Source organism: Eulemur rufifrons, chromosome 8 (genome assembly GCF_041146395.1).
Source record: "Eulemur rufifrons isolate Redbay chromosome 8, OSU_ERuf_1, whole genome shotgun sequence".
Classification (NCBI taxonomy): Eukaryota; Metazoa; Chordata; class Mammalia; order Primates; family Lemuridae; genus Eulemur; species Eulemur rufifrons.
In genome coordinates, this window is record NC_090990.1 from 30,321,066 (window position 1) to 30,544,535 (window position 223,470).

Genomic DNA, 223,470 nt, shown 5'->3' on the forward strand with positions numbered 1-223,470 from the left:
ATCGGTCTTCTACTCCCATCAATCACCGTCTTGACCATATTTCTCCGACACTCAGGATATGGTGTTTTAGGGAGCTTCCTCATTAGCATTCTCAACGAAGCACTTTGTAGAAAGTGAGATTGAACATTCTTTGACTTCAGTGGTCCTGCTTTATAACTGGGGCTTTCTACAAATTGCTTTGCCACTCTGAATTTATAGACCCTGCTTCAACCAATATCAGCTCCAGCAGCTTCTTGCACCTTTGCTGCCTTTGGCCTCAGCTGGAAATGCACTTCAATGAGCTAGTGGCCACACACTTTATTTCTTAAGCGTGCACTAGAATCTAACACCATGGACTTTCTTTTCAATGGACTCCGTTCACTTGTCATCTAGAAGCCAGTGGGTTTTTAACCATAGTAAGCTACTGGAAGATAATCATTCTTCCCCCTCCTCTACTGAAACTTTGTGTACTGCTTAGCTATAGGAGGTTTTCTTGTATGAGTTGGTGTTGTGGGTCTATTGGGTAGATAGAGCCATTGGAAACACACTCCAATCCCCTTGACATCCTACTTTTATCCAGGACCCAGAGACCTGTCCTTACCCACTTTTCCAAACTGGGGAGACTCAGGTATCAGGAATTACTCATTGCACATTTTGGGGGGGCTAATGTAGACATGACACCAAGTGCTTTTCATTTTAACTCTTCAAGCAGTAGATGAGATCCTTTCCTTGGGAGAAATATTAGAGATGGAGTTTTCCATTTCTGTTTATTTGAAGTATGACTGAAGATGAGCAAAGCTACCTTTTTAACCAAATACACTAGAACATATGCACTCAAGAGTTACCATAATTGGAATTACTTCCTTGGGAGACCATACTCTTGAGCTGTGATGTTGCATGTGCCAAGAACACTTAGAATTCTTCTTTGGAAATACCTTTGAAGCCATGCAAGGAAAGAGGCCTCACAACTTTATAGTTAGACCTCGTTTTATATCCACCCCTCACTAAGGTAGTCCCAAGCACCATTACCCATTTTATTTATCAGACTTATTTTCTAATGCTCTTTGGCTGTGGAAAAAAAAAAAAAAATCATTCTTCCAAAAATAGATCTGTCGTTAAAGGACAAAGATTTACCAACATTGAGGAAGCTTTACAAGTCAACAGTTTCCCAAGAGGGCTCTAGAAATGTTCTAAGTGAGGTCAACTTCTTTGGAATAAACATACATTTTCCCAAGGTGACTACTTTGAAGGCAACACCACCCATTTGGGTGCATAAATTCCTGTACTTATTCTGCTGTAAATGTAAAATGTGTATAAAGTTAAACTCCTACATTTTTTTCACAACACATTTAAATAGGATTGGCCTTTAAAATATTGTAGTTAAAACCAGAACTCACCAAGTAACAGTTGTACAATTAACAAACATTTGGTGCCATGTAATGGAGATGTCACACTACACAGTTGTAGTTTAAATGCAGTCCAACATAGGGTGCATGCCACTGAACTGTAACCCTAGCAATGTGTCTTGTACAGTTGAAAAATGATAGTACTTCACTTTTATATAGGTTAAGACATGTACCTTATCTTTACCACTCAGGGTGGCTTTAAAAGAAGGACGGTTTTAGGTTTGTCCTCGCTGAAATTGGTCAGATGCTTTCTGTGTAAACATCTGAACCAAGTGATGACCTTCTGGAAGCTGCATTCACTCATTTCTACTGTTTAGTGCAAGTGTAATCTTCCCACTTTATCTAAAAGGATGCTAGCAGGGTCCCTTCTGAGCAGAGCAGCTAGAGAGTGCTTCCAGATTCCTTTGCCAAACGAGGTCCATTTTCCAGCTGTTAGTGACATCTGTAGTCATTGGCATCATTGCCTGGAACCAGCCCTGTCTAGCAGCAGAGGAAGCTGGACCACAGTTGGACCATAGCCAGTCCCCCTCCAGGATTTCCCACACCGCAGCTGGCCGTTGGCTCTGAGCCCCGGCCAGGTGGCCAGGCTACACTGTCACAGTTGCCCACAAGGCCTGCTGGAAAGAACACAGAGTACAAAGCCAGAGCCTGATTCTGGCTCTCCCTTTAAACAGCTGATTGACCTTATGCAATCACAGGAACTCTGTACCTTCATTTTTTCATTTTTACATAGGGGAAATACCTACCTATTCTATTTATCTCTTGGGGTGCTTTGAGGTTAAAGTGAGTTAATAAATGAGACTGTGCATTGTGGAAGGTGGTAATATAGCACCTCTCACATCTGGTTTTATAACAGTTTCTCATCACTCCTCTAAGGGAGTTAAAAAAAAAAAAAAGGCCATTAATTCTTGGCATTAGCACACTAAACAGTGAAAGGGGCCCTGAAAAAGGAATGCGACATTGCAGAGGCCTTACTTCCAGCGAGGTAAACTTAAGACCTAAAAGAAGTATAAGTTCTCAGTGTATTCAAACAGCCTTCTGGATGTATCATATATAACCTGAAACCCTCAACTCTTGTATAGCAACTAACGAAGTCTTCCTTTGTAACATAGATTGCAGTGTCTGTATATGGTCTTCCCATTATATGATAGTAGCATCTTGAAACTGGTCAAAACTTGAATGCCAATAGCTCAGTCACTCAGAATACACATGATTCTGCACTTGGGAAAAATGTCTTCATGCTATCTGTCTGATTGGATATGGGATTGCCAGAATGAGGATTTGGGGTTTTAGATCTTTAGGATCGGAAAAGCAATATAAGTGGATCCTAAGCCATTAGTGTCACAATTGCAGGCTCACTGCTTCCAGATAAGAGGAGATTCCATTGACAGTGGGGACTGGGAATGGAGGAAAGGGAAGGAGAAAGGTCTGGGATACTTTCGAGAAAGAAACAAAAAATTGGTATCATTTGGAATTCTAGTGGGGAGGAGGAAAGAATGGCTCTCCTGTGGGATGTTTTAATGAAAGAATCATGAATATGTATTGATTAGCGGTAGATGTCTTTGAAGATATTCTGTATAAGGATAGCGAGATGCATGGATTTCCATCCACCCTGGAGAAGTTGGAGAGAGCTGCCTCATCCCTTCTTTAAATCTTGAGGACTGCTGCTCTTGAGAACACTCTGACTGTAAATCTTAGGGAGATCTAAGCAGCTAGCTGGGGGGTTCCAAAACCACCCAGGTAAAAGCTGACCCTCCCAGAAGTGAATGGACAGAACACTCTGCGTGTGCAAAGCCCAGAGCCACGGCGTTATGAGGTGAGTTTAGGGAATCATGTAAATCCAACATCAGTGAAACAAGTCACTTCAGCTTAATATTTTCCTTTGGACCTGGAAGTGAGGCTTCTGTTTGCCATTAGTCTGTGCAGATGTCCTGGGAAGAGCCCTGACAACAGCCACCTTTGTCACTGTCCCTGAAGTTCATGTTCTTACATCTGGGACTGTAGCCTAATGGAAAACCTGGGGCTGTTTTTGACTCTGCCTCTGAGTCTCAAGATCAGTACAGATTGTTGCTTTAGAGTGTTACCCGGAAAGCCATCCTTCTCAGGGATATGTTGTTACTCTTTTCCTAAAACTAGATTATGCCTCCATTCCAACCAGGGGTGGGGAACCTGCAGTCTCAAGGCCACATGTGGCCCCCCAGATCCCCAAGTGTGGCCCCCCAGATCCCCAAGTGTGGCCCCCCAGATCCCCAAGTGTGGCCCCCCAGATCCCCAAGTGTGGCCCCTTGGCAGAATCCAAACTTCACAGAAAAAAGTCCCTTTGTTAAAAGGATTTATTCTGTAAAATTTGGATTCAGTCAAAAGGCCACACTCAAGGATCCAGAAGGTTCCCCACCCCTGCCTGAGTTCCTTTAAGCCTTTCAGTTTCCTTCCCCAGGTGCAGTTCCTGTGCCAACATGCCGTGTCCCGAGCCCCGTGCCGGCATTCCAGTCCCATGCGGTAACTTCACTCTGAGGTCATGTTATCCGGGGCTCTGAGGCAACACTAAGGAAGTTACCTATAGAGCCAGATTTGAGGCCAGAGGAATAACAGTATCCAGTCCTCCCCGCCCACCGTTTTACAAATAAGTGGGGAATCTGAGTTTCAGAGGCCACAGTCACATAGCCGGTCACTTGCAAGGCTGGATCCAGGCACTCTGACTCCCCGTCCTGGTCAGCATGGCTCCCTTCCTCCACAGCGTCCAGCGCTGGCTGCCATCCTGGGCCCACCCTTTGCCATTCCGCTTCTGATGAGCCGCTGTTCTGGATCAACATGGTGATGTGCCAGCTGTCAGGGGCCCAGCACTTGGATGGCTTCTGGTGAGGGCCCCAAAGGCACCGGTGAGATTTCCATGATGCAGGCTGGCTCATGGCCGCACCATCTTTACACCAGCCAAGACCATTCACCCACCCCACACCCTCCGTGGTGGGAGGTGAGGGAGAGGGCCGTGCCCAGTGACCGGAGGCCTCTTTGGCCCCAGTTTGGCTGACGTTCCCTCACTGTGAATGTCCTGGAGGCCGAGGGTTTGCAGTCCCTGAACTTCTCGCATCAGGCACACCTAAGAAGGAACCCTGTTTGATGCACGTGCTCCAGTTGTGAGCAGCACCAAGGTCAAAAGTTTCCTCGCACTTTCTTTTCCACAGTGTGTCCCCCTTGCAGCCAGGAGGAGGCACAGATCCTCCCCTGTTGTAGCCCAAATGTGTGCTGAGAACTCCCCGCCCCTTGCCATCCAGGCAGGTCTGATAACTCTGACCTCCAGGTCTGAGCCTCTGGATTTCTGTGATTTCTAAGGGACTTACATTTTTGCAGCCACTGCTGACTCCAGAATTCTGCTACCTCATTTTAAGCAACGATGTTGTCTCATCCCTGCATTGCATCAGCTGAGACACGGAGCTCAGCTCCCTCCCCCAGTCCCACCCACAGCAAAATTCAAATGGGCGAGTGTGTGTGTGCACCTGTGTGCGTCTCAGTGCTGTGGGAGGGAATGGCAGATGCTGCAGCAACACACGCTCGCATCCCATTCATAGAATGCTCTCACGTACTGTTGAGTAACCCCCGCTGACCTTCCACTCCACGTGGTCCCTGCCTCCCCTTCTTGGGGCAAACCAAATCCACTTATGTTCTCATGTAGAGCATCAGTAGAGCTATTCTTTTTCTTAGTTTGATTCCTGCCAGCACTCTTACCTTCACGATTCCACCCTTTACCATGGGTGGCCTATTAAAGGCATTTTCCCCTCCTAAAGGGGGACTCTGGTGCCGTCTCTTAAGGTGATACATTTTTCATTCCCGCTACACAAGTCGGGCGTCACAACAACCACACGCACCGCTGGCTGTCAGGGGCACGCCTTGTGGAAGGCAATATGGACTAAGACGAATGGCACCAGTTTGAGTCAGAGCCTGCTCAAATCCTGACTGAGGTAACTTAAAGCTTGTGTGACCTGGGGACAGTCACTTCATCTTGCTAAACCTTAGTTTTGTCACCTGTCAATATAATAAATACAAGCTTGAACGTGTAGCCCTTAGCCGCATGCCTGGCATTCCGCGGGTCCCTTTCCTCTTGCTTCCCCAACTGTGAGCAATCACAGGCAGCGCCTTCCTGTGACCATGGCTCGGTGCCAAGGGATAAAAGCCAGCAGACAGCAGCTTTACAGCTGGGAAAGAGATGCTGGGGGCAGGGCTGGCGGCGGCTCAAGCATGCTGAGGTTCAGGCTTAATGACTGGAAAGTCCCCTCCATCCTTGGGATTCTGTGATGCTATAGTGCACGATACAGCGGATGTATTTGGCTTAGAAAAATCCTGGAGGAAAGGCTGCCTTGGACAAATGGGAGGCTGGAAAGCTGACGAGCCGTCTGACCTTGGATGATTTAGCACCTGGGTTTTTTGGCTCTTCTCGTATTAGGTTTGCTGGCTTTGCATCAGATGGAAGGAGAAAGTGCCAGGGACTTGAATTAAACCTGTCAAACAGAGGGTGAGGGGATTGCAGAAGGCTGGGGGGAGGGGGGCTGCGTGGGGAACTCTGAAAGTCCGACAGCACCATCTGGACTTGGCAGGGATGGCAGCCCTGAGAGAGGCGGAGCTAACCAGCTAAAATTCTGCTGTCCTGGTCCTGTCCCGAGTGGGACTCCCAGAACACTGGTCTCCTACAAGGGGAGAGCTTGGGCCCTGAATCACTCTACAGAGCTAATAAAGGTCTTTGTGGAGGCAGGACGAAGCAGGTACCTGGTTGGTTTCGCCCTACCTCGAGCTCCAGTGGTGTGCTGGAGCCGGCATGTACCAGCCCATGAGAACGGATTGTTAAATTTTCAGGAATTTTGTGAGCTGGTTGTTAAATACAGCCACCGTGATCATTATAGATTAAATTATATAAACCCACAATTAAATAAAGTATATTAAAAACAGGTAAAAATATGCAAAGCTCATCACTCGCTAATTATTTTACTATTATCTATGTTCTTGAGGCTACTGACATGTATTGTATCTGTGTGCTGGAATTATTATACAGTGGTGTGCATCTTCCCAAACCCACCATGCAATGACGTTACATTCGAAGCCTGGAATCAGCCGTGTAGGAGTATACACACCACAGAGATGGGCAAACACTCCATATCAAGTCGCCCCCCACCAGGTGGTGGTTAAACATTTATCAGCACACCACTGCCACTGGGTGATAGACAAAAGAAATTGATACACGTAAGCATGGAAACATCTCAGTTCCAGGGAGGTAGCATTTGTGATATATTTCTCAGAAGCAAGTATCCTAGTATAGCATGCACAGCTGACTTGGAGTAAAAGAAAAACACTTGCAAACACTGCTTCTCTGCTTGTTTTGTCTTGCCTTTGTGTTTTTCACGTGTGAGAAATCTGTTTACTTTGCCCCTAAACTGTGAGTGATTTGTGAGGTTCATTCTCACCTGTGGGCAGTAGTTCAGCTAAGTTCCCTCCAGGAAAGTGAATGGTAGTTTTTTCCTGCCTAACTGGCAAAATGAAAATGTGCTGAAAAGAATATATCTTAACTAGGCACCGAAATAGCTCATTTCCAAGTTGGTTTATACAGCAATAACAATGTTAACTTCTCCAACAGAGAGGAAAACATTTATAAATGATTGTTTTGCTCTTTTTGCTTTTTATTAAAATTATTACTGTGGAACAGAATGCTTTGTTTGCCTTTGTCCCCAAAACTCTGTGCCTTTTGGTTGTTCTTTGAAAGTGAGAATCACATGCTGAATCTACATTTTATTATTTTCATATCATAAAATGAGGAAAACGCTTCATAGAAACTTCCCCCTATTCACTTGCACACCAGCTGCATTCTGAAAAACCATAATTTTCCTTTCAAACGCAGAGTGCTGTCTGAATTGTAATCTTGCCAACTCTCAACTGTCAAGATGATGGAGGAAAATACTAATGCAGATGGCGTGAGCTTGTCACGGGCCTGCTCGGCGTGCTCTCCTGGGCTGACATTTGAATTAGGATTCAAATAGCAAGCGAGAGTTGAAAGCTGTTAAAAATGGCTGTGCGGAGCAGTAAGGGGTCCCAGGGGACTGGAAGAGTCTGCGTACCCACCCGAAGAACTCTGGAGGCCAGGCGAGGCCCTCAGGACTTGTGTTTGCCTGACATTTCAAGAGGCTTCCTGGGAGAAACAGTGGTAAGACCTTGGGGAACTAACTTATGATCAGCACAAGGCCCAATGCCCTTGAACCAAGGCTGTTCCCCAACTCGTGAGGTCAGTGAGCCCAGCCTGAGGTGAGAGGGTCACAGGGACGGTGCTTGATGGCTGTAGCCAGGGACGATTTGGGGTATGACGCTCTGTTGTACCCTTCACACTGTCCTTCAACCCAAACACTGGCAATGTGACCTGTATTTCTTTTTTCTTCTTTCATATGAAAATCTCCAAACTACACAAAAGTCGAGAGAATAGTTTGGTAAACTCCCCAGAAAAAGGACATTGCCTCATGCCTTTACCACATGTAACAAAATTAGCAATAATCCCTTGATACCATCTAATTGCCAGTCCGTATTCAAATTCCCTCAGCTGGCTCAAAAAGAACTGCCTTTAGCGCCAGTGCAGACCAGCACATTTGGTGGGGCAGGAAGTACTTTGAAGAGGGTGGTGATTTCTTCTGCTCTGGCAGAAACCACGCTGGAGGGGCACCAGTGTGTTCTCTAGGCTGGCGACAGACATCTTCACAAATTGTTGGATCTTGGGATTTCCTCTTCTCAAAGAATAAGCCTAGGAAATGTCCCCTTCTATTTCCCAGTGTCCCGCAGTCTTCCTCTGGGACTCTCCCGGCTTCATGCTGCTGGCACCCACCTGCTAGCTGCTGCTTTCACTGCAGGGATTTCCTAACTCAGGGAAGAGGCTTCTTTCAAGGATTACTGCTCTTCCACCAGTCTTAGGTCTACTGTACTCGGTGAATCACAGCTCCCAAAGGGCCTTAGCATCTTCTCTTTTGTTTTCTTTTTTTTTTTTAGAGACAAGGTCTCGCTCTGTCACCCAGGCTGGGGTGCAGTGGTGCGATCAGAGCTCACTGCAACCTCAAACTCCTGGGCTCAAGCAATCCCCCCTTCTCAACCTCCTGAAGTGCTGGGATTACAGGTGTGAGCCACCATGCCGGGCCAGCATCTTTTGTTAGAAAAATTTGGCTGAAATTCTCGTAAGTCCGAGAACATCTGAGTAGCAGCACTAGTGTTGCAGCTAAAGGCACTCCTCGGACTAAAGACGTGCTGCCACAGAATGCACCGCCCGCTCAGGCATTTTCTTTTGCTACACGGGACATTATTAAAACAACGGGTGGAATCTGATACGGTCTATACTGTATTGTCTGATAGTATCATATCACTGTTAATTTCCTGATTTTGGTGATTTTGCTGAAGAGAATACTTAAGAAAGTGTCCTTGGTTTTAGAAAATACACATTAGATATTGAGGGATAAAGAGATATCATGTCTGCAACTTACTTTCAAATGGCTCAGAAATTAATAGGTATTATAGAGAGAAAATAATAAAGCAAATGTGGCAAAATGTTAACATTTGGGAAATCTGAATGAAAAGTATTATGGGAATTCTTTGTATGAGTAGTCTGAGTGAGTCTGAAATTTTGTTAGCCTCCTGTGCTGGGCTACCTCTTCTCCATGAAATGTTCAGTCTCCTCGGGCATTTCCTTAGGCTCTCTTCTCTTCCTTATCTATATTTCATCCCTACGTGATCTCTATTTCCGTGGTATTAATTACCATCTACATGATACTCTCAAATTTATCTCTGAACCCAGGCTTCTCTTCTTCATGTCAGATTGCATATCAAGTTGCCTACCTTTCATCTCGCTTCGAATGTCTCAGTAAGTCTCTCAGGCTCGCCGTGTTCCAAACTGAATTCACGCTCTTCTCCCTCCCCGACAAACCTGCCCCTCTTCCAGGGCCTCCTCAATTAAGTGCACAATGCCAACCACTTGCTCAAACCAGAACAAAATATAAACCAAAATTCCAGGAGTCATTTGTGGCTGCTCTCCTCCTCAACCCCTACATCCAATTTTGTTTCTTGTGATAAAACTTGACTTAGGAAATATGAACCATCTTTTTTTATTGAAAAAACAATTTTTTTTTTTGGCCATGTTCATTAAAATGTTTTAGGAGAGCTACAATCCTGACAAAGGTTTGTAAGCAAGAGGCAATGCTTATAATATATAATCCTGGTTTTACATCCTGGTCTCAATAGTAACCTTATTTGTATGCTTTTAAACCGTGCTACCACTTATTTAAATATTTACTAGCTATTGAAACAATGTTTGTGTATGCATATACATGGAATAAAATATTTATCTCCCTCACATTGCCATCGATCTTGATGAATATTAGGAAAGACATACTTTTTCTGTTAAGTGAAAGGATGGCATGGTTCTGTCATCCAAATAATGCTTCACTATCTTTTCTGAAGCATTTTCTTTCCCAACTGTTTGTTTTGTGTGACTCACTGTGCTGGAGAGATGCTGTACTTCATAGAGTCATTGTGAATATAGAGACATCTCATTTGCACAGTGTGTATCTGTAGTGGGATATGGTGAGACTCCCTGGTGGTAGAGAAGTTTGCTTCTAATCTTGGTCATCCCGTGGCATGGCACAGGACCATAGCGTGCATAGTGAGAATGCAGAGCAACTACTCAAAGTGAATTTTTTTAAAATAAAAGTTCATAGACAATATGATATAATTTGCAACAGGGCATATATACTTGCTGGTAGAAAAATTTAATCAGGTCTTTCAGGGATGATCCTTCAGCCCCACCCCTGCAAATTCTGCTGAAGATGCTTAAGAAAGATGTGATCACCTAGTGGGAAGGTAAAGACACTCTGTGGGGGACCCAGGGCATCACCAGAACTCTTGGTTCTCTTCAACCTGCTTATACCCTTTGGGGTCAAGTAAACCACATTTTGCAGAGCTCTTTGGAACTGGGCTTATTGCTCCATCAGTATATCATACGTGAAAATGAAATAACATTTTCCTTGAGGAGTCAAAAGAATGAGGACAAAAAACCCTATTTTCAGATTAATGGAAGAAAGAAAATCTGATAATTTACCATTAGTAGACCCCCATTGTAGGAAATACTAAAAGATTTATTAGAAATTTGAGCCCAGATGGAAGATGTGAAAAACAAGAAGGAATATGATGACTTCATAATACTAATTATGACTTGTGAGTTTAAGATAGATTTGAAATAAGTCACAGTAATAATATATAAGTTTGGGGGAAGTAAATATAGTTAAAGGTTTCTAAAGACCTTGTTTTGTCCAGGATGAGAGTTTCCTGAATAACTTTAAATTCTGATAAGTTAGGAAGGAGTGCTTGAATTTCTGGGGCAATCATTAACAGAATAGAAACATGGGCTATAACCTACAAAGTAGCCAAGGGTGGGAGAAATGGAAGAAGAAAAAATATTTAATCAATCCAAAAGAAAGAAAGGGAAAAAACAGAACATGCAGAATAAATAGAAGGCACAAAATGAGATCATAGATTAACCCAAATAATTTTTAAGAACCAAATAATTTATTGTGTAAACAAAATGTAAATGGACTAAATGATTCTTTAAGAATTACAGATATAAAAACATTTCATTATATTATTTTTACCAGAAATGCATCTAAAAACATAAGGATACAGATTGTTTGAAAGTAAAAGGTTGCAAGAAGAAATATCAAGGGTTAAGTCAGGAAAACAGAAACCTCTCTAGGCATTCTGAATAAAGAGATTTATTTAATATAGGGAACTAAAGGCTTACACAATCTTTGAAACAGCTGGATGATAAAGATCAGGGAGCAAAGAGCAGCAAGCTGCTTTCACAGAAAATCTGGTTTCAAGAAACCAACAGTGGATGATTCTCAGGAAGTTTAATGGTTGCTCCTTATGTAGCTTCCAAATCTGGTGCAATTGGCCCTTATTGGCTGAATTTTGTCCAGAATCATACAAGGAGAAGGATACTGGGAACTATAGTTCTGAGGTTCCCCTTCAAGCAGAGGTAAAGGATGAAGGGAATGGTGATGATGCCTAGTTGATAAAAAGAATCCAGCCCCAAAGGAAATGGGTGTAGCTATATTAATATCAGACCAAAATAGACACTAAGGTCAAAAGCATTACTAGAGATAAAGAGAATCACTTCATAATACAAAAAGAATTCCATTTACCAGGAAAATATAATATTTAAATTTTTACATGCCTAATAACAAAACCTCAAAATATATAAAGCAAAATTGACAGGACTATAAGGAGAAATAGATAAATTTACAATGATATTAGATGGATTTTATGTATCTCTTTTGGAAATAAATAAAAATTTAGCAAAGACACACAAGAATTGAAAATTTTACAAACTTGCCTTAATGGGCACATACAGGACACTGCTCTCAACAACTCCATTCTTTTCTAGCACACACAGAACATTTATAAATATTGACCTTATCTTGGACCATAAAGCAAATCTTAACCAATTTCTAAAAATCAAAATTGTACCCAGCATATTCTACGACCTCAATAAAATTAAGCTAGAAATCAACAACAGAGAAGTAAAGTCATCTTATGTTAGAAATTAAGAATCATACTTCCCAATGACTCATGAGTCATAAAAAATTAAGAAATATTTAGAAAAATAAAATACCACATCTCAAAATATATGGGATCAGCTAAAGCAGCATATAAAGGAAAATTTATAGCCTTCAATATACATGTTAGAAAAGAAGAAAAACTTAAATTACTAGACATGAAACAACCAGAAAATTATGGCCTACAATCAAGAAGAAAATCAGTCAATAAAAACAATACAGCAATTTAAACAATAACTTTATAAACATATTCAATGCAGAAAGATTAATGAATAGGCATTCAGAGATGGGGAGAACAGAGAATAGATGGGAGGGAGGTGAAGAGAAAAGGGCCAATGAATTTGGTAAAAAAAAAACAGAGTTAGAGTTTAATGAAATGGACTTTTAATGATATTTTTATAATAGAGAAGTTCTAATATTTTCCTTTATATTATCTGCTGAAGAGTTGTTGATCCTCCTCCTTACCCTTCCAATCTTCATTAAGAGTCTATTTGAAAGAACTGACTCATATTTGGGGTTAGGGAGTGAGAATCAAGAAGGGCCCGTGTCCCTAAAAAGAAGAAATAGCTACACGATGCGGACTAGAGAATGAGAATTCAACTGAAGATGAAAACTGGATCAAGAGATGGCTCAAAGACAAGTCAGCCCCTGGGACTTCATAGGTATCTTGGAGAAGCATAAGAATGTCCAAAGGTATGGAATGGGGATTCCAGCTGATTTTACCTCGAGGAGCAGGGTGACCCATCTGACATATGTTTATTATATGTGTCTGAATGAGTTAACTTACAATGAGGAACATAAAACTCTCTGACAGGTTCTTGATCTGCATATCCTCTCCCTGGGTGCAGATCTACGCAGGAAGCAAAGTGCAGCTTGGCAAGTCTGGAGAGGAACTAAGCGAGAAAAAAAGGATATTCTCAATTACCTGAGCCATCAAGATGGGACAAGCTGATACAGCTGTGGCCACATCTGGCCCATTTACAATAATGAATGAGGCTCTGGGGAGATCAAGGCCACAGAGCAATTATGTGAGAGAGCTGGAGTTTGAACTCAGGCATGTCTGAGTCCAAGGCCTTCACTCTGCCCTCTGCATCACAGGGGCCCTTTCAGAGTGCCTCTCCCCTCGACAGCACAGATGGCTCACATCTGCTGCAAATTATCGTCTGAGATAAGAACGACACCAACCTGGAATGTTGTCTCAGCCGGTCCATACTGAAACTCCTTGAAAGGCAGGCCCAGGGGCGTTTTCTGGCATGTGAAGACCTTATGCATGATTTATGTCTGCATTTTGCCGTTTGTTTTCTATATGTCTCATGTCCCTTTTGTTCCTCTATTCTTCCTTTACTGCCGCCTTTTGCTTTAAGTGGATATTTTCTAGTATACCATTTTAATGCCTTTGATGATTTTTAACTATTTTTTATTTTCTTAGTGATTGCTCTAGGAATTACAATGGATATTTTTATCACATTCTACCTCAGATTAATGTAACTTAATTCCATTATGGTATTAAGAATAGAGAAATTTGTCTCCAATATAGCTCTATTCCCTACCCCATCCTTTGGCAAAGAGCCGTGAAACATACATTGCCATTGGGTGACTTCTGGGAACTACGACAAACTATTTGTAGTTTAATTACAATTACCATATTAGTGATCTGACTACACATTACTCAGTCATACAAAGTAATGATACAGCAAGGACAAAGGTCATGATAAAGAACAGTTTTACTGATTTCTGTGCCTAAAGCTCTATATTCCTTCACATATGCTGTGTAAGAACAAAATCACAGCTATGTGTTTAGTCCCAGGGGAAGAGGGTGGAAACTTCAGCAAGCCAGAGAACCTCAAAGCAATTGTGCAAGGCTGCTGTGTTAGACACTCAATATCCCCTGATGCAGAGCTCAAGGGTCACTAAGTAATGGGACGATCTTCAGCTGAGATGAGACGTAATAACTCTTGAATGGCGTTTTGCTCATGGACATCACGCAGTTGTTCTTCGGCTAGATTGAGGGCTCTCCTGGCATATTCCTGTGCCTGAAACAGATTTGTAGTGACAAAAGGAAGTTGTCACAGGAAAGCATAACATTGGGAAGCCCCATCTGTGCTCAACTCCAGAAACACGGGAGAGAACTCATCACCTTCTCACACCAGCCACTGAGCTCTTGTTGATAAACCTGTGAACACACACTGGGCCCCTACAGCTAGCCACCCGTGTGCTGGATGAAGCAAGGGCACCAGAAAAACCCACCTGATCTGACAAACTAAGTACACTGTCTTAGCAAAGTGAGATCTTCATAGGATCTTAATCAGGGCCCTATGGGCCAACATTGGGAGGCATAGAGGAGACAGCTACTACAACTAAATTACCATCCAGGGCAGTCCTGGGGGCCATGCAGCCTAAGTTTCGACTTGGACAGAGGCTCCCCTCACTCCCTGCCTTCCATCCTATAAATAGTTATTGAATGGCTGCTATGTTCCAGGTACTATGACCATAGCAGACACTCCTGTCCTCATGGAACTTACAGTACAGTAGGGGAGAGAGACAATAAGCAAGACAAATAAGTAAAGCACCATAGTTTCTGAAACAGTGATAAATGCTAAGGAAAGAAATACAGCAAGAAAGGGGGAGCTGAAGCAGGGGTGGCAGAAGGTTTCGCAGTTTTAGACAGGGAGACCAGGGAAACCTTCACGGAGAAAAGTAAAGACGTGAAGGAAGCGAGGGGCCAATCTTGAGGTCTAGATGTGTCCCTTTTGTCTTAGGGGGGCCTCTTCACACACCTTGGGGTAATGACTTCCTTGAGTACACAGTGGAATATTGGACCCTGTGCTGTAGAAAAGAGGTTTTGTCCAGTGTAAATTTGAAAATTCCATGGAAGTATTTCCCTATTTCCTGGCCATTCCTACCCCTATTCCAGGCAGGGTTACTGCCCCTCCTCTTGCTCCCACAGGGCTCTAAACTTTGCTCTCATATTCTGTTATAACACTCTGACTGTGAGCTCCTTCATGCCTTGGTATACAGTAGGTGCTTAGTAAAATTTTGCTGAAGAAAGGGAGGGAAGATGGGAGGGCGGAAGGAAGGTAGGGGGAACAGAATCTTAAATTTTCGCATGGCACCCGTACAGAAAGTACTTCTCCAATCAGCCTCTTCTTTCTCTCCCCCATTTTATTTTTCTTCATAGCATTTTTCACTTTCTGAAATTATCTTACACATTTATATGTTTACTCCCCCTCCTCCAAAAAAACACAAGTTCCATGGAGATAGGGAACATGTCTGGTTAGTCACCACGGTAGCCCCAGTCCCTAGAATAGTGCCTTGCAAGTGGTAGATACTCAGTAAATATCTGAAAGGGTGAATCAGTCAATCAGTAAATCAATAAACCTGAGCTATGCCACTTATTACCTGTAAGACATTCAGCAAATAATGGACCCTGTCAGTGCCTCAGTTTCCTCATCTGTACAGTGGCGATGATAAAACCCCTACCTCATAAGGTTGGTGTGGAGAGGCCTTAGACCAACGACTGGCATGTAGTAAGTACTCAAAACAGCAACCTTTTAAATCATCTCATGGCAATTCATTTCTGCCTGAATCCCTGCAGCAACAAGGAACTCAGGAACTGAGGACAGTTAGTGCTGCTGCCTCATTCTCCCAAGGTTTCCCAGCACAGCTCCAGACTCAGCTTACCTATGCAACCCTGGGAAGGCCCCCTTGAGGGAAGAAGACAATCCAGTTTCATTATGCAGGCTAGACTCAACAAATGAGAGATGTTATGAGCGTCTGAACTTTTTTAACACATTCACTGCCATGTGAGTTGTATTTAACTCATGCTAGTTTTGAGCCCAGGGCCTCGTGAAGCATATGTAACTCACACGTCTCTTTACCTGGGGAGCTGTGTGAACTATTTTTCAAGTTGCATATAACTCACGCACAGAAAACAATAAAAAAATAACACATTTTTCATTAAATTAGAAAGGATAGTTTTGTTTTTGAAGTTTTTATTCTGTTTTCATAATAAAACACCATGGCCCCAAGGAAAAACATTTTTTTTCTAGTGTGGCAGTCAATGTGTTAAAGCGAGGGCAAAAGCTCATGGAACTGGGCAAAACACAGCTGAATTCAACTAGACAAACTTCTCCTTTCATCTTAGACATGTTGCTCTTGTAGGGAAACTTGCCTTTGAATAATTCATCATCAGGTAGCAAAGCATGACCAGGGTTTTCAGAACAAAGATAGTTTTCTGGGGGGCTTTGTCAAATGTAGATTCTCGAATGTTCAAGATTGAAGTCAGGGTCCGAATGGCTTCTGCCTCCTGGGCTTCATCTGCATTGGAAGGGGAAGAAAGAAAAAATAGGCCCTTGGCAGCCACGTCTGCCACCATGATAAGCACTCAGCTCTTGGGGGCCTGGTCTGCTAACGCCTCCTCACAGGGGCACTGGCGGAAACCAGACAAATCTCCGCAAGTTCTCAAAGGGAGGACTGCTGCCACAAGCAGAGCAGGACGCGGGACAGTTTCAGGCCGTTCTCCAGCTTTGCTTAGCATGTCATGACCAGAGTAGCCTAAAACCATGCTCAAGACCACGGGCCCCAAAGTTGCTAAGGTTTCTCTCTTTCAGATTCCTGAACTCTGTACCTCTTGGGCTCCCAAATGCGGGGAATCTGTCACAGCTGGATCCCTTGGGTCCATGCAGCTTCCGCTCTATGGCTGAGAGGAGGGAGCTGGGCAGCTGCAGCAGCTTAATCCTTCTCCCCCCACTCCAAAGACCGGCAAGCAGTAGCCTTTCTGCTTCCTCGTGTCAGTCTGTTTACTATTTTCCCCAGCAGTTTTTGGTCCTACTTTAGACACCATTTATTGAGCAGTTACTGTGGGCCAATACTTATAGTTAAAAGCACTTATACTTAAATGCACTAAGCTTAGAAGAAAAAGACAAAAAGGACGTATGCCATAACGTGAAGGCTGGCTATCTTTGGATATCTGATTTCCAAGTTTTCTGTTGTAACATGAACCACTTTCACAACTGGAGAAAACCTGATAAAGTTATTACTCTTTTAAACCTTAGCTCAAAACCACTTCTCTGAAAAATCTTCCTTCTTCAACACCACCCAACTGTTCTCACCTCTTCATTCTGGGAGTCATCTTGTAATATAACTTGTGCTCCCAGAAATGTTCTTTTGTTGTTGCATATGGGTTCTATATCACCAACTGTCCTGTGTGTCTCCTTTGAGCGAACACTAGCTCCTCTGTTTCTTATTATTATCTCAGATGGCACGATGCTGTGCAGCGCTACTCACACTCAGCCTTTGCTGAACCTGGCAGTAGAGATTAATCAAACTTGGCCCTGCCACTGAGAAGCTCACTGCTAGTAAAGAGGAGGATAAGGTGCCAGAACAAATCAGCAATGCAACGTCTGCGTAGAGTCTACCTTGAATTTTGTGCCCTGGAGGCATAACATAAGAAATGGATGCTCCGCAGAAATCACAGGGGGCTCTGATGGGGTCTTTTTTCCTCTAAATCTGTCCCTTATTAACCCCCCGAAAGGCTGTGTGTGATTACAGGGATCTGAATTCTTCCCAGCACTGGTAAAATCTCTTTGATCCCCATGTCCCAGTTTTCTCCATCAGCAAAATGGGGAAGATGGCACTGATGTGCTCCAGGACAGGGACAGCTGCTTTCCCTCTGAGGGACAAGGCCTGTGTATTAGGTGGGATGAAGTCACTGCCCTGCCTCCTAGCGAAAACTGACACTTACCCAAGCCAGTGTCATTCTCAAATCGTTTGCCCAGTAAATCCATTTGTTGGACGCGAGCCTGTAAGAGGACTTGATAGTGATCGTTCAAATATTTATGCCAGATCTCAGTGACCTGTCGGGAAAGGAGATGGCAATCAGACAAGCAGATCAGCTCTGGCCACTGGACCAGCAAGGCGCAGAGAGCAGAGCATCTGGCCAGGTTTCCCGAAGGCTGGAGGCTCCCTCTCTTACTGTGCCTGGGGGCAGGGTGCCCTAGGGGCCCCAACAGGCCTGGCCAAAGTGCGTGTGACAGGTGAGGAGCTGCAAAGGGCATGTGGCAGGCCCGTCGGGGGCAGCCATGGTGGGGTCTAACAACAATGGCTAGCACTTGTGGGGGGCATGTGACACTAAACCTTTGTACCCTCACAATGCCCCAGTTGAGGTAATATTCTTATTATTCCCATTTTACACGGCAATAAACTGAGGCTCAGAGAAGTTAAGATCACACTTGACTTCTGGTAAGAGCTGTTAAGTGGCATAGCCAGGATTTAAACCCACGTCTGTCTGACTCCATAGCTCATTGCTTTTCAGCTACAGCAAAATGCTTCTTCCTAAGAAATGGGTCTAAAACATGAATCAACAGTCACAGCATGACAGCCTATATCACACACAGAAATGGTTGCTTGCTAAGTGAGGTGTTACTATGTGAACATAACCTACAGTTCAAAATCATGGACATGTAAAGATGAAAATTTTAAAGTGTTCTCATGTTCTTTGATCCCTTCACAGGACCTCACAGCAATAGATTTCCTTTGAAAACCTCTTCTCTGTCGCACACCTCAATATGCCCACATTAGCTTGTTCCTATGGGTAGGACAGAGCACAGGGTAGTCTGTTTGGAGAGGTTTGGCTCTTACAGACCATCGTTCATTATTTGTTAATCACCCTATGGATGCTGAGGATTAGTCTCTTTGGCTAGTAGAGAAACAGGAAGAAGGGAAATGGAGTATATCATGTATCAGGCTGTGCAACCTTAGGCAAGTGACTTCATCTCTCTGTGCCTCTCTTTATGGTGTGTTTCTCATGGATGGTCTGACACCAGCTGTAAGATACCAAGCCTCAGTGTCAAGACTCAGTTCCTACACGCCCCAGCTCACCTTGGTGTACAATGTGTCTGCCACGTCCAGCTTTTTAAGGTCATAGAATATATTAGCCAGGTGGAAGTAGCCTCCTGAGGTCCTGATGTCCTCTGTTCCAAATGCACAACTGGCAAAATAAATCTATAGCAGGAGGCAGAAAGAGAGTGCTTGAGTTCCCTTTGCAAATCATGTATCTGATAAAGGACTTGTATCCAGAATACACATAAAAAACCTTTTATAATAGCCCAATTTAAAATGCCTATCCAGGCTGGGCATGGTGGCTCAAGCCTGTAATCCTAGCACTCTGGGAGGCCAAGACGGGCGGATCGTTTGAGCTCAGGAGTTCGAGACCAGCCTGAGGAAGAATGAGACCCCGTCTCTACTAAAAAAATAGAAAGAAATTAGCTAGACAACTAAAAATATATAGAAAAAAATTAGCTGGGCATGGTGGCACATGCCTGTAGTCCCAGCGACTCGGGAGGCTGAGGCAGAAGGATTGCTTGAGCCCAGGTGTTTGAGGTTGCTGTGAGCTAAGCTGATGCCATGGCACTCTAGCCCGGGCAACAGAGTGAGACTCTGTCTTGAAAAAAAATTGATTAAAATGCCTATTCAGACATTTCTCCAAAAAGATATGCAAATGGCTAATAAGCACGTGAAAAGATGCTTGACATTGTTAGTCATTAGGGAAATCCAAAACGAAACCACAATGAGATACCACTTCATACCCACTAGGATGGCCAGAGCCAAAAAGATAGAAAATAACAAGTGTTGGCAATGACATGGAGAAAATAAAATTCTCATACTTGCCTGGTGGGAATGTAAAATGGTGCAACCTCTGTGCAAACAGTTTGGCCGTTCCTCAAAAAGGTAAACACAGAGTTACTATATGACCCCGCAATTCCTCTTCTAGGAATGAAAATGTGTCCACACAAAGACTTGTAAACAAATGTTCATAGCAATATTATTCAAAATAGACAAAAAGTGGAAACAACTGAAATGTCCATCAGTTGAGGAATGGATAGACAAAGTAGCATATCCAGATGATGGACTACTCAGCAATAAAAGGAATGAACTATTGACACATCCAACAACATGGATGAATCTCAAAATAACTACGCCAGGTAAAAGAGGTCAGATGCAAAAGACCGTATATTATTCTGTTTATATAAAATGTCCAGAGAAGGCAAATCTATAGGGACAGAAAGTGGTTGCCTGGGACTGCGGTGGAATGGGAAAGATTGCAAATGAATATGAGGGGTCTCTTTGGGGTAATGGAAAGGTTCTAAAATGTGATTGTGCTGATGGTTACACAACTTTGTAAGTTTACTAAAAATAATTGACTTGTACACTTAAAATGGGTCAATTTTATGGTATGTATCAATAAATTAGTGTTTCAAAAAAGCTAGACTAAGGAATCTGAGTTTGAGCTAATTCTTAACTGTGTGGCTCAGCTCAAGACACATGTGCCTCTGTTTAATTTGTTGGAGGATATAGACAGGAAACACGAATGAAGAATTGTATTAGTCAGAGTCCCAGGTGGAAATAGATGACACCCTCCAAAAGATTACCTGAACATAGTTTAAGGGAAGTATTTGACATGTGGAAGGGTTAAGGAACCAACAAGGGCTAGTGAAACACTAGAGACTACCAACAGCAAAAAACCTATCACCATCCCTACACCTGAAAAAGCAAGGGGAGAAAACAGGGTCACCAGGGCCCAGCAAGAGCCAGTGCTGCAGAGGAAGGCCACCTGACAGGAGCGGGCACTCCAGTGAGGAACGCTGCCTCTGCCAGGTCGGGGGCCGGGCAGAAAGGCAGCAGAGAGAATAAATGCCCCAACCTCTCTCTCCTCCCATCCTCCACTTCCCTGCTGTGCCTCCCACTCTCCAAACCCAACCAAGGCCAGACAGCAATGGAGTCCAGGTTGTACAGGGCATAGAGTAGGGCTGAGAATGGATTTGGGGTAGGCGGATATAGGGAATAACCAACATAAGGATGAATTTATGGGCACTGTGCAGTAGCTGGCAACCCGAGGGAGGGTTGCCCAGTGGAGAGACCAGTGGAGAGGCTGCAGGGAGAACCAACCTGCATGGAGACTGCAGTCTGACCCTACCCTAACCCAGATTTCAGGCTCAAAAATTCTCCTCTCTAGTAACCTTTTCCAATACTGAAATCCTGATAGAAACCTCATAAATTTGGGGAGAATAGCTCAATTATCATCTTTATCATTCTATCTAGCATTTGTATAGAGTTTTATACTACATAAGTGCTTTTTTTTATACATCTAGCTCATTTAAATTTAGTAACTACCTCTGAAGTAGAGATATTAATGTTAATTTTAAAAATAATAGCCGAAATACTATATATACATTGTCCTATTATTAATCTTTGCAATGACCCAATGAGGCAGAGACTATTTTATGATTTCTGTCTTACATGATGAAAGAGGTTAAATAATTTGTCCAAGACTACGTGGCCAGTGAAACAGCAGAGCTGGGACTAGAAGCAGAGCCCTTACCAGCATGCTGTTCTGCCTCCCTTTACTATCTTCAGAGCAACTGAGGCTTGAGGAAGATATGACCTGGCCAAGGTTGCATAGCCAGGAAGCAAAAATGGTTGAACTCAGGTAGTTAGAATTGTGTTTTTGCTAATATCCCATCAAACGGTCAGTTGTAAACAGAAAGTCTTAGAGAAATGCTCAGTTAAAAAAAAAAAAAAAAAAAAAGGGCTGTTTTCAAAAATACCCAAGTGTTATAATTTAGCTTGTTTACATCATTGGCCAGATGATAACGGGCTTCCTCGTAGTTTTTCTTAGCCATATAGAGAAGTCCCAGGTTCCGATGCAGTAAAGAGTGGGTGGCATTACTACAGTCAGTTGATTTGAGGACAGTCCACTGGGCTTGGAATAGATATTCTTCAGCCTGAACAATCTGGCCCAGACCTGCCCAAAAGCAGTAGAGAAGGTTAGAATTCATATCCTGTCCAAGAACACATGATGAAATATGAGTCATCACCCATTCACTCATTTAGTCAATGACTCAAGTATTTATTGACACACAAAAACTTGTACACGGCTGGGCGCGGTGGCTCACGCCTGTAATCCTAGCACTCTGGGAGGCCAAGGCGGGTGTATCCTTTGAGCTCAGGAGTTCGAGAACAGCCTGAGCAAGAGCGAGACCCCATCTCTACTAAAAATAGAAAGAAATTATATGGACAGCTAAAAATATATATAGAAAAAATTAGCCGGGCATGGTGGCGCATGCCTGTAGTCCCAGCTACTCGGGAGGCTGAGACAGGAGGATCCCCTGAGCTCAGGAGTTTGAGGTTGCTGTGAGCTAGGCTGACGCCACGGCACTCACTCTAGCCTGGGCAACAGGGTGAGACTCTGTCTCAAAAAAAAAACAAAAAAAAAACTTGTACACGAATGTTCATAGCAGCCTATTCATAAGAGCCAAAAAATAGAAACAACTTAAATGTCCATAAACTGAGGAGTGGATAAACAAAATGTGGTATATCCAGATCCATGAGCAGAATATTATTCAGTCATAAAAAGGAATGAAGTATTGAGACATACTACATCACTGACGAACCCTGAAAACATGATATTAAGCAAAAGAAGTCAGACACCAAAGGCCACGTATTGTATGATTCCATTTATATGAAATGTCTAGAATAGGCAAATCCATAGAAACAGAAAGTAGATTAGTGGTGGCCAGGGGCCCTTGGCATGGCGGGGGTGGCTAACTGGGAGTAAATGCTAACGGTTATAGGTTTTCTTTGAGGGGTGATGAAATGTTGTGGAATTAGACAGTAGCAATGGTTGCATAACCTTGTGAACATGCTAAAACCACTACATTGTCCTTTAAAGGGGTGAATTTTATGGTATGTAAATTATATCTCATTTAAAAATATAGGCTGGGCACAGTAGCTCATGTCTGTAATCCTAGCACTTTGGGAGACCCAGGCGGGAGGATTGCTTGAGACCAGGAGTCTGAGACCAGCTTGGGCAATAGTGAGAGACCCTATCTCTACAAAAAATAGAAAAATTAGCTGGGCACGGTGGCACATGCCTATAGTCCCAGCTACTTGGGAGGCTGAGGAAGGAAGACCACTTAAGCCCAGGAATTTGAGGTTACAGTGAGCTATGATGATGCCACTGCACACTAGCCATGGCAACAGAGCAAGACCCTGTCTCAAAAAAACATGTGTGTGTGTGTGTGTGTAGAGAGAGAGAGAGATGCATATTTAATACCTCTTAAGTGTCAATAGTATCTGAATATTAGGAATAAAGGTGACTTCTTTTCTCTTGTGTTCTACATCACTTAGTAGCCAGATGTTGTCGATTCTACCTTATAAGAATCAGACTTGATTCTGGTTCTCATCAGTGCTTGATTCCCAAGATGAATCAAAGTGCAACATGAAAACAAGTACATTTGTAATATAGTATAAGTGCAATGACAGAAACATAAGGTTTGGAAGTGACAGAGAATAGGAAATGTTTAATTCTATATGGATGGGGTGGAGAGGGACAGTGAAGTGGGCAGCAGAGTCTGAGATGGGTTTTGAAGATGAATAAGAGTTTTTCAGATAGATAAGTGCATCCCAGGCAGTGGTAAGAGCATATGCAATATCATGGAGATATGAAATAGTGTGCTATGTTTGAAGGACTATACACAGTCATTCCTCAGTATCCATGGGGGACTGATTCCAGGACCCCTCAAGGATACCAAAATCTGAGATGCTCAAGTCCCTGATATAAAATGGCATAGTATTTGCATGTAACCAATGCACATCCTCCCATATACTTTAAATCATCTCTTGATTGCTTGTAATACCTAATACAATGATACAATGCAAATGCTATGTAAATAGTTGTTATACTGTATTTTTTTGTTTGTATTTTTTTTTTTACTGTTGTGTTATTTTTTGTTTTTGTTTTTATTATCTTTGACCTGAGGTTGGTTTTATCCACAAATGCAGAACCTGCAGATGGATGACTACTGCACTGATCTGTGATGCCGGAGCGCAAAGTGTGAAGGACAGAGTGGCAGAAAATGACGCAAAAGAGGTGGGCAGGAGGAAGGTCACGGAGGGCTTTGTAAGTCACGCCAAAGAACTTGATGCATATGGATAAAAATTAGAGGATTTTCAGAAAGGAAGAGAGAATTGGATTTAAATTTCAAAAGATCTTCTGGAGCCAATGTGGAGGAGGGACCAGAGGGGAGGAAGAGAGGCAGAAGACCCACTAGAAGACTTTTGAAATGGTTCAGGCAAGCGCTGATAAGAGCCAGCACCAAGGCAGTGAATGGAGCTGGAGAAGGTAGGAGAGAGGCGTGTAGGAGGCAGCATGGATAACACCTGAACAACAACTAAGTGACGCAGCAGGCAAGAGAAAGGAAAGTCACCTTTATTTCTAATATTCAGATATTCTTGACACTTAAAACTTTGTCTGTAAAGATGGGCTGCCTGCCTACCTGCTTGCCTCCCAGGGAGGTTGTCGGAACTGACTAGAAAACCACCGTGCAGCCCGCAGCAGAGCAGGAGGCACGCTCTGGGGTGAAGCGTTCGTGTGACGGATGCTGCAGCAAAAATGGCACCAATGAAGGGCCAGGAGATGAGGACTAAACCCCTCATAAATCAATCTTTTGCTCTTCCTCGTCCTTCCTCTCAGGCCTAGTGCATATGTAAGCATTCTTTTATTCTAGTTGTAATCCTACATCACTGAATTAAAGGAGGACAGATAAAGAGGAAGCAGTCTATAAGAATCAAGTAACTTGGCTTGACTGAAGGTCAAAGTGCAAACAAAATGGGAAAATACTAAATTAGAAGGAAGAAGCTTCTCTCAAATCATGGCTCATGTGAACATGGCAAGTCACATCTTCCATCTAGGCTTTGTCTCTAAGTAGGAGGTTTAGACTGGCGTCCTCTCAAATTTGAAGAAGCAAATGACTTTTGGCTAAGATTGTTTAGATGGGGGGAAAAATGGTAGAGGGCATTGACAAATATTGGAAATTTAAATTTTTCACCATCTCTTTCTCACTCGAGGAGGCAATGCCATGGAAGGAAGGCCCCAGGGCCTAGCAGGACCAGTATTTAAATAAGCATCAGTCTCCAGAGGAAAGATCTTCTTAGGAGGATAAACTACAAAGCTGCAAATTCAGAGCAGGATGGGGTAAGGTGAGAAGAATGGGCAGCTACTAGCCCATTAGTTCTCAATCAGAACTAAGACTGTGCCCAGCCAGTGGGTAAGTTGAGGCCTGCCGCTTATACACAGAGCCTGCCTGCAGGGGCCTGTGGACGAAGTCGAGGTAGCCGAGATGTGAAGCTGCCGAAGGAAGGGAGGCTATCCCCTGGGTGACTTTAACAGTATATGGAATCGAGAAAAGACAGCCACTTAAGGATCAGTGGCACTTGTCTAAAGGGTGAGGTGACAGGCTTACACTGGGCTAGTGGCAGATCTGGGAGACTTTACGGGGGAAGATTTTGTGGCAGTTGGTGATGAAAGTAAAGGAACACAGAATGACAGCAGTCAGAGCTGAGTCAAGGGCTGTGGCTGTGAGGCGCCCAAAGGAAGAGGAAATCAGCATTTACTGAGGGCCTGCTGTTGGCCGTATCCTGTGCTAGTCTATTTGCCTCAGTAATTTCAAAGTCTCCTGGCATCCCTGCGAAATAATCGTCGGATGGTGAGTTTGCAGAGCAGGAAACTTCATCCATTCTTTCAACCATATGTGTACCTAACTGGGTCTCTAACACCGTGCTAGATGCGCAGTGCACACTGACACGTGATTCCTGACAAAGGAGCTTACAATCAAGGGAGGTAGGTATACATAAATAGCAAAGCATGAAGGGCTGTGAAGGAAATGAGCAGAACACAGGGACCAAGAAAAAGTGGGAAGAAACCTACTTTGGACCATTAGGGAAGGTGACATTTAAGCAGGCACCTGAAGGCTGAACAAAAGCCAGCCGTGTGTGGGGGAGAAAAGAGCATCCCAGGCAGAAGGAACAGTATGTGCGAGAGCCCCGAGGTAAGGAAGAGCTTGGTGCACAGGATCACCTACCTGGTAAAGAAAGAGCTGGGAAACTTGAACCCAGGTTCTCTTGCTTCCAACGTCCTGACAGCAGTGGGGGAGCTGAGGAGGGTGGCTCCCCTTCGAAGTGTTACTGAAAATGTCTTTCCTAATTGATTAAAATTCTAAAGTTTTACTTAAAAAAAAAAGAAAGAAAGAAAGAAAAAAGGCTGAGTATCTGATATTTTTCCACTCTAGTCTGCAGGAATCTCTAAGATGGGAAAGAAGCAAGTGCACAAGGGATGTGATTTATTTAGACTTTCAAGAAGGTTGGAAAGGTTTTAAATCAATGACTGTGGACTTATAGTGAAATCTTCCATTTAGACAGCACTTTCCGGCTTTCAAAGCACTTTCATGTTCGCGACTCACGAACTCATGCAGTCCTCAAAACCATGTGTGAAGAGGCCAGATTCAACAAATAGAGCTCATTAGGCGTCAGGGACTGTGAGATTATTCTTTGAGTACCTTCTCTGTGCTAAGTACTGTGCTGGGTGTGAAAACGTCTGTGATGAGTAAAAACAGGCGCCCATCCCGTTCTCCCTGAGCTTATGGTCTAGTGGAGGAAAGAGACATTAATCAAATAATCTCATCAATGAATACGTAATTATTAATGGAGTAAGTGCTCAGAACAAAGGAAGTGGTTTCTAAGTGAGTGCATAAAAAAAGAGACCCTACCTGATTTGAGGGCTTGGAAAAGGCTTCTAGACCAGGGAGTAGTAACCCCTGAGCTGAGGCCTGAAGGATGATCAGGAGTTAATTAGGTGAAGGGGAGGGGAAGTGGAGACAATGGCTAGGAAAAGCCTTCCAGAACAAAGAAGCATTGTCCTGCTTCTGAGGAGTTGAGAGAAGTCTGGTGTAACCGGAAGGGAGAGAGAAAAGAATTCTAGAGAGACAAGCAGATAGAATTGAGACGAGAGAATTTGCTAGGGGCTAGAACAAGCAAGGCCTCATAGGTTGCTTTAGGAATTTGGTGTTTATTTAGGAGGGTGATTTTTTTTTTCTTTTTGGAGACAGGGGAGATAGGGTCTTGCTCTGTTGCCTGGGCTAGCATGCAGTGGCATCATCATAGCTCACTGCAACCTCAAACTCCTGGGCTCTAGTGATCCTCCTGCCTCAGCCTCCCAAGTATCTGAGACTACAGGTGCTCGCCACCACGCCCGGCTAATTTTTCTATTTTTTGTAGAGACAGGGTCTCACTCTTGCTCAGGATGATATTAAATTCCTGGCCTCAAGCAATCCTCCTGCCTTGGCCCCGCAGAGTGCTGGGATTACAGGTGTGAGCCACCACACCTGGCCTAGGAGAGTGATTTGGTCATATTTTTATGTGGAGACCAGATTAGAGGGAAGCCAGAAAAGATGTGGGGAGACCAGTTAGCTGGCGGTGGTCCTGATGAAAGACGATGGGACTTAGGCTAGGCTGACTTTCCAAAATCTCACAGCTAGTCAGTGTCTGGGATAAATAGAACCTGGGCTGTATTTCTTTATCCAGTGCTCTTCCTGCTAGTTTGGAAGAATAACAGTCTGAAATGGGCTGTCAGAGCTGAGCGGGATGAGCAGGGCATTCCTGCAGGTGAATGGCCCGGTATGAGGAGTCAGAGCCCAAACAAGTGAGGAGAGATCCCCACAGAAGAGGCAGCCCAGATGGGGAGTCAGAGCCCATGGAGGGAGAGTAGGGAAAGGATAGGGATGGAGATGGGGATTGGTTCATACAGGGTAACTGATTAAAGATATAAATACATGAATAAAAATGGAAAATAAATTAATGTCAGAGAAGGGAGCTACAAATATGAAATGGGTGAAGATTAGACTGAATCCTGTGGTGCTGTACTGGATTTGGATAAACCTTTATAAACTCATGGTCATACATATATACATATATATATCTGTATATATATGTGTCTATATAAATAAATATGGACCTAATGTGTGTATACATACATGCATTATTATATTTACACTTATTCCCTAACTCTGTCCACTGAGAGGGTTCTATTAGTATATCTCTGAACTATGTGACTCTGACCCCTGGGAACAAATTTGTAACTGGAAATCAGATGCTAATTAGTTTCTATTACCTTGAGCCTCGAGGACACATACATTTAAGAACTGCATCTGACATGTCTTCTGCAGTGAGCACAGGGCAGAAAAATCTGGTCTGCAGAACGGGAAGATGAAGCTGATATGCAGAGAGAAGCAGGGATAAGGGACAGGCCCAAGAGAGAAAAACTGAGAGCACCAGCCGCGGTTCCTTACAGTATTCTAATTCTAGTCCCTTATGAAGCCTCAACCCCTTAGGGTACTCCAGCACCCTAATAAGTGTTCTCCTTTTGTGTAGGCCAGCTTGAGTGGATTTCTGTCCATTGCAGCCAAAAGTCTGTGACGTCTCATTCCCCACCTTATGCCAAATTTTATAGCAACTCTGCTCTTCCAAAAGAGGCATCTTGATGCCACCGTAAGGCTGGACTCCCTGGTCATTGGTATGATCCAACCTAGCACTTTTTAAAGGTTCCTGGGGGGCTGAAGTCAGTTTCACTCACCAAGGCTAGCCTCAGCCAGCAGCAAGTACGCAGGCACAAGCTCTACTGAACTCAGGCCATGCACGTTTATGCGGAAGCGAAGGGAATGCAGAGCTGCCGGGACAGCATCTTCATGCTTTCCTTCAAAGAGATATTTCTGGGCTACAGTGTAGCAGAATTCAATCAAATGCTTCTGTGGAAGAGAGAAATAGACCATCTGAGACAGTCTAAAGGTAAAAGGCAAAGGTAGATATAGATACATCTGGAGATAAGGCCAACACCTACATAGTGAGCTTGCCTGTATTAGGATAGACAAGAGACTCCCAAAATAGGTAACATAAAAAGGCAGACTCTAGACTATGAGTTCCTCAAGGTCCAGGAACTTTTCATCTTAGTTCAGTGCTTGACATATCTGAATGCTTAATATAAAGTTATTAGATGAATAAATGAGCATTATTCCTTGAGTTATAATAAAACTTTAGTTTAGCAAAGCTGTCATGTCTCAGGGTGACCTAAAACTTTCTGCCTTTCTATTTGAGTTAATTTTGAGAGAAACATCTCATTTTTCCTTTTGGAATTATTCTGCTTAGCTAATATGAGAAACAACTTTTAACTCTGCATTGTTCTAAGGCACTGTCAAAGTTTCAAAACACTAAAATTGATAAATTTGGTGTTTTGAGATGTATGGCTTGTAAGGGACACATTTTTTTAGATTAATTGAGATGCTATTAATACCATAGTAAGACAGGCGAGTTTTACTAATCTCCTTTATTTATTAACTAACATAGTCACAAATCATTTTTAAATCTCCTATTATGTGGCCGGGCTTTTATTACAGCACTTGGCATATGTGGATGTTATGGGCTGAATTGTGTCCCCCGCCAGATTCATGAGTTGAAGCCCTAGTCCCCGGTCCCTCAGAATGTCACTGTATTTGGAGATGGGGCCATTAAGGGGGTAAGTTAAAATGAGGCTGTTAGGCTGGACCCTAACCTGATGTGACTGGTGTCTTTATAAGCAGAGGAAACTGGACCCACAGGGAGATCCCAGGGATGCGCGCACAGGGGACCGCGTGAGGACACAGCAGGAAGGCAGACATCTGCAAGCCAGGAAGAGAGGCCTCAGAAGAAACCAAACCAGTGGACCCCTCGATCTGGGACTTTCCAGCCTCCAGGACTGTGAGGAAATAATTTTCTGTTGTTTGAGCCACTCTGTAGTATTTTGTTATGGCAGTCCTAGCAAACTAATACAGTGGGTATTCAGTAAATATGTGGCAAACAACTGAGAGAATGGTTATCAAAGACATAAAGACATAAAACAAAGTCTCCGCTCTCCACACGGTTACAATTTAGTGATCTCAACACAGTTCAACCCTTGTCCTGGGTAGTTTCAGGGCACCCGTGGTTAACTCTGGAACAGTCCCGCAGGCCTCACCTGCCGCTGCTGCAGCTGCTGCAGGCCATGCTGCCGTTCTTCCTCGGAATTGTAGAAGGGCATGGAAGTGCGCAGGGGAATCAGGAGCTGGCATATCTTCTCATGGATACTGCCCCAGTCAGCTTTTTGATGCACCGCACCACTGATAAGAAAACACGGACTTCGTCATCTTTATCTTTGGCCTGACCTGAGATTCTATTAACCCTTCTAGTGGCCTAGCCCTAGACTTTTACCAGCAAAGTAAGCCAAACGCAAACCAGGCAGGGAGCCCACAGCCATTTCTCAGACTCAAACCTCTTTTCTTTCATGTGGTTATTTGATGGTGTCAAAACCATGTTGGGATTGGGGAGGGGTGGTGGGAGGATGTCATTTCGGCAGGTGCATGTTCGCGTTCCAAAGTCACACAGGGATGCTGTGGCTATTGTGCTTAATTAATAACAACAAAGACAACTTCGACTACCTTGTTCTAAGGTCATTTTTGAGATGTCTGAACACCAAAGCTGACAGATTCGAGGGTCTTTTTCTTGGATAAGGAGAAGGAATTTACACCTGATGAGGTTCTAGGAGACTCTTTACACCATGTTGCATGGCTCCAAAGAGCACCACTAGTACTGTCTTCTGTGCTCCATGGGGACCATTCACATAGAAAGCACTGTGAATGCCCCCTAACCCCAGAGGTGCAGCAGGTGGTCTTGCAAGTAATTATTTAATTCTTTGAAAACAAGACAAAATTTGTTATTTCCATTTTAAAGGTAAGAGAGCATAGGTGTGGAGAGATTAAGGAGTTACTCTAAGCCTGTACTCCAAAGCCAGCATATTTTTAGCCCTCCATAAAGGGGCATTGTGACAGTTTGGTTCACTGCGAGTCTATCATACATGCATATTTAGTTTAGTTTCTTTGTTAGTTTTAAAGATGGGGTTTTGCTCTGTCACCCAGGCTGGAGTATACTGGTGAAATCATAGCTCACTGTAACATTTAACTCCCGGGCTCAAGCAATCCTCCCACCTCAGCCTCCCAAGTAACTAGGACTATAGGTGCATACCACTGCACCTGGCTAATTTTATTTATTTATTTATTTATTGCTTTAAGACAAGGCCCCACTCTGTCACCAAGGCTAGAGTGCAGTGGCATCATCATAGCTCACTACAACCTCAAACTCCTAGGCTCAAGTGATCCTCCTGCCTCAGCCTCCCAAATATCTGGGACTATGGGCATGCACCACCATGCCTGGCTAATTTTTTCTATTTTTTTTGGTAGAGACCGGGGTCTTGCTCTGGCTCCAGCTAGTCTTTTTTTTTTTTTTTTTTTTTTTTTTGACACAGAGTCTCGCTCTGTTGCCTGGGCTAGAGTGCCGTGGCGTCAGCCTAGCTCATAGCAAGCTCAAACTCCTGGGCTCAAGCAATCCTCCTGCCTCAGCCTCCTGAGTAGCTGGGACTACAGGCATGTGCCACCATGCCTGGCTAATTTTTTTTATATATATATTTTTAGCTGTCCAGGTCATTTCTTTCTACTTTTAGTAGAGACGGGGTCTTGCTCTTGCTCAGGCTGGTCTTGAATTCCTGACCTCGAGCGATCCTCCTGCCTCAGCCCCCCATCCAGCTAGTCTTGAACTCCTGAGCTCAAGCGATCCTCCTGCCTCAGCCTCTCAGAGAGCTAGGATTACAGGTGTGAGCCACCACATCCGGCCTCACTTTCTTAATAGTGTTCTCTGATTCACAAAGTTTTTAATTTTGATAGTGTCCAGCTAATTTGTTTTTTCTTTAGTTCTGTACAGAGCAAGGCCTCTGGCCCCCTAGAGATTTGCTGAAAAATCACTGACATTTGGCAGATGAGTTAATAGGAGAAATGACATATAAATTTATTTAATGTGTATACATGGGAGCCTTCAGAATGAAGACCAAAAGATACAGGGGAAATTGTCCATTTTTATGTTTAGGTTCAACCAAGTATGGAAAGCCATGTAGAAATGTGATTGGACAAAAAGGGTGTAATCTAATGCTAATAGATTGAATGGGGAAACCCAGTAAGGCCTGTCTGTCTAGATTCTTCTTGGTCTCTCTGAACACACATTAGTTCCTCCTGGATGTGGGGCAAGACCCTCTCTGGAATGGGGGTCTTATGACCTACAGTTAAACTACGTAGGTCAGATAATTTCTTTATGGCCAGTTTTTATATAAAACAGTTTTAGGTTTTATGGCTGGCTTTTGGGAAAAGGGTTCTGGCCTTTATGACCCACCTTAGGGAAGAGGGATTCTAGTTTCTATGGCTAGCCTCAGGGAAGAATGGGACTGAGAGGCAGGAGGACAGGAGAAGGTCAGAGAAAACCTTTTGCTTCTGAGGCCTTCATTTCGGGGTTTTGTTTCTGAGCCCTATAGAGGCTTGTGCTTTTGATGTCATATCTAAGAAACTTGTTGCCTAATCCAAGATCATGTGGATGTACAACTCTGTTTCCTTCTAAAAGTTTTATATATTTTAGCTCTTACATTTAGCTCTTTCTGTATAGGGTTAATTTTTGTATATGATGTAAGGTGGGGTCCAAATCCATTTTTTTTTTTTTGCATGTAGATATCCCATTATCTTGGCACTATTTGTTGAAGGGATTATTGTTTTCTCCATTGAATTGTCTTGGCACCCTTGGTGAAAATCAATTAACCATCGATGTATAAGCTTATTTCTGGACTCTGAATTCTATTCTGTTGACCTATATATCCATCCTTATGCCAGTATAACACCATGTTCGTAACTTTAGCTTTATAGAAAGTTTTGAAATTGAAAAGCATGAGTCCTCTGATTTTGTTCTTTTTCAAGATTGTTTTGGCTACTGTTGGTCCTTTTGCATTTCCATGAGTTTTAGGGACAGCATGTCCATTTCTGTAAAAATGGGGCAGTTGGAATTTTGACAGGGATTGCATTGCATCTGTAGATCAGTTTGGGAGAATGTTGCTATCTTAATATATCAAGTCTTCTAATCTATGAGTACAGAATATCTTTCCATTTATTTAGGTCATCTTTAATTTCTTTCAACAATGCTTTGTAGTTTTCAGTCTTATACTTTTTTGGTTAAATGAACTCCTAAGAATTTTTTTTTTCGCTACTATAAAGGGAATGGCTTTCTTAATTTCAGTTTCACATTGTTCATTGCCAGTATATAGAAAAACAACTGATTTTTGCATATTGATCCTGTACCCTACAACCTTACTGCATTCATTTACTAGCTCTAATAATATTTTTGTGGATGTCTTAGGGTTTTCTAATCCAAGTGTGTTAGTCAAGGTTGTCCAGAGAAACAGAAGCAATATTTATTTAGTTATAATGGGAATTGCCTCACACAATTAGGGAGGCTGGAAGTCTCACTATCTGCTGTCTGCCAGCTGGAGAAACAGGAAAGCCAGTGGTGTAATTCAGTGGAGTCTGAAGACCTGAGAACTTGGGTGGGATGTGGGAGAAGGTGCCTGTTAGTATAAGTCCCAGAGTCCAAAGAACCAGGAGTTCCAGTATCTGACAGTAGGAGAATATGGAGTACTAGCGCAAGAAGAGAGAGTGAATTTGCTCTTATTCATCTTTTTGTTCTATATGGGGGCCCTCAGTGGACTGGATGATGCCCACCCACATTGGTGAGGGTGATTTTCTTACTTAAACAATTCAAATGCTAATCTCTTCTAGAAATACTCATGCAGACACACTCAGAAATGATGTTTACCAGCTACCTGAGCATCCCTTAGCCCAGTCAAGTTGACACGTAAAATTAACTATCACATGGTCATGACATCTACACACAGAGGTAGTTTTACTCCTTACTTTCCAAGGTGGATGCCTTTTATTTCATTGTCTTGCCTAATTGCCCTGATTAGAACCTCTAGTACAATGTTGAATAGAAGTGGTGAAAGTGACATACTTGTGGCATTACTGTTCTTAGGGGGGAAGGCTTTCAGTTTTTGACCATTAACTATGATGTTAGATATGTGTTTCTCTATGGGTTTTTCATAGATGCCCTTTATCAAGTTACTGAAGTTCCCTTCTATTCTTAGTTTAAGTGTTTTACCATAAAGATTGTTGGATTTGGTCAAATGCTTTTTCTGTTTCTGTTGAGATGATCGTATGGTTTTTTGTCCTTTATTCTATATTACATTGATATTTATATGTTGAACTAACCTTGAATTCCTGGAATAAATCCCACTTTGTCATGACATATAATCCTTTCTATATGCTGCTGGATTTGGTTTGTTAGTATCTTGTTGAGGATTTTTGCATCAATATTCATAAGGGATAGTGGTCTGTAGTCTTCTTGTGATGTCTTTGGTTTTGCTATCAGGTTAATACTGGCCTTACAGAATGAGTTAGGAATTGTTCTCTTTTCTTCTGTTTTTTGAAAGAGTTTGTGAATAATTGGTATTAATCCTTCTTTAAACATTTGAAAGAACTCACCAGCAAATTCATCTGGTCCTGGGCTTTTCTTTGTCGGAAGTTGTTTGATTACTAGATAAATCTCTTTACTTATCATAGATCCATTCAGATATTCCCCTTCTTAGGTCAGTTTTGGTAGTTTGTGTCTTTTAGGAATAAGTCCATTTCATCTAAGTTATATAGTTTATTGGCACGCAATTGCTTAGTGTTCTCTTATAATCTTTTATTTCTTCAAAGTTTGTAGTAATTCTCCCACTTTAATTTCTGATTTTAGTAATTTGAATCTTCTTTTCTTTCTTAGCCAGTCTAGCTAAAGGTTTGTCAATTTTGTTGATTTTTTTAAGAAACAAACTTGGCTTTGTCGATTCTCAATGTAGTTTCTCTATTCTCTATTTTGTTTATCTTTGCTTTAATCTTTAATATTTCCTTTCTTTGGCTAGCTTGTGTCTACAACCACACAGGGCTGTGCATAAAGGAATTGATATATGTTTTAATTTACCCTTCTTTCTCTAGTTTCTTAAGATGGAATGCTAGGTTATTGATTTGAGAGTTTTTTTTAGAGGCGGGGTCTTACTATGTTGCCCACACTGGTCTTAAACTCCTGGCCTCAAGCAATACTCCCTCCTCAGCCTCCTGAGTAGCTGGGATTATAGGCAGGAGCCATGCCCAGTGAAATATTCTTTTTTTAATGTCTATGTTTACAGCTATAAATTCATATGAGTACTAAATTCATGTAGTACCCTCTGAGTACTGCTTTACCTGCATTTAAGTTTTAGTATTTTGTGTTTTCACTTTCATTAATCTCAAAGCATTTTTTTCAAAAAAATTCATTTATTTCAAAATGTTAATTAAGGGGTACAAGTGTTTTTGTTACATAGATATCTTGTATAATGCTTAAGTCAGGGCTTTTGGTGTACCTGTCATCAGAATAGTGTTAATTATACCCCATAGGTAAGTTTTTAATCCCATGACCACCCTCCCGCCCTCCCTCCTTCTTGGTTTCTCGTGTCCTTTATTTCTCTTTGTGCCCATGTGTACTAAACTATTAGCTCCCACTTATTAGTGAGAACATGCAGTGTTTGGTTTTCCATTCCTACAATACTTCACTTAAGATAATGGTCTCCAGTTCACTCCATGTTGCTGCAAATGACATTATTCATTCCTTTTTATGGCTGAGCAGTACTCCATGGTGTATATATACATTTTCTTTATCCACTCATGAACTGAAGGGCACTATCTCAAAGCATTTTCTAACTTCCCTTGTGATTTCTTCTTTGACCCATTGGTTGTTTAAGAGTGTGTTATTTCCATATATTTATAAATTTACCCAATTTCCTTCTGTTATTGATTACTAACTTCATTCCATGTGGTTGGAGAACATACTTTGTGTGATTTCAGCTCTTATAAATTTATTAAGATTTGTTTTATGGTCTACTCTGAAGAATGTTCTATATGCACTAGAGAAGAACATGTATTCTGCTGTTATTGAGTGATGTTCTATAGCTATGCTAGGTCTAGTTGGGTTATAGTGTGGTTCAAGTCTTATATTTCCTTGCTGATCTTCTGTCTAGTTGTTCTATTCATTACTGAAAGTGGGATATTGAAGTCTCCAACTGTTATTGAATTGTTTGTTTTCAACTTCAATTCTGTCAGTTTTGTCTTCATGTATTTTGAGGCTCTGTTGTTAGGTGTATGCAATCAAGGTTTTTGCATTTCTATTGCCTATTACACATTTTCACTTAAATATGAGTTAACCGATACCATGTATATGTATTTCAAAACAGGTAACAATAATCTAGGGGAGGGGTCAGCAAAGTTTTTCTGTAAAGGACCAGACAGTGAAAATTTTAGGCTTTGAGAGTTATATGTTCTCTGTTGTAACTGCTTATCTCTGCTGTTGCAGCACAAAAGCAGCCATAGACAATATGTAGCTGTTTTCAAGCAACTTCTCTCCTTCCTTTCTTCCAGGACAAAAGAAATGCAATAAAGTATAAAGTATTCTCTTTATAACCCTGACTGCTACCATAGAAATGACAGAAAGCATTTTTAAAAAAGTTTTTCTGGGGTAGAAAATTACTGTAAACAGATCAATAAAAGCACTTAGCCAAGATACAGAAATAGCCGAGTTCTGTGGGGAATTTATCAAGTAGGGGCTTGTTAAGTAATTGTGTGAGCAATGGAAATGTTAACTTACTTAACTGCCTAAACTTCTGCTCCACTGAGAGCCTATGACATATCTCACCTTTCTAAACAAAGTGAGCTCTATTTCTACATTGTGAGTTCCCTCCCTCCTTATTCATCTGTCTCACCCCTAATGCCCAACATAGGGCCCTGCATAAAGAAGGAGCTGATGAATATGTTTTCCATCAGGGCTCACAATTAAGTAGCTTGTGAACCAGGCAAGCTTTACTTGGCCATTATCATGTTTTATGTAAACTGAATTTGAATGTCTTTAGGCACACCTACAATTCACCAGAGATCCTATAGCTTTCTATTATTAAATATCACTTTATCATTTGTTTTCTCCTCCTGCCCAGTGAACACATTTAAATTTGTGCCCCATGTTAAATAAAAGGAAAAATTATGGCAAGAAAGTATTGCAAATTACAAAAAAAAAAAAACCTACAGTACTGAAGTCTCTTTTACCTGTCACTGATGTTTCTGTTTATACTTTCATGACATAACTATTTCTGAAATAGTAATTTCTATTACTATTTCAGAAATAGTAATTCTTAAATAGTTCCATTCCCTGGGAACATATTCACAAACCAATGTAGAATAATATGCACAAGATTACACATAGTATATAAAATAAATGTATTTAGAGAAAAAGAATAGAAGAAAATTCACAAAATGTCAAGTTATTAATCTCTGGGTTGTGGGATCATGGATCAGTTTTCTTGTTTATTTTTTATATTTTCTAGTGTTGGGACTCAAGAAAACAATACTCCAAAAAGAAGGCCTCAGAAGCAAAAGTTATTCTCTGACCTTCTCCTGCTCTCCTGTCTCTCACTGCCATTCTCCCCTGGGGCTAGACATAGAAACTAGGATCTCCATTCCCTGAGGCACCTTTGCCCCAAAGCCAGCCATAAAACCTAAAAATATTACTCTAATTTTCCCTTGACCTTCCTGTGTAAAAACTGGCTATCAAAAAATTATCTGACCTACCTTGTTTGACTGTTTATCATAAGACCCTGGTTCTAGAGAGGGTCCTGCCCCATAGGCGGAAGGAAGGAATGTATGCTCAGAGAGACCAAGAAGAATCTAGACAGACAGGCCTTGCTAGGTTTCCCCAGTTACTCTATTAGCTTTAGATCACACTCTTTTGTTCCAATCATATTTCTACACAGCTGTTCATATTTGGTTGAACCTAAACATAAAAATGGACAATTTCCCCTGTATCTTTGGGTCTTCATTATGAAGGCTCTCGTGTATACAGGTTAAATAAATTTGTATGCCTTTTCTCTAATCTGCCTTTTACGAGTTGATTTTTCAGCCAACCTTTAGACAAGTTGAAGAAAACGCAAGTTTTCTGCAATGAGCATGAATTGTACTTATACTCAGGAAAATAATTCTTTTGCAGAAAGAAACTTTCATGAATTCAAATTGACTGTCTTTCCTGTTCCTTAAATTTGGGGTGATGAAAAGAATATTTATTGCATGCCAATGTGGTCCCAGGCAGGGTACTAGATGCTGTACATTCAACCATCAAAATCTATAGAACAATTATCTCCATTTTGTTTTATTGAAAAATCTTGAATTCTCTAGGACACAAAGGCATAAAAATCTAGAGAAAAGAGGGGGGAGAAAAGAAAAGGAGAAGAACTTAAAGAGAATTAAAAGCATGTGAAAGAAGAGAGAGAAAAAAATGGAGGACGGGGCATAGAAAATGACAATCTATTCATGCATCCATCAAATATTAGTGCCAGCTATTTCAAGACACTGCTGGAGACCATGGGGCATACACAGACAGGTCAGACACAGATCAAAAGATAGCATACATATGACAGTCATTCTATACACATTCAATATAATATCCGGCATTAATGGACTGTAACAAAATTGAGATAACACACTTGCCAACAATTAAAACAAAGGAGGGAAACAAAAGTTATCTGAGAGGTACAGAGTAACTACAAAGTGAGTTGAGAGGAAGAAGGAATTACTTCTGGATGAAATAGGATGAAGAGGACAGGGTTGTTTAAGGAATAAGTGGGTACTGACACCAACCAAAGGGTTAAATCTCTTCCCTGAGTGCCAGGCCTGTACTTCCAGCTGTTTACTGTCCATCTCTCCCAAGGTGACCTGAAGTCTTGTCAAACTGTGTCCATAGCCAAATCTGTCACTCACCACCTCCTCATCCTGTGTTCCTTGCCCAAGTTAATAGATTTCTTATCCACTCAGAAGTTCATTTATTCAACAAATTTTCATTGAGTGTCTCGTATGTGTGGGCACTAGGTCTACTAAAAGGCACAGATGTTAAATAAGTAAATGCAGGAAAAGTTCACGAAAAAGGCCTGGTGCGGTGGTTCATGCCTGTAATCCCAGCACTTTGGGAGGCCAAGGCAGGAGGATCCCTTGAGGCCAGGAGTTTGAGACTAGCCTGGGCAACATAGTGAGACCCTGTCTCTATAAAAATAAAAAATAAAATACAGGAGAAGTGAAGAAAAGCAAGTATCTGTGAGAGAGAAAAGCATGAGAAGTGCGTTTAGATTGGGTTTAGGCCTCTTTCAAGAAATGACATTTAAACTGAGAACTGAAAGATGAAAGGGAGCCAGGAAGGTTTTTGGTTGAAGGGGAGGTTCACAGCAAGAACAGCCTGGGCAACGGAACTGAGGGAGGAAAGGGCTGAGCAAATTAGAACCTCAGTTCTCTATAACTATAAGAAGGAAAAGACGGGCTAAGTATGGTGGAAAATGAAGGTAGAGAGGTAACCAAGGCTTTGTAGTTTCAATTATATTCTAAATGCAATGAAGCCACCAAAGAGGAAACAGCAATAAAAATACAGGTGCCATCCCTGTCCTTATGGGGCATGCAGCCTAGTGAGGAAAACAGACAAACAACTGATTTTAGTCCACGTCCTAAGTGTTAGGATAGGGGACTTACCGAGTGTTGTGACAGCACTGAGGAGGGACACCTGGCTAGTATGAGAAAGGTATGTTCACTCTTCACTTGGAGCACTGCAGCAGCTCCCTAATCGATTATGCAGCCTTCAGTGTGTAAAAGAAAATAAAAATCTCAGGACCACCCCCGCCCTCCTAGCTCCTTACGCAAAAGAGGTAAAGGCGTCAGGCACCTGCAAAAGACTGGCCCCACAGATCATTCATAAGAAAATTCCTTGTTGCCTTCCCATAAACAAGGACGTACCAATTATAACCTTGGGTCAACAGGCTAACTCTAGCTCCTAAAAATAAAGTCTGTTCAATTCCACGCTAATAATGAATTACAAGTTTATCTTCCTAAGTGCAGAACAGAGACAAGATCAAACTCTTCCAACTAATGGGGACATCCTTCCTTCACTCCCCTTTTCTAACATTCATCTTATATAAAATGTAGATTTCTTGGGCCTCAGAAAAATGCAACCATTTTGCCTCACTGCCCACCTCGCTGCTCTTTTTCTTTCTCTCTGTATGCCCTATTCCCCTTAAACCTTGAAACTCCCAAATTCACCTTCAGAAAACACAGCCACAGATTTGTCTGCGGTTTGTGTTTTTCCTGGGCATGTCCTCAACTTTGGCTTAATAAACCTGCATTGATTGAGATCTTTGCCTCAGTCTCTTATTTTGGATTGTCAAGTGTTGACTTTCCACTCTATTTTCCACACCACTGCCCATCATCTTTCCTCAACACAAATGAAAGCATGTCAGCTCAAAACCATCCATGGCTTCCCAGGAAGTAAATTCCAAACTCTTTGATCTTTGATCCCATGTCACTGTCTGGCGTTAACCTTTATCTTCTTAGTTTAAATTCCTACTACCTATCACAATTATTTTCAAACTTATTTTGACTAAACCCATGGTAAGAAATACATTTTATCAGTACAAACACACATATCCACATAAAGTACTAAAACAAAAATTTGAAGAAACAGTTCAAGTAGATTTACTTTTGATACTTTCTGTTCTATGCTATTTTTTTTTCTTTAAATGTTGGCTGCACCTTATTCATGAACTGCTTATGGGTCCTGGCCTGCAGTTTGAAAATCACTGACTGCTACCTCCACTATTACCTTCTTCACTCAGCACTCACCAAACTCTTTTCTTTCACCATTTGCCCTAGCAGTCCTGGATGCCAGCAATGTCCTATCCCTCTTCACTGTTTCTGCACATAGTAAGTTCTTACTGATCTCTCAGGACACAGCTCAAAAGTTTCTTCCTCAGAGAAACCTTTCTAGGTACTGCCCCATTCACCATGCTTCCATCCTCAGAGGTCCCACGGCTTAGCACAGCCTGAGTGACAGTATTGGTCATGTAGGATGTAAAAACAGTCAGTCTGCTCTGGACTAGGTTTCTGGATGGGGGCAATCTAACTGATCTCAGGCCCAAAATAGGGTCTAATCTGAAACAAAGGTCAGGAGATATTATACTGAATACGTGAAAACTGACCTCATCTTGTACTACCCTCCCAGCACCCTCACCATCTTAGCTGTGCACCAGACCAACTACCCTTCTTTTTTTTTTTTTTTTTTTTTTTTGAGACAGAGTCTCGCTCTGTTGCCCCAGCTAGAGTGAGTGCCGTGGCGTCAGTCTAGCTCACAGCAACCTCAATCTCCTGGGCTTAAGCGATCCTACTGCCTCAGCCTCCCGAGTAGCTGGGACTACAGGCACGTGCCACCATGCCTGGCTAATTTTTTGTATATATATTTTAGTTGTCCATATAATTTCTTTCTATTTTTAGTAGAGATGGGGTCTCGCTCTTGCTCAGGCTGGTCTCGAACTCCTGACCTCGAGCGATCCACCCGCCTCGGCCTCCCAGAGTGCTAGGATTACAGGCGTGAGCCACCGCGCCCGGCCTACCCTTCTTTCTATTTCTCAAACACACCAATCTTTTCTCCCTCACAGCCTATCTGTGCCACTCTTCCTCCAGCCATTTCCAGGACCAAATATTCTTACTTTGACTTCAGATCAACAGTCTACTCTCAGGGACACTGCTCAATCTCCCATCACATTTCCTTTACTTGTCTTATGATATATATCACGCTCTGAAATTATGTTGTTTTCTGTTTGTTTTTTTACTTATTTGTCTCCTGTATTAGAATGGTAGATCTTTGAGGGAACTGATCTTCTGAGCTGCCCCAGTAACTTCACCTAGAATAGTGCATAACACATAGTAAACCCTCAAAAAACATCTGGTGACGATTAAGTAGAAGAGGAGACAGAAAAGGCCACAGGGGTCTCAAGGACCCCTCTTGAAGCCACTTTGAAGGGTCCTTAGCAGAGCCAGGGGCCACGGCCAACGTAGGGCACACAAACACCCAGACCCCTGACTGGGAGAGGGAGGGAGGTGCCCCAGGTGCCACGTCCCAGGGCCTACCAGTAATAAGTGACTGTGCAGGCCGCGCACACCCGCTTGGCAGGGGCTTCGCACACCTCGCAGCAGAGCCGGCGCCCCTTGGGCACCGCCAGTGGGTAGATCACGTTCATGTTGTAGTCAGCGGTGTCGGTGTCTAGGACGGTTGCTGGGCGAGGATAAACTGAACGCTGGAGTCACGTGAGGATCACGGGGCAGCTTCTCTCCCAGTATTTTAAGGTCAGGGGGCAGGGATGTGGCTCGACTGACAAGTGGGATCTATTTTTGAGGTTTAAAAAAAAAAAAAAATGCAGCACAAATCGCACAAGTCCCCTAAGATTAAATGGCCGGGCGGCTTCACGCCAATGAAATCCATGCACAAGAGGGTACGGCGGCCGGTGAGGGTCAAATACGGCCAGTTCTTTACCAAGGCTAAGAAAGTAACGTGAGGGAAATATGATCCTTCCGGATGCCCACCCAGCCGAGAAATCCCCACAGCGCAGTGTCATCTTCGCTGAGCTCTGGGGCAGAACTACCACGCACTTCCAGACCCAGCAAGATCCAGATCTAGTGCCAAAACTAAGGCAGTGACCCGCCCACCCACCACTGCGGCGCGTGGACGAGGTACTGGGAAAGGGGCGTGGCGCCGGCGGCCCGGAGCGTGCGCAGGCGCAGCGGCGCTGATGGCGGAAATGGAGATGGTTGCCGAGTTTCCCTCGCCTGCCGGTGCCGCGCGCTGGGCTGAGGTCATGGCTCGCTTCGCCGCCAGGCTGGGCGCGCAGGGCCGGCGGGTGGTGTTGGTCACGTCAGGCGGCACCAAGGTCCCACTGGAAGCGCGGCCAGTGCGCTTTCTGGACAACTTCAGCAGCGGGCGGCGAGGTGCAACCTCGGCCGAGGCCTTCCTGGCCGCCGGCTATGGGGTCCTGTTCTTGTACCGCGCTCGCTCTTCTTTCCCCTTTGCCCACCGCTTCCCACCCCAGACCTGGCTGTCGGCTCTGCGGCCTTCCGGCCCAGCCCATTCGGGCTTGCTGAGCCTTGAGGCCGAGGAGAATGCACTCCCCGGCTTCACTGCGGCTCTGCGGAGCTACCAGGAGGCTGCGGCTGCCGGCACCTTCATGGCGGTAGAATTCACCACTTTGGCAGACTATTTGCATTTGTTGCACGCTGCGGCCCAGGCGCTCAATCCGCTAGGTGCGTGCCCTAGGGGTACATCGGTTACCTGGAGGCAGAGCCTTTCTCCCCAGCTACTTATTCCCATACTTCTTGCTTACCCCACGGGTCTCACAGCTGAGAAACCCGACTTGATAATGAGCTGATCCCATTCCCCTCCCAGATTTGTTACACCTTGTCCTTCTCTTTGCAGGCTCTACTGCGATGTTTTACCTGGCTGCGGCCGTGTCAGATTTCTATGTTCCTGTTTCTGAAATGCCTGAGCACAAGATCCAGTCATCTGGGGGCCTACTGCAGGTGATGGGCGCTTCTCTTCCAGAGATCTGATCCCCTGTAACCAATCTTGGGTTAATTTTCTCTTGATCTGGAGATGGCCTTTCTGCATCTGTATGCGCTAGGCTCTGGGGATACAGAGATGAATAAGACACCGTCCTCCCTCATGGACCTCACAATCTAGTGAGGGAGCTGGACACAGACATAATTACAATACAGAGTGATAAATGCTCTAGTGGAGGTACGTACAAAGTGCAGTCAGATCATGGGGCGAGTGAATCTTGGGGGAGTCAATGAAGGCTTCCTGGAGGAGATGACTTGGACTGGGTTTTAAAAGATGAGCAGAGGGTATACCAGACAAAGTGGGGAAGGTCATTCTAGGTGGAATGTGCAGTTGAAGCTGGGAAATGGGAGTGGGCTGTGAACCGAAGTGTTCTGGTAAGGCTGGAGAGCAGACTGAAGATGGCTTTCTTCATAGAAGACTTTGTTTTACTTTTTAAGGGGCTTGGACATTATCTTGTAGAGCCAAGAGACACATAACTAGTAGAGAGAGAAAGTTTTTGTTTGAGAAGAACATTCTGGTATTACTATAAAAGGTGAAGTAGAGAGAGGGAAAGAGTCCAGTGGGTAGACTAGTTGGAGGTTATTGTTGTTTAAGAAAGAGATATGGGGAAAGCAGTGGTGTAGTTGAGATCTGGCTTCTTGGAACCTGAGAAAGTTTTTAGTCACTTATTGGGTGATAGAGTTTAAACAGAAGAAACTCTGCTTGTGAGGCCCTGGTAGAATAGTTCTTTTGTTCATTTCTTCAACAAATATTTATTGAGTACCTACCGTATGCCAGGCACTACTGTAGGACCTGGAGGTGGAAGCAGTGAAAAGAAACATACCATGCCCTTGTATTGCTTCCTCTTCAGGGAAGACGATAAATGAATCAAATACATACCATGTGTGGTAGTGATAAACGCTAAAGAGAAAAAGTATAAATTGGTATATGATCCCTATCACACTTTGTAACAGCTTTTTAAGGGGAAATCCTGATGATTAGTGATTTCTTTTCTTTTTTTTTTGGAGACAGTCTCACTCTGTTGCCCAGGCTAGAGTGAGTGCCATGGCGTCAGCCTAGCTCACAGCAACCTCAAACTCCTGAGCTCAAGCGATCCTCCTGTCTCAGCCTCCCAAGTAGCTGGGACTACAGGCATGCACCACCATGCCCGGCTAATTTTTTCTATATATATTTTTAGCTGTCCATATAATTTCTTACTATTTTTAGTAGAGATGGGGTCTCGCTCTTGCTCAGGCTGGTCTCAAACTCCTGAGCTCAAATGATCTGCCCACCTCGGCCTCCCAGAGTGCTAGGATTACAGGCGTGAGCCACCGCGCCCGGCCGATTAGTGATTTCAGACTTCTTAAACTCTGGAATCTTTAGTTTATCTCATATTTTTTAGTTCTTTTTTAATTTTTTTATTTGAGACAGAGTCTCACTCTGTCACCCTATGTAGAGTGCAGTGGTGTCATCGTAGCTCACTGCAACCTCAAACTCCTGGGCTCAAGTGATCCTCCTGCCTCTGCCTCCTGAGTAGGTGGGACTACAGACGTAGTGCCACTACACCCAGCTAATTTTTCTATTTTTGGCAGAGACAGGGTCTCACTTTTCCTCAGGCTGGTGTAGAACTCCTGAGCTCAAGCAATCCTCCCACCTCAGCCTATGAGGGTGCTAGGATTACAGGTGTGAGCCATGGTGCCTGGCCTAGTTCTATCTTGAAAGTAACAAAAACAACTCAACATTTCCCTTAGAAGGAATGGGAATGGAGTAATAGGAATTTTGATGAAGTGAAAATAAAATCATTTCACTTTCCTCACTGCTAAGTTGTATTACAAGTCACAATTTTTAAATGGAATCTAATAGCCATTTTACCAATGCAAGAAGTATTTTAGGCTGAGAGGTTTAAAATCCCAACTTTATTTGGGCTTCTGCCAAAGTAACATTTGCATGAACAGATTATTTGTGTTTCTTTATTTGAGGGTTTGGTTGAAAAAATAAAGGGGGATGCTTGAGGAAATGTAATATTGTTCTTTAGAGTTCTCTTAATGGGTGGTGAGGGTGACAGAGCAGGGCTGATACAGAAGTCATGGATTGCCCCAGAATATGTATGAAGCCTTGAATTTAGGCATCATTATGAACCCTATAGAGCCAAGGCTTTTTAAACTAAGCATTTAATTGAAAAGTTTGACAATGATAAATCCCACGTAAGTATATAATTTAAGTTTACTTTCCATAGTTTCCCATGACATTGACCTGGTAGGTAGTGACCATTGTTTGCTTATTAAGCTTTTCTTTTTCCAATACAGATAACAATGAAGATGGTGCCAAAAATGCTTTCTCCTTTGGTTAAAGATTGGGCTCCCAAAGCATTTATAATTTCCTTTAAGTTGGAGACTGACCCCTCCATCGTAATTAATCGTGCTCGGAACGCTTTGGAAATTTATCAACATCAAGTGGTGGTGGCTAATATCCTTGAGTCACGACAGTCCTGTGTGGTTATTGTAACCAAAGACTCAGAAACCAAGTTATTGCTATCAGAGGAAGAAGTAGGAAAAGGCATAGAGATAGAAGAGAAGATAGTGGATAATCTTCAATCTCGACACACAGCCTTTATATGTGAACAAAACTGAAGTAAAAGCCCTTATAGGGTCAAATATTATTCAGGGCTCTTACAGATGGTGAGAACTATAATAAATCCTTTGCTTTCATAAGGACAGAGAAAATGAAGGAAAGGGAAAAAGTGATGTGCAGGCAAATATAGTTTGGTATTTTGTCTTTTAATGACCAAACCACCTGACACACTCACCTGAATGTCATCTTGATTTTGAAATTGAACACTAGGGCTGTTTCTCACTTTAACAAAAGAGCTTATTGGGAATTATATATTCCTCAAAATCTACACGTGGGGGCCTGAATTTGAGCCTTCTTCATACTACAAAAAGAGGATTATGGATGCATGAGTGGTCATGCTTTGAAGATCAAATATTTGTTGAGTGCCTACTATGTGCCAGGTCCTATGCTGAGCCATAAGGATTAAAACAATGAATAAACATGTCTTGTTTGGGAAATGGATGTATAAACAAATACAATAAAGTGTGTGCCCAAAAGCTGCCACAATGGAAAGGATGTTGTTTTTTTTTTTTTGGAAATTTATCAAAGACAGGAGTAGGAGAGAAGGACACCTCCCTGAAGATACATTGTGGAAAGGTGAGCTTCTTACTACATTTACTTTTGGATTCTTTTTCTAGATTCACTCCATATTTGAGTAACAGTTTATCTTTCAAATATTTTAGGACTGCTCTTCAGATAAAGTTAACATGGCTTTCCACCTGGGACCAGGCAGGAGACATTTGGTGACCTCTGTCCTGAGGGAGGCATTATAGTGGTAAAGAGTATGGGCTTTGGAGTCAACTTAGCCATCTGTGGCACCTATTAGCTTTATGAATTTAGGTTATGTGACTTAATCTCAGTTTCCTCATCTATAAAATGGGGATAATAAGTCTCTTTGCAAATTAATGCCATTCATTGTGAGGATTAAATAAAACAGTAAACATAACAGTATCAGTGTGATGCCTGGCATGTAATTCACACTCAGTGAATGTTTGCAGTTGTTTTTCTCACTTAGCAAGGCCCTGCTCTGCCAGTGCCCCGCTTGATCTTAGAATCCTTGAGAAACTTTGAAAGCTCCTCTAACCATCCTGAGTTTTGGGTTGGGAGTGCACAGTAAATACTGCAAAAAATTTAAAATACAATTCATGATATTTGATGGAGTGAGTTGGGAAGGGTAGTTCAATGTGTCTGACTGTTAATAGAGGTACAGTAAATTTTATTTGAGAAGATTTGAACAGAACTGCCAAGATCCACTGAAATACTTCATTAAATCAGAAAGTATGACCTTGAGCGGAGGAAAAAACTGCAGTAGTCCCTTTGAACAGAGATTTTATATGAACTTCAGGTCTAGTGCGCAAAACCTCAAAAGCAGCAGGTTGTCAGCTGTGGCTGCAGTACTGATAGTGCAGGAAGTAAAAGATTCATTTTCTTCCCTAGTTCCATAGCTTAATTGGATGATGACTGTCATTATCAGTACAATGATAATGTACAATGGTGATAAGTGGAGTCAAAACTAGCAGTGATCTTAATGTTTGTTTTTGCCATAATTATTCCTTCTCTTAGGAACCATTTCATATCCTTTTTTGTTAATGCTTAAAAGCAGCAACCACTACTCTACATGGAATTATTTAAAGTGTTTTCCACTAAATAGAAATTTAGTTTCTATGTAGAGCACTTAAGAGTATTTACACAAAAGTAAAATTCCAAGAGTTTGTGTGTGTTGAAAGCAAATGGAAGTGTGTAAAGAAAGAAAGAAAAAAGGAATGTGAGTTGAGAGTAAGTAAGAAGGAACCTGATCTAGATTGGAGGACCAAGGGATGTTTCCCTGGATAGGCAATGCTTAAACTGACAAATAGGAGTTAAGTGGGCTGCAGGTAGTCGTTGTGCACATTTTAGATCAGAAAAAACACCTGTAAGAGGTCTGGTGCTGCGGGTGGGGTCGGGTGGGGTGGGGAGAGGTTGAAGCACTTATAGAAAGTAAAGAGTAAGATCCACCTGGATCATGCAAGTAAAACCAGCAAAAGTTTGGAAAGTATCCTCTTGGGGAACTAGAATAAGATCAAGAAATGTTAAGTAGTGTTTGGGAGCAAAGCAAGGGCTCCCCAAAGATGAGTAAAATCTAGTTTTGATAATTAGGATCTTGCAATAAGAGCATCTAAAAAGGTGACAAAAATTGACCCTAAGTTAAATTTTGTATCATTTAGAAAAAAATTTTTTTAGGCAGGGTCTTGCTCTCTTTTCCAGGCCGGAGTGCCGCGACATGATCATAGCTTACTGTATCCTCGAACTCCTGGGCTCAAGTGACCTCCGCCTCAGCCTCCTGAGTAGCTGAGACTACAGGCCCGTGCCACCAATCCCAGCTAATTATTACTTATTTTTTGTAGAGACAGGGGTCTCACTATGTTAACCCAGGCTGGTCTCAAACTCCTGGCCTTTACAGATCCTCCTGCTTCGGCCTCCCAAGTGCTAGGATTACAGGCGTGAGGCACTGCACCCAGCCTAGAAATTTTTACTTTGCATTACATAGGTGTGTGATATGGCTCAACTAAATCAAATTTCCAGTGCTTAGGACTTCTAAAGGGCTTCAGCCTTAACGACAATTCTGGCCAAGCCCAGTTTCTTCATTTTTCAATAAGCCCAGTGGGTCCAAAAGTGGTGTGATTTAAGTGCCCCACGTGGTTAGTGACAGATGTAGGCCTAAAATTCAGAACTCCTGACCTAGCACTTCCGCCACTTTAGCAATGAAGTAACTTCTAGAAAAATAAATATAAGCTTACTGGGCCATGGCTCTAGATAAGGCCTGACAGGAAGCGCTTTGAGAATGAGACCCACCGGTGACAAGTTGCGGCTTCTAAGTTGCAAATGCTCGCCTTACCGTTACCATGGCTACCACCATCTCCAAAGCCAATGGAATGAGCCGTAGGATCAATACTCCGAAACAACTCCGCCCTGCCACCCAAAGACCAATGGTATGAGCCTTAACAGTGGTCTCCATAGGAAGAACAGTCCCTGGAGCCAATGGCGTGCGTCGTATCTATGGTTCCCGCCGGAAGGACGCCGTGCGTCTCTGCGCCGAGCGCGGTTGCTATGACGCCCGGGTCTCGGTAGGCACCTGTCGTTCCTAGCACAGCGGCTAGGAGCCGAGCGACCTTGGGACCCTGGCCGCACCCTCCAAAAGAGGATTTCCAGCCTTGTTCCTAAGGTTTCTGCCTCAGCCCCAAGGAGGAAAGCACCCATTCTTCTCTCTTTTCCGCATTCCAGGTCTCTTCCTCTTCTCGCCACAGTATGGCCCGAAACCATAGGAGGAGAGCCCCTCCTGACCTGGCCGTTCTCGTCCCCGGCTGGAGTGATTCTGCCTGAAGAAGGATTCGCCCGTTTTCCCCGGACCCGGCTGCCACAGACCTTTAGTATTAGGGTGCTGCTCTTATTTACAGTGAGCTTGGAACACCCTCAGTGAGTTGGGTGGGCGTTCCTTTTCCAACTTTACAGGTGAGGAGAGGCACCCCTGGACACACTGCATCAGGTCCAGGACACTACAAAGTCCACGGAGGCACAGTTTTCCCCTGCTTGTAGACCCGCGAACAAAGAACTGCCGTTTTCTGCTTTTTTGGCCGATGTTCGTCATGCATAACCTTGAATTCCGATGAAGCTTTGGAGGCCTTTTGTTTCTCAACATCAGAGGTCATCAAGTCAGTTACTTTCTGCCTTTCAAGCTGTAACCTCATCCACTTCTGTCATCACTCTGAGCACCAGTTTGTTCCAAAGCCATTTTCACCCTTCGCTGTCCACGCTGCACATTATTAAATGTCCAGTAGTCTCTACCACCTCTGTTATCTGCAGACCATCTCTTCTGCTTTCCTACTGCAATGCTTTGTGTAGCTAAGTGTTTTGCATTCTCCAGCCCTACTACGATTGGGAAGATTGTCTCTGTTTCTCTGCACTATGGCAAGCTTTCTGTCTTAGGTAAACTAGAGACTAGAATGGAGAAGTGCACCTTGGTAAATGTAAACATTAAATTACTGCAAGCCTAGTGTGTTTTGAAAATGGAGGAGAAAAATTGCAGTTTGGGGGCCATTTCATGGTCATATAATGAAAAAAGGTTGTTCCTTGTTTAAGTGAATACCATGTTAAGCATAAATTTTAGTGATGTGTTTATGCATATGAAAAGGTCATTCAAATTGATTGTGTCAGAGAGAATTTCAGCTTGAAGCCCATATGAACCCAACACCTGGGGATATGATGGAATTTTCTGGAGAAGAGATCCTTGAAATAGTTCTTGTGCTTTCTTTTCATGTTAGTTTCTGAATCAGAAAACAATCTGTGTTATATGAGCCAAGAAACAAATAATGAGGATTGATTGAAAATAAATATTTTTGGCAAGGGAACGGGCATAATAGCCCTAAAAAGACTGGAACAGAGGGCCTTAAATACAGAGTAAGATTAATTTAGATCCAGTGCAATTTCATTTTAGCTTGGACAGCTTGATTTAATTTGTTTTAAAATATGTGTTCCTTGTTGAGTCTTACTATTTCTTCTTCAGTATTCAGGTTGAAATATAAACCTATTTTGAGGATACACAAAATGTACAGTTTTACTATAACAGGTACTTTGGGGGATATAATGATTTGGATATTTTTATTTCTCAGGCCAATTGAAGCAGTTATTTGTGATGTCTCATGCTTAGAGCCAGGTCAAGCTTCCAAATACTAAGAAATTCAGCTTTATCTTCTATAATATTAATAGATTGGAAAAGAAAAGTACTGCAGCTTTTTCAGTTTTACGCATCAAATGGGAACTGAATAGATTCTACTCTTGAAAAAAGAGGCTGTTAGATGCTACATTGTAAAGAGCTTTCCTTTCCTTTTCCAATGTGTATTTGTTGAATAGCAAGGTTAACAGAAACTTAAAAAAACATTTTCCCCTTACTCTAGTACTGTTCTATCCTGGGGGGTGGTTTTGCCCCCTAAGAGACATTTGGCAATGTATGGAAACATTTTTAGTTGTCACAACTGGGGATGTGCTACTGGTATCTAGTTGGAAGAGGCCAAAAATGCTGGTATGCATCCTACTATCACAGAACAGCGTCCACAGCAATTATCCAGCCCAAAATGTCAACAGTGCCAAGGTTGAGAAACTGTCCTAACATATCAACAGTTCATTTTTCTGTTCCGTGTCAGTCCTTGCTTATGTGTACATTTTTACATAGTTATAGTGTACATTGTGCCTTTCTTTTTCTTTTTCTTTTTTTTTTTTTTGAGACAGAGTCTCACTCTGTTGCCCAGGCTAGAGTGAGTGCCGTGGCGTTAGCCTAGCTCACAGCAACCTCAAACTCCTGAGCTCAAGCGATCCTCCTGTCTCAGCCTCCCGAGTAGCTGGGACTACAGGCATGCACCACCATGCCGGCTAATTTTTTTTCTATATATATTTTTAGCTGTCCATATAATTTCTTTCTATTTTTAGTAGAGATGGGGTCTCGCTCTTGCTCAGGCTGGTCTCGAACTTCTGAGCTCAAACGATCCGCCCACCTCTGCCTCCCAGAGTGCTAGGATTACAGGCATGAGCCACCGCACCCGGCCTGTGCCTTTCTTTTTCATTTAATTTTATATTTTAAACATTTTCAACTTCTTGAAAAGGTATATTTTTCATTTTATTTGGGAATTGAAAAGGAAGAAACTGTGCATAATATGTATTGTATTTAAGATGTCTCTAAGTTTTAAATTATATTTGTGTAGATGGAAGAAAGAAGGGTGAAAGTGACCTGACTGGATATTTCAGTTTTTGTGGCCATGCTATCTACTTTTTCCCTAGTGTCACTCAGAGACCATGGGATCCAAAACTTATCATTTTCTTAGAGCTGGGAGATGTGCTGTGGCGTGAGGTGTGCTCCTGCCCCCTGTGCTGTAGTTGGAGGGCACCTGTTAGGAGAAAAAGGGGCAAGTAGAAATGATTACATCCATTCTCCTTGCCCTCTTCCTGTTTAAAATTCTTTGACTCTGTTTCAGTTTGTTTTGACAGCTTTACCACCTTATTCTTTACATCTAGAAGTTTTTGTAGCCCTAAAAACACTACAGGATGCACTTCGTTCCACAGAGTGGATTTTTAAGATATTTAATGAGCATTTATTCAGTATCTACTTTGGAGAGAATAGTATTCTTGTATACTTTGCTTTGTGGGCAATTGTAGGTACAGTGTAGATGTCAGAGCATGTATAATTCAAAGAACAGATTTATATTACCTCAAGATCTGCTTTATTAGAATTTTCCAGTTCCTCAACCATTAGGTCTCAATAAATCCACTGGAAAAATGTTTGTTCTGTCAGCCAGGCATGGCGGTGCACGCCTGTAGTCCCAGCTGCTTGGAAGCTGAGGCAGGAGGATCGCTTGCGCCCAGCCCAGGAATTTGAGGCTGCAGTGAGCTCTGATGACACCACTGCACTGTAGCTCAACCAACAGAGCGAGACCCTATCTCAAAAAAAAAAAAAAAATTGTTCTGGGATTTCAGAGCACCATTCCAGGCAGAGAGACCTGACTGTTGAAAGTCATAGAAATATATGTAAGCAGCATCATGGGGATCAGTAAGTATACTGACATGAAGGGTTAATGTCAAGGAGTGGCAGAAGATAAGGCTGGAGAGACTGTCAGGAACCAGACTGTGAAGAATCTCTGGTGCCAGCTAAGGAGTTTGAACTCTGAAAGCAATAAGAATGTTAAGCAGCAAGTGATTTGCATTCAGGAGGATCAGTCTGGAGCTTTGCTCAGCACAGATTGGACGGGGGCCAGCCTGGCAGCAGGAACATCAGTTAAGGATGCTATTACACTAAACTGAGCAAATAGTGATTAGAGCCTAAATAAAGCAGCAACTGTAGACATGGAGAGGATGAGTTAGAAAATGATAAAAGAGGTACTACAAATTCAGTGACTGGTTGTGTATGAGAGTAGGATGAATAAGAAAGAGAGGTCAAGGATGGCTCCCAGATTTCTGGCTTGGGAAACTATATTGATGGTGATTTTAACTGTGAATACAGGAGGAGGAGGGAAAGACAAATGGATTGTTCAAGCAGAGTTGTTCACTAGACAGTTGGACATGCATTGGTCTTAAATAGCAACTCATTCTATAATCCCCTCCTAGCCTATAGCCTCTTCTCTGGAACTTGCATCTCTCCACCAATCTTTGCTTAAAGAATAGGCTTCAGTGGCCATATTTACACCCCTACTTCCAACCCATTTCATGCACAACTGACTGAATGAGGAATACACATAACTAACTTCAGAGAGGAGGGCACAACCTATTGGGTAAGCAACAAACAATTGTTTCTCTTTAAAAATTGAATGAAGAGATACAAAGAAATGGCTTAATCCAAAAAGTCACACAGGCTTAGGACTTGAATGGCTGTTTTCAGCCTTGCTGATGAGTAAGGCAGAGAATGTCCATCCCTGTAGAGAAGCCAGAGGAGCAGACTCATGGGGAAACCCAGAGACAAAAGACCTCATGGGTAAGGAGAGACAGTAGTGGCTGTCTAGTTCCATATCCAATTGCTATGTAGCCACATTTAGTTTCCAGCATATGTCTTTGTATCTTATCTATTCAATAACCCTCCTGTAGTAGTTGGGATTGGCTGGCTGTGAGGGACAGAAAGCTTAAAATAATAATTGTTTGAAAAAGAAATTTATTTCCCACATAAAAGTCAAGAAGGCGGCAATCTATAACTGGGAGGGTAGCATCTTGAAATTGTCAGGGATCCAGGTTTCTTCTCTCATGATATTATATTATCCACGCATGTTTTTCCACCATATCGTGTCCAGGGTGGCTGCTTAAGCCTCAGCTGTATTGTCTGAATTCCAGCCAGTAGAAAGGAGGAAGGAGCAAGGAAGGGGACAGCCTGTTCCTTTAAGGACACTTTCCAGGAGCAGCACACAATTCCATGTACATCCCATTGGTTAGAACTTAGTCACCTGGTTGTATCTAGCAGTAAGGAAGGCAGCCTTGTATTGTGATCAGTCGAAAAACTAAATGCATTGTTTCTGTGGAAGAAGGGCAGAATAAGTATTAAAGGACAATTGGCAGTCTCTGCCACACTCACCTGTATTTGTTCCAACTTCAATGTGTTTCTGTTTCATGCCACTTTTCTAGATAGATCTGGAGCATAGCAGAGATGGATTATTATTTAATCCTCCTAACAACCCAATGAAGTAGGCATAACTATTACCTCTATTTTATAGATGGGGGAATGAAAATTTTTAAGCAGTTATGTGACTTGTCTAAGTCACATAGCTACGAAGTGGTGAAGCCAGGGTTCGAACTGAGGTATGTCAGACTCCTGTGGCCAAGCTGTTAATCACCGTGGTAGTGAGAAGGGCAGAGAGCCAAAGGCAAATAGCAGCATTTGAAAGGCCTATAGGCCGGGTGGTGGCTCATGCCTGTAATCCTAGCACTCTGGGAGGCCAAGGCGGGTGGATTGCTCAGGAGTTCAAGACCAGCTTGAGCAAGAGCGAGACCCCGTCTCTACTAAAAATAGAAAGAAATGATCTGGCCAACTAAAAATATAAATAGAAAAAATTAGCTGGGCATGGTGGTGCATGCCTGTAGTCCCAGCTACTCGGGAGGCTGAGGCAGTAGGATCTCTTAAGCCCAGGAGTTTGAGGTTGCTGTGAGCTAGGCTGACGCCACAACACTCTCTCTAGCCCAGGCAACAGAGCGAGACTCTGTCTCTGTCTCAAAAAAAAAAAAAAAAAAAAAAAAGGCCTGTAGAAGAGGAGGAGCCCGGAAAGAACACTGAAAAGGAAAGGCTAGAGAAGGGTCAAAACAAGAGAAAGTGATATCACAGAACAGAAAGGAAACATTTGCAGGCAAAGAGTCAACAGGTACTGCAGAGAGATCATACATAAAAAGAACAGAAATGGGGCCAATTGGAGGTGGCATTTTGAGTTCATTGTTGACTGATAATTTGAGTACAATGTTAACAGCAGAAGCCAAAATGCAGTAATTGTGGTAGACAGATTGTCCAAAAGAGGACAATTGCTACAGAGGGATATGGTGGGGCCAAGGGAGGTTGTTTTTGTATCTTTATTTTCAAGATCAGAGACATCTTGAGCTTGAGGGCAAGAGATCAGCAAAGAGGGAGATAATAAACATACAGAAAAGCAAATGCTTCCCTGAGGAAGCAGTATGGGATGGGACCTAGAACACAGGTAAAAGGATTAGCCTTGATCAGGAGGATGGAAAGCGCTTCCACTGAGAAGGGAAAGAAGACAGAATGTGTGAAGATGAAGGCTGCTACATTGGTAGTAGGGGAAGAAGCTGACAGAATTTTATGACCTTAGTTTTATTAATGTTGTGGGAGACAAGTTCATCTGCCAAGAGTGAGGGGAGAGGTGGGATTTGCAATTTGATGAGAGGTGAAAGTTTTGAATAGTTGCTTAGTGAAATGGTAGCAGAAGCTGGCAACTCATAAATGACCCAGCAGTTGAAAAACTTGGCTCAGGCTGGAGACCATGAATTTGCAGTGTTTCCAGTCTGCATACTTGTTTGATTTTTCTCTACCAAAACTCAGCAACCTAAAATAGGTAGAGAATAGTCAAATGATCAAACTTTTCCTGGGCTGAGATTTGCAAGGAAGGTGGGGCGAGGGGTAAGATAATTGGGGACATTGGTGAGGGATTGTTTGAAATGATCAACAGTTGGGTCTAGGCTTGAACAGGAAACAAATGAACCCAAAGAGTGTCTTGTAGTTTGAAAGGGGATGTAATAGTCCAGAGACTGGAGGTCTCACTGTAATTGTAGAATAAGTTCAGTTTAAGAGAGCAACAATCACTTCACACCCATTAGAATGGCTATATTAAAAAAAAGAAACAAAAAATAATAAATGTTGGCAAGGATGTGCAGAAATTGGAACCCTTCTGCATTGCTGGTGGGAATGTAAAATGGTCCAGCTGCAGTGGAAGATAACATGACAGTTCCTCAAAAGGTAAACGTAGAATTATGTATGTAGCAATTCCACTCCTAAGTATATACCCCAAACAATTCAAAGCAAGGACTCAAACAGATACTTGTACACCAGTGTTCATAGCAGCATCATTCATAATCATCAAAAGGTGGAAACAGTAGAATGTCCATAAACAGATGAATGTATTAACAAAATGTGGTGTACACATAAAATGGAATATTATACAGCCTTAAAAAGAAATGAAATTCTGATACATGCTACAACATGGGTGAACCTTGAAGACACTATGCTGAGTAAAATAAGCCAAAGGACAAATATTGTATGATTCCACTTACATGAGTTACCAAAAATAGGCAGATTTATAAAGACAGATAGTAGAGGTTACCAGGGGCTGGGGAATAGGGGAATAGGAAGTTATTGTTTCTGGTACAGAGTTTCTGTTTGAGATAATGAAAAAGTTCAGGAAATGGATAGTGGTAATGGTTGGACAGTATTGTGATTGTACTTAATGCCACTGAACTGTACATTTAAAAATGGTTAAAATAGTAAATTTTAGGATATGTATATTTTACAACAATTAAGAAAAAAGAAGGAGCAGGAAGCGTAGAAGGTGCTGGTCAGAGAGGGACATTTGGAATTTATGATTGCAGGGTTTCAACATTAGTTCGGGTTATGATAAAGGGTCAGATATAGCCATGGGGTGTGTGGCTAAATAGAGTGCAGACCACAGATCACTGGCTTTGGGAGGAGGATGATCAAGTGGAGGAGTTTGGATGAGTCATGCACTTAGATGGTGACCTGAAGCCTGCACTGTCCTGAGCAGCAAGCCCCCTCTTCCTACATCCCAGCTTACCCTCTGCTACCCCAAATATCCCAGAAGCTGAGGATCCAAAGGTGTTTTCAATATTCTCTGTCCCTTTTTCCTTTCAACTTCCTCCAACCTAAGACTCTCCCACTCCACCCTTGCAGCATGGGGATTATGCTGTTCTGTGGGAGCAAACAACCCCCACTACAGGACTTATAATAACATTAATTAACTTAAATTAAGCATTTACTTTCTAATCACTCACAATCTTATCAGTTTATCACAACTTTTAAAGCATGCTTTTTAACACTATAATGTATTTGCTTCCAGTCTTTGTCTATTTGGTTTTCACACAGTTACACTTTTTCTCTTTTTTTTTTTTTTTTTTTTGAGACAGAGTCTCACTCTGTTGCCCAGGCTAGAGTGAGTGCTGTGGCGTCAGCCTAGCTCACAGCAACCTCAAACTCCTGAGCTCAAGCGATCCTCCTGTCTCAGCCTCCCGAGTAGCTGGGACTACAGGCATGCACCACCATGCCCGGCTAATTTTTTCTATATATATTTTTAGCTGTCCATATAATTTCTTTCTATTTTTAGTAGAGATAGGGTCTCGATCTTGCTCAGGCTGGTCTCGAACTCCTGAACTCAAACGATCCGCCTACCTCAGCCTCCCAGAGTGCTAGGATTACAGGCGTGAGCCACCGCGCCCGGCCTACTTTTTCTCTTATCATTATAACATAGGCATTTTCCCATATTGCCGAGTAGTCCTTGTAGGATGCTACATACTTATAGTGTCTTGGACTCTCTGCTACCCAGGACTAAAGCCACAAGTAACTTGGACAGGCATGGTGGCTCACACCTGTAATCCTAGAACTGTGGGAGGCTGACGGGGGAGGATCCCTTCAGGAGTTTGACATCAGCCTGAGCAAGAGCTAGACCCAGTCTCTGCAAAAAATAGAAAAATTAGCCAGGCATGGTGGCACACACCTGTAGTCCCAACTACTCAGGAGGCTGAGGCAGGAAGATCACTTGGCCCCAAGAGTTTGAGGTTGCAGTGAGCTACGATGATGCCACTACACTCTAGCCAGGGTGACTGAGAAAGACTCTGTATCAAAAAAAAAAAAAAAAGAAAGAAAGAAAAGAAAAAAAAAAGAAAAAAAATCCACTTTTTTGTATGATGCTCAGAGTCCTTGTGGGGAGGAGGATACGGTGGGGACCAGATGATGGGGGCTAGGGGAGAAAAAGAGAAGATTTTTAGTTATAAGTCACAAGGAGGACCCATGGGAATGCAAGGATTCAAAGCTGGGTCCTTTTCCATCAGTATGAGTATCAGATGATAATTAAAACTTTATATATTGTTCACAAAAACTGTTGATGTGAAAATGGTTAGACTCTGGAAAACATAGCAATCAAAGGAGAAAAATAATAAAAATATGGTTTTGCTTTTAAAAAAGCAAAACTTAATATTTTATGTAGACTCTCTGCAGTACAATAACAATTTTGTCTATCACTATAATTTGGGTCAGATTAACTTGATTAAAAGTTGTATTTGATTATAACAGCAAGTCCTATTCATGTAGTTCTAGTAACACAGATACCACTTCAATCAGCAGATAATTATCTTTCACATACTGTCGTAGTGCAAGCTGTTATAGTGCATGATTGATTACTTGCAATCTAAGAAAATTAAACACAATATTGATGGCAGGCTTAGATCAAGAAGTTTTGGAAGACAGCTGAATGACTTAGAAGTCAACATAAATTATAATACATTTTGCAAGTAAAATCATTTGTTGATAGTTCAGAATTGGGGGCTTTCCAACTCCCAGAAGAGTCCTTTTATTTCTAAATTTTCAGTAAGAGGAACAAAGCCTTCCTTGTATTTTATTAAAAACAAAACAAAACAAGATCCCTTTGGAAGATTTTCAGATTATTAAGTTGCAAACTTCAGAACGCATAGACAGAAAGGCTTGTATTTTTTTCAAATACTATATTATACAGAATTTGCATTAAATATATCGTATCCTCATTTGTTGTTTTAGAAGATATTATAAAGTTGTTCAAAGCTTTAAATTTGTTGATATTGTCAGCTGTATAAGTGCTCCTTATAACTAGATAACAGCAATTAATAGGAAAACTACAATATACTTTGTGGGGAGTCTAACTCTAGGAATATACACATATTTCATTTCTTGTTTCCTCAGTTGTATGTGTGTATGTGTACATACACATGTGCTTATCTCTTCTATCAAGGGAAAAGTTCATTTAGAAGACATACTTCACCATCTTGAGAAAGAAGGAACTGAACCTGGCAACTACAGAAGAACAATTCCATTTGTCTGGTACTTATTCTAGCACAGTGAAGACAGACTGAGGACTGCTACCAGAAATGTAGAAGAGCTTACAAGGAAGCACATGGAAGAAACGAGAGAAGTAAGAGCTAATAACAAAGTTTTAAAGATGCCTGTGGTTTTGTTCATTGTCCTTCATTAAATTAATGCATTAAAAACTAACATTTGAATATCACTGTTGTATAGTTTGCAAAGCACCCATATGTATGGATTTTATTTTTTAAATGAAACATGGCAACAGTCTGTATTGGTTTCCAGTAGAGTATATGTACAGGATGTTGCCCAGAGATGACTGATTGAACATCCAAACAGGTCTGCTCAAGGTAGCTTTCATTGTCTTGGCAAAGTCATCCTTGTCTCAGGAGCTGACTTTCCAGGTGACTCTTTGAAGACTTAGAAACCTGATCAGTCAGCATACTGTCAGAGGATCTGCTCCTCAAAGATGGGCTTGTGTTTACCAAACTCTTAGAGATGTTTGTAGAAAAACAGACAACTGGCTGACACGGTGCCTCACGCCTGCAATCCTAGCACTCTGGGATGCCAAGGCGGGTGGATCGTTTGAGCTCAGGAGTTCGAGACCAGCCTGAGGAAGAGCGAGACCCCGTCTCTACTAAAAATAGAAAGAAATTAGCTGGACAACTAAAAATATATAGAAAAAATTAGCTGAGCATGGTGGCACATGCCTGTCTGTAGTCCCAGCTACTTGGGAGGCTAAGGCAGAAGGATTGCTTGAGCCCAGGAGTTTGAGGTTGCTGTGAGCTAGGCTGATGCCATGGCACTCTAGCCCAGGCAACAGAGTGAGACTCTGTCTCAAAAAAAAAATAAATAAATAAAATAAAAAGAAAAGTAGACAGCCACTTACTAATTGACAAAAAGAAATATAATTGCCAGAAGAATCAGACACATATTTCTGGTGGCTGATGCATTCTCTTACAAGTACTTTACATGGGAAGCCAAATTTTAATCAGATGGTTATTTGGTGAACAAATGATCCTAAATTTTTATAGCACTGTCTGAGATAGCCAGATTTCTGTAACAGGACTATCTATACCTACCTTCATCTCTGGACCTCTTATATCCTAGGACCAGAGCACCTAGAGCTGGGATGGGTAGATAATGCCATTTTTGTACTCTGTTATCTCTTTCTGATGTTTCCAGTACTGATCAACCTACTTTCTGGCACACTCTTTCTTTAAATGAGCTAATGAATTCTCTCAGGTTGCCTGGAAATCACTCTGCTTTGTTTCCACATCTTAGCTCATGCAGGTAACTTACTGATTTTTAAATTTAGTTCTTAAAGTACAATCCAATTTCCAAATTCTTGAAGAATGCAGCTCCATTAGAACAAAAAGCAGTATAGCATAATAAAGCATGAACTTTAATGTTAGTCAGAGGGGGTGAAAAAATTGCCTTTAGCATTGTCTTTCTGTGTAACATTGGGCAAGTTACTCCACTTCTTTGAGCTCAAAATTCCTGTCTGTAAGATGGAGATGTGAATAGCATCTTCAAAGGGATTTGTGAGGTTTACACAAGTTAATGTGTATCAAACATTGCACACAGGTCCTTGGCACCTAGCAAGTATTCAACAAATTATAGCTGTTGCTATTAGAAGTGGATGTTGTTCCTGCCGTTTTAAAGATGAGGAAACTGAAGCTTACCAGGAAGTGATAAAGTTGGACTACAGTTCTTGTGTTCCTTCTATTATACTATTCAGATTTTTGTACATATTTTGAGGAGTTTCCCAATAGTCTTACAAACAGTTCAGCAAAATGCAATTCAGTTATTTGGGTGATTTACTTCCAAGCCATTTGACATAGTAAGAGCTCAGTCTCTGATTTTGGTCCACCTGACTGTGAGTTCTAGCTCTAGTCTCTTAGCTTCTCTAAGCCTGCTTCCTTACCTATAAAGTGGGAGAATAATAGTCCCATATGGTTGTGGTAATAATTAAATATTTGATGTCCTTAATACAGTCCCTGGAGTATATGGTTAGCTTTCCATGTATTATTAATATTAACTGCATAAATACCTTTTGTGAAGCTGTCATATTAACTAGAAACTGTTTTTAAAGAATAGTTTCTAGTTTTTAAAGAATTTATTTTAATGTAATCTCCTATTAACATTTACAACATCTTAATCATCAATTTTAGCAAAGCAGTATAAGCCTAATTATTATGTAGATTTTTCTCTGTTCATGGGTACTATGACCATATTTCCTAAACCACAGATAAGAAGACTTGATTTGAAACATGTTGATAGAAAAAAATATTAGCGATTGGGATTGTCCCAGAAATTTGTGGTTGTGTGTCATCATACTAACAAGAAACATGGTGTGTGATAGCGTAAGACAGCTGGAAGAAAGTTTAGGGAGAGAGACCCACGCTTAAGGAAAGCTGAGTTTTCTGTTTATTTCTCAGATTATAGTCACGATAGAATGGTGGTATCTTAATGATTTTTTCATTCACTGGGATTTTAATATGGGTTAAAATATGAGCCATAGACCAAGAGTAAGAAAATGTATTATTTTCTTTTTAGGTGGAAAATTATGGAAACCATGTCTATAACTTAACAGAGGGAAGAGAAGCATTTTCTTATGGTTATGAAAAGGAAAACAAACAGCTTAGCCATGAATTTAAAGCGCCCCAACTCAAACAGGGTAATTTTTCCTTTTGTGAAAATGTAAATTTTTTTCCTAATTCTAAAAATTAATATGTGACAATTACAGAAAATTTGGGAAATGTATAAAAGTATAAGGAAGAGGGAAAAAACTACTGTATATATAATATATTCCACCCCAAGAAAAGTACTTCTAATGTCTTAGGTGTATTTTCTGCCTGTCTTTTTTAAAGTATGTATTCTGAAATAGTCTGAAATGTGTGTGTGAGAGAGTTCAGAGTGGTTTTTTTTTTCAGTGTCTATTACACAATTTACCACACTGTATCATAATTACCTGTATCAGCTCCTCTGAAGCAGAGATCATGTTGTTGTCTTAGTAGTTTCTGTGTCCCCCGTAGCACCTAACTTGTAAAATACCTAGAGTAAGGGAGGCAAAACTTTCTCTCTTCCCTTTCAGGGTTTTTTTCCAGCTGGGTCTGAGAAGTAAATTGATATGAGACAGATTAACAGGAGAAAAGCATACAGATTTATTTAATGTAAGTTTTAAGTGACACAGGAACCCTGATAAAGAAATGAAGACCCAAAGAAGTAGAGTCAATCACTCATATACTGAATTGGAAAAGAATAGTAAGTTGTGAAAAAGCAACTAAATGTATGGAGAGACTTAAAAGATAAGAGTTATTTTAGCAAGGTCTGTTTAGAATTCTCTCACTCTCAACTTCTTGTCTTTGATGGGAAGAATGTTACTTTTCTTGTTATAAGGAGGGCATCTTTCAACGTGGGAATTTCATCTACTTTTAAGGAACAGAAAGAAGGAAGGTCAGAATGATCTGGCACCTGCTATTTTTCAAGTGCCTTTAACTTAAAATAGTCAATATGCTAGAGTGGTATATTTTTACCTCCTCACTAGTATAATAATGACTCAGAAAATATTTATTAAGCACTTCAAAGCTACAAGGGAAAATACAGATATTACCCTTTTAGAATATTCTACCTTTGTTTAACTCCACAAATTAGATGTTATTTTCATATGGTCAGTGATTATATTTACCACACATTTATTATATTCTTTACTCAGCACTTTTTTCTTGCAACTCAGATATTCCATTTGGGATCATTTTCCTTTTAGAACTTCCTTTTACAAGGGTCTGTTAATGAAAAAGTTTGTTTCTTTATTTTGAACCTCAGGTGCAGCGAAAGTTGAGTTAATCATAGGACATTTCACATGTATTGCACTGTCACTTTTTTTTCCTTTCTTGCCTTCCACTGGATAGGTTTAGTTTTCTTACAATGATTTGAAAGTTCACCTTCTATTTTTGTTCATTTGGTGGTTGTATTTTAAGAGTTTTCTTTAATTTCTTCAAGTATTTTTAGTTATTCTAAGTAAGAGCGTTGTTCCAAGGCTCTAATCTGCCATACTGCAAGAAACAGAAGATACCGTATGTCTGGCTGCCAACATGTCTTTTTACAACATACTTTAGCTCATGAGGGATTGGTAAATGGGGGAATGATGTCATTATAATGCGGAGGTTTATATACAATTTTTCCCAGCACGTGAATGATCTGGACCACCAGCAGCCTCAGAGTTTGTCTGTGCATCCTGTTCATCCCATGTTCTTTCTCTGGGCTCGGTTCGGCCACGTTTTGCCTTGGAAGTGCTTATTGCACAGATAACCCCAATCTTGTGCATTTTGCCTTTGTTTCCATAACTCTGTGATCTCAACTCCTTTTTAAAAAAAAGATGAAATCCTCTATTTACTTCAGAATTACTTTATTTTTTAGGAATTTGACACACCACTTTAAGTGTACCAGTATAATTATTTGGATTTTCAATGTTTTTTATGGTATCACTGCAGTTACACGATGACAAAGGCTTTGAGTGGCTTATCCCAATATGTTTTTTCCATAAGCCCTATTATTTTTAGTGAAAAATTTTGCAAAATACATGTTTGGGTTTTTTTTTTTCTTTTAGTAGCACATATGTCTACCACAGCAGAAATACCTATATAATCAAAGGATGTATTTTGAAAGTAGAGCTAATACAATTTGATAGTGGATTTAATGTCGGGTGGGAGAAAAGGGGAGAAGTCACTATTGACCCAAACTTTTTTGGCCTGAGCAGTTAGAATATTGGAGTTTCCAACTGCTCAGAGGGAGGAGATTGCAGGAGACCCAATTTGGGAGAGACAGTAAAGGGTTTGCTTTTGGACATGTAAACAGCCAAGTGGAAATGTCAAGTAGGCAATTGTGTGTATGTCTGGAATGCAATGCATGCTGGAGATAGAAATTTGGGAATCAGCAGCAAAGCCTTGGGGCTGTCGGAGATAACCTAGAGAGTAAATATAGATGGAGCAAAGAAGAGGTCCAGGGTGGACCCTGGGCATTCCAGTGGTTAGAGATTGGCAAGGTTAGAAATCAGCAAAGGAGTCTGAGAAGTGGTGGCACGCAAGGTAGGAGAAAAAACAGCAGAGTGTGGTGTCCCAGAAGAGAAATGATGGAAGTGTTTTAAGGATGTGAACAACTGGATCAAATGCCACAGATAGTCTGTGTAAAATGAGGACTGATAATTGACCATTGGATTTGGCCACGTAGATGTCATTAGAAACCTGGCAAGAGCTGTTTCTGTGGAGTGGTGGATCTGAAAGCCTGATTAGAGTGAATTCAGGAAAGAGGAGGGAGAGGAAGAGGAGACACAGGTATGGTTTATCCTTTCTTAAAGCTTTGCTGTAACGGGGAATGAAGAAATAGTATAGAAGCTGGAGGGGGACATGAGGTTAAAGGAAGGTGGTTTTTGTTTGTTTTTAAAATGGGAGTTATTATAGCATGTCTCTAAGATGATTATAATGCTAGCTGGGAAGAAAGTTTGATGAGGCAGTAGAGAGAGGAGTCAGCAGCAAGAGTGTTGTCTTTGACATAAGAAATGGGATCCAATGCCCAAGGGGAGGAAAAGGCTGGCCTGGCCTTAGGAGAAAGGATAGTTTGTTAATTCTCAAAAGAGGGAAGAGTAAGCAGAAGTTGGCAGATTGGTAAAGCGAGCTTGTGGAAGTTCTCTTTGGAGAACTTCTCTTTTCTCAATAAAATAAGAAGCAGGATAATCAGCTGAGAGTGAGGATGGGGAAGACTTGAGGAGGTAGAGGGAATGAAATAATGGTCTAGGTCTATAGAGTATGAGAGAAAGAGAGGTAACTAGGGACATGTAGGAGGATTGCTGGACAGCAGTAAGGGATTTCTTGGGCTTAGTGGACATGAATTTAGAGTGAAATCAAATAGCACTGGTTGTGCAGTTTTCTCCAGCCTTGTTCAGCTCCTGGAGTGAGGTGCAAAAGAGATGGAAAGTTGGATTAAAATTGGAATTTTGTCAGTCAAGTGCCATAGAAGGAAAGAAGGGCAAGGGAGTTGTGAATGTTTTTAAGGGAGGGATTATAATCATGGACCCTAGAATCTAAGCTGAGTGAAAAAGCACATGAGAACAGGAACAGGGTAAGGAACATTAAAAAGTATTTAAGGTCAATTGTTATAGTTTCCAGTATGGTCAAAACTTGTCGAAATTGAACTAGTAGAAGTACATAGGAAGGCATGATTAGAGAATAAGATGCCTGAAATTGAGACCCGGGAGAGACTACAGTTATTGGGAATGACAAGGTCTAGGGAATTATTAATACTAGGGAATGGGTGGCTAAAGTGGGGTAGAGGACTAGATCTTTGGAAGTTAGCCTGTAAAAGGACTGAGAAGCCAAAGCACTGGAATAATCATCTGCCTGAACATCAAAACCGCTAATAATTTTGGCAAGATTAGTTGACTGACCTTGTCAATTGTTTGGCTTCTTGATGCCTCAGTCCTCATCTGTCTTGGAATAGAGATAACAATGGTTCCTACCTCATTGGGCTGTTGCAAGAATTAAGTGACATAAATGTATCTCAAATGCTTAGTACAATACCTGTCACATAATAAGTGTTCAATAAAACAACAACAGTGATAGAGCCATATATAAACTCAAATTTGGCTCCTTAATAAAATGTTCAAAAAATGGTATCCTTACCCTTTGAAATAAAAATTAAAATTTGAAATAAAAATTTAAAAGTTATATAACAGTGAGAATGTCTACTGCTTTCAAGAAACTTTTCTCACTATTTGTTTTATTATTGTTTCTGAAATTTTGCAAATACCCTGGAAAGATGGTGAGAAGAGTGGTAGTATCAGTATAGCTTATTTCTTAATTAATTTTTGTCTAGTTAGGAACTCATTCAGTATCTTATAACAATAGTTATTTGCCTGAATTTCTTTTAACAGTTTTGTTTCTGTTATTTCTTCCTAACAGAAGCCCAAAGAAAGGAAGTTGAAGAAATGTTGTATCAAGAAGGTTTGTCCAAAATAGCTCTGAGCAGCCCCAGTGAACAGATTGCATACTTGCTGGTGGAGAGAAGTACACTCTTAAGGAAATTGCAACTTGTGGACTCCAAGCCAGAGTCACAAAGATGTATGAGCGGTCACCTACAGAAAGAATTTTCCCAGGTATTCCAAAATTGGCTAGATAATTGAATAAGAGGCCATTTTTTTAATGCATTCATTCATTCATTAAATTATTAGGAAGCCAGTTTACTTGTGCTTAAGAATACATGCTTTGGATTTGGATAAACTTTCTCTGCCACTTGTTTTTTTTTTTTTTTTTTGAGACAGAGTCTCACTCTGTTGCCCGGGCTAGAGTGAGTGCCGTGGCGTCAGCCTAGCTCACAGCAACCTCAAACTCCTGGGCTTAAGTGATCCTACTGCCTCAGCCTCCCGAGTAGCTGGGACTACAGGCATGCGCCACCATGCCCGGCTAATTTTTTGTATATATATATTTTTTAGTTGTCCATATAATTTCTTTCTATTTTTTTTAGTAGAGACGGGGTCTCGCTCTTGCTCAGGCTGGTCTCGAACTCCTGACCTTGAGCGATCCACCCGCCTCGGCCTCCCAGAGTGCTAGGATTACAGGCGTGAGCCACCGCGCCCGGCCTCTGCCACTTGTTAACAGTATGACCTTGAACAAGTTACTTAACTTTAGTGAGCCTTGATTTCCTCATCTGTAAAAATCTGGGATCAACTCAACTGCTCCCCAAGTTGATCATGAAAATGAAATAATATATGTAAAGCTGTAGAGTAGTACCTCACACTTACTAATTAGCATTTGTTATTATTTACTGAGAACTTACCATGTGCCAGTCTTTGTGCTAGTAGATGTAGAAACAAAGTCAAATTGGACATGATCTGGACTCGCAAGGAACTTACAAACTAATGGAGGAAAGAGGTAAGCCAGTGATTGTAGTTCAATGTGGCTTGTCTTAACAAAGGAAGGGACAGAAGACTAGGAAACTCAGCAGGAAGGGATGAGTCGGACAGAATGGGTAGGGTAACCAAAAAAGGCTTCCAGAGGAGGTAATGTTGAGTAGTGTTTTGAAAGTTGAATATGTGTTAGCTCGATGACAAAGCTGGGAAAGGAATTCCTAGAAGAAGGGACAGAATAGATATGAACATGTGAGTGAATGCTGAGAAATGTGGATGGAGATATTTTCATGACCTACATCAAGGTGATGCTCACATGCTAAGCTAAAGTGTTTGGGCTCAGCACCTGGACCATGCTAGCTTTCCTGGACCATACTAGAGGCATAAAAATATTTTTGAGTGTATGAAAGATTGACTTTGTTATAGAAGGTAGAAAGCATCACTAAATGATTTTAAGAGGAGAGTTAATGTAATCTGATTCATGTTTTAGAAAAAATCCCTCTGCTTAGATTTGGTTATTATGCATTGTATGCCTGTATCAGAATATCACGTGTACCATATAAATATATGAAACTATTATGTACCTATAATAATTAGAAATAAATAAAAATTAAAAAGGAAAGAAAAATCACTCTAGCAACAGTGGAGGGATGGATTGCATAGGGACGAGATTGGAAATGGGAACCTCAGGGGAAGTTTTACAGTAATTAATCAAAGAATGAGAACCAAAACCATGCCCAGAGTGTAAATGGAGAAGGGAAAATCAACTGAGGAGGTATTAATGAGATGGAATCTATGAAACAAATTGGAAATGGTGGAGCAAAGTCTTGGATGACTCTAATGGCATCTACCCAGTCACTTTTAGATCATGGTTTTCCACTAATGGCCAGAAAGAATTAAAACAAATACTTCATCTCCTTCACTTTGGCTTTGGCAAAACAAAAAAACAAACAAAAAACCCAGATACTTCAAAGGTACTTTTGTTATGATAAAATGTAACCCATAAAATTTGTATTGCATCCCCAATTATATTTTGCGTAAGCTAAGTTGTAATTAGCCTGAGCATAAAATAATCAGCAAAGTCACTTTTTTTTAGAAATTGATGAGCTGATTCTAAAATTGATATGGAAATGAAAGGACCTAAAACAGCCAAAACAACTTTGAAAAAGAACAAAGTTGAAGGACTAACACTTCCTGATTTCAAGACTTACCATAGAGCCATAGTAATAAAGAAAGCATACTGTTGACATTAAGATAGATCTATAGATCAATGGAACACAATATAATCCAGAAATTGGCCCACAACTATACCATCAACTGATTTTCAACAAAGGTGACAAGGTTATTCAATGGGAAATGGATAATCTTTTCAACAAATGCTGCTAGAACAATTGGATAGACGTATGCCAAAACAAACAAACAAACAAAAAAACCCTCCAAACACTTATTGAGGTTCTGTTCACCCATACAGGGTGATGAATACCTCACCCTAAATACTACAAGATGGCCACCTGACACTGGTCAGAGATGAGATTGATGGCAGTTTATTAGTAACATATACTCACGGCCCAGGGGAGGAGGACACCACATGCCATGCAGGGCTACAAGGGATTACTCTCAGGAATAGAGTGAACTCGTAGAGGCTATGGGAGGCAGGCTTTGTAGTAACAAGTGGGGGAGGTGCCTCTTAATTCTCATGGGAGCATGTAATTGGCTTGTTTGAAAAATTACTGTGAGGACTTAGTGTAATACAACTGCTCTGGCTGATAGAGGAACCAGCCAGGTGGAGAAACTTTCCCTCTGGGTGGGGGCATGTCTGGTGAGAGCTGAGGAACTCACTGTCCATTGTTAAGCCTTTGGGGCTCTGTGAGATTCAAAGATGTCAAGGCAGCACATGAAATTTTAGGCCTTACTTATCTCCCACCATATACAAAAATTAACTCAAAATGGTTCTTATGTCTAATTTAAGTGATAAAACTTATAGAACAAAACATAGAAAAAAATCTTAGTGACTTTGGGTTTGATAAGATTTTTGTAAAGCAGGAAAAGCACAAATTATAAAAGAAAAATTAATTAGGCTTACTAAAAATTCAGAATGTTTGCTCTTCAAAAGACACTGTTACAAAAATGGAAAACAAGCCACAGTCTAGAAGACAATATGAACAAACATATCTAACAAAAGCTTTGTATCTAAAAATTGTAAATAACTTACAACTCAATTGAAACATGCAACCCAATTGAAAAATGGGCAAAGGATTTAAACAAAGTCTTCACCGAAGAAGAAAACATGTATGGCAAGTAAATACATGAAAAGATGCTTAACTTCATTTTAAGAAACACAAATTAAAAACCACAATGAGATATCACTATATATGTGCTAGAATAGCTAAGCTTAAAAAGACTAATTATGTAAAATGCTGGTAAGAATATGAAGCAACTGGAATTCTCATACCCTACTGGTAGGAATATAAAATGGTACAACTACTTTGTTGTGTTTTTAAAAATCATTATGAGTACATAATAGTTGTATATCTTTTTAAGGTACATGTAATGTTTTGATATAGGCACACAATGTGGACTAAATCAAATCAAGGCAATTAGGGTATCCATCAACTCAGGCATTTATAATTTCTTTGTGTTAGAAACATTTTCCAATTTCACTCTTTCAATTATTTTTAAGTGTACCCTAACTTATTGTTGATTATAGTTACTTTGTTGTGCTATCATATAGTTCATACTATTTAACTATATTTTTGTACCCATTAACCATCCTTACTTTATTCTCTACTCCCTACCACCCTTTCTGGCCTCTGCTAACCATCATTCTACACTCTGTCTCCATGAGATCAGTTGTTTCTAATATTTAGCTCCCACATATGAGTGAGAACATGCGAGATTTGTCTTTCCATGCTTGGCTTATTTCTCTTAACATAATGTTCTCCAGTTCCATTCATGTTGTTGCAAATGGCAGGATTTCATTCTCTTTGTGGCTATATAATATTCCCTTGTGTGTATGTACCACAACTTCTTCATTCATTCATCCATTGATGAACACTTAAATTGATTCCAAATCTTGGCTATTGCAAATAGTGCTGCAATAAATGTGGGTGTGCAGATATCTTTTTGATATACTTATTTCCTCTCTTTTGGATATATACTCAGCAGTAGGATTGCTCGGTCAAATGGTTGTTCTATTTTCAGTTTTTCGAGGAACCTCCATACTGTTCTCTACATTGGCTGCACTAATTTACATTCCAAGAGTGCTAGGGTTACAGGCGTGAGCTACTGCACCTGGCCTAAATGCTATCTTTTTTAAAAATTTAATTTTCTATTTATCTATTACTGGTATTTAAAACTATAATTATTTTTATATATTGACCTTATATCTAGCAAGCTTGCTAAAAATATTCACTTTAATAATTTATCTGAAAATTTAAAAATTTTCTATATGCACACAATTATCTGAGAATAGTTATACAATATTTTTGTTCTTCTTTTCTGATTTTATGTCTTTTAATTTTTTTGTTGCCTTATACTGGCTAGGACCTCTAGTATTATGTTAAATAACAGACATCTTGTCTTATTATTGATATCAGAGAGAAATCAGTCAGAGGTTCACTATTATGTATCATATTTGCTAAAGGTGTGGTTTGTTTGTTTTTTAATGATACCCTTGGCTCACGCCTGTAATCCTAGCACTCTGGGAGGCAGAGATGGGAGGATTGCTTGAGCTCAGGAGTTCTAGACCAGCCTGAGCAAGAGTGAGACCCTATCTACTAAAAATAGAAAAATTAGCTGGGTGTCATGGAGCACACCTGTAGTCCCAGCTACTGGAGAGGTTGAAGCAAGAGGATTGCTTGAACCCAGGAATTTGAGGTTGCACTGAGCTATGATGATGTCACTGCATTCTGGCCCAGGTGAGAGAGTGAAAAAAAAAAAAAAAGAAGTTTGAACAAATCCACCAACCTCTGTAGGGAGAACATCAGAAACTTTAAGAACTTGTACAGAAGTCTGAAAAACCTTGAAGTGGAGTAAAAAAAATTTACTTAATAATAGTAGCTAATTACAAATCAGCTTTTACTTTGGAAGTATTTTATTTGAATATATTAAAATGTATAGATTCTTGTAAATTATCAAATTGTACATAAAAGTATTATAAACACATCACAAAAATTTGGGAAGGAGAAAAAATCAATCACCCATTTAACACAGTAGCTGATTTTTATTGAGTATATCAAAATATAAACAATCAATATATGTTATATTTTTTAAAAAATCACCTTGGGACTGTATATATTTTTCTTTACAAATATGTTTGGAGCTCCTCTTTCAGGGAGTCTTTTAGATGTATAGCACATTATTTTACATATGATCAACTCTCTTCATGGAATTTAATTTTTTGATATGGGAAAAGAAATGTTATTAACAGATAAATCTGGTGAATAAAGTATATGCTGGGAATTTAACCATGAGAAGTAACCCAAGATAAGGGCAAAATATGTATAATGAAACTGTATATCACAGTATTATGTTCAATAGCAAAAAATCAGAAACTATCTTAAATGTTTAAATGATTACATAAGTGATGTTATACCCACTCTGGAACATTATACAGCCTTTAAAAATTGTTATTACAAAATCTATTCAACATGTAGAAAAATGGGCCGGGCGTGGTGGCTCACACCTGTAATCCTAGCACTCTGGGAGGCCGAGGCGGGAGGATTACTTGAGCTCAAAAGTTCCAGCCTGAGCAAGAGCGAGACCCCGTCTCTACTAAAAATAGAAAGAAATTAGCCAAACAACTAAAAATAGAAAAAAAATTAGCCGGGCATGGTGGCATGTGCCTGTAGTCCCAGCTACCCAGGAGGCTGAGGCAAGAGGATCGCTCGAGCCCAGGATTTTGAGGTTGCTGTGAGCTAGGCTGACACCACGGCACTCTAGCCTGGGCAACAGAGTGAGACTCTGTCTCAAAAAAAAAAAAAAAAAAAAAATATGTAGAAAAATGTTCCTGATATAGTGTTAAATAAAAAAGCCAGATGGAAACTTGTACATATATTGGTATTATGATTGTGTAAATAATGTATATGAATAAAAAATACTGCAAAAAACATACCAAAATGGTTTTGTTTTGTAGATGATATTTGGGTTTTTTTTAATCTCTTAGAAAAATTTATATAATTATTATATTTATATAATTTCATTCTGTTTTGGGGATCAAAGGCAAAATACAATTGAGACTGAATTTCTAACCTTTTAAAATCTTTGAAAATAATTGAGAAGAGGATCTCTAAACATGATAGGAGCCTCATTAAGTATGCATCTACCTTGAAATTATATGAAATACTTCATGTGGAAGCATTTTGTAAACCATATAAATGAAAAGTATTGTCTCTCATTTTTTGCCACATGATACTCATTTTTTTAAGTTTAAATTTCTGGTTTTTACATCCCATAAAAGTAATCTCTTGGATATGTTAGGTTGAACCATACAATATTGCATGTTTATAAGTAAAAAAATCAAATATCACCAATTTTATTTAGTTCAACCTAATGAAAGAAATGCACATAAATGAAATATGGTTTGCTGCTTTTCTTTATTGGCCTTCAGACATTTATAGAAAATTGCAAAATGTCATTTGAGTACATTTGCTGTTTGTTTTATTACTAACAGTAGTTTTATTTCAGTCTCATGATGAAGACCTGGAAAAAGATAAAACGTCACAAAACTGCCTAGAGAAAGATGTACAAGTAGCAAAGAAGTTGGGGATGGCCCGTGAAGAGATCCAAAGGCTCACTGAGGAACTACAAGTGAAGGAAAAAGAACAGAGTGAATCAGGTAAGCTGTGGTTTCAGATGATCATTTTTGACCATGTTTTAACTGTAATGATCTTTTCTCAGAGTGCAACATGAATACACTGAAAAAAAAAAAAAAAACCTTTTAGGATAGACACATAAAAGTCTGATAAACAGCCTCATTTTCTACAATGTCCAGAAATTTTTACTGAAGCACAAATATAATACATTTACCAAAAAGTACACGACTCATAAGTGTGCAGCAGTCACCACAAGAAATTTCCAGCATCTCAGAAGCCCCCTTTGTTCTTTCTCCCTGTCTCTACCTCTTCCCTCCTCTCCCACAGTAACCGCTATCCTGACTTTGAACACTTCTGAATTTTGACTACATGCAGTGTGCATCTGTGATTTGCTTCTCTGGCTCCATTTCATGTTTGTGAGATTCATTCCTGATGTTGCATGGAGCAGTTGTTTGTTCACTCTTGCTGTTTTTATATTCCATTAATAAACATACCATAGTTTATCCATTCTACTGTTGATGGACATTTTTGTTGTTTCTAGTTTTGGCCTATTTTGAATACTGCTCCTATGAACATTTTTGTATATGTCTTTTGGTGTACTTATCTACACATTTCTGATTGTGGTAACAGTAGAATTACTGAATCAAAGAGTTATAGGCAGGTTCTACTTTGATCTTCCAAAGTAGTTGTATTAATTTAAGCTTTCCTCAGTTGGTTTCTCCACATTCGTTGCCAATACTTGCTACTGTCCATCTTATTAACTACCTTTTATGTTGAGTGCATAATAGTATTTAATTGTTGCTTGACTTTGCATTTCCTTGATGGCTAATGAAGTTGAAAACCTTTTCATATGTTTATTGTTGTTGTTACTTATTTGGATATACTATTTTGTGAAGCACCTGCTCAAGTGTCTTATATATTTTTCTGTTGAGTTGTATCTTTGTTTTATTTATTTGTAGGAGTTCTTTATGTATTCTAGATGAGAGCCTTTTGTTGGTTAAAAATATTTTGTTGTTGTCATTGTTTTTTGCCATAGAGGAATGCTAATATTGATTCATTAAGTCAGGTTTAAGAGAGCTATTCTTGGCCGGGCGCGGTGGCTCACACCTGTAATCCTAGCACTCTGGGAGGCCGAGGCGGGTGGATCATTTGAGCTCAGGAGTTTGAGACCAGCCTGAGCAAGAGCGAGACCCCATCTCTACTAAAAATAGAAAGAAATTAACCAAACAACTAAAATATATACAAAAAATTAGCTGGGCATGGTGGCACATGCCTGTAGTCCCAGCTATTCGGGAGGCTGAGACAGAAGGATCACTTGAGCCCAGCAGTTTGAGGTTGCTGTGAGCTAGGCTAAAGCCACAGCACTCTAGCCCAGGGAACAGAGTGAGACTCTCTCAAAAAAACAACAAAAAAAGAGAGTTATTTTTTATGCCTTGTGAATTTTTATGTGTAAAGCCTTTTCTTCACTGTAAGATTATTGAAAACATTTACCTCTAGTTTTGGGTTTTTTTTTAAAGCACTTTTATGGTTTCATTGTTTGCATTTAAATCTTTGCTTTATCCAGAATTTATTTTAGCCTAAAGGTAAAAAATTTTAATTATTTCCTTTCTATATTTATAATTTATGATGATGAAAAATTAGACTGATTCTTTTGCAAATGTAGTATATATAGGTTACTTTAGAATCATAAACATTAAAAAATGTTAAATATGTAAAACAATAATGATTATGCCAAACTGATTGTGGACAGATTTTGTTAAGAATGCATTTTAAACAGTGGACATAAATAACTTTTCAGAATTATGAAAACGTTCTATATCACAATTGGGTTGGTATACAATTGTGTATATTTGTCAAAATTCATCAAACTATACACGTAAAAGGGTAAATTTTACTGTATGCAAATTATACTTCAATAAACCCAATTTTAAAAAAAAAAGGAAAGAAATTTGGCCATGTTGAGTATGATGAGAAGCAGTATTTTCTGCTTGCAATAGTGAAGGAAAGGAAATACAGGATATCCCGCCTTCTTAGTAGTTACATTTGGATACAACAGAAGGCAATCCTATAGCAGCCTGTCCCATAAGCAGGTGCTCTCTCTGGTAGATCTTAACCTATCAACTGAAAGCAATGTCCTCATTGAATATACTGGGATTGTTGGAAAACTAAACAAGCAAGTCCTTTTTGAATATTGTGTGCAGTATTAACATGTGCCCTATGTGTAACTTCCTAAGTCATCCACTTATAGCACAATTTGTTTTTAGGTATATATGACAGTGTTTCCCAAGTGTTAGCTTACTTCTTTCAACAAACTCTTTTTAAATAGAAGACTTGATTTTAGTTTATTCTCTAGCTTTCTCTATATCACATCCAAAAATTTGGATGAAAATGAAAGATTTTTGTCAACAATAAAAATATTTTTCAAGAATAAAAAAGAATTCATGTAAAATATTTAGAGTATTCTTTTTGCCCCCTAAATGTAGAGTATTCTTTAATAAATGAATATCAAGGAAAAAGAGATAAATGTTTAAAGATTTAAGAGATTTATTAACCAGTTATAATGTATGGCCTCTATTGAATCTTGATTCAAACAAATTTTTAACATTATAAAATGACTAGAAATTTGAACACTTGCTGGTTATAGGAATTACATAATTATTATTAAATTACCTAATCATATGTAATGGTATTGAGTTTATGTTTTAAAAGGGTCCTTATTTTTTGGAGATATATAGTGAAATATTTACAGATGAATGATATGATGTCTGGGATTTGCTTAGAAATAACATAGACCCCTCCCTTATACCTACACAAAAATTAACTCAAAATGGATCACAGAGCTAAATTTAAGAGTTAAAACTATAAAACTCATAGAAGAAAACATGGTAATAAATCTTCATGATCTTAAGTTAAGCAATGATATGTTCAATACGACACCAAAAGCAAAAGTCTGAGAAAAACGAATACATTAGACTTAATCAAAATTTAAAACTTTTGCACTTCAAAAGATACCATCTGAAAGTGAAAAGACAGCCCATAGACTGGAGGAAAATATATGTAAATTATGTATTTGATATGGAACTTATATCCAGAATATGTAGATAATTCTTGTATCTTAATAATAAAAAGCTCAAATTGAAAAGTGGGCCAAGGATTTGCATAGACATTTCTCTGGAGAAGATATGTAAATGACCAATAGGCACATGAAAAGATGTTCCACACCTCCCGTCACAAAAATTGGTAAGTATGTGAGGTGATGGATATCTTAATTAACTTGATTTAGTCATCCCACTATGTAAACATATATCAAAGCATCACATTGTATCCCATAAATATATATAATTATTATTTGTCAATTTAGAAAATGTTCAACACCATTAGTCATTAGAGAAGCACAAAGCAAAACTGCAATGAGATACCACTTCATACCCACTAGAATGGCTATAATAAAAAAGACAGACAATGCCAAGTGTTCACAAGGATGTGGAGAAATTGGAATGCTTATGCATTGCTGGTAGGAATGTAAAATGGTGTAGATACTTTGGAAAATAATTTGACAATTTCTCAAAATATTGAACATAGAATTACCACATGACTCAGCAATTCCATTGCTAGGTATATACTCAGGAGAAGTGAAAACATATGTCCACACAAAGACTTGTAGGTAAAGGTTCATAGCACTATTGTTTACAATAGCCAAGAGTTAGATACAGCCCAAATGTCTGTCAATTGGTGAATGAATAAACAAAATGCAGTCTATCCATACTGTACAGCAAATAATTAGCATAGCAGGCCTGATGCTGCTATCCTTTAAAAAAAAAGTCTGCTTGTAAGGTTAACCATGGGCTAGCATCTGGGAACTTGCATTTTGGTAGGATTCCCACCATTTCCTAACTGATAGTAGTGGCTTTCTGTGCTGAAGCTGTTTATGTAAACAATGTGATTTATGCTGAACACCTGCTTTCCTTCTGAAAGTCTTGGATTTTGGTACATGTTAGGCAGAAAGTTTGTATGTGAACAGCCCCCAATAAAAACCTTAGGCACCGAGTCTCTAATGAATTTCCCAGGTAGATAACATTTTACATGTATTGTCACCATTCGATGCTGGAGAATCATCCTATGTGACTCCCCTGGGAGAGAACTCTTGGGAGCTTGTCCCTGGTTTCTTCTAGACTTTGCCCCATGCATCTTTTCCCTTTGCTGATTTTGTTTTATATCCTTTTGCTGTAGTAATTCTTAGCTATATGAGCATACATTGAGTCCTATGAGTCCTCTTGGCAAATCACCAAACCTGGGAGTGATCTTGGTTTGGTGGTCACTGACACTCATACCATGGAGTACTATTAATACTATTTGACAGTAAAAGAAATGAAGTACAGGCCAGGCGCGGTGGCTCACGCCTGTAATCCTAGCACTCTGGGAGGCCGAGGCGGGTGGATCGCTCGAGGTCAGGAGTTCGAGACCAGCCTGAGCAAGAGTGAGACCCCGTCTCTACTAAAAATAGAAAGAAATTATATGGACAACTAAAATATATATACAAAAAATTAGCCGGGCATGGTGGCGCATGCCTGTAGTCCCAGCTACTCGGGAGGCTGAGGCAGTAGGATCGCTTAAGCCCAGGAGTTTGAGGTTGCTGTGAGCTAGACTGACGCCACGGCACTCACTCTAGCCCGGGCAACAGAGTGAGACTCTGTCTCAAAAAAAAAAAAAAAAAAAAAGAAATGAAGTACTTATACCTGCTACATGGATAAATACCAAAAACATGCTAAATGAAAGAACTCAGTTCCAAAAGATCAACTATTGTTTCATATAATGATTTCTTTATATGAAATGTACATAAAAGGTAAATCCATAGAGATAGAAAGTAGATTACTATAGCTGGGCATGGTGGAATGGGCCTGCAGTCCCAACTCAGCTACCTGGGAGGCTGAGGGGAAGGATCACTTGAGCCCAGGAATTTGAGATTGGCCTGGGCATCTGTCTCCCTGGATAAAAGAAAAAAAAAGGGAAAAGAAGAAGAAGAAAGAAAGGTAGATTAGTGGTTGCCTAGGGCTAGAGGTGGGAATGGGGATTGCCCAAATGGGTGTGAGTTTTCTTTATGGAATGATGGAAATGTCTTAAAATTAAATTGTGGTGGTTGCACACCTGTAAATATACTAAAAATCATTGAATTTACACTTAAAAATGGGTGAATTTTATGGTATATAAATTGTACCTCCATAAAGTTATTAAAAATATTATAAGACCTGGGGGAAATAAATACATTAGATGGAAATCTCATATGCCCCTAAGAGCCCCACCCTCTAGTATACACAAACATTTTCCCAGTTATTCAATCAAATACAATCTAGATGTTACTGTGAAGAGATTTTACAAAGGTAGTTATGATCCCAAATCAGTTGACTTTAAGGAAAGGAGATCATCCTGCATGAACCTGTTTTAATCAGGTGAGCCCTTAAAAGGCTCTGGGCTTTTCCTGACAAGAAAGCTTCGAAGTGTGAGAAGAATTTAATATGAGGGAGATTCTTCACTGCTGACTTTGAAGATGGAGAAGACCATGTGGCAAAGAACGTGGGTGGCCTCCAAGAACCAAGAGAAACCTCCAGCTGACAGCAAGGAAACAGGGACCTCAGTCCTACACCTCAAGGACTGAATTCAGCCAACAACCCGGATCAGCTTGGAAGTCGGTTCTTCCCCAGAGTCTCCAGAGAGAAACATAGACTGGGCAACCCCTGATTTCAGCCTTGTAAGACTCTGGTCAGAGAACCCAGCCTCACCATGCCTGGACTTTTGACCTACACAACTGTGAGCTAATAGATAGATGCTGTTTTAAGTTACTAAATTTGTGGTAGTTTGTTATACAACATTAGAAAACTACAATATGTAACAGCATAAATGAAACAAGATTGGCCATTAGTTGATAATTGTTAAAAGCTAGGTGATGGATATAGGTGTTCCCATAATTCTGTTCTATCTACTTTATATATGTTTGAAATTTCCATAAGTAAAAAAGTTTTTACAAAATATCTAAAGAAATAGAAAGTAAAACTGTCAATCTAGCAGAGAGGTTCCAAAAAAATTACAATCAAATAGAGTTTTAGAAATGTTATTAGTTTAAGAGGAATAATGGAAAGCTACAATTATCAAATATCTTCATGAATGTGGAAGAAACTAACCTGGCAGTAGAAGTTAATGAATTTAGGGGTCTGTGATATTGTTTAAATTTGACATACAATATATTTGGTTATATGTATTATTCTAAAAATAGTTTTGTTTTTTTTTAAAAAAGTGGAAATTAAATGTTTTCAGAACACCTGAAGTGCCGCTTCAGAACTTTAAAGTTCATACAATACAGTTAGGAAGGCCCTGGCTTATGTCATAAATTCTCAACTCTCTTGGGTAGCAAACAAGGCCTTTCTGGTTGGGCTTCTGCCTATCTATCCAGCTCATATCCCACAGGTTCCCTAACTCTTTGCACTGTAGACCCAAGCAGTATCAGACTACCTGTAGTTCCAAGAACACGCAGGATTCACTTCTGCCTCCTCTCCTTTGTTCTGTCCTACCTCCTTTCTTTTATTCATGCTATTCCCTCTTTTTGGAACATCCTTTCCACCTGCTGTGACTTTACTCATTCTCCTTCTATAATAGAGGAATACATTGGAAAACTGTTCTTTTAGTAAAACAAAAGCTATTCTCGTATCTCTGGCACAGCATAAACAGACAGGTTCACATCACAACCATAGCAGTTACTACTTGTGTGACGTTGAGCAAGTTGCTTAACTTTTTGGAGCCTTGCTTATCTAATCTATAAATTGGGAATATTAATATCTATTTTGCAGATTTGTTATGATGATTAATATATCTGCTACTAGTAGCTGCTGCTGCTGGCAGCAGTATTAATATTGCTATAGTTAGGAATACAGTTTTAGGTGACTTTTATAAGTTATACTGGGATTTACTCCATAGAACTGAATGTTATGGACATGATAAAACATGTACAGTTGTGCTGATGTACTCACTCTGTGATTAGGAATGATCTCTTATAGAATTCATCTCAGTCTTACTTCTAGGAGGTTCTTCATTCTGACAATATAGGAGACCTACCAGTAACATCACTGGTGATAAAGAGGAGGCCACAGGAGGCAAAGAGATAAAACATGGATTAGAGAACCCAAATCCAATCAACTCTAATGTCCCATGTCTTCCTAAATATCATTCTGCCATACTCATACATTTCTTGGATAGTACCAAAAGCTATTTTCTGAACTTTTGTTATTTTGATATTTCTAACAGCTATAAGTAAAATTCTAAATATTATTGATTGCAGGAATTATTTTTAATTTTTTCTGAGTGTAATTTCTTTTTACTAAACTTGTAGTGCCATGCTTAAAAAACTTCTAGCTGTTCCTACTGTTTATAATGGTCCAAACTCTTCATCATGGAATCTGATAGGAGAAATAGGGAAAGAAAATTACAAGATCAGATGACCAGGAATAGGGATAAATATAGGACACAGTAGGAACACTAAGAGGGAAGTCTAGAAAAACTTCCTGGAGGAGCTGACATTGATGCAGAAACTAGAAGGACAGTTACCCAGATGGAAGGAAGTGTTCTAAACAGAGTCATCTGAAATTTGATTATTATACTAATCATTTGCTTCTTACACAAATATTTTCTTTTTTTCTTTTTTAGATTCTGTACTTGAGAAGGCTCAACTAGAGATTGAGAAACTGAAAGAAAATTTAATAAAGCTGAAACAAAATGGTAAGTCATTCTAGTATTTATAATAATTATTATAACACATTAAAAATAATATAATATGTATTAAATAATATTTTAAAATATAATATTATTTAATAACTAAAATAATAACCAGTACTACTATTATTGCTATTGCTACTATTAATACTATTATTGATACTACTGCTACCATTTATTGCTTACAAAGTGACAGGTATTCTTCCAGGCACTTTGCATGTATTATCTCTAATACTCACAACAGTCTACTGCCATACCACCCTGAACATGCCTGACCTCATCTAATCCTCACAACAATTCCATGTAGTCAGTATTATTGTCCCCATTTCATGGATATGGAAACTGAGTCACAGCAAGGCTAAATGAGTTATGCAATAGCCACATTAAGTAGAAGAGCTGACATTTGAATCCTTATATGTCTGACTTCAAAACCTGTGATCAACACAAACAATACATATTTTACTGGGACCGCTGAGACCAGTATTCCTTATGATGCATTTAACATTATATTTGTTCACACGTATTTGTTCACTGGGAAGCCAACATGCTTGGAATCAGAGGTGAGTTAGTTAATCTGACCCTTGCTTGACTATATAAAAATCCTACCAGCTATCAATAATATAATGAAATTTGAATATATTAATCATAACTGCAAAAATAATTAAAAATGTATTTATCAGTTTTAAATAATCTAGAACTAGATATACCCTTCTTTTCAAAAATGTATGAATACAATTATGAAATGAATTTTCTTTGTTAGAAAGAACTTTCTTTCTTTTTCTTTTTACTTGATAGAGCAAGTGAAAAGAAAAAATCAGTAAGGATGTAGAGGACCTAAAAACACTACCAATCAATGAGACCTAACTGATATCTATAGAAAATTCACCAGAATACATGTTCTTTTCATATACCAATGGAACATTCACTGAGAGATTCTGGTCCATGAAATAAATCTCTATGGAAGAACTGAAATCATACAAATTATGTTCTCTGATCATAATGGAATTGAACTAAAAATCAGTAACAGAAGTATATTTAGAAAATCCTCAAATATTTAGAAATTAAACAAGGTACTTCTAAAAAGCACATGCCTTCAGAGAAAAAAATTACAAGGGATATTAGAAAATATTTTGAATTGAAGGAAAAGAAAATACAATAATATCAATGTTTATGTGATACAGCTAAATCAGTGCTGAGGGGGAATTTTACAGTATTTAATGTTTATACTGGAAATAAAGAAAGGACTCAAAATAATCTAAGTTTACACCTTTAAAAACCCAGATAAGGTAAGCAGGATCAGAAGGAGGAGGAGGACAGCGAGGATGAGGGGGGAGGATAAAATATCTATAATAAGAATCATAAGAACAGAATAAGAAGAACAAATTAAATCCAAGGCAAACAGAAGGAAGGAGATATTAAAATAAAAGTTAAAATCACTAAAACTGAAAACAGAACCAGAATAGAGTAAAGCTGTGGAACCAAGAACTGATTCTTCAGCAGGAACAGTAAACTAACTAGATTGATCATGAAAAAAAAAGAGAAGACACAAATTACCAGCTTAAGAAATAACAGAACATTTCTACAGACTAAAAAGATAATAAGGGAATATTATGAATAAGTTTATGCCAATAAATTTGATGACATGGACACATTCCTTGCCAGACACAAACTACCAAACCTCACTCAAGAAGAAACAGCCCTAAATCTACTAAAGAAATTGAATTTTTAGTTAAAAATTTTTCCACAAGGAAACTCCAGGCTCAGATGGCTTCACTAGTGAATTCTAACAAATGTTTAAAGAATAAATAATACTGAATTTACAAAGACTCTTACAGAAAATTGAAGAAGAGGGAATACTTCTCAACTTTTCGTGTGGTCAGCATTATCCTGATACCAACACTAGACAAAAACATTGCAATATCCCTAATGAACATAAAAGAACTTGTAAAAGTACAAAGAGTAAATAGGACCAGGCACAGTGACTCATGCCTGTAATCTCACTTTGGGAGGCTGAGGCAGGAGGATCACTTGAGGCCAGAAGTTCAAGACCAGCCTGGGCAACATAGTGAGACCCTATCTCTAAAAAAAAAAAAATTTAAAGTTAGCTGAGTGCAGTGGCACATGACTGTAGTCCCAGCTACTTGGGGCTGAGGCAGGAGGATTGCTTGAGCTGAGGAGTTCAAGGCCACTATACTGCAGCTTAAAACAAAAAGAAATAGCTTTTTGGGTAGTAAAATTAATTAGGATGTGCTTACCAATCAATAATGGATTGGTTAAATAAGTAACTATACAATGGATACCTTGCAGCTATTAGGAATGACATGGAGCTATGTGCACTGACATGAATAGATGTCTATGATTTCTTATATGGCAGTAAAGTTGTGAAGATGCTGGAATAATTTTGAATAAGCTGCCCCAACTGTCCCAGCTCCCTCTAGCCCCTTGTCTTCCCGGCTACTAAAGGGATATTTGGCACAGAAAGATGTTCTCTAGGACTCTTTTCCAGAGCTACGTGTCTTATAGGTGAGGGTTCATATTGTATCAGTTGTTAAATGTTTTTAACACAACTTTTGTCTGTACATTAGTATATGTATATAAAATTTTTTGAAGAATATTTGCCAGGTATTAACAATATTATTTTGGGACACGGTATTGGGTGAAGGTTGGATGAGAATATCCACCTTGAAGAAAACTGTATAGTTTGATTAACAACATGCCTATATTCCATTTGTGATCAATAAAAGTTGAGGTGTTACACTTTCCAATTTCAAAACTTACAGTAAAGCAACAGCATGGAATTGTTCTAAGAACAAACATATAGAGTAATGGAACAGGTGTTTAAGAGAGATAGGATAGAAAGGAAGGTAGGGAGATCATTTTCTTGGTCATTTCACTTTTAGAAGGTAGGTTTAACTGTTTTAAAATTCCACTTCCTAGAAGAACCTCTGTTGCTGGAAACCCTACATTCAAAAGCCCAATTCATTGTTCCAGTGTGAGAAATATAGAACTTTCTGTTCTGTTTCATTAGGTTGGGAGAATATTCTAGGACTGGACTTGAGAGTCTAATGGTTATCCTATTCAGAGAGCCGCATATGCAGAGACATGGTAGGATGGGGAATCGTACTTCCTTAGTTTTTAGAGTTAGTGCCCCCCAAACTAAAACTTTGATCCATTTGAGTAAACTGTGTTTTTCTCTGTTTTAGATGCAATTGACCTACAGAAAGCAAAGGAACATAATCAGAGACTGGATGAGGAAATTCTGGCTTTAAGAAATCGAGTTCGATTGCTTGACTCAGAAAAAAAGGTGCTTGGTGAAATGGTAAGTTGAATTTAGTTTGTTCTTAGAATTTATTTAAATGTGTATACAATAACAATTAGCAGCTTGAGCAACATAGATATTCATCACCTAAGTTAGTCATTAGTGAGGATTGATGGCTATAACATCTCAGGTAGATGCTATACTTTGACCTAGATGCATTCTATCAGTACTTATTTTATACATTTTAACTACCTATGCCAAACAGTAGCATTGCTATTGTGTAAATCTAGAATCTTTTATTTTTAATAAGGATTTAAGGGCTGGGCGCAGTGGCTCACACCTGTAATCGTAGCACTCTGGGAGGCCGAGGCGGGAGGATTGTTTGAGCTCAGGAGTTCGAGACCAGCCTGAGAAAGAGCAAGACCCTGTCTCTACTAAAAATAGAAAGAAATTATATGGACAACTAAAAATATATATATAAAAAATTAGCCTGGCATGGTGGCACATGCCTGTAGTCCCAGCTACTTGGGAGGCTGAGGCAGTAGGATTGCTTGAGCCCAGGAATTTGAGGTTGCTGTGAGCTAGGCTGATGCTACGGCACTCTAGCCCGGGCAACAGAGTGAGACTCTGTCTCAAAAAAATAAATAAATAAATAAAATAAGGATTTAGATAATAATTTACAGTTATCACATTTACCAAATAGAAAATATTACTCTATTATATTGGATAAGTTTGAGATTATTAATACTAAACACTTAGTTGTGTTCTATTTTTTAACCATTTTTTTTAGGAATTTATTGATTTTTTACATATATATTTCCAAGTTTTGGGTATATTATATGTCTCTTCAATTTTAGTTTATATTCATTCAACAGTCATATCTCTAGTGTCTAATAAAATGCCTGGCATAATACTAAGTGCACAAGAAATTTTTTTGCCATGATGAGTATATAACCATTAGGATGGGTACTGTCAAAACAATAGAAAATAACAAATGTTAATGAGGATGTGAAAATATTGGAACGCTTGTGCATTGCTGGTGGGAATATAAGACAGTGCAGCCACTGTGAAAAGCAGTATAGCAGTTCCTCAAAAAATTAAATATAGAATTACTCTATGATCTGACAATTCCACTTCTGGGTCTATACCCCAAAGAATTGAAAGCAGAACTCAAACATACATTTGTACACCCATGTTCATAGCAGCATTATTCATAATAGCCAAAAGCAACTCAAGTGTCCACTGACAGATGAATGGATAAACAAAACATGGTATATACATACTATGGAGTATTATTCAGCCTTAAAAAGGAAGGAAATTTTTACATGTTACAACATGGATAAACCTTGAAGACATTATTCTAAATGAAATAAGCCAGTCAAAAAAGGACTAATTGTAGCATATGATTCCACTTATATAAGGTACCTAGAATAGTCAAAATCATGAAACAGAAAGTTGAACAGTGATTGCCAGGGGTTGGGGGAGGAAGTAATGGGAGTTATTGTTTAATAGGTATAGAGTTTCAGGGCAAGATAAAAAGAATTCTAGAGATGGATAGTGGTGAAGGTACTACGATAATGTGCTGAATGATGCTTAATGCCACTGAACTGTACATTTAAATTTTGTGAGCTGGGTATGGTGGCTCATGCCTGTAATCGTAGCACTCTGGGAGGCCGAGGTGGGCAGATCGTTTGAGCTCAGGAGTTTGAGACCAGTCTGAGCAAGAGCGAGACCCCATCTCTACTAAAAATAGAAAGAAATTAGCTGGACAACTAAAAATATATAGAAAAATTAGCTGGGCATGGTGGCGCATGCCTGTAGTCCCAGCTACTTGGGAGGCTGAGGCAGTAGGATCGTTTAAGCCCAGGAGTTTGAGGTTGCTGTGAGCTAGGCTGATGCCATGGCACTCTAGCCCAGGCAAGAGAGTGAGACTCTGCCTCAAAAAAATAAATAAGTAAATTTTGTGTTATTATATTTTACCACAATAAAAATGCAATCATAAAAAAGAATGAACAAATGAAGATTGTTCAAGTTGTCTTAGTCTTTGTAAATTTATGTATCAAATACCTTTATATGTTTTATTTAATGTATGTATGTGTGTATTTGTGAAAAAGTTTAGGTAGGGTACATCACAAGCAATGTTATTTCTAGAAAAGGAAGAAGGATTGTGATAAGAAGGAAAATATGACTTTTTACTTTATATACCTATGTATTGTTAAAGTTTTACAAGGATAATGTATTCACATATTCACTTGTATATTTAAAAAACAGGCCAAATGTGGTGGCTCACAGCTGTAATCCCAGCACTTTGGGAGGCCAAGGTGGGAGGATCACTTGACACCAGGAGATCAAAGACCAGCCTGGGCAACATAGTGAGACCCCCATCTCTTTGAAAAAAATAAAATAGCTAGGCATGGTGGTGTGTGCCTGTACTGTTAGCTACTCGGGAGGCTAAAGGATTGCTTGAGCCCAGGAGTTTGAAGTTGCCGTGAGCTGTGATTGCACCACTGCAGTCCATCCTGGGTAACAGAGCGAGACGCTTTCTCTAAAAAAAAAAAAATTTTTTTAAATGAAAGCAATAATGTATCTAAATAAAAATGGAGAAGTCTGCAAGATGCTTACTTTTGTATTTAAGGTTGAGAGACTTAAAGGAGAGATGTGTGAATCTCAAGAGAATAAGCAACTTGGAAACCACTCCCCTGGAAGAACAGTGGGTCCTGAACAAAGAGTACAGGTATTTTAAAGTTCTGTTCTTCTGATTTGTAATTTTTAAGTGAATTGCATTTTTACAGAGTATACTAGAACAGTTGGTGCTAATCATTTGCTATTCTTTTCTTATTGGGCTGTCATTTTCTATTGCCCAGCCAATTAAAGTGGAAGAAGAAATTGAGGTACAGAGGATGTTTCTGTTATTCCCCACAGAAAAAAATAATTTGAAGAATGTAGTAGATTATTTCTTTGAAGAAAAAGGATTATGAAGATATAACCAATTTGGGCATTTTAAATCATCAAATAGAGTTGATTTATAGAGTCAACCAGTGGTATTGGGGTGGGTGGTTTGAACCACACTAAATGTAATAAAATATCATAGAAAACCAATAAAGTGTAGGCTCCAGTGTGTATAGTATCTAGCATTATCAGCATGATCAGCCTCTGAAGTAGTGGGCAAAGCAATCAAACCCAAGACAGACTGATGTAAATGCCAATGTATATCTAGTACATAGTGGTGGTTTCTCGTTGTGGTATCTCGTTGTGGTTTTAATTTGCCTTTGATGGTGTCTAATGACAATGAATATGTTTTGATGTACTCATTGGCCATTTGTGTATGTTCTTTTGTGAAGCATATATTCAAAACTTTTGCTTATTTTTAATTGGGTGGTATGTATTCTTTATATTAAGTAGAGTTCTTTATATATTTTGAATACTAGTCGTTTGTTAGATATATGTATTATAAATATTTTCTCCCAGTCTATGCCACGTATTTTCATTTTCTTAACAGTATTTTATGAAGAATAGAGATTTTAAAAATTTGATGGAGGCCAATTCATCAAGGTTTTCCTTTATAATTTTGTGATAGAACACAAAATGCCTATCTCAGAAATCTTTGTCTACCCCTAAGGTCACAAAATATGTTTCTTGTCCTTTCTTCTAAAGATTTTACAGTTTTAGCTTCTACATTTAGGTTTAAGATCTGTTGCAGATAATTTTTATATATTCTGTGAGGTAAGGGTTGAAGTTCATTCATTTATAAAAATATATCCAGTTACTCCGGAACCATTTGTTGAAAAGAGTTATTTCCTTATTGAATTATGTTGGCACCTGTATTAAAAATCAGGCTGGGCATGGTGGTGCATGCCTGTAGTCCCAGCTATGGGGGAGACTGAGGCAGGATTGCTTGAGCCCAGGAGTTTGAGGTTGCTGTGAGCTAGGCTGACGCCACGGCACTTGAGCCCAGGCAACAGAGTGAGACTCTGTCTCAAAAAAAAAAAAAAAATCAATTATGTGGGTCTACTTCTGGACTTTCCATTAATCTATATGTTTGTTCATAAGACAATCTATGCTATAGCTTTGTTGTAAGTCTTGAAATCAGAAAGTGTCACATCCAACTTTGTAGGTTTTTTTCTTTCAAAGTTGTTTTGGCTATTCTAGGTCCTTTGCACTTACATATACATTTTAGAGTCAGCTTGTCGATCTTGACATAAATGCCTGCTAGATTTTTGATTGCGATGGTGTAGAATCTGTAGATCAATTTAGGGAGAAATTACATTTTAATAATATTGAGCACTCTAATGCATGAACATGGTATGCCTTTCTATTCATTTGGGTTTTCTTTAATTTAACTCAGCAATTTTTTTATCTTTTAGTGCACAGATGTTACACATATTTAATTAAATTTGTTCTTTTTAAAAATCAAAATACAATTTATACACCATAAAATTTACATACCTTTTTAAAGTGTACAATTCAGTGGTTTTTAGTATATTCACAATGTTATGTAATTATCACTACTATCTAATTCCAGAACATTTTAATCTTCCCAAAAAGAAACTCTATATTTACTAATATTCATTCCCCATTTCCCTCTCCCCCCAGTCCCTGGCAGCCACGAAACTACTTTTGTCTGTATGAATTTGCCTATCCTGTACATTTTACAGGATAGGCAATAAACGGAACCATACAGTATGTGGTCTTTTGTGTCTGCCTTCTTTCAATTAGTGTAATGTTTTCAAAGTTCGTCCATATTGTAGCATGAATCAGTACTTTATCCCTTTCTATGGCTGAATAGTTTTATTATATGGATATATATTACATTTTGCTTATTTATTCATCAATTGGACATTTGGTAGTTTCTATTTTGTGGCTACTATGAATAATGCTTCCATGAATATTCATGTACTAGTTGTGTGGACATGTTTTCATCTCTCTGGGGAATGTACAAAAGAGTGGAATTACAGGATTATATGTTAACTCTACATTTAACCTTTTGAGGAACTGCCAGACTGTTTTCCAATACAGAGGTACCATTTTACATTCCCAACAGCAGTGTATAAGGGTTGCAATTTCTTTATATATCATGACCAACACTTGTTATTTCTGTCTTTTTTATTATAGCCATCCTAGTAGGTGTGAAGTAATATCTCCATATAGGTTTTTGTTTTTGTTTTTGTTTTTGAGACAGAGTCTCACTCTGTTGTCCAGGCTAGAGTGCTGTGGCGTCAGCCTAGCTCACAGCAACCTCAAACTCCTGGGCTCAAGCAATCCTTCTGCCTCAGCCTCTCAAGTAGCTGGGACTACAGGCATGCGCCACCATGCCCGGCTAATTTTTTTTCTATATATATTTTTAGTTGTCCAGCTAATTTCTTTCTATTTTTAGTAGTGACGGGGGTCTCGCTCTTGCTCAGGCTGGTCTCGAACTCCTGACCTCGAGTAATCCTTCTACCTCGGCCTCCCAGAGTGCTAGGATTACAGGCGTGAGCCACCGCGCCTGGCCCCAAGGCGTATTTTGTACTCCATAATTGTTTGTTGAATGAATGAGTGAATATACAAATCAATAAGAAGAAAGGTGATTTTAAATATTTGACAGGATAATAATTTGTTAAAAATAATTGAAAGAAAATATTGTACACATGAAACACTATAGTTTTTAGAAGGTAAAACTTTTCATACAAAACATAAATAAATAAGAGGGGTAAAAACCTACCTGATAGGTACAATGAACACTCATCAGGTGATGGGCACACTAAGTAGCCCTGATTTAAGCATTATAAAAGCTATCCAGGCCGGGCGCGGTGGCTCACGCCTGTAATCCTAGCACTCTGGGAGGCCGAGGTGGGCGGATCGTTTGAGCTCAGGAGTTCGAGACCAGCCTGAGCAAGAGCGAGACCCCATCTCTACTAAAAACAGAAAGAAATTATATGGACAGCTAAAAATATATATAGAAAAAATTAGCCGGGCATGGTGGCGCATGCCTGTAGTCCCAGCTACTCGGGAGGCTGAGACAGGAGGATCCCTTGAGCTCAGGAGTTTGAGGTTGCTGTGAGCTAGGCTGACGCCACGGCACTCACTCTAGCCTGGGCAACAGAGTGAGACTCTGTCTCAAAAAAAAATAAAAATAAAAAAAAGCTATCCATGTAATAAAAATATTTGTACCCCCTTAATATTTTGAAAAAAAAATAAACAAAAGCAGAATGAATCTCTCATGCAAATCTCATTCTTCTCCCATGCTTCCTTCTGACATTCTAGGTAAAAAATTAACGATGTCCAGTATTGCCTTTTCTTGTTGTGTCAGGGAAGGAAGGTAGTCTTGGTACCTAATCCTTCGACCCCATTTCTTCCACCCTCTCAAGTGACAACAAAGTCTAGAACAAATTGATTGCAGCATAGGAGAGGTGTGATTACTCTCATAAGTTGTCTGACAAAAGAGAAATATTTTTCTAGAGACCTGACCTGTGTGAGAATGGCTTAAAGTCTTTGACTTTTTTTTTTCTTTTCTTTTTTTTTTTTTTTTTTTTTGAGACTGAATCTTACTCTGCCATCCTGGGTAGAGTGCAGTGGTGTCATCATAGCTCACTGCAACCTCAAACTCCTGGGGTCAAGCGACCCTCTTGCCTCAGCCTCCGGAGTAGTTGGGACTACAGATGCACACCACGATGCTGATAGAGTTTTCTATTTTTAGTAGAGACGGGTCTCGCTCGTGCTCAGGCTGGTCTCAAACTCCTGAGCTCAAGCAATCCTCCTGCCTCAGCCTCCCAGAGTGCTAGGATTACAGGTGTGAGCCATCATGCCTGATCCTCTTTGACTTCTTATATGATCATTTTGTGTGTGGGTCTTTCATGGTGACCATGAATGTGGCCCACACCTTGTTCTGCAATCCATATGTCCACATGAAGGAGGCTAATCTGCTAAGCAGGCCCCAAGATGAACTTAGAATTGCCAGATGGTACACAGGTGGTACCTGTGAAGGATAAAGGAAAAGAGCAGACATGGGCAGGGAAAGTCTTCAGATCACGATGCAGGTCTAAAGTCTGCTAAAGAAGATGGAGAAGGAAGAAAGATTGGATAGGAAGAGCCTCAGACTGTATTGTATAGCTCTGAGAAAGTCTCAGCCAGCCTAACAGGGAGTTTTGGAACAATGATAACGTTTAGAGAAATTCTATGTTGAGCAGAAATGACCAGGCCTTAATATTCCCACCGTGCTCAGTCATTTGCTGGAGGCTGCCTGGGATGAGTGTGGCAAGTACTCGCTTGAAGGGAGGTATCAGTGGTTTACCTCCATGTGGCCCCTTGTATTAAAGAATTCTTGAGCTTGGAGAAACTCCTTGGAGAGTATCTAGTTAATCTATCTCCTTCTATGATAAATGCTATCTTTGAGATCCTGGATAAATGAGCTTCTATTTTATTTTAAATGATATTCAGAAAATATCATATTGTTTTGTCTAATATTTAACATTAAGTATCAGAATTTTTTTTTTTCTGTGTCTAATCTCAATCCTCTAGGCTGTGGCGCAAACCAGTTTTCTTTTCCTTATCATTAAGACAAGAAATATGTCTATAAAATAATAAAGATTTATATTGACTCTGATGATCCTTTCACTTACTTTCCCACATAGAGCCATCTGGAACGGGCTGAGGAACTTTGTAAATAAATGTTTCTTTTCTCTTAAAGGTGTTAACAAGTAGAAATCTTGAAAACTGGAAAAGGTTCTCAGTGAATATTGATCAATTAGAGTTAAATGACCTTTTAAAGTAATTTCCTAAAAAAAGGTAACTAAACAGATTTTGCCCTCAAAGTTCTCTCTTAATCTTTCATGAAAAAGCCTCGAGCTTCCTTGATTACATTTGGCAGCCAGATGATGGTGATATCAATAACTATTAGCTAAATGATCATTCTCAACAGAGGAATTAAGTGAACTGAGTGCTGTAGTCAGTAGATAAGAAATAAATAGCCCATTCTCAGGAGCTTCTTTCCAGATCTTGACCTAGTACCATGCTGTCTCTGGCATGAATCTTCTGCTTTTAGATGGGTAGTCGGTCACCTCCTGCAGTCATTCCCTCCTGATCACTGACTACAGTGTTCCCCCTTATTCTGGGTTTCACTTTGTGTAGTGTAAGCTACCTGCGGTCAACTGCAGTCTGAAAATATTAGATGGAAAATTTCAGAAATGAACAACTCATAAGTTTTAAATTGGATGACATTTTGACTAGCACGGTAAAATCTCCTGCCATTCTGGCCAGGACATGAGTCATCCCTTTGACCATCACATCCACACTGTACACAGTACCTGCTTATTAGTCATCGATACCTCTGCTCTTGACATCCAGCCATTGACATCATCATTCAGTGATCCAGGATCACCCGAAGCAGATGATCCTACTTCTCACATATCATCACAAGGTCAGTAGTAGCCTAATGCCTCTCAATACCTACATCTGTGGTCCCCAACCTCTGGGCCATGGACTGGTGGTACTGGTCCATGGACTGTTAGGACCTGGACCACACAGCAGGAGATGAGCTGCAGGCGAGTGAGCAAAGCTTCATCTGTATTTACAGTCACTTCCCATCACTCACATCACCACATAAGCTCTGCCTCCTGTTGGATCACTGACGGCATTAGATTCACATAAGAGCACGAACCCTAGTATAAACTGCACTATTAATGTCTGATGATCTGAGGTGGAGCTGAGGCAGTAATGTTAGCAATGGGGAGCAGCTGCAAATACAGATTATCATTAGCAAAGAGGTTTGACTGCACAATAAATGTAATGCACTTGAATCATCCTGAAACCATCCCCGTGCCCCTGATCTGTGGAAAATTGTGTTCCATGAAACCAGTCCCTGGCTCAAACAATCCACCAGCCTCGGCCTCCCAGAGTGCTAGGATTACAGGCGTGAGCCACCGCGCCTGGCCTCTCATAGTTAATTTTATATGTCAACTTGACTAAGCCATGGGATTCCCAGATATCTGATTAAATGTTATTTTTGGGTGTGTCTGTGAGGTGTTTCCAGGAGAGATTAGCATTTGAATCCACTGAGTAAAGCAGATTGCTCTACCCAATGTGGGTGGGCATCATCTAATTGGTTGAGGACCTGAATAGAACAAAAAGGTGGAAGAAGGGAGAATTCACTCTTTCTGCCTGAATGCTTAAGCTAAGATGTTAGTTTTTCCCTGCCTTCAGATTGGGAATATATATATATATTATACACATACACATATATGTTAGAATATATGTCATAAATATAAAATCTCCTATTAGTTCTATATTAGAACCCTGTCTAATACAAATCGATACTAGTATTTGAGTATCTACAATGTTGTAATGACTCTGCCGGAGGTTTGAAAACTCATTTGATGTTAACAGAAATTCTGGGAAGTAAGTGTTGTTCACTCTGCTTTACAGATGAGGAAACCAAGATCAGAAATTCATAAATGTGTAAGTCAAGATTTCAGATCTCAACCAGACTACAAAACCCATGTTTTTGCCAGTGGTGTTTTCAAATAGTGTTCCAAGGATCCTTGATGTTTCACAGATGCAAAACTCTAGGTCTTCTACCTCCATATCAGTCACAGAAAGCTCCAGTTCTGGGAACTCTATAGAGGGTTTTTCCATAAGAATTCTTTTGAAAATAAAAGGGACAGGGAGTGGCTTAAAAAGGAAAAATAATCTAGAAAATCACTCCCTTATATCAAGCAGACTCCTTAAGAAATGACTGTGTTCCTTACCCATTTCTATATGCAGACAGATTTATCACCAAACAGACCATCTTAGTGCTGTTAGTATGCATGTTCTCAGAGAAAATGCTTAAAATGGAAGACATGCCAGGCATCTGTCATGAATAATAATGGCCATAATATATTGAACATCTATCATGGGCTGTGTGATCTGCTCTATGTGTCTTACAAACATAGTCCTATAATCCCTTTAAACATAGTCCTGTTTAATCCATATAACAGCCACTCCACCCAAGGTAAATAGGAGTATTCCCATTTCATATTTATCAGAACTTAAGGGGATTTGACCAAAGTAAGAGTCAGAGCTTGGAGTTGATCCAGGTTTATCTGGGCCTAGAGCTCATTTTCTACACCATACCAACTCCTGTGGAGATTTATAGAGGAGATTTATGTAGGGGATTTATTATAACTCGTGGGGGCTATAGCATGCCCAGCACTGAGCACAAAGACTGCCTCCACCTGGGGATGATGACTGGGCAGTATTTTATTCTTAACAGTGCCTGCATTTGACTGTGCCCATGAGAGGGCACAGCACCATGCAAGCACGTGGGGGATGGCAATAAAGCGTGTCATACTGTGCCTAGGAGGCACAGTTCAGAGCCCTAGATGATCCCCCACCTTTCAGAGAGTAGAACACTGAAAATGGAAAATTCTGAGCTGTTACACTGCTCTCCAGAGTCGTTGGTGGCTACCCTATGCTAATGAGACAATTCACTTACAAGTCATTCATTAGTCCTTCATTTACTGCTGGCTGACAGATAAGGTAGGCTCCCTTCAGCCACCCAGAGATTTCTATATCCCATTGCCCATTTCTTAAATTATTTGCTGCCCCTTTCCTGTGTTTTTCTGCTTTAAACTTTGGTCACTGGTCTCATGAAGGATATAAATTGCCTAAAGTCCTAAATGTATTCAGTGTGCCTCGAATTATGGTAAGTTTCAAATATACGTTTTTTAGAAAAGCTATCTTTTAAAATTATAGTGTTAAAATACATGGCATTCGCATACCAAAAAAAACCACAAAGAAAACAAGAGGAGTTTTAATTTTTAAGAGCTGAAGTGTTTCTTCTACTTTACACTGAAGCATCTCAGGGTGGGGCTAAGGAAATTCTTGCCTTGAGTGTTGAACGTATTGATGTCATGTGTGGATTTAAAAAAATGCTCACCGGTGCAGATGGTGGCTGATGAAGAGGAAGAGCTGCTCTGGGGAAAAATATATCCTTCCCCATATCCTCGTGCAGTGCTGCTAAGTTGACATGATTCTTTACTAGGTCTTTTGTCCGTACCACTGGATGGGAGAAATTGTAAAAGTTACACTGGGGTTTTATTATCCATTTTTCTAGTAGCATTCCCCGTTCTTTCTAACTTGTCAGTTTGGGATTGCTATTCCTGCTTTATTGACACTAAACATAAGAAAGATAAATTAGCAATTTGATTAATTCAGAACAATCAAAATTCTGTAGTGTATTTTTCTAATGCTTGTTCCCTTTGGTCCAGCTGCCAAACAACAGCAAAGGCTCAAATCCATAATAAAGTAACTCTCCAAAGGATCCAAGACAAGATAGGAGGAGAAACGTGTTGATAGGAAGAGATTTCAGGGGTATAGCCTCAGGGAAGGATGATTAAGAAACGTAGCTTATTTTGTCAGTATTTAAAAAAAATAACGTGTGTATTTTTTAACTGGATTTATTTGGATGAAGGTTTCCATCTTAGAGCCTGGCTTATCAGTAATATAGGAAGACAGAAGAGAAACCGCTATGAAAGGTCAAGAGACAATTAAAGTACAAGATTTGAATGAGGTAAGAAATAAAAAGATAATTTTCAGTGAGATTTTCTAATACAGGTAAGGCAGACCCCAAAAGGATGCTCAAGAATTACTGAAAATAGTGAAAGGGAGAAAGCACACTTTCAGGAATGACAAATCTACATCCTATGATTGTGATCCGTGGTTACAAAAAGGCTTCCCAGGAGTAGTCAGTCGGGAAGGAACCCGTTAAAAATGTATTTAGAGCCAGGTGCAGTGGCTCACACATGAAATCCCAGCACTTTTGGGATGCCAAGGCAGGAAGATTGCTTGAGGCCAGGAGTTCAAGACCAGGCTGAGCACCATAGCGAGACTGTCATCTCTACAAACAATTTAAAAATTAGCAGGGCGTGGTGACACACACCTGTAGTCCCAGCTACTTGGGAGACCGAGGTGAGAGGATTACTTGAGCCGAGTAGTTTGAGGTTACAATGCACTATAATTGGGGCACTACACTCCAGCCTGGGCAACAGAACAAGACCCTGTCTCTAAAACTCGTGTGTTGAAATTGTAAGGATGATTTAAAAGGTATTGCCTCACTGAAGAATAAATGTGAAAATTCAGAACAATCTAATAATAACATAAACTACTATTTACAGAGCACTTTCTATGAGCAAGTTGCCCATATAGGTCCAGGCATCATTATCTCTATTTTTCATACGAGGAAACTGAGGCTAAGAAAAGTGAAGTAACTAGCTCAGGGTCCCACTGTTGGTAAACAGTAGAATAGGACTACTAGCACTTTTTTCCAACATATTCTGCATTTCCCAAGTTACAGAGTATAGATGTGTCAGTTTCATGCTGCTTTCGGACTGACCAAACCTCATGCAGTTAGTGCACTTGACGGGTGTGCTTTTACAGTGGAGAGGGGTCCACCGCTTGATGATAGTGTTATCATCAAGGGAATTGGCTCAATTTTCACTCTGTGTTCACTAAGTTGCATTTTGATATCGATTTAATTACATGATAGGTTTTTGTACTCAAGAGAAAATGCACTTTGGATGGCTGAATAGAGTAGATATTAAAAGTGAGAGCTTTTAAGTTAGACTTGGGTTTGAATCCCAGTGCTGACTATATGACCTTGAGCTTCATGTTTCTCCTCTATAAAAAAGAAAGTAATAATAATTCCAATCTCATAGAGTGCCTGGAAAAACAGAATGAGATGATGTGCGTAAAGCACTTACCATAGTGTCTGACATGGTAAGCCCTCAATACATAGTAGCTACTATCATTATTACTCCAATTATTATCAAGTAATTTGGAAATATTTCAATAATACTTTATATTTTATAGGTGCTTATATTTTATAAAATACTTTCAAAATCACATTTTATTCCTACTGTGATGGCTATAATGTAAGTAAGACAAGTATTGCCACATTTTACAGTTGTGTAAATGGGCTTGGAGAAAAACACATATCTTATGAGCTATGATACCATGAACTACTTTCTATGGGTTCATAAATCCCCTAGATGACTCTATAATTGAGTTGGGCAGAAAATTATTATCATAATTTATAGGAAACACTGCTATTGTATATAAAATTAATTATATAAAATGCTTTTTACAGATATTGAAAATGAACCAACAAAAAATTGAAATATTTGAAAGTGAGTCGTCAGAAGAGAGAGTGAGGAGAAAGAAATTGGCATCTGATCTTAATACTATACAGACAGCCTTGAAAGTTAAAAGTGAGGTATTGCCATGCAGTGTGTTGTTTCTTCTTGTTGTATGTAGTTCTAATTTAGGGATTTCATGTTATCATTTTAGAATAAATTATAACTATATTTCTTAGCTTGGGTTGCCATAACCAAATACCACAGACTGTGTGGCTTAAGCAATGGAAATTTATTTTCACATAGTTCCGGAGGCTGAGAAGTAAAAGGTGCTGGCCAATTCACTTCCTGGTGAGGGCTCTCTTCCTGGTTTGTGGATGGACACCTTCTGGCTGTGTCCTCACATGACAGAGAAAGGTCATGGTGTCTTTTCCTCTTCTTATAAAGGCACCAGCCCTATAGGATTAGGGCTCCCTTATATCCTCATTTGACCTTTATCACCTCCTTATCAACCCTATCTCCAAATATAGTCATATTGGGGATTAGGGCTTCAACATATGAATTTTGAGGGAGGAGGGACACGGTTAAGTCCATAGTACTATAGAATATGTGTTTCTAGTAATAAGAATAGGATAGCTTTGTTGTTTCCCCAAGCTGAGTTCCAGCACTAGCCAAAGAGTCCTTTAAGTAGCAAATGTTTGATTGTTATGGTGTTCATAGAGTCATGGACTTGTCTCTCATTTTAACCTCTTATCCTGCCATCTTGGAAAGATTATCAGGAGATATAATCAGCCTATATTTTGAAGAGAGACTTGGAAGTGAGTTCATGAAAGTCTAGATCAGCAATTTAGAGGACAGTGACACTTAATTAATTTTCAGGGTAAGTGGCAGCCAATGCAATGGGCCCAAATCACATCTGAATGACCTACAGTAATTTTCAGTGAAACAAGATAGAAGATCAATACCATTTGCCCTCTTCCTGTGGTTTGGGACTCCCTATACCTTCTTGCCTGTTTGCCCAAGCCTTTGTCATCAGCATTCAACTCCCCCTCTGATTTCAAGGCTTTGGGAAAATACCAAGTAGCTCCTCTCCTAAAGTAAATTTTACATAACCTGTTCCCTTCATTGGGTACCACAGACTGACTCTCAGCCCCTAGTCTTCTACCAATCAAACACTGACTATTCTGTGTCATCAATGTAAAAATTTGATGAAAATCCACCTCTAACCAAAGTGTTTTCTCTCATGGATATGAAAAAAAATCAGAGGACTAGAGGAAACCCTAAATGATTAAGTCACTGGATATACATTATTAAGTAAGGCAGCATAATTTGTAGTTAAGAACACAGAGTTTAAGCTCCATGCAGTGATGCTCATCTGTAGTCCAAGCCACTCAGGAGGCTGAGGCAGAAAGAATGCTTGAGCCCAGGAGTTCGAGTCTGTAGTATGATCATGCCTGTGAATAGCCACTGCACTCAGCCTGGGCAACAGAATGAGACCTCATCTTTCAAAATAAAAAGCCAAACACAAACTTTGAAGTCAGACAGACATGGGTTTGGAATCTCAGCTTTATGACTTCCTCACTATGTGAATTTTGGCAGGTCACTTAAGCTCTCAGAGCCTTAGTTTGAACAACTCTCTCATAGGGTTGTCCCAAAATTAAACTACACAGCACATCGTTCCATAACAAGTAACTTTTAAAAAGATACATTTTAAAAACAGATAGTACAGCTATTTAATCCAGCATTTACTGAAGATTTTACCTCTATGTAAGCCTTTATTAAAGTAGGAGTGACTCTAGAAACCCAATATTCCAAACTGTGAATGATAGGAACTAAGAATGTTCAGTTTAATTAATTGATTTAAGTAAACTTTGTTTTAACTACTAAGAAAGGAATTTGTCTGCCAGAAGGATAGGTTGGAATATTTAAAACAAAAAATTTGTCAGGACCATTTCAAGATTCCTTTTTAGAAATATTTCCCCATAATATATTATGGGGATATAGTCTTATTTTAGTCTACTAAATATCTTCATTTCTTAATCAGGAATTGCAAAAATCAAAGTCAGAACTTATATCCCTATATAATGAAATTCAAAGTCTTTCTGGAACAGTGGAAAGCAGAGACAATTTCTTAATAGCATATGACTTGCTACAAAGAGAGAATTCTGATTTAGAAACAAAGGTGAGACTGAATTATTAAGTATTTAAATGTGTAATATGTAACATATCTTTTATGAGCATAGAATAAAGGAAATTAATTTTAAGTAAAAGATGATTTGGAAATTAAAGTTTCTTTTACTATTATAGAATAAATTGCCATCTAGTATGGGTTATAAGTCAAGCTCTATTTCAGGATAAATATTCAGACTTCAACCAGTACTTGGCACTTAGGATTAATCTGTGAGTTTTTACTTTAAATCAACCTCCTACCAATTTAATTTTTAGAGCACATATTGTAAAATATATACGTAAATGTCTCTAACTTAAAAACTTGGGATCAAAGCATCTTTCTCAGTTACACTGAGAAGTGAGTTATACTTAGAATTAGGAAAATGTTTAAATGTCCTGACCCCAGTTTGTTCCTCAAGTTTAAAAATGGCTGCCAGGGGGGATCACTTGAGGTCAGGAGTTCAAAGCTGCAGTGGACTGGGACATTGTGATCGTGCCTATGAATAGCCACTGTACTCCAGCCTGGGCAACAGAACGAGACTTCCTCTCTTAAGGAAAAAAAAAAAAAAAAAAAAGGCTGCCAGGTCCAAGTTAGTACAACACTAGATGAAGAGGTTGCCTGTAGTGTAATTTCTAGAGTCCCAATTGTTAGGTTATAACCATCTTCTCCTCACTGAAAATTCCCTTCCTTAACCACTCTTTTGATCTAGTTTAAAGATTAAGGAGCAAAGGCTTGAACACAACAGTTAAAATATGTTAGGTTATATTTTAATACCATGTGTGAGGTGAAGAACTAAATCAAAGCCTAATTTATCCTATGCATAGTTGTTACTCTAGGAAACAGGAAGCAGATTGCTGAGGAATTGGGACAGGACATAGATAGCATGTGATATACGAAGGGAAAGGTCCAGAACACAGGATTTGCTGCCTGGGAGGGTAGATATGTGGGCATAGCCTACAACTAAGCTTTGTTTGTGGGACCCTGTCATCAATGTAAGTTATAATCACATTACACAATTAAAGGACCATGTCTTTCAAAATATCGTTGGAAAAAGTAACACAAAGAATGAACTGAGGTGAGAAGAATATAATATAAAATCAAGAGATCCAGATCACTATCCTGGTAATCTGGATCTCTCTTCTTGTTTTTTAAACTTTTTATATTGAAATAATTTCAGACTTAGAGAAAAGTTTCAAAAGTAGAAAGAATTCCCATACACCTTCACCCTCCAAATGTTAACATAGTATCATGTCTGCCTTATCATCTCTCCTTCTAAATACACACACACACACACACACACACACACACAGAGGTACTTTTTTGTGAGCACTTTGAGAGTGAGTTGGAGACATAATCTTCTTTACACCTGAATATTTCTGTGTATTTACTAAAAACAATAACATATTACCACAGTACAAGTCTCTAAATCAGGAAATTAACATTGACACAGTGCTATTATTTAATCTATAGCAAAAGAAGAGCAATTTTTTTCTAGTCTGAGATCCAACCCAGGATCATACGTTGCATTTAATTGTCACGTCTCTACAGCCCCTTTAATCTGCAACCATTCCCCAGTCTGTCTTTGTCTGTCATGACTTTGATATTTTTGAAGAGTGCTATCTTAATCACTATAGGCTGCTGTAAACATAATGCCGTAGACTGGGTGGCTTAAACAACAAACATTTATTTCTCACAGTTCTGGAGGCTGGGAAGCCCAAGATCAAGGTGTTGGCATATCTGGTGTCTAGTGGGGACACTCTTGCTTGTTTGCAGACAGCTGTCTTCTCATTGTGTCTTGACATGGCCAAGAACAGAAAGAGAGGAAGCAAGCTCTCTCCTCTCTCTTCTTATAAGGGCTCTGATCCTCTCCTCATAAGGGCTCTACTCTTGTGACTTAATTACTTTCCAAAGGCCCCACCTCCTAATACCACCCCATTGGGGTTAGGGTTTCAACATATGAATTTTGAGGGAACATAAACATGCAGTGCATAAAAAGTACAGACCATTTATTCTGAAGACTGTCCCTCAGTTTGGGTTTATGGTGATATTTCCTCACAATATAATTAAGGTTACCCATTTTTTGGCAGGAATACTACAGAAATGATAGTATATCCTTTTCAGTGCAGTTGTCAGGAGATGTGATGTTTTTTTGTTCCGTTACTCATGATGTTAACTTTGATTATTTGGTTAAGGTACCATCTGCTAGATTTCTCCACTGTAAAGTTATTACTTTTCTCATTGCAGCTAATAAATATCTCATGGGGTGATATTATACTTCGAGACTATGTTTTCTGTTTCTTGTCAAGCTTTAACTCATTAAAAGTTTCTGTTTTGAATCTTTGATTCTTTAATTATATTCCATTTTCTCTTCAGAATATAGAATGCTTTAGACAAAGGTAGTTTTGCTAAGAGTAGCTGAAGAAGTTGTATCTTAGGTATTTGGGGTTGTTTTATTTTTGTTTTTCCCGCTATACTTGCCTCAGAATAATATATTTCTTAAAGCTCTCATTTCACAGGCTTTGGTCACAATATCCAGACTCATAGTCACAGAATTTAGAGCTGAAAGGGGTATGATCATGTGGCAAGTTCCCTCAATTTACACAAAAGAACACCAAGGCCCAGGGATATTAAACTGCTCCAAGTGCCTGGTGATTCTCAGCCTCTGCTCTTTCTTATGGTATTTAACACATTAACTGCCATGCGTGTTGTATTTAACTCACACTAGTTTTGAGCCCGGGGCCTCGTGAAGCATATATAACTCACACGTCTCTTCACCTTGGGAGCCACAAGAACTATTTTTCAAGTTGCATATAACTCACACACAGAAAACAATAAAAAAATAACAAATTTTTGATTAAATTAGAAAGGATCATTTTGTTTTTGAAGTTTTTATTCTATTTTCGTAATAAAACCTCATAGCCCCAAAGAAAAATTTTTTTTTCTAGTGTGGCAGTCAATGTGTTAAATATGGCTGATTAGTAGATTGAGCTATATCCCTAAGATAAAATTTTGGTAGTGAGAAGTCTGTGGAAGAGAGCTGTTCCTGCTCCACAATATCCATGTCATGGAAGGTCCTACGGCTTTAGCTTTCTTCATGATAAAGAGCAAAGCTTTTACTCACTTAGGATATATACCAAGTTTGTCATGCGAGAATCCAGAATACCTAGAAAATGCTCAGTGTTGTTGTCACTATCCTCTTTAGAAATCTTCAGCAGTTCTCATTTGTTATACATCAAATCTAAACTCCACTGTTTACGTCTCTTTACTTCTTAAGAAACTAGCATTTATTATCTGTAATGTTTACATTTTTACAATGGTCATAAATATCAGTGATTAAGTAGCATTTGGAATCTTTGTTCCTGCTTACAAAAATGATGCAAGCTCATTAAGAAAATCATCTTTCAAGTCCCTGCATAATGTGACTCCTCCCCTCAGTCTTGCCTTATTTCCTCAGCTCCTCACTTTGTAGCCTCTACTTCAGTAATACCATCCTCATCACTTCTCCACAGATTTCTCTATACTCAGTTCTATATCAGTGCCTTTGACCATATTGCTCCCTATGCTTGAAATGTACTATAGGTAGTCTCTTCTTCACCCATCCACATCCACCCATCCCCAAAAGGCCCAGTTCAAGGCCAACCTTCTTCCCTGGAAAGTTTATAGTACATTTGAGATAATATGGATTTATGAGATTATAATCTATCTCATACACTATAGTTTCTCTTCAGAGAATTGAAAAGGCATAGGAAACCAAACAAAGGGATCTCTTAATGTGAATGTAAATTGATCTTTAGAATTAAATCCATTGTGTTCTCAGAATCAAACATAGTTACTATGGAAGATTTGCATTTTTAGAGAGGCTCAGAATGTGAGTGGACGGGTGGGCTACTGTCTGTATTAGTGCAATACTTTGATAGGGATCCATCTTCCATTCTTAGAACCATTCCCCACCCACTCTTTCTACTCCATGAGTAGAGAGAGATATTCTTTCATTTTACATGAAAATATAAAGAGTAACCTTTTAGGAAAGGAAATCTTCAGAATCTGTTTGTCTGAAAAACAAAACAAAAAACCTGAGTGACTCTCAAAGCATCTACTTGCATCAGAATTACCTGGGAGGCTTATTTAAAGTGCAAATTTTCATTTCCCACCCCAGACCATTGATTCTGAATCTCAGGGTTGGGTCTGCAACATAAGACTGCATTTTTAATACACTCCTCAGGTGATGCTTTTATATGCTAAAGGTTGAGAAACCACTATGATAGTCTGGAAGTCTTTACAAGTTCAAGTGTTTTCAAATAAATAGGGTCAGACTGGAATAAAGTTGTTCTCTGTAATATATTTCTAATATTCTTTCTAATTCTTTCAAGTTTTCTTGCAGCAATATAATATTGCTTTTATGAATCAATGAAATACATTCAAAACTTGAGAACAAAACTGTGTTAATAGTGTAAAACTCTATAGATTAGATCTTTTTGCTTGTTAAAAGGTAGAACAAAACTCTAAACAGCACTCTGAGAGGACAACTCCAGAAACCCAAAATACCTTTTTTTAAAAAAAAATTGTGAATCTGCACACCCTTATGCTTATGGTAAAAATGGATTAAGTTATATAACAACTGCAAAGTATTAAATAAAATTGGAATAAGACTTCAATTAGGATGTCAATTTATATTAAGTCAATAATTAAACACTTAATGGAATGAGTATGTTTTTTTCACAGCTATACATAAGAGCATGCGAAATAGAATGTCTTTTCATTTAACTTTACAGGTCTTGAAACTTTTACAAGAATTTGAACAATTAAATCATTTTCCTGTAGGGGAGGAAACTGCAACTGCTAATTTAATTTCAAGTGAAAATATCTGTAAAGATCTTGTGTCTAAAGTACCAATTTTGGAAGTAGAGATTCAAAGCCCAAAGGAAGAGAGAGAGGAACTCTGGTAAATTGACAAAAATCTCATATCACATCAACTACTGGAGGGGGGTACATTTTATTTGGCTTGATCATTATAAGAACTTGACATTCATTTCCAAATGATATGAGTTGAAAAATTAGTTATAAGCATTCCCAAAAGAGTTTGTCTTTTGATATATTATTACATTTTAAAACTTTTTTTCCATGCCTTTTAAAATAAATGTATGCTTTTTATAGAAAATGTAGAAGACATGGAAAAGTATTATAAGAGATTATAACAACCCTTAATTCCCACCAGGGAGAGATATTAACATTCTAATTTTTCTTTCTTTTTTCTGTACATGTACATATATATGTATATTTTTATGTAATTAAGACTATACTCTGCAAAGAGATTTGTTTTTTGCTGTTTTTATCTAACATTGTATCTGATAATTAAGTTCTGAGAAACTTTCTCTTTTATTTATTTATTTATTTTGTTAATCTTGCCCTCTAATTCTTATATTTCTACTTTTTCACCAAAAGTACATTTCACATAAATTTTTGAGGCCTTGAGCAAATGCACTACTCTGCTTTGGCACACAAACTAATAGATCCAGGCCGGGCGCGGTGGCTCACGCCTGTAATCCTAGCACTCTGGGAGGCTGAGGCGGGCAGATTGTTTGAGCTCAGGAGTTCGAGACCAGCCTAAGCAAGAGCGAGACCCCGTCTCTACTAAAAATAGAAAGAAATGATCTGGACAGCTAAAAATATATATATAGAAAAAATTAGCCGGGCATGGTGGCACATGCCTGTAGTCCCAGCTACTCGGGAGGCTGAGGCAGGAGGATTGCTCGAGCCCAGGAGTTTGAGGTTGCTGTGAGCTAGGCTGATGCCATGGCACTCTAGCCTAGGCAACAGAGTGAGACTCTGTCTAAAAAAAAAAAAAAAAAAAAAACAGACAAACTAATAGATCCAATCAATTTTGTCTGGGCAAGAGGCTAGAACTAAATCAAAAGGAAACAACAGATGTCAGTTTTGACATATATACCATATTAAAGGATATGCTTATCAATGAATTCGGGAAATAGAGGCTAAGCATAGCCAAATTTATATCTTTGTAAATGTTCTAAGATAGAAGGAGATTGTTTTGACAGTTTGGAGCACTGAATCTTATGCCCTCGTAAAAGTTGCTTTTAACTGTAGAGTAAGCTTTGAGTCCAGGATTCACAATCCTGAAACCTGGTTGCAGAAGTGGGAAGAGCACATTGGAGAGGTTGTGGGATAATAGCATAATAGTGGTCACAAGAGCAGACAGCCAAGAAGCTAGGTCACAGCATTGAGGTTTGCTGTAGGGAAAAAGAGAATCTAGTTCTTGCGCATTGGAACAGTACATTACAGGGTTTTTGAGGGACATTGTTCTGGTATATCTGTATCAGATGAATTGGAGATGGAAGACAGATCAATTAATCCATACACGAGTGACATAAGAGAGAGTGGCCTAGATTGAATAACTGGCAATGGAGATGAAATGGCCATTCTGAAAGCACTTCCCAGAAGAAGTTGACATTAATGATCAAAGTTGACAAAATCTACCCAGTGGATTTGGGGTAGTTGGCAGAGACACTTGCCACAGGGAGCAAGGCTGTGGCTTTAATTCATGTGAAGGTGGGGAACCTTGCCATGAGAAAGATACCGGGCTTCCCTCTAAAGAGCTCCTTGCTGCCACCTGTTTCCATGACTAGGTCCAGTCTGCTTCCCATAGCTAGGACTGTGAGAAGTGTATGTATCTGCCATATGCCTCTTTCTTTCCTTTTCTCATAATGTTGTCCTGCTTGCTTATCTCCTGTGTCCTCCTTCACAGCCTCCACTTGTCTCAGGTCCATAACACAATCACGTTCAACAACACGTTATGTGTCTACTATGTGCCGGGTACTATAAGTAGATAGGATACAAAATAAGACTCAGTTCCTATCCTCATGGTCCACATGATCTGATGTTAAATAAGATAGTTAAACAAGGCACCACCGGATACTGTGGGAGCACAAAGCAGGGGCCCTGGCCCAGGCTAATGAATCAGAAAATATTCTTAAAGAAGTAAAAACTTAAATTGAGCCCTGAAATCTGAGCAAGCAAGGGCCAAGCAAAAAGATGGGAAAATAATTTTCAGGAGGGATATGACATGTGCAAGAGAAAGCATGATGTGTTTGAGGTCCTGAAAGTGACCTCAATACATGTATAGCATAGACTTTGAAGAGAAGAAATGGGGAAGGAGATGATAAGAATGAAAAGGTAGGCAGAGGCCTTACCATAAAGGGACGTGGATGCCTGTATTAGGGAGTTTGGACAGTAGGAAACTACTGCAGGGTTTAGCAGCATGGGGGAGACAAACATAGATTTGTGATTCAGAAAAAGCACTCTGCCTGCTGTGTGTAAAACAGATTGTTGGCACAAGAATGGAGTCTTGGAACAGGGGGGGACATGCAGGAGATCTTCTAACCTAGTAGTTTTCAAAATTCTCTTTCCAAAACTTTAGGAGTTATTCAAAGGAACCTCAAAAATTACCTGTAAGATGAAGGAAGACTGATGAATCTGTGAGCCCTCTACTCCCATCAGCCAGAGAAGCTCTACTTTTATCTGTTTCATAATGTGGGCTTCTGTGTAAGATTTTACTTCAAGAAAGAGTCCACAGCTAAAATAAGTTTGATATTTAGTTGAGTCTTCTTTTTTCATAGATGAGGTCTCTGAGACCTAGAGAACTGAAATGTCACAATCACATACACAGCAAGTTATCGGCAGGACTGGGATGAGGACCCAAGTCTGACTCTGAGTCAGGAAAAGTTACTACTTTATCAGCTTTGGAGGGCACATAGTCACAAATATCCTAAGGGCAAGAAGGTACTGGAACATTTGGGTTCTAAATCAGTTTCTAAGAAAATGAGCTTTAATGAGGCTGAAAAATTGCTCAAGACTCAATCTCTATGTATGTCTAACATGAGGGGTAGGTGGGGGGAATTCTTCCAAGCCCAGTCTGTCTTGTTCTGGACTATGTCTCCAGTGTCTGGAACAATGCTTGACACATAGTAGGTACTCAAAAAATATGTGAATGGATGTAATTTTCCCCCTACTCCCACTGTGTACAATGGGCATGCTATTGCAGTATCTTGTAGCTGAATCCAAAGTTGGACTTCCAACGGCAGCTCCAAACTTACAGAGCCCAGCTGATCTTCCTTGATGCTTTTATCATTGTAATATATAATGCCCCTCTCTGTCTCTGTTAATTTTCTTTGTTCTGAAGTCTACTTTATCTGTTATTAATATATACATTCTTGCTTTCTTTTTATTGTTTGCATGATATATCTTTTTCTGTATTTTTACTTTCAACCTGCCTGTAACATTATATTTGAAGTGAATTTTTGTAGAGAATATATAGTTAGGTCATTTATTTTAATCTACTCTGCCAATCTCTTTTAATTGGTGTATTTAGAACATTTGCATTTAATGTAATACTGATATATTAGGGTTTAAGTCTGCCATTTGTTTTTTTTGTTTGTTTGTTTTTGTTTTTTTTTGAGACAGAGTCTCGCTTTGTTGCCCGGGCTAGAGTGAGTGCCCTGGCATCAGCCTAGCTCACAGCAACCTCAATCTCCTGGGCTTAAGCGATCCTCCTGCCTCAGCCTCCCGGGTAGCTGGGACTACAGGCATGCGCCACCATGCCCGGCTAATTTTTTCTATATGTATTTTTAGTTGGCCAGATAATTTGTTTCTATTTTTTAGTAGAGAAGGGGTCTCGCTCTTGCTCAGGCTGGTCTCGAACTCCTGACCTCGAGCGATCCACTTGCCTCGGCCTCCCAGAGTGCTAGGATTACAGGCGTGAGCCACCACGCCCGGCCCTGTTTTTGTTTTGTATTTGTTCTCTCTGTTTTTATGTCTGTTTTTTTTTATGCTCTGCCTTCCTATGGGTTACTTGAACATTTTTTAGAATTTCATATTATTTACAGTGTTTTTGAGTATCTCTGTATAGCTTTATCAGTGGTTGCTCTAGTAGGTGTTACATTTTATATACACATGCCATCATTTTATCAATTTGAATGAAATGTAGAAACCTTACCTCCCTTTATATCCATTTACCTCCAGTTATAAAATAATTGTCTTAAAATATTTCTGTACGTACATTTAGAACCACATCAGGCAGTGCTATAATTTTTACTTCAATCATCATATACAATTTAAGAACTCAAAAGGAAAAGGAAAATATATTACCTTTAGCCATATTTTTTTCTCTTTTTGTTGTTCTTTCTTCCTTCCTGATGTTCTAAGATTTCTTGTATCATTCCCTTTGTGTATAGAGAATTTCCTTTAGCCATTCTTTTAGGATAGATCTGCTGGCAACAAATTCTTAGTTTCCCTTCATCTTAGAATGTCTTGATTTCTCTTCATTGCTGAAGGATATTTTCACTGAGTATAGGATTCCAGGTTGAAATTTCTTTTCTTTCAGCACTAGAGAAATGATGTCTGTGCCACTTCCTTCTGGTCTCTGGTTTCTGATGAATGTTTGCCTATCATTCTAATTGCTTTTCCCCTTTATGTAAGATAGTGTTTCTTGCTGCTTTCAAGGTTTTTTTCTGTCTTTGCTTTTCAAAAGTTTGATTATAATGTGTCTTCACATAGATTTCTTTAGGTTTATCCTGTTTGAGGTTTGCTCAGCTCCTTGGATCTGTGTGTTTATGTCTTTTGGGAAGTTTATAATCTTTTTTTTTTTTTTTTTTTTTGAGACAGAGTCTCACTCTGTTGCCCAGGCTAGAGTGAGTGCCGTGGCGTCAGCCTAGCTCACAGCAACCTCAAACTCCTGGGCTCAAGCGATCCTCTTGTCTCAGCCTCCCGAGTAGCTGGGACTACAGGCATGCACCACCATGCCCGGCTAATTTTTTCTATATATATATATTTTTTAGCTGTCCATATAATTTCTTTCTATTTTTAGTAGAGATGGGGTCTCGCTCTTGCTCAGGCTGGTCTCGAACTCCTGAGCTCAAACGATCCGCCCACCTCGGCCTCCCAGAGTGCTAGGATTACAGGCGTGAGCCACCGCGCCCGGCCGGAAGTTTATAATCTTTATTTTTTCAAATACTCTTCAGCCCTGCCTTCATTATCCTCTCCTTCTAGGATCTGATGACACAAGTATTAGATCTTTTGTTATAGTCCCACAGGTTCTGTTCATTTTTTTAAAAAAATCTGTTTTCTCTGTGTTGCTCAGATTGAATAATTTCAATTGTCCTATCTTCAAGTTCATTGATTCTTTTCTCTGTACCCTTCATTCTGCTGTTGAGGTGTCCATTGAGGTTTGTTTTTGAGACAGGGTCTTTCTCTGTCACCCAGGCTGGAGTGCAGTGCCGCAGTCGTTGCTCACTACAGCCTTGAACCCCTGGGCTCAGTTGATCTTCCTGCTTCAGCCTTCTGAGTAGCCAGGACTACAGGCATGTGCCACCATGCCCAGCTAATTTAAAAAATTTTTTTTGTAGAGGTAAGGGTCTTGCTATGTTGCCCAGGCTGGTCTCGAACTTCTGGGCTCAAGCAATCCTCCCCACTCGGCTTCCCAAAGTGCTGGGATTGCAGATGTGAGCCACCATGCCCAGCCGGATTGTGGTATTTTCAGTTCTAAAATTTCCGTTTGGTTGTTCTTTATATCTTCTATTTTTGTGTTGAAACTTTCTTTTCTGAGATTTTTGTATTTTTTTCATTTGTTTCAAATATGTTCATAATTTGCTTGAAGCATTTTTATGATGCATGATCTAAAATGCTTGTCAAATAATTCTAACATCTTCATCCTGGCATCTGTCATTGCCTTTTTTTCATTCAAGTTGAGATTTTCCTGGTTCTTGGTATGAAGAGTGATTTTAGATTGAAATCCAATCATTTTGGGTATTATTTTATAAGACTCTAGATCTTTTTTAATCCTTCTGCTTAGCTGGCTGCTTCCCATACTACTCTAACAGGGGAAGTGTTGGGGGGGAGGTGCTGCCTTATTTCTGCCCAGTGGGGTAGAATTCCAGGTTCCCCACTCAGCCTCCGTGGACACCCAAGGAAGTAAGGACTCCTTATATTGGCTGGTGAATTGGAGGTCCTACTCTCCACTAGGCCTCCACTTATGGTACCTGGCTGAGACGGGGAGGAATACCTTGTTACTGCTCCCCACTTGGCCTCCACTGGTACCACAAGGTGGAGGGTGGTCTCGTTGTGCTGGGTGGTGGTGAAAGTCCACTAGGCCTCCTCTGACACCACCCCAGGGGAAAGGGACAAGGGTGCCTCCTCACTGCTGGGTGGGAGTAGAATTCTAGACTTACCACATAGTCTCCCCACTCAGTGCAGGGTAGGGGAGCTTGCTACTGCCTGCCAGGGGTAAAAGTCCCTGCTGCCTACTTCGCCTTCTCTGATACCACCCCAGTGGGGGAGTTGGGGTTCCTAATTACAGCCTGGTAAGGGTGGAAATCTAGGCTCCCAATTCGGCCTTTGCTGGCATGAGTGGTGATGGGGCCATAGATTTTTCCGTGGTGTTCTGCTGGAGTTAGTGGGTGTTATCCAAAAGTTTTATTTCTTGCTTGGCTATACTTTTCCCGGTGCTTTGGCTAAAGATAGCAGGCTTTCATTGGGGCTTTTTTGTTTTTTGTTTTTGTCTATGCTTGCTGGCATTGTCTGGGTTGCTGTCTTGTTCAGCTCCAAATCTGGACGTATGAGGCAAAAAGAACACCCAGGAAACTCACGGCTGTGTCATTCCTTGGGTCCCGAGCTCCCTAGATGGTCTGCCTTCCTCTCTCTACTTTTCAGAGTCTTTTTATATTTGTTTTATATATAATGTCCAGGGGTTGTAGTTGTACTTAGTGGGAAAAATAGAGGGAAAGTATGTCTACTTCATCTTCATGGAAGAAAATGTCCATTTTCTCCATTTCAAAAAATATGAGGTAGCTGGGCACGGTGGCTCACGCCTGTAATCCTAGCACTCTGGGAGGCCGAGGCGGGCAGATTGTTTGAGCTCAGGAGTTCAAGACCAGCCTGAGCAAGAGCAAGACCCCGTCTCTACTAAAAATAGAAAGAAGTTAGCTGGACAACTAAAAATAAATAGAAAAAATTAGCCAGGCATGGTGGCGCATGCCGGTAGTCCCAGCTACTCTGGAGGCTGAGGCAGGAGGATTGCTCGAACCCAGGAGTTTGAGGTTGCTGTGAGCTAGGCTGATGCCACGGCACTCTAGACCGGGCAACAGAGTGAGACTCTGTCTCAAAAAATTAAAAAAAAAAAAATTTTTTTAATTAAATAAAAAATATGAGGTATATGTTTGCATTTTCCCAATCTTAGCATGTTTGGCTTCCACGTGTTATTTCATACTGTTTTGTATCATTTGAATGTATTACCTTTTAAAAACTGCTGAATTCAAAATAAAATATTTAATGTTTTTCTATATAGTTAGAAGAATTTTAGAAGGAAAAAACACTCCTTAGACACAATTTTTCTCTGTTTTTTTCCAAATATACACCTTCCTGTAGTAGGTATGTGTTTACACACATACATATATATTGTCCTTTTGTTCCACAGTTTTACTTTGATAAGTATTTTTCATGTTAATGAATAGTCTTTATAGCACTTTCAAGCTGAATTATCTTTAATCCTTTTAGCCATTTTCCTGTCTCCATTTAGTTACTATTTTAAATAATATTCTATGAGCATTATTGTACATTTAACTTTTTTCTTCTTATGACTTATTTTATTGCAGCAAATTCATTGGTATGCAATTAGTCAAAGAGTCTGAACATTTTTATGGCTTATTATCTGTATTGCCAGATTGCCTTCTTAAAGAATTTGGGCACTAACTATAATCTGTGAAGCATGCTGTGCTAGGCTTCAAGGTACCTGAACAAAATTTAAGATTGAGATAATAAAAACAAAATCAGCATGTTTGTATTCATTCTCATTTTCATCCACACTCTGTAGCCATTCAAGGTGCATCCCCTCCTCTTGCAGGGGCAACAGAGCAAGACTCTGTCTCAAAAACAGAAGAAAAAAAAAATCTATGATGGTTCATCTCCCTGAATGTTAGTAAAAAGTATGACTCATTTGTTTTTAAAGTTTATATATAAGACTAAGATGACTGCTCTGCTATAGAATTCAAGTTGAAAATCTTGCTTCCGGAACTTTCTTGACTTGCAGATTTTTTCCTCCCTATTCTACTACTATAATCAGCATTTTGATAAATTTTTGTTGTTATGTTTGCACCAAGTCCTGAATTAGGAGAGAGTAAGCAGAAGGAAATTCCAGAGGAGTTAGTAAAGGAGGGCAGTTGTCCAAGAGAGGGGCAGAAGAAGGAGGACTCACAGCAGAATCAAGATGTGAAAGATGAAGAACAACAGTTGACCATGAAGCCTGAGGGAGTTGTGAGGCTTAGAGAAGAGCGGAACCGTATAAATCAGAGTCTCCTTCGGTTTCAGAGCTCTGAGGATAGTTCAGATGACAGTAGTGCCCAGGTAGGTGCTATAAACACAGGCCCTGACTGGGTCCATTCCTTCGGGTTGGCTGTGGATATAAGCATCATTTTTAATATCATCATTCATATATATTTGTTAAATAATATAACCATGGCCTGAATAGTAACAAAATAGCAACTGAAATCTGAGCTAAGCCCATCAGTTGATGCACGTTATTTTAAAGGGTTCTTAAGCTCCCTCTAGGCTCAGCAGGAAAAAATACTGATTAATTGTTGATGTTTGCCATAGCCAGATGGAATTGGAGATGGCAGGATGTGCCACATTTTCTATTTCTGGTATGTAGCTTAATGGACAAAGTACTTCATTTTAGTGGGGGAAAGTCGACAGACGTGGAATGATTTTAATATGGATTTTGCTATTTACTAGAGATCTGCCTGTAGGAGAAATAAAGGGAGTCACGACTAGCTACACTTTGGTTCTTATACGTCAATTTTATAGGTTCTTTCTTATATAAATTAAGATTTCTCTATATATACCTTTCCAGAAATTATTTTGAAAGCCTCCCCCACAGAGGGAGGCTTTCATACTCCTAAGTAAACCAACTTTGGAAGGCTGATATTAATAATACACATTTGAAAAATGATTCAAGTATATATTTAGAAAAAAGAAAGAGTAACAGTAAAGGAAGTCAAAAATATATTTGTAAAGAAATTCCTTTTTTGGCCGGGCGCGGTGGCTCACGCCTGTAATTCTAGCACTCTGGGAGGCCGAGGCGGGTGGATTGCTCGAGGTCAGGAGTTCCAGACCAGCCTGAGCAAGAGTGAGACCCCGTCTCTACTAAAAATCAACAGAAATTATATGGACAACTAAAATATATATATACAAAAAATTAGCCGGGCATGGTGGCGCATGCCTGTAGTCCCAGCTACTCGGGAGGCTGAGGCAGGAGGATCGCTTAAGCCCAGGAGTTTGAGGTTGCTGTGAGCTAGGCTGACCCCACGGCACTCACTCTAGCCCGGGCAACAGAGTGAGACTCTGTCTCAAAAAAAAAAAAAAAAAAGAAATTCCTTTTTTTTTAGGCAAGCATGAAAATGAGGTTTATTGAGAAAAGAAAGACAGGATTATAGGGCAAGAGCAAGATACAGGTTTACAGAGCATAATACATAACGCCACAGATGACAACCAGACCCATTTTCACAGCAAAGGGAGAGCCAAAGGAAGGGCAAAAAGAGATTGGCCGTGGTCTGCGTCTTATTTTATAGTGCCTGATAGGGACCTCCCTCGTGGTTCAGAGGTCACCATGGAACCACTTTGATTGGACAGTTGGGAGTCACATGACCTGAGCCTTGACTACACATGTGGATTCTAGGTCACTTTCCAGACTTTATGGTACCCATGCTGCTTGGCCTGTGGGCTAGAGAGTCCTCTGCATTCTTTTGCAGCTGGCGCACAAAGTTCTGATTGGCAGAGTCATAGGGCATTCCCTCCTCCCCCAGGTATGGAGAATTAGGGTTGGGCAGGACCAAGATGGGGGCAACAGCACCCACTTTCATCCTTAGGAGACCTGGAATCCCTCACTATCCACCTAACATTCCCCACTCTTAAAGAGATTCATATATAGAATTTGAAAGCTAGGCAAGTCACAGTAAACAAGCTAAATATATACCCAAAAGGAGATTCAGATATACATTTGAAAGGAAAGGGAGTCATTGGATTTGTTCAGAAGACCAAAGCGGGAGTATATCAAATATACAAGAAGGGATTAATTTTACAATGTTAGTACCGTCATTGGATGTTGGCCCAGTGTAGGAGGCTTGAGCAAAGGCTGAACACTTTGGTCACAAAGATTATAAAATCGTTGCTTAGGAGCTTAAAATGATTGGTGTACTTTTAGGGCATGCAGTTTGGAGTGTGAGACTAATAATACCCTGGTTAATTTGTTAATTTCTTTAATTTAGCTTTTCCCATTACTTGAAGAATCATTTCTTAACTCCCAGTAAGGAGGTGAAAAACCATGAAATATATAAAAATTCTCAGGAAACCCAGGAGAATTGCCACTTTGTAGAGGGGCAAATAGTCCTATATGCCGCATAGCCTTTTAGAATTGTACTGAATTCTAGCACAGTTCAGTAATATTTTTCCATAATAATGACTATAAATTATTGAAAGAAGTTTAAGTTGCTCTTATTCATTATTCAACCAATATTAATTGAGTATCTATGCTGTGTCAGGCCCTGTGCTAAGGCATATACCGCAATAAACAAGATAGATATGGACCTCATGCGAAAAAAAGAACATATTTGTATTTTGAATTTTACATTTCCCAAAGCACTGTTGCACACATTATTCCATTTACTTCTTTAAGAAGACAAGGAAGAGAATGCATTGTAGACAGATTTTTTTTCTGCTATATCCTGTATAGCAATTATTTTAGAACCTCTTTCTGTGTGTAGGGTTCTTTGACCAACTGATGGTTATAGATTATTCTGCTTTTTCATTCGTGTGTGTATGTATGTTTTTGGTCTTCACTTCTGTTGTCAGATTATAGTGTCTAGTACCTGGCAACTATCCATGTGTGCTGTGTCTTCTTAGCCCTCATAATATACAAATTTAAGCAGCTACAGGTTGAGCCAGATGTCAAACTTTTAAGAATGCTTATAAGTGGTAAATACATGGAAAAAAACTGTGAGAGCCTATTTTTTGAGTAAGTGTGTGAGCTGTATTGGGCATAAGTATTTTATGACATTGTTTGTGGCTTCTTATGGCCTTTGGGACTTAATTTTTGCTATTCAATAGTATTCCATCTGAGGTTGCCAGACAGCTGAATTCTATATATTACTTTCCCAATATTTTTGAAACAAATTGGAACCAACATTAATTAATTTTATAGGCTTAAAACCTTACTTCTTATTTTTTCCTACCATTATTGAGTATTTGCTATGTTCTTGGCACTTTACTAAATACCCTGTGTGTATTAAACAATACAATGAGTCAGGAATATTACTGTTGCCGCTATGTTGATGAGGAAACTGAGGCATTAGAGAGGTTAAATAATGTGTCCAAAATGTGCACATTATTCACCCACATTGGATAAGTGGTGGAATCCAGGTCTGTCTACTCTATAGCCTGACCTTTTTTTTTTTTTTTTTTTTTTTGAGACAGAGTCTCACTTTGTTGCCTGGGCTAGAGTGCCGTGGCATCAGCGTAGCTCACAGCAACCTCAGACTCCTGGGCTCAAGCAATCCAGAAGCCTCCCGAGTAGCTGGGACTACAGGCATGCGCCACCATGCCCGGCTGCTTTTTTCTATATATTTTTAGTTGTCCAGCTAATTTCTTTCTATTTTTAGTAGAGACGGGGGTGGGGGTGGTCTCACTGTTGCTCAGGCTGGTCTTGAACTCCTGACCTCGAGCGATCCACCTGCCTTGGCCTCCCAGAGTGCTAGGATTACAGGCGTGAGCCATTGTGCCCGGCCTGTATTTAATTTTTAATTTATTAAAGTAATACTTTAAAATAGTAAAAGCCTATAAAGTTAAGACAATGATAGTTCCAACTTGTTTTAATTCTTAAGGAATTTATAATTCCTTAAGATGCAAAAAATGTTAGACATCATTTGGTCTTATGCCTTTAATCTGCAGATAAATAAGACTCAGAAAGGGTAATTGGCTTAATAAATCTATTGATTGATTGATTTAAAAGACCCCTGGGCCGGGCGCGGTGGCTCACGCCTGTAATCCTAGCACTCTGGGAGGCCGAGGTGGGCGGATCGTTTGAGCTCAGGAGTTCGAGATCAGCCTGAGCAAGAGCGAGACCCCACCTCCACTAAAAATAGAAAGAAATTATATGGACAGCTAAAAATATATATAGAAAAAATTAGCCGGGCATGGTGGCGCATGCCTGTAGTCCCAGCTACTCAGGAGGCTGAGACAGGAGGATCGCTTGAGCTCAGGAGTTTGAGGTTGCTGTGAGCTAGGCTGACGCCACGGCACTCACTCTAGCCTGGGCAACAGAGTGAGACTCTGTCTCAAAAAAAAAAAATAAATAAAAAAATAAAAGACCCCTGTATGCTTATTTTTCACTCTTACATGGTTCCTAGTAGCCTAATTGAGTTTATATGCCTCTGCAATAACTTTCTACCAGGAAAGTGATTTATATAGTGGGAAAAATGGAGACTCTTTACATTGACTGCTTGACTGGCTGTCTGGTAGCAGCTAGCTGCTTCAACAGTTGGCTTCCTTGAAAAACAATTTGCATTTCTATGCTGGTAAAGCAAATGGACTGGAAAATGTAGGCAGGAACAACTACTGTTCTGGCTTCCCCTGTCTTCAAAACAGGCTAAAAGTTCTGTGCCTCTGTCCCATTGGTGTAAATGGGGTGCTTCTCTTATATACAGTATCTCTGTTTTGGTATGTTAAACGGTTCTATAGGCTGCCGATTAATTGTTAAAAGCTGTTGTAATATGGTTAAACAAGAAGGTAGAGTGGTAATCAAGGCATTCAAGGTTGTTTGCAGGTGGAAGATGAAGGCACTTAAAGTACTGTTGTAGCACCAAGAGTAATGGGTAATGTTACTGCGTATTTACTAAGTGCCAGGCATCATGCTGAGTGCCTGCATGTTACCTTACTTACCATTCACTCCATCCAGTAGTTATCACTGTTATCCACATTTTAAGACAAGGAAACTGAAATGTAGACAGATGAAGTAATCTTTCCAAGGCCACCCAGTTAATAAGTGGTAGAGTCAGGATTGAAACCCAGGTGCATCTAATTCCAAAGCTGGGGTTCTTAATAATTACATTATAATCCATTAAAGAATTTTCTCTTTAATCCTCTAAGGGATCTTAGAGGTATCTTAGAGACTTGCAGCTCTAAGAGAAGCAAATTGGATTTAGATTTGCCTTTCTAACTAAACCAAAACAGGCATTGAAGGACTAATAGGACCTGGCGAGTTCTGTGTTGCTTCAGGAACATAAGCTAGGTAAAACTAACATAATGACCTAGGCTTTTCAGAAAGTTGTAGACAGAAAGCATACTGGACCAGGACTAAGAAAATTCTAAGTATATCTTACCTATTGAATTGTATAAGATTGAATTCTTTATCTACTCAGCACACCTGTGTGTGCCTACCTTTTGTAGAAAATCCAAATCACTACTCTTATTACACTGGAGAGGCCAGATAGTAGAGTGTTTTGCTGTTATTTCATACATGTGCCTCTATTTTTTTAATGCTTTATTGAAGTATAATTAATAAATAAATGTATATATTTATGGTGTATGTGATGTTTTTATATATGTATACATTGTGAAATGATTAAATCAAGCTAAGTAACATATCTATCACCTCACATAGTTTTTTGTGGTGAGAACATTTAAGATCTACTCTTTTAGTAATTTTCAGGTATACAATACATTATTATTAACTACGCTAATTATTAACTATAATAATTAACATAATTATTAACTGTGCTATAAAATAGATCTCCAGGATTTATTCATCCTATCTGAACTTTGCGCCTGTTGGCCAACATCTTCCCCTTCCATGTCCCCCCCTCCCTAGTCCCTGGCATCCACCATTCTACTCTCTGCTTCTATGAGTTCAACTTTTTAGATTCTACATATAAGTGAAATTATGCAGTATTTGTCTTTCTGTGCCTTGCTTATTTCACTTAGCATGATATCCTCCAAGTCCATCCATGTTGTCACAAATGACAGGATTTCTTTCTGTTTTAAGGCTGAACAGTATTCCTGTGTGTGTTTGTGCATACCATATTTTCTTTATCCATTTATTGACACTTAGGGAAAAGCTTTGACATTGGTCTTGGTAAAAATTTTTTGTATATGACCCTAAAAGCACAAGCAACAAAAGCAAAAATGATGAGATTGCATCAAACTAAAAAGTTTCTGTACAGCAAACAGAGTAAAGAGACGACCTATGAAATGGGAGAAAATATTTGTAAACCATACATCTGATAAGGAGTTAATTTCCAAAATTTATAAAGAACTCAAACAACTCAATACCAAGCAAACAACCCAATTTAAAAATAAGAAAAGCACCTGAATAGACATTTCTCAAATGAAGATATAAAAAAGGCCCAACAGATATATGAAAAAAATATTTAATATTGCTAATGATTAGGGAAATTCAAATTAAAAGTATAATGAGATTTACACATGGAGTAGAATGGCTGTTATCAAAAAGACAAAAGATAAATGTTGGCAAGGATATGAAGAAAACAGAACACTTGTACACTGTGGGCAGAAATGTAAATTAGTACAGCCATTATGGAAAACAGTATGAAGGTTCCTCAAAAAATTAAAAATAGGAGGTGAGAGTGGGGAAAAAAAGAAAAAATTAAAAATAGAACTACCATATGATCCAGCAATTCCACTTTTAGGTATATATCCAAGGGATTTGAAATGAGTATTTTGAAGAGATAATCTGTACCCCAATATTATTTGCAGCATTATTTACAAAAACCAAGTTATAGAATTAACCTAAATGTCCATCAATGGATGAATGGATAAAGATGAAGTGTGTTCCACACAATGGAATACTGTCCAGCCTTAAAAGAGAGTGTCGTTGTAGAGCAGTAATTGGGGAAGCATCAGCAGGTAGTAAAAGGAAAGTGATGAGGAAGGCTAGGAACTTAAAGTCTCTTACTAAGTTTTCTCTTTTTTTCGTCTTACCGGCAGACACCACACACACACACACACACACACACACACACTACTTCTTCACATACTGATTCTTTGAATTTCCCATTTTAAGTGATTTACTCTAAAATTGTCTGTGTTTCTGTTGCCCTTCATTGATGTGAAAAATAAGAAGCCTAGTTGTCTATGCCTAACTGCATTTGTTCACATAATTTTCCTGGTATTTTCACTCTAACATAATAGGAGTTAAATTATATGAACATGTACCAACTTGCCATAAATGTAAAAGAGTAATTTTTTTTGTAGGTAAGTTAACTCCAAAAACATTGACATGTGAATAATCACATTTTGACGATTCTGGTTCTGACATCTTGAACCTGTTTTACTAATATTCTTTCGAATTGTCCATGGTTTTTCTTTTAAAATGTTTGCTTTAGTATTCAGCATCTGGAGAAAAAGTAAAAGACAAGCAGAAAGAGGAAGTTCAGCAACTTCGTCAGAATTTGCACCGGCTCCAGGTTCTATGCAACTCAGCTGAAAAAGAGCTTCGATATGAGCGAGGAAAGAACTTGGACTTAAAGCAACATAATAGCTTACTTCAGGAAGAAAGCATTAAGGTAACTCTTGGGGGCACATCCTTTATTGAAGGGTCTCAGTTTGCCCCTGGGGGTAAATGAATCAAAATTCTTCAACTTTGTGATTCATGATAGGATCTATAGGTGGGTGTACAATGTGAGCTATCTGGTAACTTCTTCCTTTAACTTTTCCCTAAGTAAGGAAAGAACTCAGTAATTTCTATGCTGCTGAAGGGATCCATATGCTATGAACCTGTAATCAGAAAAAGTTTTTAAATTACACAGTCTTTTGAAATCATTGTCTAAAACTTTTAGCACTTACTAAATTTCAATGACCTGAGCCAAAAGCCTAGATGTCCTGCCCTTGTTGTGTATCACTAGACTCATTTATCCCTAATAGATGCATCCATTATTACTGATCTAATCAAATCTCAACTGCACTATTCTTGGCCTTTCAAATTCCTGTATTGATTTTACAATTAGTTTGTCAAGTTACACACACATACCCACATGAACTCACATATAACACACATATACTCACACATAATGTTTTGGGATTTTAGTTGGAATTACATTAAATCTATAGGTCACTTTGGGCAGAATTTAAATCTTTACAATATTGAATCCTATAATTTTATGAAATATGTGTATTTAGGTCTTTAATTTCTCTCATTATAATTTTCTCATACATCTTTTGTTAGACATATTCCTAGTTGCTGATATTTTCCATACTATTATAAGTGGTAACTTTTTTTAAATTTCGTTTTTGATTTGCCAATATATAAAGATGCTATTAATCCTTTTCTAATAAAAACTTTGCCATACTTTTCTGTTCTTATAATTTATGTTTATATTATTTTGGATTTTCTGTACAAGCAATCGTATCATCTGAGAATAAAGATAATTTCTCTCTTCCCTTCTAAATGCTAGCTATTCTTTATCACATTAAGGAAATTGCTTTCTAATGTTAGTTTGCTCAATATTTTATGATAAATACATGTTGTATTGTTTTATTTTTTAATTTTTAAAAAATATTGTAGAGATAGGGTCTCAACATGTTGCCCAGGCTGGTCTCAAACTCCTGGCCTCAAGCAATCCTCCTGCCTTGGCCTCCCAAAGTTCTGGGATTACAGGCATGAGCCAGCCACATATTGAATTTTATCAAATTCTTTTTCTGAATATTTAAAGAAAATTAAAATTTTTTTAAATCTGTTAATATGCTGAACTATTATACATTGACCAATTTGCTAATGTTTATCCAACTTTGCATTCCTGGGATAAACCCAACTTTGTCAGAAATTATCATTATTTTCCTATATTGCTGGATTTGACTTGCTAATATTTCTTGGGGATTTTTGCATCTTTCTTCATGAGTGAGACTGGCCTACCATTTTCTTTTCTTGTAATGCCCTTGTCAGAGTTTGGTGTCAAGGTTATTCTTAAAATAGCTTCTTAAAATAAAAGGGGTAATGCACTCTCTTTTTCCATTCTCTGGAAGAGTTTATGTAAAATTACAATGATTTCTTCTTAAATAATTACAGGAACTCATCCCATCCCTTTAACTTTCTGATTCTAGAGTTTTCTTTTGGGAAGTTTTCCAACTGCTGGTTCTGTTTCTTTAATAGTTATAAGAAGTCAAACTTCTTTTTATTTCTTCTTGTATCAACTTTGATGTATTTTATTTTTTTAGAAAAATTTCCATTTCATTTAAATTTTTTAAAAAATTACAGAAACTTATTCATGTTTTCATTTTCAAAAAATATAGTGACGGTCATTTTACTTTCATGATATTAATTATCTGTATTTTATTGCTTTTTCCTTGAACAGTCTCACTAGAAGTTTATTTATTTTATTAGAGTTTTAAAAGCACTAAAGTTAGCTTTGTTGATCTACTCTATTGTATCCTTTTTAGAGAAAGAATAAATACATGTATTTCACAGTTTAGAGTTAATATAATATGGAGTACTGGATTAAAATAAGGAAATCTGTATTCAGACCTTGGCTCTATCATTTGCAAACTCTATTTGATATTCAATTTTTTCATCCCTAAAAGGAGTTAAAATACTCATCCTACTTCATGGATGTGAAAGCCTAACAAATGTAAAATATTAATAGTAATATTACTAATAGCATATGCCTCAGTTTTACACTTCAAATATAGTAGGTATTCTCTTAATGATTCCTGAATTATGACAGTTAACTTTTATTAGGTGTTTCCTATGTGTCTGGCTCTATTCTTGATGTTTTCATAGCTTTGTCTTGTTTAATGCAGCCTCAGAACCATCCTGTGATATAAGTAGTTATTATATTCCCCATATTACAAATGAAGGCTGGGCGAGGTGGCTCATGCCTATAATCCTAGCTCTCTGGGAGGCTGAGGAGGGAGAATCGCTTGAGCTCAGGAGTTCGAGACAAGTCTGAGCAAGAGCGAGACTCCATCTCTACTAAAAATAGAAAAAATTAGCCAGGCATGGTGGCACATGTCTGTAGTCCCAGCTACTGGGGAGGCTGAGGCAGGAGGATCCCTTGAGTCCAGGAGTTTGAGGTTGCTGTGAGCTAGGATGACTCCACAGCACTCCAGCCCGGGCAACAGAGTAAGACTTTGTCTCAGAAAAAAAAAAAAAAAAACCGAGATTGAACACTATTAACTTTTAGATTCACTTGATATAATCTGATTGGTTAATGTACAGACATCACAGATGGCGGATATTATATTAATAGTTATAATCCTCATTAATTCAGTTGAAAAACTTTGGAACAAAGGAATTCTGTTTTCTGTGAGGATAAAGGAAATTCTCTCACCATTTTTGTCTGTGAGTCTTTCCTGCCTAGTACATACATTGACCAGGTGCTGATATTCTTTAGAATATCATTCATTTACTTGCTCAGTAAATATTGATTACTAGTCTCTGGCACTTTGATAGGCCTTGGGTATCAAGAAGTCAATAAAAAGCCTGGTATCTGCTTTCTTGGAATTTAAAGTGGGGAAGAATGATAATAAGTAGATAAATGCATGCTTAATTATAAATTGTGGTAAGTTTAATGAAGGAAATCTATGTGGTACAATGATATGACGAGTATGGATACCTCTTCCGATTAAATGATCATGAAATTTTTCTCCTGAAAAGTGACCTTTAAGCTAAGACCTGAAGAACAGGCAACCATATAATGAGGAGGGAAAAGGGAAACCATTCTTGGCAGAGAGAAATGTGGAAACTCTAAATAGAAACCAGTGCGAAAGGAGTTTAGTGGGAGAAGGGGAAATAGCAAGATGGTTTTAAAGAGGTGGGCAAGGGCCAGATCATACAAGGCCAGGCAAGCTGCTGGGATTTGTTCCCAGAGTGATGGGAAGCCACTGAAAGATTTTAAGCAAGGGAGTCAAGTGGTTTAATTTGTGTTTTCAAAACAATACTATTCTCTATGGCTACAGCATAGAGAATGGATTAGAAAGGAGCAAAAATGGAAGTGGTAGGACCAGTGCAGAAGCTATTCCTACAGCCCAGGCTAGAGATGGTGACCTAGACTAGGGTGGTGGCAAAAATGGCACAAATGGATTGATGCAAGATAGAGTGGAGATAGAGTGACAGCACGTGTTAAATGATTGGAATTGGCTCATGATGGAAAAGAAAGACTCAAGGATGACTTTCAGGTTACTGGCCTGCACAAAACGATGGGTGGCGACATTTACTGAAATCAGGAAGATAGAGAAAAAGGACTTAGGAGATACGGGCAGAATCAAGGAGTATCATTATGGGTTATTGACATAAAACGGCATTTCAAATCATAGGAATGAACCTAGGGAGAGAATTATCATCTCTCTAGGCCTGGAGGAGTCCAATAATATTTAGAGGTTGGGTAGCATTAGAAGAATCTACAAAGGAGACCAAGAAGGAACAGCAGAGGCGTAAGTGAAAACCAGCAGAGTTTGGTATCACAGACTCCAAGAGAGGAGAACTGAGATGGAAGGAGTAAATGCTACTGAGAGGTCAATTGTCCATTGGGTTTATTTTGGCAAGGGGGAGGTCAGTCAGTGTCCTTGGCAAAAACAATTTCAGTTTCATTGGAGCAGTGGGGATGAAAGCCAGCTTGGAGTAGATTGAAGAAAGCATGGAAAATGTTTAGTCCACATACATATAGAAACTCTTTGAAATTTCTTTATCCAGCTGCCATCTGTCTAAATAAAGTTTGGCAAACCTTACTAACACATAGAAACTCCAGAGAGGTAATCAGCCATGTGACATTGGTATTCGTCAGGTTTGGGGGGAATGCACTCCTTTGAAAGCTGCTTATTCTGGCTCACATTCGTTCCATGCTTATTTTTATCACTTTTGTTTATTCTGCACCTCTAGATAAAAATTGAACTAAAGCATGCCCAGCAAAAGTTATTAGACAGTGCAAAGATGTGCTCTTCACTCACGGCAGAGTGGAAGCACAGTCAGCAGAAAATCAAGGAACTGGAGCTGGAAGTACTTAAACAGACTCAGAGCATTAAATCACAGAACAACCTGCAGGAAAAGCTGGCTCAGGAGAAATCTAAAGTTGCTGATGCAGAGGAAAAGGTAATTATCCTCACGCTTAATAAATAGCATGCACTGAATACCACTACTGAAATCTTGTTTCCCCAAGGATTTTAAGAAATAGATATGATGCAAGCTTGATAGAATTCCAAACTTTTTCTTTACTTCCCCCATGTATTCCTCTCTTTTGATTTCACCTCCTCCTACAATTCCAGTAAATCTTGTTTTTTTAATAAAACTTCATGAACTTAAAAAGGTAAGTTTCATTAAAGCTATAACATGAAGTTAAAGAACTGAATGAGCCAATATGACTTTTGTTTTATACTTTCAAATTGTAAAGGACTTATTCTGTATTCATTTGGTTTTGCTATTTACATCATTTCTATTTTGTAATTTTGTAGAGGGATTTGTGTTGTGAAATAAACCATTTTGAAATATTGCCCCTGCATTTTAGATTGCCTAACACCAGGTGGCAGTAGTATGTAACAGTTACACATTTTGATGTGCAAGTTTGAAAAAATAAATCATTTCATCAAACCATATAAATATAAAGCAAACATCAAAAAGTAGATGCCAGTAATCTGAATTAAACTAAAATATCTAATGTTGAGTTAAAGAAACCAATACAAAAGTGTTCATACTATATGATTGTATTTATATAAAGCTCAAGAATATGTAAAACTAAGCTATGGAGACAAGATAGTAATTATCTTTGCGAGGGATATTAACTGGGAGGGGGGCATAAGGGAATCTTCTGTGGTGCCGAAAATATTCTGTATCTTGGTCTGGGAAGTAGTATAAAAGTAAAACTTAAGCAGCATAGTGGCTTGTGTCTGTAATTCCAGCTACTTGGGAGGCTGAGGCAGGAAGATCGCTTGGGGCCAGGAGTTCAAGACCAGCAAGGGCAACACAGTAACACGTCTCTAAAAGAATAAAAATTAAAAATAAAAATAAATTAAAAATAAAAAGAGGCTGGGTGCAGTGGCTCACGCCTGTAATCCTAGCACTCTGGGAGGCCAAGGCAGGTGGATCGTTTGAGCTCAGGAGTTCGAGACCAGCCTGAGCAAGAGCAAGACCCCGTCTCTACTAAAGATAGAAAGAAATTAGTTAGACAACTAAAAACATATAGAAAAAATTAGCCGGGCATGGTGGCGTGTGCCTATAGTCCCAGCTACTCGGGAGACTGAAGCAGAAGGATCGCTTGAGCCCAGGGGTTTGAGGTTGTTGTAAGCTGGGCTGACGCCACAGCATTCTAGCCCGGGCAACAAAGTGAGACTCTGTCTCAAAATAAATAAATAAATAAATAAAAATATTTGTCTATATTTTTTATTTTTTTATTTTATTTTATTTTATTTTATTTTTTGAGACAGAGTCTCACTCTGTTGCCCAGGCTAGAGTGAGTGCCGTGGCATCCGCCTAGCTCACAGCAACCTCAAACTCCTGAGCTCAAGTGATCCTCCTGTCTCAGCCTCCCGAGTAGCTGGGACTACAGGCATGCACCACCATGCCCGGCTAATTTTTTCTATATATATTTTTAGCTGTCCATATAATTTCTTTCTATTTTTAGTAGAGATGGGGTCTCGCTCTTGCTCAGGCTGGTCTCGAACTCCTGAGCTCAAACAATCCGCCCACCTCGGCCTCCCAGAGTGCTAGGATTACAGGCGCGAGCCACCGCGCCTGGCCTGTCTATATTTTTTAAATAAAACTTTATTGAGTACACTTAAGATATATATGTTATTTACCATATGTATATATGTTATTTACCATATGTATGTTATCACTCCATAATTTTTTAATTGGTAAAATTGATAAAAATTGGCAAAATTTTAGAATTTAGACAGCAGTAAATATTGGTGAGGATTTAGTGCAAAAGGAACTCTTATATACTGACTTCAATTGGAAGAACTAATTATTACAAATGTTTTAGAAAGCAATTTGGCATTATTTAGTTAAGTTAAAGATGCATATATCTTACTACTTAACACTTCTAGGCATAAAAGTAGAAAAACTATTATACTGCAATATGTAACAGGAGACAGGAATACAATCATGTTCATAGTAATGTTGTTCCAAAATGCAGAAAACTAGAAACAACCCAAATGTCCCCTGATACAAGATGGAATAAATAAGTTATATATTTACACAATGGGCTATAGCAGTGAAAATGAATGAACTACGGGTATTGCTATAGTTCAATGTAATATTGAATTTTTTAAAAGTTGCCAAAATCATGCTGTGACTCCATTTATAAAAAGATCAAAATAGTGCTAAATAAAATATATGTGTGTGTGTATATATACACACAATAATAAGAAGAAGAATATTGGCCAGGCGCAGTGGCTCACGCCTGTAATCCTAGCACTCTGGGAGGCCGAGGTGGGTGGATTGTTTGAGCTCAGGAGTTCGAGACCAGCCTGAGCAAGAGCGAGACCCCGTCTCTACTAAAAATAGAAAGAAATTATATGGACAGCTAAAAATATATATAGAAAAATTAGCCGGGCATGGTGGTGCATGCCTGTAGTCCCAGCTACTCGGGAGGCTGAGGCAGGAGGATTACTTGAGCCCAGGAGTTTGAGGTTGCTGTGAGCTAGGCTGACGCCACAGCACTCACTCTAGCCTGGGCAACAGAGTGAGACTCTGTCTCAAAAAAAAAAAAAAGAAGAAGAATATTAAGTTATTAAACCTGAAATGTCCGATTTCCTTAAGTATTCAGTCTGACTGTTGTGTATTGTTGGCATTTCATTTTGACACTTCTTGTTTTATTTTTACTGTGAAGGTAAATCCTCAGTCTTTCAAACCCACATTTTAGCTTGTGATTATCTTTCAAAAAAAATTTTAAAGCCATTTTTGTGAAACCACGGATAAGTAAAAAATTCGTGTTATTTTCAAATATGAGTTCTGTCATGGAACCAATGCAGTACAGACAGCTTGAATATCAACGAAGTGTTTGGGAAGGATGTGGCTAATGAACTCACAGTATGTCGATGGTTTGAGAAGTTCCCTTGTGGTGATTTTAATTTTGAAAATGAGCTATATGGGTGACCTGAGACCAGGGTGGATAATGAGCTGAAAGCTGTAGTGGAAGCGAATCCATCTGAACCTATGCGTGAATTAGCAGCAAGGTTTGATGTTACTGTTTCAACAATACTGGACCATTTGACACAAATGGGCAAGGTAAAGAAACTGGACAGATGGATTCTACATGAATTAAACAAACGTCAGAAGAGAAATCATCTTGAAGCTTGCCTTTCTTTGCTGTCATGACATAAAGGCAAAACATTTGTATACCATATTGTTGCATGTGATGAAAAATGTATTCTTTTTAACAATCACAAGTGTTCAGCACAACGGCCAGATAAAGATGAAGTGCTGAAACACAGTCCAAAACCAAATATTTATCAAAAAGAAGCTAATGGTGTTTGGTGGTCCAGCACTGGTATTATCCACTATAGCTTCATGAAATCTGGTCAATGGATTATAGTGGATGTCTACTGGACGAAGTGATGAGGATGCTTGTGACTAAATAGCTGAGATTGGTCAATAACAGGCCAATGCTCTTACAAGACAACACTCGACCACCTGTCACACAAACAACGCTGCTCAAACTATAGAGACTGGACTTGGAAACTCTGTCATCCACTGTATTTACCAGACCTTGCACCGACTGACTACCACTTCTTCCAGGCTTTGGACCACTTCTTGCAAGGAAAAATACTCAATTCTCCACAAGCTGTGGAAAATGCCTTTTGTGATTTCATTGCCACTTGCTCTCCAGGCTTCTTTGCTGCTGGCATAAACAAGCTACCATTAAGATGGCAAAACTATGTCAATAGCTCAGGAGCATACTTTGATTAATTGTACTGCTTCTTGTTTGAGATGTAATAAACTATATTTTTTATTCAAAATCGGACATTTCATATTTAATGACCTAATGGTAAAAGGCAAGGAAATAATTAACACAAAATTTAGGATATTGCTTTTTTCTCTGGTGGAGAGGAAGGGGGATAATCAAAGAGGGTCCCAGGTCAGGCGCCATGGCTTACGCCTGTAATCCTAGCACTCTGGGAGGCCGAGGCGGGCAGATGGTTTGAGCTCAGGAGTTCGAGATCCCAAAGAGGGTCCCAGAGTGGGCTTCAAAGGTACTGGCAATGCTCTTTCTTAAATTGGATGCAGGTTCAAGAATTTGGCATGTGTCCTTGACAGAGAAACAACGAAGTAATGCTTTTGTCTGTGTAATTAAGACTGAATATCCTGAAGTAAGAATTCTGCCTAGACAGAACTAAATGGAGTGGTTCCAAGGAACTGAAGCTGGCCTCAAATGGCTGGTGGCCTACTGCCATTGCCCTTGAGTCATTCTGCATTTTCACCTCTCTTATGCTGTGTGGGCTATTCAGGGATCTAGGTGCCAAGGCTTGGAATTGATGCCCTTAGAAAAGAGCCACCATCCACAGGCATTCACTGAATGTTTGTGATGCCAAACCACTGTAAAGGATTCCTTGTTAGATCGGGAATACATTAGAGGGTTATCAGCTACCCTGCTGAAATCTATTCATGCAACAAATATTTATTGAGCACCTACTATGCACCAGGTACAATTTTAGGTGGCACAAGAGTTTATAAAAAATAAGTAAACTAATTTAAAAGGAAATTTATCTAACAAAAAATGTTTTTAAATGACATTTTAATTCTAACATGTAAATTCTAAAATATAACTATATATCTCTTTCAAATTCATAAATCATATTTTTAGTTCTCCCAGGACATGAAAGAACCTATTATTGGTGCTAGGCAACATGCTAATAATAGGTATTTGGTTTATAAGAGACTTCTATTTTGAGGTATTATTCATGAATCTAGCCATTCTGTGGAGAAACTAGGAGCTTTCCCACAGTGCTGTTGCAAGTGTAAATTGGTCTCAATACCTATGAAGACAGTTCAGCATTGTCTTTCAAACAAACAAATAGTAATAGCCTTTGCCTTAGCAAATCCACATTTCATAATCTACAGACATTGTTTGTAAGAGTATTGTTTATAATAGCAAAAGATTGGAATCAACCTAAATGTTCATCAGTAGGGGGCTGGTTAAGTAAGTTATAGTACATCCTTACAATGGAGTAGTATGCAACTGTAAAAGAGAAGACAACTCATATGCACACATAGTACGGAAAAAACACCAAGTATATTGTTATTTTTTAAAAAGCAAGGTGTATAGTTACATATACAATAGTATGTCATTATTTGTGTAAAATTTGTGTGTGGGGGAGTACTATTTAATATTTGTTTATATATGCATATCCAGATTTCTCTGGAAGGGTACCCTTCTCTGCAAGGGTAATAACAGTGGTTAGCTTTTTGGTGGAGAAAAATGGAGGAAATGGGATAGAGACAGAAAGTAGACTTTTTACAATAAAGCTTCTTTTACACACAAATATTGAATTATATGAATGTATTACATATTTCAAAAATTAAATAATTTATTTTAAAATCAAAATAAATCTAACTACACTCTTTTACTTTAGATCAGATTTGTATGTTATCACTGTTATGTTTGATATTTATGTTATTTCCATAATTTGAAAAAAGGCCACACTCTTCTTAATGTTTTACTTGTAAACTTTTCTCATTCGAGATTTTGGACCTGCAGCAGAAATTAGAAAATGTTCATAAAGTCTGTCTCACAGATAGTTGTATTTTGGGGAGGAAACGACTAGAGGAAAAGATAAAAGAAGCAACAGAAAATGAAGCCAAAATAAAGCAACAATATCAGGAAGAACAACAGAAGAGGTAAGAGGAGCAGAGATCTCAGTTTCCCGTGGGTTTAACTATGATCGAGGGCATCAGCAATGTCAGTTTACTCTAACAGAGTATCAGAGAGTATCTCCACTTTGTTCCCACTGAAGTAAACTCAGTCACACAACTTTTTATGTAAGGCACTTACCACACTGTATTCTAATTGTTTACTTTCTTGTTTGCCTCTGGCACTAAAGTATGGAATTCTTAAAGTCTGAGTTTATTTCTTGTTCTGGGACACACCTGGATCACTGGTAAATTTTCTTGAATGACTGGATCGCCTATGAAATACAATATTCGGGATTCGTTTTTTTAACTCTCTGACATGATTGGCACAACATTCAGACTACAGTGAAGTTGGTATTTTATATTTGTCAGCTGATTTTCTTCAAAGTAGTTCCAGGTACTTTACAGGCATCTTAATTATCAACAAACTGCTACCAGATAGGAGCTGTCATGTATGTTTTTTCTAAAATGATTATGATTATTATGATGATCGTTTTGTAAAGCATCCTCTTAGATGCCCTAAACTTTATTAACCAATGCTTTGCTTCTTATTTATATGATACTCAGAGTGATTCACTTTTTTTGTTATTATTTTCTTTATTCTTTATTGATCTATAATAATTGTAGTCTGATCAGGTGTGGTGTCTCATACCTGTAATCCCAGCACTCTGGGAGGATTGCTTGGGGTCAGGAGCTTGAAACCAGCCTGGGCAAGAGCGAGACCCCCATCTCTACTAAAAATAGAAAAAATTAGCTATGTGTGGTGATGCACACCTGTATTCCCAGCTACTAGGGAAGCTGAGGCAGGAGGATTGCTTGAGCCCAAGAGTTTGAAGTTGCTGTGAGCTATGATCATGCAATTGCATGGTAGCCTGGGTAATAGGGTGTGACCCTATCTCTAACAAAATTAAAAGAAAAAAATTTTTTTAGCTCCCACATAGGAGTGAGAACATGTGATATTTGTCTTTCTGTGCCTGGCTTATCTCACTTAACATAATGACCTCCAATTCCATCTATGTTGCTACAAATGACAGGATTTCATTCCTTTTTAATGACTGAATAGTATTCCATTGTGATTCACATATATTTTAAGAAAAATATGGTTTTAGCCTCTAAAAAGATATGCTAATGTTCCCGTATACTTTGGAGCTCAGAAACAGAAACTTACTTTCACCTTTTGTTGACTGCCCTAGCATATTGAGGCCTGGCACTCAATAGATACTTAGTGAATATTTATTGAGTGAATGTTTGAGTAAATGAATGAATGAATGTATGTATGAATAAATAATGAATTCACTCAGTGAAATGCTATGGAAAAATACTTTCTCAACTGCCAGTTTTATCAGAATGGCAAACTGTCCTCCTGTTACAATACAACTAGATCCTGAATAAATGACGATAAGGGCCGGCCACGGTGGCGGTGGCTCACGCCTGTAATCCTAGCACTCTGGGAGGCCGAGGCGGGTGGATCGCTCGAGGTCAGGAGTTCGAGACCAGCCTGAGCAAGAGCGAGACCCTGTCTCTACTAAAAATAGAAAGACATTATATGGACAACTAAAAATCTATATAGAAAAAATTAGCCGGGCATGGTGGCGCATGCCTGTAGTCCCAGCTACTCGGGAGGCTGAGGCAGTAGGATCGCTTAAGCCAAGGAGTCTGAGGTTGCTGTGAGCTAAGCTGACGCCATGGCACTCACTCTAGCCTGGGCAACAAAGTGAGACTGTCTCAACAAAAAAAAAAAAAAGACGATAAGCATACCATTTAAAACATTGCTTACAAGAAAGTGAGAGAAAGCCCCAAGGACAAACATATAGTGAACTGAAACAATAATGATGAATAGTGAACAAATTTCTAAGTTAAGAGGCAAATAACAATATCAATCCTGTGTTCAGGAGAAGCCGAGGAAGTTTGCCATGAGGTAGAATAGCTGAACTAAGAAAATCCAAATTATCTCTGGAGGAAAACAACCCCAAATTAGATATTAAGGATCCCCATATATTAAGTTTAATCAAATATAAGCTTACAATTCAAAAATCACCATAAGAAGCTGGCTACCATGAATGAAAGTCAGCAGAAACAATAAGCACCAGATTTATAACCCCTAAGAACTTCAACAGTTGTAATTATGAAGAACAGATTATAAAACAACTATGTGAAGTTTTTTAAAGAAACAAAAGATATAATGAAAAACTTAAACAGTGAAAAAAGCTATTTAATTTTTCCAAAGCTTGGTGTCCTTATCTCTAAAGGGGGAATGGTAATACCTGTTCTATATATCTTTTGTGAAGATTTGCTGGGAAGAAATACGTAGAAGCAATATTTAAACTAAGTGTTGGGCCAGGCGTGGGGGCTCACACCTGTAATCCTAGCACTCTGGGAGACCAAGGTGGGAGGATCCCTTGAGCTCAGGAGTTCGAGACCAGTCTGAGCAAGAGTGAGAGCCCGTCTCTACTAAATATAGAAAAAAATTAGCCAGGTAACTAAAAATAGAAAAAATTAGCTGGGCGTGGTGGTGAGTACCTGTAGTCCCAGCTACTTGGGAGGTTGAGGCTGGAGGATCGCTTGAGCCCAGGAGTTTGAGGTTGCTGTGAACTAGGCTGATGCCACAGTACTCTAGCCTGGGCAACAGAGAGAGACTCTGTCACAAATAAACAAACAAACAAAGTGTAGGAAAATGAAATATATAGGGAAATTCTTCCACCAAAAGGGAACTATATAGTATATATTGTTTCATAACCTGGCGGAAAGTAACCCCAATTTAGAGAATTAGATTGTGCTCTACTTTTTCACTTAAAATGTTATGATCTGTTTATCTGATATTAAATTTTCTTCTAGAACATTATTTTAATGATATGCCATAATTTATTTAATAAATCCTTTATTGTTGAACACTTAGATTTTTTCCAGTTTCTTGATATTATAATGACATAATATATATCCTGAAGCATAATGAGCACTTATATCAGTCAAGCAGTAGAACCAGTAAGAGGAGTATATATTTAATGAGATTTGTTACAGGCATTTAGTTGCGGGAGCTGGTTATGCAGTCTGTATGGCTGTCATCTTTGCATCTTATGCTGGAGCTTCAAGTCTGCAGGGCAAACAATCAGGAAGTGAAGCTGGATGTAAAGCAGGAGAGCAATAACAGTGCAACCTATGAGGATGGACTGTAACCCATATCAACTCTCACTGCCTCCGGCCTTGATAAAGTAGGTATCCTACAGGAGAAGCAGGCCTTCTTCATCAAGAAGCTAAACAGACACCTGGCCCAGGAGATGGAAAAGGTTAAGGAGGATCCAAGGAGGCTGGAGCACTTGTAGGGCTGGCTATTGCCTCACACCAAGGTCAGCGGCAGATACGTGGCAATGTGTATGAATTACAAAATGTGTGCTCCAACTTTCCACATATAAAAACCAAAATGCGGCCGGGCGCGGTGGCTCACGCCTGTAATCCTAGCACTCTGGGAGGCCGAGGTGGGCGGATCGTTTGAGCTCAGGAGTTCGAGACCAGCCTGAGCAAGAGCGAGACCCCATCTCTACTAAAAAAAAAAAAAAATAGAAAGAAATTATATGGACAGCTAAAAATATATATAGAAAAAATTAGCCGGGCATGGTGGTGCATGCCTGTAGTCCCAGCTACTCGGGAGGCTGAGACAGGAGGATCGCTTGAGCTCAGGAGTTTGAGGTTGCTGTGAGCTAGGCTAATGCCACGGCACTCACTCTAGCCTGGGCAACAGAGTGAGACTCTGTCTCAAAAAAAAAAAAAAAAAAACCAAAATGCTTCACTTCTGCCCTCTAAATCTTACATAAATATATCTCTTGTGGCCCACTTTAACCAGAAACATACATGGAAAGAATTCTAGGAAATGTTTATCCTGGCTAAGTTGACATATTACAAAGCCACTACACTAAAAAAAGTGTTTTTTTGTTATATTTGATGTTGTTGTTACTATTGTCATCTTCATCATCATCATCTTCAATAAGGTGAAAAAAGTTCATTTGGCTAAAACAAAATGTTTAGAGATAAGGGAAGTGGCAAGAAAATGAAGCTAGATAGGTAAGCTATTCCTAGGTCATGCAGAACTTAACAAACCACATTAAGGAGTTTGGACCTGTTCATGAGAGAGATTTATTTGTGGTTTTCCTTTCTTGTAATATCTGTATCTGGTTTTGGTATAAGATAATGCTTGCCTCAAAGACCTAATAAAGATACCATAAGGCAAACAAAATCTCTCTCTCCCTCCTTTTCTTTTGCAGTTTGCTCAAAAGATAAACAAAAATCTTTTATTATCTCTTATTAATATTACATGCAAATCTTGTTCAAAAATGAAAACTAAAGTCTATCTTTGCATCAGTATATTAATGCTAATTTTAATAAAACCTTATAAACAAGTCTATTCAATCTCAATTAGCTTTGACCACATAGGTAAGATTTCCATAAAAATTTCATAACCTCTTATAATTTTTTATTAAAGAGCAGATTAGGCCTGACACCCTTCTCCAGGGAAGACCTGTGAACCTGGGCCCACGGGCAGGTGTACACTTGTTTACTGTGTAAGCAAAAGTAGAAGAATGTCTAATGTACAGTGGAATCTTGTACAGAATACATAATAGCTTTGAGAAATTAAAAAAAAAAAAAAAGAGCAGATTAATGCTTAAGAAAACCCAGACTTATGGGCCAGACTCTGGCCCTGTATCAGTGTTTTTTTTTAATATTAATGGTCAATTTTTAGAAAAACTAATCCCCTTTTAATTTTAGCCAACTAGATCATCATGCAAAATTCCATTCACAAGATTAATCTTCCACAAACCTCCTAAAACTTGCTTAAACCTTCAGTTTTGTCCTATTATTTTTACCTTAGAATATTCTCTATTTTCAACTTTCTTTACATATTATTTTCTTTATACAGTCTGTATATAGATGTGTTTTTCTTATGTACAGCAGTTTTGGGTTTTTTTGGACCCTAAACCAGCCACTTCCTCCCCAACAACTAAACCCTGGCACGTGGCCCTCCCAGTTGCTAACTCCTCCAGCAGTTTTAATTACATATATTAATTATAATTTTAACTCTTAGTAACCCTTATTTTTAGTGAAAAACCTAGGAAGTAAGCAATAGTAATTGTGTACCAGATACAGTGTCCAGGACAAAGGACAGGGTTGTGAAGACAAAGCCTGGAGGATTTAATCTCTCCCAATATAACCACAGCTGGGCCAGGGAGGATGGGGCCTGGGTGTTTTTCCCCAGGCCTCACCATAGTCACTTGTCTAAACTTCAGAATTTAGCGGCTTAAAACTAAAGACAAGCTCACAGCAAGATGTGAGGAGCCCAGCTTTAACTCACGAATTAAGCAAGTATCAAAAGTACTATAGCAGCAACAATTTCATGACCTTAAAATATCTAGGAGAATCAGCCTAAACCTGTCTGCCTGGTAGACACAGGCAAAAATGTCTAAATTAAACTTTGAAGACTTTACCAAGAATTTTTCAACTATTTTTATTTACCAAAAATTACTAAAGTTTGGTTCATAAAGTTTGGCTGATGTAAAAAAAGAAAAGAAAAAAGATTACTAAAGTCACATGAACTTGAAAAGTATTGGGGCTAGTTATTTAATTTATGACTACTCATTTTTCTGTAAGTTAATTTGGTACCATGTGTAGACAATATATAAACATGTATAGACGTACATATATGTAGAACACAGCATATAACATACACATGTACACATGTATATATCTAAAAGCCAAAGAGATCAAGGTGTTTAATGCTAAAGAGAGTAGAGCATTAGACTTGAGAGGAATCTGTCCACTTACAACTCTCAAGGTTACATGAGGAAAAACAGAGTTTTCTCTCCCAAAGAGAAGTCTGTGGCACCTTTTCTGTTTTCCTTAAGGGATCCTAGGCTGTTAGAAATTTTTTTTTTTTAACAAGCAGAGTCCAATGGATGGGATAAAAGAAAAAGAAAAAAAAAATAAAGATAAAAATACAAAAAAATAAAATTAAAATTAAATTTTTTTAGGCAAGAGGAAAAGGAACTGACAGAAGTAAATGGAAAATCAGACAGAGGGAGTACATATAGTTAACAGGGGTTTAAGCAGAGAGAAATTCAGTAGACTGAGAAGTGTTTACAGAGAGATAACAGAGGCCTTAAAACTATATATACATATATATGTACATATATAGCTAACTACCAGTTTAAATTAAGTTGACTTTTATCTTTTTATTTTTTTTTGGAGACAGACTCTTGCTCTGTAACCCTGGCTAGAATGCAGTGGCGTCATCATAGCTCACTGCAACCTCAAACTCCTGGGCTCAACTGATCCTCCTGCCTCAGCCTCCTGAGTAGCTGAGACTACAGTACAACCACGCCTGGCTAAGTTTTTTATTTTTTTGTAAAGACAGGGTCTTGTTATTGCCCAGGCTGCTCTCCAACTCTTGGCCTCAAGCAATCCTCCCACCTTGGCCTCCTTAAATGATAGGATTACAGGCATGCGCCACCATGCTCAGCTAATTTCTATTTTTTTAGTAGATGAGGTCTCACTCTTGCTCAGGCTGGTCTCAAACTCCAGAGCTCAAACGATCCGCCCACCTCGGCCTCCCAAAGTGCTAGGATTACAGGCTTGAGCCACCATACCCAGCTGTAACAAGCCACTTTGAACAGTCTGGACTGTACCTTTTTTTTTTTTTTTTTTTTTTTTGAGACAGAGTCTCACTCTGTTGCCCGGGCTAGAGTGAGTGCCATGGCTTCAGCCTAGCTCACAGCAACCTCAAACTCCTGGGCTCAAGCGATCCTACTGCCTCAGCCCCCCGAGTAGCTGGGACTACAGGCATGCACCACCATGCCCGGCTAATTTTTTATATATATATATTTTAGTTGTCCATATAATTTCTTTCTATTTTTAGTAGAGACGGGGTCTCACTCTTGCTCAGGCTGGTCTCGAACTCCTGAGCTCAAACGATCCGCCCACCTCGGCCTCCCAGAGTGCTAGGATTACAGGCGTGAGCCACCGCGCCCGGCCTGGACTTTACCTTAAGAGTAATGGGGAGCCACTAAAGGATTTTAAGCAGAGGAAGTGATACGATTGTGTTGTGATTTCGAAAGAGCATTCAGACTGCTAAGGGATGGATTGGAAAAGAGGCTCAGGCTATAGGGGATATATAAGGAGTCTTATCAATACACTGATTTCTTAATTTTATTCACTGGTAGAATTGGTTTATTTGCTAGACTTTTTTTAACTCAATATTAATCAATTAATTTCTAACATATTTATGAGTTACTCGGATCATTTTGACTTCCTACTTTTCAATTCCAGTTTTCAACTCTCAAGTTTTACTGCAGATAACTGAAGGTTTTTTAGTTCCAGCAGAATAAAACTTCCCTTTCAGTTCCAAGTCTAGTCCCTTGATCAGAAATTGAGAATGGAACCAAAAAGAAGTAGGTAATAATAGCAGGGAATTGTTCAGATAAACAGTGAATTACATGAAAGAGGGGACGTTGGTGTAGAAATGGTCATAAGTGATAGAAAATAAACCATACCAGTCCTTGGACAGCTTGCACTTATATCCAAGAAATAAGGAGAAGAACTAGAGATGGAAAGATATGAGCTCATGTCTCAAATACAAATCTTCCCCCAATAACTCACTGGTTTCTCAGAATACTAAAGTTAGAGAAAGCAAACTTATTTGTCCAATGTTAGTATTTTTACTGCTCTAGCACGTAGGTGAGAATTTTGCCCACCAGTACTATGTCATGATTATCATCATCATGTTCTTCAAGATGAATCTCTTAAGTCCAGACAACCTTAGTCTGAAATCCTCGGAAAACTCTCTCCACAAACTGTAGACTCTGAAGGAGCAAAGTGGCTGGTTGGAGTGCAGTGGTGTGTACAACTAGTTGATCACAACCAGTTACAAATTCCTTTGTTCCTTCTCCACTCCCACTGCTCTTCACTTGACTAGCCAAATATATCTATATATAATCTCAAGGAGCAAAGTGCTAATGGCCCTTGCAGGGGTGAAGGGAAAACTTCCCCTTCCCACTCTGAAGTTTCACTGAAAAATCAATTGACAAAAGGTAGATTAACAGGAGAAAAGGCAAACAAAATTTTGCTAATGTGCACTGGGGAAAACTACAGAGTGATTATCCAATACTGGAGTAAGTTACAGAAGCTTATATACCGTTTTCCATACAGGAGCGGGGAGGTGGGGAATGTGGACAATTCTTTTGAGGGTCAGTAAATCATTAGGGAGAATGAATGGAGAGAAATTAATTTGTAAATGGTTCTCCTTGGAATTTGAATAAGTCCAAAGGAACCACCATTATCTTGTGAAAAGGTCCGCCCAGGTGTGGTTACATTCCTCAGTTTTCTTTTTTCTTTTTTTTCTTTGAGACAGAGTGTCGCTTTGTCGCCCTGGCTAGAGTGAGTGCCGTGGGGTCAGCCTAGCTCACAGCAACCTCAAACTCCTAGGCTTAAGCGATCCTACTGCCTCAGCCTCCCGAGTAGCTGGGACTACAAGCATGCACCACCATGCGCAGCTAATTTTTTCTATATATATTTTAGTTGGCCAGATAATTTCTTTCTATTTTTAGTAGAGATGGGGGTCTCGCTCTTGCTCAGGCTGGTCTCGAACTCCTGACCTTGAGCGATCCACCCGCCTCGGCCTCCCAGAGTGCTAGGATTACAGGTGTGAGCCACCGCGCCGGGCCTCAGTCTTCTTTTCTGAATAGAGATAGGTAATGAGATTTCAGGGAGGGAGGATGGGAAGAAATTGTTTTCCTTGGTAGGTCTAGTCTTTATGCAGATAAGCGAATAGCCTCTTCCAACATCTACTGATCTCTAAGAGCCTTTAATTCAAAATACTCAGTATACTAGGGTACCATATTTTGGGGTGAAATTTTCTGAGTTCCTTCACCGTCTTTTGGAAATGGTGAATTTCTTCATCAAGTGCAGGCTCATTCATGATTCAACTATAGCAATATTAACATGTATGCATTAGTATCAATAGTGCTTGTAACTAATAACCTTCTATTGAACCCAGAATATCAAGGGCTCAACTAGTAATGAGGAAGAAAAGATATGGGATTCAGGATTAGAGCCCCACCTCTATCTTGTCCTAACTGTTCTCTGTGCTACAGCTTCTTCATCTCTGAAACAAAGACAATTATTTCTTCCTCATAGGGTTGTTTTGATGAGTGAGAGAGAGAACTAAAAAAAGCAGCTGTTACAAAGGAGGTTCTTGTGTTGGTCCCTTTAACTTATGGCCACATACCCTACCTCATTGAACAACAACAAAAAGTCCCTGTGATGGCAAGAATATTTTAGGTCTGGCTTTAATTTGCAAAGTTTTGTAATTCACAATATGATTTAATGTACATTAATTACCCCCAGGGAACTCCTGGATCAGAACGTAAATGAGTTACACAGGCAAGTGAGAACATTACAAAATAAAGAAAATCTACTGAAAATAACTTGTTCTCAGCAGCAATCCAGGATTCAGCAACAAGAGATCCTCCTTACACAACTGGAAAATGAGAAAAGAAAATATGATGAGGTAAGAAAGTAAACAAATATGCTTCTCAGTTTTCCTTTTGTCATAAACCTGAGTAATAGGGAATTATTATTATTGTTAATCATTGAGTGCTTAGCACTTTGAATACAAAGTTTAGCCAGGGTTAGGTCAGGAAAGCAGAATCTACCCTAGGTATTTCAAGCAATAAGAGATTTAACACGGGGAATTAGATGCTTACAAAACAGTTGGAAGGGACTGGGGGGAGAGTAGAAAGTCAGAACTTCTGCTGGCTTTCAATAAATCCGTAAGTTCAGGAATCACAGAGAAGCCACCTCCTTTAACACCAAAGTGGGGAATTTGCAGGAATTCTCCCAGAAGCCTCTACAAATGTCTCATCTGCTGTCTGTCCTTTCATCTGTCTGCTAGTACCAGAGGAGAACTGTTAGGGGAAACAAACAAATCTTTTTTCTTCCTATATTCACACCACTCTCAATACTTCACTTCTGATACCAGATGTGTGGGTTTTTCCCCCACACTAAGCAATTATCCAATTCTCTGTGAACACCAACTGGGTATACTGTGAACTCAAATAAAATCTTAAGCTTCCCAGCTGACTGAAGGGACCCCCTCTTGGCCAAGAGGACCCCAGAAAGGCCTTAAAGCTGAGTTGCCAGCCAGGAGCAGAAGGGAGGTCAGACACGCGTAGTTATGCCCTCTCCCTTTTGGAGTTACTCTTTGTAATAATTAGATACTAAATCATTAACAGGACCTAAGGCCACATAAGACAAAGGTTGAACCACACCTGCAGGTCATCAATTTGCTTAACAGATCACTTGAGTCTTGTATATCCTGTGGCTTGTCTCCAATTAACAAACCTCATTATCTTAACTTAAAAATGTATAAAACCAAACCGTAAACCAACCATGGTGGGACCACTTGCTCAAGGCCTCTTGGGTGTGGCTCTCCAGGCCCAGAATAAACCTCCAAATTATTTTAAATTCTTTTCTATTGACAACACAAAGATTGAAGTCAATTCTGACATCATCTACCTAGACATAGCACCAGAGGATGGCTATCTGAATAAGGACTCAGTCAGACAAGACTGCCCCCATTCCAGATGCCAGATGCAAGTCCAGGTTTTTGCCAATGCTTCTGACCAACCGGCTATAAAACAGAGGTTCCCACATCTCCACCCTTGGGTTTGATCATTTGCTAGAATGGCTCATAGAACTCAGGAAGCAGCTTATTGACTAGATTACTGGTTTATTACCAAAGGAGCCAACTCAGGAGCAGCCAGATGGAAGAGATGCACAGGGCAAGGTATGTGTGAAGGGACATGGAGCTTCCATCCCCTCTCGGAACACACAACCCTCCTACCAACTCCACATAGTCAACAACCTGGAGGCTCTCCAAATTCTGTCCTTTTGGGGTTTTATGAAGGCTTCATTATGTAAGCATGATTGACTAAATCATTGGCTCTCACTGATTAACTCAACCTTTAACCCTCTCCCCTCCCAGGAATTCTGGGTGAGGCTGAAAGTTCCAACACTCTAGTCACATCGTAAGAACCCCCAGCAACCAGCCCATAACCCCCTGGCTATCCAGGAGCTCCCAGCTACCCTTTTGCTCATTAGCATACAGAAAGACACTTACCACTTCAGAGACTGCAAGGTTGTAGGAGCAGTGTGCCAGAACAAAGACCAAAATATATATTTTTTATTATAAACCACAAGAACAATGGCTTTTACTTCACACAGGGTTTCCAAATTGTGTGCAAGTTCCTCATTTGTAGGAACTAAACTTGAACCCTGCTAGCAAGGGAGTCTGGGAAATGTAGTTTCAGACTTCCAACCTTGCAGCTGTAGGGAACAAAGGCCCTTGGCCGCATAAAGGTTCACCGAAAACTCACTGGCATGAGGCAGATTGATTAACTGGAGAAAAAGAACTAATTTATTTACCAAGTATACACAAGAGCCTTCAGAATGAAAACTCAACTCTGAAATGGGGTTTAGAAGCTTATATGCCTTTCTGGCAAAATAAGTTATGGGGGTGGTGGGGAGAGGGATTCTGTTGATTGGCAATAAAAGATTACTAGGGAGCATGAATGGATGGGGAACAAAGAGTAACTAGCAAATAGTTCTCTGTGGAATTTGAATTAGTTTGAGAGGCAGGACATTATCTCCTTTCTTTTTTTTTTTTTTTTTTGAGGCAGAGTCCCACTCTGTCACCCTGGCTAGAGTGCCGTGGTGTCAGCCTCGATCACAGCAACCTCAAACTCCTGGGCTCGACCAATCCTTCTTGCCTCAGCCTCCCAAGTAGCTGGGACTACAGGCATGCGCCACCATGCCCAGCTAATTTTTTTCTATATGCTTTTAGTTGTCCAGCTAATTTATTTCTATTTTTTAGTATAGATGGGGGGGGGGGTGTGTCTCACTCTTGCTCAGGCTGGTTTCAAACTCCTGACCTTGAACAATCTTCCCACCTCGGCCTCCCAGAGCGCTAGGATTACAGGCGTGAGCCACACACCCGGTCAGGACATTATCTTCTTAAAGAGTATGTTCAGGTGTGGTCACATTCCTGGTCTTATAAGGAAGGGAAGAAAAGAACAATTATCCTACTAGGGGGGTCTGGATCTTTAGGCAGATAAAGAAATTTTAACTTTTTTTGGGAGTGCCCCTTGGTGGGGTAGGGGGAAAGGTCAGAGAGACCTTGAGGCTTCCTCAGTCAGTGCAGCATGTCAAAATGCCATATATTGAGGAAAAATATTTCTAATTTTCTTCAGTTCACACTTTGAAACTAAAAAGTTTCATATATAAAAAGAAAACCTGGTAACTTTGGAGAAATTTGGGTTAGAGGTTGTTGGAGATATACAAAGGAGTGAAAAAAATTTGGAATCAATGGAAAATAGCAAATTTAAACATATTGTTCCATGTCTTCTTTAGCTAGTCTTTTAGTCCTGTGAATAGGTCAGTTCCATTAAACAGCTTTATCACATCCTAGAAGCTGGCATTGCAGATGAGCTTTCAAACAGAAGAAAAACAAAGTAATATTTGTGACTGTCCATAGAGTTTGGAGGGCATCCTGCTCAAGTGTCTAGATGTTAAACTCAAAACATCTTCAGTTAAAGTGGAAGTAGGCAGTGGCAATCTGACATACGTTTCTCGCCCGGAGTTTGTATGTCACAAAGTATACCTGCAGGGCCTCAGGAAAAGGTAGTGGCAATATCACTGAGTCCCAGTCATAAAAATGGAAGAAAAATATGAAAACATTATTTGGAGACTTGTAGCCAGGAAAGAATTCAGGATTCAGGCTAGAATCTAATAATGGGTGGATTTACTATAATTTCTTCTGAAATATAATTTTCTCTCCACAATTTCTCATTTCTACTAAAGACAAATCATAGTAGGACCAATTTGTTTGCAAAATAAATTTTAGTTTCATTATACTTGGCCTGATTATTTGCATAAAGCGCAGCAAGAATGGTTATTGACCACATAGGCTTTCTTTTTTTTAATTGGCTTTGCTGGAACTTTTTCATAAGGAATCTCAGGTTAGACTTAAAAGCTTGTCGAGCCAAGCCAAGGATTTAACTGTGCCTGTCGGTACCAGTATGAATTCGGTAAATTCCTCTTTTATTGAGGTCCCAAGGTAACTTGGGGCTCCTGGACCTGTCAGAAAGTGACATTCTTTGCTTACCACAGGTCTTGAAATGTCATAGATGAGGTACCAGACCAGTTTTTATTGGCTCTGTAAGTCAACCTTAATCCCTCAAAGCAATCTAGGTACAACAGGAGGAATGGCTTGAAAAGGGTAAAAATGTTTTCTGTCTCTCTAAAACCTCCCCCACTCCTTTTGGGAATTAAAACCTGCATCCCTGACTAAGGCCGGTGGTCAGAAGGGACAAGAGAGTGTCCTTTGTTCTTTGTACAACAGGACATGGCTCAAGGGAATTGTCGAGGCGGAAGTCACAAGATTTGTCTTAAGCAAAGCTGGGATGAATCAGAACCATCAACTACAGTTGAACAGCAATAGCCTGAAGCTGATATCCCTCCCTTTAAAATCCCTGTATTCCTGCTCAGAAGCAGGATGTTGGTACTTTGAGACAGGAATCTGCCAACCTCCTAATTTGCCGGCAAATTAATGAACTTCCCTTTCCCCCTCTCTGCAAACCATTTGTCCTTGTTCTTCTGATGTGGCCTCAGAGACAAGTGCAGAGTTTTTGGTAACAGGCATTTCTGAAAATATGCCAACCCAGTCAAAGCCTTGGTAAAATAACTAGTGTCCCTAATTCTGTCATGTTGTAAAAGAAGATAAATTCTTATTGAACTTATACAGATAACTATATTGTCATAAAATAACAATACTTACAAATAGTTTCCAAATTCTGGAGAAATCAAGTAGAGAGAAAAATAAATGCTTCAAATTGCTCACAAAAATATGTTTTACCAATTTTGTGTAAGCTATAAATAGCTCAGAAGAAGAAAAAGGTTTTCTTGACTCCTGGAAAACAAAACACACAGAAAAATCAGTAATGTTTTAAACAAAAAGTCAAAAAGTTAGTTTAGTCCCATATAATTAAGTTTTGTTCTGTTTGAGGTTGGGTTAGCAATCTTCATGAATGCACCAGCTTTTTAAAGTCTTGGAAGCTTTCCTAGTCCAAATGATATGATCTCCAAAGTTATCAGCTTCATCTCTATTTATCTCTCTTTTTTTTTTCTTTTTCTTTTTTTTTTTTTTTGAGACAGAATCTCACTCTGTTGCCCCGGCTAGAGTGCCGTGGCATCAGCCTAGCTCACAGCAACCTCAAACTCCTGGCTCAAGCAATCCTGCCTCAGCCTCCCAAGTAGCTGGGACTACAGGCATGCGCCACCATGCCCAGCTAATTTTTTTTCTATATATTTTTAGTTGTCCAGCTAATTTCTTTCTATTTTTTTTAGTAGAGATGGGGGTCTCAGTCTTGCTCAGGTTGGTCTTGAACTCCTGAGCTCAAACAATCCACCCACCTCGGCCTCCCAGAGTGCTAGGATTACAGGCATGAGCCACACACCCGGCCAGTTTCACCTCCATTTAAAAGTACCTATCAGTCCTTTCCATAAATTTTCTTGAAGAAGCAAATTTTGGACTGTAGGCAGTTAGCAACTGCTTTTTTGAGAAGAATCAGAGTAAAATGGTAATTGCCTTTGGATGACAATAAGTCTTAGAATAGCCATGGTTAAAGAGACAATTGACAAAGAAATTTGGGTTTTTTGGCACATAACAATTTAACATAGTAACCATAATTATTATTGATAACGTACACCAAGACATGTCAGAATTTTAGAAATCTCATACAATTTTTTTTTTTTTTTTTTGAGACAGAGTCTTGCTCTTTTGCCCTGGCTAGAGTGCCATGGCGTCAGCCTAGCTCACAGCAATCTCAAACTCCTGGGCTTAAGCGATCCTTCTGCCTCAGCCTCCTGAGTAAGTAGCTGGGACTACAGGCATGCACCACCATTCCTGGCTAATTTTTTCTATATATTTTTAGTTTTCCAGATAATTTCTTTCTATTTTTTAGTAGAGACGGGGTCTCGCTCTTGCTCAGGCTGGTCTCGAACTCCTGACCTTGAGCGATCCTCCCGCCTCGGCCTCTCAGAGTGCTAGGATTACAGGCGTGAGCCACCGCATCCAGCCAGAATCTCATACAATTTTGGAACACATTAATAACATGTTTACAGCATGACACTGGAAGTGAGCTTGTGAACTCTCAGCCGCGGCTGTCTAGGCCGCTCAAGCTAGGGGATTAGTGGATTCTGCTTTTGGGACACAAGGTAGAGTCCCAGCAGTGACTTTTCTCACTCCAGTGAAGCCAGCTGGATCCTTACTTAGAACAGCATGTAAGCAGACAGCTTCGATGGGTAAATCCCTCTCCTTGAAGCCTGTGGGTGCTGTGGCCCCAGCGCTGTCTCTCCTAAAGCCAGGACCTGTCACCCTGAACATCGTTTCAGTGAGGTCACCAGTTACATTGTGAATACTAATTAGGAACTTAGTCGACTTAACTCAATACATTCAGTGCACTCAGTGCTCAAATACCCTGGAGGAGTTTGTTGCATGGCCTTGTTTATCATTACTTAATTCAAAGAGTGAGCAACTTGGTTGTCACCTCTAGGTGTCGCCCACTGGGCAAGGCAGGGGGCCTCGGCCTGGGGGAAGGGCTTGGATGTTTTGTTTTTACAAAAGGGGAGCCAACTCAGGGTTTGCCCTAGGGCTGGAGAAGGCAAATGGATTGAATTTTCCCTCTTCTCTTTGGATCCTGTGGAAGATAAGCGCAGCAGGACTTTAAAACAGTAAAAACGGATTTTATTTAGTAATCACTTACAGTCAAGGAAAGAACTGAGCTCCATTCCATTTGTATAGAGGTGATCGGGCATTTTAAAGGAAGAGGGTGAGAAAGTGAACAGGGCTCAGTAGAGTCAGAGAAGTGAAAACTTACAGAGAGTTGATTAGGATAAATGAGATTAGGCCAGAGATGTCTGCTAGTTGGCAGATTTATCTAAGATACCGTGCCATTCTCCCACTGAGTCTGAGAGATAGAGGCCCATATACATCTTAAAGTGATGAAGGAAGAATTCATAATTGTAAGCACTTAGTAAATGCTCTTAAGAAAGAGAGCATTTACTAAGTCTGGAGCCTATCAACAAGTGCTGGCTAGAACAAACTAAATTCTCCTGGCAGCATTGAGCTTTCTCAGGCAGGCATTTTAATTGGGGGGGGAGGGGGCAGCGGGGATGGGGGGAATAATAGGGACATGACCTCGTGCTGCTAGGAGGCATGCTACAGTTGGGTTGTCTCTTAGTGCAGAGGTTTGGATGGAGTTGTTCCATGCCAAGAGTTTGACAGTTCTCAATCCCCTGCCATACCCTCATCCGATGAATAACCATATTAAAAAAACAAAAAAAAATGAGGCCTGCATGGCCTGTAATCCTACCACTTTGGGAAGCCAGTGCAGGAGGATTGCTTGAGGCCAGGAGTTCAAGACCAGCCTGGGCAACATAGTGAGACCCTGTCTCTACAAAAAATAAAAAAATTACCTGAGTGTGGTGGTGCATACCTACAGTCTCAGCTCCTTCGGAGGTCAGGGCTGGAGGATCCCTTGAGCCCATTTGAGGACAACCTGGGCAACATAGTGAGACCTCATCTCTACAAAAACTTATAAAAATTAGCCAGGCATGGTGGCACACATCTGTATTCCTAGCCACTCAAGAGGCTGAGGCAGGAGTATCACTTGAGCCCACGAGTTTGAAGTTGTAGTATGCTATGATCATACCACTGTGCTCCAGCCTGGGTAACAGAGTGAGACCCTGTCCCTAAAAAAATAAAAATTGAGTAGAGCCAAATATAGCCTTTAAAAGAGGTGATTTAAAAGACAGATTTTTTTCCATATAATTGGAAGTCTTGTTTTTAAAATTCTGAAAGTGACTTTTCTCATTTCAGTTAGGTTAGCGGGACCCTAAGTAACATTGTCTACTTGGACAGCTCTGATGGATGATAATGCCTCAGTCTTCAGCCACATTCTTTTTTGTTATTTAAAGTGCCATACACAAACCATGAAAATTAGATAAATATAAAAATCTTAAACATGAAAAAGAAATAATATGTTTATACAAATATAACCCAAAGAAAGTTAAACATAATTTCATATTTGACAATGCTTCTTGTATGGTTTTAATATGCCAAATAAGCCTAAAATGTCTCTGTTGGACTTTTAGTGGCTCTAATATTTAAAAAAGCTAGTTTGAGGTCAAAAAGACTGAATTTAGAATTTTGGTATTAGAAATTTTATCAAATATCTTTTTCTTTTTTCTTTTTGTTTTGAGACAGAGTCTCACTCTGTTGCCTGGGCTAGAGTGAGTGCCATGGCATCAGCCTAGCTCCCAGCAACTTCAAACTCCTGGGTTCAAGCAATCCTACTGCCTCAGCCTCCCAAGTAGCTGGGACTACAAGCATGTGCCACCATGCCTGGCTAATTTTTTTTTTTCTATATATTTTTAGTTGTCCAGCTAATTTCTTTCTATTTTTTTAGTAGAGACAGGGTCTCACTCTTGCTCAGGCTGGTCTTGAACTCCTGAGCTCAAACAATCTACCTGCCTCGGTCTCCGAGAATGCTAGGGTTACAGGTGTGAGCCACTATGCCCGGCAAGGAATTTTGTCAAATATCAAAGGTTTAAAATACTTGTCACAAAACAGGATCACTGGTTACTATAAAATCATAGTTATTTATTCAGCCAAGGTGGTATTTCAAAGATTTAAAAAGCAAAAACTTTACTCTTTAATAGAGAGGAGACTAAGTTTCTCAAAGAATCATGAGACCTAATGAATACAAACTGAAAGACAAGCTAACAGAGAAGGCTGATTGAATCTGTCTTTTTTTGTTTTCTGAGGGGTTTTTTTTGCAGTTTACTCAACCCGTGAACAAAAATGTTTATCTCTATTAATATTACATGAAAGTCTTGGCCGGGCACGGTGACTCACGCCTGTAATCCTAGCACTCTGGGAGGATGAGGCAGGCGGATCACTTGAGCTCAGGAGTTCGAGACCAGCCTGAGCAAGAACAAGACCCCCCGTCTCTACTAAAAATAGAAAGAAATTATATGGACAGCTAAAAATATACATAGAAAAAATTAGCTGGGCATGGTGGCGCATGCCTGTAGTCCCAGCTACTCAGATTGCTGAGGCAGGAGGATTGCTTGAGCTCAGAAGTTTGAGGTTACTGTGAGCTAGGCTGACGCCATTGGTACTCTAGCCTGGGCAACAGAGTGACACTCTGTCTCAAAAAAAAAAAAAAAAAAAAGAGAAAAAGAAATTACATGAAAGTCTTGTTCAAAAGAGAAAACCAAATTTTATCTTTGTATTAGTGTATTAAATGTTAAAGCTAATTTTAATAAAAACTTACAAATAAATCTAGTTTTAATCAATTTGACTATAACATTTCTATAAACCTTTTATTTTTACCCTCTTTTTAAACTTTTGTATCCATTTAGTCTTATCTATCCTTTCTTATTCATTGATGTAATTTAAAAAATTTGGCCGGGCACAGTGGCTCACGCCTGTAATCCTAGCACTCTGGGAGGCCGAGGCGGGTAGATCATTTCAGCTCAGGAGTTGGAGACCAGCCTGAGCAAGAGTGAGACCCCCGTCTCTACTAAAAATAGAAAGAAATTATCTGGACAACTAAAAATATATATAGAAAAAAAATTAGCCAGGCATGGTGGCACATGATTGTAGTCCCAGCTACTCGGGAGGCTGAGGCAGAAGGATTGCTTGAGCCCAGGAGTTTGAGGTTGCTCTGAGCTAGGCTGACGCCACAGCACTCTAGCCCGGGCAACAGAGTGAGACTCTGTCTCAAAAAAATAATAAAAACAAAATAAAAATAATTTTTAAAAATTCTAAAACCTTTAAATTAGGCAAAATTATTATTTTTTTAAATGTTTGCATTTTTTATTCTTAAAGAAATAGACCTGGGTTTCAAATAAAATTATTTTTTTTAACAAAAATATTTCTATGTCTTTTTATAACCTCTTTATTAAAAAAAAACACATCCGGCCGGGCGCGGTGGCTCACGCCTGTAATCCTAGCACTCTGGGAGGCTGAGGTGGGCAGATCGTTTGAGCTCAGGAGTTCGAGACCAGCCTGAGCAAGAGCGAGACCCCATCTCTACTAAAAATAGAAAGAAATTATATGGACAGCTAAAAATATATATACAAAAAATTAGCCGGGCATGGTGGTGCATGCCTATAGTCCCAGCTACTCGGGAGGCTGAGACAGGAGGATCGCTTGAGCTCAGGAGTTTGAGGTTGCTGTGAGCTAGGCTGACGCCACGGCACTCACTCTAGCCTGGGCAACAGAGTGAGACTCTGTCTCAAAAAAAAAAAAAAAACAAACCACATCCTACTTTCTTTATATATTTGCGTATAGAACTGGGGTTTTTTGGTATCCAGTAACTTTAATTATACATATTAATTATAATGTTAACTCTTAAAAACCTTTATTTTAGTGAAAAAGCTAGGAAGTAAGTAATTTGACACACTTGGGCAAGGGAGCATGGGAGGCCCGGGTGTTGTTCCAAGGCTTCACCGTGACCGTTCCTCTATACCTCAGAATCTAAAGACAAGCTCAGAGTAAGACATGCGTAAGGCTTTGGAGGAGCCCAGCAGTTGACCCTTACAGCTTTAACTCACAAAGTATTAAAAATACTACAGAAGCAACAGTTTTACAGCTGAATCATCCAGCAGAAACAGCCTAAACCAGTAGACTCAGGCAAAAATGTCTAAATTAAATTTTTTTTTTTTTTTTTTTTTTTTGAGACAGAGTCTCACTTTGTTGCCCGGACTAGAGTGAGTGCCGTGGCGTCAGTCTAGCTCACAGCAACCTCAAACTCCTGGGCTTAAGCGATCCTACTGCCTCAGCCTCCCGAGTAGCTGGGACTACAGGCATGTGCCACCATGCCCGGCTAATTTTTTGTATATATATATTTTAGTTGTCCATATAATTTCTTTCTATTTTTGGTAGAGACGGGGTCTCGCTCTTGCTCAGGCTGGTCTCGAACTCCTGACCTCGAGCGATCCACCCGCCTCGGCCTCCCAGAGTGCTAGGATCACAGGCGTGAGCCACCGCGCCTGGCCTAAATTAAATTTTGAAGACATTTTAATTTTGTTTCACCAACAACTTTATACTTACTAAAGATATTAAAGTCACATGAATTTGAAAAGCATTTGGGCTTATTTAATTTATGAGTATTCACTTATAAGCCAATTTGGTACCATAAGCAATAGACAAAGACACACACACACACATGCACAGTGCAGCCTTGATTGCAAAACTCTACCCATGAAACTGGCAAAACTTACCAGTACAGAAGGACAGCTGGATTCAAACCATGCCACTGAGAATGGAACAATTAAAATTCCACTTGTCTTACACATGGCCCAAGCACTCCCTGAGTCTCAGAAGACACAGGGTATCAATTGACATCTTAAAGCACAGAGAAAATCCAAGCCCCTTAAAGAAGTTTGGGTGTGCTAAAGGAAGACAAAAATGGATGCCAAGGCAACATAAAATCACAGGAATTCACCATAGGACTTTATAAGATCAACTTCATTTAGATAGGTAGCATCAAATCTCAGGCCCCCAAATGACAGATGCCATGGGACTGCCAGGGGGCTGAGCCATGCAATGCTTTCACAATATATTTCCTTACAAAGACATTTTTCTAAACGTTTAAACCACACCCTTTCTTATCATGAGGCCCAAAGAAAGGAGAAGCCTCCTATAGTGTATTCGGCTGCCTCTAACATGGTCATTCTTGCCTAGCCATTATACACATCAAGGTCAATTTTTTCTAGTAACCTCAAAATCCAAAGAGATAAAACAATACAAAACAGAGCAGAGCAGAGTTTTCTACCTGAGAGCAATCTGTCTATGACTCTTTAGTCTCCACAAGGAAAACAGAAGGCCCCCAAAAGAAGGTGAATGGCACCTTTTTTCTGAGTTCCTTAAGGGGTTTGAGTCATTAGAGGTTCCCTCTGTTACCAAAAGCTCGTGGGCACTTGTCCCTGAGGCCTCTTCAGAAGACCAAGGACAAGTGGTTGAGGAAAAGGAAAGAGGAGTTTATTAATTTGCCAGCAAATGAGGAAGATGGAAACTCCTGTCTTAAAATACTATCATCCTCATCATAAGCAAAATTACAGAACTTTTATTTATTTATTTATCTATTTATTTAGAGACAGAGTCTCACTCTGTTGCCCTGGCTAGAGTGCCATGGCGTCATTGTAGCTTACTGCAACCTCATGCTCCTGGGCTCAAGTGATCCTCCTGCCTCAGCCTCCCAGAGTGCCAGGATTACAGGCGTGAGCCACCACCCCCAGCCACGAATTACAGAACTTTGAAAGGGAGGGTTTCCAGCTTCAGGCTATTGCTGTTTAACTGCAGGGGATGATTTTGGTCTGTTCCATCTCCAGCAAAGTCAATCTCTCTGCCCTAGACAATTCCCTTGAGCCATCTCCTGTGGTGCAAAGAACAAAAGAAGTCTCCCTTGCCCCTCCCGACCACTGGCCTCGGGCAGGGATGCAGGTTTTAATTCCCAAAAAGAGTGGGGAAGGTTTTAAAGAGATGGCTCCTAATACATTTTGCCCTTTTTCAGACCGTTCCCTCTGTTACACCTCTAGGGTTTTCCATGTGGTACTGAAGACAGCAAGCAGGAAGGATGAGGGAGCAGTAGAGCGGATTTTAGTGGGACAAACAGCTGATATTTCTGGCTTTTGAACTTTTTTTTTTAACTAAAAGTACCCTTATAAGTGAAACCAATAAGCCTTAACAAAGGTTATTAACTTAATCAAGGAAGCAAGCGGCAGCAAAGGATTACTAGAGAAGGTGAATGGATGAGGAAGGAAGATGAGTAAATAGTTCTTTTTGGAATTTGAATGAATCTGAGAGTCAGGACATTATCTTCTTAAAGAGTCTGTTCAGGTGTGGTCACATTCCTGGTCTTACAGGGAGGGGAAGAAGAGAACAATTCTCCTGTAGGTGGGTCTGGATCTTTGGCAGATAAAGAAACTTCGACTGTTTTGGGAAGTGCCAGTGGTCAGGTGGGGGGAAAGTCAGAAAGACCTTGAGGCTTCTTGAGTCAGTGCAGCATGTCAAAATGCCGCATTTGGGGGTAAAATATTTCTAATTTCCTTCATAGCACAGGGGATACTCAGCATTCATACAAGTGCTTTTACCTTGTGGTTTGACCTTCTAAACCACAATGAGATTATGCTTCCACTTAATACCATGCACTATAATTCTTATAAAGACACACCCTTTCCATAAAAAGGGAACACTCAAAGTCCCATGTGTGATCATTTTGAGGTGATGTTATTAATAATTCCTACTTTCAGTCTCAGTCCACATGAATATACTATAATGTTAAAAATTATAAGGCGGGTACTTATAATTAAGCATGTGCCTATAGTCTCAGCTACTTGGGAGGCTGAGGCAGGAGGATTCTTTGAAACCATGAGTTCAAGGATGCATTGCACTATGACCTCACCTATGAATAGCCATTGTCCTCTAGCCTGAAAAACAAAGTGAGATTTCATTTCTTAAAAAAAAAAATTAAAAACAAAAAACCACTTCGGTATAAAGTTAACCACCAGTTATATAATAACACACATTTACTAGTGGTATTGACATGAGAAGCCACTCCCACTTTCATCTCTTGTCTCCTTTCCATGTATTCTGGGTGAGAGAAACAACATCATGTATCAATCACAGTTAAAAGCTTATACATCATCTTATAAGACAGCACCTCAGGCCAGGCATGGTGGCTCATGCCTATAATCCCGGGGCTTTGGGAGGCAGAGGCAGGAGGATTACTTGAGTCCAGGAGTTGGAGGCTGCAGTGAGCTATGATTGTGCCACTATACTCCAGCCAAAGTGAGACCTCGTCTCAAAAAAAAAAAAAAAAAAAAAAAACCCACACAAACAGGACCTTAAACCTATGAGGTGTTGTCACCTAGCCAGCGTCAGAGCTAAATCTTCAACAGGCCATTTCACTGTTTTTCAGCTTAGTTTTTTCTGCCTGCTGGGATTTGGTAGAACCAATGATGAATCACATATATAAGTCACTGTTTCACTTCTCTTACTGTAAACTGATTTTCTTGGTCAGAAGCAATGTTGAGTTGTATATCATGACAAGAAACAAGGAATTTGGTTTTTCCACAGATGGTGGTCCTGGCAAAAGCATTATGGACTGTAAAAGCAAATCCAGATTTAAAATGAGTATCTAGTCTACTGAGGGCAAATTGTTGTTCCATCCATGATAGAAGGGGTCTGTTGCGATAAACCTGCTACCAGGTAGCTTGCTGGTCCTCCCAGGAGATGGTGCCATATTGCTTGCTCTGCATTGATCTTGAGATCTTGGCTTTTGGCAAGTTGAGTGGATTAGCCTTAGTGACCCCTTGAAAAATATATATACCTGTTACCATTCACTTTGTCTGTGAGCCCACTGAGCAAGCAAATGGGTGCTAGAAAGATGCTAATTGACACATACAGAAGATACTGTTTTTTTCCACCTGATTATCGAGAGCCACCTCTGCTGTGGATGCTGTCTGGTGAGCAAAAGCACATGAAACTGACTTCCAGTTTCTGGTCCAGCATGCAGGAAGCTTGGAAGTTGCCACTTCATCCTAACGACAAGTAAAAAGCTGAACAAACTGAAAAATCAACAGATTTCCTTAGATCCATAAGAGAAGTGAGGTCACAGTCCAGACTGCTCTTCCTAAAATTGGAGAGACCTGTAGGCAAATACAGAGAATCACAGCTCACCAGAGTGAAGCCTTCACGAGACCCATTGGTCATGTAGGGAAACCTGAACTGTAAATGATGAGTTGCTGAAGGCTCAGTGTGGGCAAGTCTGAGAGATAAAAACTCCAGGGGGACCCAGTCATTAGCAGGCTCCCACACTTTTGTGAGTTTTATAATACCTCCTGGAGCTTACCAGTTTCTTACGGTGAATATCTGAGAAAAATCTCCATTTGCTTCCAGTAGGGGGAGGAGAAAAGGGACCATTTTAAACTTCTTTTATTTTCTTTTACTTATTTTTTATTTTTTTAATTTCTTTCTATTTTTAGTAGAGACAGGGGTCTCACTCTTGCTCAGACTGGTCTCGAACTCCTGAGCTCTAATGATCCACCCACCTCGGCCGCCCAGAGTGCTAGGATTACAGGCATGAGCCACCGTGCCCCGCCCATTTTAAACTTCTTAAAAAAGTCTGCCCTCAGGAGAAACTATTTGCCCAGAGGCTAACCTGCTGAGGTTTTGTCAGAGGCTGACTGACCTAGGGAAAGAGAAATTGCCAACTCTAGTCACCCTATCCCATAAAAGGGAGAGGGGATAGAGAAAAAAGTAAGCATGTGTGAAGTTCACAGTCCAGAGGCACAGGCTCACTAAAAGACTGTACCTAATCATAGGACTATAGGATGCTGCCCATCCCGCCCCCGCCACACACTACCACCACTTCACTAAAGGCCTATTTATAGCAGTTTCTTTTATCCCGTACATCATATCTGTCTGGCTATCAAGAAAAAATTATAAGACACAGTAAAAGGCAAAAGACTCTGAAGAGACAGAGCAAGCATTAGAACTAGGCTCAGATATAGCAGGAATATTCAAATTATCAAACCAGAAATTTAAAACAACTACGATTAGTATGCTAAGTGCTCTAAGGAGTAAAGTAGACAGCATGCAAGAAGAGATGGAGGATATAAGCAGAGAGATGAAAATTCTAAGGAGAACCAAATAGAAATGCTCAAGATCAAAACCACTAACAGAAATGATGATTGCCTTAGATGGGCTTATTAGTACACTGCGAACAACTGAGGACAGTCTCTGCAATTAAGGATATCTCAGTAGAAACCTAAGCCAGAACAGAAAATATACTGAAGAAAACAGAATCCCCAGGAACTGTGGGACAAATACAAAAGGTATAATAGACACATAATGGAAATATCTGAAGGAGAAGAAATAGGGAAAAGAACAGAAGAAATATTTGAAGTAATAATGGTTGAGAATTTCCTGAAATTAATGTCAGACATCAAACCATAAATCCAGGAAGTTCAGAGAACACCAAGCAAGATAAGTGCCAGAAAAACTACATCTAGGCATATAATTTTCAAATGACGGAAGATCAAAGAGAAAGAAAAAAATCCTGAAAGGCAAAGGGAAAAAAAAAAACCTTACTGATAGAGGAACAAAGATAAGAATTACATGCAACTTCTTCTCTGAAGCCATGCAAGCAAAAGAAGGGTGGAGTGAAATATTTAAAGTGTTGAGAGAAAACAAATCACCAGTCTAGAATTCTGTGCCTTGAGAAATTGTCCTTCAAAAGTGAAGAAGAAATAAAGACTTTCTCAGACAAATAAAAATTGAGAGAATTTGTTGCCATAGACCTGTCTTGCAAAAAATGTTAAAAGAAGTCCTTGTAGAGAAAGGATATACTGTAGGTCAGAAACTGGAATCCACATAAAGAAGGAAAAACATCAGAGAAGAAATAAATGAGGGAAAAATAAAAAGTTTCATCTTTATTATTTTAGTTGATATAACAGGTTTGTTCAAAATAATGGCAAAAATGTATTCGATTATGTATGATATATATATACAGTTATATATATGTACACATACACTTAGGTATGCTTATGTATAAGCGAAATGAGTGACAGCAATGATACAAGGGATGGGAAGGAAGAATTGGAGGTATTTTCCTATTATACCTATTTCCTATTATACCTATTTTCCTATTATACCTATTATAAGGTACCCACACTACATGTGAAGTAATATTTGAAAGTGGACTTGCGGCCGGGCGCGGTGGCTCACGCCTGTAATCCTAGCACTCTGGGAGGCCGAGGTGGGCGGATCGTTTGAGCTCAGGAGTTCAAGACAAGCCTGAGCAAGAGCAACACCCCGTCTCTACTAAAAATAGAAAGAAATTAGCTGGACAACTAAAAATATATAGAAAAAATTAGCCAGGCATGGTGGCACATGCCTGTAGTCCCAGCTACTTGGGAGGCTGAGGTAGAAGGATCACTTGAGCCCAGGAGTTTGAGGTTGCTGTGAGCAAGGCTGACGCCACGGCACGCTAGCCTGGGGAACAAAGTGAGACTCTGTCTCAAAAAAAAAAAAAAAGAAAGAAAGTGGACTTGGGTTAGTTGTAAATGTATATTACAAACTCTAGGGCTCCTAAAGAAAAGTAAAAAGAAGTACAACTTATATGCTAAGAAAGGAGAGAAAATGGAATCATATAAAATACTCAAAACCACAAAAGGCATGGAAGACAAAAACACAAAGAAGGACAACTATTAATAATAGAAAATGGTAATAAATATAGCAGATATCAATACACCTGTATCAATAATCACTTTAGACATCAGTGGTCTAAATGTACCAATTAAAAGGAATGTCACCGTTGGTCAAAGAACAAGACCCCTCAGCCACAAAAAGAAAAAATGAATTAATACCTTTAATACCTTTTGCAGCAATCTGGATGGAACTGGAGACCATTCTCCTAATATCTAAAGAATGGAAAAATAAACACCACATGCATTCACTATTAAATTGGAACTAACCGATTGGCACTCATGTGCACAGATTAAAGTAAAACTCAATAGAAATCATGTGTGTGTGTGGAGGTGGAGATGGGTGAAATCACACCTAACAGATACAATGTGCACTGTCCGGGTGATGGGCACACATAACTTTGACTCAAGCAGTACAAAAGCAATCCATATAACCAAAACATTTGTACTCCTGAATATTCTGAAATAAAAAAAGAACAAGACCTAACTATATATTGTCTACAAGAATCTCACTTTAAATGTACTCATGTAAATTAAAAGTACATGGATGGAGGAGAATACAACATGCTAACACTAATCAAAAGAATGTGGGAATAGCTAAATTAATTTCAGACATAGCAAACATTAGAGCAAGGAAAGTTGTCAGGAAGAAAGAGGAACATTATTTAATGATAAAGGAGTCAATTCTCCAAGAAGACATAGCCTTCTTAATGTGTATGTGCCCAACAATAGATTGTCAAAATATGTGAGGCCAAAACTGATAAAACTGCAAGAAGAAACAGATGAACCCACTATTACATTTGCAGATTTTAACACTTCTCAACCAGAAACAGATAGATCCAGCAGGCAGAAAATTAAGGAGGACATAGTTGAACTCAACAATACCATTAATCAGCTGGTTATAATGAACATTGATGGACTACTTTACCCAATAGCAATATATTACACATTCTTCTCAAGCTCAGATGGAACATTCACCAAGATAGAACATATTCTGGGCCATAAAACACACCCTAACAAATACGAAAGAATAGAAATCATACAATATCCACTCTCATATGCTAATGAAATTAAACTAGAAATCAATATCAGAAAGATAGCTGGAAAACTCCCAAATACTTTGAGATTAAACAACATGCCTCTAAATAACACATGGGTTGAAGAAGAAATCTCAAGAGAAATTAAAAAATATTTTGAACTAAATGAAAATGAAAATACAACTTATCAAAATTTGTGGGATACAGTGAAAGTGATGCTTAGAGGGACATTTATGATTGAATGCATATATTAGAAAAGAAGAAAGACAGGAAGCATCATGAGTGCCTGAAGGGAGAAAAAACCCCTGATGGTAGCTTGAGATAAAGAGGGGAGGTGGGACTAACAACCTAAGCCCATGGAAATTGTGCTCTTTATCTCAGCCAAAGGAGAGGCCAAATCAGAGTGGCTGTTCAGGAGCACCATGTTGCAGGAGGCACACTCCATGGGTCCTCTGGATATGAACCCCTAGTTAGCTTTCCCTCACAGCCAGGGTATCCCTTTTGGAACCTCCCCAACCCCATCCAAGATGGATAGCACTCAAAACATTTCTTTTTTTTTTGAGAGCTGAGGCAAACCTGCGCTTAAGGTACCATATAGTGCCAAAAGGGAAGCAGTGACCTAGGGTAAAGGGGATTCAACAGGCGAACTGCAAAGAACCTCTAAGCAAACATACTCTAGAAAGACCAAAACAAGACAGTGAAGATTGGAATAAATAATCCTTCAATGTGCAGAGATTTAAGTCCAAAAGGAACAAGAGCAAAGAGGGCACCATGACCTCCCCAAACAGGCAAAGTGTCAGTGACCAATCCCAATGAGATAGTGACATGTGAGCCGTCAGATCAAGAGTTCAAAATACCAGTTTTAAAGAAACTCAGTGAATTCCAAGATAACACAGAAGAGAAATTTAGAAATTTATCAGAGAAATTTAACAAAGAGAAATAAAAATCAAACAAATTCTAGAATTGAGAAATATATTTGCTGAACTGAAAAAAAGCATTAGAGGCTATTATTAATAGCAGAATGGATAAAACAGAAGAAAGAATCAGGGAGGTCAAAGGCACTGTCAGAGAAGAAAAATAAGGAAAAGAAAAAAGATCTAAAATCAATTATCTAAGCTTCAAACTTAGAAAATTAGAAAAAGAGCAAATTAAATCCAAACTAAGCAGAAGAAAAGAAGTAATAAAAATTAGAGCATTTATGCACTAATAATCAGTGTGGAAAAAAATTAGAGCAGAAATCAATGAAATTGAAATGGGAATTCAACAGAGAAAATCAACAAAACCAAAAACTGGTTCTTTAAAAAGATTAATAAAATTGATAGGTGTCTAGCTAAGCTAACTAAACAAAGAAACGAGAGAGAGGACACAAATTACAAATATCAGAAATGAAAGAGAGGACATCACTACAGATCCTGTGAATATTAAAAGTATGATGAAGAAATATTATGAACATCTCTATGCCCACAAGTATGGTAACCTAGATGAAATGGACCAATTCCTTAAAAGACATAATCTGCCAAAATTACACAAGAAATAGACAATCTGAATAGAACTGTATCTATTAAAGAAATTGAATGCATAGGCCGGGCGTGGTGGCTCATGCCTGTAATCCTAGCACTCTGGGAGGCCGAGGCAGGTGGATCGCTCAAGGTCAGGAGTTCGAGACCAGCCTGAGCAAGAGTGAGACCCCGTCTCTACTAAAAATAGAAAGAAATTATCTGGCCAACTAAAATATATATAGAAAAAATTAGCCGGGCATGGTGGCGCATGCCTGTAGTCCCAGCTACTCGGGAGGCTGAGGCGGTAGGATTGCTTAAGCCCAGGAGTTTGAGGTTGCTGTGAGCTAGGCTGATGCCACGGCACTCACTCTAGCCTGGGCAACAAAGCGAGACTCTGTCTCAAAAAAAAAAAAAGAAAAGAAATTGAATGCATAATTACTAACCTCTCAAAACAGAAAGCACCAGGCCCAGATGGTTTCACTGGTGATTTCTACCAAACATTTAAGAAAGATATTATATCAGTTCTCTACAGTCTCTTTAGAAGATGGAATCAAAGGGAGTACTTACTAATTCATTATACGAGGCAAGAATTACCTTAATATCCAAACAAGACAAAGACATTACAAGGAAACTGCTGACCAGTATCTCCCATGAATATAAATATGAAAATCCTCAACAAGTTATTAGCAAATCAAATTCAACAATGTATGAAACGAATTAGGCACCATGATCAAGTGGGATTTATCCCAGGTATACAAAGCTGGCTCAACATTTGAAAATCAATTATGTAATTCATCACATTGATAGGCTAAAGAAGGAAAATCACATGATTCTATAAATAGATGCTATCTTACTCTGTTTTTACTGCTATAAAAAAATACCTTAGACTGGATAATTTTTAAAGAACAGAAATTTATTTTCTTACAGTCCTACAGGCTGGGAATTCCAAGATTAAGATGCCAGCAGGACTGGTGTCCAGTGAGGGCTACTCTCTGCTTCCAAAATGGCACCTTGTTGCTGGATCCTCTGGAGGGGAGAAGCTCTGTGTCCTCACATGGTGGAAGAGATAAAAGGGCAAGACGGTGCTCCCTTCAACCTGGAGCCCTTTTATAAGGGTGTCACTCCCATTATAAGGTCAGAGCCCTCATGACTTAATCACCTCTCAAAGGCTATACCTCTTAGTACTGTTGCTTTGGGAATTGAGTTTCAACATGAATTTTGGAGGTAACACCATCATTCAAACCATAGCAGATACGTAAGAAAGATTTGATAAAATCCAACATCCATTCATGATAAAAAGCTCTTAGTAAACTAGGAATAGAGGAAAACTTCCATATCACGTGTCATCAGATAAATGCAAATCAAAACAACAATGAAATACCACTGCTCACCTGTTAGAGCAAAATCCAGAACATCAAATGCTGGCAAGGATGTGAAACAATAGGAAATCTCATTCATTGTTGGTGGGAATGCAAAATGGTACACCACTTTGAAAGACAGTTTGGTGGTTTCCTATAAAACTAAAGATACTCTTACCATGTGATACAGCAATCCTGCTTCTTGATATTTACCCAAAGGAGTTGAAAACTTATGTCTACTGAAAAATCTGCATACAGATGTTTATAGCAGCTTTATTAATCGTGAAAACTTGGAAGCAAGCAAGATGTCCTGCTTTGGGCACCACTAAAAACTTGTAACCTTGAAGATCACTTGGTAAGTGGGTAAAAGGAGCAAATGTGGTATATGTTGATTCCAAAATCCAAAGAGGCAACTCCAAGCACTTGGCCTTTTCTACCGTCAATAGCCCTCACTTCTCTGTCAGAAAGCCAAGGTGGAGAATCTGCTATTCCAGATTGTCTTCTCTGACTATACATTCAAGAAGTAGGGAAATAACCACTGGGGAGATTCAGAAACCCACTAGGCCCACTGTAAAACGTACACTGAGCCATCAAATCACTACAGACACACTTTAAGACACTGTGATTTTAAACTCCATTTTCACCTATTTCCTTAAGCCTCCCACTCTGAATTGTGAAGCTCAATGTTGTTTTGTGTTCCAAAGTGTTAGTGTTGACTCAGAATCACTGTAGTATAATCCCCCCAAAGTCTATATAATTCCCTTTCTCCAATGCCCAGGGACCTTGATAAAAGGCCACAGGTCTCTTTGGGGAAGGTTTGAGAGAAAGTCACATACTTGTGGCAGTATCACAAGGGTTTTCCTGAAAACAAAACAAAACAAAACAAAACAAAAAAAACCAACATTCCCATCATTCAAAGGACTCTGTGTCTATGAACTGGCTCAGGTCTAGGGATTGAGCAAGAAGAGCCATCACTTTCCATTCTTGTCACTTAAATTGGACCTCTGTTCACCGGACCCAAGGGTTTTATTTATTTATTTATTTATTTAAAAATGTAACTCAAGGAAGGCTTTAATTAGTTGCCCATCTATTTTAGTTCTACAATCATTGTGATCAATTAACTACAACCAGGTTGTTGTGAGTCAAATCCTTTGATTCTATATCTGGCCCTATTGTCATTAACAGTAACAATGACCATCTTGTGTCTGGGGGTTAAGCACTGGCACTTGACCTCTGACACTCTGTAGTACCATCATCTCCATTAAAATCAAGGAGCCATTCCAACATTGGCACCTCCCACCATTATCCTCAGCATTATAGAGCATTTCAAGGAACCTGGTGCTTTCTCACCAGTGTATTTGGTAAAGCCTTGGTGAAGAGAGTATCCTTTGGATTTCCATGGTTATAATGTTGGTGAGTAGGTCACCCATGACAAATCCATTCCAAATTTTCTACCTACTTAAGCTTTGGACTCCTCCTTCTCCCGTATGCTTAAAGAAGTATGGCACTTTAACGCCATTTAATATAGGTCACTATCGGGTCCAAGTTTCAGTCAACCAACAAGCAAAGTCACTCTTAGATGTTCTAAACACATTAAATCCTGAATTTCTGATAAGTGAATTCATATCAATAAATTCAGCTTATTCAACATTACAGTTGACCCTTTTTTTTTTTTTTTTTTTTTTGAGACAGAGTCTCACTTTGTTGCCCAGGCTAGAGTGCCATGGTGTCAGCCTAGCTCACAGCAACCTCAAACTCCTGGGCTCAAGCAAGCCTTCTGCCTCAGCCTCCCAAGTAGCTGGGACTACAGGCATGCGCCACCATGCCTGGCTAATTTTTCTATATATTTTTAGTTGTCCAGTTAATTTCTTTCTATTTTTTAGTAGAGATGAGGTCTCACTCTTGCTCAGGCTGGTCTCGAACTCCTGACCTTGAGCGATCCACCCGCCTCGGCCTCCCAGAGTGCTAGGATTACAGGCGTGAGCCACCGCACCCGGCTGGAACTCTATTGTTTTGTGCAAATGCAGTGGATTTATGATCAGTACTGCCCTTATCTAATATAAAGCTACTGACCCGAGCCTTGAAGGGAAAAGATAAATACCAACTGCCAGTCTTTTGGTTGTATAAGAAGAAGGCCTAGGCAATAAGAACCCTTTTTCTGGATTGGTTCTATTGTCCCTGAAGTCAACAAGTACCTTGCCAGTAGAGACTGCCTTTTAAAGTTCTTTGGATATTGTGCAATGCCCTTGGCCACCCAGAACCGCATGAGTTCAACACCAAAGGCACTGGTCTACTTGCCCCCAAACACAATGTCTCTAATTCAGCCTCTAGGTCAGGGGGTGAATAGGACATTTAAGGCTCATTACACATGATATTCTATGGAGAGAATTGTTAACAATATTGGAGAGAACACTGTTAGAACATCATGAAAGTCTGGAAGGATTACACCATTGAAGGTGCCATCATTGTTATAGAAAAAGCCACGAAGGCCATCAAGCCTGAAACAATAAATTCCTACTGGAGAGAACTGTGCCCAGATACTGTGCATGACTTTACAGGATTTATGACAGAATCAATCAAGGAAATCATGACAGAGATTGTGGATATAGCAAAAAAGGTGGGGGGTGAAGAGTTTCAAGATAAACATCTTAGAGAAATTCAAGAGCTAATAGACCCACACCTGAGGAATTAACAGGAGAAGACTTGATAGAGATGAGTGCTCCCAAACCAGTGCCAGATGATGAGGAAGAAAATATAGAAGAAGCAGTGCAAGAAAACAGATTGACATTAGACAATCTGGTGGAAAGGTTCTTATTCAAGACTGCTTTTGACTTCTTTTACAACATGGGCCCTTCTATATGATATGGGCCCTGACACTATTGCAAACAATGAAAGGACTGGTACCATATAGAAACATTTTTAGAGAAATGAAAAAGCAAAAAAGTCAGACAGAAATTATAATGTGTTTTCGTAAAGTTACACCAAGTGTGCCCGCCTCTTCTGTCTCCCCTTCCACCTCCCCCACTTCTTCTGACTCTGCCACCCCTGAGACAGCAAGACCAACCCCTCCTCTTCCTCCTTCCTCACCCTACTCAACGTGAAGACAATGAGGATGAAGACCTTTATGATGATCCACTTCCAATTAATGAACAGCAAATATATTTTCTTTTCCTTACGATTTTGTGATTTTTTTTCTCTACTTTTACTGTTAGAATACAGTATACAATACATATAACATACAAAATATGTGTTAACAGACTGTTTGTATTATTGGTAAGGCTTCCAGTCAACAGTAAGCTATTAGTAGTTACATTTATGGGGAGCCAAAAGTTGTATGCAGATTTTCAACTGCATGGGGGGTCAGCACCCCTAACCACCATGTTGTTCAAGGGTCCGCTGTATATTCCTTCCTCCCAAGTATTATTCCCTGCAAATACATTCTCACATATATTCCTAGGGATTCTGCCAATTTCAGTTGGCAAAATCTTGTCATTCTTTCAATGTGACAGTCCCTAGGTCAATCCCTACACTCAACCCCCCACTCCCTGAGGTGGATCCAACCGTGGTTATAGGATTGGAGGCAATGAGAAGTGGTAGTAGAGAGTTGGGTCTTGAGGACAATAGGCTTCCCCTTACATGGTAACTGCCTCAGTTGAAAGCAATGCAGAATCTTCAAACTTACTCTCCTTAGACAGCAGAGGAAGGACTGCTTATGCTGGCAAGAGAGGCTCAGTCAAATTCAGAAGTCCAGGGAGCTCAACATCATTGGAGTCCCTCAGATGTCTTCATTCCCAATTCTCAGGTTTCCATGCATTCTCAAATCACTATTTTTCACATGGGAGACCTGGCAAGACTATGAAATCACTTAGTGCTGTAATTCTGCAATCCACTTCATAATATTTGGGATTTGGTTTTGGATACATTGGCCGTCTGGCTACAAGAGTTCTTTTAGGGCATTCACAGAAGCTCTCTGGTTCTCTGTGCCTTGTTCCAGTAATTAAATCCCAAAGTTGGACATTTTCTCCTAAGCTCATCAATGTGGTAGATGTGGCTAGCCCACCTCACAAGCCTTGTAGTTCTCACTTCCACTCTAATATTCTTTGTACCAGGCAGGTGGTCTTCCAAAACGCTTCATTACCAGCAACTACCCATGATGATTTAATCAACTCTTTTGACACGGATTGCTAGTACTTGTGACAAGTACCACCTTCCAATCTCACCAGGTCGGATAACCAATCCCAAATCCCCAACTTTGAGTTTCTAGTCACTGCAGCCACTGCTAATACTTTGTCAGGCTTAAGCCAGGAGACAGCTTTCTCTTTATGTACTTCAAGCTGGAAGATTTTTTAATATAGGGAATTCAAGGTTTTCACAATTATTAGGAAGGCTTGGGTAGCAAAAGTAAAGAAAAATAGCTGCTGGCTTTCAGGAAATCTGTAAGTACAGGAATTACGTGAAGCTACTGTGATCTCAGAAGCTGGAGTGATTACAGTCAGAAGCTTTTTTCAGCAGAGAGGCTTTGCCGGTTTACATTTCCTAACATCATACCTTTGCCAACACAGAGTATTCTCGTTATTTTTAAATGTTTTTCAGCATATCCAGAGCAATAAGGAATTGTCAGAGAAGTTGTCTGGGTTACAGCAAGAAAAGGAAGCTCTACATGAAGAATATGGGCAATTTTTGAAGCAGCTTGATGTCCATGTAAGGTAAAGAAAAACAATTTCCCTTTGGAAGAAAACTAGTAGAGTAGTTATTTCTTTTTTTTTTTTTTTTTTTTTTTTTGAGACAGAGTCTCACTGTGTTGCCCAGGCTAGAGTGAGTGCCGTGGCGTCAGCCTAGCTCACAGCAACCTCAAACTCCTGAGCTCAAGCGATCCTCCTGTCTCAGCCTCCCGAGTAGCTGGGACTACAGGCATGCACCACCATGCCCGGCTAATTTTTTCTATATATATTTTTAGCTGTCCATATAATTTCTTTCTATTTTTAGTAGAGATGGGGTCTCGCTCTTGCTCAGGCTGGTCTCGAACTCCTGAGCTCAAACGATCCGCCCACCTCGGCCTCCCAGAGTGCTAGGATTACAGGCGTGAGCCACCACGCCCGGCCAAGTAGTTATTTCTTGCTGAGCCAGCTCCAGGGCTAAATAGTGGGGTGCCCACTGAAGCAACCTTTCAAGAGGGCCATCATCATCTTCCTGTTTCTGGAAGTTCTATCCATAGGGCTTTTCCGAGGGAGACGTGGGGCCCAATTTCTTCTCAAGAGAGAAAGGAATTACCATGTATTGAGCTTTTGTGGTGTCTAACTTGGTTTTCCCCAAATACACTCTTCTCACTTACCTTCAGGCTTTTTTTCCCCTCACATGCTTTTCTCAGCCTGGATCATCCTCTCCCCATTTAATAAGCCTTTCTCGACACCTCCAGCCTGGGCTGGGTGAGGCACTCATTCTTTGTGTCCTAGTAGCTCTTTATACCTTCCCTCTGTACTTATTTCAGAACTTGCCATGTTGTTTTGAAGCAATGTGATTCACTACCTGTCTTCTGCACCAGGTTGCTGGCCTTCAAGGGCACAGGCCATGGTTGTTTTTTTTTGTTTGTTTGTTTTGAGTCAGAGTCTGGCTCTGTTGCCCGAGCTAGAGTGCTGCGGCATCAGCCTAGTTCACAGCAACCTCAAACTCCTGGGCTCAAGTGACCCTCCTGCCTCAGCCTCCCCAGTAGCTGGGAGTACAGGCGCATACCACGCTGCCTGGCTAAATTTTCTATGTTTAGCAGAGATGAGGTCTCGCTCTTGCTCTGGCTGGTCTTGAACTTCTGAGCTCAAGCAATCCTCCTTCCTCGGCCTCCCAGAGTGCTAGGATTACAGGCGTGAGCCACCATGCTTGGCCGGAGCCGTGGTCTTACTCATTTTCTATCCACAGTCCCTGGTATATCGTAGGTCCTCAGTAAGAAGAAGTTATATAACCTCTCTGTGCCTAAGATCCCTCATCTTTAAAACGGGCAAAATAACAGTACTTAACTCATAAAGTTGTGAGAATTAAATGAGTGAATGTATGTAAAACACTGACTTAGGACAGTGTCTGGCACATAGTAAGTACGATTATTGCATTTTATTTATTGATTGTTCTTTCTCCATGGCCCACCTCTCTGCTCCTAGCTCTGTAATCTTCTGCACTATTCCTGAAGTTTCTTATTCTCTTCTGTTCTTACTCACCTACTGTGTTGATGGTATTAGTGATTTAAAAACCATTTTAACTGCTTTATAGCAAAGAGTATTTTTCAGAGTCATTGGTGTTCATTATCTTGCTTTGATCATCATATCATTGAGAAATGTAGAAACCATAGTAAAGAGAGTGTGAATGGTTCAGTTCCTGCTGCTAAAAGGCTAAGACTAGAACTCAGTCCTCTGGTAACTTACACAGTGTTCTTTCCACAATATATCTTGCTATTAGAGGAAAGAGAGAGAATGAAGTGCTAGATCTATAGTATATAAAAGGGCCAGGCCAGGCATGGTGGGTTACGCCTGTAATCCCGGCACTTTGGAAGGCCGAGGCTGGTGGATTGTTTGAACCCAGGAGTTTGAGACCAGCCTGGACAACATAGTGAGACCCTGTCTCTACAAAAGATTAAAAAATTAGTCAGGAGTGGTGGCATCCACCTGTAGTCTGAGCTACTAGGGAGACTGAGGGAGACAGATCGCTTGAGCCTGGGAGTTGGAAGTTGCAGCGAGTTATGATCATGGGCCACTGTACTCCAGCCTGGGTGACAGAGCAAGATGCCATCTCTAAAAATATAAAAAATTAAAAAGTGCCACAATGCTTGCCAAATGAAATGAAAGTGAATATTACTAATATGTGTATTACATATAATATATGTTATATATTATGATTCTTATGATATATATTTATTGTATATGATATCTGTTACATGTATATTTATATTCTCTCTCTCTACACACACACACACACACGCACATATATATCTCAGGTAAACATACATTGTCCAAAGGTAAAATGAAATTTGGTCTTTAGGCAGTTAATTTTTTTTTTCATTTCACGAATAATGAAACCACATTGCAAATTTTTGAATGAAAGGAAACTTAGCCAGACTCCCTCCCATGTTCACTCCTAGTCTCTTGTCAATAAACATAATTTTATGATTTTACTATCATAGCCTAGATAAAACTTTGTATTCTCTTTCTCTTAATATCATCTCATGAGCCTTGTACTTTGTTGGTATAGTCTTCAAATTTGCTATTTTTGTAAAACATAATATTTCATAAGGTTGATATGCCTTTGCCCTAATAGCAGCACTTAAATAGGGTTCCACTGCTAAAGAAGACTAACAGGACCCAAAATTACAGTGCTTATTCATGCACAGCTTATTTCAGGACTAGGGCGTGAAACAGCAGCAGCATCAGGGGAAGGATGTGCATCCCAGTGCACAGGTGTCTCGCAGCAAGGCGTCCAGAGAAGTCAGGCAAGAGCCGCAAAGGTCGACCCTCTGTGCGAGCCATAGCAGGATGCACTTCCTCTCTGAGATCAGGAGCCACTAACGTGTACATTGAATACCTCACAACCAGGGAGCCCCAAATAGAGTCTCAGCTGAGATTTTATTTGTTATATTCTGCTGTTCATGTAAGCATATTCCTGCTACGTAACCTGCCTCAAGAGCAGAGATTCGATGGGGTTTTTCTGAGACCAGGTGCAAATCATCTTTCTCACTGTTATTAGTAAACCATGCTGACAAGCTGGTAGAAACTGCCACAAAACTCCTTAGACCCGTGATTATGAAGCTGCATTATTTTAACCAGTATATTTCATGCCTAGACCAGCAGTCAGTGCCAAGCAGGAACTTTAGCAAAACAGCTCAGGTTAATTCTAGGCCTGCTGGAATTAACCCTCACAACATAACCCTAATTACTAGTTAAGAATTCTAGTTAAGAATTACTCACACTGGTCCAATGATTGAATATTTTTATTCAAAATAACACTGTAAAAAATTCATTTTGGTACATATATTTTTCATTTTAAAATTTATTTTTGTAGAACTATGGATTTTTTTTATTTCAGAATATTATGGGGGTACAAATGCTTTGGTCACATAAATTGCCTTTGTACCACCCAAGTCAAAGCTACAAGCCCTCCCATCCCCCAGACAGCATGCACAGTACCCATTAGGTGTGAATTTACCTAACCCCTTCTCCCCGCCTCCCCTGCCCAATCCCTGATGAATGTTACTTCCATATGTGCACGTAAGTGTTGCTCGATTAGTACCAATCAGTACATGTGGTGTTTGTTTTTCCATTCTTACGATACTTCACTTAGGAGAATGGGCTCCAGCTCCATCCAGGATAATACAAGATGTATTAGTTCACCATTTTTTTTATGGTTGAGTTTATGTGGTATACGTATACCACATTTTATTAATCCACTCATGTATTGATGGGCACTTGGGTTGTTTCCACATCTTTGCAATTGTGAATTGTGCTGCTATAAATGTTCAAGTACACATGTTTTTTTTTATAGAATGTCTTTTTTTTCCTTTGGGTAAATACCCAGTAGTGAGATTGCTGGATCAAATGCTAATTCTACTTTAGTTCTTTAAGGTATCGCCATACTACTTTCTAAAGAGGTTGTACTAGTTTGCAGTCCCACCAGCAGTGTATGAGTGTTCCTATCTCCTCACATCCACACCAACATTTGTTGTTTTGGGACTTTTTGATAAAGGCTATTCTCACTGGAGTTAAGTGATGTCTCATTGTGGTTTTGATTTGCATTTCCCTGATGATTAGAGATGTTGAGCATTTTTGCATATGTTTGTTGGCCATTAGTCTATCTTCTTTTGAAAAGTTTCTGTTCATGTCCTTTACCCACTATTTAATGGGGTTGTTTGATTTTTTTTTCTTGTTGATTTGCCTGAGTTAGAACTATGGATCTTAAAATGTTTTGACAAACATTTGGAAGTATTCTACCAAATTTTTATGCCATCATTAAATAAGAGTGGCAATTTTACCACATCCTCATTAGCGCTGGATAATATTATTGATGGAGAGGGATCTCTGATGAAATTTACCCCATGCTTTGAAAAAAAGCCCAGAAAAAAAGGAAATAAAAAAAAGCAAAAATAAAGAAATTTACCCCAATATTCTGTTTTAATTGAGGTATAATTTGCATATAATAAATGCAAAGATTTTTTTAATGTACAAGTGGGTGAGTTTTGACAAATGTATGTGCCCACATCACCACCACCCCAATCAAGACACAGAACATTTCCATTATCCCTTCAAGTCCTCTCCTGCCCGTTCCACCCTCCTGCTTCCCCCACCTCCCTCCAGGCAGCCACTTTTCTGACTCCTGCCTCTCCTAGAATGTCATCTAAATGGAATCATACTGCATATAACCGTTTATGTTTAACTTCTTTTGCTCAACATATTCTATTATTTTTATGTATACTTATTGTCAGAAATTACTTAATTGTCACTTTATTTTGAATTTGTTTAATGGCCAGTGAGGCTCAATATTTTTCCATGTTATTTGTACACAGCCTCTCAGGGCAGTGGAGCCTTACTCTGGGTGCACGTGCCTGGGCTCCAGCACAGATGAATTAAATCAAAACCTCTGGGCACAGGGCCTGTGGATCAATATTTCTCTGAAAGCATCCTCATGTGATTCTAATGTGCATCCAAGGTTGAAAATGACAGATTTAGGAAAGAAAAAGGAAGGAATTGTCAAAACTCTAGGTTCAGTTTCGTATTCATTCCCCTGATCCCTGTCCTGACCTTTACAGACAATGCTTATTGTTTACATGTTTTCCCAACCACTTTTTCAGAGCAACAAATTCCTTTCCTTTTTGAAATCAAAGTAATAACAATCTGGTTTTACTTAAACACAACTAAAAATTGTCTCTAAATTTTAGAACATAAGTATTGTGCTGCCTCATAACACTAATAGTTAACAAAAGCTCTCTCAAAAGTGGAGAAATTTTTTAAATTTTTTTAAAAAAAGAAGAAAAAAGCCAAAAATAAACATAGCAAATCTACATGTTCTTCAGGGATGTTGGCCAGCAGAACGTCAGACAAAACCAACAGCTGTGCCAAATAGCCAGCCAGCAACAAGGAAAGGCTCTAAGTTCTCACCAGCTGTCCTGCATCAACATACTTTTCAACCAAGCATAACACTACAGAGAGAAACCTGAATACCAAATAATAGGAGACCAGTTAGTATAATACATTCATTTAATAGGACATAATATAGCTGTAAAGGATGATGGCTATGAATACTAGATCACATGGGAAAATGCTTATGATATAATAAATGAAAAGACTATAAGATAACATTTTTTTTTAATCTTTTTTTTTTTTTTTTTTTTTTTTGAGACAGAGTCTCACTCTGTTGCCTGGGCTAGAGTGAGTGCTGTGGCGTCAGTCTAGCTCACAGCAACCTCAAACTCCTGGGCTTAAGCGATCCTACTGCCTCAGCCTCCCGAGTAGCTGGGACTATAGGCATGCGCCACCATGCCCGGCTAATTTTTTTTTTTTTTTGTATATATATATTTTAGTTGTCCATATAATTTCTTTCTATTTTTAGTAGAGACGGGGGTCTCACTCTTGCTCAGGCTGGTCTTGAACTCCTGACCTCGAGCGATCCACCCGCCTCGGCCTCCCAGAGTGCTGGGATTACAGGCGTGAGCCACCGCGCCCGGCCAAGATAACATTTTTAACGTAGACAATGTTTAAACAAAAGATGCTTATAAAAAGGAATAGAAGGAAATACAACAATATCATAGTACTAATCATATTGGGAGTTAGAGATTTTCCCAAATTTTCTATAACTTATCCTTTTTTTTTTTTTTTTGAGACAGAGTCTCACTCTGTTGCCCAGGCTACAGTGCCATGGCGTTAGCCTAGCTCACAGCAACCTCAAACTCCTGGGCTCAAGCGATCCTCCTGCCTCAGCCTCCCGAGTAGCTGGGACTACAGGCATGCGCCACCATGCCCGGCTTATTTTTTTCTATATATATTTTTAGTTGTCCATATAATTTCTTTCTATTTTTAGTAGAGACGGGGGTCTTGCTCTTGCACAGGCTTGTCTCAAACTCCTGAGTTCAAACAATCCACCCGCCTCGGCCTCCCAGAGTGCCAGGATTACAGGTGTGAGTCACCGCGCCCGGCCTATAACTTATCCTCTTAAAGAACAAATTTGTTTTTTAATAATCCAAATGGTAGAATAAGATAGCAGCTGTCTGGCATGGGAAGCTAGAGACTTGGGTTTTAATATTCCAATACAGGATAAGTAAAAGAAATTTCAGAAGTACATTTTGTGTTTTAACATATTGACTGCCATGAGAGTTGTATTTAATTCTAGTTTTGCCCCCAGGGCCACGTGAAGCATATATAAAATCTTGTTGATATTCTTATTGTTACAATTAATATTGACAATTCTAAAAACGTGGATTAAATTAATAAAAGTCAACAAATTTTGTTTTTCTAATTTGTTTACCTTTAAATTACACTCAAAGTGTTTACTCTATTTTTGTAACAAAACACTGTGGCCCCAAGGAAAAGTTTCTGGGTTTTTTTGTGTGGAAGTCAATGTGTTAAATGATGCCAAAACATCAAAGCAACTGTGAACAGCTGGGAAACCCAGAGGACAACAGGTATGTTGTTTGTACGCTGCTGGATCTTACATCTCTGAAGCTATGGACTGGAGGATGCTGAAACCCAGTGATATCTTTTACCAACCATTCCTAGTTAAAGGAAAATTAGTACATTTGTGAGATGGAAATATCTCCTTAGAATCTAAGTCACAGTGGCAGTTGAGAACACAATCTGCAAAAGGATGTGCCTCATGTTACGTAGTGGTTGCTGGTGGTACCTCCATGTGTCAAAAGCTTAGGCTCCTTCTATCTTGTTGTTGCTCCAGCATGTTTAACATGTTACCCTTAGCCAAATATTAATTCAAGATACTTCTCTACCATAGCCACATTCTAGCCAGCAAGAAGAAGAAAGAGGGGAAGGCAAGGGATTCCACTTTCCTTTAAGGCACACTAACTTCCACTCACATTCTGTTGGCCAGAATGTACATGGCCTCATCTAGCTGCAAGGAAAGCCAGAAAATGTAGTTCTTAAACTGGGCAAACCAGTGCCCCATGTTACCAAACCGAACTGAGGTCTGCTTACCTGGTACAGTAAAGCCAAACACTGACACTGAGATTTGCGGCAGGAGAAAAGGGACATTTATTACACGGTGCCAAGCAAGGAGCGCAGGCAGCTAACACTTAAGACTCCTCAATGGCTTACAAGCAAGGATTTTTAAAAGAAGGGGTACATTTCAGGAAAGCAGAAATTTCAGGTAAAATCATAAATCAATACATGGAGGTTATACATTGGTTTGGCCCCCAAAAGTGGGATATCTTGAAGTGGGTGCTTACGGGTCATAGGTGGATTCAGGGATTCTTTGATTCCTGTGGGCGTGACTTCCAGGCCCCTCAGGAAGAAATTTAGAACAAAGAATGTGACCAGAATGTGTCCTCAGCTCCCCCCTATCAGAGGTCAACCTGATAAGATTTTCCATTTGGTGGGGGTTTCTGAAGAACAACTCAGGAATATATGTTAAGATGTTATCTTTTAGTTTCTACAGGGAACCAAAACACCTTGTGACTCGGCTCAGCCTGGGAGACTGTTGTTACTATAGTCTTGCTTATCAGGTTTTGCTCATTTACTTTTCAAAGCTAGCAGGTACCTGGAATTTCCCTTAAAGGAACTCAAGATTTTTCCTTTATTTCCATGCTTGGGGGCCCAGCAGACCCCTAAGAGGGATTTCTGCTCTGCCTCACTAGTGGGTGTGAAATGGTTTCTCATTATGTTGTGGTGTTTTTTTTTTTGTTTGTTTGTTTGTTTTGAGACTGAGTCTCACTCTGTTGCCCAGGCTAGAGTGCTGTGGTGTCAGCCTAGCTCACAGCAACCTCAGACTCCTGAGCTCAAGCAATCTCCTGCCTCAGCCTCCCAAGTAGCTGGGACTACAGGCATGCACCACCATGCCTGGCTAGTTTTTTCTATATATATTTTTAGTTGTACGTATAATTTCTTTCTATTTTTTTTTGTAGAGACAGGGTCTTGTTCTTGCTCAGGCTGGTCTCGAACTCCTGAGCTCAAACAATCCACCCGCCTCGGCCTCCCAGAGTGCTAGGATTACAGGCGTGAGCCACCGGGCCGGCCTGTCATTGTGTTTTTGATTTGCATTTTTTTTTAATGGCTGATATATTAAGTATCTTTTTATGTGCTTATTGGTAATAACTTAGATTTATGTCAGAATGAGATTCTTGAGCAGGGACCTATATGGAATTGGCATTTAGAAGTCCGGACTCAATGCAAGGACTGAGAGCAGGCCTAGTCATTTGGAAATTAGATAAGATTGAAGTGGGTTTATCACTATCCAAGGGTATAACCAAGAACTAGGGAATTTTAAATTAATGACTGAATCAGTGGGGCAGGATTAAGAATTTAAATGTCAGGGGTCAGAAGTCAAGGAATTTCCTAAATTAAATTCAGATGCTAAACCTGTATCACAACCATCAGTTCAAGACCAAGGTAAGCCAAAGACTTGAGTCCTTAGGAGTGATTAAAGCTAGTGTTATGTAGGGGATTATCCTTGGTCCATTCCTCAACGTGGGGACAAGAAGATGCAAGGCAAGACAAGTATCCACTGAGTTAAATAAGAAAAGGAAACCCAAGAAAGATGCATACTGAGGAGGCAAAAAAATTTTAACTGTGTTCAGGTGTGCCTATACTCAAATTTACTTTTATAGAAACTACAATGAGAGACATCACCAGCACAAGGCCAAGCTTCGAAAAGTCAAGGATCATTTAACTCATGAAGTGGAACTACGAGATGAGAGAATTGAACAACTTGAAAGAGAAATTGGAACCCTGCAACAACAAGTGGAAAAGGTGAGAACAAAAATAAAGGTGAAGAGTTCACCAATGATGCTGGTGGTTGGCCATTTAGAGAAAGCCCACTCATTTTTAAAATTATCTGTGGCCCCTTCATAGACCTTGTTTTCACTTCTTTGTACCATCTTTCAATGTGTGTAATTCTTTACGCCCTGCCAAAAAGTATGTATGTAAGACCCATAGTGTTGTTAAACCCAACTGGACACTGCAAATATTCTGTACTGCCAATTTATGATCAATGTCTTACCTTCCATCTTTTTTTTTTTTTTTAAGAGTCTGGGTCTTGCTCTGTTGCCAGGCTGGAGTGCCGTGGCACCATCATAGCTCACTGAAGCCTTGAACTCCTGAACTCAAGCAGTCCTCTGGCCTCAGCCTCCCAGGTAGCTAGGACTACAGGTGTGCACCACCACGCCTGGCTAATTTTATAAATTGTTTGTAGAGACGGAGTCTCACTATGTTGCCCAGGCTGGTCACCAACTCCTGGCCTCAAAGGATCCTTCCACCTCAGCTTCCCAAAGTGCTGGGATTACAGGCGTGAGCCATTGCACCTGGTCAAAAATGCCTTTTCTTTTTTTTTTTTTTTTGAGACAGAGTGTCGCTTTGTTGCCCTGGCTAGATTGAGTGCCGTGGTGTCAACCTAGCTCACAGCAACCTCAACCTCCTGGGCTTAAGCAATCCTACTGCCTCAGCCTCCCGAGTAGCTGGGACTACAGGCCTGTGCCACCATGCCCGGCTAATTTTTTCTTATATATATTTTAGTTGGCCAGATAATTTCTTTCTATTTTTTTTAGTAGAGACGGGGGTCTTGCTCTTGCTCAGGCTTGTCTCGAACTGCTGACCTCGAGCGATCCACCCGCCTCGGCCTCCCAGAGTGCTAGGATTTACAGGTGTGAGCCACCACGCCCGGCCTTAAATGCCTTTTCTTAAATACCCTTCAGCAGAGACTTCCAAACCACCCCCAGGAACTCCTTTCTGCTTTTTGTAGCCCTCATTTTGCCTCAAACTTCAGGGTGACTTAGAAATGCCAGTGAAAAACAGGTGATCCCTATTCCTTTATGAATCCTTGACTAGTGCCTTCAAGCTTTTTTCTAAATATCCATAGTTTCTTTAGTCTTGTCTTATTGCCCTTGTGACTTATCAGTGCATGGGTAAGAAGGAAATGAGACAGATGAATGGAATCAGATGAAGAATGGTCTTGGGATTATTAAACTACTTAAATTCAAGGTGGAGAGCAACTGACTAGGCCAGTAAGGTTTTTCCTTCTTTCTTAAGATCCCCAGCCCATTTCAGAATTTTGAAAACTCTGTCCTGATTCCTAAAATACTCAATTCTACATCCAACAAATTTTTATTGTACCACCACTATGTGTCAAGGATACTAAAACCATTTATGTAATTTCATTCATTCCCTTGAATATCCTAGAACTTCAGGTCAATAATTCCTAGACTATACACAATGAAACATTTGATAATTATAACAGATGGGTCACCAATAGTGTATTCTTAGTTTTAAAAAATACTTTTGAGCCAAGTACAATGGCATGTGCCTGTGATCCCAGCTACTCAGGAGGCTGAGGCAGGAGGATCGCTTGAGGCCAGGAGTTCAAGACTATAGGGTGGGATGATCGTACTTGTAAATAGCCACTGCATTCCAGCCTGGGCAACATAGTGAGACTCTGCCTCTAAAAAAAAAAAGTAAATCTAAAAAATCATCTTGATATTCTAAAATGGAGTGAGAAAGGAAAAATAAATTGTATTTTTGCAGTATCCTCCTATTTTGTCATTAATCTGTCAAACTTTCAGAGATTCAGATCCAGCTTAGACTTGTAACTAGGAAAAGACTATGGAAAGTATACAGAAGAAAGTAGCAATCCTGGTTCATGGGCCCACAAGATATATCATCAACCTAATTCTACATTGCAAGTTCGAGAACTTTCATGTACTGCCTGACTTCCAGTCTTCAAAAACAGCCTCCTACTTTCAGCAAGCATGCTTTCTTTCTTCCTGAATGTCCTGGGTTGAATAGTGTCCCCCCAAATTCACGTCCACCTGGAACCTCAGAATGTGGCCTTATATGGAAATAGGGACTTCGCAGATGGAATTGGTTAAGATGAGGTCATCCTGGATTAGGGTGAACCCTAAATTCAGTATGACTAGTGTCCTTGTAGGACTAGGGGAAGACATACAAACAAAGACAGGGAAAGAATGCCCTGTGATGATAAAGGGAGAGATTGAAATGATGCAGCTACAAGCCAAAGAACACCAAGGATTACTGGCAACCACTAGAAGCTAGGAGAAAGGCATGGAACAGAAATTCACTCTGAGACAGGGAAGAAGTAAATTACCCTGACAAGATCTTGATTTCAGACTTCTGGCCCTGAGAACTGTGAGAAAATACATTTCTGTGTATTAAGCCACTCAGTTTGTGGTGCTTTGTTACAGCAGCTGTAGGAAACTAATGCACCTATCCAAAGAACCACAGGTCTCCAAGAAATATGTGGCAATCCCAAATAAGATCTTGCTCACTGCCATTGAAGAGCACTATGAGCTTTGGCCTTAGACAGACTCAGATTCAGTTTCTAGCTCTGCCACTTAATAGTTCTGTGACCTTGGACAAGGCTCTGTGTATCATTTTCCTCATCTGTAAAATCAGGAAAATAATCCCTACCTTACACACACAAGGCTTTTGTAAAGATTAAAACATGAAATTCCTAAAGTGGTACCTGGAACATAATAAATTTTTTGTAGATGTTATTTATTTATTTTTTTTTTTGGAGACAGAGTCTGTTGCCCGGGCTACAGTGCTGTGGTGTCAGCCTAGCTCACAGCAACCTCACACTCCTGGGCTCAAGCAACCCTCCTGCCTCAGCCTCCCAAGTAGCTGGGACTACAGGTGTGTGCCACCATGCCTGGCTGCTCTTGCTCAGACTGGTCTTGAACTGACGAGCTCAAGGGATCCTCCTGCTTCGGCCTCCTAGAGTGTGAGGATTACAGGAGTGAGCCACCACCCCCAGGCTCTGCATGTGGCTTTAATGTGAGATCTTTTAATGCCACAGAGGTATAAATCTGGGAGTTCTTTTTTAGGACCCATGGACCAGATCCCTGAGCATTAAAGAGCTGGGCTTGCTTCCTAAATCTCAAAAAAATAATGCCACTTCTTTGGCTTCATTCCTTCAGCTTTCTCTTTATATGATGAGCCAGTTGAGTCTTCCAACTGTTGTGACCATCCAAACTAGGTTTTCCCAAATATTTTATCCTATTATCACAGCAGGTGTCCTGATTTTCTTTTTCTTTTCTTTTTTCTTTTTTTGGTTCAAGAAAATATGGTATTTCCAAAGGACAGGGTATCAGTAGCCTTCCCCATTTACTATCCTTTCTAATCCAGTTATAACTGCATAGAATATTATCTGTGTGATGGCTGCTTCTATTCTCAATCCTTACCAACACATTATTGATTAAATGTCTTTAAATAATAGCAGGTGAGGCTATTTTAAACATTTCAGGGTCCTGGACAATGACTTTAAAATCTGGAGTGGTTTGTTTCAGAACATAATCTAATCTCTATCCTTATACCTCTTTTTTTTTTTTTTTTTAATTTTTTTTTTTTTTGAGACAGAGTCTCACTTTGTTGCCCAGGCTAGAGTGAGTGCCGTGGCGTCAGCCTAGCTCACAGCAACCTCAAACTCCTGGGCTCAAGCGATCCTCCTGCCTCAGCCTCCCGAGTAGCTGGGACTACAGGCATGCACCACTATGCCCGGCTAATTTTTTCTATATATATATTTTTTAGTTGTCCATATAATTTCTTTCTATTTTTTAGTAGAGACGGGGTCTCGCTCTTGCTCAGGCTGGTCTCGAACTCCTGACCTTGAGCGATCCACCCGCCTCAGCCTCCCAGAGTGCTAGGATTACAGGCGTGAGCCACCGCGCCCGGCTCCTTATACCTCTTTAATAATAGATGGAATCATCTTTTCTGAGTGATCTACATTAATGTCGTATGTAAAAGAAACATGTGAAGTTTCCTCTCTTAACCCTGTGATCCACCCATCTGCCCCAGGTGGTTATTCTCCCACACCCACCCACTCTCCCCACTGGCAGCTGAGGAACAAACACAAAAAGGTGAAGGCACTTGCCTGTTATTATTGACCAGGCATTAGTGAAGTGAGGCTGGCAATTCTACACCTTTGAGCTCTAAACCCCTCACCAAGAGTGATATCTACTAGTATCTACTGATTCTTTCAATACAAGGATGTTGGTGCTTTTTCACAAAATGCACCCCTTTATCATTTTAGCTGTAACTTCAGTGGCTACTGCTTTTGGGGAAAATTATTGGTAGAAAGTAAAACATGGTGTCAGGCTAGAAATCATCTAGCATCATCACTGCAAGAATAGTCTCAGCACCTGGCTTACAAGTTTGACTCGCCATGCCGACTGAGATCCTGACACTGATTGCCAAATGAGGTGGCTGTGTTCTCATCTTCCTCCCTTTGCCTCAAAGAGAATATAGTTACAAAGAAAATGGAAATGTATTAAATGGGAAAAAGTTCAAGATGGGGTTTCAGAGAATTTAGTTGTATTTGTTGGTGCTTTGATACCTATAGAATTAGAATATAGATAAGAGCATTGGTTCCACAGACCCACTCAGTCCTGTGGAGAAAGAAAAAAAAAAAGAAAGAAAAAGAGCAATTAGGACCTTATTGGAAGTTGTGTGCTCAGATATTTTTAAATGTTAATGCAAAGGAATAATGAAATGTCCAAACAAAATACATGATATAAAATAACCAAAATAAACAGACGAACTATCTAGGTATTATATAATGAAATGACAGTGTTAGCAAACAAGTGTAAACAGACTAGAGGACAGGAGAGAAAAAGGAAATAAGGGAAATTTGCTGTTAAGAGCTTAGAAACAGGCTGATGCTCTTAAATTTATAATTCTCCTGTTGTGGTAATTAGGGGACTTTCTAATCCCTAGGAGAAGGCATTCCAGGACCAGATCACTACCCAAAATGATATCCTGCTTCTAGAGAAAAGGAGACTTCTGGAGCAACTCACAGAGCAAGAAGAATTGATCCACAGCAAAAAATGGATGCTATCTTCAATCCAGAGCAGGTAGGTGCAGTCTTGTCTGGGGTCCAATGAACTCCATGAAGAGGATGTTTCTCCCTCAAGAAAGAAATGGTTCCAGAGATTGTCCTTTGAGTTTGTGGCCTATCCTATAACTCTTGCTCTGCTGTCTGCTATTTTCAGCAGATCATGCAAGTGGCAGAAATTGTGAAATTAAAGAGAAAAATATGGAGGAGGCTGGTTGGATATTTATACAGGCTCTTTCATAGTGGCACTGCCTCACTGAGGACCTGGCCTGTCACAAAAATGAGTGGACACTCATTTTTATCATTTGATACCTACGAAATCAAGGCAGACCAAGAGAGAATCAAGCTCATGGAAATGGCTTAAATTCATGAAACTCACAGGATACCAATGTATTCATTTTTAATGAGAAGTATTAATATTACACACAGAAAAGAATTCAGATATCAGCAGGCCTGAGCATTCTCTTCTTTATAAGATTACAATAAAAGTTTTCTTAATTACAATCAAAGTTTTCTTAGGGCAAGAATCAGAGCAAAGACAGTGGGTTGATCTTAACAGATAATGTCACCAATAATAACTATAATGATTAGCATTTGTTTGAGCACTTACTATATGCAAAGCACTGTTCTAAGCTCGCGCACTCTCTCTCTCTCTCTCTATTCATTTAATCCTGACACCAATCCCAGGAGAGAGTCATTATTACTAGCCTTATTTTATGGATAGGAAGCAAAGGTCTAGAAAGGTTAGGGAACTCACCCAGTCTGGTCAGTGGCAGAGCAGCATGTAGACCTCAGCAGCCTGGCCCTAGACCACAGCACCATAGTCTAGGGAGAGCTCACCAAGCTGACTGAAACTCTCCTGTCCACTGCTTTGGGCACTTTGTCCTCTGGACAGGCTTGGAGAATCTCTGATTATCTTTTACTGTCTGTGTCTCCCCTTTCATATATATCCCATATAAATCATTGCTCATCTCGAATCATGTCATAGCTTCTGACTGTTGGTGCCCAATACAATTGACTCATTACCCTGGCCTTAACATTAATTATCTTCCTGTCTTGTCCTCCTGGTGACACAATCTGGTCACCCGGATTAGACTGAGATATTTTCCTTAGAGTAAGTTTCTTCCACAGGGTATTTCCGCATTTTACAGATAAGGCTCAGATTTATAATTTGCCATGGGCCACACAGTGGCAGAATCAAAACTGAAACAAAAATATTTGATCAAAACTATGATACTGCCATGTCTCCCAAATAAACTGTGGTCCTGGAAAGTGAGCCTATATAGTGGTTAAGAGCTAAGGCTTGAAATCTGAAAGATCTGGGTTGGCATCCCAGTTCTACGGATTTCTATTTTTGTTTTTAAACAAGTTACTTTCCCCTCTCTGAGCCTCACTTTCCTCATTTATAAAATAGGCTTCATAACAGTATATATTTCAAGAGGTTGCTGTGAGCATTAAATGAGCTACTAGGCTGGGTGTGGTGGCTCATGCTGTAACCCCAGCACTTTGGCAGGAGAAACAAGAGTGAGACCCATCTCTACAAAAAATAGAAAAATTATAAACATTCGAGTGCAGATGTCTTTTTTATAGAATGAGTCAGGCATGATGGCACATGCCTGTAGTCCTAGCTCCTGAGGCAGGAGGATTGCTTGAGCCCGGGAGTTTGAGGTTTCAGTGAGCTGATGATGCCATGGCACCCTAGCACGGGTGACAGAGTGAGACTCTGTCTGAAAATAAATAAATAGAAAGATAGATGGATAAATAAAATTAATAAAAAATACATAAAAATTAAAAAATTTTAAATAAAAATAGAAATAAAAACAATAAATAACAAATAAAAATTTAAAATAAAATAAAATTTTTTTACATTAAAAATTTCTTTTTTTTTGAGACAGAGTCTCACTCTGTTGCCCTGAGTAGACTGCCGTGGCATCAGCCTAACTCACTGCAACCTCCAACTCCTGGGCTCTAAGCAATCCTCCCTCCTCAGCCTCCCCAGCAGCTGGGACTACAGGCACACAGCACCATGCCTGGCTAATTTTTCTATGTTTAGTAGAAACAGGGTCTCGCTCTTGCTCAGGCTGGTCTTGAACTCCTGACCTCAAGCTATCCTCCCACTTCAGCCTCCCAGAGTGCTAGGATTATAGGTGTGAGCCATCGCACCTGGCCTAAAAATTTCTTAAAAAGCAAAAGAAATATAAATAAATAAATAAATAAAAATAAGCTAATACATGAAAAGTTTTAGGTGCTTACCATATGGGTAGGTTACATTGCCTAAGTACATGGTAGGTGCTTAGTAAATGGTTGCCACTGCTGCTGCTGCTACTATTTTACTTCTATGTGAGAAATCAGAAGCAGATACTAGTTGTGCAGCTACAATATTTGAAGGGATACAGAGTCTCTTGTTTCAGTCCCATCTCTAAATGGGATCATCTCCTTCCTAGAATTTTTCTCCGTGCCTCTAATACTTTTGCACATATATTTAATAATCATGTATAGCCCAGAAGCTTATTGACTTTTAGTTGTCCTTGGAATATGGTGGGAATTATTCTGCCAAATTTGCTTCTAAAATCTGGATAGTGGTCTAAGATCCAGAGCTAAGGGGAGGTGGGTTTTGAGTAACGATACAGAAATCTCTAGTCATGCCACTGATTTATGCCATTCCTAGAGTACTTTTCCTGGATAAAGAAAATAAACAATTACAGGAAAATAGTCTCCGTTTGACGCAGCACATTGGCCTGTTAGAGCGAATCATAAGGAGCATCCAGATTTGCAGAGGAGAGGTAAGATGTGTGCTTCCTATTGGGTCTTTAATCTGAAGTTTGGGTTGCTGAGGGTGCTGCACCCCCTCTTCCCTTCATCTTCATATAGCTGTGGCCCTGCTCTCAGCTGTGGCCAACAGGCTCCTTGGCCGCACACCAGGGGACCAGACCCTAAGACAGCTCTCGAGCAGCTTTGCTCCTCATTGGGTCAGCTTCTATTAAACTGTCTCCTCCTGTGTGAGCCCAGACCAATTTGTGTGAACCTCATACTTCTTCCGTAGCACACTGTATTGCAATGCCGTTTTTCTTCTCTATCTCATTAGCTCAACAGTGAGATCCTGAAGGTCAAAGATTGTATCATGTATCACTATATGAGTGATATCTCAAATATTTATGGACAGGTTCTCTGTTCTCAACAAATATTTGAAAATGAATAAATGTTAAATGTTTTCACATATATGCTCCATTCTCAACAGCCCTGTCGGCCATGTATTATTCTACTCCATCTGAAAGATGGGCAGATCTGGGACTCAGAGAAGTAGAGTAAAGCTAGTCTGGTCTGGCAAGGAGTCAAGCCTAAGGGGAGCATCTGAGACAGAGAAAAGCAATTATGTTCCCCCAATCCAAGCAGGCAAGTAGCCAAATACAGAGAGATGCAGACAGTAGTATAGGTCTAGACAAGGTCCAGAGTCTGGCTGGTGAGCACGTCAGCATGAGGGACTTAAGGGAACAGAATTGTATTCTGAATCCCAGGTAGAGGCTGCTTACTTTTTTGCCTGGTTTATATCACCTGCTAGACACGTCTTTCCCAGATACTTTACCATAGATCCTGCTTGTTGAGCACTATTGCTATGAGACCTACATCTTGTTTGCTCTCAGAAAGGGGATTATTTCCAAGCTATGTGAATTATTTTGCCAATTTTGTCAAAAGTAGAACTGCCAGAATATGTGGCCTGATTTCCAATAGTTTATGTTTTTTCTTGAGCTACAGCTATTCTCAATTGTCTAGTCATTCACTTTTACTTAACCATTCATGCAACAAACATTTATCAATTCCAGAAACTGACCTAGGTCCTAGGAATACAAAGAGAGTCCGTAGGCCTACAGAGGCCTAGTAGAAAAGAACAGACACATATGTAAATAAGTACAATAGTATTACAAGTGCTGAGTTAGAACACTTAATTGAGTATATGCTAGGACCAAGAGCTTTGAGATCCACAACATTACCCTCAAATATTTATTGAGCACATACAGTGTGCTAGGCCCCAAACTGTTTGCCATACAGTTTGGATGTGACGAATAAGAAACAGAATCGGCCCTCACAGAATTCAGCTGAGTGAGAGTGACAGTCACATAACTGGCCACTACCATACCTTTCGATAAATTCTACAACAGCATTAGGCCCAGAGTGCTGTGGAAGCAAGAGGAGTGATATCTAAACCTGCCTGAGGTGGTTAAGGAAGGTTCCCAGAGTTGTTGGTGTCTAAGCCAGAAGAAACTGAAGCCGCATAAGAACTCTCCATATTCCAAATACCTTTCTGACATCAAGCAAGCCTGATTAAATGAAGGCAGTCTACTCACTGTTTCCCTAAATGCTCTAAAATTTTCTCCCTCTGTATCATGCATTTCCCTTACTTGGAACAACACATGCTATCTCCCCTATTCCATCTTCCCAGCTTTTCCCTTTCAAAGTCCTTTAGTTCTTAGAGTCTGTAGCCAGTAGGGAATTTAAAAAATACAACTTGAGAATATGACTCAAAACTGTATTATGGCTTCCTGTAGTCTTCAGGATAGAACCCAAATTTTTAGACAGTCTTCATATTCTCCATGACCTGGCCCCTGCCAGTCCTACCCATCTCATCCCTCACTGACTCCTCTTTCCACTTTATGTCCCACACTGTCCAGGTCCCTGGATCCTACATGTCATCAGGTCCAGGCTCTTCTAGGAAAGCCCTCTCCCTCCATTGCTTTCTCCTATGACTACTTTTCCCCAGAGTTTTCCTTGGCTGGTTCCTACTGTCCCTTAAACTCAATCTAAATATCTCCTTTTCCATGAAGCTGTTTTAAAACCTGGCTTTCTGTCATTGGTAAGTTTTCTAATTGCACCCTATATGTTAAATCCTAGCTTAGCATTTTACTAGTTATATGAATAAGGGCAAGTTGATTCATCTTCCAGTTCCCTCATCTAGGAAAATGAAATAATGACATTCAAAAGATGGTTGTTCCACTCAAAAACGTATACACAAATGTTCATAGCATTATTCATAATAGCCAAGAGGTACAAATAACCCAAATGCTTATCAACTAATGAATGGATAAATAAAATGTGATCTATCTATACAATGAAATATGATTTCATCATAAAAAGGAATGAAGTATTGACCTATGCTATAACATAGATGAGCCCTAAAAATATTGTGCAAAGTGAAAGAAGCCAGTCACAAAAGACCATACAAATGGAAACCAAAGGGCCAGGTGTGGTGGCTCATGCCTGTAATCCTAGCACTCTGGGAGGCCGAGGTGGGAGGATTGCTTAAGCTCAGGAGTTGGAGACAAGCCAGAGCAAGAGCAAGACCCTGTCTCTAAAAAGAAAAAAAAAAGTGGAAACCAAAAGAGAGCAGGGGTAGCTATACTTATACCAGACAAAATAGAGTTTAATTCAAAAACCATAAAAAGAGACAAAGAAGGTCATTATATAATGATAAAGGGGTCAATTCATTAAAAAGATATAACAATTATAAATATACATGTACCCAACATCAGAACAGTAATATATAAAGGAAATGTTAAAGGATCTGAACAGAGAGATGGATTGTAATACAGTCATAGTAGGGGACTTCAGTACTCCACTTTCAGTAATGATCAGATCATTAAGACAGAAAATTAATAAAGAAATATTGGACTTCAACTATACTATAGACCAAATGGACCTAACAGACAAATAGGAAAATTCCACCCCAAAGCAGCAGAATATACATTCTTCTCAAGTACACATGGAACATTCTCCAGGATAGATCATATGTTAGGCCACAAAACAAGTCTGAACAAACTTAGGAGGACTGAAATAATATCAACTATCTTTTCTGATTACAATGGTATGAAAATAGAAGTCAATGACAGGAAAATATGGCAAATCCACAAAGATGTGGAAATTAAGCAACATGCTCCTGAACAACCAATGGGTCAAAGAAGAAATCAAAAGGGAAATAAAAAAATTTTTTTGAGACAAATGAAAACGGAAACACAACATACCAAAACTTACAGGATGCAGCAAAAGCAGTTCTAAGAGGGAAATTTATAGCAACGAATGCCCATATCAGAAAAGAAGAAAGATCTCAAATAAACAACCTAATGTTATACTTCAAAGAACTAGAAAAAGAAGAAAAAACTAAACCCAAAGTTATCAGAAGGAAGGAAATAACAAAAAGTCAGCGTAGAAATAAATAAAATAGAGACTAGAAAAACAATAGAAAAAAATCAATGAAACTAAGAGTTGTTTTTTGAAAAGATAAACAAAATTGACATCCTTAGCTAGACTAAGAAAAAGAGAGGAGACTCGTGCTCGCTTCGGCAGCACATATACTAAAATTGGAATGATACACAGAAGATTAGCATGGCCCCTGCGCAAGGAAGACATATTTTAAATTTAAAAAAAAGAGAGAGAAGACTCAAATAAATAAAATCAGAAATGAAAGAGGAGAAAATTTCAGGCCAATATCCCTGATAAACATAGATGCAAAAATCCTCAACAAAATACTAGCAAACCAAATTCAATAGCACATTAAAAGGATCATCCAACATGATTAAGTTGGATTTATCCCAGGAATACAAGTATGGTTCAATACATGCAAATCTATAAATGTGATACATCACATTAACAGAATGAACAATAAAAACCATATGGTTATCTCATTAGATGCAGAAAAAGAATTTGACAAAATTCAAAATCCTTCCATGATAAAAACTTTCAACAGACTAGGTTTAGAAGGAATATGCAACACAATAAAGGCCATATATGACAAGCCTAGAGCTAACATTATATTCATTGGTGACTAATTGAAAGCTTTTCCTCTAAGATCAAGAACAAGACAAGGATGTCCACTCTTACCACTTCTATACAATATAGTACTGAAAGTCCCTGCTTGAGCAGTTAGGCAAGAGAAAGAAATAAAAGGCATCCAAACAGGAAAGGAAGAAGTGAAATTGTCTATTTGCTAATAACATGATTATATATAGAAAACCCTAAAGACTCCACCAAAAAACTGTTAGAACTAATAACCAAACACAGTAAAGGGAACATCCATTTTCTGCTGCCTTCAGAGCTTCTGGTCCTCAGGCTTTCAGATTCACACTGCAGTCTACACCGTCTTCTCTGTGGCTTTCAGGCCTTCGGTGTACACCACCAGCTTTCCCCGATCTCCAGCTTGCAGATGACAGATCATGGGACTTCTCAGCTTCTGTAATTGTGTAAGCCATGTCCTCATAATACATCTCATTTTAGATATATCTAGATGTAAATCTATATAGATATATATCTAAATATATGTATATTTCTGGAAAACCTTGACTAATACATATACAATATGCAGATACTTTTGTGTTTATTTTTTGACTATTTGCTCTTTTCTATTTATCTGACTTCTAATCCTTACTCAGTACCAGGCTATTTCATCATTATTTTGTTACCATAACAGGCTTTATATCTGGCATGGCAAATCTATCCTTGTTACAATTTTTAAAGCACCTTAATATTCTGTCTTTATTATTGTTTGTCTAGAAAATTTTGAAAATCAAGATGAAGAAGGGAGAAATATTGGCATTTCATTGGCTTTACATTAAGTCAATAAATTAATTTGGGAATTAAAAAAACACAGTAAAGTTGCAGGATACAAAATTGACACAAAATAATCAATAGTATTTCTACACACTAACAACAAACTATCCAAAAAAGAAATCAAGGAAACAATCACATTTATAATAGCTACAAAAGAAACAAAATACTTAGGAATAAATATAATCAAGGAAGTGAAAGATCTATACACTGAAAACTATAAAACATTGATGAAAGAAATTGAAGAAGACAAAAATAAATGAAAAGATATCCTATGTTCGTGGATTGGAATAATTAAATTATTAAAATATCCATACTACCCAAAGCAATCTACAAATTCAATATAGTATCTATCAAAATTCCAATGTCATTTTTCACAGAAATAGGAAAAACAATCCTAAAATTCATATGGAACCAGAGAAAACCCTGAATAGCCAAGGCAATCTTGAGCAGAAAGAACAAAGCTGGAGGTATCACACCACCTGACATCAAACTATATTACAGAGCTATAGTAATTAAAACAGCATGGTATTTGCATAAAAATGGACACAATGACCAATGGAACAGAATAAAGAGGCTCAAAATGAACCCACACATTTACAGCCAATTGATTTTTAACAAAGGTACCAAGAGTACTTCATAATGGGAAAAAAACAATCTCTTCAATAAAGGGTATTGAAAAAACTGGCACACAAAAGAATTAAATTGGAACCTTAGCTAACACCACATACAAAAATCAACTCAAAATGGATTAAAAACTTAAACATAAGACCTGAAACTGTATAACTACTACAAGAAAACATAGGGAAAAAATTATAGGTCTGGGCAATGATTTTTTTTTATTTGACCCTAAAAGCTCAGGCAACAAAGACAAAAATAGACAAATGGGAGTACATCAAACTAAAAAGCTTCAGCACAGCAAAGGAAACAATTAACAAAGTGAAAAGGCAACCTATGGATTGGGAGAAAATATTTGCAAGGTATATACCTGATAAGGGGTTAAATTCCAAAATGTATACGGAACTCAACTCAATAGCAAGAAAACAACCCAATTAAAAAATGGGCAAAGGACAAGAATAGATATTTCTCAAAAGAAGACATACAAATGGCCAACAGGTATATGAAAAAAATGCTCAACATCACTAACCATTAGGGAAATGAAAATGAAAACTACAATGAGATATCACCTCACACCTGTCAGAATGGCAATTATCAAAAAGATGATAAATTCCCATCATGTTTCATCATAGCAGTAAACAATAAGAAAAAGAAGAACAAAAGATTAAAAAAAGTTTTAAAAAATTTAAAAAAAGATGAAAGATAGTGTTGGTGAGGATGTAGAGAAAAGAGAACTCTCGTACACGGTTGGAATGTAAATTAGCATAGCCATTATGGAATACTATATGGAGGTTCTTCAAAAAGCTAAAAATAGAATTACTATATGATCCAGCAATCCCACTGCTAGATATATATGCAAAGGATTTGAAATCCATATGTTGAAGAGATATCTGCACTGCCATGTTTATTGCAGCACTATTCACAATAGCCAAGTTATGGCATCAACCTAAGTGTCTATCACTGAATGAATGGATAAAGAAAGTGTCATATATATAAACAATGGAATACTATTTATTAGCCTTTAAAAAGAAGGAACTTCTATCATTTGTGACAACATGGATGAACCTGGAGGATACTATGCTGAGTGAAATAAGCTTAGCACAGAAAGGCAAATACCACGTTCTCACTTATATGTAGACTCTAAAACAAATAGAAGCAGAGAGCAGAATGGTGATTACCAGAGGCTGGGGATGGGGAGGGAATGGATAGATGTTGGTCGAAGGGAACACTGTTTTGTTTTGTTTTGTTTTGTTTTTGTTTTTGTTTGAGACAGAGTCTCGCTTTGTTGCCCCAGCTAGAGTGCCATGGCATGAACCTAGCTTACAGCAACCTCAAACTCCTGGGCTCAAGCGATCCAACTGCCTCAGCTTCCCAAGTAGCTGGGACTACAGGCATGTGCCACCATGCCCGGCTAATTTTTCTTTTTTTTTTTTTTTTTTGAGACAGAGTCTTGCTCTTTTGCCCTGGCTAGAGTGCCGTGGCATCGGCCTAGCTCACAGCAACCTCAGACTCCTGGCCTCAGCCTCCTGAGTAGCTGGGACTACAGGCATGTGCCACCATGCCCAGCTAATTTTTTTTTTCTATATATATTTTTAGCTGTCCAAATCATTTCTTTTTATTTTTAGTAGAGATGGGGTCTCGCTCTTGCTCAGGCTGATCTTGAACTCCTGAGCTCAAACAATCCGCCCGCCTCGGCCTCCCGGAGTGCTAGGATTACAGGCGTGAGCCACCGCGCCCAGCCTGAATTGAACATGTTAAAAGGGAGAACTTTATGGTACATGAGTTACTTCTCAAGAAAGCTGCTGTTTAAAAAAAAAAAGAATACAAGATTTCTAGAGTGTATCCAAAATATATTTAACAAAGGAAAGAAGCAAGATAAAGATAAGGTGAAGATAGTATGTATAGTACCATATAGATAGATGATGTGTGTGTGTGTGTGTGTGTGTATGTATAGAGAGAGACAGACACACAGACACACTGATGGGTGGGAGGCCAACCAGCTTTTCATTCTATCCCTTTTATGCTTTTTGTTATACATACTATTAATATATGCAAGTATATCTATTTATGTATAAATGTGACATATAAAACATATTTATATATTATATAAAATATATAAATATATTTATATGTAAATATGTGTATATACTTATTTACATATTTATATATGTAAGTGTGTGTGTGTATATATATATACTATTAGTTCCAGGATCACATTGCAATGGTTTATCATTATAATTTTTAATAGTCATCTTTTCTTTCCTTTTAGGAAACAATTAGTAACATTCCTGAATTTGAAGCACTTAATAAAATACTGCTTTTACCATATTCCAGGTTAGTAAAGTCAAGACAATCATCTGTCCATTTTTGCTCTGGCAGAGAGTAAAAAAAAACAAAACCAAAAAACAATCATCTATATGCCCAAGAGTCATGGCTACCTAACTAGTCCTGAGTTGCTGGCTTGAAAAAGCATAGCATTTTGGGGTAATTTTTTCTACATTTATGCTGACTCTTCTTCGAATCCCTTCTCCCCTTGCCACTCCTTTACCCCTACACCCCACAGAATCCTGATTTAAGGTAGGAGATAGTCCATGAACATAGGCTTAAGGTAAATTTTATTTGGTTTTCTTTGTGTTTGACAGTTGCAAAAAATTGAAATTCTATTGATACCATATCCCTGTAACCCCAAATTGCTACCCAGAATGCTATTTATACGATGTCCTCACACATGGCCTTTCTTAGTTTTTCAGGAACAGATTTGGTAGAGTCAGTTGCAAGTCTTCAAGAGGTTAAAGAACCTAAGTCAGAAGAAGCAATGCCAATTCCAAAGTCCCCTGAGTCTCTTTCTCGTTCACAAAATTCCGAGGCTGGATACATAAATGTGGCTTCTCTGAAGGAGACACACAACATACAAGAACAAGACCAAAAGTCAAAACCATAAAATCACTGATGTCTAAAACTATCCTGAACAAAGCGGCTAACTTAAAGCTTGGACACAAAGGCAGACCATGATACGGAGAAGAGTTACCATAGATCCCCACTCCACATCAACCAGGAGTCTTCCAAATTGCTGATGAATTCATTAAAGTGGATTTCTCAAGTTTGTTTGGTATCCTCAAATGCCTTGTATTGATCACTATATTGACTATAGTGCCATGATTTAATTAGGTCTCTCTTCAACAGAGTACACATATTAATTCAGCATTCTTTCCATTATCATATTTTTCTTATTCAATTTTTAAAAGTAAAACCAGTACAATCACATTAAAGCAAATATTTTAAAAACAAAACAAAAAAAAACTCCTCCTGTAATCCTACAATCTTTTTTTTTTTATTTCAAAAAATTTAGGAGGTAGTAGTGTTTTTTGTTACATGGAAGAACTGTATCATGCTGAAGTCAGGGCTTTCAGTGTACTCGTCACCACAATAGTGTACGTTGTACCCGATAGGCAGATTTTTATCTCTCACCCCTATTCTGCCCTCCCCCCATTAATTTTCTTATTTTTTTTTAATTTAGATTCTGTTCTCTTCTTTATTTACCTGTCATTCAGGAGGTCCAGGTTTTCAATGTCCATTACACCACTTTGTGACTATATATATCCCTTGGTTAGCTCCCACTTATTTTTTTTTTTTTTGAGACAGGCCTTTTTTTTTTTTTTTTTTTTGAGACAGCTCTGTTGCCCGGGCTAGAGTGAGTGCCATGGCGTCAGCCTAGCTCACAGCAACCTGAAACTCCTGGGCTCAAGCGATCCTTCTGCCTCAGTCTCCCGAGTAGCTGGGACTGCAGGCATGCGCCACCATGCCCGGCTAATTTTTCCTATATATTTTTAGTTGGCTAGATAATTTCTTTCTAATTTTAATAGAGACGGGGTCTTGCTCTTGCTCAGGCTGGTCTCGAACTCCTGACCTCGAGTGATCCACCCGCCTCGGCCTCCCAGAGTGCTAGGATTACAGGCGTGAGCCACCTCACCCGGACTAGCTCCCATTTGTAAGTGAGAACATGTGGTATTTGTTTTTCCTACAATCTTAACACAACATTTTCATTTGAGAGTTATTCCCTTTTGGTCCTTATTCAAATACATACATTCTAAATGGTTATTAGCATATTATGTATTCATTTTCATGGTCTGATTTTTAATTGATTATACCATGGAAACATTTTCAGTAGCCACATGATATTATATCATGTTGATGTTCTATAAATTACTTAAACATCCTCTTGTTTGACATTTAAGTTGTTTTCACTTTTCACTATTTAAGATTATGTTGTGGTGAAGGTCTTTATGCATGTAGTTCTTCTCTTGAATTACTCCAGAAAACAAATTTGCAAGATTGGCCTAAGTCAAAGCATATAAATGTTACTGTGGCTTTAGGACATCACTTGTTGCATTATTTTATTTCCTTTTTTCTTTTATTTATTTATTTATTTTTGGGGACAGAGTCTCACTCTGCTGCTCAGGCTAGAGTGCCGTGGCATTAGCCTAGCTCACAGCAACCTCAAACTCCTGGGCTCAAGCAATCCTCCTGCCTCAGCCTCCCAAGTAGCTGGGACTACAGGCGTGCACCACCATGCCTGGCTAATTTTTTCTGTATATATTTTTAGGTGTCCATATAATTTCCTTCTATTTTTAGTAGAGATGGGGTCTCGCTCTTGCTCAGACTGGTCTCGAACTCCTGAGCTCAAACAATCTGCCTGCCTCGGCCTCCCAGAGTGCTAGGGTTATAGGCATGAGCCACCTCGCCCGGGCTGTTGCATTGTTTTAAAAAAGGGCTACGCCAAAATACTGTTTCCATGTTCAAGTTACTCAACCTCCTGCAATTTCTTGATCCATAAAATTGGAACAGTAATAGTAGCTATCCCATAGGGTTGTGAGAACCAAATGAAATGAAGCATGTTAATTTAGCACTTAGTAACTGCCTAATGAATGCTAGCTATCATTTATTTTCACTATCAGTTTCTGAATGTACTAGTTTTTCCGCATACTCATCAATATTGGATAATATCAATTTTAAAGGTTTATTCTAAAATAGTTGGTATAAAACTATACTGAAGGGCAACTGCTGCTGTTCCTTTCCCCTTCCTCCTCCCTTCTCTCCTTATTCACCTCCTCCTCTTTCTTCTTTTTCTTTAGTTGGAGATAGGGAGGCCAAGAAGAGAGGCAAAGTAACCAGAAATAAAAATGACCCCTAAAATTGAGACACACTGAATTTTTATGAGTGAACTAGAAAAGGATGATCAAAAGATATAGGAAATAAGTTTTTGGTTTTTTTTTTTTTTTTTTTTTTTGAGACAGGGTCTTGCTCTGTCACCCAGGCTGGAGTGAAGTGGCACAATCATAGCTCACTGTAACCTGGAGGGGTTCAAACGACCCGCTGGGATTACAGGCATAAGCCACTGAGCCCGGCCTTGGAAATAATAGCTATTATATTGAATGCATGCTCTTACTCTGAGCCTTGCCTGAGGTTACCGTCTTTCACTCAATTCATTGAATGTATTTATTGAATACCTACAATGTGCTATTCATTAGTAGGCACTGCAGCTGTAGCTGTAAACAAGACAGACTAGGAAGAGTCTCTACTTTCATGGAGTTCAGATGCTATTAGGAGAGTATGTATGTGTATGGCAGGGAATGAGAGGTGGAAACAGACCCTATAAGATAATTTGGGGTGATGAGTGGCATGAAGAAAACCAGCCAGTGACCTCAGTGACCAAGGGCTACTTTAGATTGGGAACAATGTTGTCTCTGAAGAGGTGACATGTAGGCCAAGCTATAAACTAGAAGGATCATGCCTCCTCCCTCTCCCATTAAGATCTGTAAGAAAAGTATTTTGGGTGGCGGTAACTGCTATTGCTGAGGCCCTAAAGAGTGTAGTGATCTCAGTGACCTCGAGGAACAGAAAGGCCAGAGCATAACCGAGGGTGAGTGGTACAAGATGAGGCCAGGTACGTGGTGGCCAGATTACTGCGCCATAGGGCTTTGTATGTAAGGGATTGTTTTTCATTCTAAACATGGCAATTTATTAAATGGTTTTTATTAAATAAGCAGAGTTATTTTAAAAGCTCATGCTGCCCCGTGGGAAATAAACTGACGATAAAACTTGTGACAGAACAGAAACAAATTCTAACGTCCTGACTTCAAAGAAGGGTAAGTATTTACTGAGCAGGCCTTATGTTCCAAGGTGTTCTAAGCGCTGAGGATGAACTAGAGTTCCTGCCTTCATGGGGCTCAGCTACTAGTGGGCAGAAGAAATAGCACGTGTGATGGTTCAGCAGGCTTAGCTGCAGGAGCTGATGAGGACCTTGGCTACTGCATAGTCCAAACGCTGTAGCCGGAGCAAGATTAATTTGTACTGCACTTAGTTCAGCCATGAAGGTGGGGTGCCCATTGACTTTGAGCAAAAAGATGCCGACGCTTTCCTCCTTACACACTTGTCGGCAGCAGCCCGAGCGCCCATTACTGAGGGGGAATGCTTCCGGGGGTGGGGCCTGGCCTCGCTCGACTTCTACTGCGCCTGCGCCGCGGACGAACCGCGCCTCCGCCCCCCAACACATCTTCTCGGGCGCTGGGTTTAGGTTCCCCGGAACCCCGTGCTCCCTAGTTCTGCTTCCGGGTCGGAGCCATGGCGGTGGCAAATTCAAGCCCAGTCAACCCCGTGGTGTTCTTTGATGTCAGCATTGGCGGCCAGGTGAGAACCAGGCGGCACCCAGACCTGCGCCAGAGGGGAACTGTACGGGGTTAGGCAGGCGGAACTCACCAACCCAGACAGCAGACTCGGGAAGCCAGGAGTGAAATTGCACCAGACCCTATGACCTGCTGGGCGGGGGCAGGGAGGAGGAGGAGCCTTGGCCATCCTGGCGCCCCGCTTCTGGAGGAACTGGGTGAAATGAAAGGTTAGGCTAGCGGGGCGGAGGTGGGAGATACTGAGCGGTACGGCACGGGTCTGGGTCAGCCAGTAATGCTCCCTGCCCCGTGAGGCCTTCACGGTCTTGGGCTGGGCCTTCTGACCATCTCTGGCTGATTGCAGGAAGTTGGCCGAATGAAGATCGAGCTATTTGCAGACGTTGTGCCTAAAACGGCCGAGAACTTTAGGTAAGGAAGTACTACAGCTCTGCCTGATTAGCCGAGCTAGAAGCCGGGCCCCAGTCAGTTCCCCGAATCGTCTGTCTGCCTGCCTCTGTCTGTCCACTGTCCTCGAGATCTTATTCCTCTGGGTATTGCTCTGTCTGAATGGTTATGCCGTTTTGATTGTTCCCGTGTCAGTTTATGCTGTTAGTTCGTATGCCTGCATGTCTGGACATCTGGCTGGCCGATTGGTTTTCTTGCTGGCTCCAATATCTGTACTCTCCCCTCCTTAGAGTTGCTCACAGCTCTTATCACGGTGACTGAATCGTTCACTCTTCCCTTTCAGGCAGTTCTGCACTGGAGAATTCAGGTCAGTCTCAGACGTGTTTGACTTTTTTGCCTACTCTAAGGGATGTCCTGGGGCTGTAGGGAGGGTATTGGGGAACCACAGGCCTTGAATGATTGCTGGCGATAGTGTTAGAACGTAGTATGCCAGGGGTCTATCCTTAGTTCATTTGCCTTCTTTATGTCTCCTCTCTTGACCATCTTTAGGAGAGTCCCTTTGGCTCCAGTGTGTTGTAACTGGAAGGGCCTATGACTGCCTGTCATCATTCCAAGTCTCTTTCTTTTTGGTTATAGAAAAGATGGGGTTCCAATAGGATACAAAGGGAGCACCTTCCACAGGTAAGCCATTCTGGGAGCTTTCAGAAATGCTTGTGGGATTAGTCTCTTTAGAGGAAAATAAAACCAGAGGCTAGTTCTTAGATCTTGAGAAGAAATGTTTTTGTGGACTCAACAACTGACTTGAAGGTTTATTAATGTTTTATCTCTACTTATACTCTCCTGCTTATTCTTTTTATGTATTTAAAAAGAAAGAAACTATCATTCCAATGTCCTGTCTTTTTCATGCCCTTGCTTGTCTCAATATAGATTAAATAAAACAATAGTTGTAGTCCTTAAGTGTATGTAATATATCCTTCTGGTTGATATTTATAAATAGTTCCTAAAATGACCATATATGATTGTCCCAGGATAATCATACTCCCTGGGTCTACTGGAAGTGGAGTGTGAGACTGCTCAGTCTAATTTCAGCATAGAATCTGCCTCATTGCCTCACAGTTACATGGTTAGTAACAATGTTAGCACATAACTATATCAAGAGCTTTGGAGCTATGGCCTCTCATTCTCAACAATACTCCTGTGAGGTGGTATGTGTTCTTGTCTACATTCTACAGAGGAGGAAACTGAGGATAAGAAAGTTAAGGATCCTGCCTTGGGGTGATAGCTAGCAGTCATTGAGCCTTTATGTGTGTAGCAGTGCATTTCACATATATTCCCTGTAGTTCTTTTCCCCCCAAATTTCTATCAAGTCCTTCACCTGCCTTCTGCTTTGGTGAGTATTTTGGTAATTCTTCCTGCAGCAGTTTAACCCCTTCTTGTTCTTGTTCAGGTACCAGATCATGTACTTAGATCAATAGTAAAATACCGTTATTTATAATTGAAACCCTTTTTCATGGTTGATAATCCTCTCAGCCCAATCATTCCAGGAAAGGATAATCATTTTGTAAACCAAAGTAATAACACAGTGTATTTTGTAATCAATGTTAATCTATTACTATTATACAATGACAAAGTCAATTGTTTTTTTAGACCATGGAATCTTCTCTCAGGATTCTTTGCTGTGTTTCAGGGTTATAAAGGATTTCATGATTCAGGGTGGCGATTTTGTTAATGTAAGTACTATTCCTTTCCTATCGAAGACCTATAGGTTTAGTTTTTGTTGTTATTGCTGGTGCTGCTGCTGTTTTCACTATAAGGATCCAGTCTTGAGGCTTGAGAACAATACCCAAGTTTTATGGGGCTGGGGAAGTCCTTTAGAGTTGCCGGCTACTACTGACTGTACCACTGAATAACAGACATTAGCACTTTGATTGAGTCATTAACTTCCATACTCCAAACCTCTGCCTTTTTGGGCCAGAAACTGGACTTTCCCATCATACCTGTAGGTGGTCTATGACAGACCTGCACTAATTAGTCACATGAAACTTAGTTAGAATTCAGCTGCAATTTGTTTTTTCTGAATAAATGTAAGTCTCTTTCCAGTGAGCTAAATGCTGATGTCCTATTTTTCCTTTCACTTCTGGTTTCATAGTGCCTGGAGAGCTGAGTTTTTAATCAGAAGTTGATTACTGGGCCAGGAATCAGAGCAAAAGAGGTAGATAGTTCTGGAGGGATGTTTGCTGTATTCACTGGGAGAGCCCGGTGGAATTGTTCTTTACTGCTAACCATGACTTTCTTGTGAGTAGGCAGTGTCCACATAGCAAGCCTTCCCCCCATCCTAACCTTGGAGGGCGCTAAATAAACCACATTTTTTCTTCCTTTAACCTGCTTTTGTCCTTACCCACTCGCTTCTGTGCACGGTCTTTCTATACTCTTATTAATACCATTTGGTTAGTCATGTTGCTGTTCTCTTGGATCTGGGAGACATTCGTTTCCCTTCATGTGTTTGTTTAGTGTGACACTCATGAGTTTTTAAGACCTCTCTTTCCTATCCTATGTAGGGTTGCAGAGTGGCAGGTTTTAGGTTGAATCATGCTTTCACGTATGTTTTGTTTCATCTGCATGGTGTTGGAAAACTGGAAAATGTCACCAAAAATTCTGGAGTTTTGTTTTCTCTTTTAAAAAATGGAAAATGGGCATAGGCTAGGCCTACATTTCTCATGCAGTGACCATTGGTTGGAATCAAGTAACTGGACCCTTAAGACAGGATGTCTCCTTGCCATTTTACCTTAGTCTCCACTACTTGCTTTACTTATTTATGTCACCTGCTTCTGTAGGCATTTAAGTTTGCAACCCCTGGCTACAACTGATGGTAATGGGACTTGCTAGCTGGTAAGAAGGGCTGAGAACCTATCCTCTGCCTTCTTTCCTTTCTTCCCATAGGCTCCTACATTGCCTGATTGTCTTTCAAGGGCAGGACCAACTTCTTATTGGTCTTTGACCCAGGCACATCCGATTGCTTGTTGATAGCTCCAGGGTTAGACAGTAGTTGCTCAGTGTGAAGGTTGTGTCAGAACCAATTGCTTAGAGCTTCCCTTAGCGAAGAGAAAATAGAATGAGCAACAGCCAGAGAAAGCAGGATTTGAGACTTTCCAAAGTTGGACCAAGAATATTTGTTTGTTCATTTATTTGTTTAACAGTATTTATTGTTTCGTTTTGGTCACAAAAGCAAAGTGCAAGGAAGAAAATAAGTCACCGAATTAATCACACTCAATCTCACCTCTCAAGGAATAATAATACTATTGGCATTCTGGTTTGCAGCTGCTGGTCTTAGTATGTATATGTATGTTCATATAATTTTTAACAGACTTAAGATCATACATGTGTTTTAATTTTTTTGTACTTAATAATTGCCTATACTTTCCTTTGTCATTACACCTTCTAAAACATGCTTTCTAATAGCTAGAAATAATATTCTGTTACGAATAGACAGTTAATTTATTTGATCAGTCCATTATAGTTGAAGGTTTAAGTTGCTTTCCATTGTTTATTCTAATTAATTATTTTCCCTACTCTTCGTTCTGGAGAATAATAGTGTGATTATAGAGGATGGCATGGTAACTGATCTGTTCCTTAGGTTCATTGGGAAATTGGAAATGAACTTCTTTTCCTTCTTATGTGGAAGTAGTTAATAATATAATAGCTTATTTGATTATTTACATAGTACTTTATTGCTTGCAAAGTGCTTTTCACAGGCACTAATTGAATCTTCATGAATCTTCATGTGAAGAGTAGGTGACTTTATCCTCACTTGCTAGATGAGGAAATTGAGGCTCAGAGATAGGAAATGACTTTCGCAGCTTTCAAGGGATAGATCTAGAACTCAAATCCAGATCTTTCCATTATACAAACTTGGTCTTATTTGATAATTTTTAGCCAAGTAAATATTTGAATTTGGATAGTTTTCCTTTCTTCTCTGGCTTATATTAATATTAATCCCCTTTGGTAGTCTTTGCCGCAAAAAAGGGACCCTTGATTCTACACTAGGTCAGCGTTTTCCCTTTCTACTGTGCACTTTCTCTTTAACATGCACTCTTTCTCTTTACTAACTGGCATGGGGAGATTAATCTTTTTGGCACCCCTGAATAGTACCTTTAAACCTCAGGGATTCTATTTAAGGTGCTGAAAATACGGCCTTGGTCAAGTTTTATTACCAAGACTTCAGTTTGCTCACTTGAAAAATGGGGAAGATGAAAATCCTTATTCCATAGGGTTGTTGGAAGAGCAAAGAGAACATGCAGATAAAGCTAGTATAAGCAGAGATTAGGAATTTATGATAAGGTGGGTGTTTCATGGAACCAAAGGAAGAAATAGAACTAGGAACTGGAAAGCCATGTAGAACCAAGGCATTTCTTTATCTCTGTTTGTTGAGTACTCTCTGCACATCTGTGCTGCATTCTCTTTCTGTTCTGTAGCCCACCTTGCAGAATAAAGTCTCCTCCAGCTTCCAGGTTCACATGAAACAAATTTAACTTCAACGAGAGCATCTATCCCACTCCCAGATTCCCAGAGAAGGAACTCTGGTTGGCCCAGCATGAGTTAGGCGTCCTGCCTTGTATCAGTTAACTTTGATCAGGAGAGTGGTATCGTGTTGTATAGACCAGACTGCCAAGAGCCCACCCACCCTCATAGATGTTTAGGGGAGTAGGGTGGTAGTCACTTAAGCAGGTATTTTTATGTGACTGCAGGCATGAGAGTCTTTGGGAATGGCAAGGATTATGTATGTGATCACTGTATTGCTACTGTTCCCTACTTTGCCCGTGTCTTAATCAATTTTTCTGGAGGCTCAGCTGTGACCTGTTCTGTCCAATCTGTGAGCCGCCCTGGGCAGACTTTGTGGGCTGCAGGCACCTTGCATGAGTCTTGCTTTGATTGCACGGTAGGGTCAAATTGGTATGGTTCCCAAGGTGACCATCAAGAGTAAAAGTAGGCTTAAAAAGCTAGGCTTTAGGTTATCAGTGTCTTCCTCTGTTTTCCAGGGGGCCTGACACTCTGAATTACTAACACTTCCCTTCTCTTTGCTCAGGGAGATGGTACTGGAGTCGCCAGTATTTACCGGGGGCCATTTGCAGATGAAAATTTTAAACTTAGGCATTCTGCTCCAGGCCTTCTTTCCATGGTAAGTGAGATCCAATCAAGATTTTGAGTTAGACTTATAGCCAGCTGTTTTCTGGGCCTGTCTTGAGGCCCAGTGCTCTCTCTTAGGATGGAAGCAAATGCTTTTCTTCTCTTGCTTGGCCTAGAACTCACCTCTGCCACCTCCTTCCTCAGTCTGATTTGATTTCGTTGGGCCGGGCCCACTAACACGCTGGGGAACTGAAACCAAGCTCTGATGTGTGCTTCCTTACCTTTGTTTGAGCCAGGATGTGTGCTGGGCATTCAGCCTTACTGCTCAGAACATGGCCAGTTGTGCTTTCAAGACCAGTGTCCCTGCTCATCACCCCACGCACCGTGACTCCTGCACGGCACCCGACCACCCACACTGCCTGCTGGCTGCTCACTCACCTCTTGCTCACCATTCCCAGCACCCCTTCCTGACTATAACCCCCACGCACACATCTCTCTCCCTTTCACAGGCTCCCTCCCCTCCTCACTTAGATCCCTTCACCCCACCTCTGCATACTTCCCCTTACTCACCCCTCCCTCTTCCTTTCCCACCTGCCTTGCTTCCCTCGCTCTCCAGTCCTCTCATCCCCTACTCCCATCACCATTTCCCTCCATCAGTGCTCCAGCTCGCACCTGCCCAGCCCCACTATTCACGTGCACATTCTCTGGCCTGCTTGCCAGTCAGGCATTCATCAAGTAAGGATTTGTTCACGGCCACTGGGTTTCCCACCTCGTGGGAAGACATAAGGAAACAGACACGATCCCTGCCCTCATGACACTTAACATCTAACAGGGGAAACCCACCTCAAAACAGCCAGTCCAATGTAGTGTAATGTGTGCCACCAGCGTATTAAGGTGAGCGCATCTCAGTGGGTGTAAAAGGAGTGTGAGGGCCCAGGGGAATGAGGGTAGGCTGCTAGGGGCTGGAGGAGCCGTCACAAAGGAGGGGACATTTGAGTTCTTAGAGGAATTCTGTACCAGATGACACAGGAAGAAAGAGCACTTCAAGTCCAGCTAACAGGTTATGCAGAGATCTGCAACCATGAAATAGCAGGGTGGCATATTCAGGGAACAGAAAATGGCCAAGGTGATGAGAACATAGAATGTGTATGGGGAGAGAATGGTTGGTAGAGACAGTGGGAGAAGCAGGTCGGCATAGCTCCTGAAGGGCTCTAAACGCCAGACTTTCTTTCACAGGTTATGGAGAGCCATACTACGCTTTTTTGAGCAGGGTTGATCAATGTTGTGTTTTAGAATGAAGACCCTGGCTGTCGTGTGAGTGGCAGATGGGGATAGGAAGTCTGGAGCAGGGATGCCATTTAGGAGGCTGCCATAATAATGGGGTGAGACTAGCAAGCCCCCTTTTGGGAAAGCAAGGCTGGGCAAGTGCAGGGAAAGGGTGCAGAGACAGCTTAGGTGGGCTCATGTCCCCTTACCTTTGTTTGAGCCAGGATGTGTGCATGTCACATAGAGCCATCTATGTACATGCCACAGTGGTAGCATCCATGGAGGAGTCAGGAAAATGGAAGGAAGCCCTGGTCTCTGCCCCTTTCATCTGTCCTCTTCAGGCTGGCACTGGTTAAGCTGTGCTGTCACGTACTTGTAGCAACGTTGTTTTTGCATCCATCTTCCACTAAATCACGAGTTCTTCAAGGGCAGGGACTGGCCTTAAAGCCTAACAGAGAGGCCGAGTGCGGTGGCTCACGCCTGTAATCCTAGCACTCTGGGAGGCCAAGGCGGGTGAATCGCTCGAGGTCAGGAGTTCGAGACCAGCCTGAGCAAGAGCGAGACCCCCATCTCTACTAAAAATAGAAAGAAATTATCTGGCCAACTAAAAATACATAGAAAAAATTAGCCAGGCATGGTGGTGCATGCCTGTAGTTCTAGCTACTTGGGAGGCTGAGGCAGTAGGATCGCTTAAGCCGAGGAGTTTGTGGTTGCTGTGAGCTAGGCTGACGCCACGGCACTCTAGCCCAGGCAACAAAGCGACACTCTGTCTCAAAAAAAAAAAAAAAAAAAAGAAACCTAACAGAAAAGGCTGTGGGGCACATGTTGATGAGTGACTGAATAATATCAGAATAATTGCTGACATGTATTGAACACTTACTCAACAAGCTCCTTATATGTTTTAATTCATTTTAATATTCTCAACATCCCTTTGAGATAGGTACAAATAAGGAAACTGAAGCACAGAGAGGTTAGAGGACTAAACTAAGGTCACATAGTTGTGGGGCTGGAGTTCAAGCTAGGTCATCTGGCTCCAGAGCTCATTCTGTACACATAAGCTTATACTGCCAGGAGAATGAACAAATGAGTGCCTGAGGGCAGGAAGTGTCCCCACGCCATAAAAACATGTATGACTATTTTGTGGGCCTGCTTGCTAATAAATGATCATACATGAGCAGCAAAAAGATAGAATGAATTGGGGCCCCTGGGAATTCTATCCCTTGTTCCAAAGCATGAGCCTCCTCTGGCCAACTCAGGCAGTCCTTACTTTTATATATGAAATGTTCTTGAATATGTGTACAAAACCCCCCATACTTACATGGAGAGGTTTCTAAAGTATAATATGAAATCTCTAATTAGAGGTCATACCTAGCTAGACATTGTCTGTAAAGTATTTGCAGTACTTCATAAACATTTTTTTTTTCCTTTACAATTGATCACAGAGTCAAACAACTTAAATCCAACAGCATTTGATTAAGGCTAGTGACCTATCTAATGTAGTTTACAGTTTTGTCTCAGTAGTACTAATTTTATGATACCTGTGTTTACCTTAGTAAGGTATTAGTACTTTCAGTTTTCCATTTTCTACCCATTTTTTCCCAAAATAAGGGAAGTATCCAATAAAATATGTACATAGTTACACAGACACTGTTTACTACTATTGCTATGATACAGTACAAAGCCATTCAGACAAAACAGCTTATAGCATCTACACAAAAGGAAGCAGGACTTTTCCCAACTGGTAGCTAATTTATAACTATAATCCAGCTTTAACTAGTTTTGTACTAACTATAGCAAATTATGTCCCATAAACAATTGTTCCCATTGTAAAAACTCACACTGTAGGAGAAACTTACATTTATTAGAGAATCTAGTTCCTTGAGGGTGAGGGCAGGGATTTTGTGTCTTGTCCATTTCTGTATGCTTAGATCCTAGTTTAGGCCCAGACCCATCATAGGTGCTCAGTTAGGTTTGCTGAAAGAAAGCATGGGGGACTCAGGAGTACAGGCTTTTTTGGGAATCTTGCCCTTCAGCTAACATGGCCAGGGAAACTTACTGCAGGTATGTTTGGTTTCCATCAGGCAAACAGTGGTCCCAGTACAAATGGCTGTCAGTTCTTTATCACCTGCTCTAAGTGCGACTGGCTGGATGGGAAGCACGTAGTGTTTGGTAAGTCCTACTCCCATCCCATCATCCAGGCCTCATTCACCCAGGGTGGGACTTCCAGAGAAGCTAGTCCTTGACCTCTTTACCAAGAGTATTCAATAGGTGTAACTGCTCTTGGCAGCAGTAGGGAAGGTGGAAATGGTGGGGAGATGGGGAATGTGTTGTTAGACAACTAGAGGGAAGAACAAAGGACATTTGATACAGTATGGAACCGCTTGGGTAACATGTACTGAGGGGGAAAACCCAGATGCTAGCACTAAAGAAATGCCACAGAGGCACCATGATACAGTGGGGCATTGGAGTCACTCAGACCTAGGTTTGGGCCCTAACTCTGCTACTTATTATCTGTGACCTTGGGCATGTCTTTTCACCTCCACTTAATCTCAGTTTCCTAAAATTAGTAAAAAGGTAATTGCTAAGAATGGGCATTGGAAGCTGGAAAATGCTATGCAAACAAGAAAAATAAAGTCCAGCTCATACTCTTCCTACAGGAAAAATCATTGATGGACTTCTAGTGATGAGAAAGATTGAGGTACGTCCCGCGTTGATTTCCTCTTTCTTAGCCATTCTGTTCTGGTGCTGTCTGACTAGCATTGGGGAGGTGGAGAAGGGCTCCGGTTTGTTAGGCCCAGTCTTCATTGCCTCCAGTTACACAGACTCCTTCAGGAACAGGGAGGGGAGACCACGTACCTCCCCTGTTTTCTTGGCCCCGTAAGTTAGCCTGTCTGGCCCACACTGAGGTTTGGCCTCTGATGACCCTGTTACCTACTTGATAACATTCTCAGCATTGCATTCAAGATCCTCCGTGGTCTGGTCCCTGCCTACCTCTCCCTGGACCCTTCTCCTGCCACTGCCGTCCTCCATGTTCCAGTCACATCAGGCTGCTAGCTCTTCTCTAAATACACCATACATGTCCCTGCCTCTTGCTCTTTCCTGCCCCAGAGGAAAGAAAGTTAGTTCCTAAAGTTAGTAAGAGGGTCTGATGAGATAATAGCTAAGAATGGGCATGCTGTTTCCTCTGCCTGGAATGCTCTTCTTTCTTTTCCTCCTGGTGGGATCCCATTCATCCTTCCGGGCCTAGCTCAAGTGTCCTCTCTTCTATGAACCCTTCTCTGACCTCGTTAAGCAGCTAAAATTTAGTTGCCTCATCCACCCTTTATCCAGCTCTCTCTTATAACTTATTATATTGCTATGTATCATAGGTTTGCTATTTTGTAAGCATTTGGCATTTTCTCTTTGCTCTGTACTATGTGCTTTACCTGTCCGCCAGGATGTGGACTTTCATGTCAGTCCTGAGTCCTGGGTTCTTAGCACAGGGCTGGCAGGCATCAGTAACACAAGCTTCCATGAGGGAACAAGCAGGTGCCTGAGTGGATGAATCTCCACTGTGCTTTCTTTCCCAGAATGTTCCCACGGGTCCCAACAATAAGCCCAAGCTGCCTGTGGTGATCTCACAGTGTGGGGAGATGTAGTCCCAGCCAAGACTGAACCAGGTGAGTATGTCTTTCTGCTATTCAGTTAGGAGTCAGACCCCAGAGAAGGCAGCATGGTCTAGTGGAAAGAACTTTAGTCTTGAAGACATGAGATTGAACCCATTTCCTCTCTGTGTGACCTTGGAGAAGTCACTTTCCTTCTCTGAGCCTGTTTCCTCATCTGTCAAATGGAGATTCTATAATACCTATCTCTTAGGGTCATTATAGAGATCAAGAGAGAAAGGGTTATGAGAGCACTTTACTTTTCTATGGCTTTGTAGTATACAAAGTAACAACCTGAAAACCATTCACACAGTTTCTAACGGGACTCTCAGATGACAGTTCCATTCAGGAGTCCCACTAGAAAGACCTGGCTGCAGGCCTGGGTAACTTTGCTGGGACCGGCCTCTCATCAGAACTGGTGCTGCAACTCCAGGCCCTGGCTTTTTATTTGCCAGCCTCATAGGTGATTACCTCACATCTCTCAGCCTGCATGGACTCACTTCCTGCTCATACTTGCCACTGCCTGCTCTGTGCTGGGCAGCATGCTAGCTGTGGACGGGGGCAAAGAATTGAAAGAGGGTTTACCTTTCAGAAGCTCACAGGAAATAAGACACATTCTGAGAGGTGATCACTAGTAATGTGAGTGACATTGCTAAGTGTTACAAGAGTAACAAGGAGAAATTGATCATTCCTAGCTAGGTGAGGGGGGGTGATGTTTTGTTTTTCTTTTTTTCTTTTCAAACTTGCAGAAAAGTTGGAAGAATAGTACATTGAACACCCATATATCTTTCACCTAGATTCACTAATGATTAACATTGTTTTATTATTTTGCCTTGACATTTGTTTTTTTTTCTTTGCCTTCCCTCCCATTCCCATTCCCTTTCCTCCTCTCTCCTGCTTCTCTTCTTCCTTCCCTCCCTTTGCCTTCTCTCCCTTCCTCCCTCCCTCCCTCCTCTGTCCTACTTTCCTCCTTCCTTCCTTTCCCTTTCTTTCTTTCCCATTTGAAAGTTGCAGACTTCTTGACACTTCACCCTTAAATACTTTAGCAAGGAACTTTTGAAAATAAGAACATCCTACATAACCACAATAATATCTAACATACAGTATATGTTTGAACTTCTCCACTTGTCCCAAAAGTAACTTTTATAGCTTTAAAAAAAAAAAACACGATCCAATGAAAGTTCCTTCCCATATTTCATTTATTTATTTTTATTTACGTGAGTAACATAATACATGCTCTTCATGAAAACTTTCACAGCAAACAGATAAAGTGTAAGTCCCCCTTGACAATACCCCACCCCCAATTCCACTCCCCTCCCCAGAGGTCACTTCCTTATCAGTTTGATGTATGTCCACCTTTTCTTTGCCCATCTAATTTAGGGAGGTTTTGTTTTTCCTACGTGAGATCATACTATATTATTCATTTATTTTCCATTTGGCATTATGCCTTGAAAACTTTTCCTTCTTAATTCATGTAAAACTACCTTGTATTAAAAAATCATAACAGAACAAAACTGATACAGGTTGAGCATCCATAATCTGAAAATCTGAAATCCTAAATGCTCCAAAATCCAAAACTTTTTTTTTTTTTTTTTTTTGAGACAGAGTCTCACTCTGTTGCCCTGGCTAGAGTGCCGTGGTGTCAGCCTAGCTCACAGCAACCTCAAACTCCTGGACTCAAGCAATCCTTCTGCCTCAGCCTCCCGAGTAGCTGGGACTACAGGCATGCACCACCATGCCTGGCTAATTTTTTTCTATATATTTTTAGTTGTCCAGCTAATTTCTTTCTATTTTCATTTTTAGTAGAGACAGGGTCTCGCTCTTGCTCAGGCTGGTCTCGAACTCCTAAGCTCAAAACAATCCGCCCCCCTTGGTCTCCCAAGTGCTAGGATTACAGGCGTGAGCCACCGCACCCGGCCCGAAACTTTTGTGAGCACCGACATGACATCACAATTGGAAAATTCCGCACCTGACCTCATGTGATGGGTCACAGTCAAAACTTTTTTTTCATGCACAAAATTATTAAAAATATTGTATAAAATTACCTTCAAGCTATGAATATAAGAAATGTATGAAACATAAATGAATTTTGTATTTAGACTTGTGTCTCATCTCCAAGATATCTCATTATCTATATGCAAATATTCCAAAATCTGAAATCAGAGATGCCCCTGGTCCCAAGCATTTCAGGAAAGGGATACTCACCCCGTATAATATTCTGTGAATTATTTGTATCATATGGGGTTTTTTTGCCAATTCCTCAGTGATTTGAATATTACACATTATAGGTATTAATTCTTATTTTATATTTTGTGACTTTTCTACAGAATATATTTTAAGAAAAAAGTAGTATTGTGTTGCTTATCTTGAGTTTGGTGATATTCTTTGTTACACAGAAGTCCTAAATTTTGTTGAGGTCAAAATAATCGGACTTTTCCCTTATAGCTTTTCTGTTTTCTCTCATTTAATAAAGGCTTTTTTTCTTTGAGATAGGGTCTTGGTCTGTTTCCTAGGGTAGAGTGCAGTGGCACGATGATAGCTCACTGAGACCTCAAACTCCTGGGCTCAAGCAATCCGCCTGCCTCAGCCTTCTGAGTAGCTGGGACTACAGGTATGCACCACCATGCCCGGCTAAGTTTTCTGTTTTTTTGTAGAGATGGGATCTCACTATGTTGCTCAGACAGGTTTCAAGTGATCTGGCCTCAAGCGATCCTCCCAACTTAGCCCCGCAAAGTGTTGGGATTACAGGTGTGAGCCACTGCGCCCCAGCCTAAAAATGTCTTTACTACCTCAGATCATGATGTCTTCTGTTTTTTTCCTAATATTTCTATTAGGAAATATTATTTGTATACTTATAAATATTTCTATTGGGAAATATTATTTATATACTTATAAAATTATCTAGAATCTATTTTTCTGTATGGTATTGAGGGGACCCTTGTCTTTTTTCCAAATGGAGATCCAGTTAAATACCAGATCATTTTAATGACTGCACATACCTTAATCTGTGACTTTGTGTTCAGAATATCTGGCACTTACAGGCATTCGGTAAAAATTTATCACATGAGTTAGTAGAGAGGGAGAATGTCAGGCATCTTAGGCCGGGAACTGGTTCGAGCAAATGCTGAGGCAGGAATGCACAAGTGTGTGCTGGAAGCTGCATATGGACTTCTCTTATCCAGCCAAGTGGTCCCTCCTCAGGCCACTTGACACCCTAAGCTTTTTAAAAAAAATTCTTTATGTTTGGGGCCTCTTTTCTGTATTTTTCTGAGTCCTTTAGAGAAAGTTACCAGGAAGTCCTTGTTGGAGGTTTTATTTCTGAGGGTGGGATCATCAACCCTCCCCCCCACCCCACTATTAGCAAATGTTATGTGAACTTTTACCCTCATGAAACCCCCTCTTCTCAGTCTGCAACCCAAGCAGAACAAATTCCTCAGGTGGCCATTTTACATTCCAGAGGCCCTCCAGGCCAGGACTGTCCAGTAGTCCTGTGATGATGGAAATGTTCTACGTTTGCACTGTCCAGTATGGCAGCTACCAGCCACATGTGACAGTTGAGCACTTAAAATGTGGCTGGTGCAACTGAAGGACTGAATTTTTAATATTATTTAAATTGAATTTAAAGAGCCACATGTGGCTAGTGGCTACTGTATGAGGCAGTGAGCTCTAAACTTAAGTATCTCCAATTCACTCTCTGTACCCTGACTTGCTCAGAATTGAATCTCATAGTAAAGACTTAGGGACACCATAATAAAAGCAGTTATCATTTACTGAATAATTCTCGTGCCCAAATATTGAGCTGAGAACTTTACTTGAATTATATCATTTTACTTCACCAAAGATCACTATCATAGGTTTTAAGGTGTTAGAGAATCTGGGTGGCAGTCGGATAAAAGGGGTTTTGAAGATGGATCCCCACTTTGGGCTTCTATTGTGATTTGGGAGAAATTAAGGAAAATAGGAGATTAATTCCCCAGGGAGCAGGGGTCTGGAGGGAGGGGAGGTGCTATTAATATTTTTTTCCCCCAAACACCAACTTGAACCAGAAGGGGAGGTGGTATTATCCCATCATTGTCCTTCCCAGCAGTAAAGTCATAGGCATCTCTAATGTCACAGGAGTGTTTCATCTCCTTCAGTATTTTGGGGTGCAAAATTATCATTGACAGCCACTATACATGATGTTTTTAATGAGCAGTGCTTCTCATACTTTAATGTGCATATAAATCTCCAGGAGCTCTTGTTAAAATGCTGGTTCTGAATCAGTGGATCTGGATGGGGGCTGAGATTTTTCATTTCTAATCAGCTCCCAGGTGATGCTGCTGATGCTGACATTGAGAGGCAGGGATACAGGGAATAACAGTCTGTCCTTTAATTGAGAACCCACCATATTCCAAACAAAGACAAGACCCAGGAGGAAATAATCTCTTGGTGGCACTGGTCCAGTAGGAATCCATTGCATTCACATCAAGCTATCACCTAATCATGCATTTGAGGCCTCATGCCCAGGTACTGGGAATATAAGATGAAGTAGCTGGGAAGGAGACAGGTGAGATCACTTGATCTACTGTACCTCCCCATGGAGCACTTCCTTCTAGAGCTCTTGAGTTTTGCCTTCCTTTGGTTTTAGTGAAAATGAAGGTTTCTGTACTACTCTAGATGTAGAAACCTTGGCTTTATCTCAGTGGGTCCTGGGAAAGCTTTTTATGATGAATTTCATTAGGGATAGCATAAATGAACTTCGACCCTCAGGATTCTCCTGCTGTAGCCTGAAATGGGTTCTTTACTACTTACATATACATGGGGGATGGTGGGACCTCTGTTTTGAAAGTCTGAGACTCAGACTCTTGGAACAGGGACTAGCTATGAGCACTGGCAGCCCTGCTAGTCTGATATGCTGCCCTCCTCCCTGTGATCCCCAAGCCTGGTACCAGTACCAAGTGGTAGGGAGCTTTCCTCAGTTCATTATTGCCCAAATTCTCCTACAGATAAGAATCGCTTGGGGCATTTGTTAAACCTACTAATTCCCAGGTCCTTCCCCTGGAGTGTTTGATTGTTTGATTGAGTGGGTTTAGGGTGGGACCCAGAATGCTGTTTGTAACAAGCATCTCAGGTGCTTCTTTTTCTTTTTCTTTTTTTTTTTTTTTTGAGACAGAGTCTCACTTTGTTGCCCAGGCTAGAGTGAGTGCCGTGGCATCAGCCTAGCTCACAGCAACCTCAAACTCCTGGGCTTAAGCGATCCTCCTGTCTCAGCCTCCCAAGTAGCTGGGACTACAGGCATGCACCACCATGCCCGGCTAATTTTTTCTATATATATTTTTAGCTGTCCATATAATTTCTTTCTATTTTTAGTAGAGATGGGGTCTCGCTCTTGCTCAGGCTGGTCTCGAACTCCTGAGCTCAAACGATCCGCCCACCTCGGCCTCCCAGAGTGCTAGGATTACAGGCGTGAGCCACCGCGCCCGGCCTTCTTTTTCTTTTTCTTTTCTTTTTTTTTTTTTTTTGAGACAGATTCTTGTTATGTCGCCCTGGCTAGAGTGCTGTGGCATCAGCCTAGCTCACAGCAACCTCAAAACACTGGGCTCAAGCCATCCTCCTGCCTCAGCCTCCTGAGTAGCTGGGACTACAGGTGTGTACCACCACGCCTGGCTAATTTTTTCTATCTTTGGTAGAGACAGGGTCTCACTGTTGCTCATGCTAGTCTCCAACTCCTGATCTCAAGCGATTCTCCTGATTTGGCCTCCCAGAGTGCTAGGATTACAGGTGTGAGCCACCTCACCCAGCCCCTCAGGTGCTTCTTAATAGAGAATTGTGGGAGACAATACTTTAGGTAATGCTAGGATGACTATCTCTTATTTAAATATTTGGATCTTGGGCCGGGCGTGGTGGCTCACGCCTATAATCCTAGCACTCTGGAAGGCCGAGGCGGGAGGATCCCCTGAGTTCAGGAGTTCAAGACCAGCCTGAGCAAGAGAGACCCTGTCTCTGCTAAAAATAAAAAGAAATTAGCCAGACAAGTGAAAATAGAAAAAATTAGCCAGGCGTGGTGGTGCACGCCTGTAGTCCCAGCTATTCGGGAGGCTGAGGCAGGAGGATTGCTTGAGTCCAGGCGTTTGAGGTTGCTGTGAGCTAAGCTGACGCCACAGCACTGTAGCCCAGGCAACAGAGGAAGACTCTGTCTAAAAAAAAAAAAAAAAAAAGCAAGGAAACTGAACACACCTCCTCACTCCCCCCCACCCTTAATAAACAAATAAGTAAATATTTGGATCTTAGGAAAAAATATATAATTAGCACATTACATAATTTTATAGTTATAGCTTACAATGAGGTAATATTGAAGTTCAAATAAAGATTAGGTTAAAAAATAAATTGTACCTGTGCATGACAGATATTGTAACAGTTGTGAAGGTGCTATTTGAATGACTGAGGTTTAGGAAACACTATCTCCCATTCTGGAATTACCTGTAGATGCGATACATTCCTGTAGGGGAAGATTATGAAAGACATGTTGGTGGCAGTTGGGCTGGTCGTCCATTTGTTCTACAACTAAGCACTAATTAATTACGATATGTCTCTTGCTGCATATAACACTGCAGACTGGAAAAGCCCAGTTCCTTCCTTCAAAGAACTTAACAGTCTCTTGGGAAAACTGACGGTTACAGTACAATAAAGCACTGGATTGGAGGTTTTAGAACAAGGTAAAGAAAGTGTGAATGCCTGGATCTGCCTGGAGTTTGGTAAGACTGTAGAAGAGGTGATGCTTCAGCTTAGTACAGAAAGAATAGAACTTGTCAAGTGGCTAAATCTGGGTAGGGCATTCCAGGCAGAGGGAACAGCATGTGCAAAGGCACAAAAGCAGGAAACAGCAGGAAGTGTAGGAGAATCTACCAATGATTCTATGTGGCCAAAGCAGGAAGATATGAAAAGCAAATGGTAAGAGATAAGGCCAGAGGGAGGCCAGGGCCAGTTGTGAGAGTTAGTGCCAAGCTAAGCAGCTCATATGTTATCCGAACAGCAGGGGATGGGCTTCAGGCAATGGGTAATTCTCCCCCCTCCCCCCCCCCAAGAGATTCCATTTTGCGCCCAAGATTCTCAAAGGGGATCCTGACCCTCCAGAAAGAACCAGGACAATAGGAGCCACTGAAGGATTTTAAGCAGGAGAATATTGTAGTTGAAGTTTCATATTCAGAAGATGATTCTGGCAGTGATGTGGAGGAGGGGCCAGAGGCCAGTGAGGAGCCCACTGTGGTAGTCCAGGCAAAGAAAAGGGGTTCCACGTGAAAATATGGGCCTAAGGAGCCCCAGAGATTTGGCAGCAAATACTTGCGTGCCTGCTGGTATGTGACACTGTTCCCTGCCCTCAGAAGCTCTACGAACTGAAAAGGCCAGGGAGGGGAGAATGTCTGGCTTCATTCCAATCCAGTACAAAGGCAAAGTTGCCTACATCGTAGCCAGGTCTTGCACACATACATCTCATCAGTGGAAGACTATATAGCCTTAAGAAGAAAGAAAGAAGTAGATCTATTTGTGTAGGCAAGATTTATAAGGTAAATTAAGTGACAGTCAAGATTTAGTTCATGACTGGGCGTGGTGGCTCACACCTGTAATCCTAACACTTTGGGAGGCCAAGGTAAGAGGATCACTTGAGGCCAGGAGTTTGAGACCAGCCTGAGCAACATAGCAAAATCCCATCTCTACAAAAAATAGAAAAATTGGCTGAGCATGGTGGTGCACACCTGTAGTCCCAGCTACTTGGGAGGCTGAGGCAGGAGGATGGCTTGAGCTCAGGAGTTTGAGGTTGCTGTGAGCTGTGATGATACTACTGCATTGTAGCCCAGGCAACAGACTGAGACCCTGTCTGGAAAAAAAAAAAAAAAGAAAGAAAGAAAAAGAAGTAGTACATTGTATAAGAGTGGTACTAATTTTGAATAACTATCTTAGAAATCTTTAAACCGATATATAGCAGACTGTTAATAATAGTTACTTCTGCAGAGTAGAGGTAGCAAAGAGACTTTTTTTAGTTTATGTTGTCCTATTTATGCTTAAATTTTCTACATTAAGCATGTATCGTATAATAGAAATGTATACTATTTAATATGTAATTTTAACTAATCCTAATTCCTCCCAACATGTCCCAGGAGTATGCCCATAGCGGTGGCTGACATCAGTTTGTGAATCCTTCCCTGGTTCCCCCATCTCCTCCTGCCAGGTCTAGGCAGAGCCAGTGGTTCCCACCTGGGTGCTCTGGCAGCACTTGGTTCATCCCTCCATTACAGCATTTAACATAATGTATCACCTGTTTTTCCCTGGACTGAGACCTCCTTGAAGCAAGGACCATGTTGGCCAACATAGTGCCTGGTCTAATAGGTCTTACGTCCTGATGCACCATGCAACTTACAAAGTACATTTATACATTTTTATACATTTTGCTTGAGGGCCAGGAGTTAAACTTCTGTCTGGGCCTGCAGTATGACACCAGGACTCTGGAGGAGGGTGTGGCCACATTTGGGGGATTGCCGGGGCGGGGGGGGGGGGGGGGGGGGGCGCCGGGCGTGGCAGTAGTATCTGAGTGTACACACCCTGTTCTTTTAGTATAACTAACTCCAAGGCCATAAACACAGAGTGAGGACTTTCCTTTCTCTTTACCCCTGCCACCAAAACCGGCAAGGAAGATGGATTGCTCTTTGTTTTGGAACTTTACAGAGAGCCATCAAAATCTAACAAAAAGAACACAGGCTTTGGAGCCAAGTAGACCAGGATGCCCCAGCACTGTCTAACTCTATGAACTTAGTCAAGCCATTAAACCCCTTGGAACCCTAGTTGGCTCCTTCGCATACTTAGAGATAGTATATACCACACGGAACTGTGAAGGGTAAATAATAAAAGAGACAATATGCTTGGTCATATATGTTAGTTTCTTTCTTCTTAGTTTTTGCGGAGCCAAAGGTCTGATCTCTGTTGAGAATCAAACCTGTTCTGCCCTTTTGGGACAACAGGATTAGGAGTGGAGGGGATGGCTGGGAGCATTGTCTCTCAGGGGATGCCCCCTTCCAGTTCCTCTGAGCTGTTTATTTCCCCGTCCCTCACTGACCTCCACGTCTCTGCCATTGTAGGCCTTCCATTGCTCTGGGAGATGTTCTTGAGTAAGATAATCTGGACTGGCCCCTGTGTTTGTTTCCTTGCCTGCTGCTGCCCATTTGATCAAGAGACCCTGGAAGTAGCACAGATTCAAAACCCAAGATTGTCTGTGTTTAACTTTTCAACTGTAAATAAAGTTTTTTATGTGTGGGGTTTTTTGTTTGTTTGTTTGTTTTGGTATGTGTATTGTTTTTAAATGGTTTTAATGATAGCCCTGTCTCCTCCTAGCTTCAGCTAGGAGGACGGACACTCCCCAGAGGCCACCTTGGCCCAGAGCCAAGCCCTTGCTATGTATAGTTGATGTATCCAACTTGCAAGCAGTTGTAGCAGGCTGCTCACAGGTTCAAGCTAATGGGCAAAGAAAGCAAAGCCCCAGAGTCTTATGATACTATTTGTTCCAAAGATGTTCCCAGCATGTTCAATCTGGTTAGTTCTGAATGGAGCCTGTGAGAAAAGTGTCTCTAACTTGGGATGTCTTGGGTATGGGAGACCATTTAGTAGAATGTGTCTTGATCATGACGAAGTGGGAATAATTTAGTCAAAAATTTTGGTTTGAATATGGGGTCATTATTTAAACAGTTGAGGTCTTGAGAGGTTCACTTCCCCTTTCAGAGCCTCAGTTTCCTCATTTGTGAAAATGGGGATAATCATACCTATCTATTTGCCTCATAGCATTATTGAAAGAGTTAAATAAGAGAATGGATATGAAGGTAATTTATAATTAATAACATGCCTTGGAAAATGTTAGTTTTAAAAGGAAAGACCCCACTGAGCGCATTGTTAGAAAAAGAAAGAAGAAAATTCCCTCATGTTCCTTTCGTGTGGCATTTTCCCTGTTCTCCCATTCCGGTTTACCTTCTCCGGTCCAGTGGTTGGAGATGCTTCATAACTACTGGCAGCAGCACGCTGCAGCAGCAGAGGTAGCAAACAGCTGAATTCTATGACAATAGGACTTGCTTAAAAGTGTCATTTCAGTGTACCAGGGACAATGGAGATGGTGAGAGATCCAAGGGCCCTATAGTGTAGACATTTGCAGCTCTCTCTAGCCAAGTAAACAGGCTTCAGGGGACACACGTGAGAAATGACTGTGATCTAGTGGAGGCGAGAACATTAAGTAACTAGATAGAGTGGAGTTGTAAAGAGACAGGAAGGAGGATGAACAGCTGTGGTTCTGAGCTGATGTTCTTGTGATGGACTGTTGGGTTGAGTCAGTTTCACCTGGCATCCACCTGCATTCTCTGTCAGTCTCTGACCTAGGCTGAAGGTGAAAATGAGTAAGATGTGGCCTGTGCTTGTGACAGGAGACGGGCACAGTTTCACTGCACGGTGGTGAGTATTAGAATGTGAGCCCTTAATGAGGGCAGAAAATTTTGTCAGTTTTTGTTTTAACTGCTGTGTCCCCAACACCTGGGGGGACAGTATCTAATAGATGCACAAAAAATACTTGTTGCATGAATGAGTGACAGAGGTATGTACCAGATGCTGTGGGAGCAGAGTAGAGAGACTAGGGGTGAGAGGAAGAGGCGACATTTGAGGTAAGTGTTGACAGACTGGTTGGGATTGGCCAGATCATCAGAAGGGAGGGCTTTTTGGGAAGAGAGAACTATGTTCTTAGGCCAGACTGTTTATAGATGGGGACAAGGTGAGTTATTTTGCAAAGGAGATGCTTGGGATGAATCTCCTTGCCCCTTACATCACTTAAAGGCAGGCACTGGAGTTGTCTGTACTGTGGTCACCATGGAGGTCTGGGTGGTATGAGCTCCCAGGACAGCATGGGAGCAGAACTCTGGAGTGGAGAGCTCCCACTTTTGAACGGGAGATGAGATTCGACATGAACTGTTTGTGCTTCAGGGCCATCTCTGCAGTGGTAGAGATGTGGCTTCAAGAAAAGTAGATTCTTTTTTAAACAGCTCATCTTCCTGCTCGTTGAGCATGAAGACAGCTGAATGAAGTGATGGAATGAGTAAGTAATGATATTTTTTAAAGTAACATTGTAAAGACAAATGTTGCAGAATCTGTATTTCTGCTTGAGAAGCCATCTCTTCAAAGCAGTGGGGAGGTTGCTCACTTATCCTCAGGGTACTGCTGCAATTTCTAAATGTCTTTGTGACCCAACTTTGGGAAAAAAGCTCTCAAGCCTATAGGGCATGCTTTTAAATGTCCTTAGTTTTGGCAGAGCTGTCTTTTAAGGAAAGATTTCTCTTTTACAGTCAAAAGTCATCTGGAGCTAGAACAGCAGCTCTGGAATCTACCTACTCTCCATGCACATTGCCGCTGCAAGTCTTTTTTACCTGCACAGCTGCCCAGATGACCTTTCTGCTTCCAGTACCACCTTCTGCAATTCATTTTCTATACCATGCCATTCATTTAACAAATGCTTTAAAGTATTATGGCTAGGAACTTGCAGTTTGGTGGGGAAGATTTAATTAGAGCAATACAGTGTATTAGTATTGGGGGGACTCTTAACCTAGTAATATCTGAGCCAAGACCTAAAGGATAAAGAATTACGCAGGCAGGCCGGGTGCCGTGGCTCTCGCCTGTAATCCTAGCACTCTGGGAGGCCTAGGCGGGAGGATCGCTCAAGGTCAGGAGTTCAAGACCAGCCTGAGCAAGGGCAAGACCCCCGTCTCTACTAAAAATAGAAAGTATCTGGACAACTAAAAATATATATAGAAAAAATTAGCCGGACGTGGTGGTACATGCCTGTAGTCCCAGCTACTCGGGAGGCTGAGGCAGAAGGATTGCTTGAGCCCAGGAGTTTGAGGTTGCCGTGAGCTAGGGTGATGCCACGGCACTCTAGCCCAGCCAACAGAGTGAGACTCTGTCTCAATGAAAAAAAAAAAAAAAAAGACGCAGGCAAAGGGGAAAAAGGGAAAGAAGTGTTACCGGTTGAGAGGACAGCATGAGATAGTGCAAAGGAAGCAATGGCTGAAAGAGCACCTGGAAGATTGGACAAGAGGTGTGTGAAAGAAGAGTAGTGAAGTAAGTTTAGAGAGGTCATACAGAGTCCAGTAAACCACATTAAGGAATCTGGACTATCCTAAGGGTAATGGTAGTCACTGGGAGATTTTAAGTAAGAGTGCTGTGATCAGATAGATGTTTTCAAAACTTTATGGCTGTCGTGGTGGGGAAAATTAGAGCAAGAAAGAGGTAGTGAATATGGTTAAGAGACCACAGCAGTGCTGTAAGCCAGAAGGCAGGTCAGCAAATGACCCTTCCTGTTTTTCTATGGCCTGTAAACTAAGAACAAGAATGCGTTTTAAATGTTTAAATAGTTGAAGATATGTAAAGAGTATTTTGTGGCATGTAAAAATTCTATGAAATTCATATGTCAGTGTCAGATTTTTTGTAACAGGCACACTTAAACAGCTTCTTTCAGGCTCTAAAGTAGAAAGACAGAACCAAATGGCCTGCCAAGTTTAAAATATTTACTACTTTGCTCTTACAGAAAAAGTTTGCCCACCGCTGCTCAAGCAGATGATGATGGCCTAGAGGAGTGGCAGTAGGAATGAAGAGACTGGATGGACATTTAGAAAGTTTTTAGGACTGACTCAGGAAGGCCTTTAGGAGGTGGAATTTACGGTACTGATAGGGGTGAGGGACACCCTACAAACCTCCTAACTGGTTTCCCTACTTCCATTCCTTGCCCCTCTACAACCCATTCTCCACTCAGCAGCCATTTTTTTTTTTTTTTTTTTTAAAGATGCCATTCCTCACTTACAAATCCAAAATTGCCCTTCTAGGTCTTGCCCTTAGGATAAATTTCAAATTAAGTATGTCTAATTGACCCTCCCTACCTCTATAATCCAATGTTTCATTCTAATCTTCCTGGACTACTTGCATTTCCCCGGAGATCCAATCTCGTTTTGCCTGTGTGCCTTTCCATAAACCTTTCAGTGTTTGGAAAGTTAGCTCTTCACCATGTTCATATTCCACTCCCAAAACGCTTTGCTTTTGCAGCTCTGGAGTGTTTGGAGTGTTGGCTGTTTAAATTTCTGCTTCCATCCGAAGGCAGAAACTCTTTATTCCATCACCAACCGATACTAGACGCTTAAAAAAGAGCAAACGAAAGTGGGTGGACTTCAGTAACATCAGGTGGCAGCCTCAATTTTATCGTTTGTGAAACGTGGATAGTAATCCCTACTTAACATGGAAGTTGTAGGGGTAAAATGCGGGGGGAAAATGTCTAGCTTGTTCAATAAACGTGAGTTGCTGTTATACCTGATTTGTGGCCAGTACAAAAAGACGCGGATACTTAAGGAAGACACATTCCTTATATGCCTGGTGAAACGGATCGGAAGGCAGGTACCCACAGAGTACACCCCCGCCCCAAACGTACTGGGCCTGGCGGCCTAAGAGGCTGTGTGGTCCCTCCAGGGTGACTACTCTGCCAACGCTTACGTTTAAGCCAATTGGAGAAATCTTGCTGTGCTGCGAGTACACGGCCGTTAAAGAAAAGATGACTGTAAGCCCGTGTGTGGAACAGGGGAGGAGGCTTTCTCTCCACGAGGGGCTAAGGTGGTGCCCAGCCCCCTTCTAAACCCCGGATGAGACCAGGTAATCCCTGCCCAGCGTTTGGTCGTGCCTTTTCTTCAGCAGGGACACAACCCTGAACCTGGAGCCCGCCGGAGCAGCGGCCTCGTGAAAGTCACGTTCTCTCTGCCCGTCCTCTCGGGTACTCTATGGTTCTCGTGGTGACTACTCTAATTCTAGTTCCGGTCTCTATGGCGGCGGCGGAGGCAGGAACGGTTGTAGGTCGACTGAATTAGCCGCCTAAGGGCCAATGAGAGTAGAGGAGTGATAAAGTATTAACCAATAGAGGCCAGGGGTTGGGGTCAGGTGGTGGGATTGACAGCAAGGATGGCCAGTGAACAATGCCGAGGGCGGGTCGATCATAGGGCTTATCCCGCCTGTCCCGCCATTCTCGCTAGTTCGATCGGTAGCGGGAGCGGAGAGCGGACCCCAGAGAGCCCTGTGCAGCCCCACCGCCGCCGCCGGCCTAGTTACCATCACATATCGGGAGGAGCCGCAGCTGCCGCAGCCGGCCCCAGTCACCACCACCGCAACCATGAGCAGCGAGGCCGAAACCCAGCAGCCGCCCGCCGCCCCCCCCGCCGCCCCCGCCCTCAGCGCTGCCGACACCAAGCCCGGCACCACGGGCAGCGGCGCAGGGAGCGGTGGCCCGGGCGGCCTCACATCGGCGGCGCCTGCCGGCGGGGACAAGAAGGTCATCGGTAAGGGCCGGGCAGGGCCGGGGGTGGGGCTGTATGGAAGCCTGGCAACGGAACCGTTAGCCCGAGCGGGGCGAGCCGGCGGGCGCGCGGCTGGCGGGCACCGACTTCGCGGCGCGCGGCTGCCCTTCCCCCCCTACCCGCCTTCGCGGGGGCCCGCCCGCCCAGCAGGCGCGCGCTCGCCGCCTCCCGCGCCCCCTGTGGACCCCGCGGGCCCGCGCGCCCCTCCCCCTGCGGCCGCGCGCCGCCGACCGCGTGTGCGGCAGGGTCCCCTCCCCGCCGGCCGGCCTCGTGCGCTCGGGCCCGCACGCCGTTGTTCCCCGGCTCCCCCACCCAGCTCCCTTCCGCGTGTGCCCCGAGGGCGCGGCGCGCCGCCTACGCAGGCTGGAGTGGGCCGGGGCGGCTTCCCCTTCCCTCACGTGCTCTCCGCCCGCGGCCTGCGCACACACCCATCTTGGTCCCGCGCCCCGGGCCTGCCCAGGGGCGCCCCGCGGCTTCGAATTCACCCACGTGTACGACGAAGGAGTCGTCGTGGCCCCAGGGCGGCCCGGCAGACGGGCTTTGGAGAGAAAAGGCTGTCAGGTGGCTGCGGCCGGCAGCGTGCGAGGGACCGGATGTAGAAGCCGGGTTGTTTTAAAAGGAATAGCTGGTAATCGTAGGTTGTTTTGCTTTGTTTTCCAGCAACGAAGGTTTTGGGGACAGTAAAATGGTTCAATGTAAGAAACGGATATGGTTTCATCAACAGGTGAGCTGCCCTGCTTTGAAGCCTCCATCTCCCGTTTTCTCATGTTTGCTGCTCTGGGGCTTTGCAGGGCTTGGGATTGTTTCAAGCGTGTGTAGGTACACGGCCGTGTTCCGAGGGCGGTTGCTACTCTGTATTGGTGTGATTTTGTTTCCTTTGGAGGAATTAGTGGATCTAGAGATTGTCTTTGTTTTGCACCTAAGTATTAATTTGAAGCTAATTTCAAAGGCTTCGTTATGGTACAAAATAATTTAAAGGCAAGCCGAGTGAATGAACCATACTTTAATGTTACGGCAAACTGGGGAAACTACAGTCCATTGCGTTTCATTCTTGTCATGCTTTTATACTTTATTGGGTCCGCTGACTAACATAGGTTATTTACACCATGTTGACTTTTTTGGGGTTACATGATTTGACATGTCGAGTATGTGAGCTTTTGTCATATTAGTCTTAAATGTTGCCTTTGTTTAACGTTTCAAATATACTGTCCTAGTACCTCGGATATATTTCATATTGGGACTGCTTTGACCAAAGAGCTGTAATCATTTTGCTTATGGAGTAAATGATATATCGGATACAAAATGGTCTTTTCCCTTAGTATTCTTCCACTTCCTCGTCCCCAAATCATGCTGATTAAATCAATTTTATTAAAGCCCTGGCTGTAGTTTATGAGAGGGGCCATAGCCCTAGGAAATTTAACATTGTTCTTCTTATTTGAAGGTAAAGCTACAAATAACATCTTTAGGAATTATTCTTAAAATTGTTCAATAGTGGTGATAACGTGCAGTGTACTCACTGTACTCTCCATGGGTTCCCTTGTGAGCCAGGCATCATTTTCAAGATGGCTGCCAAGGCTAGTAGTACGGTTACATGGGTGTAGAGCAGGGCTTACGCATGCCAATAGCAATCTTGGCCTTATAAGTAGGATAATTGGTAATTTTGAGCATTTTCTCTCTTAAGTCTTTTCTTTTGGAGATGTTAAACAGGTGATTAAAAGAGAACGCTTAAGAATACTTGTGAAATGGACAACAAATGGGTGAGATGAAGCTTAAAGACAGACATAATTGACTGATAAAAGAAACCATTCTTGATCAGCCGTACAGTATTGTGGAAACATTGAAAGCCAGAGGTTTATAGGCATTTGATGGTCTGTTCTCATTTGCAATTGTAGAGAAACATTGTGTTTCTTTAAAAAAATCCTTAGGATTTTCCAGTTGTCTTACTGTTTCTTCCTTATAGGCCAAAGCTACATTTCTGATCAATTTTTTCATAGTGGGTTACTAGTGAGAAAGAAAGAGTATGGTTTGGTGCCTATATATGATTGGTTTACTGGTAGCTTTTTAAGTGATCTCTGAATTTATTAATGATTTAGTTTAGTTAATATTTCCATCTTAATTCTGATTCTTAAACCAATGGCTTTCAAATTTAAGTGTGCTTACTGTGGAAGAATATTGCAAATGACAGGCTCTTTAGTGCCTCCTTCAAAGCTTGGATTTGGTACATTTTTTTATTTTTATTTTTATTTATTTATTTTTTTTGAGACGAGTCTCACTCTGTTTCCTGGGCTAGAGTGCTGTGGCATCACCCTAGCTCACAGCAACCTCAAACTCCTGAGCTCAAACGATCCACCCACCTCGGCCTTCCAGAGTGCTAGGATTACAGGCGTGAGCCACCGCGCCTGGCCACGTCTCAGTACATTTTTAACAAGAATTTCAGGTTCATGATTTGGGTCAAACCATCGAAATCATTGCTTTTAATCCTTGACCCACTGTGATAATGCAGCTCTGGTGTGTACATATTATAGGCGACTGTAGCTTGCAGCTTCAGTGGATAGAGTGTAGTTTGTATCTAAGAAATTTTAGCATATACCTTGCTATACTGTATTTTGTTAAGTGGACATTAGGTTATGACATTTTTTGAAGTGAGTTTTTATCGTGGTTAAAAGTAGTTCTTTACATTTTATAAATTCCATGAGATGCGATTTATTGAATATCTCTCTTCTAACTTGGACTTGGTCATCCTCCAGGGCAAGTTAAATGTAAATTGGCTTTTGATCATCCTTGTTTGGAGTATCATAACCTCTATTTAGTCAAATTAACTGGTTAAGTGTGCTTTATGTCTCTAAACTGATCACTTTAATGATTGTGAGACTTGTTAATAAGATACTGTAAAAATCTGACTCCAATTAAGTCAGGGAAGGTTTGCATTAATCAAGGAAAATGTAGGTCTTAAATGCAGTTTGGAAGCTAGCAGTGGGTTGTATGTGTACTTCTATAGTAGAACAGATAAGATAACAAAGGGCTGAAGGCACCTGGCTCTCCTGAGGGAGGGAGACGGAAGGAGGGAACATGCCCTACCCTGCTTCTGTCTAAAGGGGAGGGTGCAGGGTTTGAGATGACCGCTGTAACTCTTAGTTCTAGGCTCTTAAGATATTTTTATAATTAAAATTGGAGGTATTTTATGTAAATTTTGTGCCTTTAAAGACATTTTCATTGTAAATGTTTATTCCAGCCTAAATTACCACCTATGATGAATTGTTACAGCCGAGTTAGAATTATGTCTTTAAAGGGTTTCCCCAGATGATTATATTGTGTACAAGAAACTAAATAAGGAAATCACAAAGCTTTTAAAATAGCAAAATTTTTTTGCTTTGTTAGACTATGTGATCTAGAAATTGTGAGAAACTCATTGAGTTATTCGGTTGTGTGCTGTGTCTCCAAAAGATAATTGGACTGTGTGACTAGAGGGGTTTATTAGCTCCCCCCATTACTATTTGATTTTATTAGCTGTTAAGGATTAATCCATATTCACTGAATCCATGAGAGAACCATGAATCGCTCGGCAGTGGTTTATTTTTTTCAGTGGGACATGCATGCCTCTTTTATAATAACCAGAATAGAAATATTTTTGTATTCTGACTTAAATGCCTGAACTAATCATTCTGAAGTTGTGAGGTGAGCAAGGAATTTGGAGCAAAGGGAATAAATAGAGCAGAGGTCATAAACTTGTGAACTACTGGCTAAATCCTACCCCCAGATGTTTTGATTGGACAGTACAGTGTCTTTAAAAGAATTGGAATTAATTACTAACATTAAAGATTCAAGAGATGACACCAAAAATAATTCAGATTGTCATATTTTTAAGATCTGAACTTCGGCTAGTTTGAGGGGCCTGTGTTTCCACATAAACCAGCAGGCCCTGAGTATTATCACCACCTTTAGATGGGCATATATTTCTTTTTTTCTTCTTTTTAACCAGTCTGTTAGTTGTCTTATCTTGATTGAGTGACTGCCCTTACCACCTGGCCTTGTGTATGTATTTAGCTTTATTGCCCATAGTCTAGAAAGATGTAATAAGCCAAGCCAGGGAAAGGCTTAGCTATTTATTTCCTCTTTAGAAACATATTTAGTCATTCCTGTGAAGTTTAGTTTCCATTGGGGGGAGGCTTACCTGTGGGGATTCCATATCTATATGTAACTAATGGGTGATTCCTTCACATAATTGATATTAGATGTAGGTAGCATGTATTTATACGAAGGTCTGTTGTCACCGCTTAAAATGAATTAATTTGTTTAATCCTCAGAAAACCTTTAAGAAATCCATATTGTTATTCTGAAGTACAAAGATGTTGTTTACTTGCCCCATAAGCATAGCTAGTAAGTGGCAGAGTTGGGATTTGAACTCAAGTTTTCTGATTCTGGCATTTGTGTTCACCAGCTGTTATGCTCTCTCTGAAATAGACCTAGTCATCTTCAAATTGGTTGTTGTCCACATAGTTACAGATGATTTTTTAGGATGGCTATTCTTAGTCATTAGTCATTGAAAGACTTTTCTTGTATGGCCTCTAGCATGTGTCTGGGGCTCCTCTGTGCTGAATGCTAGTTTT

General features: G+C 40.2%; 5 protein-coding genes and 1 non-coding gene across 9 annotated transcripts in view; 5 read left to right on the plus strand and 1 right to left on the minus strand.

Moving 5' to 3' along the window:
• Positions 1-13,528: 13,528 nt before the first annotated feature.
• ZMYND12 (zinc finger MYND-type containing 12) lies at positions 13,529-41,958 on the minus strand. 2 transcript variants are annotated; one of them, XM_069477791.1, is made up of 8 exons: positions 41,824-41,958; positions 29,886-30,027; positions 28,473-28,644; positions 21,640-21,809; positions 18,887-19,009; positions 17,751-17,862; positions 16,179-16,324; positions 13,529-14,040 (listed from the first exon to the last, which is right to left on the minus strand). In XM_069477791.1, the coding sequence occupies exons 1-8, from the start codon at positions 41,931-41,933 to the stop codon at positions 13,918-13,920; spliced, it is 1,098 nt and encodes a 365-aa protein (XP_069333892.1). In that variant the 5' UTR covers positions 41,934-41,958; the 3' UTR covers positions 13,529-13,917. The 2 variants fall into 2 exon arrangements, with proteins under 2 accessions (XP_069333892.1, XP_069333893.1); XM_069477792.1 differs by lacking the exon at positions 28,473-28,644.
• Positions 41,959-42,479: 521 nt separating this feature from the next.
• On the plus strand, positions 42,480-46,391 carry PPCS (phosphopantothenoylcysteine synthetase). Of its 2 annotated transcripts, none has more exons than XM_069477793.1 (3): positions 42,480-42,990; positions 43,163-43,266; positions 45,592-46,391. In XM_069477793.1, the coding sequence occupies exons 1-3, from the start codon at positions 42,483-42,485 to the stop codon at positions 45,913-45,915; spliced, it is 936 nt and encodes a 311-aa protein (XP_069333894.1). In that variant the 5' UTR covers positions 42,480-42,482; the 3' UTR covers positions 45,916-46,391. The 2 variants fall into 2 exon arrangements, with proteins under 2 accessions (XP_069333894.1, XP_069333895.1); XM_069477794.1 differs by having other exon boundaries at positions 42,486-42,545.
• Positions 46,392-48,777: 2,386 nt separating this feature from the next.
• Positions 48,778-190,319, plus strand: CCDC30 (coiled-coil domain containing 30). Its single transcript, XM_069479162.1, has 17 exons — positions 48,778-48,814; positions 49,180-49,302; positions 72,539-72,703; positions 80,373-80,444; positions 83,642-83,757; positions 86,333-86,431; positions 96,800-96,925; positions 119,412-119,591; positions 123,899-124,108; positions 129,696-129,850; positions 139,250-139,412; positions 164,729-164,841; positions 173,934-174,075; positions 179,050-179,186; positions 181,836-181,950; positions 189,648-189,712; positions 190,121-190,319. The coding sequence occupies exons 1-17, from the start codon at positions 48,778-48,780 to the stop codon at positions 190,317-190,319; spliced, it is 2,217 nt and encodes a 738-aa protein (XP_069335263.1).
• Positions 185,488-185,594, plus strand: LOC138391075 (U6 spliceosomal RNA). Its single transcript, XR_011234714.1, has one exon. It is a non-coding gene; the product is annotated as a U6 spliceosomal RNA (small nuclear RNA).
• A 3,650-nt stretch (positions 190,320-193,969) lies between the features above and the next one.
• On the plus strand, positions 193,970-213,761 carry PPIH (peptidylprolyl isomerase H). Of its 2 annotated transcripts, none has more exons than XM_069477795.1 (10): positions 193,970-194,065; positions 194,405-194,469; positions 194,789-194,812; positions 195,082-195,126; positions 196,133-196,175; positions 199,529-199,621; positions 202,917-203,004; positions 203,493-203,533; positions 204,405-204,494; positions 213,587-213,761. In XM_069477795.1, the coding sequence occupies exons 1-9, from the start codon at positions 194,000-194,002 to the stop codon at positions 204,471-204,473; spliced, it is 534 nt and encodes a 177-aa protein (XP_069333896.1). In that variant the 5' UTR covers positions 193,970-193,999; the 3' UTR covers positions 204,474-204,494; positions 213,587-213,761. The 2 variants fall into 2 exon arrangements, with proteins under 2 accessions (XP_069333896.1, XP_069333897.1); XM_069477796.1 differs by having other exon boundaries at positions 193,979-194,065; positions 194,789-194,926.
• A 4,801-nt stretch (positions 213,762-218,562) lies between these two features.
• Positions 218,563-223,470, plus strand: part of YBX1 (Y-box binding protein 1) — an 18,222-nt gene continuing 13,314 nt past the window's right edge. The window contains exons 1-2 of the mRNA XM_069477797.1: positions 218,563-218,845; positions 219,524-219,587. Of these exons, the coding sequence (XP_069333898.1) occupies positions 218,680-218,845; positions 219,524-219,587 (230 nt within the window). The 5' untranslated portion in view covers positions 218,563-218,679. The remainder of the gene's footprint in view (positions 218,846-219,523; positions 219,588-223,470) is intronic.

Excerpts from the sequence above, each read along its gene's own strand:
- CCDC30 (XM_069479162.1), top strand. The coding sequence starts at position 48,778 with ATGGCTACCACCATCTCCAAAGCCAATGGAATGAGCC. Across the intron at positions 129,851-139,249 it reads CAGGAAGAACAACAGAAGAG|GGAACTCCTGGATCAGAACG; the intron begins GTAAGAGGAGCA and ends AATTACCCCCAG. Across the intron at positions 181,951-189,647 it reads TCCAGATTTGCAGAGGAGAG|GAAACAATTAGTAACATTCC; the intron begins GTAAGATGTGTG and ends CTTTCCTTTTAG.
- PPIH (XM_069477795.1), top strand. The coding sequence starts at position 194,000 with ATGGCGGTGGCAAATTCAAGCCCAGTCAACCCCGTGGTGTTCTTTGAT. Across the intron at positions 196,176-199,528 it reads AGGGTGGCGATTTTGTTAAT|GGAGATGGTACTGGAGTCGC; the intron begins GTAAGTACTATT and ends CTCTTTGCTCAG. Across the intron at positions 203,005-203,492 it reads TGGGAAGCACGTAGTGTTTG|GAAAAATCATTGATGGACTT; the intron begins GTAAGTCCTACT and ends CTCTTCCTACAG.
- PPCS (XM_069477793.1), top strand. The coding sequence starts at position 42,483 with ATGGCGGAAATGGAGATGGTTGCCGAGTTTCCCTCGCCTGCCGGTGCC. Across the intron at positions 42,991-43,162 it reads CCAGGCGCTCAATCCGCTAG|GCTCTACTGCGATGTTTTAC; the intron begins GTGCGTGCCCTA and ends TTCTCTTTGCAG. Across the intron at positions 43,267-45,591 it reads CATCTGGGGGCCTACTGCAG|ATAACAATGAAGATGGTGCC; the intron begins GTGATGGGCGCT and ends TTTCCAATACAG.
- ZMYND12 (XM_069477791.1), bottom strand. The coding sequence starts at position 41,933 with ATGAACGTGATCTACCCACTGGCGGTGCCCAAGGGGCGCCGGCTCTGC. Across the intron at positions 19,010-21,639 it reads GTTATCATCTGGCCAATGAT|ATTTATTTTGCCAGTTGTGC; the intron begins GTAAACAAGCTA and ends CTCCTGCTATAG. Across the intron at positions 14,041-16,178 it reads TGATGATGAATTATTCAAAG|GCACAGGAATATGCCAGGAG; the intron begins GCAAGTTTCCCT and ends AATCTGTTTCAG.